Here is a 288358-nt window from a genome sequence, read left to right on the forward strand (position 1 = left end):
CAGCCAGTGGCAGGACCAGAGGATGTAATCTCAAACTGTGCCAGGCACAGGTTGGGCTCGATGATCTCAGAGATCTTTTCTAACCTAACTGATTCTGTGATTCCACTGCTGCTGTCAGTGCCCTGTTGGGCTCTTCCCCTGAGAATAAAAAGTTTTTGAAGCCTATCTTGATGGCCCTGCCTCGTGTGGTTCCTTTCTTGCTTGGGGCAGAGCCCTTGGTCCCCAGGGCTGGTGTGGCTCGAAGCTGGGCAGTTCAGCTGCCAGTTTTACAGCTGAACTTGTAGTTAGGATTTCACATCGCCTTGTTTGGTGCCGGAGCGCTCAGCCAAACCTGGTGTTCAGCCAGGACAGCCAGAGATGGGTAACTATAAAGCTGCAGGAATTAAAGAAAACCAAAGAAAGACCTTAGGCCTAACCAGCAGTTAGCATTAGAGAAGACTAAAATTTTAACTGGAGAACAAGGGAATTAGCTTAAAGACCAAGTGTTCCTGGTGTGCATGTTTTTGAATTTTTATGTGAGGTGGGTGTTGTTGGAGGGGATGGGAAGCTGTGTGTTCTTTTAAAGTTTACCTAAGATATGTAGCTTATTTTTGTAATACTGTAGCAAGGATCTTCAAGTGATTAGATTTAGCCTGCTTAATAGAATATTTTACTTCTTACATTTACGTTTGACTATAAAGTTTTGGATAGCATAATAAGCAGTCTTAATAGCACCTAATTATTGGACTATAAATGATAAAAAGAAGTATTTCTTCTATTTTCACCGTAAAACAAAAATTAATTGTGTGAGCTTGCTGTGTCTTACTTGGATAGGGAGTTCAGAACTTCCTACAAAACTTTAATGTTTTTTCCTAACCTGTGACTTAGTTTCAGTTATACCTCCCTACTTACACTGAATTTAATCAGGGTGGTACACATTTGGTGTACCCAGTAGTTTTGTTCTGGAAGCTGAATAAATTAGCTTGGTAAAGCTGTAGAGAATTTAACAAATCACTACAAATCTCAGCAAACTTCATGCTGGTGAAGAGGAAAAGAAGCCTAGAAGTGTGTGTTTGTACTGCAGCTCCTAAGATGCTGCAGTTAACATTGGGCTGGTGAACAGCAATCCCCCTTTAAGGGAATGGGTGTCAAAACATAGGAAAAGTAGTAAAATCCAACAGTTTCAAGGGACAACCACTTGAGATGGGTTTTATAACCACAATTATGACAGTACAAGGAGATGATTTGATTTGCTAACTCTCAAGGGCAAGGAATTTAGTTTGACACACAGTTTGAGTGTCTGTTTATTTAAGGAATAAACGCCTTAATTTTATCATGCAATTAAGAAATTATTTTATCATTTATAGGACAATACAACTGCAACATATAGCATTAGAAAGATAAATCCTGCTGTTTAATTAACTATACATCATAAAGCCAGTGCACCTTCATTTTGTGTTATGAAATATTTTCAAGTGAGCATATTATCATGATTTCCAGTGTGTGGCACTAATACTCAAGGCATAGTTCTTTGAGGAGGAGGAATTAATTGCAGATGGGAAAAGCAGTTCAGAAAATTTGGAATTACGATGCCAGAGGTTCTTCGTTTAGCTCTTTCTTGTACTTCATTTTGCAGTGATGATTCCTTGTATTCATGTGATAAGTGACACTTTAAGCCAGACCCTGCTCTCTGCACAACAGCTGCTTGTGACTGAGCTGCAAGACAGAAACCAACACAGCATTCTGCTGCTTTAGTTTTCTTCAGTATTTCTTCAACACAAGAAATACCCTGGAAATCATGTTGGTATCTAGAAGCCTCAGGATTTGAAAGCCATAAGGAACGAAGCCAAATCCATGCAATTCAGAAGAAGTCTGGAGTATAAGGGGAAGGAAATATAGACTGACAACTCTCTAGGTCCTACTTTTGTCTTCCTTGTACTGTTGCAGGCATTTCCAGCAGTGGAAAGTGTGCAGAGCATCATCACTGTGGTTTGACAAGGTTCTGCAGTGACTTTGCTTTGCAGCAGGTGGATAACCCTACACTTTTCCATGCACAAGAGAAATTGACTTGAGACATCTATTTTCAGCAGAGTCTAACCTGACTTACAGACATGCAAATTTCAGATTATTTCTGTGAACTCCTGCACATCATCCTACATTTGCATAAGAGCAGGTGAAATCTGTAATTTTGCCACCACTTTCCATAATGAACCCAAATATTTGGGGGCCTTTTAACAATTTTTCCTTAGTTTAATCAGAAGCAAGGATTATAAAATCAAGGTAGATAGGAACAATAACTGTATTTTATCTAGGTTCCCATATTGGTGCAAATAGTCATAATATCTTGGCAGGAGTTGTGGACACATGTGTAACACAAACCATGTGCTATTCATGAGAATATCACATACTGATTTATTGTATCTGATATTATATAGTAATCCTAGAGGCAGACACTGGCATAAATTGTCCATGGGAATAAAGAGGAGAATCATTTAAAAGTGAGGCATTAACCAAGGCATCAAATTATGATGCTAACTCATAGGCAAAAATTAATTCCATCAGTGATAAGCTGGAGAAACAGAAGTTTCCTAATTATTGCTTTGAGATTTTTAAGGCTTCATTGTTTCAAGCAAGTTCATTCACCTTTTTGGTGACATAAAGCAATGTAGAAAGTAATGTACATGTCAAGCCAAAACTGAACAGAATGATTTTTTGTTTCTCAACAAGCAGCACTTCCCCATGGGGTGTCTGATGGCCTGTTGCTTTTGAGCTGTGCCATACGACTGCCAGCCAGTCTCCCAGGCTGCAGTGCTAGCAGACTGGCTGGGACAATGGCTTATTCATCATGTCTGGGTTCCTCCTTGTTTCTTGATTGCAAAATGCATGTTAAAGGTTTTATTTTTCCTATTTTCAGATGAGGTCTTAAATGTTTATGTGAACTAGGAAAACATCTGTAGATGAAAAAGCAAAATAATCATTAAAACTTATTCATTCAATCACTTTGTATGACCTCTCAGCTTTCCACTTTCTTTGCTAAAGTACTTGGGTGCTTTGTCAATTTAAATGCTCCCCTTCTTCACAGGGATGCTGAGTATCATTCCCTTCTGCAGAAAATGAGCAAGAACAGAAATTCAATGCTGAACCTCACTCAGGAGCCTCAACACTGGCACAATGACTTTTAGGTCCTTATCTCAAACTGAAGTCCAAGCACTGAATTCTGTTTCATAAAAAATGGATAAAGACAGACACACCTTAAACCTTGATAACCACTGTAGAGGCTGTTTGGTTCTTAGCAATTGAAAATTCTCAGGAAACAAAATGTGTCTGAAATCTCTCCGTGACTCCAGCAAGGCAGTCATGAGGCTCTATGTTCCAGAATCTTCTTCTGGTGTGTTTAACTAGTTCTGCAAAAGACCCATGACTCACTCTTGTTGTAGAACGTGACTGAAGGAAGATGTGATGGTGCTTGCCATTAATCCACAGTCAACTTTCCCTCACCAATGGATGGCCTGACTCAATTTCAGAGGGCATGCTGAGCTTCCATCTGACTGCCTGGAGTGATAGTGACTAGGATATGCTGGAGAATAGGGGGAAAAACCATGTAATAACAGAACTACTTTACAGTGCTGTACTGTAAGTGTTCCTGGGAAACCACATTAGAGGCCTCCAGACCCTTTCATTGTTTAGATCAGGCAGAGTAAGGAATCACAGAGCCAGATTTGATCAGCAGTGTACAGGAATACTTGCCTGGAACTGGTTCTGAGGTAATTGCTCTTCTGGGCTGAGCTGGCCCTGGCCAGAACTGAAGTGTGCCTGTGCTGCCCTTCTCAAATGAGTCTCTTGTGCACATACGTCTCACTTGGCTCAGCCCTGTCAGAACTCACTGTTTCAGTCTTAGTGCTTGGTCTGCAGTCGCTTTGGATTCTTGCAGGGCTTATTTTCTTGGCAGCTGGGCCAACCCTGACCTGGCTCAGTACCTCTCATCTGCAGAAACAAAGCTCCTTACAGCTGGGAGCCAGCTTAGCCTGACAAACAGAAGATCTTTGTGTCACCTGAGCCCTGCCATTAATGAGGGCATTGATCCCCTGCACTTCCCACTGTGGCAGTGGCAATGTTGTTGTGAGAGCCAAGCAGGTAGCATGGGGTACTGATCTGCTCTCTGGCCAGATGCAGCATGGCTCCTGGCTTTCCAGGAGGTGCTGGCCTGCCTCAGTAGCATTTTCAAGCTGTGGTGCTGTCTGGAGACTCTGTAGGTGAAATGAGGCAGTGTGGGAAGCAGAGCTGTAGGGGTGTGCTCACCACTGACCCAACAGACCTGGTGACACGTTTTGTGTTACCATTCAGTCTGGAATCTTGGTTTACTTTAGCAAGCTGTTTGCACTTGGCATCAGGAAATGTTTGTTGTGCAGGAGAGGTGTTGGTGTAACCACATTTTTCCTGCGTGCTCTGCCACCAGGAGAGGGCACAGGCAAAGCAGGGGCAGAGACACTGGCAATCCACAAAGTGCTGCAGGGCTTGGAATACAAGTGAGAGCAGCATTATTTCTGTTGGGCTTCAAAAACCAAATTGGCTTGGGGGTTTAGATTTATGTTTTACTGTATCACCAAATATATATATAAATTGTTGTAAACTAAATTATTAAACAGTAGTGAGGAAAAACAACAGTGTATTTGCTGGATGGCATGTTTCTAAAGTGATTGTCCCTTCTTTCTTGAATTCATTCATGTCATTACTGTGACAAGTAGGTACTCTGTCATCCAAAATGAGCATGTAGAGTAATGCAGTTGCATTGCAGCAAGAAGTCTGATGAGAAAAGGGTTTGTTTCTATTAAGAATACCAGTTTATAGAGGGAAGCTTTAGACTGCAGTGCTTTTTCTGAATATTTATTCACAAAAGATCTATCGTAGGGCAGTCATGCTACAGCTGTTCAAAAGTGTCAGCTGCTGAATTACAGCATAAACACACATCTGCATTATTATGCTCCATTTTAAAAAGTATTGGGATGGTATATATAAGATCTTTGCATTTGTTGATGTTTATTGTTTGATGATTTGAAATTGCTTTAGCAGATATGTTCATGGCATATTTTATGACTAATGTAAGAATTCTGACTTTTATATCACATGCACATTTGTAATCCCTTTGTCTTCTGCTTATGTGGTTATCTTGGAGACTGATTCTTCTCTCTCACCATACTGACACAGTGTTTTTTATTTCAGTACAGCAAAACTGTGTGCATCAGGCTAAAGACATCTTCTTTGCAAGTGAAATGGAGAGGAATGAGTGCTTCCAAGTGTTATAAGAAAAAGATGTACAGTGGAGAACCTGATCAGATCTGCTGATGATGGATTTTCCTTGAGTCCTGATATGTCAGCTTACATGGGTGGGTAGTCTTCATTATTTACTCCTATATATGAGAATTAGGTGTGGCATAGAGAATCCTGGCTGGGAGGGTGGTCAGGGACGTTCTTTCTCACAGGACATAAACAGCATATAAAAGCACCACTCCATGAAAATCTTGGTATTTTCTATTTATTAATTGCTTGATTTCTTTGACCAATCAAGAAAAATAGGGATGGAAAACAGTCTAGCACTGTGGGATGCTTACAGTAGGGAGAACTGATGTAAGCAAGTCTCAGGTATTTTTAAACCAGTGTTTTAGGAAACTGGGCTCATGCTACCTTTTTGATTGCTTCCAAAAGTGATAAGGTTGCAGCGTAAGCTGCATTATATTAGCTGGCAACAGATCATCCATGTAGAACACAGATTGCATGAGTATCTTTATCCTAGTAAAAGCTTTGATCAGAAAGTTTTGCTTTTTTGAGACACAAAAGACTCTAAACATGAAACAAAACTGGAGGAAGCCAGGCCTTTTAAGCTGTATTTCCCAGAAGCTGCTTATTTTCAATGGCTTGTTTAGATCTGCTTTAATCAAAGCTGCAGACGTGGTTTCTCTACACGTGTACAAGTGCTCTTAGGCTCATCAGTGCCAGCACAGGGAGAGCCAGTGCTGGGCACCTCAGATCTGCTGCTTACTGTGAGTTGCAGTCCAAGGTATGAGGATCCTGAGGCTGCAGCACCTCTCAGGACTGTGCTTTGGTTGGCTGGGTTGGCCAATGTGAACCAGCAGCACTGAGAGTGAGACAGCAAAAGACTCTGCAGGTGTCACCTGCACAGGTGACCTTGCCCCATGTGGTGTGTTGGGATGATGGGACTTGCTGTTGTCCCCTCTGGTCAGAACTGCTCCAGTGTTCCTGCCCCAGCATTCCCCATTACAGTGATTGTCACCCACAGGAGTATTTTAGCACAGGGTTTATAGGTCAGCAGAGGTGGGTCTGGGTCACTAGGGTGCTGGATGACAAATGCAGGAACTGGGAAAAATACAGAGTCATCCTGTGTTTGGATGGATCTGTGTTAAAATGCAGACTGTGTCTATGGATTTGATTAAAATGGGGTAGTGAAGGATACTGCTTTACACCAGTGTGTTCCTGTTCAGATGTTTGCATTTTCTGAAAGTTAGTACTTGCTATTCCTTCGTTTATCTCACTGAATTTCACTGTAATAATGTTCCCAGATAAAGCTAAATTGTGGGAAAGCCAGAGAATGCTAAAAGGCTGTAATTTCTCCTCTTAAGGAATGTTGTTATCTTTCAGCATGAACACCCTTGACATCAGCTGGTCTTGCTGCAATATTGCTAATGGAGAAGTGCAAGGACACTAATAATGGGTTTGGCATCATCTGGCAAGGCACATGTCTGTCCTTCTTCTAGAAGGACAGAGAAGGAAAAAGAATATATTGTCCTTACTCAACAGGGTATTGTTCAGAATCATATCTATAGCCTGGGAAACAAAAATTATCATTCTCCCCTTTGATGTTTACATGACATGACAGTGTAAGGGCTTTTGGAGAGATAATATGTGCTGATAGGTTTGGGATTTTTTCTGTAACTCTGTGGCATAAAAGACATTTGGCTGCTAAAACCTGACCTTATTTTTTTTCCAGCTAAAAACCAGACTGGAGTAGACACACATAAGAGAAAAGACAGAATTTGGAAAGTGTGGAGAAGGGGTGATTGTCCTTTACACCAGGTCACTACAGGCATAGTTAAGTGAATGGATTCTGCAAAAGGATGCATTTCACAAGCATTTAAACAGTTGAGCCAGAAAAATGCTGAAAACTTTTAATTCCCACTCACTTGAGTGAGGTGATCCTTTTCTGTGATGAATCACTTAAAATCAGTAATAATTTACTTACTGAGTGATTCCTGTCTCCAGTATTTTTTAACATACTGATGAATTTTTAATTTAATTTGCTAATGTGTTGGCAAATTATACCAGTGTATAGAAAGGGTCCTTTAAGGACTGGCAACCCTGTTTTCATTTGTGCCTCTTCCTAAGACTCCATTAAAAACTCTTTTTTCCTGGTGCAGCTTTGCACCAGTGTCTTCCCCATCTCCCCACTCCTTGGCTGGATTTGTCCCTGTTGTGCTGCCCAGAACATTCACATGAGTCCATCTTACATGCTCAGACACAGGCAAGTTGACAGGCCTGGATATGATCTGAAAATATGAAGGTTTTGTTAAGACCACAAAACACAGAAATCTCTGTGCAATCTGTGTTGCAAAAACAAGCAAAGTTTTTGTATATTTCAATACTTTTGGTCTCACATCTGCTAACATTTCATGCTAGATATTTCCATGGCAGACCACATTTGTTCTTACAAAAGCAACTTTGGGAAGACCAATGGTAGGAGTTTTGTTTAGTTTTGGTAATGAGTGGAAGGTTGATGGAAAGTTTGTAGTTGGATCTCAATTTCTGCAAAGAGTAATTGTAAAAAAATGAGAAGCTTAGATTTGGACCATCAGGGTGAAGATTTATGGGAACATAGAGCTTTCATTGGCCCTGCACAAATGGCTAAACTTTGCTTTCTGTGGTTTCTAAACACAAAGTAATCCTTGTCCTCCTGTCAGGAAAAAGATGTAATATGAGAGGTAATGTTACACTGAGATTTCGCTTTGCTCAGACCAAGATATTTGTCAATTACAACCCAGCAGAACATTTGCTAGTATGATGTTGCCAGAGTTTAAATAATTAAAAATGGGTTGTCTTCAGCAAATAAATAAAGTACACCTAATGGAGCATTATGGAATATCCTTTCTGTTCATTACTTCTTTGCTCATAAAACTCAGTCACTTCCAATGGCTCATTCAGGCTTTTTGGAAAATTGTCATGATACAAGTGTAACACCTTCCTCCTGATTGCAATGGAGTAGTAGATTTGGGAAATAATAACAATCTGAATTGCAGTGAGTGCTAACTTTTACTCCATAGAACTGTAACTAATTGAATTTATGCAGCCAGGGACAGAAATATCCTCGTGGAAGCTGCTGGTTACTTCCATTTCAGTTCAGGTTTGGAGTGGGGCAGAGTTCAAATACATCTAACATGTTTTCATCAGTTCAACAGGAAACTCAGTTGTCACAGTAGAGCCATTTCCATCCAACTTTTACATAATAGCTAAGTGGTTAGAGAGGCCACCTCACCTCACTTACTTCTTCAGTTCTTATTTCAGAGAGCTGCGCCCTTTCCTTTAGGCTATGAAATTATCTGAGTGCTAATGCTCTCTAGTATGCTCTTGGAAAGTTGTTTTTTGCACATTTAGGGATGCAGAAATCTGAGGTCTAAAGAAGAGCAAGGGGAAGGATGCCTGATCCTAGATTGTAATTGGTAACGCATGCAAGCAGGGGTGGAAGATGCTTTTCTTGGGTTTTGTACCCAGAATTCCTTCAGTTTTACTGAATAGTATAGTGGTGCAGATGCTAAACAATCTCAAAGCAGATTTCTTTTTTATCTTACTTGTGCTTTTTAAAATCTAATTGTGGAAGAAGTAACCACACCCAAATTCATCTTGCTGTGTGACAGACAGCTCATCGTATGATCAAATTCACTGTAACCATTCTGTGCAAAAATAGCAAAATGCTTTTTATTTTGTCCCCTGGTGTTTGGCTGGAGCTACATCTTCTTTAGGCATAATTATCAGTAACACTGAATAAAATGGCTAATGTTTTAATGACATAAACATGGGAACTCTTGTACAATTGGTACAAATGAATTGTTAGGGAAAAATGAGGGTATGAGACATAAAGGGAATAAATATAATAATAGGTAACTTTATGTAGCAGCAAATAAGGTGAAAAGGAATAATGAAAAATACATCCACCCTTGTCTGAATATGACTGTGAGCTATTTTAATGGGAAATTTAAACAGAATTAAAAAAAAAAGAGAGAATAAACCCAGTGTCTGAATTATTAAAATAATCAACCCCCAATTTGCTTCAATTAAATACTTAGAGATGCTCCCAATGTTTTGATTAAGAAAAAAATTGGAAAGTTTCTTATTCACCTCAGCAGGCAGCTCTGCAAAATGGAAGGTCCCTGTGCTCCTCTGAAGCCATTTAATGCATATGTGAGCGTGGATTCCCAGAACTATCTATAATGCATATAGTGCTTTCTTCTCTCAGTGGCTTTTTTTCCCACTCTCTTTACGTCATTTGCCATTTGTGAGGGTTGCCAGGGTAATGACCAATCATCCCTGGAGAGATGCCTGCTAGTAAGGACAACATAGGCTTTCTCCTTTTTGGTATTCTGCAGTATGTATTTGAGAGCTATTCTAGCATCGAGATTGCAGAACTTTTGTTTAGTTAGCAGGGAGGGAAAGTTTACAGAGTATGAAATAACAGCTTACAACTATTGAGGTAAGTGAGGAATTTTCTATTTTATTAACTGTCCTGTCTGGATTTATTCAAAGCATTGAGCATCATTACTTTATTTTGTTGTTGTTGTTGTAGTTGTTGCTGTTATACATGTAGCTGACCTTGAAATTACAGAGGTTTTGCCTAATGTGAACAATGAAATCTTAGTATTGCTGCATATACAGGAGGGCAGGATTTCATTCTCTTTGTAATTATGAACCCCACAGCCTCTCTTAGCCCTGCAATCACCATACACATCCACTCATCCCCAAAATATTTTTGGAAGAATTAATTAAAAATAAGAAACCCACAGAGTGTTGTAATGCAGATTTCAGAGCATGAAGTGTGGTTGCCTCTCAGGCAAATGGGAAGTACTGGATACTCTTCATTGTGCTGTATGTGTATATTAGCCCACATCAGCTGGGAACTGAAAATCCAGAAAGGAGTTCTGTCCCACAGGGTGCTGAAGATGTTGAACTCCTGTTTGTTTTAAATGTTGTCTGTTCAATAGCCACTTGCAGGTTCACAGGTGACTCTTTGCTCAGCTGTGGACCATGAGAAAATAGAGCCTTCAGGGTGAAAACCTTTTTTCTGGCACTGGGTTCAGTAGTGTAAGCTGGTGGTAGTCATTGCCTCACAGAATGGGCCCAGATTTTGTTCTTTTACATGAGAGGGCACCTAAACAATACATGAGAAAGGAGGCAAAAAAAATCTATTCAGATGTTCCCAATGACCTCAGAAGTTTCTGTGAAGTGTTTACGTGTGATCTGGGTTGTGAGGGATGTGACTGAAGTCATTGCTTTGAGATGGTTTCATTTGGTTTTTGTTGTCGCTCTTTTAAATGACCCCTCCTTAGAATCCTCTGGCACAGTTCCTTGTTTGTGTGATGGCTTCCTGGGAGAGAAGGACAATTGATGAGGTGGTTGTATTGTTTTTCTGTAGAATTACCAATATATAAGTGCACCTACACATGTGCTTCACATCCTGGCAATCTCACCCATCCTGATGGGCATGGTATATATAAACCAGAATAAAGCATGTATTTCTTTTACTCAATTTTCTGCTTACTGCAAATATATAAAGAGTGTAATTTTGGCTCACACTTTTCCCCAGTAGAAAAATATATTGGGGCACTTAATCTAGCATGGTAAATTCCAGTTGCTAAATCTTAGGTGTTGCTATGTGTTCAGATGTGCTTATGATAGCTTTGCATTATCAAAACAACTGGAGCGCAGCAGTGAGTCTGGATGTGTATATGTGAGAGACAGAAGAGAATTCAGAGTGACAATTTTAAAAGATGAGATGAAAATGATCTATTCATCAGGCTGTTGAGAAAATATGTTTGTTCAGAAAGTTTTCCCTTTCTAAAAATTGTTGCTGTTTTTTGACATCTGTGTGCTGGGTATCACTTTTAAGCAGTTTAGGATATGAATAATATTAAATGCTTGCACTGCAGAGGAAAAAATCAATAATTTCAAAGAAAAATTATTGTTATCTAATGTTTATCAGCATTCCATATGATTCCACTATTTATAGTAATCTGGGAAGCAGAACCTCAAAATGATAGTTTTGTGTTATTCTAGGTGGTGTTTTTGACAGAGAAATAACATTATGACATTAAGATAAGGCAGGTAATTAGGAAAGTAGGTTTTCAAATGAGAGATTCAGAGGTAAACCTTCCTGGAGAAGATGGTGGGTGACAAGCCTCAGTCTTTATCTTCCTGTCCACCTTTATCCTGTCTATCTGCTTCACCATATCTCTGTCCAACTTGAAAATGCTCCATTGCTGTATTGTGCCGAGAATTACTGCCAGTAATTCGGGCAGCGTATCTGTGGCCTTGAGGAGAGGAATCATAACAGCACAAAGTGACCCACTGACAAAAAGTCAGGCTTCAGGGCAGGATGGGAAAGTATGGCACAGGCTGAAAACCAAGGAGATGCTCATGAAAGGAGGGACATGTCAGGATGGCAAAAGAGAAGCCAAAAGCAGAAGTCTCTCCAGGAGAGACTGAGACAGGCTGAATAAGTTCAAGAATGTCTAAAAACATTCAGTAGCCCAATCTCCTTATCCCTTGAGAAACACAAGGCAAAAAATAAATGAAGGTTAATAGTCATTGAGGGAATGATAGTTCCTAAACACCGTGTATGACACAGCAAATCACTGTTGATAACAGGATTGGTGCTATCTCTGCTCTGGACAGCTCAGCCTGAGCTGTGGCCTTTGCTGTTGGAGGTCATTTCTTCTGACCTGATGGATTATTTTATCTGGTAGACATCATATATCCATGATCTGGAATAGATTACATTTTTGGTTGGTTGGTCAGTTTGTAGGTTTTTTTAATGAGCAGAATCTCTCTGGATCTGTATCTCACAGGAATACTGTGAGTTTTAATTTGTGACTGTAGTTGTTAATGAGAACATCAAATGAAAAATTTACTAATTCATTTTTATCAAACCACAGCCTTATGGTTTTGTATTTTGTTATCACTGTTTGGAATCCAGGTTCTTATTTCATTACCTGGGCCTGACTGTCCACTGCTGTGAGTAAGCATAGCTCTGTTGCTTCTGGGATCTGGTGATGTAACTCCAAAACTCTGGTGTGAAATCATGGCATGTGTGTTTTCAGAGCATTAGAGAATAATTTAATTGCATGAACTTAGTTAAAGTGGCCCCAGAAGGCACAGAATAGTTGCAATGTAAATGTCTCGTTTTAAACTGTCAGTTACTGGCATTTTGGAAAAAAGAGTGGTGAAAATGTGCTTCATCATCCAAAACCGCAATTCAGGAACACAACAAAGGCATGCAGAAAGAAAGTTACTGCTGCTTGCCCAGCAATAAGCATAGTTAGGAAAGGCTGAAATTTGGAAAGTGTTACAGCATTTCCAATGTGTCTTTTAAAGTGTGTGGTAAGGTTCACTTTGAGCAAGTACTGCGAGAGAAAATGTGTTGTGGTTTAAAACAGAAGTGGTTGATAGAAGATGGGCATTTTAGAGCACTTTAGTCAAAGCTTCCAATTTATAATTTTAGTCCTATTTTCAAAATATTTAACTTGAGTTTCATTGCACATCCATAGGCTCTAAGTTTCAAAGAGAGATGCTTTTGAACATCACATCACTTATTGCTGAATTGTTATGTAGCTGCTGTGTGATGCCAGACAAGTCCATTAAACACTTCAGGGCTTGTTTCCTCCCCTATGTGAACTGGGGATTAGCAGCATTTACCTTAAAAGACTATGGGTGTTCCACTTATTCTTTGTGTAGTGTTTTGAGTAGCCACGTTGTTCAAGGCCTAGTTACTTAGATATGCAAAGCACTGCATCACACATCCCTCTGAGATCCCCCCCAGTTCATCCTGTTTTTCTGTTGTAGTTACAAGGTCAAGTTGAAATAATCCCCATGATTATAAGAGCTTGTATGAAAAAAAGTTTCCTGGAGAGCATCATCTGTTATCTGGTGGTAATAGTGATTCAAAGGAGCTCTTTGGGAAGAGAATTCAGTCTGTCTCACATGAAGAGGATGACTCAGTAATTCACATTGGGAAAGATAAACATTCTGCAGGCCTCACAAATGTGATTCTGGAGACTCATTACATGCATTATTGTGTGCTTTTGTGAAGCTCCTGACACAGAGCAATGCGAACGGCTTCTGGCAGCCACAGCCCTGTCTCCAGCAGCAGGAGAGATCCTAAGCTATCCTCAGTGCCAGGGCTGCACACAAACTCTCCTTCCCCTGCCACTCCTCAAAGCAGCTCGTGTGGCTCTCATTTCTCACAGCTGGGATAAAGCAGAGTTGGGGTGTGACAGCAAAGAACAGTATGAACTGTTCTGACCATGGCAGGACTCACCACACAGCTACCCCTTTACTGGTAAGTAATTAACAGCTCTGAATACAGCTTGGGCTCACTTGGTCAGAGAAAATGCATTCCTCCGATGGGCTCTGGGCACACACATCAAATTCCATGAGGATTTCATTTTATTTTCCATTTCACTTAAAATTTGAGCCAAATTCAGCCCCCATCCATACAACTGCCCTTGCTGCTTGACGCCTTCCGGTGAAAGCAGCCTCATATTCTCACCTGGATAAGTGAACTGGCACCCTGCCAGAAGGTGGTGGGACACACCTGGCCTTGTGTGCCTGCCCCAGCCCTGGCTGCTCCACAGAGGCTTCTGAGCATCTCTGCCCTGCACAGATGGAAGTACTCAGAGATGCCATGAAGTAACATTATGTAAAAAGCTCAGGACCTGAAATATTTACAGCTTAATTGACTACAATTCCTATTGACTTCCATGGGTGTTTTATTCAATTAGGGGCTGCAGAATTTACATCACTGCCTCTGGCTTACATCATTGCAAATATTATTGATGCTTATAAAGCTTTTGGGGATCTTTCAGGCTTTTAGTCCACAAAGTGACTAATGTGAAAGTCTTGCTCCGGGGTTAGAGGAGTATTTATAGCCATCTCATCTTTCATTTACTTATTCCTGAGTCTCTCTGTGCTATTCCTTTGGGAATGCTCATATAAAATCTGCAATTTAATAAAGAGGGGGAAAGCAGAATTGTCTCAATACAGCAGGATTCAAGTTTCACTTTGAAGATTAGAAGTGCACCTTTCTTATTTTCTTGCCTAAAAGGTAAAAGTGAATCTGATTGATTTTAATCTCATAAAATGATGGAATTAAGGCACAGTAAATTTAGAATGAATATTGAGGAAAATTAACAGTTTCCCAGGGGTGAGCATGAATACAGGGACTAGAATTTAAAACTATGCAGATTGGAGCACCAGAAATTCTGACAAAAAGAACTGACTCGAACTGGTGAGAAGGGTCAGGGTGGCTTGCAAGAATTTCTACCTTTCCAATCTTCATGTGCTATAAACCAATGTTGGACTTACTATGTGAGTAGCACTGGCAGGCCCTGTGTAGCTTAACATTTCATACTTCGTTTTTTCCAGAAACAGCAATGAAACATCTAGAAATATGTATGGTTTATATATTTTTATACTTTTATATATGTGTGTGTGTGTATGTGTATGTAAGTAAATGAAAACAAAAGATGGCACAAGCAATTTTAGGATGTGTGGTAGAAATCTGATTGCATTTCAAACAATATTCTTACTACAGACCTTCCCAGAAAATTCTGCAGAAAAAGCTAGGAAAGGTCATGCATATATAGCATGCATTGTTTTAGGTCTGTTTTAGCAAAATTGGAGAAATGCATCTGTAGCAAAATGGATAGAATTCCCAGGTAGAACACTGACTTTCTTTAATTCTGTCGTGGTAGGTGAAGTGAAATTGGACATAAAAATAAAGGTAGCCTCCTTATAGAAGGCTTTGTTGGGTTTTTTTGGTTTTTTTTCTCAGCAGAGAACACAATAAATGTTATCTGTCAGGGAAAGAAGCAGGCTATTTAAATTCAGGCAGCACAGCATCTTCAGTTGGAAGGGCTATTTTTAACTTCAGATGTAGCTTAATTTAGAAACTGAGCCGTCCAAGTCCCTTTTTTTTCCCCCACTTCTCCGACTGGAGATTTTTTATAACTATTGTAGATACCCTTGTGTGATGATGCTGAAGAGAATGAGAAATACATTATCCTGAGCTTCAAGGTCATGAAAATGCACATCTAAACAAAGCAGCTTTGTGGAAATATTGGCATACACGTGTAGACACAGAGACCAGATGAAATCAATGCCCTGTTTTCTAAGCACAAGGGCCACTTTGGCAATTTGCCAGGAGGTTGCATAGAATTTTTATATCCATTTATGCAAGATCTTACCCAGATCTGTATTATTTTGTGTAGGAAGTGCTGTAATTGCATATAGTCCTATACAATGTGTGATAAAGAGAGTGTAAATTCCAGTGGTTTCTAAGGCAGAAATATTTATGAGAAATCTGGCAGTGATTTCCTGCATTGATTTTTCTGAGCCAGCTTCTTGTATTTGGCTTTGTTTGCAAGTTAATCACAAGAATTGAGGAGCTCATTTCGTTATAGAAGATATTCAGAATTAAGAATTGCAGATTTGACTCTATTAAGTGATTACAGGCTTTTTAATGTATTCAGATTCAGAATATGAAAAAATCCTCTCACAAATGGAAGTACTTCCAAGATGGCTTGTTGCAAACACTCTTCTTGCATAATTGCATACTCTATGTCACTCAGCATTCATCGGGTGAATTGCAGTAGCATTTCAGCATGAAGCTCAATTCAAGCTGGATTTTACAATTTACCTGTTCAAGCTCAGCCAGGAGAGATTCTGAAAGCTCTTCCAGTTGCATAACAATAACAGGGAGTGGAGAGACATGTGCCATTGCGACAGAAATGATGGGTTATTAATAATCTGAATGTGACATGGGAAAGTTGGCTCTATTTCTGAGCACAGTGACACCTTCACCATTAACTCCTGAGCACACACAACTTTGTACTGAAATTTTGCTTGAAGGGTTGAGCATTTGTGCATGTACAGAAGAGAGAAATTTTTCTGTAGTCACCTAAAATCCTGCAATTATATGTGAAAGCTTCTGCTGCCATTTATTCTTTAACTTATGACAGCTAAAATTAGAGGCTTTCATTCCATTGTTTTTATACACCGGGTAGTGTGATGTAATGTAGAAAGAACATCATAAAACAAGTTAGAAATGTAGAGTTGTAATCATTAATGTTCAATGGAGGCTAAAAGGAAATGCCATTTAGAGGCTGGACTACTTCTGAATTGCCTACTTTGGATAGGGATTCTTTCATCTTCCTCTGAAACATTTGTTTTTGAGGAATGCTCCTTTCCCTGGCTGTGTTCTATGTGGAGGGAACCTGGGAGTTAGCACAGAAGCTGTTAGAGCCATTAGACCCTGCTGTGGGGTTTCCTCAATTCTCTGCTGGCCACACAAACCTGAATCAAGGCTGAATTTAGTCCCTGGGAGGCATTTTAATGCTGCTATCAGACCAGGAAATTCAGAGTGTGACGCACAGTTTGGATTGGGAATGTGAATTCACAGCCCTTTCTTAAAGAGGCTTTTCTTTATAGTACAGCAGATATATTGCAGCAGCATTTACTGACGTGTTTCAGCTTTCAAAAAAGAATGTGTTTTTCTCGTCAGAGACTTGATCTGAGGCTTGTAGCAAAAGAAGCATTCAGCACATACACTTTCTTGTTTTAGGTATGTTGGTATGCTGTCAAGAGACAGGATTCAGTTTGCCTGTTAAAGAAGTTTAAAAAAAAACCATCCAAAAGGAGCAGGGGGTAGGGGGGTTGTCAAGAAAAAGCTGAAATCTTACAGAATTGAGGGCAATATTTTTGGTCTTACAGAAGTACAGAGTATACTCAAAATAAATTTCTGAATGGCTTTATAAAATCCAATCAGCTTGGCAATAAAACTATCCATTTGTATCTGCTTTGTTTTCATTCAGTTTGTAGCACAGAGGAAAATTGGTGTGAGAGCAAATAGTAATTCTATTTTCAGGCGTTCAGACTCTTAAATAGCGAATTTCTTTGAAGAAATATGGTAACATACAGATGATGAGGTAGGTTTCAATAAAGCTTGGATTTGTGACAGAGCAGCACTAAAGTACTCAGTGACATAAAGGAGGTTGTAGCGAGGTGGGTGTTGGTCTCTTCTCCCAAATAATAAGTGATAATAAAAGAGGAAATGGCCTCAAGGTGCACCAGGGGAGGTTTAAACTAGAAATTTGGAAGGGTTTCTTCGTGGAAAAGATTGTCACGTCCTGGCACAGGTGCCCAGGGCAGTGGATGAGTCACTAGCCCCAGATGTATTTAAAGGATGTGGAGATGTGGCACCTGGGGACATGGGTTAGTGGTGGACTTGGCAGTGAGAAGTCAAAGGTGGGACTCAATGATCTGAGAGGTCTTTTCCAACCTAAAAGATAATTAGTTTTTATTTAGTAGTTTTCATCCACAGATCTCAATGTGTTTTATGATGAAGGTCAATCACATGCATAATGTACTTACTCTTTCATAAGAATTTTGTTATACTTTTTCTGTTCAAAAGGTTTAAGCCACTCTTCTGTGTCACTTGTTACAGGAAAATGGATCAATGTGTTCTATGCCCACAAATCACAGTAGGAAGGACGAGCAGTGGACTGGAGTTTTTATTAATCAGTGTGCTGTCTTCTCAGAAATGGGAAATGATTTTATCAAAGTGTTACAAATTACAAGTAAATAAATTGATATTCAGCTGAAGTCCAGGAGACTAACAGTCACTGTGTGTCTATAAAAATGCAGTGTGCCATTCCTGTAAAAGGATTTCCACGAATCAGGATGAAAGCAGTTCACAAACCTACGTAGGCATTGTCATCCCATGCTCTTTCATCTTGGAGGAGATGGTCACAGACACAGAACTAAAAATAGTCCCATTTGAGAGCGCATGCTCTCGAGAGGGGATCAAAGACTGAGGTGCTGTTTAGGCATGCAAACAACCAGAAGTGTCAGAGCAGGAAGAGTGTGGTTGAACCAGTTACTGCTCTGATAAAATCTGCTACTTCAGCTTCAGCCAAATTGGTGATAGTAACAGAGATGGGGTGCAGAGGCTCGGGGACAGAGATGTGTAAGGCAATTCCTATTGCCAGACCTTGCATGCCTTACACAGGTGCCTAAATGAGGAAGGCAATTTTTCCTGGACTATTGAAAGATTAAAAACAGAGAATGTTATTTCAGCAATTCAGAGTCCACAACTATGGCTTCTGCTCCGATGCACCTCTGGAGGAGCTGGACACCCCTCAGTGATTTTGTGGGAATCCTGGGGGAAGTGCCTGCCCTGAGCCCCTGGGCTGGTGTTAAACACAGCCCAAGCAGGGCCACTGCAAAGACAACTTTGTACCCAAACTGACAATGTTCTTTCCTTGGGACACTTCCTTTTTTCCCCTCAGGCTTCTCTTTCTGCTCTTTATATGACACACAGACCTCATGTGGGGAGGCTGAATCATTTGTCTGAAGGACAGAGCTGATCTTAGGTCTGTGCATTGCACTTTGAACCAAGTCAGGGACTCTCCTCTATGTTCCTACCTAGACAGGGAGGTTATTTCTCTAATCAAGGTTAACTTTCATGAAAGCCCCTGGCAAAATCATAACTTTTGTTGTTTAGTTCAATTACATCTCTGAAAAACAGAGCAAGGTTCATAGCCAAACCAAGAGCAACAGTTTTTGTGCCATATCTAATTTAATAAGAAAGCAGTATTTTTATTTGGAAAGGAAGATATGTAGAATTTAGCTTTTCACTAAAACAGATAGCTTTTTTTAACTCAAAAAAGAATTTTTTAAAATTTATTGTTAAAAATACAGTTTTCAATTTAATTGCTGAAAATTTTGCATCCAGGGCCTTTGGAAGTTCTTTGCAGCTGACTTCCAGCACTATTAACACTTCTCATGTTTCTCTGTTGCACTTGTCTTGTTTAATACCAGACAAGGAGCCGTGTGGGTGACAGCTCTATACCAACAAATCCTAACAGACAGATGCTATGATTTGATCCTGATATTCACTGTATGTTTTACTTAGTGTTGCAACCAGGAATTAAAAATATGAGCACATGCTTTTTTCCTGTGTATTTGTCCATAAAAAAGCCTGACCTGGTGTAACATACTAGTAATAGGAAGCTATTTTTAGACCAAATGAAGCAGGGAAGCAATGACAATAATATGGTTCATGGTACAAGAAAGCTGACATTGGCTGACATTCATCACCAGATCTTGCATCAGCATCCACCATCCCTAAATAAAGCAGTAAGAAGAAACTTCCTCCTCAAATTGTGACCCTTTATAGAGAGGAGATCCAGTTCAGCTGATAATGTCACCAGGAAGTGTGTGCAGTGTTTACAATCTGGGTTCAGTGTAGATACTTACTCCTAGAGGCAGCTGGGGCAGGGGCACCTCCTGTGCCTGAGCCCTGGGTGAGGTGTCAGGGGGAATCACAGAGCCAGGAAATCCAAGGAAGAGGAGAGAGCTCTCGTGAGCAACCTTGGGAGCTCACAGCTGTGCTGGGAGCACGAGTGACCAGGAATGCTGGGGACAGGGACCAAGGGGCACTCTGCAGAGTGGGGCACTGCTCACAGGGCCCCAGCCCGGGGGCTGCTCTGGCTCTCACACAGTGCTGGACACTGCCCCACAGCTGAAACCACTTTTCCTTCCTTATGAAGTTCAACAAGGACAAATTTGTGCTCTTCCACCTGGAAAACATAATGCAGGGTGAGCTTCCTCTGCTTACCCAGCAACTGATGCCCCATAGGGAAGTGGAGGTGGTGAACACAAGAACTGTGTTCTATAAAAGTTCTATTCCAAAGAAAGTGGCAAGGCTGGAGAAATGTTGCTAGTGGTGTTTCTCTGGGTCTATTTAATATATTTACCAGTGTGAGGTGAAATTCCTGGGTTAGATGCATTGGGAGGCATTGCCAATGTTGAGGAAGACTGGGTTGATGTTCAGAAAGGATTAGGCTAACTTTTTTTACCAGCTTGCTGGTGATGTCACATAAATAAGTCTCATACTGTACAAACCAGATACTCTGGGTTCAGTAAGAGCCTCACTTGTAATCTGGGGCTTTGTGAACTGAAAGTAGCAGAGGTGGGAACAAACCTGAGTGCACTTATCAGTAGAAGGATGAATGTGATAAATATTTTAATATAATTGGGGTAGAAAACATAATGCAGTCCTGGAAGGTGAGAGTTTTTTACCAATCTGAAGGAAACATTGGTACCATCTTACAAAGAGTGTTAACTTCTTTAGGGTATTTCTACAGTTGGGTGTAGCTATTTTCAGAAAAATTAACTTAAATGTGAGACGTGTAAAGTAGAGGTCTATGATAAGCAAGGGAATGGAGCTTCATCTTTTGAAGGGGAATTGGAAATGCCCCAGCCAACCAAATGGAGGTTTCTAGGGTGATGAATCATTAAATACACTGGAAGCAAATACTGGTGAGTGGAAAGGTTCAGTGTCCATGATCACTGTAGCCTCTCTGCTGAGATCACTGACAAAGCTGGGCTGCCATTCATTGCCCCTTCAGTAGCTTTCTTTGTGATGTGTATAGCGGACTGGTGTTAATTCCAAGAGTGCACAAAACTTTTGCATGTGACCCTGACAGGAGGGTGGGCAGCAAGGCTGTGCTTTTATTAGTACTGCACAAAGTACTCAGCAGCCTCAAAAAAAAAAAAAGCCATTTTCAAATCTTGCCTGCAGATTACTTAAGAGAGAAAGAGATTTCTTTAACTGAGATGAGCTTCCTCCTGTTTGGGGAGTCTGAGCTGGGCTGTGGTGGTGTCAGTCCCTTGCCCTGCCTGAGGAGCCAGCTCAGCCCAGTGCTGAGCTCTGGGTTTGGCTGGGAGAGCTCCGTGGGTGCGGAGCGTGCTGACATCACAGCCCCGAGGGTGTCAGCTATTAGCTGCTATGAATAGTTACAGGCAAACACTGAATAGAAAAATCAAATGTCTGCTTAAACCACCAGTGGATGGGGATGCAAAGAGCTTGAGCTCAGCTGAGAGGCTTTCTGTTCAAATGCAAGGGCAGCAACGTGTGGCATCACCCCGGTGCAGGTGATGCTTTAGGATTTGTGAGCTGGGAGAGCCCACAGAGACAAGTTCATCCCTGGTGTAATTCCAGAACTGTCATGGTAAGTGAGCTTTTTATGTTTATTTCCCACTGTTTAGGTTATCTGCTCTGAGTGATCTGTGTTTTGCAGTCCTTACTGTAACTGTGGGATTCACAAGAACCATGTCAGTGTTACTGCCGGTATAATCACAGCTCTTTTAAAAGATAAAATACAATAAATCAATACTAATTTTGCAAAATGAAGTGTTCAGTGAAAACTACATGTGGACGTAGATGGTGCCTCCAGTTTCCAAGTTCAGGAAAGTATCCTGCTCATCCTGTGCTTTGGGGCTATTTGGCATAAATGTTACAACCTTTAGGCCTTGATCACAGAATTATGAGCTAAGGCAGGCTTGAAGACAGAGGTCATTTTGTCAGGTGTTAACTTCCAGTTTTGTAAGGCAAACTTCTGTTTAATGTTTCTGTGGTATTAATAAGGCGTTTCAGATATTAAACTGTTCCAAATTAAGGTTGATCTAAATTAAAGAAACCACATATAAATACAGAAGCAATATAAGATGAAAGTTAAGATTAACACAGGACTGGGTGTCTCACTGCCTTTGAAAATCTCATCTTGGTTTATTTATACTAATTAGGTCATGCACAGAAATGTTCAACTAGGTCTACCAATGCTCTTAGGAGATCTTCTAACCTGAGCTACTCATAACAATATTTCTTACACTTCTTAACTTACTATATAAAGGCAGGCAGGGGTAGAAATATAAAACTGTGACTCTCCCAGACAAACACCAGAGATTCTCATTACAAGTTACAAACTGGCCTGAAGCTCCCTCAGCCCAAATATAATTTTTGTGTCACTCCTTTGTACTCACCCACACCGGCAACACGGTGATTCAAAGCCATCAGAAATCCCTTGTAACTATCACTGCTCCCCTTAGCAGGGAGGACAACCTGTTCTCCCCCCAAATTTGGCACCCTGGCCCCAACCTCCCTGGTTTGCAGCCAGGGCACAGCAAAACCCCCAGGTCTGCTGATCCTGCAGAGCCTGACTCCCATCTGCGGCAGCCCCTGAGCCTTCCCAGAGGGAATGAGGGGCCTGATGGATGTGCTGCTGCAGGAGGTCAGAATGTGCTAATGAAGCAACAGATCCCTTACAGCATTTAGCCATTTTGCAAGATCCAATTACAGGAACTTTGTGAAGTATAAAATAGTTTGATTTTAACCTGTGCTTGGCCTGTAAAAGACAATGTCTCTAGAAGATACTGCCATCCTGTCGTAATTTCCGTGTGCTGATTCATCTGTGTTCAAATTTGTTTTGAACTAGGATTTGATTCTGCCCTATTGCTTATCAGTTTTTTGTAAATCTGTTTGATAATTATTATGGGTAAAGATAAAGAATGCCTGGGTATTCTGCTTGCAGGGTGTGACATGTAAAGTAGAAGTTTTCCTTGCAGATCAGAAGGCAGGACTGACGTAGGAATTGTCTTAAATTACCTTGTCTCTGTTATGTAGGAATTCAGACAGTGATTGTGATAGTCCCTTTTGTCCTATAAAAATGAGAATTTATGACTCAAAAGGTGCTATGCTGTCAGTCAGAAAATTTTTCCATTATACTGAATCTTATTTTTAATGGTGTAATATCCTGTTCTTTTAGGTGCAAGTGTGGTGTTTTGAATGCAAACTGATTTACTGTCATTTTCTTCAGCCTGCAAAACAGGCACCAAACAAAAGAAAAATAAGATGTATGAAATTCTATATACAGTGTTAGTATCCAGAGGGGTAAAATATAATATAATAATAATAAAAATGGAGGAATATTTCCTCATTCCAAGGGTTTGTGGCTTTTATTTATTTTTAGGAAGAGGACCGTGTTTAGGTGACTCTTACTTGAGGGAGCAGCACCTTTAAAGGGAATGATAATAAGGAATGGAAATACAGGGAAGCTTTAATGAAATAAAGTGCATATGGCTTTTAGCATGTGGCCAACTTCTTGTTTAGAAAGATTTCCTGCTGCATTCATTTTTCCTCGCTGTTTCCCCCGAGGGGTGAACGTCGCTGTCTCCTGCAGACAATGCAGCAACGCCCTGGTTTTGTACTGGTGAATGATTTTTACATTCACAAGCTGTTTCAGTGTTCCAGAGCATTGCATTGTTCTAGCATGGATTTATCTGAACTTTCTCATGAAAGGATGATTCTCTCTGCTCTGGGGGATGCCATCAGGGATAAAGGCTCATGCAGTAGCACAAACAGCTGAGATCTTGTGGCAGACTTCGTGTCTGCTTGATGCTTTCCCTGATGGCCTTGACACTGGTTTTAATGTCAGTAGAGGGAAATAGCCTTTGCAAAATGTGATTTTCTGTTGGAATGCTGGCAAAGGGGTGCTGCTGTGGCATAAACTTCTTCTGTAGGTGGTGGCACTATCCCCTATGTTCTGTTTTCAAGGTTGAATACAGAGGTGTACAAAACACTCCCAGCAAGAAGTAGAGGTGCCTGAGCCTTGTGGCCTCTGACTTCAGCTGAGCAGTCAGACCCCTGTCCTTTGCTTTTTTTGTGTGCAAATGGACCTGCCAAGTTTGGAAATGATCTCAGCTGAAATTGAAGCAGTGTAGAAAACAAAACTGGGTACGTGTCTGTGAATGGATCTACTTGATTTTTGTAGAAAATATAAGAATGGTGGATCTAAATAATCAACAGACTTAGGGTAAAAGTCTTTGTAAAACACCTGTGGAAGTACATATTAATCAGCATGACATGTCCCAAACTCTATCCCATTGAAATGGTGAGCAATTCAACAAAATATAGTTCTGGAATGTACTTAGATGCAATAGCAGGAAGCTGAGTCCAGATAGAGTCAGACTGGAAATGAGGCATGTGTCCATTAGTGTGGCTCACTGGGAGATCTGCAGAAGAAACGTGATGTTTCACATGCACAGCAAGCTGAGGGCTTGTCCACATAAGACTACACACATGTAATCCAAATTAATATCTGAAAATTAAGGGATCTGATGTACAAACTTCTCAGGGAATACATTTGGCTGTTGCTGTAAAATGCCAGACTGAGAGATCAGAATAATTTTTCTGGCTGGAAAATCCACTGAACCATAGCAATACCTCTGTTCTGTATGTGCACAGCAGGCAGAGAGCAAAAAAAGGTTTTCATTCTACTGCAGAATAAAATATTAATGGTCCTGTCTCACCACAAAATTTCACAAAATTATATAGTTAGACCGTGTCAAACCTTGGCTCATCACCAACACTACTTGCCATAAAATTTCTGACATCAGAAGAGGGACACCTGTATTAAAGTGAAATTTGAAGATTCTGTAATATCCAAGTTTGTGAGATAGAGTCCTTATCCACAGCAATCATGTTGTCAGCAGTGCTGTTTGTTGGAATTAAGGCTGCAGATTGGATCTGGTTGTTGATGCTGATCTCAACTCATATGTAGGGCATAAACTGAATCCATTACATTTCCTAACGTGCCCGGCCAGGATCCTCTGACGCAAACACCAAAGCTGAGGTAAATGGGAGCAGGCAGTTCTCAGCCTGAGGTGCCAGGCCATTAGAAATTCCAGGTTCCTAAATGTAAATGTAGTGCAGATATCCAAGCTGAAAGGTGTCTCAAAAATACAGTCAAAGATTTATATTATTCTGACAGCACACTGGAATCAGCTATTACTGCTGACACTGAGCCAAGCCCAGCAAAGGAGTCTTTTGATGTATTTCAAGAAACAAGTTTAGTGTCCTGTAACTGCATCTGTCACCACCATCCTCTCAGAAAAAACCCCCTGAGAAGGCTGTTTTTGTTTTTTAATCGTTAACTCCGCAATGCTGTGTCTTCCTTCCTCTCTAAGCTTCCCTTTTGTGCAGATGAAACCTGGTGATGCAGTGTTTGCCTATAGGCGTCCTTTTTCCTGCAAACACAGAAAACCCTGAAGAACAAATAAACTGTTTAAGTTGCTGATCCTGCATGTTTGTAAATTCATTGGGAGATTTGGCTCACATGTAAGGACACAAGGATCCGGCTCCTAGGGAATAAACGTCAAAGAACATGCAAAGAAAAGCCTTGGTAGGCACTGGGACTGTAAGAACAAAGAGTGCTTCCAAACTGCAGTAGTAAAAACCACTGGGAAATGTGGGATAGTCTGACAGAAGTGGTAAGAATGATGGTTCTGAGTCAGGCACTGAATCAAGGAAAAAAAAAACCTAAGAAAAGAAAAAAGAAAAAGAAAGAGGCTTGATCTAAGTGAATTAAAGCCACTTATATTCCTGGAAATGAATTATTTCCTCTTTATCAGAAAAAGGAAAAAAGACAAAGAGGTTAAGAATGTAATTATACATAGCAGAAAGAATTATATGGCAATTTCTGTCTCCCAGGCTTACGTTCAGGGTACAGACCAAAACTCTGATACAGTGCCTGACTTCTGCAGTGTCTCAGCAGTGTTGCCTGTGCTGCCTATTTACTTTTCAGCACTTCCTCTCAGAGGCTTTCTTTTAGCTCACGTCCTCCACAGGCTCTCAGAGGAAGCTCTGGGTATTATTCTGTGTCCAGAATAAACAGAAAGCACAGCACTGTCTTCTGTGCATAATCCCTCTGCTTCCCCTGTGAATTTACAAATGCAGCATGATCACAGAAATAGCTGTGCTAGGAGGTCCCTCAGCACTGGGGACTTGGTTCCCTGCTCTGTCAGGGACTTCAGGTGTATCGCTGACATCATTTACTGCTCTCCTTGCCAGGGCTCCAAGGAAATGCCAAAGCCCATGAACCATCTCCCCTCTCTCCCATCCCAGAATATTTTCATTCCATCCGTCTCTGCCTGGACACAGAGCGCCTGAACGCTGTGGCAGGGGGTGTTCTCAAGGCACACTGATGCTTTGCCCAGTCATATGTCAGGAGGGAGCCTCCTCCCACTGGTGTGAACAGCATGACCACGAAGGGAGATGAGCAGTGACTGCATGATGTCCTTCAGAAGATGGATGGGAGTGAGAGGGAATATGGTTTTGTGAGCTGTGCTTCAGGGCCTTGCTCATCAGTTGCATGACATTGCTGCATTTGTTCCCCAGTGTTTACAAACAGAATTAAATCAAGGTTGTAAACCAGAAAACCGTATTCATGTGCTTTCTATATGACAGAGAGCATAAAATGTTAAAAAAGAGATCAGCTGAAATTAAAGAACCTAATCACCAATGTGAAATTGACAATCAAGATTTCAAATAGTTAACCTCTTTCTGTCCTATATGCTCACTGTCTTTTTGTGTTGTGTGGTTTGGTTTTTTGTTTGCAGTTTTGGAGGGTTTTTTGTGGATGGAAGCTGGAGCTCAGTCATTCTTAATTGGCTGAAGGGTAGAAAAGGAGTGGGGCAACTTCCTACAGACTTGCTTCTGGCTCTCCTGGTATAATGCCTTGAAGTAGATGATGCTGATATTTCACCAGGTTAAATTAAGATAACAAAAACAATCCCAAAAGTTTTATGGAGTTGCAAACATCATTCTCTTATTATCCCAAAGAAAGTTTGTTTCTCTCCAGTTCCCTTGAGAGAAGAGTTTAAAATTGCCCTTTTATGGGAAGACAACTGCCCAAAAAATCCCCTGAAAAAGCAATCTGAGCATGGGCAGGGCTGGCTGCAGCCCAGGCAGTAGGACTGGGACTGGTGAGCCCTGAAACAAAACTGTGCAGCAGAAGCTGCTGCAGAGCTGCCCTGGCAGGTGGTGCTTGGAGAAGCCTGAGACAGCCTGGCCTGTGGGACTCTAAGATGAAGCAAAGTGAACAGGAATGAAAGAAAAAAAAAGGCAGGGAAACAGTGGGAAAGGAAATATTCTTTACTTTGAATGCTGGAAAGATCAAACCCCATTGCACTGGAGCAGGGTTTTGAAGGATATTTTGCCTTGGGCCCTGACTCTCCAGCCAGTTTCAGTCACCAGTTTGATACACAGCGATGCCAATAACACCAACCCCCTGCTTCCCTCCTCACACTTTTCTGTTTCTCTGTTTTTCACCAAACTTTTTTCACACATTTCTGCAGAGTTCTTGCTCTTTAGCACGAGGTGAACCAACACTGCTAAAACACCATCTGTTTCTGTGCCAAGGGACCAGCTACCACTGCAGCCACCTCACTAAATCACATTACAGCCCTCAGTCTAATGACATTTGTATAGATCTCCAGCTCTCTACTATTTGCCACTAATCAGGGTGGTCTGAAGATAATAATGCAGGGACATTACCCCATTTCTGCCTCTGCTACTCATTTCTGCAGTGCACACACAAGCCAGCATGGCCTGACTTCTCCAATTCCTCTAGCTGTATTTATTTGTCCTTCTTTTAGCAGAAATAATTGAGGGATCAATGAGGTTACTGTGCCAGGTCTATTGCTCTACTCTCCACTTCCCTATTGCAGTGGGATCTTGCAGGAAACTTGAAGATATCCAAAGAGCAGCCAAACCTCTTCTCATACTTGCTCTGAGAAGCCTACCCTGCCTGTGTAATAGGCACTGTTGGACATGATTGACCCTTAAAAGATTAAATATCTTTTTGTTACATCCCAATGGAGACAATGTTAGGATCCATATTAGCATTATTGAATGCTCATTTGTTCTTTCTGTTTTAGCATTGCAAAAAAAAAAAAAATTAGGTAAAGTTTCTTCCCTGTTACAGGTGCTTGAAACTGCAACGAATTTCATTAAATGAATAGAATTATTTAGGATTCTAATCAATGGAGCTGCAGAATTTAACCAGCCATCCTAAACCCATTGTATTTATTTCTAAGATTCAAAATGTTTTATTAATAATTTAGACAATTGTAAGGAATTGTTAAATTGACCTTGAAAATGCTGTTAAACATAGTAAATACAAAACATTTGCTTCCTAAAATGGAACGATAAAATGCTCAGTCACTTAGAGCTTCACATGGAAATCATCAGGAAAACAGCTCCCGTTCTAAATGGAGCTGTCAAAGTGACAGGTTGCAAAAGAAACCTATTCCCAGCTATTCAGTAGTAACAAAAGATCAAGATGATCCAGTTTCATCAGACCATCAAAGAGGGAGACTTGAATTTGTTGAATTCAAATCAGTTTTCTCTGTTTGCTCACTTAGGCTGGTCCTAACTGCAGGATTTAAGAAATTAGTAATAAACTGAGCTGTTACTCATTCCAAGAACATCAAATAGCTGTCAATTATAAGGTGGCAGAGACTTGAATAAAAATGCAATTGCCTTTTTTGAGAAATACTTTGGGTTGATCACAGCCACTTTGACGTAAGATTCTCTGCATGTGCAATTAGCAACTCATTCTGGCAGTTTCCTTATGGGAATTTTTCCAGGGATATTTGATGCAAATGTCTCTGAGAATCAGCTGTGGATGCACTATGAGCATAGTTTAGAAATCTTTTCTGGAAAAGACACCTCTGTATCTGCTACAGCTTCAACAAGAATGGAGAGCTTTATCAATTCCTACCCCTTTGTCCCTGTCCAGCTTTCAGCTCCACCACTCTACTCCAGCCTTTTCTTCTTTGGGCCAGTGGAAAGCTTGGGTTTTTTCCACTTGCTTGGTAATGTATTTGCCAAGATACTTGGGGCTTCTTTGCAAAGGTGCTACTGCTCTGCTGATTGACATTCAGCATGGGCAGGCAGAGCAGGCCAAGGAAAGAAGCACCAAGCCAGGAAGGAACAAAAACCTTTCAATCTTGAGTTCTTATTCCAAGTGTCTTTGAATCAGCAGCTCTGGGCCCATCCCAGCTCCTGAAGGAATGCCAGTTCAGAGCCGTGAGTGAATCAGGTGTGTGCGGGGGCGACTGCTTCCCTGTCATCTGTCAGAAGCCTCATTTTAAAAAGTGCCTCTTCTTTTGCTGAGTTACAGGGCCTTGAATGGCTCAGAGGAGCTGGGAATGGCTCACACAGGATTTTTGTCCGTGGCCTGCTGCCCAGCACAACCCAGCCTAGGCCACGAGTGACCAGGAGCTGTTGCCGTGTCAGCACAGCCTGATGGATGATGTGAGCTGTGCCTCGGCCCCGCTCCAGCAGGAGCAGCACAAAAGCCAGCATTGCCCTTGTCCCCAAGTGACTCTCTCGCAGGCCAGGAGGAAAGCCGAGGCTCTGGGGGAGCAGCTGCCTCCTGCCTCTCCTCCTTCCCCACTCACAGGGGGAACTCCAGCCTGTGGAGCTGTCAGGCTGATGCCTTCCCCAGCGCTGGGATGACACACAGTGAAAACAGGCTGGCAACAGAACAGAAATCAGGAGCATCTTTGGTTAGAAGCATGGATAACTTCTGGTAAAAAAATACACACAAGAGAATGAATGGTTTCATTCAGAGTTTTGGACCAAAGCCCTCTGTGTATGAGGAAAATCATTAGCACATCATTAGCTCTCATGCGTTAAAATGGAAATTATTTCTTTATTGTAATCTCTGATTTTATTTTATGATGTTTTTACTATTTCTTTTTTGCAGTTTGCTTGTTTAGTTTCTCATACTGGTCATTTTCACTCTGCTTATATTTAATTTCACTCCTTTGTTTGCTCATTTGTTCTTCCATCTGAAAAGCTCACGTGTGGGTAACTTGCTCAGCAGCAAGGATAGAAGGAAACAGGTGGGCAAGCAATCTGAATTCTGATCTTGGCTCTGCCACTGGTTGCTTGGCAAGCTGTTTACACCATACCATGCTTTACTTTCCCAGAGAAAGAGATTCATAGTTGAAGAACAGTTGACAAAAAAGAACTGTGCAACTACTTATGCTACTTACTGAAGGAAAACAATAAAATCAGGTATTTTATTCCATGCATTCCTTAAATGTCTATCAGTTAAACCCAGTAAGCCTCTGTTCTTCATTTTCCTTTCTGAATTTGTTCTAAATATTGAATCACCATCATTGATGCACACATCCAAACCACCACAGACAGCTTAGCCTTCAACCTTCAACAAGCAAAAAATCCCAAATATTCTGGATACTTCAGCCCATTTAACAGGTGTGATATGCAAGTAGCAAATCCTAGTAACTACAGAGACACAGCTACAGCACAGATCTGCACTGGCTCTGCAGAGGCTATGAACTGCTCTCTCCTTAAACTTTCATGTTCTCTCTATTCCCTCCCTCCCCAGTTTAATTTGGATGAAGTGTTCACCAGCAGGGCACAGTGGTTTGTTAAGGGCACAGTTGTTACATAACTTTATATTACTTACAGCTCTATAAAAGTGTTGCAGATAACACCACAGACAGTGTCATTGCTCTGCCTTGTTCCTCCACAGTGCCATTTCCAGCATCATAAATTCACAAATGAATCCCTTTTCCCTCAGGAATGCCTGGAGTCAGAGCAGCACTGTAGATGCTGATGGAAGTAAAGAGCCAGCAGCAGCATTATGCTGAAAAGCTTCCTAAAAATTGTCTCTGTTCCCTGCTGACCTGGAATCCCAGCTTCTCCTATCAGATTTCCTGATTCATGAACATAAAACTCTTTGGATACCAAAAGTTTTGTAAGTTAAATGACAAAACTTCAAAACTACAATCTTGAGTACCACTGCTGACAGCTTGGAGTAAGCTCAGTCTCAAAGTCCAGGGGAAGAGGAAATCCGTAATCTGTAATCTGTAATAATTCTGAATGCAACCCTTGACTGCATTTAGTATTTCTTGCTGCACTGCACCCGAGGGTTACCTTTGATTCCAAAAGTGAATTTGTGAACTTTACTGTAATGCAACTGCAACTCACCCAGTTAAATTCTTGGTTCATTTTACTGATCTTCACCGAAGCATTTGCCAGTGTGGCCCCTGGGAGCTTGGTGTTCTGCAGCCTGCAGGAAGCTGCCATGAACTGTGCTCAAGGGGACAGTGTTGAGGTTGTGTGCTGCAGGGCTTCGGATGTGAATGTGCTTGTGGGTGGCACTCTGTGGATACACATACTGAAAAATATTACACCTGTGATTTCCTAAGATTGGGTAGCAGTGGAATGCAAGAATCTTTCATTAAAAATGTGAAAAGCAGTTTGGCTTTGTTGTGATTAGAAAGTGGCTCATATTTGTAAGAATTTCTAAAGGTAATGAATATTCCTGATCATGCTTATTCATTTGGCTTCCTGGCTTGTTCCATGAAAAGGCCAAACAATTTCTGAACAGACTGAACAAAATAATACTTCTTTCATACTCCTTTCTTCCTAATGCCACACTTTTACTACCCATGTCAGTTACTGAATGCTTTGTTAAGCTCCTTTCATGACTATTCATTTTCTCTTTTGTCTGCACTCATTACACTTTATACCTGGCACACAACTTTAATGTACATTATACTCTTTGTTTGTTGAGGAAGTAACTGAAAACTCACAAAAAGTGATCACTAATGTGCTATTCTCTGGGCAGCACATTAGTCCTTGTTTGCTCCCTACTGCACACCCTATAAAATTCTGGGGGTTGAGGATTAGGATTGGTATATGGTAAAGTAAGTGTAGTTTCCAAAGCAGGATGTGGAAAATGCCATGCTCAGAATAGGTGGGAGAAGACCTACTTGGCTGAAAAGGACTGGGAGATTTTTCAAACTGAGAGTTAAAAAGGGATCTTCGTTGTTTCTGCCCCTCCCATCTGCTGTTCTCTGCAGCTGAAAATGGGGCAGAAAGCCAACATCGTGACATTTGAGCAGACAGCACTTTATGGAAGTGTCTATTTCCATTCCCCACCCATGGTAGAAAGGAGCTTTCTCCCTGGCCAGGGCAAGCAAAGGTGCTGCAGAGTTAGAGCTGATGCGAGGCTTCTTTCCCTGAGGCTGGCATTTGTAGGCAGACTCTTACATTTTTCTGTGTAGGTTTTAAATAAGATTCCCCTTCCTCTGCTTGCTTACTCCTCTCCCCCTCCAGAAAGAATCAGAGGATTTCTAAAACACACTGTGGAGTTTTGTCAGCCCTCACGTGCCATCCTTGCCAGTGGGCTGGGCTGCAGCAGCAGAGAACTGCAGAAGCAATGTGATTGAGAAGAGCTCTGTCTTTGCCTCACCCAGTCATCTCAGACAGCAGTGAAATACCCTCTGAATTACAGCAGTGAGATATCCTGTGAATTATATCAGTGAAATACCCTGCAAATTCCAGCAGTAAATACCCTGCAAATTATATCAGTGAAATACCCTGCAAATTCCAGCAAGCATGTGAAACCCACACTGATCCCAGTGTCAAACTGATCTTAGATAGGAGCACTACAGATCAAATGGGTTTTTCAGCCCCTTTGATTTTCTTTTACAATGAGCACTTTCAGTGGTTCCATGAGTATCCTTTATCATTTTATCTGAAATAAATACTAGTATATTCAGAGATACATGCATATATATAGGCTGCACATAAAGCATCTATCCATATATCCCCACTTCCCTTTCTTCTATTAAATAGTGTTCAGTGATTGTTCAGTTCTCCTAAAAGGATGAGTCACCTGCAGCTGCACAATGATCCAGCTGTGTAGCTTGATAAATTATTTTACTGGACCTCAAAAAGTAAATGCACTGACATTCACTGTCATTATTTTGGTTTGTGCTTACATTATTTTTCCTTAATTTTTAATTTGAATTAAATATTAGAAAAGTAGCATGAGGCTATAAAAGGAACTGCTGGATTGGCAGCCCTAGAAATTGAGGTTCCCTGTTTCTTGGTAGCACAGGGACACTCATAAAACACAGGAAGGACGTTCCCCTCCGCCTGCCCCATTAATCAGTGATCCATGGGGCAGAGCTGGTGGCGAGCAGCCAGTGCAGGTACCTCACACATTCCTTCCTGGAATTCTAGAGACATGGAAACAACATGAACTGAGCTTCCACCTCAGATGCTTTTCATGTGGAACATCACCTGGTGTGCAGGGATCACCACTCCCTGGTGCTGTGAAAGGCCACTGCATCAGCTGTGGGGTGACAGAAGAGCGGTGGGAGAGAAGAGGATCTGTCCCACACCAGCTGTGCCCTGAGAAAGCAGAGGGGTCTGCAAGGAAGGATTGAACGCTAGACTCCAGTGAGAGTAAAACCAGGAGATTGAAGAAAAAGCAGGAAAACCTTTGCTGTCATATTTGGGAACGAACTGAGGAAGGGATGTCTGAAGGAGGATATGTTTTCCATCATGTATATAGAATGTAAGGATAATATGTATGATCCTGCTTAACAGAGTAATTAAATCAGTAGATTAAGTGAATTTTTAAGTCTCGTGCTCTCCATAAGGTTTGAATAAAATGAAGTGAGATTGCTCACTCATTAATAAGAGGTTAAGTGCCATTTTAGTTCCTAGATCTGGAAAGAGAGATGCAAAGTGAGGGAGAAGAGATGTAGATTAGCACACCTCCCCTGAAGAGCTGCAGACTGCAGTGGCAGAAGAGCTGTCAGACATTAACAAAGAAAGAGGATAAAGCAAAGGCACTGGTACAACTGTGGGGAGAACAGGGACACAAACAACCCGAAAGGAAACCAGTTTTGCCACTGTAGAGGAAGTGGACTGCCCCTTCGATTAATTTAATCTGAAGTCTGAATGAGCAATTTTCTTTTTGTTTTTCTGAAGTCGGTCAAAGGGATTGTGTGATTCAGTCATACCAGGGCAGGGGATTCCCTCTGGATCTGTGTCTCTTAGCTATGGGTTAGTTTTTTTTCCCTTTAACTTGTCTGCTGAGCAAACATGACACCTTCATGTGTATCCTGAAGTGTTTTGGGAAGCAATTAGATAATGGGCTAATGAAATGTGGGGGCTTTCTGGTACAAGCAAAGTAGCAGGCTGACCGTGAACCCTACATTTCTCTGGAACCAAGAAAAGACATGCAGAGATTCTGGTGGCACTTTTAGTCATTTAGATTGTATGTGTCCCTGTCCATCTTTGTGCCTTTCAGCCTCAGCCCTGCTGAGACTGGGAAGTTTTTTAGAAAACATCTCATTGCTTCCTCATCCCCCCTCACTGATCTAACACATTGTTCCACAAATTTCCATCCAAAGGGTGTTTAGGGCACTGCTGGAGCTGTCCTGGCTGAGGTTTTCAGTTACAGCTGAATCAGCACAATCTCCAAACAGGTTCCCTTCCTCTGCCTTCCTTTTGGAGGTGTTTCAGACTCACTGGGCAGGAATCCAAGCACCACAGGCCTCCAGTAGCATTTAATCTATCAGAAACCAAAGTTGCTGCGTTGGCTGTAGTAGCTCATAATTCAGAGGGAACATGTTAGAGAAACTGATCTGGATATTGATTTTAAAAACTAATCTGGCACGGTGTCCCAAGATTTCTCTTCCACTGCAGAACAAATTGATGCCTTATATAAATTCTAAAATAATACAAAGCATATTGCAGAACTGGCATAAGAGTGGCTCCATTAGGGGTAACTCTGATTTTGCAGAGTGGGGCTTGGCATGTGAAACCAGTGATCAGAAGCTGAACTGGATAAAAGCTGGTGGTAAAACACTGCCAGCAGAAGAACTGGGGATTTCTATCTCATTAGGAATTTGTAACTTCATCTAATAAATGACTGAACTGACTACCCAGCGGGTGAGGTGAGTTTTATAAGGGGCACTTGCTGTTATTTGTGCTGGTTGGTCCAAGACAGGATGTTGCTGTTTGCCTTGGACCACCACAGCCACATCAATGCCACCCCTGCAGGATGAGTTCCCCTATGGAGAACCCTGTCCTGTGTGCTTCATTTTCACTGCCTGCAACTAAAGAATCTTCCCTGTCTCCCAAATGAGTCATAAGGATAAATTATGTAATTTTAAATGTTCAGTTAGCACTGGAAGGACAAAACCTGATAATTGAATAATATGTAACTACCCAAATACCATCTGAACTTTTCTAGGGCTTTCCTTGCTGTTATTTTCCAGAGTTGTTTGAAAACAGGAGACGAGAAATTATGTGCTCATTCTGGGATGGTGTCTTGTGAGTAACCACTCCTCAGGGTTCTGAAGATTGTATTGGGAAGAATGTAAGGGAACAAGCATATTTTAAGGGAGAACTAGCCCTGCACCAGTTTCTCCCCTTTATAAAAATTTAAGTTACTTATATCACTATATACAGTGACTCTGAGACAAGTGTATTTCCCTCAAGTGTGGTCCAACAAAATCAAACCCGTTCCTTGTTGATTTTTGCTGTGTGATCACTCATTAAATGCAAAGTAAACACATTGCTGAACGGCATCTGTCCTTTGGATAAATGGAAGACAGATGTATTGCAGCACAGGGAAGCACAACACAGACTTTGCAACCAGGACAGAGCTATTAAAATCATAGGCTTGAGTCAGTTAGGGAATGTGCATGTTTTTTAAGGCTGATTTAGGGTAAGCAATGAGCTGTTTCATTACAGTATGTACTGTATGTTCCAGCACGTGCTGTCATTAATACTGAGCCATGTATCAGTAACACACTAATAGCTCAAAGACTGCTTTACTCACAGAGGTTTTGGTACTCAAGGAAAATATTTTGCAAAAATCTGACAGTTTGTGTTGCTGAGGGTGTGGCAGACCTGTGCTGAGGAGATGGATGGTGCAAGTGTGCCATGGCTGGTGCTGCAGGGCTGAGCAGGGCTGCCTTGGGGCTGTGCTGAGGCTCTGCTTCTGCACAGGTGTCCCTGTGGCATCAGGGTCAGGGGAGCAGGAGAGACCCAGAGGTGTGGCCAGAGCACCCCACAGAGCAGCTGTCCCACAGAGCAGCCATCCCACAGAGCAGCCATCCCACAGAGCAGCTATCCCACAGAGCAGCCATCCCACAGAGCAGCCATCCCACAGAGCAGCCATCCCACAGAGCAGCTAGCCCACATCCCTCCAGGTCTCTGGCTGGCTGAGGTTGGAGTTTGGCAATTTGATGCAGTGGGAGCACCAGCCGTGGAATGGTCAGACAGATCCAACATGACTGACAGACCCCTGGCAGTCAGCCCCTGATGGTCTGTCTGTCTGTCTGCCTGTCTTACACATGCTGGTGTGAGGAGGGCTGCCCCGTTATGGGATGTGGGATTGCAGCTTTGTGAGGGGATCTGAGTACCCATTCTACGCTTCACTTTTTTTTTCCCCCACATTATTGATCTGCCAAGTTCAGTGGAGTCAGTCCTTGCTGCTAACCAAAGACAAACACCACACCTTGCTGCGTGCTCAGGGGAAGATAGGACTTTAATTGATCACAGAATCAGTTATATTGGAAAAGACCTCTGAGATCATCAAGTTCAGCCTGTGACTGAACACCACCATGTCAACCAGACCAGGCATCAAATGCCATGACCAGTCTTTCCTTCAACACCTCCAGGGACGGTGACCCCACCACCACCTTCAATCCCTTATTTTGAAGAAATTCCTTATAATGGAAGGAATGTCCAAGCTAAACATCCCATGGCTTGAGGCTGTGGCTGGTTCCCTGGGAGCAGAGCCTGACCCCACCCTCCTGTCAGGGACTTGTGGAGAGCAGTAAGGTTCCCCCTGAGCCTCCTTTTCTCCAGTGAGCCCCCAGGTCCCTGCCCGGCCACTCCAGTGGAGCATCAGCCATGGAATGCTGGAGGTGGCAGGGGCTGCCTGCCCCGCGGGGCTCAGCAAGCTGGAGGCTCCATGGAAGGCAGCGCTCCCCTTGGCCCCAGGGCATCCCCACATCCCATGTCCCCACTGCCACCCTCGCTCTCCACAGCTTCCCACCACCCATGTCTTGCTCCCAGGAGCCCCATCTCCATGTCACTGATGTCCCCGAGTGTCCCCACCCCAAAGTCCCCATTCCCAAGGGTCCTACCCTCAGGTGAAATCTCTGGCTCCCCACATCAGCTCTCCATTCCCTAGTGACCCCATGCCCTGGGGTCCCACCTCCACTCAGATGGGACTCAACTCAGGGTTGTCACCCACAGTGTCCCCATTCCCCGGTGTCCATATTCCCCAAGTCCTGGTGTCCTCAAGCCCCGTCCCTCACAGTTGTTACCGACAGTGTCCCCACGCCCCGTGTCCCCATGCCCCGGGTCACCCACGGTTGTCACCCTCAGTGTCCCCACGCCCGGGGTCCCGGGTCCCTCACGGTTGTCACACGCGGGGTGACAGAAGCTCCGCCCGTAGGGGGCGTGGCGCTGTGCGCGCTCTGACGTCACGCAGCGCTGCCATGGCAACGGCCCGTCACGTTGTCCGGTCCATGCGGGCGGGGCGGAGCCGCTCCCGCCCCAGCAGCGCCATGGCGGCAGCTCGGTGACACCGCGCTCCGCGGCCGCCCGGACACCGCAGGTACCTCCGCCCGGGGAAGTCCCCGCGGCCGGGCTCTGCCGCCGGGCGGCTCCGCCCGTCCCCCGCGGCTCCGCGCGGCCGCCCCAGGGCGGTGCCCGGTGCCCCTCGGCTCCGCTCGCAGCGCCGGGGCCGGGGAGCCTCGGCCGGGCGGGGCCGCGTGCGGCCGCGGGCCGCGCTTCCCGGCGCGGCGGCAGCGCCGGCCGCTCCCACGGGCTGCGGGCGGGCGGGAGGCTCCAGTGCGCTTCCCGCCTGGACCGCGGAGCCCGGGGACGGGCTCGGCCCCAGCGGGGCGGGCTTGGGCTCGCCGGTCCCGGGGAGGGTCCCGGGGAGGTCCCGGTGCCGCGTCCGGCGCTGCCCCCGCGGGGCCGCCCGGCAGCGCCGCGCCCGCCCCGCCCCTTGGGCGGCCCCATCCGTGGCGCCGGGGGGGCATGGGCGGCACCACCGCAGCGCCGGGGGGGGCGGCAGGGAGGCAGGCAGGGCTCGGGCGGCGCCACCGGCTGCGGCCCCAGCGCCGTGAGACCCCGGCAGGTGAAGCCCCCGGCAGGAAAAGCCCCGCGGGAGAGGGGCCGGGGCGGGCGCGGGGCGAGGGCGCGGTTCCGGAGTCTGCCGAGAGCTGCGGGACGGGCGGTGGCATCACCCGGTGCCGTCCCGCCCGCCCCGGAGCGCGGGCGCAGCGCCCGGGCTCCGCGGGGAAGGGAGGGGCCGGGGCAGGGCCGCGGAGCGTCCCCCGAGGTGGTGCCGGGGACGGGGCGTGCGGAGGAAGGGGAGGCTCGGTACCCCGGGCTAGGAGGTGAGGAGCGGGCGGAGCGGGGGCAGCGACCCCCGGTGCCGCCGGGTCCGGCTCGGTGACACGCCGGGGGTCGGGGACAGCCCGGGTGGGCCGGGCACGGGCCGTGCACAGCGCTCCGGCCAGCCCGGCAGCACCGGCCCTGGGTCCCGAGTGTGCTGCGGGCAGCGGCCGGCGGCTCCCGGGCTGGGGACGCTCCGCTCTCCGGTCTGTGCCTGACTAGAGCAGCCCAGCGCGCGTTCGGGGCTCAGCGTTCCGTACATCGGCTCTGTGGCGGGGTCTGTGACTTGCGTGCCTTGCGTGACTGTTGTGGCAAAGGTGAGTCGGAAGGTGCTCCTCGTCTTTAGGAAAAGTGCAAAGTCATTAGGTGCTTTTCGTGTCATACTTCGTAGGTATTGCTCGTTTCCCCGTCTGGATTTGTTTTGGATCTGCTTTTTTAACTTTGCTCTTGTTGCTGAGACTACCATCTTCATTAATTTTTAGTTTGATTTCTGTTGGAAATTGTGAAAAGGATCCAAATTGCTACCAGCTATAGATGTGGTAGACTAGTTTATGCTGCAATATTATCTGAACTAATGCAAAATAAGCCTCTGCTCCGTTCCCTTCTGTTACTTATACAGTTGAGAATGTTGTCTTTTATTAGGCTGGTTATTGTAGCTTGGAAACTACATGATTTTCCAGGATGGTTTTCAGTTCTGAAATAGAAGCAGGGTAAGTCTCAGAGCTAAGTATGAGCTGAGGAAAAAAGTGCTTAATTTAATTAGGTATAATCAGTTTCTGAAGCAGCAGAGGAGTGGATGCTCCTCTGCTGGGTGGAGAGTACTGGGGAAGGAGGGGGAAAGAATGGCAAAATGGTGCAGGGAGAGGAGACAGGTACCAGCCTGTAAAACCTGCTGTGACAGCACGGAGAGAGATGACAACTGTTCTGTAGGAATAGCAGGGACATGAGTCTGCAAAGTCATGGGAGCGTTCGGAGGAAAACCTGAAGCTGCTTCCTGACTTCTGTTAGAAATATGGGAAGTGATGTCAAAGATGGTCACTAACCTGGCAGTGAAGTGTCAGCTGCAGGAGATGCAGTTGCTGGTTAGAGCTGGGGGAAGTCTGGAGCTGTGCTAACAGGAATAATAACTATATCAACAAATTAAGATGAAACAAACCACATGACAAGCGCACACAGTCCTGAAAGTCTCTTAATGGGATGGGAATCTTCAGTGGGTTTTTTGCAGTGTTTGTTTGTGATTTCTAAGCATGATAGCTGTGGTGAAGTTAATTTGTGCTTCCAAAGAACAGACTGATGTTATCTTGGAAGAAGGGGGCTAGGGAAATGAGGGAGATTGTAAGTGTATGGATCTGTCTCGCTGTGTGTCTGCTCTTGCAAACTATATTTTGAATTGTTATTTCTCTAAAATGAGCAGTTTTCACAGTGGATAATGTGGATGGGTTATACAGATTTAAATAGGCTGGGAACTAAGGCTGCTATAATAGCATCTAGTATATACCTTTCAACTGTTAATCATGAAAAAATTGAGTTTCAGGTTACAGATGTCTTTTTCTCTCTTCTATATTGTTAAAGTGCTACAGCAAATAGCTGCTGCTCTATCTGCTTCAGTCCTTTCCCGAGTGCTTGTGAAGTTGGTCTTGATTAACTGCTCAGGTGATTTAAATCTTAAATAAAAAATTGTTGGCTCTAGATGTCATGTTTGGTAATGAAAGTTTCAACTGTATTTTCATGTTGCTTAGTTGAGGACTGATGCATCTCGTGTTTAATTTGTCCAAGTATTTTAATTTTCAGGTTTCTAAAGGAAAATGTAGTACTCAAAAAAATCTCACTAGAAAACCTTGCAAAAATATTTTTGAATACAGAACAGTGTCGTTCTCTCCTGGACAATTATGAAAAATGGCAATTATTACAATGGCAATTGTGAAAAATTACAATTATGAATAATTCAAAATTTATGAATATAAGATTTTGAAGGTGAATAAGAAATACAAATAAAAAAATCCGCACAGTATCTAGAGAAGTGATCTTCTTCAGTTACTCTCTCTTCTGCCAGAGTCTCTAATTTATGACTATTGTGTTACTGAAGATAGTAATTTATATTTTTTTATATCTCAGAAATGACTTTGAAATGTCTTATCAAACTAGTAAGAAATTCAGAATCTCTCAGTTTGACGTGCAGTGCATGCTCCTGGAAGGTAAATACTTTGGGACAGTGATAATGCAGTGATTGTGTTTTGTACTTAGCACTGTCTGGAAATATCAATGCTCAGATTAATGCAGCTCCCCAGTGCCTGGAACTGACTGTTTAGAAAGTATGCAGAGTACTGCTAATCAAGAAAACATTTTCTAAGTTCCACCAAATTTTTTCTCTATTCTGATTGGATGCAAACCTGTCGCTTACTTCATCTTCGGAAGTGTGTAATTAAATTTAGTTGTTATTGTTTTGTTCTTGTATGCAACTTCTGTGTTTTGCAACCCAGAGTTTTGTAATAGAATTTACATGAAAGATCTGAAACAGAACTACAGCAAATGGTCCTGAAAAACACAGAATGTGTGCTGTTCTCTTGAGGCTGTGCTTTGGTACCTGATGCTGGTGCAGAGGAATCCATGGAGCTTTCTGGATAACAGGAGCAGGGCTGCCCTGAGCTGCAGATTTAATTAAAGGATGGCACTGCTCAGGGATGGGGTCGTGTCTTCAGCAGTGTTTGAACAACAGAGCTGGCTTTGCAGGGAGCCTGAACCAGAAGAGCAAGAGGGGAGCTGGGGATGCTTTGAGTGAATGTCAGCTTGGATGCCACCAGTGACACTGGGTGTGCAGCTAGATCACTGTGAGTCACTGGAGTTACTGTGGGGCAGTGCCAGAGAGCTGGGCTGAGGCTTTATGAAAGCCAGAATTAACACAACTGCAGATGGACATTGGCCGGCAAATACTTAGGCAGTTCATTGAAGATGGTTTAATGTCCTTTAAGATGTCTGGGCTTCCAGAAGTTTGTGAAATGCTGACACACACTAAGCCAGATTTTGATTCAATTACTGTAACTCTTGCAATCTCTTCCCTTCCAGAAGGGCTTAAATTGGAAAGAATAGGAAAGATGGAAGTGTCTGATTGTATTGTAGAGCAAAAGGCACTCTCAAGTGCCACCTATTACATAAAACTAGTTCTTTGGGGCAAAACAGGTTTGACAATTTGCTGGAGCTATTTTCCCCCTCCTTATGTTAGATCTCAGACAAATATTAATCATATGGATTTTCAGTGTAAGCCAAATGTTTGAGTCATTGTGAATCCCAGTGTTTTGAAACATTAAAAGAGCTGAGTAATGTTAGCATTGAAATTATTTTATAAGGTTTTAATTTTCAAATGGGGTGGGGAGGAGAACAAAATGAAATCATAAAATCAATCCCAGGATTGAATGTACTTCTTAAATGAGATTGGTTTTGGAGCTGCTTTCAGTGACTGTCTTGGCAGCTTTACAAGAACAAATCACCTCACTGCAATCAGCAGTGGGAACTCTTGGACCTGCCTGGTTTGTTTTCATCATGCAGGCATTAATTCAGGTAGTCAGCATCTAGTCTAGTACAGAACATCCAAGCAGTTTCAGGATTACCTGATGATTTAATTCTTGTTGGATTATTTTATGTATATGGTTTTCCTGATTTTATTTATATATATATATATATATATATATACACACACATGTATATATATATGTATATGTATGTATGTAGTAAGTAGTTCTAACATAAATTGCACTTGTATAATTTTATGTTTATATATTGAAATCCAATTTGTGTGGTATTTGTGTGCATTTGAAGTCTTGCATTAAAATTAAAGATGCTCTTTTATGATCTGTTGTTGGAACGTGATATTTAAAATTGGTCTGTTTAAAAGAAATATTTGATCTGAGTATTTTTCTGGTGACCCTTTGTGTCATAATTGGTTGCTTTAGGTGATTGTTCATACAAAACAGTTTTATTCCTAGCTTGGAAAAGAAAGACATTTTTCTTCTTTCAGTTCTTGATTTAAGTTGAGCTTAGTTGTTACTGAGCTGAAAAAAGTATTCAGCTTGTATGTATAGATGTTATGCTTGTCAAAATCCGATTTCACACACTAAATTTAGTGTGTACCTAGTGATTTTGATCAGTGTTGATGATTTGACTTAAAGATTTTGACAGTGCAATGTAATGTCATGGCACTAAAAATTAGTAAATTGGAGTACACAAAGTTTTAGATAGTTAAATTCTAGAAGAGCTTTCTCTCCCCCCAAAAGGTCTGAATTAGGTTTAGGACCTTGTGTTTATCCTGTGTTGATGTTGAGGAGGCAAACTGGAGCCCTTCCCTTTGCTTGTGCACGGTGCTGATGGGAAGATCAAGTTTTGTTGTAATCTCAACATTAGGCATGATAAAGCAGAGTGAAAAAACCAGTACAGCAAAGTTTCCATGACAGCATGAAGTCCAGATGCCCTAGAATTTCAAGAAATTAATCATGACGTTAGTTCCATTTTCCTTCCATTGAATGGTAGGAAGGACACAGCAGGGGGGTTGGGTGCTCCTGACAATCTCAGGGAGAAGAGCAGTGGTCCACAGGGAAGTGTTACAGCTTTTTATAGGACACTGAGTGCCTATTTTCAGTCTCAATGGATGACACTTGTTGGACAAGAAACTTCTTCATTGCTTTTTCAAGTAGTTTTAATACAAAGTGCCTAAATGCAAAATTAATTGAAAGTATGGAGAATGAGATGGCCCAGAAATAAAACTGTGGCTTTGGTGTTACAAACACAACCTTAATTTCTAAGACGGGCACCAGAAAAGGGGAAACTCCTCTTTTGTCTTGGAAAGAGGGAGCTGGATTATTTATTTATTTTTATACAGCAAAATAAAAATAAAATTCCGGTCCAGAGTAAATGTCCTGAAATGAGTATTTGATGATGTGAGCGCTTCAGTGCAGTTGCCCACACTTTAGGAAAAAGCAGCTAATTTGGAAGGTCAAGTAGCCAGAGATGGGAAATGATTAATGCTTTTTTTTTTTCCTGTTCATCTGTTACACGTTTTTACAAATGCAGATAGATGGGCATCAAAAGCCAAACATGGACTTTGAGAAGGGATGGAGTAAAGAAAGTTGACTTTTCCTGGTGGTGCTGCTTCAGAAGCTCAAGGAATTCTCTGTTCTCAGTCTCTACAGAAACCTCATGGCCCTGAATCGTAGAGCTCTGATAACTGTGACAGGATGAGCTGAAAGGCCAACAGCCCTAGCAAACAGTTGAACTGCTGCTGAGTTTCAGAGCTGTGCTTGTGTTTGCCTTTTCAATGAGTCAGACATCTCTGTGCTCGGCATGGAGCTCCTGAGCAGGAGCTCAAAAATCTTCAGCCACTTTTACCAATCCGTCAGTCACCATTGCCGAGAAAAACTCGAGTGGTGGAATGCATATCTGAAACATTAAACCCAAAAGGCTTCCAGGAGCAGTGTCTGCTCTGTGGTGAGGGCTAGAACACATGGATTTAGCTGAGCTGCTGACCTGGCTAACCCTGACTGAGACATGGAGGGAGCATTTACAGCAACAGAAGTTCCAGTGGATTGGAAAGACCCTTGAGCAGAGCAGGTTGTGGAGCCATGGGCTCTCTCCTGGCCATGGTGCCTGACTGATTATTCCTGTCTATAACCTTAGGCTTTGTCTCCAGAGGGGAATTCTGCTGTTTGTAACCTAGTGAGCATCATGTGTTCATAAAAAAGTTTTCATATAAAAAATAAAAAAGTTACACTTTGTGTAAGACTGCTACAGGTGGGAATCAATACTGTACTTCTTTGAAGCAGCAGTTTGTTTCTCTTTTATCCTTTTCCATTGGAAACTTAATCTGGGGCCATTTCTTTCCAGACAGATAGGTAATTTCTGAGTTTGGACCAGTTAAAAATTACTTCTACAAAGACATCCTTTGTTTTGAGAGACCTGCAAGTGTGTAGATAATTAGGAACACAGTGCTACTGATTTCCTTAACATAACTTCTTTCTTCAGTATTGGATGTTGTATCTTCTTTATAAGTGACTGTTGGAAAACAGACATTACTGCTTGAGAAACATCAAAAGCAATTCCAAGGAGTGTAGATTAGATATATCAGTCTCATCACAAGTGGTACCAGAAGTGGTTACACAGCCCATGTGCTCTTAATCCTGTATTTGCAGTAATAGGGGTGACAAAACAGTACATAGTGTTTTTACTTCCTAGCATTGGATTTCTGATCATTCTGTAGTGTGAGGTTTTTGGTAGATTTTTTTGAAGTATATGCATGTCATATAAATGTGAATCTTAAAATTTATTTTTTTTTTAGAAAAGCCTGCTAAGATAGCCTGAACTCTAATCTGGAAGAGAACTTAATTTTCATGGCTTCAAATCACAAGTAATTGACCAGAAATGTATTGTGAACCAAAAGCAAAATTAAAATGAGACCTGAGGGCAGTAGTTTTATCTGCCCTTTGGATAAGTGGTATTAAAAAAAGCTGGGATGTTTCTGTTGCCTTGTTGTGCAGTGAAAGGGTGCAGCTGTAAGCTGTGTTCAGCTGGTGGGGATGAGCAGCACATAATGCCTCGCTGTGACTGCGGTACCAAGGGACTGCTGGATGGGGAGGAGGGAAGGGGCTGGGGAGCATGGATCCATCAAATGCATGGCTTCTCCTGATGGTGCATCTGAAAGGATATAGTGTATGTGTGTGTAACTGGTACTGCTGGGCTTCCTGCTCCTCAGGAGAGTGAGAATGCTCCACTTGCAAAAACTGTCAGCCAGAAATTACTGCAGGCAAGTGAACAGTCATCTGAGATGAATGGAGGCACTTTTCCTGTAGACACTATAGTTTCTCTTAATGTGTATCTTCTCCATTGACTTTAAACCTCAAATTTTCTGTGCACTTGGTGCTTTTTATGCATGCTGTGCAGTCTGCTCCCTCTCAGATAACAGGAGGCTGCTTCAGTAATCTTTTGTGCCTGTAGGTGCCAGACCAGATTTTATATGCATAGCACTGCATGGCCCTACATGATGCCACTTCAGTAAATACCAGTGCATTAGCCCCTTCAAAAAAATCCAAAGTCAAACTTGCTTAGAGATGGATTTAAATGTAAATGAGGGTCTTTCAGAATGACTTTGAATTGTTTCTGCAGTACACTTTTCCTGCTAAAATGTTAAAATGGCTCCTGGGTACGGCTGGGTATTTGAAGAGACAAAAGTCCTCAGCTCACTCCGTATGTGTATCCACCTGTCTGTCCCCAAGGAAGAAATTGGACTGGAACCATCTCTGTCTTCTCACTTAGGGTTATATCTTTCTGCTTCATTGAGATCTTTCTTGCCATTTCTTACATGTTTTGAATTGCAAAACCAATAATAATTTGTTTAGTGATGGAGTGTCCTGAGGTCAGTGAACCGAGTTTTTACTGTGGAATCATTATTATAGTCACTAAAGACAAGATCATTTGAATTTCACATGTAGTTCTGTTTGCAGGGAGTGTGATAAAAATAAATCTGTGCTTATGTACCAAAACATTTTGACCTGGAAACGAACATAATGAATATAAGATGCAAGAATGTTAATTTTGGAAAAATCACTGTTGGACTGTGAAATATTCATGACTAAAAAATTCCTTCCTTCCTGTGCTTTTCTCAGCCTTATGCTTAGCGCTGAATTTCTTGAGGTTTTTTTCTAGCATCTAAGATGTGTGGGTTAAGGCCTTTTGTGTGTTTTTTATTAATGTACTTGGCTTAGACTTCAGCTGGGTCTTAGAAATATACTCATATCTCTGAGCTTAAGAAACCAGTCTCATGAGCTGTCAGCCAAATCAAGGGTAGCAGTCTCATGTCCGTGGGTTTTTTTTTACTAGTAAACTTAAGAATCACTTCAATTTCTAAATTGATTTCCTTTGTCAGTTTTGCGACTGCTGTCAACAAGGTCAGTGTTTGTTGGTCTGTTTGTCCTCCATGGAAACCGTCATCAAACCAGTCACCAAAACCAACATGGGCCGTGCCCTGGTGTGCTGGGGCTGGTCCCGTGGAAGGAACCACAGAGTGGTTTGGGTTGGAAGGGGACCTTGAAGATGCCCCAGTTCCTCCTGGCCTGTGTGGGTTCACTCTGAGCCAAGCGATGGCTTTGAGATGCAGCAGCACCACGGGACGTGCTGGAGCTGCTGCCGCCTCTGCTCCCCTCTGGCGGAAAAACACTCCAGGGTGATGTTCACAGTGCTCCAGTCTGGAGGCAAATGCAAAGGTGTAAATTCTCTTCATAACTCCCAGGTAGTTCTTGTGGTGCATAGAAGTGTTGTGATGTGGCAGGCTTTATTTCAAAGTCCTGTTAAAATCCCTGGCGGAGTGTGTACGTGTGTATGAAATGGCACATATTTCTGCTCTTTATGATGAGGGGGTCTGAGGTGTTTTGGAGAAGGGAGGAAGGAGCAATATTTGTTACCTTGAAACTGCTGCTGCCGCCCGGTTGGTGGGGTGGGGTTGTGTTCCTGATGTGACTGCTCAGGGCAATGTGAGCGCACCAAGAGGTGAGACTTGAGTCCCGCTCATCTCAGTTTGTTGGAGTCTCTCTTGTGACCTCCCATTCCAGCTGTCCATGCAGCTTTAGAGCACACACATCCATTGGTCCCTTAGAACTGGGGATGGTATCTCTTAGAGGAATGGGTGTTTAAGAAAGTTCTGCTCATACCCTTCCTCTCGAGAGGCGTTGGTTGATTATTTCCTGTTTTTGTACCAAAGCTATAATGGAGACATATCACTTTAAAACACTTCCAAAATGTGCAGAAGTGCAACAATAGCACTGACCTCAGCGAGCGAGGTCACACCCAGGCTGCTTCCTGTTTTCTTCTTGGGGAGACCGGAGGCCCCGAGCACGGGAGAGCTCTCCTTTGCATCTGCCTGGGGATCGGAAATCAGAGCAGCAATTCATTCCTCATGACAAAATGAACACAGAAAAATCTTAAGGAAAAGATTCAGTTAGGAGTTCCAGGCTTATTTTCTCAATTGTAACCATTTCTTTTGAGGGAATAACCATTATTTTCTTACTTAACTGGTTTGTGTAAGTTTTTCTGCAGTTAGTGCACTTCTCAAAACATACATTAAAGATAAAGAAAGGAGGGAGATACACTGAAGAGGTTTGAGAGGGGAGATAAAGACCAGGGTACACAATGGGGCAATTATAGCCCTTACATACTGTTATTTCAACTTACCCCAGCATTATTCTCCTGGGATTCAAGTATTAGTTGACCAATATAAAAGCTCTTTGCTTTGTTGTCTTTGTTTATTGATGCAGTACTGCTACAAGTCAGAACAAAGAAGGCTTGGGAGAATGGATAGCTGGAAAGGTCTTTGAGAAACGAAGGAGAGGCAGCATAGGCCCAAGGTATAGTAAAAAAAGCCATTAAATGTTTTATTTTCCTCAGTGCAGAGCTGAGTGTATATATTGTTCTCAAACAGCTCTACCACAGAAAATACATTATGCAAAATTCCACCTGAAATAGTTGCTATATATGAAGGTATGTAACTGCAGCACAGCATTAATGCATTTACTGTTGTGCAGGCAGAGATTTCACTTGATGTAAGGCTTTGTCCACTGTGTCCAAGTTTGTAGATTTTGAATATGTCAAATCCATTCTCTTCAGGCTGTAAGAGATAGAACCTCTTTTTGTTCTTCTCTATTCATGGCTTTGTAGAGGCATAAATGACTGGGCAAAGCTGCCAAAGTCTTGTTTAGTGTCAGTAAATGAAGCAATGTTTAATCAAAATTTTCTCTGGCTCATCCTGAATATGTAAAATGTTGGTCTGTGTGTGCTGGCAGGGCTCAGCTCCAGAGCCAGAACCCCATGTCCACAGCCTGAGTGTCTGAGCTAGCAGTGTATCTCCCTCGAGAGAGCTGGAGTGTTCCTTGGTGTCTTTCCCCTATATTTAGTAAAGTGCTGTAGTTAGCATTCCTTATGTGTAGCCACCTGTGTGATCTCTAGTAGGGATGATCACATGAAAGCCATGTGGAACCTCCTTTCTCCTCCTGTTTGTTGATCACTTTGAGATCTTGCTGCATAGTTCAAAACCTGAGGTTGGTACATGTAGGTAAGCACTTATTTCAGTTCTAAAAGACTGATTTTTTGATACAAAATTAAATTCTTACCTAAATAACTATCTGATAGCTCTTAGGAATCCAGTCAAGCAGACTGTTCCTTCTGCAGTCCCTTTAATCTCTATATATTTGGCACGGAAATAGCAAACCTTTGTTGTGGGGAGGGGCATGTTTACACTTCTCTAGTAACTCTTGCAGAGAAAATGGTGTTTTTCCAGCCACAAGGTTTTGAGTCCACAGGTTGTAGAGAGAGTACTTTGGAGACAAGACCCTGGGGTAGTTTGTCACTGCCTGCCTGTATAATGAAGAATTAAACTCTAAGCAAATGATGCTACAACTGAATCAGGAATAGTGTAAGGAGTAATTTATCTGTGGAGAGCTCAAGCCTGGCAGTGGCTTTCTTGGCAGTAGATATGCTGTGGAATCTGACTTACTTAATACGTTGCCTTGGGAGTCACTTTATTTTGCTATCAGTAAATTCACTTGTCCAAGTGTGCTGAGGAGAGATTGCACTGAGTGCAGTTCAGCCTACAAATGACAAACCCTGAGGGCAGGGCTGTGCCTCCTGGACACCAGGTCACTGCTCACAGTCAGCTCCCTGTGCTGCTGCTCCTGATGGAGGCACCTCGTGTCCTTGGCTCCATTTCCTGCTGCTTTGGGTGTCCTGCAGTGGCACACCCTTGGCTACCAAAGGTGCTAAAAGGTTCTTTCCCTCCTGTTGTTCTTCCCCTCAAGGCCTCAGCAGGTGGAACTGTTCATAGTTCATTGTGCACATGTATTTGAAGAGAAGCATCTGACCTCTTTCATGAGAGGTGCTACCTCTGAGTGCTGAAAAGCAGATACCGTGAGTATTCTGCATCTGGGCAAACTCAGGATATTTTTTCTTTGATTCAACATTTATTAAAACTGTGAGTAAGTCAGGGAAGTAGACGTCATGTTACCCCCAGTCTCCTGAGATGGCAGGAGGAATCTTCACTCACTCTTTCTGCCAATACAAGAGCTGATGGCTTTGCTGTGTGTGTATATGACCAGGCATGGTACAGTTGGGCTCCTGGGGAAATTTGTATTTGGAATAAAGATTTTTCCAGGCTGTGAAGCTGCGCTCCTCCAGGCTGTGGTATTTTGATCTTGGAGGGGAGAGTGAAGAGGCACTGTGTCCTTTGTAACCCAGTATGGCTTGGTGAGGAATCCTCTGAGGTTTTCAGTAATTTGTATGAGGAAGAATCTAGAGCACAGCGATCACCTCTGTTCTTGGCAATCCTTGTAAGCCCTGCCAAAGCAGTCCCAGCATTTAATCTGATAAAACCCAAGTTGTTTACCTGATGTCTGGTAGCACACTTCAAGGTTGTGGTGTTGTCTTGCTTCTCTGGAGTGAAGACAGGTTTGTAGGATGCAGCCTCTGCTTTGCCAGTGCTGCCAAGCATCTCAGTTCTGTGTTCCTATATGCTTCGCTGCTCACCTCACTGGTGGGCTTAGAAACAATATTACAGCAAGTAAATCCAGTCTGGGTAATGGTCTTTGCACATAACTCTCTTTAACCATACTGCTGGAGCATCAGAAGTATTGAAACAGACACAGATGCATCCACGAGTTCCAAGCTTCCAAGCATGTGCTTATCTTCCTGTGTTGGAGTTGTGAGTCTGGTGACATCAGTAAGAAGTTCCCACAGGAGTTTGACAGGAGTTCAGAGATGCTGCTTGCAGAGTTAGTGTGAATCTGGAAATGCATCCGTGAGAGCTTCCTCCCTACCCACTCAATTTCTGTAGCTTCCTGTGGGCACATGAAAATAGTGCTTGAAAAAAAAGTAAAAATCCCAAGTGGAAGTATCTTTCTCCCAGTTCTGCTAAATAATTAATGGTGGGGGATGATCTGAACACACAGGCCTTTGCATTGGGAGCTGCTGCCAGGCAGTGCAGCACTGTTGGATGCACTTCAACTTAATAGTTGAACTGCACTTAGTTTGTTTACTGTAGTATCTTGGTGTTTATACATAGCTTAATATCTCAGAGTTAGTTGTTCAAATGCTGTCCTGGAAAGGAACTTTAATGCTTAAAGCTAGAGTGAACCAGTTCTAAAGTGAGCCTGGATTTTGTGGAAGTGTGTGCTGGTTTGAAGGCAGCTCTCTGCTCACTGAGGTATAGCTTGACCTTGAACCAGTGACACATTTCCACTGAGCAGTAATGCTTAAGGCTTTGCAGCTTTAGAGCATGCTGGTGCTGCTAGGGCTCTTCCACTGCTAAAAGTTTCTTTCAAAAATATGAAGGATCATTATCCTTTTATTAGCTTTAGAATTATTTTTAAACTAAAGACATGGGGGTGAGTGAGAAGGCTTCTGGAGTTTGTCCATGTAGGAACTTGGAGCAGTGTAGCACAATTTAAAGTTGTGAAGCTTAAGAGCTGTACAGCTGCTGGTGCAGCTTGGTGCAGAAATGGCATTAGTGGTGAGCAGTGCTGATAGGAGTGACATTAATTAACATTAATTTTATGTGCAGAATTGTCTTAGAATGCCAGGGCAGTGCTATAGCCCATTCTCAGATCTGCTCACAGCTTTACCTGTGAATAGAAAAATACCCTAACTTTGTGTGCTTGTGACTGGCCATGCATGCTTCCAGTTGTGAATAATTTCACTTTCTTTATGATCTGTAATTCTTGTGAGAATTTGAAGTGACTGTCTACAAAGCACTGAAGTGTGTGGCACAGCACAGGGCAGAAGCTGACTTCCCTTCTCAGAAAATTGGAGATACATCAACTTCCCTGCTAGGAATCTTCATCTCCTGTTAAAAATAGCACACAAGACTACTAAGCATTGGCAGGCAGCATGGCTGGCTGGCTTTAGACCTTTGAGACCATTGTTTTGTCTGTGTTACCTTTGAGTAGGTTGTGGAATAAAAAGGGAAAATCATCCTGAAAAGGTTAATTTGGCACTGTCAGAACTGAAAGTGGAACTATGTTTCATAGGGTTATCCCCATTAAAGGCATTAAGGTTGTAATTAAACTTGATAGCCTATAAAGGTATGTGATTAATGCATGTGCTAAAGTCATGTTTTTAATGCTTAATCTTTAAAATTGGACACGAGTGTTGATGGCTTGTATGTTATGGCTGCTGTGCATTCAGCAGTGTTACATACTCTGGGCTGCTGAAAAAGGAGTGCACTAGGAAGTGGAGAAGTCTCCTGGAGAATTCCCATATGAATTACAACATCTTTGTAGTTGAACAGAGCACAGGTTTAAGGAAGGGAAATGTGTGAACCTCACAGTTTGCTTACATGTAGCCGGAACATACTAGTTAGAGTATTTCACCATCCCTCTCACTGATGAAGATGTATTTTGATTTGGAGGTGATCCAACATAATGTGTGTTTGTGAGTTGGTTCTGAAATGGACTTGAAGTAATACCTGTGGGAAGCACAGAGATTGAAAGGAAGTAGATGGATAATTAGTGAAGATACTTTTCTTCTTGAGAGGCAATAAACTGTTAGTCCAAGGATGATTTTTTTTTGTTACAAATTGCTTTGAACCAAAACTTCTCACTCTTTTAAATCTGTGAGTGTGGTGTTTTATAGATGGAAAACACCTTGCCAGAGTCAGTCTTTTAGAGCACATCACTACTGAACTGCAGAAAACCAATAGCCAGACCAAATAAAGGATTTCCCCAGAGGTCTGCAACTTAGCAGACACACTGTGATCTTTTTTTCTCTGGGTTTTTGTCCATTTTTCAGTGGACTAAATAGGAAACATAGACTAACATTTTGAATGGGTTCTTCTTCCTGCTTCTTTTCCTTCCTTCCTCAATTTTCATTTTGTGAGCAGTAGTCTGACTTGTCTGTCTTCTCCTACAAGCTAGAAGTGTTTTGGCTTTTTATATAATGTCATGGGACCACTATTATCACCTTTCTGGTGTGCATTTTCTGTCATGAAAAAATTACAAATAAGTGCTGGCTTGTCTGTGAGCAATTTACTTGCTGATGTTGCTTTCACTGTGAGGATTTTGAAGTCTCCATGTGTGTGAATAGACTTAAGAGGTCTCTAGTGGTGTTTGACTGCACTGCTGTGCTAGGGATAAAAAACCTGAAAATTGATCTGAGGAAACTTTGTTCAACACGCTGAAAAAAATCAAATGCAAAAATCTGATTTGAAAAACAAGTTACTAACCTGAAAGTGTGCCTGCATGGGCTCTTACATTTAATTGATATTTTTATTAAGTTGGCTTGGAGTCCTCATTCAGATGACAACTGCTTTAGGGAGCAGAGGGCTGTATCAGCACAAGGATGCTTTTAGGGAAGGTTTGGTTTTTGTTATCCCTTCTCACTCTGTGGGTGCTTTTGAAATTAAAAGATCATTGTGTTTTGCCTGAAAACATACGAGAAAAAAGTGGAGAGAATCTGTTATTTCTGCTGTAGTCTAGGATTCAAAAATTTCATCTTTAATGAAAACCAAGCCTGCCCTGGATGTCCTGTGCAAGGTGCCAGTATCACAGCCCTGCTGAGCCCATGGTAAATACTGGGGGCACCTGCAGCCTCTGCTCTGTGTTGCCATCCTGGGGCACAGACCGGCAGAGATTTCTGGGTGGGGGAGCAGGGAGCTGCTACAAAACAGGTTTATAAAGTACAGTGGGTGGTTCTGTTGACAGTTGCTTTTGTATTTAAAATAGACTTCACTTAATTCTGCTTCTTGTGGTAATTCAGGAATTGAAATCACTTAGGTCTTGCCAAATTCATTAACACGGTGCACTAAAGGGAATGTCTATTTGGAAGCTTTTCTAAAAGTAGGATAAAAATAAATATATACACAGATTCTTAGGTTTTTTTATTATGTTTTTTAAAGAGGAGAAAAATAACTTTCAGTATCTCTTTCTTCCCTCTTCTTGGCAGGTTTTCTTCACCAGTGGAGTGTGAGAAATAGAGGCTGAAGAAGATGAGTGAGCTGGAGCAGTTACGGCAGGAGGCAGAGCAGCTGCGAAACCAAATCAGAGTAAGAATTGTGAATTGCTTATTTGCCATGCTAAAGCTCCTCCTTTATGGGAACAAACTGTAAAGATCCATCAGTTGTTCCTCTTTAACTCGTGCAGAGCTTAAAATATTTTCAGAATATTTGAGTAAAAACCAGAAAAGCCATTGGTAAAATGAAGTAAATTTGTAATATTTCTTGAACAAAATGTTTTATTTCCTGTTGAAGTTTGCTGAGTTTTGGTGCTGGGGTGTATGTGTTTCTGCAAGTTTTATGTTCTGGGTTTTTAGAAGCAGAAGGGAGCAGCAAACTCGTAGAACCTAAGCATGACAAGTTTGCCTTAAGGGTCTTGGAAGAGCTTGGTCCTGGGCTAAAAGTGAAGCCTGAGGTTAAAGCAGGAGTGGGGGAGAGCGTTCCAGAGTGGATGTCATTTCTACAAGCACTGTTTCTTGGCTTCCTGTTGAGTTTATTTTTATTAAATGCTGATGCCCCCATACAGGCTATTTTTTTGTTGCATTTACTCAGTGAAGATAAACCAAGTATGAGCTGTCATGCCCAAAGTTAGTTTTCCAGGAATCTTCTGCAACATGCATTTATATGTCAGTGAGGCAGTTTTCAGTAAAGTATAATAAGGATCTTCAAAGTCTGTTTATTTTTCATCAAAATTTTCCAAGCATGAAGCATTCATAAATCTGATTTATATGGGAATGGCTTATTTGCAAACATTCCTATCAGTGAAGAGTACAGGTTTCTTGGAATCTGTTGCATGCACAGAGGCTTTTTTTAGCATGGCATGTGCTGGCAGCAGTTGCTGTGTGGTGTCCCTGAGAGGTGTGAGGCTGCTGGGTGCTGTCAGCCACGTGCTGAACACCCTTGGTGTGTCAGGGCTGTGCTGGGGGCAGATGCTGCTGGTTTAGAGCATCCAGGGATGGCTCTGTGTCCTGTTCTCACCTCACACACAAGGTGGAGATCAGACAGTGCTGTGCCACTGTGCCCCTTCCACCAGCTCTGTGGAGGATATAAGTAAATTTTTAGCTTAAAATACTATTTTTTTTTTTGTTCCAGTTGAAGCTTTATCACAGAATTATACTGCTAAAAGGGGTATATAATATTTCAGTTCTTCCTCTGCATGCTGTGTAAAGACTTTATCATGATGCCATGTTGAGGGGAGCCAGTTGTGTCTTGGTAATCAGGGAGCCTGGTTTTCTGCAAAGCTGTGAGAAGAAAGAGGTACCAGGCAAGTTAGAGGGCTTAGAGTGTGCTGCAGGAATGTTTGCTTACTTTTTAAATTTTGGAGCACAGAAATCTGATGGACTCTTGGGTAATGGCTCTATTTTGTGGCTTTAGGTCAATTTAACATTTCCTTTGTAACTCTACCACCCAAATTGTAACTGGATCTATCAGCTATAGCTCAGTAACCATGGTTGTCTTGCCTTTGGAGTCCCTCTTGGCATCTGAGTGCAGGCTTGGATACCCTGGGCTTCAATCTAACTTCAGATTCATAGGCAATTAAAAATGCTTCTGATGACTTAATGTCCATGAAACTTTCTGACCAAATAATTAAATTTAATTTTTGAAGAGATGGCTACTTATCTTGCTTATTAAATCATTGCACAGTTTTTGTTTGGGATGGGTAAGAGGATAGATACAGGATCTGAAAAATGAGGGGTTTTAAGCATCAGGCATATCTACTGGGCTGGTTATTTTCAGGAATTATTTTTTATGCACTCCATAAAAGAGATGAGGTCACTATCTGCATTTAATATTTTATGTGTAGCTGGCATTTTTCTGTCTTAGTTGTTGACAACTCTTGGGTTTTGTCTGGTATTTCCTCAAACAATATAATTACAGAACATCAGCTTTGTGCCTATAAGTAAGGTCCAGATAAGATTGTACCTAGCAGCAGCCTAAGGTGTAGAAACTTCAGTGCAGAGCTGTTGATTCCCCAATGGACTTCAGTCTGCAATATTTTAGAAGTGTTTCATGACTATTAATTTTATTTTTGCAGTATCTAGGTGATGCGGGCATCTGTGTTTCCCCATGCAGCTGGAGCTCTGGTCTGTGCACAGACAATGCACGAGCTGGGGCTGCAGGAATCAATGAATTGTCAGAGAGCTGTCAGATGGCTTGATGGTTAAAATTAATTCCTAGTTCTGTCTGTAATGAAATTCCCATGTCACACGTGTGTCCTCACTGTGAGAACTGAAATTGAGGATAAGGATTTTTAGAAGTGTTGCTTACTTGGCACAGTGTCATTCAAACCAGAAATTTTGGACAAATAACACTATATTTTAAAAAGTACAGGTAGTTGGGGGAAAAAACTGCAACCTGAAGTGTGTGCTAGGAAAGTCTGGGGGCTGCACACTGATCAGGCAGTTAGATTTTTCTCACAAATTTTGCATTGTCTTGCTGCATGAACTGAGAAAAATCTGCAATTACATAAAGGAGCTTTTTTATGTTTTGACACTAATGATTATGTTATGGTTGATGCATATGTAGAAATACAGTTTCAAGGTAAGAATTAAAATAGCCTGTTGAAACTCTCCTTTTCCTGCAGTTTTGCCAATTGTATGGGAAGTATTACCCTCAAATATAGGACTTGCTAATAGCTCGCTCTTAAAGAGCAAAAAAGCTTTGTGTCATTCAGACTGCATTCAGAATTCATTCTGTGTTGGACATTTTCAACTATTTCAGAACAATCAAACAAGTAGTCATTTAAAATCCAGCGTGTTTCTTCCTGTGGATGAAATAAGTCCTGAGTGCTAAGGGATTTGCTGCTCTGGTATTTTAAACCCCTCCTGATTCCAGACGTCAACATTTTATAAATATTTCTACAGTTCAGACATTATAAAAATAAGTTGAGATGACTTAATCCACTCTCAGGCTTGCTTTTTGGGAGGAGAGCTATAAAGGGTGGTCAAAATAAACATGCACTTAAGAAATGTTAAAGTTGCAATGTCAAGTAACTCTCAAGCAAGAGCTTGAAAAAACTTGAAGATCCCAGCCTGATCATGTTGAGGCAGATCCAAAATGTGCAAGCAAATGTTTCTGTTCCTGCTCTCAAAGGGACAGACTGAACAATCTGCACAGACTGAACTTTGGAGGGACACACTAAGTGCTGGTGAAGAGGCACCATCGCTTTTGGGTGGCTGCTTTGCTGGTTGCACAAGGTGGAGAAATTTCCAGGAGCTGAGAGGGTTCTGTGGCTGCTCCTGGTGATGGTTTTAACTTTTTTGTGCTGCACAGCTCCTGCCTACCTTCAAGCCCCTTTAAGCCATTTTGTCAAAAGCAGGAGCTGGCCATGCCTGTTTGTGTGTGCTGGGAAGGGGCCCTGGGCTGCAGGAGGGCAGTGCAGTCACAGCTGTGACTGAAACCAGGTCTTGCACAATCCGTGTTGCAGGGGAGGCTCGGTGGAGCTCACCTGTGCCAGGGGTTCAGTCTGGGACTGAATTACACAATGAAAGTCAAGTCTGTTTTCTAGGTCAGGTTGAATCATATGCAGGAAACAAGTCCTGTGTCCATAGAGTCTGAGATAAGGAAAAGCCATGGAGTGTCTGTGTAGAGATCTGGGCACCACCCATTCCATGAAATGGGTGAGGGTGTCACTGGGCCATTTTTCCCCTTCAGTTTGTGTCAAGTACATCATCACTAAGCTTTGGTGATCCTGCCTGCTGATTTTCACCCTGCCTCTCCCAGCCAGCAGGAGGGTTAATTTGGGCAAGAGCCTCGTGTGGCACAGAGCTTGCTAATCCTGTGTAATATGTGGTTGCTTTTCCAGGTGGATCAGTTCTTCCCTTGTGCTCAGCACACCCTGAGCAAGCACATCCACCCCAGGGAAGGAGTACAGGGAAAAGGGTAGGCACTGGGACTTCAGGATGGCTCCAAATGCCTTTGAATCCCATCCATAGTCTGTAGAAAGGGAGATTCAAAGGCTGCTGGGGCACGGCCTTTCTTAAGTCCCTCCTCCTCCACTACCCCTCGTTGTGTGCCATTGCTTTTTAGATTCCTTGCACAATAAAACAGATCAGGGTGACAGAAGGAATATTGGCATGTCAGTTGGTGGTGGTGTGTGGCTTTGAGTGTGTTGAAATGTAGTTCAGAAGTTACTTTTCCTTTAGACCCTCTCAGCTGATGTTCCGTGTTGCCTTTCCAATTCAGTTTGTTCCATTTTTTGTTTCAGGATGCCAGGAAAGCCTGTAGTGACACAACTCTTGCTCAGGTACGTTCCTGTTCTTTGTGTAGGCTGTTGACTGAGAGATGAAAAAATAAAAATATCGGTTTGTGACTCTAGCATGTTCCTGTTCAGTAACTGAAAGAATAAAGTGAAAGAAGCCTTTGGAAATGTACAGTGTGTTTGTTTAGTTTTAAATAACTGTATAAAGCCCCACCAAAAAACCCAAATAAACAAAACAGCAAAAAACCCCAACCAGTCAACCCCCCCCCACTGTCTTAATGGATCCTGCTTCCAGTTTACCTTTCAAGTAGAGTATGTTTATTGTGTTAATTATGTTTAGAAAGACTTAACTAAATATCTTTTTGGAGTTTTTTGGAAATAGAATTATTTTGCATCTAAAGTTCTGCCATGCTTTTAAAAAGTAACAGTGCAGTAAATACTGAAGCATTTTCTTTCATTGGCTTAAAATGAAAACTTTGAGATTTAATAATCTGAAATAGTCTTAGTATAACATAGAAGTATTTTAAAAGAGCTTCCTGAAGTTTCATTGTAGCCACTGTGAAGTGTGTTATGTCTCTGTAAAATCTGTTTGTGTCGGTGTTGCTGGGTGTACACCAGTATCCTATTTTCTAATGGTTTTTGTTGTGTGCCAAGATAGATAATATTCTATCAAAGTTCAGATGTATTTTTGTTATCTTGTGCATTAAAAATAGTTCCCAGTATCTCAGGGGTTTGTTTGGTTTATTTTTAGATCACAACAAGTCTGGACTCCGTGGGTCGGATCCAGATGCGAACCCGGCGCACGCTCAGGGGTCACTTAGCCAAAATCTACGCCATGCACTGGGGATCCGACTCCAGGTGGGTACAGGGAGGGGCTGCAGGTCCCACTGGCACCTTCAGGTTCCTGGCAGGCCCTGGGAGCCTCATGCAGTGGAGCTGGTGGCCCTGCAGGGGATCTCAGACCAGCACTGCTGGGGGTTCAGAGAAGAGATTCTTTACCTGTTCTTGCCATAGGCATTTTGCTTTCTCCTTTCAATTTTAACTTTTTGAGACTGTTTAAGCAAGAGAGAGTATGTGATGAGGCATATTTTTTTTGAATGTTGGAAATTATGCATTCCAAAATGTGGGGTAATTATGTAACTTCTGTGGTAGGGATTTAAAAACTTTACTGACAAATTTTTATTTCATTGATAAAAGATCCTTTTGTACATAGTGGGAAAAGTAACTTGGAGTTTTGTTTTGCCGCCTTTAGAGCAGCTGATGGTGAGGTGTAAACGCTGCCTTGTGGTCTGCTCTGTATTGTGTCCTCCAGGGAGGAATTAATGTAGAATCTATTCTCAAGATTTATTTTTGCCTAAATTCCTTATTGCTTTTGTGTAACTGTGTTGTTATATGAATAATGAAAGCAGTTGTGGAGAGAATTCATAAAATGTTTTTAGTGAGTTGTGCACTTGTGTTCATTTTCAATCATGAGTCCCCATGGGACTCCCCAGTCAGGTGATATGAAGATGTAGATCTTTGCAGACTTTTTCCAACAAATTCACCCCATCAATAAAAAGGAAAAAGCAGAGTGTAATAAAGAAATTATGAAACTTCTGAATCACTTAATAATCATGCACAATGTATGTCTATTTTGAGATTTTTTTGTTTGTTTGTTTTATAGTAACATTTTATTTTGTGTTCATATTTAGGCTACTAGTCAGTGCTTCTCAAGATGGAAAATTAATTATTTGGGATAGTTATACAACAAATAAGGTAGATATTTATAATCCTTCTCAATAATTCATGTGTAAGTTGTGTGTTTGAATGGGCTTGTGTCTGTCTTTTACCATGGTTGCAAATCAAAAATCAAAAGTAGTCTTTCTCATTCAGACAATCTTTTTGTTCCTTTCATGGCTGGGTGAGCACTAGTGATGTGTTGTAAGTTGTGTCTCTGAAGCAATAGTTAATTCCATAATAACATGTAACATTTTCACTCTTACTTGCCTAGTGCAGTAGCTGTAGCTCTCTGCCTGTGTGGTGTTGCTTCTAAAACTAACTTGGTTTTGAATGATAGAAATACACAACCACAGAATTTATAAGAGTACTTTGGGTATGAGGGCAGAGGAAGGAGAAGGAAGAAAAACAGCTGTTAGGGAAAAGCTTAGGTAGTGTGGAGTGGAGCTGTGCTTCTGTAAACCATGCAGTCTCCATGGGGACAGCCATCCTGTCCAACACCCTATAGTTTAAAGATGTAAAAAAGTTGGACAGAGAAATCTGAACTAGAATAAACGAAGGTTGTAAATGTTTAAGTTTATGATAGCTTTGCTATGAAATAACATACTGAAGATGTATAAATCTGCCCTGCAGATACTGCTGGTATCTGTCACCCCAGAGGTGTGGGTGTGTAAAACGCAGTGGGTTGGAGGTGCTGGGCTGTAAACCCAGATGCTGGTGCTGGGTGTGCCCTGTGGCCCTGGTGTGTGTGTGCTCTGAGCCAGCAGTGTGTCCCTGCAGATGCACGCCATCCCCCTGCGGTCCTCCTGGGTGATGACCTGTGCCTACGCTCCCTCGGGCAACTACGTGGCCTGCGGGGGCCTGGACAACATCTGCTCCATCTACAACCTGAAAACCAGGGAGGGCAACGTGCGCGTGAGCCGCGAGCTGCCGGGGCACACAGGTCAGTGCTCCTGCCTCCCCTGCCGGGCTGGGCACTGCTTGTGCTCTGCTGCTGTGGGAGAGCTTGGCTGCTCTTCTTGCATTTTCACCTTCAGTCGTTATTCCTGGGTCAAACCCTTACACACCTGTTTTGTTTTTAGGATACTTGTCCTGTTGTCGCTTCCTAGATGACAACCAAATTGTCACTAGCTCAGGAGACACCACTTGGTGAGTTTGAGCTCTGTTGGCCTTCCCCCACCCCCTCTTTCTTCCTTTTTTTTTGTTTTTCTCTCCAGTGCCTTATTTTGTATTTAAAATTTCAACTCTGAAATAATGAGAGACGTTGTGTTAACTTCATCTGCAGTGCTTTGTGGGATATTGAAACTGGCCAGCAGACCACCACGTTCACTGGGCACACTGGAGATGTGATGAGCCTCTCTCTGAGCCCAGACATGAGGACTTTTGTCTCGGGCGCCTGCGATGCCTCCTCGAAGCTTTGGGATATCCGCGATGGGATGTGCAGGCAGTCGTTCACAGGGCACGTGTCAGACATTAATGCAGTTTGTGTAAGTGATCCTCCCTGGTTCCACGTGGGAAGGAAGGGGGAGGATAAAGGCTACATTTGCATGAATTCAGCTTAGAGTCTACTGAGCTGCCTTGATTCAAAATCAATTAGTGAGGGTAGAGAATGTTAAATTGTATGTAATGGAGAAGGTTGTGTAATAACTTACAATCTGCTGTAACTGAATTATTGTTGCCATTTTCTGTGATGCACTGCGCTGTTCCTGGAATAGTTTCACCTGTGTTTTTATTCAGCAACTGAGACACCACTTTTTTTAAGAAGTGAAGAGTGGACTAGGGAAACTTTTTGAAGCATGGCAATGTGTTAAAAACTGAAAATTGTAGATAAATGCTGTATACTGACGGGGTGCAACATAGCCAAGCATCCTCATCTTCAAGTTTTTTTGTTGAACAAAAAAGAGCTTTCAGTGAAATATTCTGGAAGGCAATTAAAATTAGTATTGATATAGAATATTCCCTGGAATAATATGGTAATATTTAGAAACTGGATTATATTTCCCCTCTGTCATAGTAACACTATGTTCTGATCTGCAAGATCCAGGCTCTGGTAAATAGAGAAAGAAATCTAAGTCGAAGCTGCATCTGTTTTTGATAAACATGAAAAATTGTTAAGGCTGAGAAAATACCAAACACATGACCAGTACAGAAATGCAGTTCCTATACTTAGACCTGGACCCTGAGATGTGCTGGGCTCTCTCCATTCCCATTTCAATCAATATTGCTGAAGAGATTTTTTTTAGGAAATTGAATTGCTTGTTTGCAGTCTTCTGTCTTGGCTGAGCCAACCTGGCTGACTAGCTCAGGATGGAACACTGTGTTCCACTTCAGCCAGGATGTGCAGAGCTGGCGTTTGCTTCATTTTATAGGAGTCAGTGGCATCCCCTGTGACTGCTCTTAGAGCACACACAGGAGCTGCCTGGCTGTAATTCCAGTCGCTCAGGTGTCCCCAGTGCTGTTCCAGAGGTGTTCCCTTCCATAGCTGCGTACATGCGTTTTCCAACATGCAGACACCTCTTTAAAAGGAACCGTTCTGCCTTTGCCTAGTAAGACAGTCCTGTGCAGCTGTTCAGCTGGGCATGACCAGTGTATATTTTCGGGCTGAACTCCTGTGTCTCGCTCCCACGTTTTCGGCAGTTCTTCCCGAACGGCCACGCGTTCGCCACGGGCTCTGACGACGCCACGTGCCGGCTGTTCGACCTGCGCGCGGACCAGGAGCTGATGATGTACTCCCACGACAACATCATCTGCGGCATCACCTCCGTCGCCTTCTCCAAGAGCGGCCGCCTCCTGCTCGCGGGCTACGACGACTTCAACTGCAACGTGTGGGACACCCTCAAAGGGGAGAGGGCAGGTGAGGACACGGCTGCTGGCAGCCCTGCACGGCCGCAGTCCGTGCAGAACGCGGAGCCAGGGCGCTGCCGGTGCTGGTGCTGGTGGTGTGGATCTGCTGGATTCCTTTTAGTGCTGTTTTCTCCTTTTAGTGCATGGGGTTGTGTCTTCCAGAAGTCACACTGCATTTCAGTTCCATCTCCGTGGTGTGAGCAGTAAATGAGTCAGGGGAACAGGCCTGTTCTTGGGCTTTACACATCTGTGTGCTGGGAGATCCCAGCTCTTGAGGCTGAGGAATGCTCTCCAAAATTGCATCTACAGAAAATGTATTTCACTGAAGTATGGATGTATGGGATTAAGTAGTGCAAAATTATATGTTTGCATTGTATTTTGCACCCAGGAGTGGCAGTAATTCAGATGTAGCTACAGGAGTCTTTTGGCCTTGCATTCCCTGCTGTTGGAAGACAGGGAAAGTGGAAACTTCTGGTCCTTGAATCAGTCACTTTTGTCAGGACACAGCATGTTTTATAGCACAGCAATTTCTTTCTCACATCTTACAGTAACTTAAATGCTTGGGCCTGGTTCAGTTCTGAACATCAGTTCTGCTGTCCAGATGGAAAATAAATCCTTTTCCTTAGTTCTACTACACCTGGATGGTGAATCTTGGGAGAGCAGACAAGGGCAAGAAGACTTAGAGAGAAAACAGAAGCAAAGCAGGAAAGAGGCAGGCTAGTGCTGCTCTTCTGTTTACCACAATATATGGAGGATTTGTAATCCCTAGGGTTTGCAGAACTTGGGAATCTCAAGGTAGTTGACTGCGTCCATGACTTTGTCAAGAGACATCACACTGGATTTTGGGAGTGCTTGAAATTGTGGACAGCACTGTAGAAAACAAGGAAAAACCAGTAGAGAGCCAGATTAGGGAAGACATCTATGGGACAGAAAGGGGAAGTCATAAGGGCAGAGAGAAAAATGGAGCCAATATTTTGTGTAGATATTTTTACATACCTTATTGTTGGGTTTTTTGATAAGGCTGTTATGGTCTGTGTGGTTCCTCAGAGTAAAGACAAAAAGGAGAGTTAAGATATTGCATTATATCTTTTTTAGTACACTTAAGACTTACTTGGGAGAACAGAATAACAACTCAAGTCCTTGACATCTTGCAGACACTAAACTTCCATTGCTTCTTCTTTTCCAGGTGTCCTGGCTGGCCATGACAACCGTGTCAGCTGTTTAGGTGTTACTGATGACGGCATGGCTGTAGCTACAGGGTCTTGGGACAGTTTTCTCAGAATCTGGAATTAACTGGGAGCCAAACATGTACATTCTCCATTTGAGATCTGGAGAGATCAATGCTGCAGCCTATAGCTGTGAAATAACATTTCTACCTTGTATTTGCAGGTGAAGTTTTTCTATTCACTGATTATTACACAAAAAGGCTTTCTGTAAACTAGAAAAAAAATCAAGTGAAGAAATAGGGGAGGGGGGAAGAAATCACTGACTTTTTAAAAGGGGCCAGCACACATAATCATGGTGACCGACAAACTAAGAGCCAGTCTTTTTGTTTTTGGTGGTTTGGTTAGATTGTCCTTGAAGGGTTTTTGCTTGTGCTCAGTCTGCTAATCTTGTACTTTTTTTTGTACATAACAGAATATACACATTATAGCGGCCAATCATGTAACATTTGTCTGTATGTAAAGAAATATGTTTGCATTTTTTATGGAACTACATTTATAGCTTTGCTTTTAACCTGAGATGTCACTTCTGAGTTTTGTAGTGGGTGAACTAGATTGCTGTTTTAAATGTTTTTGTGAATTTACTGTAGATAAAGTGAAGCCAATGGTATGTATGTGTTTTTTATAATGGAAGGCATTTGAATTTTTTTTAAAGGCCCTGGAGACTCCCAGTTAATACCTACCGCCTTATTCACTCACTTCTTGACCTGCTTGCCTGTTTTTGATCAGGGGGGTTCTTCCTTCAAGCCAGTGGTTCCTGGTTCATCCATTGGCAGTCATGACCTCCAAACACCAAGGAGTTAACGCCAGGTAGACTTGCACCAACAGCAGAAATAATTGGAAAATAAAGTAAATCCAGATGTTTTAGCTTCCTCCCTGCAGGTTTTTGCATCAGTTATTCCATGCAGTCTGTGGGTACAGAAGCCAAGTGGCTGAATGCTGTGGCCAGCTCAGCTCTGGCCAAACGTGTGGGTTTGGCTCCTCACAAGCTCCAGCTGATCTGCACTCACAGTGACTTGGCTGCTGCTCAGAGCCCAGAGCAGTGTGTGCAGAGATTGCTCGTTCCACACCAACTGAGAAATTCAGGAGGACTTTGCTTAAATTCCTAAAGAGGATTTAACTGTGCAGTTAATTGCTTGTAATTCCCCTCCAAATTCAGGGGTTGCCAAAGCACACCGCAGCCAAAAGTGCTTGTTGTTAGTTCTGTGCAGTGTGAATTACCAAAGGAATTGTGTAACTTATGCACCTGTGTGACCCCTGAAAACTCCCAGCATAACCCTGAGGATATGTGCTTGTTCTGTGTGCTCACTGAGGGCTGTGCCATGGGGGTTTCGTGATGCCACATATTCTGCAGCTCCAACACCATAATTGGCCATTTCTGCTCCTTTCCTGATTCGATTCTGATTTTGCTGTCAGTTGCTTAAAAATCTCACCAAGTACAGTTCCATGCAGAGACAGGAAAATCATGTGACTGATGCCCATTAGAAACTGCCCAGGGAGGATGCTTAACTTTTTGGTGCCTGGCAGCATGTCTGTACTCCCAGTGGATGTTCCCTTGGGAATCTGAACATCTGTGGCTATTTTGGAATGGGGGATTAAGTCTATTGGCTTCTCTTAAGTGACTTATTTTAAAGATAACGTGAATTTTAAATCACCAGGTTGGAAGATGATGTTAGTTGTCATTCATTGGAACTGATGGGGAGTCTGGCTGTCTCTGGGTCAGGTAGGAAAGAGAAAGACCCAGAAACCTGTAGTATATCCAAATGGATTTCTGGCTGAGATGACTTTTGTCAAATTTCTGACATTTTTTAATCCTAAATTTCAGTACTTCCAGACTGTGCCTGTAAACTCGCCATGTCTATAATGGTGAAGGTGCCAATAAATGTACCAGTCAATCACGGTAAATTCACTTTTAAAATAAGAAAAAGGCGCTTCTTATACTGGAGAAGGAACATTTCCTAACAGCAGCCTGTGGTGTAGGACCAAAATCCCACTGTATTGTGTCTCACAGGAATTCCTCAGTGTTTTGCTTTGTGATCTGTCTGCATTTATAGAACTATTATGGAATTCCTGTAACTCTCTTAAGTGAGCAGCTCTTTGGGATCTTTCAGACTCAGTTTATTTTTTAGTGGTGCACTTGATTATTTTTTTTAACTCACAGCTGCCTTGAGTGAATCATTCTGGAAATTTGTTACTAAGGAATTTTAAGAAAATATTCTTTTTCTAAAAAAATTCTTTTCCATAGAAGTGTGTTTTGAACCAATTTCCTAGTCAACACCTTTGCCGAGACAGGTGCCATTTTTACATTCTGGTATTAAAGCTGGTTTCTACTTGTGAAACTCCAAAACCAATTTTACAGCTGTATATAACTTTTCTTACCAGTTCAGGTAGCCTGTAACAGTGGTAATGGCTCTTGTACAGGTATTACTGCAAGTAACTTCACTGTCATTGTTGGATGGCTGTTGCCTCTTGGATTCAGCTGCTTTTAAAATAAATCCTAAGGAATAACAACTACTTGCTGAGGTGTCCAACGGCATCACAGAGCTCTGCCTGCCTCTGCTCCTTGCTCAGCCCAGGTCTGAGGGGCTCTGCTGTCAGCACAGAGACCTGAGAGAAGCCTGAGCACAGCGGGGGAATCGGCGTCTGGTGCAGCTTTGGAGCCTGAAGGAAGCCGGTGATAGATCCTGCCCAGGTGATGTTTGCTGTTCATTACTGCCCGGGCTGTGGGCTGTTTTTCAAGCCTGCAGATTCCACTACCACAGGTACTGTGTGATGCCACAGAACCACTCAGGCTGTGGCATTCCCTTCTTTAAACGGCTGGCAAGGACCTCTGGAGGTCGACGCCCCAGCTCAAGTGGAGGTGGCTTTTACAGTAAAAGCTCAAACTCCTCCTGAAAGAAGGAAGGTAATAAAATGACCCTTGATAAGTTTTACCCCAGCTTTGAATTTCAAAGACACTGGTGTGTGCCTGCAGTTGACGTGGGCCCAGGTGTGCAGCCTGTGTGACTCTGCACCATGACAGCAAACTTGCTCGCAGCAGGCCTTGCAGCACGAGTGGGCACATCTTCACTGGCTTTAAAAGTTTGTAGCCAGACTACATCCTTAGCTGAATTTCAAAGAAGTTGTGTCATTACAGAACTGGAGTAACCAAGAGCATTGTGCCAAACAGTGGCAGAGTAACTCTTGCCCAGCCTCTCTTCTAAAGGCAATCTGTTAAGGCTTGGGAAGCAGAACCATGTGCTTGATGTAACAAGGTTTATTTTATTCTGGTAGAGTTTGTCAGCATTTTCTAGTGTGGTCTAACTTTCCAATAGAGAGTTCTCCCTTCAGGCAAGTGCCCAGCCTGGGCTTGTTCCCATGTAGCCTTGGATGGCTGTTTATTGGTGGAGAAAGCAGTTTGAGATTCTGGAAACCACAGAAAGTTGCTGTGGCTTCATGCTGATGTTTGCTCATGCTCTTCAGTATTGTGGCCTGGTTCCATCTGTCTGCAGCCCTTTTCCTTCCTCACACTGCTGTCCTCTGCTGTGCTGAACTGCAGATCCATGGCAGTGCTGGCAGAGCCAACAGCTCCGTGGATTGGCAGAATTTGTGCCACTCCAGAGGGAACATGCATTAAAGAAGCTTTTCCTGCCCCAGGACAGGGCCTGACCTTGCCTTGGCAAGGCTGAGCTGGAGCAGCATCAGGTCTCAGTGTGTCCTTACTGTAATGCATGGGGTGGAAGTAGTAGGACTCCTTCCTTCAGTTGTGTAACCGCTCATCCCTTGATGAAGTTCACATTAATTACTTTAAGATGGAATGAAAACATTGTGAAAACATTCCCAGAGTTGTAGTCTGTCCTCTCTGGGGACACTGTCACCTCCACTAGGTTTAGTGCTGTGCTTTAAGATGTTGGTGAGAGTTTTGGCTAATCGGACTAGTTGGTATCAATGGTTGTGTAGCAGAATGGCTGGTTTTGAGATAGCATTTCCTGTCCAAGTACTTAGCATGGGTTGATGGTGCACTGTGTATCCAGTACTCTGGCATGCATGCTGGTCACACTCCTCCTACACTTCAGAGGCACCAGAGCCTTTTATCCAGTTGCTGGTTATGTAAAATACATGCAGAATGTTAATGCAGTGTTGTTATGGTAAATGTGTGAACAGTGTTACTAATTGATATAACTGATAACAGATTACATGTGCCTGACATTCTTATACCACACAGTATGTTTAGGTTTTAACTAATATGGACTTCGGTGGAATAGTCTTAGGTATTTCAAGCCTTTGTTTTACTTACAGAATGGTGCTCTCTTTGTGTTTTTCTTTTTTTTTTTTTTTAAATAAAAGCATCTGAACACTTGTAGTACATATTACATCCAAAGGAGTCTAAAGCAAAGTACTTCTAAACATGCTTGATTTTACTTTGCCTTTAGTTCCCAGCATCTATCATCAGCTTTTTTTTTGTTTTGTTTTTACTTGTTGCTGACTACTTTGGAAAACTTTGGTAATGTTACCAATTATGAAGTGATTCTGCACTGCCTTTGGATTATGTATGTATTCAGAAACAGTCTTAAAGCTTTTATTTAAGCTATTAAAAAACCAGGGACTTGTGCCATTTGTTCTTTAACAGTGCTGTTGTAAAAAGACTTCCCTGTGACAAAAAAATCACTTGCTATGAACTTTGTTTATAGCTTTTTTTTCCACGATGGATCTTTTTCTTTGTATTTGTACAGTGGCTCAGTGAAAGATGTTGCCATGAGTTGATATTGTAACCAATAAACAAGTGCTTTTAACCAGCCTGGCTCAGCTGTCAGTGTTGTATTAGAGCAGCCCCTGGCCTGAAAGCGTCCCTGAGATGGGGATGGAGCAGCCACACAGCAGCTGGGACCTGTCCTGGATCTGCATTATTACCTGTGGGAGTGATGTGCAGGCCTGCACCTGGGACAGAGCTCCCAAAGAACTTACTAGAGCACAGGGGTAGGACTTTTTTTAATAAATAACTGTAGAACACATGCATTGAAAGTTTTATCTTGATACAATGTCAATACAAATGCTCCACAAACAGAGCACTGATACACAGCTCTGCCCTCACCACACCAAGGTTGGGCTGTTTCTCAGGGGTGGACTTGACACTTGCCCTCCAACCCCCAGGACTCCCCATGCACAGTCAGAACAAACACCTGAACACACTGGCAGAGCTGCTGTCTTCCCTTAATGCCTCTAGCATTACATCTTACATCTATTTCCTGATGAGACAGCCCTTAGTTACTTGAAAATAGCAAACTCCTATACCTTAGAGCTCAATCTTTAACTTAGTCAATATTAATACTGGCATAAAAATATATAAATACTCTGAAAAGGCCTTTCTTTTAAAATAATTTTAAAAAGTCTAGTTAGAAAAAAGTAGATGTTGAATGACTGCAGACAGCAACAGCAGAAGGCTTTAGAGAGGCTTTGCTGGAGGTGAGCAAAGGTCAAGGACTCCATCACAGCTGCCTGTAGTCTGACCTAGAGGAGACCTGTTCTACAGCAGGGGACTGGGAAGGCAGAGATGGGGTTTCACCATGTCCTGCTCCCTGAATGCAGCAACAGGAGCTCCAGGTCCCTCCTGGCACCCGAGGCCCTTCTCAAGCTGCACCAACCATGCCCAGACCATCTCAGCACACCCTGCTGTGCCTGGTTGTGACACACCTGAGCTCAGCACCTGACCATGGTTCTTAGCCACATGCTCACAGGCAAAGGACCACATCACTGCTCTAGCAACTGCAAGAAACAGGTTCACTTTTATGTGATCAGTGCCCTCTTGGCTCAAGGATGTAGCCAGAGCAGCCCTGAGCCCACTGCATTTCCTTATTGCAGTTCACACTCTGCTGCCCTTTCAAGAGGAACTGCTGCCCAACACACTGGCACCTGCTTTCCAAACATCTCGGGAGTCCTTTCCCATGCCAAAATTTGTACTTCCTTTAACAAAATCAAACCCACATGGAAAACCAGCACCCTCCATTCCCTGGACAATTCCTAAGGAGCTGAAAGCAGGAGCTAAGGTCTTTCCCTGTCTGAGGTCCTGGATGCCAGGAAGTGAGACTTGCCACTGCTACATACTCATGAAAACCAGTGAGGACTTGGGGTTTTATTGTCAAGTGCCCAAAAAATTTAGTGTTTAAAGGTAATTTTTAACCCAAAATCTGCAAAATGAACATAACACTCAAGAGTACCACAGCTCTACCGTCGGGTTCACCATCAGAGTCCAAGTTTTACAACTGTCACCAGAGTAACATTAAAAATATAAATCATTTTCATAGAATAGAAGTGTCACCTGTAAAATTTCTACTTTTCCCTACAAAGGAGCACCGGAGGGTTCACAATGATGTTTTATTTACGCTTTTGAAGAAAATGTTTTGTGAAGCGATCTAGTTCATTCTCGAGGTGAATGGCTTTATTTCTGTAAAACAAACAAAAGCAAGGGATTTACTTCAATGCCTGAACATCCCAAAGGCAGGATCAGTATCAGTGTTTCATTTCTATTCATCTACTCACACCACCAGCACTAAGGAAATGTAAATGCAGGTTTTCAGAAGGGGTGTGTGGGGGCAGATGTTCACCATCAGTGGTGGTGGATGCCCGAGGCCAGGAGGCAGCAGCCCAGAGCCAGGGCAGCCTTTCAGCAGGTGGAAAGAACAGGAAACTACAGCTGAGGCTGCTTCCAAGTCCTGAACCACCAACTGCTGAAAGTTCCTCCTCTGCAAACACCTACCACTGGTACCACCAGTACTGCACTGGATGACTCAAAAGAGCACAGCCGCTCTCCTGCGCTGCTCTGGGGAGGGGGCTTTGGGAAGGTGCCACCCTCAAATTACCAACAGGAGACTAAAATTCTGGTGAAACACTGTCTCCCCCACTAAAAAGAGACAAGGGTAAAAATGATCTAAGAAATAATATTTTTGGAGGTTAGCTGATTCACTGAGGCAGCGGCACACATTTATTTAACTTACCCTGAACAGCTCTGGGTATCTTTGCACCTGAACTAACCTAGTTCAACTCCAGACTAACAGCTAGCACTGATCACTCTGAAGTCAGCAGGGCTAAGAGATGCTTGTGGCCAGTCATACCAAGACTTACCTCAGCTGCTTGGAGGTGCTTTGTATGCTCTCCAGCTGATCTATTTCTTTGGAAAGCCTAGCTATTTCTTTTTCCAGGTTTTTCTCAGTAATATCCACCTGCTGACAGAGCCGAGCAAAAGTAGTGGCCATTTCCCTAAGGCGAGAACAAGTTTATAATCATGATTTAGAAGTTTATGCTAAAAAAAAAAAGTAAGAAATAAAAACTCATGGCATTGCAGCATGCAGAACACAGCAATCAAAGCCTTCTGTATGGAATACAGAATAGCAGAAAGCAGAACCAGGTACTTTTTAAATTAGAAAAAGAAACCCTCAACACACCAAATGCACCTCAGTCTATGTCTACATCATGCCTGGCCATTTCTGCAGAACATTAACAGGGGCAGGTCTGAGGTGGGGCTCTGGTGTGGCAGGAGGTGCCAGAGCAGCCCCACAGTGCCAAGCTCAGTGCCCTGTGCCACACTCAGTGCCCTGCTCACTGTGAGTCCTGTGCAGGGTGAGGAGTGCTCCAGACCTGCCCACCCCAACCTGCTCCAAGACTCCTCCTCACACAAATGGAAAACAAACCCAGTTAGCAGCCTCAGCCCAGCACCCAAGCTCTCACGCAGGAGATGAAGCACCCTCTCCTCTCTACTGGAGCACTGGTTTGAGGGCAGCTCTTCCATGTCCTCACAGAGCTGCTGGACACAGGGATGGATCTATTTCCTCTACTGAAGCGAAACTTTTTACTATTCCATTTTTTGTTTTCTCTTTCCAAAACACTTTCCCACCTGTCTTTGCCAAGTAATGACTGGCTGATAGTCTTCCTTAGCTTCTTCTTGAAACTGTGTGTTTTGACTAAATTATTATTTCAGAAAATCAGGGCTGCTAATGCGCCCTCTAGCCCCCAGGCTGCAGAACACCTCTCCTGCGTAGCTCAGGGAATAGCTCAGAAAGGCGAGTGAAGTTCATCTCCTGCAGTGCAGAAGAGCCAGGATTGGCTGCTCAGAACTTGTTCATAGCAGCCCCTGGGGCAGAAGCTCTGCTCATCCTTCCAGGGACTCCAAGGGCAGAGCAACTCAGCCTCCACCAGAATGATCTCTCATGTCTCTACTGTAAGATGCTGGACAAAGAGTCACCATCTTCAGAGCACCACATACAGACACACACAGATGCAGGTATTGACTTTTTCAGGTGGGCATTTTAAACTCCCTTCAAACGCCCTCCCACTAAGTGCCAAGGGACACTAGAGGTGCCATCACGCAGGGCCAGTGCCAATGGCCTGTGCCAGTGAGGGGCCAGTCTGTGTGACACTTACTGCTGCACCTGGTGGCTGCAGTTGGCGCTGGTGAGGCTGACGATCATCTGCAGCTTCTCGGTGGCGTAGTTCACAAACTGCTGCTTGAAGGCTCTCTCCTTGGCCCGCGTGGTCCAGGTCAGCCTCTCATACAGGTACAGCAGCCCGTACATGCTCAGGGACAATGAGATCAGTTTCCAGCCTACGGTTTTCCAAATCTGAAAAACAAAATCTTCATTAGCTTAAATAAGGTGCTCTGTGAAATAAAAGCTAACTTCACCCATTTTTTAAAAATCATCTCCACAGCCCTTTCACTGGACTTAAACAAATCTTAAGAACTTAAGAAAGTAAGTGTTTTCCATATTATTACTGCAGAGCAATACAGCTACATTAACATGAGCTGGTCCCCAACGGCACACAGAATGTGCGGGTTACAGAAGCTTGCTGCTCTTTCATGAAGGAAGAAGGAAAGCTCCAACTAAATTCAAAGTCAGATCAGATCACCATTGAACACAGACTTCTGGCACAGAGAATATGCCCAGCTATCCTCAGAGTGATTAGCCTGGTTTCTCACTGTGAACTGACTGTGGGTATCCAGGGCACTGCATGTGCTCATGTGGCCCAGTGTCAGGTCCATGGCACACTCTGTGTTACACCCCAGGCAGGACAGAGCAGCTCAGCCTCTGCCACCCCTTCCAGCAGGAAATGTGCTACTTGCCACTCCACCAACAATGATGATGCTCATGGAGGTCCGGGATGTCAGCGAGGCTAAACTCAACACCAAAGGAACCATGAACTCATCCTGGGGCATGTTCTCAGGAGTTATGGCGGGAAGGCTGGCGGCAGACGGGGTGCTGGCTAAAGGACGAGGGATCTAGAAGATGGGAACATGGCAACTTGAGTCAAAAGCATCAGGGAACTACACAGATAGGTTTTATTTTCATATATTCAGGTTTTGATTTACTTGAAGGAAACCCTTCAACAGAGAAATCTGCACAAAACTCCTGAGGAGCTGTGGAGACTTTGACAGTTCCTCCAACAGAGAAAAAGGGTCTGTGTGGGGCTGGGTCTGACCTAAGGATCCAAATATTACAAATGGAATAGGCTACTCAAAGGGTTCAAGCCAAAGGAAAACCAACTTGTGTAACAGCTGCAGAAAGTTTAAAAGAGGTTTTCAGTTCCATTCTAACCCTGAATATAATCCAATAAAAACAACCCACACCAAAAATATTTCACACAATGGATCTAGGGAAAGGTAGCAGGAAGCGTGTAAATAGCACTGGTAGAGAGGAAAAATCAATATATTCTCATCAAGGTAAAACAAAGCAGCCCAAGCTCTGAAGGACTCACATGTAGGTTTGGATCTGCTAATCCCAGGAGTACTTTCTGAGCTTGTTTAGGACCCAAGAAACGGTTTACAAGAGCAGTCCATCCCAAAGAAAAGTGGAACATGATATCCTCTTGAAAATCTGCACACAGGCTATGACAGTTTAGATCATAGCTAAGATCAAACTTCCTGCATGGAATTAGCAAGTGGATCTGATCCTGAACACTAGAAGGCAACAGTGGTTTCAGATTTTCTAGAAATAAGAACAAATAGTAAAGATGAGTCAACATTAGAAGAAGAGCATATTCACAAGCAGTATCTCTGCACTGCTGACCAGCTTTGTCAATTCAGAGAATCTAAATTGACCAGTTCACTATTTATTTATTTATTTGTAAAATCAGTTGCATTTCAGCAGGATTGAGCAGGGAATTTATTGCTGCAATACAAGAAAACGGTCATGAAAATCAACTCACCAAGGAAGCACTGCTGGAAAAAAAGGCTCAAATAAACTGAAAGACCTCTACCAGTGGTCAAAAAATAGGGATGGAGTAAGGAAAAAAAAAATTGATTTATCCATCAGTTCCATGGTGCCACACAGAAAAGGCAACATTATTACATAAGAGGACAGAAAGGTTAATGTAATTTCATGATCTTGCTCTGAATCTTTTATTACCAGGAACAGACCAATAGAGATGGACATGCAATAAAGTTACTATTTACAAAGAAAAAAAAAAGGGGGAGTGTACAAATCCTTTGCTAAATAAACTGTTTTGCTTTCTGGGTCTGGAGGAACCTAGGGAGAGCGTTATACTGCAGGAACATTTTCTAATAATTAGTGTATTTGGTGTGTCTCTCGTTGAAGCCAAATTTTAAATGGGTTTATAAAAGGATTAGATGAGTTTCCAAAGGACAGGTCCATTACTACTTGCTTAAGCCATTAATCCAGATGCAGTGTACCAGCTCAGAAGTCCACAAAATGGAGAGGGATTGCTATATTTACCCTGGTTCAATTATTCTCCTCCCCCAGCATCTGTTACTGGTGAGTATCAGAAACAGGGGACTGAGCTAAACACTCAGTCCTGGTCTATCATGGCTTTTCTTTTATCCTTTATAGCATCAATGTTAAGCATGATCAGAAGGAAAATTGTTTTAAAACTGAATTTTCTTAGCTTGTCTTCCTTTAAATGTGAAGTGTTACCATTCCTCCTCCCTCCTCCTACCAATCATCTCCTGCTGGGACTGGTGCATTGACTGGTTGACTTCACTGGAGCAGCGCTCAGCCAGGTTCTTTCCCAAACCGTCTTCTATATGTTTGTTCAGTTCCTGAAGTGTCACAAAGAACACAAGCTCATCAGTTTGTGTTTAGCCAATCACTTACATTATATGGAGCAGGAATATGTTAAACACTAAGCACTTTTATTTACAGTGGGAAGAAAAACATTTCCATGGAAATACCATGCTTTCCAACTGCACACTGGGACTGAAAACCTAACTAAAGTGACACAGGAAAGTCTGTACTTTTCCCTGTGACAGTGAAAAGCAAACCACTACCTACTGCCCTGCAAAGCCCTTACTGTTTCATTTGATGGGAGCCAATTCCACCGCTCTGCACAGGGACAAACCCTTCCCACCAACTCCCACGGGGGCCTGCTCAGGATGCTCCGCTGAGGTGAGCCAGCACAGATTGTCCTGAAAATGCAGCACTCCCAGGTGATCAGCCAGGCTGGAACAGCCTGAGATTGATCAGCCAGGCTGGAACAGCCTGAGATGAGCTCAGCTGGTTGGAGCATGGTGCTGTTAACACCAAAGTTGTGGGTTTGATCCCCATATGAGCCATTTGTCTAAGAGCTGGACTCAGTGATCCTTGTGAGTCCCTTCCACCTCAGAATAGTCTGTGACTTCAGGGGGGAGCTATGGCAGTCAGCATCATCAGCAAAGTCTGGGCAAAAGAGGCAAAAATAGATATATGTGCTTTAACTTAAAGCACTAGGCTTGAGAAGGAATTTATAAAATTAAAAAACCCCAAACAAGTTTTTATTAGAAGGGTCGAGTATTTGCAAGCTTATTTTATTTTTGGATCTATCTGATTTTAGGAGTAGAGAAAATTATTTATGCAAAATCTTATTTACTGGATGCAAAGACTTGAAATTACAAACCACTCCACTACTACAAAGATGTTGAAAAAATCCTGCAATGCTGAAGGTCACATAAAATCTAAGCAATTTATGAAAATACAGAAGTAGAAATTAAAAGGGAAAGACAAAGATGGCTTCAAACTATTCAAAAAAACTTACTGTCTTATAGACCTTCAACACTTGAGGAGAAGGGTGAAAATCAGAATAAAATTCATCAACTAAAACTGAAAGCCGGCAAATCTCATCAGTCATGGCAGAGGAGACCTGGAAGAACACAGGAAATAAATAAAATGTTTCTGCTTCCTTTTCCAGACAGAGAGAGAACAGACAAATGATGAACTGTCCCAAGAAATCACTCAATCATCTGACAGTCAGGAAAGATTGCCATTTTAAGCTTTTGTTTTTTCTTTTCTTTTTAATTGAAAAAGGAATGTTCTGACATTTCAAACATATTTCCTGAAATGGGTGGACTGCAAAAGGAGCTGAATGAGAGAGGAGGCACACCTGGATCTGAGAAGTTGCTCCCACTGCCTTTACTTACTTTGTTTTCGACTTCCTCGGTAACGCGTTTGATTTTTTCCTTGGTGTCTTCTGTCAAAATGTTCAGCTGATTTCTAACAAAGTCCAGCCTGTCCTTCTGATCTTCTCGCTCTTCCATGGAATGGACTCTAACCCAGCAGAAAGGAAACCATCACCACCATGTATTCCCCCAGGAAAGAAACAAGCCCTTAACCAGGCCTGGATCAGCCAGCTGAAGGTTTCTGAGCAGCCAGGGGGAATCCCAAGTGACACTGGCTGCCCAGAGCAGAGACACGATTCCAAGAAGGGCAGGACACGGCAGTTCCATGTGTACGAGCATTCAAAGGCTGTGCTCAGCAAACACAACTCAAAAACAGCATTTCCAGTCAGAATTGTTATCACTGTATTGTCACATAATTACAACTAAAAAAGGTGTGGGAAATCAGAGACATTTAATAACTCATCTACCCTGATTTTAAAAAAGGGTAAATGTGATCAAACTACTGCTCACAAACAGCATTCAACCACTCCTTAACAGTGATGTGGGCCTGATGACCCTGCGAAGCAAAGGGGACGCAGCAGAAACCAACCTTGTCACAAACAAGTCTCTTTAGAATTCCCTGACCTATCATTTAAGCAAAAATTCCTGAAAACCTGGAGCAATTTCCTTTTGAAGGGCTAGCAGAAACAACAAATAGCAATTCAAACTAAGAGGCATCACCACAGATATTTTGGTTAAGTCAATTGACAGAAAGAAGCCGAATATCAGAATATTTTCAAACATTTCACAGCATATTTTCATGGGATCTGACAAAGTGAGACAAGTCAGTATGTAAACAGGCAGTAAAAACTGACATACTCAGAGGGATGAGCGTGTTTGACAGCACAGTGAAGTCTGTTGAAACACAAAGACACATTATTGACAGGCAGGAAGGAGATGGATGGGAAGGATTAATCGTGACAGCAAGTTCACTGTGTACAAGAGACACAAGGTGGCAACGAAAGTGAGGAAAAACTGTACACATATGCAAACCTCAAAGGATACATGAAGCTACCAGACAGAACAGATGAGCTGCTATCATTAGCACTAAAGGATTACATGAGTGAAGAGAGAATAAGGATATTTAAGGATGCAATCTGGAAAGGGCCAGAGGACAAGCCTCTGTTAGTATGGGATCATCTCATTCCTTACAGTATTCTAATCACTTGCAAATTAAAGCATCTACATCCTTCCATTTTTCTTCTTCACTGTAACTGTTAATGAAAGTAGAGCAGGCCCAAACATCATCTCTGAAATGCTGGATAACTTAACATTTTAAATATCTCTGAAAAAAAGGTTTGAAAACACACAGATTGCAAATCAGTAACAAATAACATCAAAGTAAACCAAGATCCCTGTACAGAAATCACAGACCAAGAACAGAATTGAGTGGGCAAGTGAACAGTGGTAAGACTGACATATTGACATACCAGGGAAATTGTCTGTTTTTTACCAAGAAGAAAAGTGGATTTTAAAGTCCATAATGGCCCAAGAAAATCACCAGCCCAGAAATGGCTCCTCAGATGATCTGGACAAACCAAATCCAACCAGCCCTCCACCCCACCTACCTTTTCTCTGCTGCTGCAACGTTTATGGTGTCCATAATGTTTTTCACAGTATCTATTATCTGTTTAGCTCTGATAGTGTGCTGTTCAAACTTGGTTTTCACGGCTGACTGCGAGATACACTCCTGCGAGGGGCCCAAGCCACAACACATTACTGCAATTCCATGCCAACACCACCAGGAATTTCACTGTCAGAAAGCACATGCTGCCAATTTTACCATGAACTTAAACCAGTGGGAAATAAAAAGGGAGAAAGTATAAAGAAATTAAAAGACAACAGAAGCTGAGATCTCAAATGAATCTATAGCAGCAAATCTGCTTTCATGTCCATTCACAGTAATGTGCATAGGTTTTCATTCTTTTAAAATAAATTAATAATGAAAAAAAAAAAGAAAACTCAGATGAATAGATAAGATAAATCTATCTCTTCAGGAAATTTTCAAAACCATCTATTTGGAATTACAAATGTCAAATATGAATGCTAGCAACATGGCCTGGCTTGAGTTTTATTTGTTGCACTACGCAATCTAACTTTCAAGAGGCAATTCTGTCAATAGAATTTGACATTTCACGTCAATACTGACCATCCAGGAACAAAATATACAATCAGGAGTAAGAAACAAGGGTTTTCTCATGGGATAAATAAAAGTTAAACAGTCCTTAAAATATCAGTTTGTTTGCATATTATTGAAGTGTTAAATGAGTAAGCAGAAAATGCTCTAACAATACAATTTCTAATTAATCTTCAACATTGAACAGCAATTCAGAAATACAGGACAGTGACTGAAGAACTCTTGTGTTTGAGGGGAAGAAAGCAAGCAGCTGACTTCCTTAAACCAGATCAGATTTTTAAATTGTTCTCCATCTGTGGGCTCACCTTTCATGGCACAGGTTTGGATTGCTTTTAGAAGACTTGCCTATGACCTTAGCATATGTTGCAATTACAAATCTCAGCTATCTAAAAACAATAGATGAAAACAAAATAAACAAAATGGGTAAAACAGTCCCTGTTCCTCGACGAAGCAGATCTAGAAATCAGCAATGAAAGGCCAGAGTTTTTTAAATATCAGCACATTGTAAGAGCTAGACTAGGCACAGAGCAGAGTCTTCCCAACATTAGTATGTGGTAGATAAAAGGATGACAATCACTCACAACACAATCAGAAAATCCAAGTTAGAGCACTAGGAAAAACACAAAGGTTAGTTAAACAATGGGGAAAGATAAGAGGGGGACAGCAGCAGTTTTGCTGTTAGTCTGTACGTAAGTATTTACTGAAACCAAGATGAACTGTTTCAACAGTCTAACCAAAACCAGTTACCTTCCATCCCAGTGCCAGAATCCCAGGACAGTTGTTAGTGCCCAGTGTTCCATATTCCATCCCTGGGCAGAGCTGGGGAAGGGCTCTGTAGCAGCTGCCTCATCCCAGCTCTGCCAGCCAGGAGTACTCTTGCACCCTGCCTCGCTTCTCCACTGCTTCCCAAACCAATTCTGCTGCCAGCACTTCTGAGAAACTTGAGAAGCACCCCAGCCTAAGGCATGGTGGGGTTGGTTTTGTGTAGGATATCCTCTAGGCACTACTGCACACAGTACAGGGTCCAGACATTTCTCTGCTGTTTTAATAAGACATTCTGTGTTCCTCAGTGTAAAATTTCAGGAAATACACTGAGCACTTTCTATTATTCCCTAATATAAAAATACAGCACTGATCCGAGAATTCAATGCTTTAAGACTGCCTCTCCCCTTTCCTTTGTTGCAGTACAGCTGACATAGTAGCATCACATTTTAAAGCTACTACATAAATCTCTAAAATCTTAATTTTCCCACTGCTTACAAGTGTTTCTAGTAATGCCTGCATCAGTTTGTTTTTTAGCAACTTCAACCATCCTGTGCTTTGCAGACAAACATGTTTCATCTAGTTTCAGAATGATTTTTGCCCTCACACTAAAGTCTACACAAACCTCACAAGTCTTCCAAAATTAGTCCAAGCTTTTCTCATATCACAACTAATTAGCACCAGTGGGTTGTTTCTAGATTTATTTTTTTAAAGATTCTATCTGTACTGAGCACATATCAGTCCTGGAATGAACAGGCTTTCCCATCAGGGAACTGATACTAAAATCAGGAATGTGGAAGTACTGGAGAAGTAACAGTTCCTCTTCTCAGCCCATATGGAGAAGAGGGAAAAGCTGTCCCATTTTAGTGATGACAAAAGCAGGGAGAGAGAATCCAGGAGGAGCAAACCCAGCAGATATAGCCAGGGGGAACAAGGCACATGTGGACAGGTCTGTGAGGTGACAGAAAAGTGAGAGATGTCTGGGAAGTCTGAGGACGGCACCTGCACAGGACAAGGAGCTAAAGGCAAGACAGACTGAAGGAGAAGAGGAGTCAGTGTTTGGTGAGGACAGACAGAAGCATCTGTGCTCTCATCCCTTCCTTTTCACACACTGGAATGTAACCCCAGTGCTGGGACTTGTGGCTCCTCTGTCAGGAAACAGAGTAAATGCAAAGTGCTTTAGGTTAAATGGGTTTGTTGTAATGCAAGAACAGAGACTTTTCAGAGGCAGTTTGATTCACTTTTTTAAATACTCATATACAAAACCATTGAGGGATACACAAGAGGCTTCCTTAAGATATCCAAGAATGGCTTTAGTTAATTAAAGTTATCAAATTTAGCAAGTAAAATGGATCCCATCACAAAGAAGCCACTCAACTCTCTTGCCAGTCCTACTTCCGAAGAAACTGTGAACTCCAGCTATGAATATGGCTAAACTGAGGTGGAAGGGTGGATTCTGTACAGCACAAAGGATGCAAGGAGAGTGTTAATGATCAGAACAACAGAGCTAAGAGGTACATAATGGTGATAAATTCAAAACTCTGGCTTTAGAAATGAAAGTAAATTTTTAGATTTACATTGATGAAACTGAATTTCTTACTGCAAACATTCACCAGCACGTGGCTGTAAGTGATACACACGTTTCAAGACCATAATTTCTTCTTACATTGACTATATTGGTCTTGAGATCTCAGAACATGAGCTAAGAGTTTTGGTCCCTTCCCTCACTGATATAATTCTCCTTTCCAACAACTACCTGCTACTCAAGGTGAGAAGGTATGAAGAGAGCCCACAGAAAAGGCAAAGCTGCAGATGGTTTAAATACCTTACACTCCTCCGCTTGCTAATATGGGTAATACTCAGTATAATTAAGGTAAGCATAAGTAAAAGCTACCTTTACAACAACAAACAGGCAGTTTAAAAAGCCCATCATAAATACCTCAAATATCTGCTCAAAATGCTGAAATTCTTGGAATCTTGTTTGAAATCCTTCAGCAAGTGCTCCACCTGTGAAACAACACACTATAAGGGAGACAGCAGTACCTTACAGCAGGGACTGCATCTTAAATATATTTATCAGGTTTTATAGTGTTTTTCTGTATTTAAGGAAAAGCAGGAATTGCTACACACCACTCTCTGGCATTCCTTGGGCCTTTTGTGTCCTGGCATTCAGAACTTCTTTTGCTGAAACAAAGAAGATGCGATTCCTTGCTTCCACAGGATCAATAACTTTGAGCTCATCGACCAGGAACGTCAGACAGCGCTCCATGTGCTGCCTACGCACCTAAGGAAAGGTAAAAAGCTCATAAAAAAAGGCAAAACCTGAGCTGTCAGCACATCACAACATCAGAGTCAGAAACAGCTGCTGAACCACCCTTTGAGAGCAGATGCCTGCCAAACCTACAGAAGCAGCAGCTGCTTTTACTCCTTTAAACAGACCTGGACACAGCAATACTTCCTTCTACAACTCTATTTACGTAAGTCAGAGATCTCAGCCAGTTACTGGGGTAAACCCTTCATTCCCCATACATGGAGAAATAATTCTCACTGCAAGCTGGCTGCTGCTGGCAAGATCTGAAGATCCAAACTGTTCCCATCTAACACTGCATTTTCCCAGCTACTCTATACAGGTATAAATATATAAACTGTGCCCTCAGGCTGCACTATCACTGCAGAAACAAAAGGTAATACAAATAAGATTAAAAAACAAGCTTAACTGTAGAGGAAAAAGGTTCCAAAGAAGTCTCCCATTTTATTTATTGCCTGCATATATTGCCATTTGAATTGCAAATTACTTATTGGTTTGAATGCGGAATAGGTTATTTTCATTTTCTGACCACGTAACTTAGCCTTTTATTAATAAGACAGAGCTGGTGCTTCCATATTAATACCCATTAATTAACTGTGAACCCAGGTAAGAGCCATCAATTCACTCACATCTTCCATGTATTCTGGTTCTGATGCAGAAGCATCCCATCTGTTATTGAGGATGAAGATGTTTGGCTTGGAAAGTCGTTCGTTCACTTTATGGAAAAAATGTTTCTCCTAAGAATTAAAGCACAAACAGAAAATGTCCCAGACATCCAAACCAGAGTCATGCATTCTTCTGTAACAGACTCTGAAGTTTATCCAGCTTATTAGAAGTTTATTATAAAGAATTCATCAGTATAAAAGCCCACAGATATTCAGCACATAACAGACTTAGGGTAGTTCAAAAGTCATCAAATGTCTTAAAACTGATGCCAGTGCTAGCCAAAGACACTGCAACTTTCTCTAAAAACTGGTAAAAAGACAAACTAAGAAAATTTCCAAAAAATAGTCCAAAAACTACTGATGCCTGACTAAAACAATGAAGTCTCCCTTATCTGAACTACCAAGATGCTCCTGCTAACCCTGTTATATCTGGTTCTCTATCCAGATAATACATCATCTAACTATTCCTCAGCTAGGCAACATCAGCCTGAGCTACACAAAAATAACATTTCCTGCATGAGGACATATGGTTGAAACACATTAAAAAAAAAGTCATTGATGAATGTCTTAATTTAACAAAATTAAGTGCATTTACGTCTCTTGGCTGCATCTACCACCCATTATTGCTGTTAACAGAGTCATAATGGGTAAGTCGTGATGGAGTGAGTCCCCACTCATCAAAGCTGAAACAGAAGAGCTCTCTGTGCTGCCGTAAACTTTTCCAGACTGCAGCAGGACACCACAACATATCCTGGACATAGCACTGGAGACCCATTATCCTCCATCAGCTGGGAATAAGCACGTGCAATCCAGATCACTGCTGCAGAAATGAAAACTTTGTCTGAGGAGAATTTATGAGGAAACAGTAGAAGAATCACGTTTTCACCAAAAAAAATCCCTGGTAGTGTGGCAGAATAATGCCACGTATTCTCAAACCTGTTACGGTTAGAGGCAAAAACAATGCTTAAGGAGGATGAAAACTTTTCATCTGCAGGATAACTTATGTTATCTATACAGCAGTGAGATGTTCACTGAAATAATTTTTCTTTTTCCTTTGAAGACCCCAGCAACTGTGTTATACACAGCAGGTAAGCAACTTACAGGTTTTGTCCGTCCTAAAAGCCTAAAAGTGTCACTGATGCACAACAGAGAAGACATGGCCACAATGGTGCCAAATCCTCTATGTCTGGAACGTTTCAAGAATTTTCTTTTTCTTCTAAATGACATCTCTTGTATTTGACTCTTTGTGGACTCAGCTTCTCAGACTTCTACTAAACTATTCTAATTTGCTAGAATGAAAAGAAATACTGTCTTTGCACACTCAGTTCTTTACTGTATTAAAAATTGTCTCTACAGTTAGAAAGTTCAGGCCTTTCAGGTCAGAACCATGCTCAGAACAACCAGAGCATATTATTTGTCGGCAGTAGACTTAATAAAAATCATCATGAATTTTCTCAGTAGTATTACTCTGCATTCCGGCAGCCACACTTGCAATAACTTAGAAACCTTTCATTGTCAGCATCCACAATACCTAGTTTAGGCAAAACTGGAGATCACGACAAAATTACACCAAATTTCTGGTCTTGTATTTTGATTATTGCAACAGTTGCTCTGGCCACCTTAAATGTTCCCCTGCTCTTACAAGTCCTACAGTATTTAGGCTGCAAGGTTCAGAAAACTCTTCTCTCTCCTGAAACAAGGCTTTACAGAACAAAGACATCAAAATATCTTCAGCTCTCCACATTGCACAGAACCCTTGTTGCTAACAACTTCTTCAGAAGAAACACAGCCCACTAGAGGAACCTGCAGCACTCATCCTCAACACAAGGTGTGTCAAAGGAATTCACCCTCTCCTGAGAGAGGAACAAGACAGAAACTCAACTCCTTTCACCCACTTCGTGTATTTTACTGAATTTCTGGAGCGTTTTTGGATATGAAACACTCCTTAATTTCTTTGATAATACAAGTGTCTTCAGGCCACAATGTCTTCTTTTGTTGGTAACAAATACCAACAAACTGCAAGGCAAGGCAAGTACTCCATCATCCATTTATCAAAAACACAACTGAACTGGAAAGGATGACAATCATGATGCCCAAGGCAGAGAAAGCCAAGCCAGTAAGAAATTTAAATTTTGTTCTGCATTTCCTAGTAAGGGATATATATTACTTCTTGCCTCCCACCCCAAGTCCGATTCACAAGACTAAAGTGCAGTGATTCACCTTCTGTAAAGGTCTCAGCTATTCTGGTAATGGAACTGCTGAATACTTAAATGAAGAAGAAACATAAAATCACTGCACATCATACCGTGTTCATAAGAGTTGATTCAGAATTGGCAACCAAGACAAACACATCAGCATCTAAGCAGAACTTGTCAATCCAGCTGTCCAGTTCTGTAGTGACATCTGTGCCAGGACTGTTGAGAACAAAAAACACAAACTCTTATTTACACAGCAAAGAAGTAGATTATTTTTATAAACTGATAAAAATAGAGTGGAAATGTCTAAGGGCCTTCCAAGAAATTATAGAGGTTTGTATCTTGACACTGATGCCTACCTCAAACTTAAGATAAACATTGCACAAGCCAATTACCATCTAGAATTTATCAGTCACTTGATCATTAGACTACCTATTCATTCCAAAATGCAATTTCTGATTAGTAAGTATGCACATATAATTAACTGCCAAGTGAAGTGACAGGCAGTCCACCAGAAACCCAGACAGCCTCACACAATGGTTCCCCTCGTCAGATCCTAATTTTAATCAGAAGAGACTGTAGTTCATAAAATATTTTTTCATTAATAAAGTACAAGTTTAAAGCATACATAGCATAGTATATATGTAAGCTGTGCATAGCTTTAAGAAGAAACCAAAATTAAGTTAAAACTATAGTGCTATCCATTTAAAAAACTTTAAGTGCAATAAGAGCATTAAGTCATGTTTGCAACACCCAATTATTGCTGGTTCAAATGTTCTCAATTTACCAGTGAAAGGATGATTTGCTCTTTTCAGGTACCTGCTCTCAGAATATATGCTCTTTTCTTTTCCCTTTAGCAGAAAAGGCTGTACAGATCCAAGATCATGCACCCAAGGAAATAATAACAAACTCCAAGTGATTTCAAAGGACAAGACAGAGATGGAACAAAAACCACTGCAATTTATTAGAATACACTCTGATTGATGTTTTCTTGAAGAAATCATAATTAAAAATTCACTGACACCTGTGTGAATTATTCACAAATTCAGTATTTATTGATTTACACGACAGGTACAGATGACTTGAAGGTTTGAAAAGCTACTGTAGGTGATAATGCAGTGGCCAGAAATAAGGGCATTTAGCATGGACAAAACAACCACTTCCAGAATCCTTTAAACACATCAACACATAGGAAATGCCAGCCTAACACAGGGCACACACAGCTGACATAGCCACAACTACATTTTGAGGTCACCCATTACTTTGGTATGTAGGCACTGCAACTCATATCAGAAGCTTTTCTAAATGAAACCCACATTGTTTATACTTCACATGATCAGTCTGAAGCATTTCAAGAAAGGAAATGGGCAAAAGGTTGTTGCTGCAACAACCCTATTCACACTTCCATACTGCTTGTTTTAGAGGTAGAGTATCCTCAGCCAAAAGCTATTCCCTTTTTCAGCTCAGTCACAAGACACTCGTCTGTTCCAACTGCTACAAGGGCAGAATCAGGAGGGTGATGACAAGCAGTACATCCAAAAGAACAAACTCTGTCCATTCGAACAAAAAATTCTTTCAAGAATTTTGAATCTAAACCAATCTCTTTTCTAAACACTGTAATGGCTAATATCCTTAAGAAAATATTTACTAAAACAGAAGAGATACCTGTCTACTATAACCAAATCATCTCTCAGCAGGGCACACTTTGACTTGGGCCAAAAGACATGGACGAGACAGCCAGCCTTCAAATCTTTATCCATGTGAAGTGCATGAGCCAGCTGATTGACTGTCTAGAGAGAGCATTAAAGAGAAGACCAAGATGAATATGCAACTCAAACAAGTCTGCAAACCAGATTAATTCAGTTCTCAAGCAAACTTGGACAGGATCTATCTTGAAGAGGGTAACAGAGTTCACACTTTGTTCTGGTGAATAGCTGTGATTTTTTTTCTTTAAGCTCTTCCACTCACCAGCATCTAAAGAACAAGTTGTGCCTTCAAACTTTTGAGCCACAAATGTTCCCTACAGGGCTGGACTGTGTGCTACTGAGCATCATCATGAATTTGCCTCAGAGGTTTAACAAATCAGCGTACGCAGTTCACTAAGACGAGCACCATCAGTCCAAATGAAGGGCACATTCCAAATCCTCAATCAGGAGCAGGACTTACCAAGTCCTATAAAATAAGTCACTCAACACACGCTATGCTACAGTGAGACACACGTTAGGTGTTTCTCTAGAACAGCCCCAAGAAAGTGTGCAGCAGAGCACTTTCATAAGTTTGCTCTTCCCTCCTAAATAAGAACTTAAAAATGCAGAATGAGTGAGCCTTATACTTTTGTTGGACTTTAAACTGTTGTTTAAAAAAAGACATTTAGAGAGTCAGTTCCTGTGAAAATTGGCATGAAATCATCCAAGAAATGTACCTTGACACTCTTCTTTTCATCTGATCCTTCTGTCATAAGATAAGCCTTATCTCCATCAGTCCCTGCCACACTGAGGAAGCAGTTTGTTGTATGGCCAATCCCACTGGGAAGTACCTTGTCCCACAGCATTGCATTAATGACTGAACTTTTCCCACTGCTTGTTCTAGAGGGATAGAAAACAAAAGTACTTTGAGCAGAGCACAGCAGCATTAAACCCACCTTTGTGCTGAACTGAATGCACCAGCCCCACAGAGCACAAGCTGGTTTGGGTACAGAGCTCCAGCCAGGAGAGAGGGGTGTGCTCATTCAGAGGAACTGGTCACCAAGTCCAACTTCTGCAACAACTTGGAAGTCCTCAGCAGTGTCCTACTTGGCACTAACCCTCCACCCCTCACCCATAAATATCTAAGGTTTAACTATTACACAACAGCATGAAGTTACGCTGACTATAAGTCATTTTTGAGCTACTCCCAGAAAAAGTTCAGTGCTCCCTGTACAACAGTTCACAAATTTATTCAAAATGCCAGAGGGAGAGCTCTCTTTGTCCTGCTCAGAACTTTTTCCCTTTGCAAAAGGGAAAATTTTATCACACATCACAGCTTGTACTCAACTTTTAACTTTTTGAAATATCAAGGCTGAGATATAACTAATTACTGTATTTCAGAACATTTCATAGCTTTTCTTTAAATAACTACACGACTTTTAGCAAAATGAAGGCAAGACCACCATTGTACATGTTTTTTCCAGTACTATAGCAGAACTTTTAGAACCATGAAGATTCACACTCCAAAAATATGCAACCACATGTTTAAAAGTAAGGACAGAAAAATCAATCTCCCTGAAGCAAAGTGGACTAGCAGACCACATTGTCACTGCTGTCCTTAAAATCATCACACAGATCTATCAGATTGATGTTACAACAAATCAGGCAACTACCTCTGTTTCTCTTCAGCTGCTTATAGATACAAGCATGAACAGCTCAAAGTTTAGTTTTTCAGCACTTCTGATCAAATACAAAAAAAAAAAATCTTAAGCAGGAACAGTCCAGAGCAACAACAAAAAAATTAGAACAAACAAAACCACCACCTTAAAAAAACCCAAGAGCCATTCTGGAGAACAGGACAACCTCTGACCTCCCTAAGTAAAAAAAAAAAAAAAAAAAAGAAATTAAGTAATGGCAATTTCGTTCATTACCTGCCAAAAAATGCCACTTTCATGTGTCTCCGTGAGAGCACCTCTCCAATGATTGCCAGCTTGCTTTTATATGCTTGTATTTTTGCTAGTTCATCTTCTGTTGCTATATGATCAAGTTCTGGGTTCTTGTATGTGGCTGCACACAGAAAGGAAAAACATAAAAGCAATCACATACAGAGAATGTGTTCTGTGATACAAGGTGTAAGTAATCAATACTTAACATGCCAACTGCAAATTTTAATTACAGTGACAAAACAAGAAAAACCTCCCTATAGACACTGATACCAGCCCTTATCTTTTGATAGCTCTGCCACAAGTACTGGTGAAATCATCACATAAATCACTTCAGATCAGTCACCCATCCAACCACTGATGCACTAACCCTGTGAACACAGCCTGATGGGCTCACATGCCCAGGTTCTTGGGACATCTGCTTCCTTCAGAAAGGAAAGCCAGGACCTGCCATGGAGGCACCAGCTAAGCTGGGCTGTCTTGCCCCCACAGAGCTCACTGGGATGATGAGCAACCAGCTCTGTGTGGCCTCACACATTCCACGCTGCTAAACCCTCTGAGGGTGTGACCAGTGGTGCCCTGCATTGCATCACTGATGCACCTTTCTGCTGAAGAATGGGAGAACCTGTTTGTCCCTCCTTCTGTGCAAAAGAAACCACCACAGAACTACAAGGCCAGAGTGGTTAAGCTTTCACCCTCATGGAAAAGAGACCAGGCTGCCAATCCAAGTGAGTTAATCAGCTTTTCAGGTATGTAGCAATGCCAGGCATTCCTTCTAGCACAAGATGAAAAAAAAACCCCAGTGTCAAATGAAAAATGTGACTATTCCTGAAGGTGCACGTTTATACAAAGAGCACAGTAACAGACAACATAAGGTACATTATGTTGCAGTAAAACATATCAGAGCAAAGGACAAGGCCCTAAGGGGAAAGCTCACCTTCCACAAATGCTGCTCCCTCAGTGACATACTCCAGCAGCTGGTCGAAGATGGCAGTGATGGTCTTTTTGGCCAGCACAAAGTGCTTCAGTGGAGAGACAGAGGCTTCTGCCATGCTGCAGCTGCAAGGAAAGGTGCATCAAGTGACCAAACAGCTCATTAAAACTCATACACTTTTCATACAGCCATTAAGAAACAAAACAAAACAAAAACGCCTGAAGCTCCAAATCAAAGCTCTAAACTCCAAAGGGCAGTAAGCTCAGTTTGAGCTGTTTACTCTGCTCTCCTCTCCTCACCACAAGCTCCAAGAGCAGCTCGCGAAACTCGGGGACAGGTTCGAACTGATCCGGTGCTATCTGTCCCGGAAACACGAGGCTTTCCCCTCGTCAAGCACGGCTCCCGCCTCCTCACCGCCCTCGGCTCAGCGCTGTCCCGCCGGGCAGCGAGGACGGGCCCCGCTCCCTCCCGGAGCCCCGGCTCGGTGGGGTCAGGCCGAGGGGCAGCGGCGGCCCCAGTCCCTCATGGTGCCTCACTCAGCCGTGCTCCCTCTCGGAGCCTCGGCTCAGCCCCGGTCCCGCACAGAGCTCTGGCTCGGCCCCGATCCTGCATGGACACCCGGCTCAGCCCTGCTCCCTCACGGAGCTCTCGCTCGGCCTCGGTCATGCATGGAGCCCCGGCTCAGCCCCGGCCCCTGACGAAACCCCCGCTCGCTCCGGTCTCTCACGGAGCCCTGGCACAGCCCCAGTCACTCACTGAGCTCCCGGTCCCGGCCCCTGTCCCTTACGGAGCCCCGCTGGCCCCGGCCGTGCCCGTCACCGCCGCCGCCGGGACGGGGGGGGCGTCACTTCCCTTTCCTCCTCCTATGACCCCGCTCCGCGCCCGCGCCGGCACCGCCATGTTCAGTGCGGGCTGAGGGCGGCCGCCGCCATCTTGAGCGCGGGCAGTTCGCGAAATGGAGCCGGGCAGGGGCCGGGGGCAGAGCCCGGGCGGCGGAGCCGGGATCATCCCCAGGGCTCAGCCACGGCTCCGCGGCTTGGGCACAGGGACACAGCCCGCACGGCGACAGCAACGCGGGCTTTCGGGAGTTAGAGAGCACCGCTACCTCAGGCATTTGGTATGGGAGCATTAGGAAACGAGAACCAAAATGAAAATCGGCGACAACAGCATTCTAGAGGACACGTTATTTGAGGATTACTAATCCACTGTATTTTAAGATCTTGCAATAATATGTGGGATGCAAACTTTGTTTTGAAGTCAACAGTCTTTCACATAAAAAAGGTCTTTTGCTCAATAAGAAATATGGTCCAGGAATCTGACACACAGAAATTTGTTAAGGCTGGAAAATACCGCTCAAAACGAAGGGTTCATACATCAAAACTAAGGGTTCAAAAGTCTGAAAAGCAAAGAATCAAATACAGGTCTCTCACAAATATAAAACACTACCAAAACCAATTTCATGATTTTGCATAGCTTCTGCTTGGAATGCTGTTCCTGAAACAGCTGAACCTCACAGGTACCAGCGAACAACCAGAATTTGACACTTACTGCCTTGGAGAAAAAGAATAAATATTGGCACAGTCCTGGTCCCTCGAGTGTATTTCCGCCCCTCCGGACCGAGCTGAGCTGCTCGGCTCCAGGGTGACAGATCGGTGGCGGTACCCGCGCAGCTGCGCTCAGGTCAGAGCACTCACCTCCCTTCACCCAAATCACCCCACTGCCCTCCCTGTCCTTGGCATGCTCAGCCATGCCTTTCAGCCTTCCACATTCCACGCAGACTCATTACCTATTTTTTTCACTACCTATTTTTTTATTCATCACCTATTTTTCCTACTACTTAGTAACTTTTTTGCTTTAACATGCAGATCATGTGGAAGCCAGCAGTGTACTTGTGTTCCCTTTTAAAATGAGACATGCTACTCCTTTACAAATCCATTTACTACCTGATAGTAAAAAGAAAATACTAACGTTAGTCCCCCATTTATAAAATCCAACCTAAAATGACCTTGGATACATTTCCTGTTTAGACTGCATTTTAGTTTGGAATGATCTGGCTTCACAGCATTCCTGTGGGGGATTGTTTTGATTCCCATTTTAGAGATCAGAAATAACCCAACTCAAAGACAGCCATGAAGTTATTCATGTCAACAAGCAAGTTTGCTGTGTCACAGGGCTCTGTGCTGGCACAGGACACTGCCTTTCCTGCTGGGGACACAATGCTGGTCTACGCAAACATACACACTTCTTAAGCCCCCTTATTTATTTTTGGGGATTTTAAAACACCTTTTTTCCACTTCTTGTCTCTGTCTCCCAGAGCAGCTTTCTCTCCAGAACTCAGCTGTGCCATTCCACCTCTGTGCTATCAGCAGAAGTAGAGTTTTCAGAGAACTAGCATTCCCCCTTTCAGATATATAAGCAAAATTAACTTTCCATATAGAAAATAATTCATCTTAGTGTTCTGTTAACTATATTATTGCTATGATTTTAAGCCAGCCAGGGAAGAATGTGTTCAAAATAGGAAATCAACAATTCTACCACAGATGCTGTCATTCTCTATACAAGGGAGTAATAAAATACAGCAAGACACCCTCAGGTTGCCCTTTCAATGACAAAACACAAGATCTAGCAGTATATCAGCATTTCAAAGTGACAGAAATGGTCTTTCCTCTCACAACAAAATCAACACTAAGTGGTTCATAGACTTTCCAGAAATACTTCTCTGGAAATCAGAACTTCAATTAATCGACAACATTCAGCCAAGTTTTATCCTTAGCTTTAAAAATCAAATCTGAAGACCCTTGCATGCCTTGAAGCTGATAACACCAAACCTCACTGATCAAGAAATGTTTCATACATTAATTATCTCTATACAAAGCTTGCATTAGACAATCTTACATTACAAATTTACAATCAATGAAGAAAGAAATGTGAACTCCACCAGTAATTATTATAAGTATTTTCACTGTGGTATCTAGCATGATCTAAGTGACCCCAGTCTTTTTTTTTTTTTATCTGTACACATATCCACTCAGATAGAGAGCTACAGAATGAACTGTAAAAACTCATTTCCAATGATTACAATGGCAGGATAGTGCTTTGTATAATATAAACAGATGTGTGAAATAATTTGAGTGATTAGTAAAAGTTTTGTAACTTACCGGTCTTTTAAGCCCATATATAAAAGTTTAAAATTTACAGAGTTAAAATAACATTCCTCAAGTTACTAGGGGTGGAAAGATAATTATGAATATACAGAATTACTACAATAATATAGACTACTAGAAGTTTTCTCTAGTCAGAGGTTGGTGCCATCCATAATTTCAGTGATAGCTATATTGGGATTTTATGTAAGAAATTAATTTTGTACATTCTCAGCAGGATCATTGCAAATTCCTTTTCCAATTACTCTTTAGAACATGATCCAATCCAAACCCAAGCAACGTGTGTCTCCTCAGTGCATTAAAAGACAGGAACTGAAGGTAAATAAAGGGAATATCATGTTGGAGTCATGCAGTACATATGTGGAAGAATGTGTTGTGCATGTGTTTGACAGTCCCACAGATGGGACTTAAACACAGTGAACAGTGAGGTCAGAACATGTCCCAGGAGAAAAACAGGACAATTGAAAAAGCTTATCAGGAGCATGAGGTGGGAAATGAAGGCTGGTATGTGAATGTGGAGATGTCCATGCCTGGGAACTTTTGGAGCACCCTTATCTTTGGCAGGCCAGTGCTTCTGCTAAACACCAGTGCAGTGACCTGCTGCCACCCAGGGTAACATGAGCTGGATGTGGAACTGAGACCAGTACTGGGTTATTTAAGCATAGAATTAGATATTTGCTTTGGTTTTGTGCCTTTTTAAACTCAAGAGAGCTGGTCTTGTACACTAGACATGAAAGAGCAGGATGACCACCAGAACTGGTATCACAACATGCAATTACTCCCCCTGTCCCTCCCCCCAAAATCTGATACATCACAGCGTAAATGTGATTATTTCTACTGAAACCCCTAGACAAAGAAATTCACAACACCAAGTGCTATACATGCTTTGCTGATATAAAGATGAAAACATTAGAAATGTACAGCTGCTGTTTAAAATTGTATTTAATATCACATTCCAGTGACTGAAAGTTAAATCAAATTCTAACAAATTGATTACAGGGAAAGAAAGCAATCACACCGTCTCATGTATCTGAAGATGACTTAAAAGATCTTTTTCATTCCCAAACCTCATTAAACAATCAGTACATTTATGAGGCAAATCTGCTGAATGCCTAAAATCCAAATGAGTTTTAAGGTCTTCAATTTGTCCTGTTGAATATTCACAGTATTGACACAAATAAATCCCTTCAGATAAATGAGAGCTTAGGTGCTTGCAATATTCCAACATACCTGAAAATCCCTTCCCACAGTCATCACAAACATGGGGGAATATTTTGGTGTGCTCAATAGCTACGTGCCTGTTGACATTGGTATGCAGCCTGCTCCTAAAGCCGCACACCTGACACACAAAGAAGTTTTTGCATTTGTCAAAACTGATTTTGTTGATGAGGCTGTACTGGCCACGCTCCTTGTTGTTGTAGCTGTCGCTCAGCTCGATGAGCCGGCACGCGTGCTCGTTCACCACGTGGCTGTGCAGATCCTCGGGGTCGTTGGTCTCATGCTCACAGAACTGACACAGGTACTGCTCGTCACAGCTGTGCTCCTGGAAGTGCAGGTACAGCTCGCTGCTGGAGGAGAACTGCACATCACACTGCTCACACCAGTAAAGGTGGTCATTGAAGTGAGTGTCTGCTATGTGCTGACTCAGATTCTCAAAAATCACCGTTTTGTAATCGCAGTATTTACAGATGTATGGATCCTCCTCGTGTAGTTTTACGTGCTCAATGAGCTGCACTTTGCTGGAGAAACTTTCTTTACAAACCTTACAGACATGAGTGTCTGCACATGTCTTATGCTTCAGGATCATGTGCTGTTTCAGATCAGAGAAGTACTTGCTGTTGAACTCACAGAGCTCACACTTGTACAAGCCGCTGCTGTTGGCTCTCAGCAAGGGCCATTTCTGTTGAGCTGTGATATTCAAAGCCTGGTTCTTCTCAAAGATTTTACAGGTCTCCAGAGGGACTTCCTCAAGGTCCTCAGCTTCCAGCTTCTCAGGTGACACAGTCTGTGTTTCTATATCGTGAACTTCTACAGCATTCACTTCTGTTGTAGAAATTTCTACAGTTTGGATATCTAGAGGTTTCTCTTCTTCTGTGGGGCTGTCACTGAATATAGGTGAATCACATAAGTCTCTGCACATTCCATTGTTAGTACCTTTATCTGCAGGAGGAAATACATAATAGAAGGTTGAAAAAAAACCACTACAAAACACCTGCGCCCATTTTTAACTTTTCAGCTGCAACAGCTTTCAAATGCAAAGACCAGTTATTTTACCCCTGCCAGACTATGATTATCAGCTAAGAAAGCAATACCAGAAACTATAAATCCCTCACAATTTCTGTCAAAGCAAGGAAGTTTTATGAAAAGCCAGCAGCAGCTGGGTTCTCCAACCCCCCAGCACCTCATCTGCAAACACTGACCTTTACCTTTATCCTTCTTTCTAGGGTCTGTGCAGTGCATCCCAGCATTTGAGTGTGCCCCACTCCAGTGAGAGCTCCCAGCATGCACGGGGCTCCCATCATCATCCGTGTCCAGGCTCTGCACAGGACTGTGGAACCTACCTGCAAAGGCAAGGGAAGCATTTCCTTGTCATCATTTCTCCACACTAGCATCATCCTGAATCCTGAATTTAGTCACAGATCTTACTTACTATTTATTTATTCTACTTGCATAAATTTACCTTTATATACTAAGCACATCATAACCTACATTTTTAAAAGTAACAACAAATACCTTGAAAATTATTTCCCTACATGCAGAGAAAAACAAAAGAATTCAAAAAGTAACAAATCTGTCTAGAAGATTTCAGCAGAAAATACTGAATTTACTATCAACAAAAAAAAAATTAAAATCCTTAAATGAAACATTACATTTAAAAGACTCAACTTAAAAAATATTCTTCTATATTTCTGGACATTGTATTTAAAAATATGATATTTTCTAAATCTTCTGCAGACTTTATGGTTAAATAATAAAGTGAAAAGAAAAATAAATAGACTAAAAATCCACCATCATATTTACTCTGCTAACCTTCCATCCTCTATTGGGTGTTTTATAAAAACGCATTTTGTTTTGCCAGGTACAAGTACAATTCAATGCAACTGTTGGTAAATTCCATCTAAACTCATCAACTTTATTACCTGGGTAGTGAGTATTGGAAGCAGTTTAATCACCATTAAAAATGTAAAATTGAAGGGTCTTTTTGTTGTCATTGTTTCTACTTCGAAAACTGTATTTCAGCTGTATCAGCTGAACAACCTCCCAGCAGTCTAAGGCCCATCAGATCACAAGGACACAGAAATAACCTGCTATATACTGTGTATTCTTTTTGCTTCTATTAATAGGAACATGATACATAAAAGAACTGCAGAACAGGACCCCAAAACATAGTCTTACCTCTGTTTATATCTGGTTGTCTCATGGAACAGACACTATAGCAGTGGTCAGAAAAAATCCCACTGTTGTCTATGTATCTGCTTGCACCAGAAGAATCTAAACCAAAACATCAACAAAAAAAGCTTAAGTACTCATGTCTTGTTGTAGTTACAGATGTATTTAATGTTCATCAAAATTCTTTTCACATTTTGACTAGTTGTTTTGGAAGAATTCCTACTGTGATTTATACCTTCCAGCTGCTGCCCTGATGTTTGGAGTATCAGGTCTCTGCTCCCACTGAGGACATTGACAAGTATGTGGTCTGCTCAGTGCTGACCATTCCTCTCTACCCACCCCACCTCCCCTCTGTGGAAGCAGAATCACCTTGATTTGCAGCTAAAGCCAGTTTCCCCATGTGCAGGAGTACAGAACAAAGGTGCATTGGCTCAAGGTGACCCAACAAAGGAGCCTGCAGAGTGGGTGCTGCCCATTCAAGCCAAGATTTCTTATCCCACCCTTTGTGTCACTGCTTTTCCACATGTTGGCACAAGTGGTCGCTTCTTGTAAAGTTATTATTCTGAGAAAAAAGATTAACTTACTAAAGTGTACATAACTCAAGCTCCAGACTGACCTGAGTAACGAGAAGGATGCAGAGTCTTTCTTTTCCTCTTTTTAGGATGTTCATTCATTTTGAACAGTCTACATGAACTGTAAAGTAAAAACATTAAAGAATCAGACTTGTCTGTATCTTGTTTATCTTTCAGAACCTTATGGAACAATACAAGCATTTTGAAAACCTGCATATTAAATACAAAAGTTTTTTCCTATTCCCCCTTCTTGCGCCCCAGCCCATTTTGATACTGTTAAGAACCCACTAAATGCACACAGCTGCTGAAGTCCAGTTTCACATTCCTGCCCTGAAGCAAAAGGTTCACCTAAAAGACAGACCAGTCAGAACTCCAGGTACTCCAGCACTCAGGGTCATCTACAAGCCTTCTCTCCAGCACCCATTTTGTCAGAGAGAGGACAGTGAGGCAGAGCCCTTCAGAAACAAGTTTTAGTGTTTAAAATACTAACACAGTCATGCTCTCTTACCAAAAATCCTAGACTCTTCAGTATCTGGAAGAAGAGCAGCTAAGAAGCTGATGACTGTACAGCTTCCAAATGTAGTGAATACATCAGCTCAAGAAGACTTTCACCTACAGAGTGACAGCATTTTAAACCACTTAAAACTTTAGCACAAAACAGAAAAAAACCACAGAATGAGATACACGTGATACAAATGCTACAAAGAATAAATCTATGGAACTTGAAGATAGACAGCAACATAAGAAGTTGATATTAATTTCGGTTTAGAGCATCAAAATTAGTAAGGTGGATGCACTGGTGTATTTCTTTTTCTTGTGTCTCAGGCTAGTTGGCTTTTGCTGCACTTGGCAGCTCCTGAGAGCAGAAAAATATTTGGAAACGAAACACAAATACTTGACCTATATACGGGACAAACAGTCTTGAAGAAGAAAAGGCTGCAAGCAAGGAATGTGATGCGGGTTGCCATTACTGAAGAGCACTTGGGGGCCCACGATGTTCTGTAGTCAGTGCCATGCACCGGAGGTGAAAGGAGGGAAAAAAGGGCCCTGATCAACTCAACGATGTTCTCCTAAGATAATATATTTTCTGAACTGAAATTTTATTTCAAGGGATGGAAAAATAATTGATTTTAACGTTATATCATGATCTAGAAGTATCAGTACCTTCACCGTTTTCTGTGATTGCAAGGGAAGAACCGACAGCGCAGACAACGCGAGTCTCACCCCAGGTAACGCGCGTGAAAAGCTCAGCCTTTTCTGCACGGATCGCACCGCGGGACAGCAAGGCGGGCTGTTCTATTCCAGCGGCTTTCCTGGCCCTGGAAAGCGGGATCCAGGCCCCGAGCACCGGGATCCCGATCGGCCCCGGGGCGGCGCGGCCTGCGCGGAGGCCGCGCGGGGAGCGCCTGGCGGGAGCGCGGCAAAGGCACCGCTCCGCCCCGGCGGCAGCCGCGGGCACGGGCGAGGCCAAGACCCCGCAGGGGCGGCGGGAGAGGGCCGGGCCCGGGACCCGGGAGAGCCGCGGGCCAGGCCGTGAATCACAGCTCACCTCCCCGATGGGGCCGGGGCACGGGCGGCTCCCGCCCCGCGGCTCCCCGGGCGCTGCCGGCGGGACTCACCTGCCGGCCGCCAGAGCCGCTCCGCTCCTCCCGGGCCCGGCGTTGCCGCTCCGCCAGCGGGGCTCCGCTCCGCGCGGACCCGGCCCGGCCCGGCCCGGCCGCTCCGCGGGCAAGGGGCGGGAAAGGGGCGAGCGGCCGCCGCCCGCAGCGCCCCCTGCCGGCCACGGCCGCCCCCGCATCCGCCCGTCGCCATAGCGACGGCGAGGGCCTAAATAAACCTTTAGCTGGTATTCGTGCCCGTATGGCGACGGCGAGGGGCCTAAATAAACCTTTAGCTGGTATTCGTGTCCGTATGGCGACGGCGAGGGGCCTAAATAAACCTTTAGCTGGTATTCGTGCCCGTATGGCGACGGCGAGGGGCCTAAATAAACCTTTAGCTGGTATTCGTGCCCGTATGGCGACGGCGAGGGGCCTAAATAAACCTTTAGCTGGTGTTTGTACCCGACACCGTCTGCACCACCGCCTTTCCAGCCATAGGCCTCGGCCTGCTTCAGAACTGTGTCTGCACGCCTGATTGTACACAACTGAGAGGGTGATGTCAAAGCCGGAACCTCGTAAAGCTCAACTTTACTTTTTGTGTCAATGTAGAAGCTGTCCCTTCGAGCTACGGTATAGGAGAATTAAAATAGAGTGTATCGTAAATATATACAGTACAAGAAATATTTACATGCAGAAAGACAAGGAGTTATTGGAGAGGGTCCAGCAGAGGCACAAAGTGAGGAGGGGTCTGGAGCATCTCTTGTGAGGACAGGCGGCAGGACTGGGGCTGGTTAGTCTGGAGGAGAGAGCTCTGACGGGATCTCATCAATGCACAGAAATATTTCAAAGGCAGGGGCCAGAAGATGGTGCCAGACTCTTTCTGGTGGCTCCAAGCAACAGGATGAGGAGCAATGGCCATAAACTAAAACACAAGGAGTTTCATCTCAACACGAGGAAAAGCTTCTTCACACTGAGGATGGCAGAGCATGGAACAGCTGCCCAGGGAGGTGGTGGATTCTTCCTCTCTGGAGACATTCCAAACCCACCTGGATGTGTTCCTGTGTTACCTGCTCCAGGTGACCATGCTTTGGACTGGATGAGCTCCAGAGGTCCCTTCAAAAACTAACAATTCCATGATTCTGTGAAATACGTATAAATAAGGGCTTGAAAATTAAAATAATCAACTCTCCCTTTTCCAAATTTATAATCACATCCCTTTTTGCTGATTTCTTCTTCATGCCACAGGAAAAAGCACCAAATTGTATTGGTTCACAAAGCAGAACACTTCAAACAGCATCTTACTATTTAAAAAAATACCTCATTAACTTTGAAGACATGAGGGAGGCCACTACAGTCCCTTATTTCCATGACTTAAAATAACTTACGGAATTTTGCTAAGTGTTTCATTCATTGAATTGTTTTGCTCTGGCTTAGCCTGAATTTACCTAGCTCTACAAAAAAGTTTTGAATTAGCAGAGAATCCACAATAACCCTAATTATGTTGCTCCACTGACTGGCAAAAAAAGAAACTATGCCCTGTTTCTGGCCTTAGTTTTATTCATTATTTGGTAGATGAAACTGGACTTTGTTTATAAAATCCTTTAGCCTTTGTCCTGAGAGTGGAAACATCCCTTTAGAGTAACATGACTTGCTTAGAGCCAGATGGAAAGAGCTTCATGCTATGATCACACAGGAGTTTTGGTGGTGAGCAGCAAAACAGAGCTAAAGGTGTTCTTCTGCTGGCACACTGCTGAGCCCTCAGACACCAAATAAATGTTGTATGCCTACAATCTCCTGCACTGAGTTTCCAATCCAACAAGATCCCGGTCTCCCAGTTCAGTTCGTTCTCTGCTTTTTATTCCAGCCGTGGTTGCTGAGGTGTCCCCAGGACAGCTTGTGTTAAAGGTCTCACTAATCGGCTCCCAAATGCTCACATACCTCTCCCTCTACTCACCAAAATGTTTTCCATGCAAGCGTTCCAGGAAAGCACTTTCCCCAGTTCCCAGCGGAGGGCAGTGATGAGAACCTAAAAATCCACACATGGCAAAGGGAGAGGAAAAAAAGCCAAACCTAAACCCAAGCCTTTGCTTTGAATTCGGTCCTGCTTGTGAGGCAAACGCAGGCGGACCAAAGCATCTTCTGTACCTTTTGACTGATTTATTCTCCACCCAAAGCGGCACAGCCCAACACCACTTATGTCAGATAAAAAGACAAGGCTTTAAGTGAAAGAAGAACATCTGAGGAGGATCCCCTTTGAAGCTGCAGATCCAGTTCAAAGTCATATGCATCAAACAGAGCTATCAATGCTTTAGACAGAGAGGCCTAAATGAGTCTTGTTTTTTAAACCACCACGTGCTTGGGATGTTGAGAGACCTCTGGGTGAGGTTTTAATCAGTCAGAACTGAAAATACAGAAGAGCCTATGTGATATTCACATTCTTGTTTAAATGGACAACACAGAAGATGCTCATTTCAATTAGTGGGGATATATCCTGACCAAAACAAGCGTGGGGTAAACCCTTTCTTCAATAAAAGCAGTTAGCATAGCTCATGGGGATAACCTTCACTGCAGGTAGGTTTGTTAGTGTTTAAAAGGACATCTAGGAGGTTACTTGAGGTATCTTGTCTAGCATCAGGTTCTTTGCTCTTTTGTTACGTGAGTTGAGACTTTAGATTGAGCCTTTCCAAGGCAGGTTGGCAAAGACTGATTTCTGAGCATAAAATCAGGAGGGCTTACTGAGATTCCCATGCTAAAGCAAACTGCTCCCATTGCAAACCTTTCTTGTTTCACCAGCATTATTTTGAAATTTTTTTGTGATTTTTTCATATTTAGACTTAGAACTACCACAAAAATCACACCCTGGTACTAAATGGCAGTAAAGTCTAAAATTTGTATTTGAACAAGAGCTGATGATCCTCTTATCCTGAAGTATCCTGTGCAACTAACACACAGTTGTAGCCACTCACAACCATTTCATAGTTATTAGGCAAAGGTAAAACTCACCTTATGTATAATAAACACAAGTTTAACCTGTTAGTTCAGGTTATTGAAGTAGCTAGTTCCAAAGCCCCAGCCATACTTTTCAAACCAGAGCTCTGCTGAAGCTTCAGACAGAATAAATGTAAGGATGATGATGTCCATCTTTTATGATGGGTTGGTGCAGCACAGACTGAGCACCTGCTGGAACACAGCCCTTCTCAAAGCTGGGCAGTGTGATCTGAAACAGAACTGACCAGTGCACAAAGTTTAGACCTGACTGGGGACAAAAATGTTTTGAAGGGGCCTGATTAAAAACCCTGATACTTGCATCATCCCTCCAAAAAAAGGTGAAATTCTCACAAGAGAGCTCAAATCCTCCCCAGATTGTTAGGAACTGGAGTCCAAAGTAGGCCAACATGGCCACAGAAGGAGTTCCTTAGCAGCCTCATGCTATTATACTGCCAGTGAGTAATTTCCCCAAATATGTTTGTCACTCTTTCAAAATTAGTATTGGATACAAAAATATAACCTTGTTTGTTTGTTTAAATTATAATTTTGGTAATGAAAGCATGAAGCATACTTTTCCAAACCAGATTGATTTAGCAGGGACTGTAAACCATCAAGCTGAAACACTTCAATAACATCATCTTTCTTGTCACAGCTTTTTACAGCCCACGTCTAAAACTAAAATAAAATTCCTTATTTTGAGGATCAGCATTTACAAGAACAAATGCCACACTCATATTGGACTTTTCACCCCTAAATAATGCAAATTCTATTTCTGTTCCCCACAGATTAACTGAGGTATGCAATTTCCATTTCCTTTCTTCCAGCCTTTTTCAAAGGCAGAGCTGCAACACCAAATCACACACCAAGACTGAATATTCCTTAAATTCTCACTTCAGAATTCACAGGTGTACCAACCATATCATTTTAATTTACTTGTTAGTATATACATTAACACTCAAAAGTGTGATAAAAACCAAACAAAAGTAGTTTTTTTTAATAAACAGCATGATACAGACTGTGAAGATAAATAAAAAGCAGACTTTTTACAGTTTCCCATGAACATGAACTACAATAAGTATCATAGGCCAAACTTTTGTTACTTGAGTAGCAGAGCAGAAGGGTCAAAAAAGGGGTTGTTTTTTTTTTTATTTAAAGTACTGCAAGACTATTCTCAGTATGACAACACATGCATCTTGCTGCATCTTAAATACTTTTTGGCCCATTATTACTAAAAATGTCTTGCTTTCTACCTACTTTACCACAGACCTTTATCACAGAATGACACACACATGGCAACATCCCCCCCTGCCCCAGTAGTGGTTATTTCAAAGGTAATTGTCTCATTTTTAAAAGGTTATTGAAGCACTGGTGGGGATTTTTACTTTCCCTTTGATGCAGATAGGTAACTACTCCCAGCTTCAATGAAGTTACACAGAAGCATGGAGAGCTGACACCCTCCTGGGCTCTGTTTTTACCCAAAATGCCAACAGGATGCTGGGCTGGCTCAGGAGGAGCAGGTCAAGGGAGGTGAGCCTTCCCCCTGCCCCTCTGCTCAGCACTGGAGCACTGGGGCTCCCAGTACAAACCTGCCTGGATGTGCTGGAATGGGGCCATGGAGGGGATGGACAGGAGAGGAGGCTGACAGGGCTGGCACTGTGTCCTGGTCAAAGAGAAAGCCCAGGGGGCATCTGGCCAATGTGCATAAAGACCTGACAGGGAGGAAGAAAGGCAGGCAAGGCTTTTCTCCGTGCCCACTGAAAGGACAACAGGCAATGAAATAGAAGATATTTCATATAAACATTATGAAAAAAAAATTGACTGTGAGTTCCTCTTTCTCAGACAGACTAAACCCAGCTAGGCCATGTCCTGGGCATCCTGTTCTACTGATGACCCTGCTTTGAACAGGGTATCTGGGCTAAATGCACTCCAAAGGTCTTTGCCAACCTCAATGGTTCTGTGAAAACTCTGCAGTTGTGTTGCCATTGACAATGAGAACAATACTTACAACATTTCAAACCTAAGAATCCAGGACTTCAGACTGCAGCCATATATATATTTAAAGCCCTTTTCTCCACCAGGGAAGTAGATTTTCATAGTGTAGTGGATATTCACAGTTAAAACTCTATGAGGTGCAAAGAGAAAGGATGATGCTCCCAGATAATGAATTACACATTTATCTTCACATGAGAAATGAAGAATTTGGACCACAGCTGCTATAGGACAAGAAGATTAATCTATTCCTTTTCATTCCCCAGCCCCAAGTGAAAGAGTAAGACAATTTTGGACAGCCTGGGGCAGTTGATAATTCAGGATATAGAACATTATTAATAACGCCTGAAAATAGATTAAAAATAGTTAAAGAAACAAGGCAGAATGAGATTGCAACTACAAATATCCATATTTTGGCTCACAACAATTACCTAAACTACAACAGACAAAGATTCTTGAAAAAAAAAGCTTCTGCCTGAATTAGGCTTTCAGTAACTTCAGCAATACAATTAAGTCAGGTTTAGTTGTGATTAATTTTATGACTGGAACAGGAGCCTAACAAAATGAATGCAGTTACACCAAACTGAATGGCCCCTGAAGCAGTGTAATAACTACTGAGAATCAGGCACCAGAATTCAAAAAGGTCAAAAGAGAATAGTGTATTTTTTGCCTTCCTTCTGCTGCAGGAATATTGCATCACATACAGGAGTGACAGTAAGGACACTTAAAACACATGTACACAAACCAGTGGGGACACTAACTTCAAAGGACAGGCAGAACATTGCTTCAATTGATCTTCTCTTACAAATATTTTATGATGTCCTTATGCTCTGGGCATGTCCCAGAGGGGTGTTGGAGAGAGAAGAGAAGGGACAGAGGGATTCACCTGTGGCTTTGAGTCAGCAGTACTAACACAGCAAGACCTCAGACTTTGCAGAGTCTGTCCCATAAAGCTCAGATGTCCAGAACACTGTATGGCAAATGAAGAACAGTGATTTTTCCTGAGTGTGGGTTCAACAAGTCTGTATGCTACAAAAGAGTAGGAAGAGGAAACATTTAAACTAGCAAGGAACAAAAATATTGAAGTGTCAAGAATGAAACAAATTGTAGACAAGGTCACTGTACTTTTGGAGAGTTGAAAAGGCTATTTTGTTAATAAAGACTATTTCAAAGTAAAATTATTGAGTGTTTAACTGGGCTGCTACTAAACATTCCTCTCCTTATGAGAACCTTTCATAGTGAATCATAGGAATAAATAATCTGCAACTCTGATACACATACAGCCTAATTCTGATTTCATATGCTGTTGTGAATCCAGAGCAATTCTGATGAAGTGAATGTTTTATCAGCATAAAGTGAAATCAGAATTCCTCAAAGAGAAGAGCACCTATGGGTTTGGTTAGTGTATGCAAATAGAGAACTTCTATAGCCAGTTTCCAGTTGGCTTCCCTTCATTAACACAGATGTAAAAAAAAGTAAAACTAAACAAAGAACCCCGAACCACACCAGCTGCAGGGGTGGTGAGCTACACATCATTTTGGACAGACAGAGCCTTACCTAAACTGAGACAACTTCCAGCACAAAATAAAAAGATGCAAATTCATTACTTGTATGAAACATGTATTGCAAAATTAAATTGGGATTCAACAATCTGCAACAACATCCACAGCTATATAGTGTTTTTAAAAAAACAAGTGTGGTTCTTCCATTCAAGTAAAACTAGAACAAGTGAAAGAAGTTAAAAAAAATCCTAGAAGCAGCAAGTTACAATTCTTTCTGTAATACCACACCATTTTCATTAACTTGAATTATTTTCAAGATGTCAAAGACATCAACAAAAATAGTAATTTCAAGTGGCTTTTCTGATATTTCCTTTTTGAATGGGTCCAGCCCAGGTCTGCAACCTGTACAGACATGCAAAACAGGAGGAATTCATAATTACTATTAAGAACAGACATTTGAACATGCCAGTTATATAATGACAAAGCAAAGACAATACCTTCAAACTGTCAACAAACATGGGCTACTGACCACTAAAGGGCATTTAATACTTTACAGAAAAAGGAAAGTTGGCATAAAATCCCACAAACAACTCGCCAAACCACCAACAGCAGGGTCATCACATACAAAGTTCTTATAAACCTGGTAATTTCTATATTGTCCTCAATATGCAGGCTCATATCTTTTCCACAAGATGCCAAATCACCTACCATTTTGGTTCTATTTAAAAGCCTTTAAAAAAATTCAAATTATACTGGAAGTCTGTTTCAACTATGAAAAAACTACTAATGCACCCTTTCAGACAAAGGAGTATGCATATATAAAATCAGTACAGGTACTTCTGCTACATTTAGGAAAGCAATGAATGTAGTGCTAAGTAAAACTAATATGCAGCAGCTGTTCTGTCATATTAAACACAGTTTCACAGCTGAAAAAGTGACTGTTTTCAAATTTTATTTCACTAAACACTATTTCCTAATGCTTTGTGAGAAAACACATGGCCCTGTCTTGGGCTCCTTGCTCTGGCAGTCTTACAAGGAAGTTCTGCAGAAGCAAGGTGCCCAGATTCACTTCAAGGCCAAAATAAACTACTTTAGTGTTTTGTGCATCTGATTCCCAAAACAAAGGGAGCATTTTCAAATCTCCATGAAGTGGGAATAATTAAAAATAAGGTGAATTCCAAGCTATTTCTGTAAAAATCTAGGACTCAGTTACAAGTGCTTTCATGGTGTGTAAGCAGGTCTTCTTTCTGATACTGGGAGCAGATGACATCCTCTCATTTCCACCAGGGTAAGCAAACAGAGCCTCCTCTATCCTCAGTAAAGTTACATCAGCACAGAACTGCTGTGGCAGGATACAGTAATTAGGGTTCAACACTTTGAAGTTGAGAAAAGGATTGTTGCTTTCTGTGAAACACTGGCAGAATGTTTTTCAAATGCCCATCCTGGTTATGCAAAGAACTGGGTAAAGCCCAGGACCTTCTACTTTTTAAAAAAAAAATTGTTGAAAGGCCAAAATTACCCCCAACTATATTATGTCTGTACCACTCTGAGGTTTCCTTTTTTTTAAGTGTTTGATTCTCATAATAACTTAACAGCCTATGCACAATATTTAATTGCAGTAACTTCTGGAAACAGAGCCTGACTCCTCATACCTCTGTCTGGGCAAAAGGGGTGCAGAATACTGTGCTTGAACTGAAAGACATTTATACTCATATTTACAGAAGGGCTAGGAAGGGGCAAAGTACAAACAAATTTGGCCTCATACCATCCAAAAAATTTGAGTTGATCTTTTCACCCAGGCTGGAAAAGGCTGACCATTTCTTGCACAAATGAGGTAAAGCATTGTTTCAACACCAGATAAATATGGATAATATAGCACCTAATGTGATGTCTGTGCAACAGTTTTACTCAGTTAAATTAAGAATTATAGCCAACAGGGTTTCAGATTTTGTGAACTAAACTTAAACTGAAACTAACCCATTTTAAGAGCTAAACCATTATTGTGTGTGGACTGCAAAGTAATAGATACAAGAGTAACTTTGCTCTAGAAACTACAAACAAGCTTAGCAGGAGTTAAAATATTCATATGAACAAAAAGGAATATGTAACAGTCAATAAAGAGAGCAATGGGAAGTCTATTGGACTACTCCAAAATATTTAGTGGAACTAAGGAAATAAAACTTCACATTTCCCATACTGTTCTCAGAGCTTCTGTAGTTTTCACAAAACCAGGTTTCCCCCCCAACATCAAGTATCCATGCATGCAGTAATCAGCTGCAGGATGCTGACTTTGAAGGTGTCTTGAAACACCAAAGCCTTGGCTTTACAATCCCCAAAGTCTTTCATAACGTAATTGATTGCACATTTTTAATATATTACAATTTGCTAAATGAAGCTAACCACTCATTACCTCATCAGTACAGCCTGCACGAAGTACAGTTTATTTATATGCTTATATTCTAGTCTAACACCAACTGTCAGCATATTTTATATTACACGTGGTATTGCACTTTCTGAGTGGCACCTCGGTGCGTGTTTGCAGTGAACAAGCTGAACCCCCAAAAGCCCCAAACCTTTGGAATTCAAGTGCTGCCAATCTAGCAAGTTTAAAATGTTAGGGTGAACATCACCCGCAGAACTATTATGGGCTTTGCTAACTTTAAAAAAACCTGTTTAGCAATTAGAAAAACAGTCCTACCTGAAGTTGTGCATAAGGGCAATCTGAAATCCTTGATACTCTGAACAGTTTCAAAACATGGTGCCAATTTCACTGATTGCACACATTGTAATTGTGTTAAAGGACAACAACTAGATTTACAAATATATATTACACACACGCACAAAACAGACAAAGCTATAAAATGTTTGGTAACTCCACATGCTTTGAGCTAGCCAACATATCTGTCTGCTGAACTGCTAATTATTGATCATATTGAAAATCTAAATTGCTATTTCTGATGTATCTTACTGGAGTCAACAACCACTTCCAAAGGAGGAAGAAAGAGGAGAAATGGTAGACCCAAATTTTGAGGGTTTAAATGAGCGTTCTTGAAATAGCCAGCATATCATTTCAGTAATGTGAAGAGTGATTCCCAAAATTCTTTTAGAGACTTAGGCCAAGTTTCCCTTTGGCTTCAGTGGGTATATTCCCACTACTTCACTGGTACTTGTGTCCTCTTTCACTAGGGCTGAATTTGGTCCTAGGAGTATGTCTGGTCACCTTCAGTGACGTTAATGAAAACGGGAGTCTTGGACAGATAGAACTGGGTTGCAAAATTAAGAGAGTTAATATTGGACAAATCATGTAAATAAAGAATATATATTAATAATAGTTCCTATTATATAAATAGCCTTTATAAAAAAATAATCTTTCAATAATTTTAATAACTCACCTTTCTTTAGGTTCTGGAAAACATGTATGAAAAAAATCTATTCAGTTCAAGTTAGATTAAAGCAAACCTAAGATGAACACTACAGCTCTCTGTTGCACTAAACCCAATTCTGACCATTCAATTTCCAGGTTAGTCAGTTTTTGGGGATGATAGGGAGTTTCTTTGTGAAAGTATGAATTGCACCCCTAGAAATTCATAGCAGAAGAAACACCATACTGAGTGGGCCTATTTCCTACTGCCTTCAGAAACTGTGCAGATGACGGACCCAGAAATCAAAGGGCCACCCAAACCCCACAAATGTTAATGCCTCTGAGCACATTTAAAAGGCACTGTCCTCTCACTAATGTTTTTAGATCTTTGAGCTTCAAACTCCTTCCCTTTAAACTATGCTGCATTTAAGTATTTGCTATCACTTGAATTCTCTTTCCACTCTCCACAATCCAGCATAGTCTCCACCTGCTGTACCAGATCTAAGATAAGATGTGATGGACTCTTACGTTCACACTAGCACTATTTCTTTTTCCTTCTAATTTATCCTATCAAATGAGAAAAGGAAACATTCTTCCAAGTTTACCTTTTTGAGCTTAAGGCATAACATGAATCATTGAATCATAGAATACACCGAGTTAGAAGGGACCCACAAGGATCAGAGCCAACTCGTGGTCCTGCACAGACACCCTTGCCTGAGAGCCTTGTCCAAACACTCCTTGAACTCTGTCAGGCTTGGGGCTGTGACCACTTCCCGGGGAGCCTGTTCAATGCTCAGCCACCCTCTGGGTGAAAAACCTTTTTGTAATATCCAACCTAAACCTCCCCTGACTCAACTCCATGCCATTTCCTTAAGTCCTGTCACTGGTCACCAGAGAGAAGAGATTGGTGCCCCTCCACTTCCCCTCGCGAGGAAGGTGCAGACCTTGATGAAGTCTGAGCTCAGTCTCCTCTTCCCCAGGCTGAACAGACCAAGTGACCTCAGCTGCTCCCCATAAAGCCCATTTCCCTCCAGACCCCTCATCATCCTTGGGGCCCTCCTTTGGACACTCTCTAATATCTTAATTTTGTTTAGACTGTGGCACCCAAAACTGCCCACAATATTCAAGGCCAGGCCGCCCCAGTGCAAAGCAGAGTGGGCCAATGCCCTCCCTTGCCCAGGTGGCCATGCTGTGCCTGATGCCCCCAGGACACAGGTGGCCCTCCTGGCTGCAGGGCACTGCTGGCTCATGTTCAAGTTGCCATCGACCAGGACCCCCAGGTCCCTCTCAGCAGCTGCTGTCCAGCCTCTCACTCCCCAGTCCATACACACAACCAGGATTGCCCCACTGCAGGTGCAGAATCTGGCACTTGCCCTTGTTAAACTTCATACACTTGGTGATTGCCCATCTCTCTAATTTGTCAAGGTCCCTGCACACATCGTACTAAAGCTTAATTTTTGAAGTTTATAATTTTAGTGCTATCTGAAACCCTGTTTTACATTATTTTCCAACAGTTGTCTGAACAATTCATCTCTTTTCTTGCCATAAATTCTAATGTTGTTCATGGTTTGTGCAATTCCTATGCAACCAGTCTTTGCTGCTAACGGGTATTAACAGTGCAGTACCCACAAAGCTGGGTATCAGTTCTTGTTTTCTTTGCTGTCAGTTCAGTTCAAAGCGTGTTGCTTTATTGTGTGGAAGATCCAGTCCATTTTTGTTGTCCAGCCACCATGGTGAGCATCATTCATTTGCTTCATGAAGTACTCAAGAGCCTCCTGCTCAGTTTTGTCCAATGCAAGGGTCTTTCGAATGTATGCAATATCATCAAAGGACTGCAGTTCTGGCATTCCTGAGCCAAGCATCATGGAGAAAAGATTGATGAAGAGATTGGCATGCTGTCGAATTGCCAGGTATGCCTTATAGCACATCTCCTGAAACCTGGAAGAGACCAGGGGAAAAAAAGCTCAGTGCGTTTCTCTACTGGATGTGCATCACTGCTTCAGCTCCAAAATAGTTTTACAGGTAAGCAGACACTAAAAAAGCAGTCTTAGTCTAGTAAGAACATCATAATGTAGCTGAGAAGATGCACTCATTCTCCTACTTAGTTTATTTGTGTAAGAATTAATAGTGGTCAGACTAACACAACATCCAAAGACAGGCTTTCTAGTCTTAAACCCCATCTGCAATTCACACAACTGTTCAACACAAATTTATGTGAGCTCACAGGGTCTTTTTTGTCACTGCTACTGACATTTCAGATTTCAAAAGGCATTTCCTGACACACTGCTAAAATCAGTGCTTTCCTGGCTATCTTCAGAGTTGCATTTCTTCTGCAATTTTATGAGGGCAGCAGCTGTTGCTCCTTAGGTACTCTGAAGAATGCACTGAAAACAGGGACATTTGCTATATCAGACTGGATAAGAAATACCCAGGTTAAGGGAAAAAATGCAAAACAGCTTCACTGCAGTGTTCAGACAGGCACTACAATTCAAAATCTGTCTTCTGTTGCCATCAACATAATAAAATTAAGATTAAAATTGAAACCTCTTAAAGAGTGAAAGAGATATTAAGAATGACAACAGCAATAGATTTATTTACTGTTATTAAAGTTCTTGCTCAGCAGGTTTTGGCCACTGTCACAAACGACACAGGCCAGCTGAAGAGCTGATATCAGAGCAGTTACAGGAGAGAGAAGTATGGCTGGATGACCAGCAAGGCTCTGATGCACACAACATCCAACATTTAAGAATTCTCAGTAGCTGCAGTTCTGCCATCTCAAGCGGATTTTAAGTGTAAAGTCAAAGAAATATCAGATGTTTGAAAAATTACCGTTTTTATTCACATGTATGCTGACCCTGCGAATCTCAAGTGAGATTTCATGGACCAAAGGTCATGTAAGTGCTAAGATTACCCACTGACTTACAAGTGGATGGTTGATCTTCAACTGAAGAACTAGAACATTCCCACTGCAAGCCAATTAAAATACTAGTGCTCAGTTAAAAGGTCTAATTATTAAAGGTCACCAGTACTAAAGCGCATTTTAGGTACAAAACACTGGAGGTTAAGTGCATAAAAGAAAGCTCACCTTTCAAACTCCCTCGTTTTGGTACATTCTTGGGCTCCTTTACTAATCACTATTAAGAAGTCTTGTGTTAAGACAAATGGCACACGCTCTCTTTTGTAACCAAATTTTTTCTTCTTGTGATCGAGGAAGTGCCCAAAGTCAATATGAAACAGCTTAGAGAGAGACAGAAAGGTATTTTAAGATTAATAATTCCTTGTTTAAGTGAAGTAACTGTAAAATTGATAACTTACTTATAGTTCCAATAGATTTTTTTTTTCCAAAACAAACTCATATCCAAGTGGTTGACCTTAGGGTATGATTTTAGAAAACATCTCTTACCTGTCCATCATCTTTGACCATGATGTTACTGTTGTGGCGATCACCAATGCCCAGGATAAAGGTGGCAACACAGTAGCCAGCACAAGAACGTGTAAACAGGTCAATAGCTGCATCATACCTATTCCAACAAAAAAGGAGACACTTTCCTCAGATAGTCCAATAACACAGAAGTGCATTTTTCTTTTGCAAAACAGCAAACAGGAACAGGTAAAAAAGAAAACAACACTAGATGGACATAATTATGGACATAATCTCCAACTCGATGAACTTTTGTTATCTTGAAGTTTCCATCAAAAAGAAGCATATGGCCAAGAAAAACAGGTGACAGGGAATCTCACATGTCTCCTTTGTTCTTGTCCTTGAGCCACTGGTGCAATGTATGGCTGTTGAACTGCAGTGCTCCTTTTAAGCCTCCTTTGCACTGGATCTGCATGATGGTGTGAGAGCTCCTGACCACCTCGATGAGTCCCACACAGTCACCGATCGACAAACAACCATAGGGCAACATCCTGGAAGACAAAAGTTCATTGTTTTGTTGGGGTTTTTTTCCTTCCTTTATAGAGAATGGTGGCAAGAGGTGGGAGAGGATGTATTTCTGCAGATTCCTCTATCTGACTACCCTTTAAGACATGGGGAACTGTAACCATTCTGCAAACCATTCTTGGACAAAGGCTTAATTCTGCCACTGGAGACAAAACTGTGACCCATGAGAGATAACATAAACCAACAGGTCCTTCTGTCTAAGATAAGAAAATGAAAACTGGGGGTTTCTAGACAGTGCACAGGTGGCTCCTTTGTGTACCACACAGCAAACACAAATTTGAAGGTGTAAGCTGTCTAGGAACAGTTTTCCAGAAGCAGAACAGTTTATCCTGATTGCCCTGGAGAAGCTGCTGCACCACAGTCTGGAGGTGGAGAAGCTCACGCAGACTGGGCAATATCTACCGTGTGGACTGAAGAGAAGATACCAACTACAAAGAGCCATTGCTCAGCAGGGCTGAGGGTTTGGCACCTTGTTCAAAGCCAAACCTACAGACAAAATCACTTGGCCACAGTGTGGCTACTGTGCCTTGGCTCTTGTATCCATTCCTTGTACGTAGCTCACGCAGACCCACTTGAATGAAAATGAATTATTTTCCAAATATGATCTTCTGTTTATAAAATCCAGTAGTTTAGTTAAACAAAAAAAATTAAATGTTGCTCTAACGTGCACAAAAATGTCTATTTTTAGCATTACATTTAATACCCTTGGGAAAACAGAAGCAATCTCTGGGAACAAACCAATGCCAAAACCATTAAGATCAGCATTACTTGGGAATGACCTCTAATGCTTACCGAAGATCAAGACCCTGATTTTGCCAGATGTTTTCCATAATTCGAATTATCTGAAGTGTCAGCATGTCCTGACGCAAGTCTGAAATAGTCAAATACATTAAATTTGCAAATTTTGTAACACCAGAATCTTTGGTTACATCTTACTTTCCTTTTCCCCCCAAAACTATGTCTAAATACATCTAAAGGTAATAAGGTTTGCATAGTTTTGTGCAGATTTTGTTCCCTCAGTAGAGAAAAGTAAGTTTTAAATAGTAAAAAATTAATATAAACTTGTGGTGGTGATTTAAAAAATATAAACTAAATCCAAGACAATGGAATCAGAGTTTACACATCTGTAATATCTTGAAGAAATTTACAATTAAAAAGAACAAATATTAAATAGTATTGTGTTCCACCTTGACTGACTGAGCATCTTAGAACATATAAAAGTTGTACCAACTCTTGGTATCTCTTGGTATTAAGAGATAAATACTCATCTGTCTATGCTTAATTTTTCTGGAAAAAAATTAAGCTGATTTTTTTTTAAAAAATATATGTACTTTATAAACTTATGAAAAACACTAAGTAAAATGTTAGGAAAATAAACAGGTATGTAACTTTTGAATTACACTTATCTTTCCTTACCATCTCCATTTTTAAATATTATCTCATTGTTCTGAAATAACAATTCAGACATAATATCTGGGTTTTCCCAGTTCAACCACAGCGGCCTTTTTGCAGATGACATTATCCTGCACTCCTCAAGCCTAAAAGAGATAAGATTTCTATGAAATAGGCATAATTTGATTCTTATACCATATTTCTCTAATACTGCTAAGGTCTCCCAGTTTTGGTCAAACTCTGAACAAGCACCAAATTAAAGATGCAAAGATAACTGACAATTCACCATTTTCACTTTCAGACTCAAACTTAAATTAGTGCTACATTAACCATTTGTTAAGACCAACAGAAGAGTTGTGTTGTAAGGGAATATTGTAAGGGAATATTGTAAATATTCCTTTGGCAGTATGAGCTCCTGACAACTGAAAAAAGGACAGAAGTTCCTGGCACCTTAAAGGAACCACTGAAGGTCATGTTGCTCCCTGGTTTGTTAAACCATTAGATTGAAATGACTCTACTCTTTATGGATTACTCTGCTACAAATTCTATTCAGTGCACTTTGAAAATACTGACATTTACTAAATTAACAGTCAACCTCAACACTGTTATTGTTACCATTACTAAACATTTACTGAATCATCTAGACAAACTTCAAAACTGGATACAATACCGAAGGTTTCCCAGTTGATGGGCAGGATTAAGAGGAGAGATAAAACCTTGCAAGGCATCCATGAAATCTGGCCGTCTCATTTGTTCAACAAGAAACTTCATCTGTACCTGATCAATAAGCACATTCAGGTCTTGAGAACACTATTTACATGTAAATGAAGGTATCAGATTTTAGCTTTGGTTTTCAAGCATGGTTTTGCACAGTTCTAATGTAAGTACAGCTCAGCTACATATTATACAAATTGAAACCTTTAACTTTAGTTCTATTGCCTTGAGAGCTAGACAATGGCATTGCACAGAAAATACTGCAGCTCCCCAGGAGACACAGCACCCACTGAAATTAGCATTAACACTTTCCTCACTGATCAAATAGAACAGTTCTAAGTAATTCCTGTGACTCAACAGCAGCAGTTTGGAGAGAAGGACAGCTTTTGATACCTTCTGGGTCTCATCCTTTTTTTCCTGCTTGAGAATATCTGTGAGGTTAATCAACTTCTCCATGGCCTCCACCTGCCTGCTCAGGTGCTTCAGGTACATTCCACATGCTCGACAGTAGGACTCCAGAAGTAAACCAAACCTCTGGCTGACAGTTTTGTTGTGCATTTCAGACCTACACAGGGAGGAAGAACAGTTACAGCTTAGAGACAAGACCACTTAGAGGTGCCAAAAATGAAGCTGTACTTGTGACATCTTCATAGAGTCCTAAAATACATCCCCTCAAACAATCCCCTCCCTTGATGACACCGAGGCAAGTAGAAAACTAAGAGTACAGCAAAGATGCCTTGCTTCTATTTCTGGTCTGATTACACCAGCTTAGAACACAACTTTTAGGTGACCTCTAGCTACAACACAATATGTTGCAGATTGAGCTATCATGCTCTATAAGAAACCTTTAATAAGGAAGTAAAAATAAAGTTTTTACTTGTCTTTTTCAAAGCGCTACCTTGTTGAATTGGGTGGCTTTCTTTAGGTCTCATATATTTGTAAAAATTTCTGGAAAAATTCATGGGGCATCAGGCAGATAACAATATGGGAAGCTTTCAGCAGTCTCAGACTACTTTGTTTTCAGAATAAACATCTTAGATAAAAAAGAAGTACAAATCCAAGTACTATTAAATAGCTTTGGAAACTGCAAGGCATGATTTCTGTCACCGAGCTATGTATTCAAACTCTTAACCAATATACCCCAATGTTTATTTAAAGTGGTAATATTTTTCTAAGAAAGGACATTTAGTATGTCAAACTTTTAGAAAAACTAATTGTTTAAGCTAATAGGAAGCCCACCACCCCTTAACACGACAATAAGCTTACTTTAAATGCCAAAAGAAGAAGTGTCCTATCCTTTGATTGGTCAGTGCCTTCTTGAGCAAAAATCTCACAAGCTGATTATCTAAATATTGCTCATATTTCAGAACCTAGTTAAGGATAAAGAGAAACTTTTTTAAAATCAGATGCAGTTATTATTTCTATAAGCAATATACAGATTAAAGGCAGTTAAATAAAAAGCCATCTATGTTGTACATTTTTTTCTGGAATGACTGATCTTGGTATTAATATTTGCATGTGTTAGGCTTTGAACAATATATGCCAACTGTTCACTGGCTGCCTCTATTTCAGGAACTTACCATCTGATGCTTGCTTTACTGTTACCAAATATTTTAGCCTCAACTTGCTCAAAATTTTGAGAAGATGCTTCTGCTCATCCTTTCCCATATGTCAGGACAGCTGAAATAGCTGCCTGTTCCAGTTGGTGGAACAGTTTTGCATCTCTGCAGAATGCTGGCATTTAGTACCAACAAGCAAAACCACAGCACGACAGAAAAAATAACCTTTCATCTCCTCCTAAATAATCTGCAAAGCAAACATGATGACCTCTTTTTCACAACAACTTAACTTTTGCTGTGTTTCAAGCCTCTGTGATCATTGGACATACACAAGACAACAAACATGCCAAAATGTGCTCAGTACCTGTACCAGCTGGATTAAGTACTGAGACAGTTTGTCATCTGTCAGGGACTTCTCCAGACAGCGAACTGCAAAAGCTCGCACCATGGGGTCTGGGTAGTTGCAGTCCAGCAGCTCCATGGCCTGCTCTGGCTTGATTGAGGGCCAATCCTTCACCAAGCAGTACATCTGTGGGCAAGAACAAGCACGTTACACCTTTGCCCTGGCCAGGAAGAAGCTTTAACATGCAGCCATTAGAAGGCATTGTCAGACACCAACTACATCTGAGCAGAAGCTGTTTAATTGCTGGTCCTCTCAATCAACAGTCTGGTATTAGTTGCCAGTTGACTTTGTTGTTTTATCCACTCTAAAAAGAATGAAAACAAAACCTCACATTTAACTGTAACTGACAAGTTGGCAACATCAGAGGGATTTGAGTAATGCCAGCAAGAGGAAATCTTAAGACCAGACTTAAAGAGCTAAAGAACAAGAACTATGGACCAGAGACACCTGTCAATCACAGTGGCAACTCCAACTATTCATTCAGTGTATCGTGCACACATAATATGCTTTTAACTTCCAGGAGTTTTCTTTAAAATAGCATTTTAATGCTTCTTCAAAATCTAACACTTCTGCAGTGCTTCGGCTTACCTGGGCCACTTCATCTCTAGAATTCCACTTGACAGACAAAAGTAATTTGGGTAGAATTTCTGGAGTATTCACACAATAGTGTCTGCAAAAAAGGAAAAAGAAAAGTTGCATGTACTAAACAACACTTTTGCTTTCCATCAACTATGTCCCCAGATCCTTGCACCTTTTTCTTCCTTTGTCAGCAAGGTGCTCTCAGGATCCATCCATGCAGGTAAAACTGCAGTAATAAGGAAAATGGGAGCTCATTCAACAACTTCTTTTCTCCACAGGATTATAACCAAACCACACAATGCAGAATGCATTACAAGCCTCGTCTAAAACACCAACTCCTCAGCACAGAAGGGAGCAAAACCCATGACAAATTTGGAATGAATGAGGTGAAGTTTGATTATGCCAAGAAGGTTTTTTCTTTTGTTTGGTTTTTGATTTGCAATACCTGTGTCTCCAGAGGAAGTCCTTCTCTTGCTCAGTGATTTCAGACAAGGGGTCTCGGGTACAAATGGCTCGCAGTTGCTCCTTGTCACTCTCTGTTAATTCACTATCCCGAGCTATTCTGTTACTCTGCAGAGACAGTGGCACTTTAGCCCTCCACACAACTCCTTCTATTGCCAAACCACACACATGAAATACAGTATTTGAACACACAGCAACCACTACAGCCTGTGTCATGCAATACTATCTTGCTGAATCCACTTCTTATAACTGAGAGCTTAAAATTTAGAAAGGAGATGAAAGACTAGGCCTTTGATCTCTACAACTGCTTTTAGTCACTGCTGGCACAAGGAGAGGCACACTTCAACTAAATCAGCTGTATGGAGAAATAGCAGCAGTTGACATCTGATGAATGACACAATGCAGCACAAAGTGAGACTGGTCATTTCTGACCCCAGCCTGAGATTGCTGAGGGTTGTTGAAAGGATTGAAAAGGATTTGGAACTGAAAAAGCAGAACATGGGGGATGAAAACAGGTAAATCAGGGGCAGAATGCTGTAGGAATGCCTGAGTAACAGGAAGATGGAAAATATTAAATCACAATTAGTGTAAGACATTCCCAAAGAGCGCAGAAAACAGAACTGCTACAAACAAAAATTAGCTATGTTGTCATTGAAGTGAATTTCTCCTCCTCACCATTTTTTCTTTGTGCCACATGGAACAAAACAATGAGCTGGAGTACAGAAGCCCTGGTAAGAGGCTGGGCAATGTTATTTACCAAGACAACTGTCCTTAAGCATTTATTTAGACCCTGCTCAGTCACAGCATAAACAGCAGAGATGCTGCTCTATGATGGACACCCTGCTGAGTATCAAGAGAAATCCAATGCCCACGGCCTTGTTCAGGACACCCTGGGACAGGACTGCTGCGAACACCCCAGAATTCCCACTCTGGAAGCTCCTGCCCCCTCCGTGCTCTCCTGCACTGCCAAACTCCCACCACAGAGCTCTTCACACAGAGCACGGAGCTCCCTGGGCAAACCCAGGGCTTTGAACCAGCCTCCAGAAGAAAATGTAGAACACACCAACCAATTTCACAGCCTTGGCTTTAAATAAAGAGCATTTTTAGCTTTACTGCTTTTCTGTTTTCACTTCTTTTCATCATCCAAAGAAGTGCTTTGAAGAAACCTCCAAACCTCACCAAAAAGCCAATTGTGATGCACAAGTTCTGTTTGTGGAAAAAGTGAGATAAAGGACTACACCCATGTGTATGTCCATCAATTCCCTTAAAATTCCCTTTGCTTGTGGTCATAACTACCCCATAAAACAGACAGGAAAGAGTTCTAAGCACCTTTGGGTTACACAGGAAAGCCTAAGTATAAAGATGAAACTGCAACACAGAAAAACAGTATCAATGAAGGAGAATTGCAACTTTTGAAAAGTTAAACTAAGTAGTTCTACACCCAAATTAGTGATGCAAAAATGTCAAAAACACAGTAAACCAGTCTCTCTTTGCAGTGTTTGGTTGGCCAGTGAAGCATTAGGTCACTTCATTGGCAATATAAAGAAAGGAGATTATATTGCCCATTTTACCAAACACGCAACAAAAATTTGATTTTTTTGATTTTACAATAAATAAGGATGTAAAAAAAGAAGTTTTGTCACTTATACACTGAGTAAAATAAAGTAGTAAATAAACATTTCATATTTGAATAGTTAATGCTGGAGGGGGAGTTTGCCTTACCTGCCCTGCATAGCTGTAGTTGAATCCCAGTTCCCGTGAAATTGTCCAATTTGCATGTTCTTCAATCACTGTCATATCTGGAAACTTTACAGGGTTGCTAAACCAATCAAATTCCAGCTCTAAGCATGGAGTTTCCTAGGTCAAGGGAATTCAAATTACTTTTTCTGCTGAATGATGGCAACCAGAATAAAGCATATTTTGAAAATGCACTCTTAAGGGGGAAGCTGGCATGCAAATACCTTATTTGGATTTGATCCAGTAACACCAATAGGATTCAACAAATCCTCCAGCCCATGAGGTACTGCCCAAAGATTCAAAGCCATTTTCCCAGATACCAGAGTGTCTGTGTAATCGAACATGTTTATATTTCCCCAAGCCAATGGACAGTGCTCCTTAAAGAGATTAAAATATGATTTTTTTTCAGTGTCATCTATGGATTACTGCAGAGCGAGTCAGGAGAAATAACATTTTCACCCCAGATCAAGTCGTTACATTCCCAGATTAGCAGAAAGCAAGTTGTGGAGGAATGGCTGTCATAGCAGTCCTTTAACAAAATGATACTAAAAGAATTGTAAACACATGCTCATCTCTTCCTCACACCAGACTAAGCCAGGATGATGAAAAAAGTTATTCTGACAAAGAGATTTTTTTACCAAGTCCTGTAGTGACAGAACAAGGGGCAGCAGTTTTAAATGTGAGGCCGATATTTTTAGATTGGACAAAAGAAATATGGTTTTCTACGATAAGGGTAGCCAGACACTGGCACAGGTTGCCCAGAGAAGCTCTGGCTGCCCCATTCCTGGCAGTGTTGAAGGCCAGGTTGGATGGGGCTTAGAGCAACCTGGGCTAGTGGAAGGGGGGTGGAACTGGATGATCTTTAAGGATCCCTTCTAACCCAAATCATTCTGTAAGGTTTACAGACCTGCTTGTAGATAAACACCCTCAAACCCAAAAAGTAATGATGCTGCTGGCTAAAAATTAAATGTTGCATGTAGATTATTAGAAATCACTATTTGAGATCCAGCATTAAATGCTAAAGGAGTAAAAAATTTCTTTACTTGAAAATTCAACCCTAAAGGTACAAATATTGTCCTTTAAAAATAAATAGGTTAGTAACATGGGTTTTGAAAATTAATTTTAAAAGCACATCCACTTCAAAACACTAACACTGGTCTTCGTGTCTGGCAATGCAGTATAGGGATGATTTACAGTGCTGAACTGAAAAGCTTTTTTCTGTGTTGTTTAATTTCCATACACAAAAAAAAAAAAAAAAAAAAAAGAGAAAATAGAAAGGAACATCCCTATTTAATCATATTCAAATCAAACATTGCACTCATTGCCAGGCCAGCATTTACCAGCTATCTTCCCAGCCCTGACAGAAGCAGCTGTGGCTCATTAGTGCAATAAAGCCACGAGGTGTTTTACCTCCTTGGCACCCTTGCGGCCTTTGACAGAGCAGATGGACAGGCAGAGCCGAGCGGCACGGGGCAGATCGGGAATGTACATGTCATACAGCAGCCACTCATTCCACCTGCAGGTCCGAAAGGCAGAATTAAACCAGGCTAAAGAGACATCATCACTCCTCCAAAAGGCATTTGTTATATTCCTAAACTGGGTATTTGCATATAGAGCACACTTTCTTACTGCAAAGGAGTCCCCACATATGCATTTGACCACATTCACTGCTTTTGGGAATGGAAGCCTCCCCAACAGCCTTCTAGCCCCAACACTGTTTAAAAAGCCATGTTAAGTTCAATTCCTGCAACCTAAAGATAGTGGATTTGCATATGCTACACTGATGTAAGGTTTAGCTTTTAAAACAGTTTTCCCTTCAGGAGAAAAAGTCAGCAGGGAAAAAGAGCTTTCAAAACCAAACTAAACTTCAACTGTTGGAACATAAAAAGATATCTGCAAGATGGGGATAAAACATGGAAATCCAAAGCAATATTCCCAAGTCAAATATTTTTCTATTTACTATAGTAATAATAGCACAGATTGGTTCTACAGGAATAGCTTGATTTTGTTTTCATGAACTTCTCTAAGCAGAATTTATCTCTCAGTTGGTAGAACTGTGCTTTTGAAGAGGAACTTCTGATCCAGTTTCTTCCCCTAAGCAGACTGTCATACAGAATTTTCTCAGTTGAAAGAGAAAACAGCTTCCAAGGACAGCATTAATTTTTCAGTGTATCTGTAGCTACTGAAAGCAATTTTACAAAGAAATAACTGTGAAAGCCCTTCTCTAAGAATAAAGAAATTGGCAGATAAACTTTAATTCACTTTTCTTATGTGTTCATTTCATATAATACTGATCTATGTGACCATATCCATGATTTTAAGGCATAACCTTCATCACCTTTCCAAGATTTTATCTCTAAAATAGTTGAAATTATCAGCTCAAGTAGAGCAGTATTCGGGGCAACTCAGGAGGAGAGCCTATTTTTCACCAATGATGTATATTATTAGTCCTTTAATTATAAAACCTAATCATATCATAGAAAATGTACAGGTAAAAATAAGAGTTTCAAAAATTATTATTAAAGACACGAAGTCACAAAAAGCAAGAAAAGAATTACTTCTGCACATATACTTTGCATCTAATCTTAGGAGATGCTGAAATTTCACACCTCTTCATTAGTTACAGTTATGAGAACAGGTGGCTAAAAGATGACCCAAATGTTTATATATGCTCATATAAAACTTCTTTTTGCACTTTTAAATACAGGTGATTCATTTTTTCCAGGTAATATTGATGGTTTGTCAAACATCCTGAAAATATATTCTATACTATACTATTATGTGCAAGACAAAATGCTTGTGTTTGAATTAAATTAATGCTATTTATATATATATAGGGTTATGTAATCTATTTTTACAAAACTTAAGGTAAAAGATTCCCAGCAAGGAGCTCTACCTGAGTAATGGTTAAGTGGAGCCTTTACTCCTTCAGTGCTATCATTTATGATGCCCTGAAAGTCAGGTTGTCTACAGTCACTCAGGTATTCATCTTACCTGGGATTAGAACAAGGTACCCTCTGAGTATTCACATTGTCACACAAAGGCTCCCCTCCATGGTAGATACCTGTCCTAACATAGATCTGAAAACAACATCCATATTAGTCTTTGAAATGTTACTGTAAACAAATGTTTTCACTGCAGTCAACACATACCATGATTACAACACATTATCCTTTTGTTTTCAGTAACAAAACAAAACACCAAAATTGAAAACCAAACTGCTCCACCACTCCCCAAATTAATTCATGCTCTGTTGGGCACACAGCACAGTTTATAAGGATATCCTTCTAGAAAAAGTGTTTTGGTCTTTCTCCTCATTAATTGCAAAATTAGTTCTTAAAAAACACAGTAACAAACTTGAAATGAACACTAAAAAGAACACTCCTGGAATTTAATCTCCATTCTTCCTGTGCCAAGGTATTGTGAAAGGAATTCCAAGGAAAGAGAGCCCAGGTTGTAGATGTCTTCAATGGCATTGAACACTATGCCTGCTTTTTGCCCCCTATTACCCCACACCTTTATTTCCATAAACAAAGACAGATTTCTTTTCCTATCCATTACAATCTCTGCTGAAGCACTACGCAAACTGACTCCTGCTCCTACCAGGTAGAATATTTAGCTAATTACCACAACTCACATTTTTTTTTAAAGCCGTATAGAAAAGTTTCCAGATGCTAAAACATGGGTGTGTTGTTTAGAATGAAATATTTCAATTTAAGTAAAAAAGTGGTATAATTTTCTAACATGTTACATAACAATTCTTCTCCAATGTCAAAACAGAACACTCAGGAGGGAGACCACGAGCTGCTGCAAAGCCACAAGTGATGCCATACCTTGTCTATGTCTCTGATGTTCACATTTACATAGGTAGCACAGAGGATCCTTATTCTGAGAGCACTGTTGATAGTCCAGAGGGATTTGGTGGTGGCCTCCCCGTTCATGTAGGGCGTGGCGGTGGAGATGCGCCGGGAGTAGGAGGGCATGGTGAAGGTGTCCAGGGGCAGCTGCGTGTACAGGCTCTCCTTGGCCATCAGCATCAGGTTGGGCATGCGGCCAAGCATGATGCAGCTCCTTATGTACTGCAAGGAAACAACCAAAGTGTGTCACCACATTTTCTGAAAAATCCTCTTTGCCCAGGATTTTCTCCTGGGAAGCTGAGAAGCCTCAGAGAGGAATGAAAACGATAATGATCTGATTGCTGCTCCTGTGTTTGCTGCTTTGGAATGTGGCTTGGACATTGTTTACCAACAGGTACATGTGTGATTGGTTCCATGTGAATTGTTTTAACTTAATACCCAATCACAGCCAGCTGTGTCACGCTCTCTGAGTCAGTAAGTAAAGAGTGGTATAATTTTTTATTATTATCATTCTTTCTAAGCCTTCTGATGTATCTTTTCTCTTTCTTTAATATAGCTCTACTATAGCATTCTTTAATATAATATAATATAATATCATAAAATAATAACTCAGCCTTCTGATAACATGGAGTCAAATTCTCATCTCTCACTTCATCCTGGGGACCCTCACCAACACCACAAAAGTGCTGTCTTTTCAAAGCCTACACTCTTGGTAATGGAAACCTACAAAGATACTTGGGGAGACAGCAAAGTGAAAGAGCTTATCATGTCCTGCCTGCACACCCTGCACATGACAGCAGGTACAGCATCCAGCAGTTTGGACACGTTGTTGGGTAGGGTCACACAGCCACACCTCATGGCTCTGAGATGTGAACATCTACAACAATGGAAGGCTGGACTGGGAGAGAGAGATGGGAGCTGAAAAAACCACCAGCCAGGTTCCTTGTGGAGCTCCTCAGCCCCAGCACAGTGCAGCACAGAGCAGATGGATTTGAGCTGCTCCTGGAAGCAATGGAGCTGCTCTGGAACAGCAGGGGCTGTACCAGCCAGCAGTGCAGCACAGGTGCCTGACAGCGCCAGTCCCAGGCAGGGAGCACAAGGTAAGCAGCACACACGCTCATTTTTGGCTCAGGTGTGCTCATTACCTTACGCTCAGCACTGATCCTGACACACTTCAGCTGTCCATTCAGGTCTGAGTGCTGAGAGCATTTAGTCTGGCAACACTACCACAAAACACAGTGTGTTAGGACAGGTCCAGCCTGGAGTTAATGAGCAGGCTCTGTTGGGGCACAGCAAAGGCAGACCAGATGCTTCTGAAGAAACCACGCTAGATCAAATAGGTCTGGTGTTTGATCTTCAGATGACTCTGCAAAATTATTCATGTATGCCTGCACTTGTTCCCCAGCTCCCAGAGTACAGAGATGCTTTTCCCATTATTCAGGATACCCCACCCCTCCTCTCCTCCACTGCTCTGAAGATCAGATTGTCAACCATTTTAGCAGAAGGAATGGGAGCAGTTTATTACAATACAAGAGGAAGCAGCAGCAGTCTGTCAGTAAATCTACAGGGTAACGTGTGCTTCAGAGAGAGCTGCTCAGATGCTCCTCTGCCCCATGCTCTCTCACACTCCCTGTACTAACAAACCCAGTGAAGGACAGACAGACACAAGGAAGACTCAGCAATGATTTCCGTAGTGCTGGACATCTACATTTTTTATCTTATAAAGTAACGATAAAGCTGTAACAGGAAAACAGTTTGCTCATTTACCACCCCTTTAGGACAGGATTTAAAGTAGTAATGGTTGTTCCATAATTCACAAAGTGATCAAATTTCCTGTTTTATTACATCAGCACCATTCAAATATAGCTCATCTCTTGCCATTAAAAATCTAGGATATTTCTGAAAGTACCTACCTTTGATTTAGCACTAACATTAGAGGAAAACATTCAAAGAAGAAAAATTACATGAGTAATACAAATTCTAATTAAAACTACCTTTTCTCCCCCTTCTCCCTTCTGAAGCACATGGATTAGCCAATTTGTGAACACACTGTCACTTCCTATGTTTTGGATTAATATAATGAAAAAGCCAGACCTAATACTGATCATTTTTCTCCCCACAAATTTGGATTATTTTGGTGTAGTTCAAAAGAAAACCTTTATGTTACTCACCTTATACTGGCTCAGCGGACATTTTTCTAGCAAGTATTCATCACAGCCACAGACTTTTAAAATATATTTGCCCTGGTACTCCAAGACACAAAGTTTCAGTTGTTCAGATGACAGCAACATACTTCGAGTTTTCTTCCTAATTGCTTCAGCAATAACTTGCTCAGGCACACAGTCATGATTGATTTTTAAGGTGTATTTCTGCTTATCATTGTTTGGTGAGACTATTACCCAAATCACCACTATAATTTGCCCTGGAATAAATATAAAATAATGTCAGGCCTATACTTTTCAATGCAGTTTCCAAAGAAAAAGCACAAACCCAAAATAACCCCCAAACCAAATAACTCTCATGTCTCTCCAACACAAAGATTTGCTTTTAGTATTAAAAGAAGATGTAAACAAGATTCACTGCCCAAACTTAGAGAGGGTTTATAATTTCTGCAAGGAACTAGATGCATTAAGTTTATTTTTGACTCTAGTGGAAATTCAAACTTTAGGCAGCCCTGAGGTTAAGAACATTTTTATTAATTACTGACTATTTGGCCTTCAAGAAAACAGCAGTAACTCTTTCATATTTGAGGACTGCAAAATAACCCAGCGATTCAGCATCATTTAATACCAGATATCTGAATGCCATAGAAAACTGCAAAGCAAACAAGCTGTTCCCACCCACTAAAAAAAGGACACCTCTATTTACTGAGTTATATTTCAAGATTCAGTTAGAATAACATAATTTTAAATATCCTTTTGAAGGTAGTTCAGAGTTTAAGAAGATTATTCTGAACAACTTAAGGTGTAAGATACTGCTGGAGTGTACTAAATACAGCACATAAAACAGTGATCTGCCTAAGTCAACAGCTGTACTCTGATTTCAAACACAGAAAATACATGATGTTTCTGCTGTAAATATTGCCCTTACCTTTGTCTAGTTTGTTGTATATGTGTTTGGGGAGTTCAGCTGAGGACTCCACATTTGGAGGATAGACATAGAGTGCTCTGCTGTGTGGGGCGTTGGCATCTCGCAGATCCACGGCTTCTTTACACACGTTCAGAATGTTTCTCCTGAAGTCTTGTACTTCTGGATCCTTGACCATGTCAAACTCACAGACAGGCATGCCAATAGCAAAACCTACAGCATTGGAGCAGCATGAGGATGTCATTGTAACTGACAAGTAGAGCTAAAAATTTCTTCAATCAGTCACAAAAAAAGCCAACATAAAGCAAAACACAGCCTAAAATATGTGCCAGCTTCTGCATGCATTCGTAATTGTTTTATATCATTCAAGAACTACACAGTTCTAAAGTTAAGGGCACTCAGCAGACACAGAAAAGGTTAGAAAATAGGTGTACATTCCCTGAAGATCCTAGAAGCCTTAAATCACTGCTCTCATAGCCAACATTCCTCCTGGAGGAAAAGGACTCAACTTCCTTTGAAGTCAGCACAGAGCTTCCTAAGGGGACCAGAGGAGCTGCGAAATTTGATTTTTTTCTCAAACCCTGGCAGGATTATTGGTAGCTATTAGGACCATAATCAACTTTGCTTACACTGGAATGACAGCTATTAATTTCTTTTCTAATGACCTACATTATTCAAGAACTGGAATGAGCCCTCCAAGAGACACTGAACTTAAGCTCTTTGACACAGATCCATATAATAACAGTGCATTTCTTTCAGGTCCTTCAGATGTAATTCCATTTACTTTAATGGGATTACCTGGATAAATAATCTTTTATGCATGAGTGTCCAAATGGAAACTTTCAATTGTTGTGTTGCATAGTTACCTAACTACTGCTCTCCCCAAGTCCTGAACACATTTGAGCTTTACAAAACAGAAGCAATTTACTTATTATGCATTCATCACAATTAAGTCATTTAACAATTAGCAGTACCTCGGAACAAGTATTTCCAGTTGACAAGTCTCTGCCACTGCAGTACACATTTGTTAGCAATGAAACAGGAGTGGGTATGTTTGTACTGCCTCAATTTAATTCTTAACCAAGATGTTGGAACAAGTGCCAGATTCCCTGTGCTTCCATAATGGACCATGGAAAATCCTAAGCTACTCCAGAGATGATTCAAAACATCAATTTGTCTTGCCTTTGCATCTCCAACCTCAGGTGTTTTTTTCCCTTCTCTCCCTATGGCCTTTTGTCAGAAGGGGGAAGAAGAAAGGTGAAAAAACCTAATTTCTGAAATTTGACTTTCTAAGCAAGCTAGAGCAATATTAAAATCTGTGTCCACAAATTTGGTTTAAGATTTGTGATTAAATGTAGAATTTACAATTCTGTAAACTCCAAACTAAATTATAACTGACTTCCCAAAAAACAGGACAGGTGTTGCTCTGTAATAATATGAAATCCTGCTAAAAAATTATGAGCAAAAAGATACCCTCTAACCCACAGACAACTACAAATATGCTTTACAAACCCAAGGTAAACGAAACAGATCAGAAAACAGGAGTTTAACTCACTGATTATAAATATTGGCTTTACTAAGATCAGCATCTTTGGACATTTGATGCAACAAATGGCAGGTATGAAACATGACAGATACAAACACGATGCATTTCGGTTTTTATGTTTTGAAGAGGATGATCAGTTAAACAATGTTTTTTAAAAAAGATAATCTCACCTATTTCTCTATTAAGAATCTTTTCTTCTCTGTTACCTACTGGCTCAATCACCTTTAGGAAGGGCTGAAACAGTCGCAGGTCACAAAGTCTCCGTGTTTCATCGAAAAACTCTTCTCTCTCTGCTTCCTGTGTAACACTTACAAAAATGTAAGAAGATTCATCTTGAAGGAGCTGATAGAGAGGGTACTTCCTTGCTTCTTTAAAGAGTTCATGTTTAATAGTCAGTAAGGTGGCCTCACGGAGGCATTCTAGAGTCACTATCATTCCATTTGGGAGGAGACACTCCACCAGGATCCTGGGGGGCATCAAGTGGATGCCCCATAGTTCACCAGATGATGGCCGTGGAGGCATTTTTAAGTCTTGGGGTAACTCTGTACTTCAAGCACTTAGTGATTCGTATGTGTAAACCTGAGTGAAAATCAGAAATTCAAATGTCAACATTTAAAATACAAACATCACCGAGAATTTCAGATAAAATGGTTCAAATGGCACTTACAGCTGCAGATGAATATTCAGAGCTGTTTTTTACATTCATAAAAAAGATTTGATAAAAATAAGACTAAGAACTTGCATTTGAATCTAAATATCTACTCAAACAAAACAGTTAATAGAATCAAGCTAGTTTGGAAAAATGCCAATATACGTATAGTCTTAAGAATAGAGGATTTTTTAAAATCTGAACTTTTAATTCATTAATAGAACATTTCAATAGCAGAGGGATGAAAATATCCAATGCTCAAATTATTGTAGAAATTTTTAACCAAATCTCAAGCCAAGCTCTCCACAGTTTTAATTTGGAAAGTGAAGCATTTGGATTATCATTATAATCATGTATCATCATTATAATTTGGATGATACAAACCATCAGCTCTTTTTAAGTTTAGCTAAACCAAGGCTCCCACATTTAAAAATGGTTTTTTCTCATCTCAAACCTCTAAATATTCAAAGAACACTTACATTATAGTTATAAATATTTACTAAAAGCTCTAAACTTGATTTTAAGAATCCATGTACACACAAGACTTGGCCATAGCTGTTTCAGATCAGTATAAGCTTCTTACACCAACAGCAAACCCTTTTTTCCATTAATGAGACACAAGAATTGAGCCCCACTAACACTTTGTAGTTGGGCTTGTTTTATTTAGTGCCAATGCCCCGTTCCAGTTCCCTCTGGCAGCTGCAGGAATGTCCCTGCCAAGACAAGGGAAAGGAGGGGAACACCTGTGACCCTCTATCTGTGCTGCTCAGGCCATCTTAGAGCAGAGGAAATGAGTATGAGAAAGAGAGAAAATGAGAATGGGGCACAGTATGAGAAAACTAGAGTCTGAACAGAGCAGAGATGTTTTATAGCCCAGTGGGTGAGGGGAGACACCAAAAAGAGAGCAGAACAGCCCAGCAGGCACACAGTGATAATTCACCAAAAAACACTCCTAATCCCTACCTATTTTTAATTTCCTTAACCAGAAGGAATATTTGTGTGTTTGCAAAAGAAATCCAGCTTGTTCAGAATGTTTTCACTGTTGGCATCCTGTGACAAGACTTGTTGTTTGTAACTCATTATTACAAAATATTTGGTCTTCTTTATTGGAATTCTGATACTTTCACACAGCATCCTAGATTTTTCTGTAATGAAACAGAGTTGCTTATCTGTGTATTCATTGCTCTTAATTTTGGAGAAATCCATCACACAGTCATAGAATGTTAAAGGTTAGAAGGGACCCCAAAGAGCATCTCTTTCCAACTCCTCTGCCATGGGCAGGGACACTTTCCACTATCCCACATTGCTTCAAGCCCTGTCCAACCTAGCCTTGGACACTTCAGGGATGGGGCAGCCACAGCTTCTCTGGGCACCCTGTGCCAGGGCCTCACCTTCCTCACAGTCAAGACTAACATTTACCTAGCCTAAATTTGCCCTCATTCAGTTTGTACCCTTTACTCCTTGTCTTATCACTACAGTTACAAACCCTTCTAGGACTGACTGCCCCTGTATCTCAGTTTTCTTAACAACAGAAAGGAAGGGAAACCCACAAGCCAACAGCTTCACATGTCTTCTGTTGGACCAACTTCCTCAAAACTCTCACTGTGGAAAAGCAATGGCTACAACGCTTGCCCTTTGCTCAGCAAATTTTAAAAATATGTATTTATATAAAAATAAATTTCTACATATATTAACTAAATTATGCACATATAAAATTCACCTGTAACATTTTATATATAAGTAAAGAAAAAGTGATCTTCCCTGCTTCATTAGGATTTCTTTTCTAAAAGGTTTTCTTCCAAGTACATCCAGTACCTGCTCTTCCCACACTTCAGTTCTTACAAAGAAACATCAGAATGAAAATAATGTTTTCCCAAATCCACTGCTTCCTAAGCAACTTCGAGTAGCAATAGGGTTGTCTTTTTTAATCCCTCCTTTGTAGTTGCAGTTTGGGCTTTTAAAAATATCCACTAAAGTATTGAAGCCCCACTGCAGATTTAGAAAAATGCTTTTCCACTACCACCTCATGCATATTTAGAAATGCTTTGCAACTGACTTCTTTTTAAGAAAGAGCTTAAAGAAGCTGTTTTATTTCCCCCGTTATTGTGACAGCCTCAGCGAGCGGATGCTGAAATGGAAAGCTCCCAGCACACACAGTGTATTTACAGAGACAGAATTGGGAAGCTTACCAATTACAAAACATTACCAGTGAACCCAAATAACACCATTCAGAGTAACTCAGAGGGTTCCAAACCACTGATAACTATCCCCAGCCCACAGATAAAATTAAATACACAAGTTAAATGGCATCTTTTTGATCAGGCAAAGCATGAACAAGGTTCCCTCCCCATATCACTGAATCACATGCCCATTTACATTTCTTAACTGTAAACACAGGCAGAAGCACATCACTGTTATGGTACAAACCAGCACAAAGCCCCCAAACAAACAAGAATATGCAGTCATATGAGCTTTCCTATCCACACACACACAATGATAGTACAGATGGACGCAACCAAATTAAATATTCACAACACAGACTCAGCTTGTACCAGCAGCCTTTTAATTTCAGTTCCACCATCCTGCTGAGACTCTTCTGAACCATGAGAGCCCATTTTCACCCAGCCCAAGGCGTGTGTTCTCACCCCTCACCCTGCTGGCACTGGGGCTCCCTGAGGCAACGGGTTACAGGTCAGATGGATGGCAGAGGCAGAGAACAACTCACTTTCCCTTTCTTGTGCTGCCTTCTGTTGCTTTAGCTCCTTCCTGAGATCCCCATGGAGTCAGCCTAATGCAGGTCTGCACTGGGGGGCTGCCTGACTGCAGCAGGGCTGGGCAAGAGCAGCTGCAAGGATGGTGCCTCATGCAAGTTTTCCTCCCTCACTCCCTACCAGCAACAAAGAAACAGAGGCAGGAGTGTGGGACACACATACAACAAAAATGTAAATCCTTTTAGCCAAGCATCTCTTCAAAATAAACATCAGCCTTGGCTTCATTAAAGAATTCAAACCTTAAATGACAAGTCAGTACCTCTTCTTTAAAAACTTGTCAATGGTCCAAATGTGACATCCCAAAGTCTACAATTTTTAGAGCAACTGCACCAAGACAGCAGCTATTGTTTCAAGCTGGGATACAGACATGTGCTGGAATGGTGCATGCAGTCACTGTGTGCACATTCATTCCACTTGCACATGTAAGCACGCCTCCAGGGTTTGCATTTGGAAAGCAAGAATGTAAACAGAAACAGTTTTCAAGTATAGCTGGCAGCTTGTGTTTCTGTGTACACTTTAAAATCTGGAAGACTGCCTGGAATAAATAGAATCAATTATGTTCTTCGACAGTAAAAGGACTGTAATTTTAAGGGAATTCTAGAGAGATGTTATTTAAATCAAACTTCAAGTGAACACTTCATCACACCTGCAATCCCTGACCTTCCTAAAGCACCTTAAACATTTTTCTCCTGCCAAAAGCTTTGGGACATCTGGACTAGCACAAAATCATCTCTAGTTCTGAGATTCCATTCAAAAAGAATAAACATACATGAAGGAAGACAGCAGGAAGATAAACATGCCTTCCATAACACTTGCTTCCAGATACACTTAGCATATGAATGCTAATTTATATAGCCTATTTTCTTGTAGGTTATATAAATAATATAATCTGATATAGATGGTATAGTTCCTTATTAAGAATATGATATTCCAAGTTTAGAAAATTTGGTTTCAGTAAGCTATGACAGTTTTATCGCCTCACAGACACGGTCTCCATATCAGGGGGACAATCTAGGGGACAAATATTGTTGTTCACTTTAACAGACATAGCCTGTCATCAGCACAAGTACCTACAGTTACTTTTGAGGCTCTGCAAGAAGTTCTTCCCTCTCTAAAGTACCAACTAGCAAGAAATGTAACATGCAAGCATACAAGGGAGCAAGAAGTACACTGTGCAGTAATATTGTATTGAAGTATAAAGCATGGGATGCTCATGCAGAGGTACACACATCCCAGTGACTGAGCACTGAACAATCTGCACTGCTGTACACATCAGGCAGTGTTTCAAAACCCATTCAAGAGAACAGACTGAACACTCGATACAATTTTATCAGCCCAGGGTTGAAATTGAATGAGTCATTCAGCAAACTGTTACACTTTAATTGAAGTCCATTAGTTTCTCCAGTCACAAGACAAATCCCATTACACTGTTTGTACAGATAGGATGTAGCAATGTTTTATAATATTTTGTGGCATCTTTGGTATCAGAGAGCTGCTCATTAGGATCTGTGTCTGGATTTGATTTCCTTTCCAGGCAGAAGTTTCCTTTAGACTCCTAGCATTGCCTTCTATTCATTTAACAGTCCAACAATTTATGATCCTGATTTACTGTGCCCTCATCTGTAGGTTAAATGATTTTCCTGATTTTCTCTCACAGTGACAGAAGTATCAATTACAGGTATGACCCCAAATAAGCTTTTATAATATACTGTGGAATCCCCAAAACAGAAGTTGTGAGTTTGTGCAAATAAAAGAGTACCTGGAACAAGAACAACACTTTTCAGAATGCAAGGGACATTTCAACCTTTCTAAATGCCAAAATGTTTTATTCTCACCGTCAGACAGATCAGGCACTCTAAAACATGAAGAGAACTGGACAGAGTTGTCTAATTTTGCTGCTGTCCAAACCTGCTGTGTGGTGACCATAAGACTGCCCCAGACTAGGTATTTTCAGTGCTGTCCTTTTGTTCTTGCTGTTTGCCAAGCTGGCATTCTTCCAGAACCCAGGAAGACGAGTACAAAGATGTCTGGAACTGTCCTCCATGAAAACATTATTATACACAGATTTAACTGGTAAAAATCCTGCTTTGTTCAGAACAGACACCAGCAGGCTGTGGCACTGCAGGCGTGTCTGATTCATACGTATTGCTGTCGTCTCTGTTTCCCAGAAAACGTGCAGATACCCGGAACTCCTTATCTGATCACAAACAGCAGCCCAGGGGAAACAAACAGGACAATTTAACACTGTCAAAAACATCTTAGCATTTAGTTTCCTTCTGAAACAGAGAAGTATTTCCAAACACTACCAATTTTATTTGTAGTTACCCATTTCTTCCACCCTTCAAAACCAGTGCTGAGTACATTTGCGTTATTCTAGATTGAGCTAAAGACCCCTAAAATTATTGGCAACATCTTTAGAATAATAGTACTGCTGAAATATTGGATCTTTTTTTCCTGTGAATGCAAAAGCTCACTAGAAATTAGTGAAAAGCAATTTCAGTTTAGTTAGATATGAGAATATGGGGTAGCTACATTTCAGAGCTGTTCTCTTTGAAGTTATCTTACATCAAGATTTTTTTTCAAAATATAATATTCTCCTAGTGACTCTCGGATACTATGAATAAAATTAATGGTGAGGTCATCCTGAAAAAAGAAGAACTTGCTACCAAGTATTTCCCAAGAGGAACTATGTGTGCTATGTTGCTGCAGGATCAAACAGCTGAAACAAATCCAAGACGATCAGTTTAAAAAGATTTACTATTGCTGGATTATTTTTTTTCTCTCCAAGTGAACCAAAAGACCTTTGTAAATTCTTATTCCGAAATCCCCTTGCTTGCCCTCCCCCATCCATGCAGGCACAGTGTTTATAGCTTCCCTCACTGTCTGGGAGCCATGAAAACAGGATCACGAGAAAGAAGCATTTTCAAGTTGCTGGTGACCTCCAGAACTCCCACTAGGACTGTGCCTTCTCCCTAGGGATCCCATGACATACCAAAGGCAGAATATCTGTCCTAGAACATTTTCTTCCAGCTAAAGGCAGAACTTTTTCTCTTTGTTAAACAAAGAAAAGCCTGGAATTAAATTTTCCTTTTTAGTCCAAAATCATTCAGAAATTCCATCCCTAGCTCCACCTCAAAAGACAGGATTTTGTTATTTATAGAGGACTAGTAACCATAAAGCACAACAAAGAAAAGCAACATATCATCTATTTACACTTCACACATCTGCTTACTCATTATTTCAGCAATGAGCTTGGCTTGCTGTGTAGCAGGATGAGAATTACCTTTCCACCTGGCTCTGTGCTGCTCCTCCACATCAGGCTGTGAGCTCTGAAGGTCAGTGAGCAGCACCCAAATTCTTTCAAGCTGTTTAAATCAAAAGCTTTAAAGTTTGCCAACAAAATCAGAGCAACATGCCATTTTGTACCCATAGAAATAAGATTTTCCTTTGACTACATATTTTTGTTTAATACTTCATATGGCTGAAAAACATTGTTTTATGTGAACATCAGGAAGAACACAAAGTCAAAGCACACCACAAAAGCTTACTCTGCTCCTTGTTGCTAATATTAATTGTTTCAATGTCAGCTTTCATGTGCAGTTCTGCTTTTGGAATTTAGTGCCAGATGATGTAAACAAAAGCTTAATGAAACCAGGTTTGAAAAGTAACAAATGCTGGTTATACAACTAAAAAAAAATTCCACCTTAAATAATGCTGTTTACTTTTCTTTCCATGTTTCTTCCCATCCTCCCACCTTCCTGGGATATTTGGAATGCAGACAGTAAACAGGATCTTTAAAAACAGGAAGTGCTGGCACACAGACAAGGAACCAGAGCAGAGTTAATCCAGGTGTTCTGCGCTCCAGTCTAGTCTGAACCCCCACCCAACATGAGCAGCTGTGTAGCAGACCTGTAACTCAGACCCAGGGCCTTTCCAGTGTTGTTCTCCCCAGATTTGTCACTTTGGCTTTTAGAAGTAACTGCTGCAGCACGATGAACCTCCAGCTGCACTGAGGAAGAGGAAAGATTTCCTCTCTCAACTACCCAGAAAGACAGGGAAAGAACTGCAATAAAAGCCCGGAGGTACTGCAGACCTCACACAGTTACACTTACCTCTCTAACACAAACAACGGTGTCAGGAGTGTTCAATTATTAATACACATTCATCTTTACACAGAATAGTCACCCTGTGAGCCCTTTCTTTACTAAGAAGCAGCTGAAAAAGACATCAGACTCAGACTGACTTACAGTATCTTGTTTACTTCCCATGTAACATTTCTTAGGATGCAGTCTGGCAGCAACTTTAAATTGAGATTTCTGTTGTGTTTCTGCTGTACTAAGTTACTCCAGACCCTGAATGTGTAAAACCAGAAAGGCTTTTGCAGTGGCAGTGGATAGCACCATTCTTGCATCTTCACAGATTTTTACGGTAAGCCTAGAACACCAAACTGGAAACAGAAGTTTCAGTTCTGTAATCCAAATATAAATTAGCTTTCCATTTATGCTGTCTTTACAGACTTCTGCAGCCAAATAGTACTTAACAGGAGCATGGGTTTAGTCTGCATGGACTTACTGAATTCAGTTAGCAGAAATCATTATCTTTTATTTACTGGCAAACAGAGGATAGCACGCAACTTCATTTTTGTTAGAGGATTTGTAAGGAACCACATGCCTAAGCAAAAGCCATGGAAGTAGGTTGTTTTATTTTTCTCTTTGTTTAAACTTGACTGAAAAACTAAAACAATGCTTTCTCCACCGAGCTACTCCTTAGCTCCCTTTTCAAAACCATTTGTTGAGTGAAGGAAGTTTGTAGCAGAGTTAACACAAAGGCACAGCCACTGTAATGAAAAACTCAATTCTGCAGCTAAATACACTTGTCCTATAAACAGCTGAAACTCACACAGTTCTTAGCAGGTTATCCTATAAAAGACACATGGAATAAGACAGCAGCAAACAAATCCAGTTATGTGCAAACCCTGCCCTGTGGAAGCTGTTGTCTATTTCCACACGAGCTACAATCACAACAGGAAAATACCACAGCTTTTCAAGGGTCAGTGACAAATGAAGTCCTACTCCCTATCACTTGTTTGTGATACGGTCAATGGTGATTAACTAAATATTTATTTGGCAGTAGATGATAACCCTGCTGTGAGGTAAACAGCAACAGTTTTCCATAAAATATTTTCAATGGACCAAGATTGTCCTGCCTACCCCCCACACCAAGTGGGTATAATATTCATCAGCAAAGAATCTGGCAACACTAATTGCTCCCATCAGGCTTCATCTCCCTAAAGGTCACAGATCACATCGGTGTATTGCACCTAAGCATATAGGAAAACTGGGCCTTCTATGTGAAACAGAGACTAAATTCCTGATTTTGTAAACTTACCTGACTACTTCATGTAAGTTACAAAGAAAACAAAGTTTTTCTGAAACCTCAAAGAGTGCTTATTCTCATTGTAGCTGTTGACTCTGGTTGAACAGCACTTTTCTCTACATTTACAGGCTGGATACCACAAGACATCAATACATTTGCATTTGTGTTCAACAAGTGCAAACAAACGTGATCCACTGTGACTGTGTGCCAGTAGTCTCTGCATGCTCCAGCCTGAAGCACAAAACCAGCTCTGGTAAACTGGGACATGGCTCTTCAGCATCCTTAACCAAATTGCTATCGCTCTTGTACATGACTGTTAAAAGCATCTGTTATGATTTGATGTTAAAGTTCCCTGCTCAAGTTAGGCTGCAAATGAGATCAAATGCTTGTTCAACAATATCAACATTATTCTGCCACACAAAGTGTATAAGGGAAAGAGGAATGAGAGAGAGAGAGAGTGCAAGCAGGAGAGAGAGAGTCACCACCATGGATCCTGTGGTGTCCCCTTGGTCCTCCAGTGCCCTGGGCTTCTTCACAGTGGTGGCAGAATCCCATGTGGTTCACTCCCAGTCAGTTTTAAACCATCCCTCTCTAGCATGAGAAGCTTGTGTGGTTTTTGCTCCTCATTAGCATGAGAGGTGAGAGTAGGTGTGGTTTTACAGATGCTCATTAGCATGAGGCAGAGTGGGAGTGGTTTTTGGTTCCTCATTAGCATGAGAGGTGAGAGTGGGTGTAGTCTCACCATTGCACATGGTCAGGTCTTATTTTGGTGTCATTTAGGGTCTGCTCTGCAGGTCATACAAGGCATACATCCCTCAAAATGAAGCATCCTCTTTGAGACCCCACTCCTTGGCTTGTGCAGATACCCATTTGTTCTATAACACACCCCAACAAAGCATTGCCCTTGGTCAGAAGTGAAACTCTTCATTTTTGTGGCCCATGCAGAGGCAGCTCTGGTGTTTCTGCAACAAGTTTCACCACTGAGCAAGTGTTTAAGGCAGATGCTGGAAATGTTATTACCCCTTCCTTACAGCATCTGCTTTGCAAACCATGTTGTGCAACACAAGCATAGTAAGCATGAGGCTACTGAGACATGACGCTGTGTGCTGTGCATCCCTTTTTCCTCTACTTCAAAACCCAAACTGTTTCTCTAACAAGGTCAGCATACCAGCAATTTGTGGTTGATGCATCAGAAAGAAATGGCTAGTGTTTGTCTAAACAGATAATGTTTGTAGTGAACATGAACTTCCAAAGAAGTGACATAAGCTCATAGATATTTAAGCAGTGACTATCAGCCACTCTCTGCAGAAGTTTAAGGATTTCCCAGCTTCCCAGTTTAGAACGTCACTTTCATATCCAGATTAAATGGTTTGAGACTAAGGCACATGAAGCCTACTACTACAATCAGAACTCTGTAAAAAGGATATATTAAATTGAAAGGCCTTCATTTTAAAAAAGCCAAAAAGATATGTTAGTGATCAGTCACCGCTGTTGAGAGAGTTTTACACTTTACACACAAATGGACGGTTCTTTGGAAACATTTCATTAGTGTTTTCATAGGTGTGTATATTAAAGAAGACTGAAATCAGTTTTCAGCCTGTTGAAGTTTAACCATGCAATAGCACAGAAGACCACAAAGCTCAAGTGTTTTGGATTTCATTTCCACCCATTAAAAAAACAGCAATTAGGGAAGCGTATCTATCTTGCAAAGCATCTTTTTTGTTGTTTAAATAAATGCCTGCTCACATACCTGGACAACAAGAGACTGGCATCTATAATCATGGTTACACTTCTCATATCACCCTGAAGCTGTTTGTGATACTGCACTATCTGCTGAGGTACAATGAAAAGCCTGGAAAAGAGGTGATGAAAGAAGACCTGAAGAGCTGGATTACAAAGCACTTTGACAACATATTTAAGAAGAGTTTCCATAGTCAGGAATAGGTTTTGCTATCCTTTTCTTCATGTATAAACTCTGCCATTTTATTGCCTGTTGGCTTCTGTTTTCATCTTTATCTCTTGGTGGCAGTTTTTGCCATCGCTCCCAAACTGTCAAAACATTCCAAGCTGGAGCTATCTGAGATCAAGGCAGTGCTGCTGAACAGTGATAACAGCATCAGTGCTTTATCCTCCATTTCAGAGCAAGCTGAAGAGGAAGGCAAGTTATTAGAATTTTAGATGTTCAACCTTGGTTGAACACAATCAAAAGAGTTAATCTCTACCTTCTCAAATAAAATGTTAAAATCAATTTCAACCCTTTCTTTTAACTAGCAATCTCTTATCCAAAACTTCATGTAACTGTATAAGTTTATCCTCTCCAATTACAGCATTACAATTTCATTTATTACCATCTTACATTAAAATACAAATGCAATTTATCACAAATCAATCTTTGTAAATAACTTGTTAGACAGGCAGTGGAACTCACAGGCACATCCCCAAGTATACAGCACAATCAAGACTATTCCAGGTGTCTGGCTGTTGCTTAAAAATAGCTCTTAAACACCAGAGGCTTTCTTGGGACAAGTGCTTAGCACCTTAAAATTGAAGATTTCAGAGGTGACAGCATGAAACTGCATGAAGATAAAACACAATATATTTATCACTTCCCTCCCACCAGTGGAGACTGCCTTGATAAACTGGTAAGTAGAACTGGTTGTTCAACATCCACAAAGGCAGAAGAGCAATTTTCAGTGTTATTAGTATCACTTCCACTTTTACTACTAGTCACAGCATTTCCTGATTGTTCGGTAAAGAGCTGGGAATATAAATAAAAGAATGTAGACTAAGTGTTATGTTTCAGAGTCTAAGCAGTTTAGTGACGCCACAGGCATATTTTGGAGTATTTGGAATGCTAGTTTTGACTTCCCTTTTCCCAGGGGAAGTTAGTTCTATCTAGAAACTTCTTATGTTTGCACTATTGACTTCCATCTTTCAAACCGTGCCTGTAGTCAAGAGCCAAGTTAAGTGTTTTCCAGATTTAATGAAAAGTATTTTAATGGCACAAGCACTGAAGCTGGATCATAACATTCCTCATCACAGAAAGCATATTTATTGAGTTTTGTCAGAACTGAAATGGAATAGTTTGAGAAAGAAACAATTCCTCTCCACTCTGCCTGCCTGGTAAATAAGCCTTTACCCCTCTGCTCATTCTCCCTCATCTGCACTTGCATTTCAAGCATTCCATATTTAGTTTGCCAATTTCTTTGCAGAGATCAATCTCCTCACTTTTCCAGCAAGTCAGATGTCAAAGTCCCAAGGTACTGGAAATTTTGCTCTATTAGTTTCAGATCACAGAAGAGGCATGTACTTCTACTTATGGCTGATTAGTCTCAGATGAAATGCTGAATATTGAATATTTCCCTTTCAGTAATGTTCAAAGTTTCTTGCATTTTGAGGAATTTTTTCTTTGTTGATTGGTGATAGCTAAGAATAAGGTTGTAACAAGGAGTAATTTCTTGATTCAACAATTTAGTGTCGTCTACAAGGATCCACAGCTAACGAGCTGACAGATAAGGACATTTTTCCAAAACAACAATTGTAATTTCACCGGAAAAGTCATGTTTTTGAAAGGAGTGGGACCTAATTTAACAGCAAGAGTTAAAAATCAGGAACAGTCTCGGAACATATTGGGCAAGAGTCATTCATCACCATTAACTGCTAGATTAAGTATTGGCAAAAGACTGACTAACGAGTATGAAAAAAAAGAAAAGCAGAGAAGTCTTAATGACAGATAAGTTTTTTGACATGTTGTACAATCTAGGAGGCAACCATCCAGCTTTCTCTTTTCTGCTGGAGAGAAAATAACCCAAGGGATGTTTCTCTATATTTCTTTCTCTTAGAAAAGGGTCAGAATATACAGATTTACCAGAATAAATGTGAGTCAGCTGACTCAAAATTTCAGGGAACTTACAGTCAGCCTTAGTCAATTCAGTAAGTCTCCTGTGTTCAAGAAATATGCTTTGTGGTTCACAACCCTCTAAAGCAACATTTGCAAATGTTTCGTTAATCAGAAGGTGTAGGCAAAACTGCCAAGGTCTTTCTGCATAAAGATCCACAAAGGAAAGTTAATTAAAGCAAATGTGTTAATGAGTAGACAAAAACCCCAAACAACAAACCTCAGTCTCTTTGGGTTTTATCCAACCCTCCACTGAAAAGCAACAGGACATGAAACCAGAGATCACTGAACCTAAAGCTGTATGTTTGACACAACTGTTTGTTCTTAAACTCGACTGAAGCAGCCACTTCTATTGCTGCAAGTCAAGCGAAAGCTTCAGCAGAACTCCATCATTTTTCCCATTCAACTTGACAGAGGTAAGCTGCCCTCTTAAGAGCTTCATTTATACATTTCTGGAGCTCAGGTATGTGAGCACAGTTTTCCAAAGACAGACTACAACCATTCCCAGGGAGTTTCCTTAGCAGACACAATTGACCAGGTGCTTTTATCCCCTGCTTTGCTGGCTTTAAGAACACTGGGAATAGAGAACAGGTGATGATGTCTACTGTCCCTCACATTTCTTCTTTGGAATATGCAGGCCTCTTAGACTGCCTTGCACAAAATCGGTGCCCAGAATTAACTGGAAAAATAATTTTCTAGAATTCAAGAGTAAATACATCCCATATCAAACAACATATGTGCTAAGTATTGCTTAGATTGAGAAATCAGATGCAGAATTACATAAACTCAGTCTGCTGCATTTCTATATGACTACAAGTTAACACACAGGATTTATAAAAATGCCTCTTTTCCTTTTTGAAACCAATTTAATTCCCCCTACCCCCTAGCTGGGCTTGGTTTTGTGCTGGATTTTTTGTTTGTTTGATTGATTGATTGTGTGTGTTTGTTTGTTTGGATTTTGTTGAAGTTAATACTATACCAGTGCTGCAAGAGCAAAAAAACAACCCAGCAGTTAATACTCAGAGCATTATTTCTGGTTCATTTAGCACTTCATTAACCATTCAAAAATAGATCTGTAGAACAAATTCAGCTGGGAGGAACCTCTGGAGGTTATCTTGACCAACTCCATAATCAAAACAAATCCCATACATTTGTTGTCCAATTAAATATAGAGAGAAACAAATCCATTCTCTCCACTGCTCCCATTTGGATTAGGATACTACAAAGAGACAATTGTAACAGAATTCTTTGCCATGACACATTCAACTTCAAGAGCAAAAGAAAATTCCCATCCAGTTTTAGAATAAATATTTTTGTGGCCTCTTCTAGTCATAGCTACAGACAGGCATCATCCCCTTGGAGCAGCTGGATGTCTGGCTTTTTAAAAGGATGAGACAAAACTCCCAAAAGCATGGAATGCAATGCATAAAAAGCTGCAAAACCCCCAAACCTCTGCTCACACTAGAAGCCACATCTGTTGTCCAGTTAGCTAAAGTGCAAATTCTTATTCTTTCCCTCCAAGTGCTCCCCCTCCAAACCCATCACACACACAAAAAATGCAGTTATGGCCCACTTTTTCTCAGTGGGGAGGATTTACTAGATCTCACATATTTTTCAGTAATTACAAACCAGTAAGCAGCAAGACAAAACTTAGTTTTATAATATTATTTGAAGACTAAACTAAAAAGACAAGTTTTGCAGGATTAGTTTTGTCCAGTTGTAAATAACAAAATCAGTTTGTGCATCAGTATTGAATTTAAAGTATCTTAGCTTCCTCTCACCCAAACACAACACTCCTCAAATGTCCCTATTAACTACAATCTTTGTTAACCTTCATGAATGCACTCAATTAGGCAAAGCAAAGCTACATGATACCAGTCTAGAGCTGCTATTATTTCTTGTTTGGAACTAATGCATCATCATCCCAATTTCCTCTCTCCCCTAACAGGCAAACAAAACCAATAGCAACAATCTTCCATTTGGAAACGGGTGATATTTGCAAGGTGTTCAAGGTATTCCTGACACCCAAAGAATCTGCACCAGAAATCTCAAAGACTGCAAAATGAGCTGATGTTTTAAGTACAAAACATAAGAAAACTGTTTGCAGACTGCATGTCAGCCTTAAGCTTGCTGTCTAGTCATTTATAGAGAGTTTTAACTCAGAAAGAAATTAAAGTTATGATGATCATCAAGGTTGTTCCAAGTTGTATCACACATGAGCAAGCCACACAAAAATTGAGGATCTGTGGATCAGGAAGTCCATTCCTTATGCCACAACACCTTTTAAAGGCTTGCTTTGCTTCCTACAACTGGAAACCTCTTGTGAGGGTACTCAGTTTGTTTTGTGAGATAGCATGAGGGTAAAGCACAAATTTCTTGCTGGTTGGAGAAATTAATATTCTAAAGCTTTGAAGAGCATTTAAAATAAAAAGTTATCCAGGAAAAAGTATCCCCCATTTGCTCAGAGAAAGCAGGAATAGCCTGATTATCAGAGAAACAGTTAACTAAGTATTGAACCACTTTATGACTTCCAATAAAGCACAATTGCTTTGTAAACAAATCAGCTACACCCCCTTTCCCAAAGAATACTCCAGAAAAAAAAAAAAAAAAAAAAAGAAACAAACCCCCCAAAAAAACCCTCTCAGAGCCATCATTCATGCAGTAAATGCAACAACAAACAGAATAAACTTGTCATTGATATACAATGACAAACTGGAGCAGCCAATTAAAACACTTTGGCATGGACTTGTAGGCTGGGATTCTCCTATTCTGAAAAAACACTAAGCACTGTCTCCAGGTTGCTAAGAATGGCACCAAGTTAACACCTAGGAAATGCAGGGCATCTCACCAGTCAAATTCCAACTGCAGCCCTGGACCCACTGCATTTACTGTCCTGATGAAAAAGTGGAATATTCCACAGATCCCATAGGAATTGCATGGTTTCATAAATTCCTCTGTGAACATTGTGAGCTTGGTTGATGTGTGCTTTTATTGGACAAAATACGCTTCTAAATAAGTAACAACTCTGAAAGCTTTCCAATGCTATTCTTTGAGAATAAAGTTATTTGTTGTGAAGCTTTAAGTTCACATGGGGCTTCATTTTAGAACAGCTTATCCAGTCAGTTCCTCATAGCAGACACATTATTAAAACCCATCACCTTGCATACTGGAATATTCCCAGGAACTAACAAAGTTTACTCACAAGATGTGGACTTTGATTATTACATTGTATTATAGACTTGCAGCATGGAAGCAACAAGTAGGAGTACACCTCTATAACTCACTGTGAGATGGAAGAAACTAAAGAATGAGTCAGATCATGATGGGAAAGTTTCTAACTTTATCCTAGCTGATAAATTGGAACACCTGGTATAGCTCAAAGCAGGGATGTGAAGGTACAAATAACTAACAAAACAAAAGAGATTTTTTTCTATTAAGTTCTACAAAATCTAGACTCAGGACCCAATTTACCATTCCTTTATAATTAAATCAAGAAAAGCATCATACTCTCTACTGTCTACTCTTAAAGTATATATACTTGCCTCCTGTTTGTTCTAAATAGGTACTGCTTATAAAGTAACCTTAGTTCAATCTGGTCATTAGTCAAAAAGGAAAAAAAATAGACACAAAAATTATAAAAATTAGAGACATATCCATAACAGCTACAGAAGTAATTGGCCTTATATCTTAATCACTTAAGGAATACTGAAAACAGCCACAAAACCCCCAAAGAAAAACAAACGAGCAGTTTGCGTTAGTTTGGCCAAAGTTTTGCTAATATAGAGCACACCAGAAAGCACACAAATACTGTCAAGAAACAGCAGCTTCATATTTAACATCACTACAAACCGATCTCTGGGCAGCACAAGATACGAAAGAAGGTTTTACAGGTAGCAGGGACGAGACACTGCTACTGTCAGCCGAGTGCATCTGGAAGCAGGAGCTCGTGTGCCAGGATCCCCACACACACACACCCCCACACCCCCATCGGGAGAGGCTCTGCTCCCAGCGGCATCACCCAGCCCCATCCCCGGCACTGCCGGAGCGCACTCACAGCACTCAGCTCACTCCAGGGGTGGAGACACCCACACTGGAAAACAACAAGCCGCTATTCTTCCTCTCCCGGGTCGCGTCCCTGCGAGCACCCCGAGCGCGGGATGCGGCGGGGGAGCTCTGCCGGCCGAGCGCGGCCCCAGGGCCCCTCAGCCCCGCGCTGCCGCCCGAGCCCCCTCAGCGAGCGGCGCTCCGGGAGCGGCCCCTCACGACCCCCGCCGCGCCCGCCTCACTCACCCGCCCGCCGCGGCCTCCCCGGGCCGGCCGCGCCCGCCGCGCCCCGGGCCGCGCACGCCGCCTCCCGCCGCTGCGGCCGCCCCGCTCGCCTCGGCCGGTGCCTGTGCCCCGGGCGCGGGCGGCAGCGGCGCCGGCAGCCGCTCCCCGACAGCCGCCGCCTCCCGCACGGGAATAACAGGAAGGGAGCGGGGCTGACCCCGGATGGGGAAGGCACCGCCCGCCGGAACGGGAACCGCGGCGGGGGGAGGCGGGCGCGGGGCCGGCGGTGGCGGGGAGCGGGCCGGGGGAACGGGGTGTGCTGGCAAACACCGGCTCGTCCTGCCCGGTTGTTGGCCTGATGTCGCTGACACCCCCGTGCCCTGCACATCGCAGCGCGTCTGGCCCAGTCTTGACCCTTTTCCCACTTGGACCACCAGGTTTCTTTACAATCAGCTGCCACTGGCATCGAGTCGCTGTACGTGAGTCCGGTGTTTTGTTCAAAGAGTCACCCGCCAAGCGAATGCCCGTACAAATTAGAAGTCGAAGAGAAATAACATTGTAAATACGCACTCCCAAGTGGGTGTGGGTTTTCAGGGCGTGAAATGAGATCGCTAGGCTGGGGTACCTCGGTGAGAGCCAACAAGATGCAACAAGTGAGGGTGGCACTGAGGTGATGATAGGGAGGAGGGACACGGTTAACCTGCTTTATTAATTGTTAAGGCGTTTTGGCAAATCACTCTATTGTGAAGGGGGTATTTATCCTTTCAACAACGGAGATGGCATAAGCAAGTTTTGGAGCCAGGTGTGAACATGGTGAGGGCGTTGGTGAATTCTCTTACTTGGAACAGTTCTCCAAGCCCCAACTAGCATGGGACCATATTCATAGCCGTGGCCAGGCTGAGATGCTGCAGGCAGCACTGCAGTCGGTGGGAGCACCAGCCGAGCAGGGTATGGCAGAGCACACGCTGCAAACCCAGGGCACAGCAGGCTCCAGAGCATTCCTGCTGGCAAAGTGCCCCTTTGCTGCTTCGGATGTACATCACCATGGCTCCTGGCTGCGACCTGCAGCATCCTTACCAAAGGGAGCCTGCAAGACTGCCAGAGAGGGAATTTCGACAAGGGCATGGAGTGATAGGACAAGGGGGAATGGCTTTAAACTGACAGAGGGCAGATTTAGATCAGATGTTAGGAAGAAATTCTTGACTACGAGGGTGGTCAGGCCCTGGCACAGGCTGCCCAGAGAGGCTGTGGCTGCCCCATGCCTGGAATTGTTCAAGGCCAGGTTGGAGAGGGCTTGGAGCAACCTTGGCTAGTGGAAGGTGTCTCTGCCCATGGCAGGAGGGTTGCAACGAGATGGCCTTCCAAGCCAAACTGTTCTATGATTCTATGAATCTGACAAATGGATTTTTTTAAAAAGATCTAACAAAAATTAGTAACAATCAGTGTGTCTAACCATTGGATTGCCAAGTGGGTTGGCTGATGGCTACTGTAGAATTTGGGTGATGGTTTCATCCTGTAGTGACTTCTCAGCACTTTCCTATTCCAACAAAGGGAGAGAAAAATCAACAGAAACTCCATATGCTTTGAAACAGGGTGGCCCAACCACACGGGTGAGGCCTTGGTGGCTCGAGGGGAAATCATTACTCATTTTGGCTAGGAGCAGCATGAATAAGATGTTTATATATGCAAATCAGGTTGATTGTAACGTCCGCTGCTGAAAAAAAAAATATATTGAAAAAAATTTTAAAAAATACTAAATGCCCTTGTGCAGAAGCATGGGTCAGGACTGAGGACCATCTGAAGCAGCTCCTGGAGGGTGTTTTGCTCGCGATGCCCAGGAGCGTCGGCGCGGGGCGGTTCGCCGCGGCGGCGCCCCGCCCCAGCCCGGCCCGGCGGCGCAGCCCCGGCCCGCCCCGCCGCCGTCACTTCCCGCAGCTGAGAGCGAGCCCGAGCCCGGGCCCGGCCCTGCGAGCCCCGGGGCCGCGGTAGGTGCGGGGTGTGCGCGGGGGGCTGGCGGGGCTGGGGTCGGGGCGGTGCCGGGGATCCCGCCCCGGTGCCGCCGCGTTCCGAGCCACTCAGGGCATGCGGATGGCTGTCGGTGCCTCGGCTGTGCGCTCTGCCTTCCCGGAATGGTGCGGCGGTGCCGTGAGCTTGCGTGCTTCCCAGGCAGTAAGGTAGCAGGGCTCGTATTTTTTAATTGCTCTCCAGTCCCCAGAATGCGAGGCAAGCAGCTTTGCAGGAATGCCTGCGAGGAGTCGGGATTTACACCCTGGTTTCTGATACCCCCGTTGACGTAAGGGATGGTTCTGAGCTGCTGAATGTGTATCCCCATCAGCGGAGGGTCAGTGCACCTTAAGGTAGAGCTGTGCATGCTGTGTGTTTGTTTGGTGCTGCCTTCAATCCCTGCAGCGTTATAAAACAAGCTGCCTTTCAGGGGGAAGGATGTAGGCCCAGTCCGTGGCCAAAGGAAACTTTCTGGCACAATTACATTAAGAGATGTCCATGTATTGCTAGACAAGTGAACTTGAGAAGAAATGCTTCCTGGTCTTGAAGGCAGAGCAGTGAAACTCACAGCTTGTTCACCATTTCTACATCTTTCATCTCTGTTATTAGTTGCTGCAGCTGCATTTTAGAAACAATTCTGGTGGGAACCCATAGATTTCTCACTGTGGTTTATTATTTTCTCCAAGCAAAGTCACGCTGTGCCTTCCCCATCCTTAGACGTGAGGCCAGAGCAGCTCCTTTCCCAGCCCTGTGCTGTTGTCAGCCGGGGAGTTGCTCCCCTTTAGGAGGGCATCACCAGGCTGTGGCACTCATGGAGGCTGGGTCTCCTCCTTCAGCGCTGCCCTTGGGATGCTCCAGTGAAAGAGGGAGAAGGGCTCTGCACCTGTGCCCCTCTCATCCTCTCAAGGACAAGTGGCATGGGGTGGAAGTGTATCCTGGCATGGCTGAGCTCTGAGAGGTGCTGTCCTCAGGCAGAATGGCTCCTCAGCTCACCCTGGAGAGCTGCAGGTCCTTACCCTGCCTTGGCTGTGCTGGTTGGGGTCCCTGGTGATGGAGGTGCCTTCTTCCTTTGCTGTGTCCTAAGGTAAAGATCTCATGTGAAGGGAAAGGAGGAGTTAAAAATATTCTTTTTCCTTCTCCTGGGCAGGGTAGCTGTAACAACCAGCAGTGGAAGATTAAAGGGCCCTGTAAATACACCAATTTTTTTTTCTTATAAATAATACCAGTAAGAGAGAAATGAACATAACTTGAGCAATTTCAGTGGTTAAAGATCACTGTCAGAGGAAAACCAGAATTACATACATTGCATAAGCCAAATCAAGAAGTCTTACTATGGAAATTGCTCACGCAGCCTTAATTTTATCTTCAGATGACTGCTTACTTTGAGAAACAGTAAATGACCTTACAGTTAAAGATTTTCTAAGAATATTACATTATACCTTTTCCCCTGTAGATATAGATCCTGTAAGCACTGTTTCCTCTTGTATATGACAAATCGCATTTGTGACAGTTGCAAGAAAATGCAATGCAACAAATGCTCATGCAAAATTAAGCAGATGAATCTCAATTGCCATTTACTGTACCTCTCTTTATGTTGCTCTATGAAGTATTTGGCTATAATTTACTCTCATTTTAAGGTAAGAGGCCCATTATACTCATGTAATAAAACTCTGAAATTAGCTGGCATGCTTACCTGCTTACATAGTTGATTTAAACTGCCTTGATAGGCCTGTGTTATGGTGTATTTAACCAACATGAATATGAACTTGTTCCATCTGTAGTCCCACAGAAATTAATTAGACTGTCTACAGAGTACTAGTTGAGGAAAATAAAGATAAAAAAGTTGTCTTCTGTTCTGTTTAACCAGGGTCATGTGTGCTGAAAATAGGAAAGGTGTTAGGTAACACTACAGAATTTACACTGCTGATGGATGATTTGCAGCACCATTCCTGTCCATGTCCTCTTCCTTCCTTGTGTTGGATTCCAGCTCTGAAATTTTGCAGAGCCTTGGTGGTAGAGGAATAATATAAACATGAAAACTCATGGTGGCTCTGTTACTGCCTTAAAACGTTGTCCCCAAGCCAGTGCATACTGCCTTTTTTAAAAAAATATTTTTGATTTTTTTCCTTACCGTTAATATTAGTAATAAGTGAACTGCCTCCAGTCTTGTATTGGAGTAAGTTTGGGTTTGAGACAAACATTTTAGAAATGATTTTGTCACTTAAAGGCTTTAGTCCCATTCATTTATTTAAATTATGTTTTATTTTTCCTAACAGAACATAGATCTCTCTGGGAAGAGAGATCCAAAGATAACACAGTACCTAAAATTGCAGGCTTCAACTGGGATTTTCCATAGCTTGAGTGTGGAAGGTATTTATCTTCAGCTAATTTTAGCAGATTGAAAATCCCGGAAGTTACCCCAGATAAATGCTCTCTGCTTCTGCAGGTTCCTAAATGCCTTTGAAGTCCCTGTTTTCTAAAGCGACTCAGGAACAAAATTCCTTGGTAGCATTTCATTTACTTTTCCCTAATTTTCCCCAAGTGTTGCTTTAAAATGCAGATGTGTCTCTTTATTTGCTTAAACAAATGAACAAAGCCCAGAGCATAAACATGGTTGGTGCCAATGCAGCCCTAGCTGGGAATGATCTGCAAAGGCCAAGATAATGCTTCTCTTGATCCCAGTGTGGCACTGAACAGGATTTGTTATGATAAGAAGCTAATAAGACATGAACAAAAGTAGCTATGCCTTAATTCATAATGTCACTACTCTGTATTATTCTAGGGATGTTCGTCTAGGCTGTAGATGTGATTTATAAACTTTAATTAAATAAATCTCTCAGAACCTCTTGTTGGAAATGTGAAGCTAGTTCTAATAACTTGAATTAACTGAGAAATAATTTAATAAAGGTTGATATGAGATAAGTTCTCCATTTTGCAGAAGAAAATGTAACTTTAAATGTTGCATTGCTTGTAGTTAGTAATGGAAATGTGAAAAATAGCTCAAGGTCGTTCAAGAAGACCATGGGAGAGAGCCCTTGGGAGCTGAATGTACAACAGGGAGTGTGCCTGCTCCTTCCCACCCTTTCTCTTTTGTTGTCTTACTGGAGAAAAGATTTTCTTCAGTAAAGTCTTTGTGAGTATTTGAGGGATAGCTGTGTTTGTGTATTTTGCATCTACCTATATACAGTAAATCTGCTTTGAAGTACTTGGATTCTTTGTAAATGTCCATTGCAGTAGGCTGCTGTAATATTTGTTTAGGTCTTGGGGAGTGAGCTTGTCCTTGGGCTTCCAAAGGAGGATGTGGGTAGTGCTTGTATCCCCCCAGTGACACAGCTCTGTGTGCTGTGCGTGGTGTATGTCCCCATTTCTCATGGGCATGGAGCAGTGGGGAGAGTTTGCTGTTGTCATGTGCCGTGGGTGTCAGGAATCTTCACCTGCCAGGAGGGTGCCAGGGGACCCACTTCTTATATAAGTACCTTGTAATCTGGCCCTGGTTGTCTGGGATGCTGCTGTTCCCGTGGGCGGTAAAATGTTGCAAACTGACTTTATCCTGCTTGGCATTTTGAAAAGGCATGAAGTAGAGGCAGTGGAGTTGGAGGCATTGCCCCTGGATCCTTGATGTCCCTGTTCTTGATGCTTATTTCAGCATTTGTGTCTTTCTGGTCTAGATCTGAAGAAGATTCCTCCTCCTTCAGCCGTAGCATGCCCATAGTCTTCCTGGCCAATGATTCTTCTACAGCAAGCAGGACTTCTTCCTCATCCTGAGAAGCCTTCATCCCTTCCTATGTCAGTGGCTACAAGGCCAAGAGCCAGCTCACCACTGTCCCCACCAAAGTCTCTCGGACTGGGGCCTTCCTTTCATCACACACAAGACGAGGAACTTGCCAAGGTGGTGGAGCAGGACCCTATGCTGGAGGAACTATGTAAGCCCCTGTGCTGTAAGCTTTGCAATGTCACTCTGAATTCGGCCCAGCAAGCCCAGGCTCATTACCAGGTAAGGAGAGCAGCAGGAGGCTCAGCTTTTGGGGCTGCTGCATCTGCAGCTTGTGGAGACATTCTCATGCCAGCACGAGCACTGCCAGCAGCGTTGCTGTGGTAGCACAGAGGGAAGTGTGGGCTAATGCAGGAGGACTAACTCAGCTTCTTGAGGGGGTTTTGAGTGCTGCACACGAACAGCAGCATTCAAGTTGCTCATCTGGAGCTTCCTCTGCACCACCTTATGGACTGAAACTGCTCTGTAGACATATCTTCACCCTGCTTGGATTTGCTGGTTGTCCAGAAATGCTGCAGTGCTTTCTTTTAAGGTGTTGTTACTGGAGCTTTTTGCAGAAACACTGTCCAGGGGGACAGAGAAGTGGTGCCAAGATGGCATGGGTGAAAAAGCAGACACTTGTGATTTTAACTTTGTTTTATGCAACCTGTATTTGACATCTACACTAGTTTAGTAAAATTGACCTTCTGATTCTAGACGTGATTTTGTGAGGCCTGGACAGGTGTTTTCTGCTGGATCCAGCTGTGCCATTAGGAAAGGACTGCTGCCATGTGTTTATCAGAGTCTCCTTTCTGAGGCTATGCACAGCAATAATCTGGTGGGGCGTTTTATGCAAACACTCTCATCAGGTGGGTTGGCTCAGGTCAAATTTATTTTGTTTGAGCTGATCTGGTTGACTTGTCTGAAATAGGGTAAGGACTCTTTGCATATGCTTCTTGCTGAAAGATAGTACATGTCAGCCTTGCATTACCCCATTTTCCTACAACCTGTCTGCCTAGTTCTTTGTTTGTGTGAGTATTGGAGGTAGTGACTTTCTCCACCGGTGAATGCAAAACCTCAGGACACCAGACCCAGATATCAGATTTGCTGATGGCCCTGAAATAGTGGTGTTCCTGCTAGTGAAGGGGTAGGTTGGATTGGTGTTACACTTCTAAAATCTTATTTCTGCAGAATTTCTGCCATGAGGGGACAGAAGTGAATTTTTACCTAACTTGTATTTGCCTTACTGTGCATATAGTAAGGCAAAATGCATATACATAGTCTTGTGTTATTCTATCAGGTTTTCAGAACACCAAAAACACCTATGGTATGTGTTTTTCAAGAGAAAATAAAATGTGAAGTGGGTTTTAAGTTCAATCTCGTGCTTTAAGTCAAGCTTGCAGTCTCATGAAATCTGTGTTGTGTGTTCGGGCTTATTAAAAAACTGCGCAAAGCAGTTGATAGTCTTAAAACACAAAATACTGGTTTTAAGTGAAATGGAATTAGAAACTAATTGTAAACTTCTTGAGAAAATCAGTTGAAGATGAGGCCCAGTCATTCTAGGTGTTGAGCATTTTGGAGAAAGGGAGGAATGCCTGCATCTCTCAAATCCAGAGCTGGGTGACAGCTCCTTTACCTGAGCTGCCACCTTCATGGGCACTTTCTCATTTCAGTCCCTGGATGCTTTGTCTTTCAGAGTAAGACACTATTATTAGGACAGTGATTAATCTGGGTTATCTTTGCAGGGTAAAAACCACAGTAAGAAACTCCGGAATTACTATGCTGCCAACAGCTGTCCGGCACCTGCCAGGATGAGTAATTCTGTTGAGCCTGCCCCACCTCAGGTTGTCTCCCTTCCAACTCAGGTAAGGCATGGCAAGGGGACTGAGATCATGCTTGTTTGTCACCTAACCCCAGTAAGGATAACCAGATCTCAGGCTTTGAGGATTACTGCAGGAGTTGGGAAAGAGTTTTCCTTGTGATGGCACAGGATGGTGGAAATGGCCCGTTGTGAGCTGTTTGCTTTCCTTTGAAGATGCAGATATTGATCTGCCCTTGCAGCACAATGTTGGACTTCAAATGTTCTATTTCTGCTTGGCAAATACTTTGATTGCTAGGTAAGTCTGATGTGCTGCTGATTATAGCTGTGTAAGGGCAGGTATAGAAGAGAATTGCTGGAATTGGATTTGGATGTGAGGGTGTGGCATTCACTCTGCACAATCATCCCTCTGTTGCGTGGGGGAAGCCTACATGGAAAAAGTGCTTTGGTGCTCCTACACCCATTGCCCAGGGCTGTTAGCTAATTCCTCTTTTGTTGCTCCTTTTGAAGTGCTCATTCCTGTGTGCAGAGTGAATGGATTGTTCCCTCGGTGATCCAGATTAATTCTGTTTTGGGCACATTAGAGGAAAAAAGAGATGTTTTTTGCCATCTCCTTCTAGAATTCATCCCTTGGGTTTGTCATGAGATGTGACAGCTAACCTGGCTTTTGCCTGTTACTGTGCAGGGAAGCACAGCTGGGCCACGGGGATTGAAGCTGTGCCTGTCAGTCCCCACAGCATAAGCCTGTGCTGCCTGTAGGGAAGCAGAGAGCATTTGCAGAGTGGCAGACTGTTCCTGGCCAGAGGGAGATTTGGCCCCGTGTAAATTGGCATTGCAGCTCATGGATGTGATCTGGGGTGGGGTCCTGCCCAGGGCATGGGGGTGTGGCTGCTGTACCTGCCAGGGTATCTGGTGGTGTGGTTTTTAATGGAGGAAATGGCCCATGGCAATAAAAATACCTCTAGGGCCATGTGAGGGTTCGCATTGTAAGCTAGAAATCAGAATTGTGTGTCTCTAAGTTTGAGCAGTATCAAAAGAGATGTGAAAGAAGGTTGGCTTGTCAAGTGCTGCAGTGACATGGCTGCATGAATCACCACTGCTGCACTGTTTACAAAACACTTTTCCCTGGATGTTACGTGCTGATGAGGCATGGTTCCTGCCTGGACCACTGTATGTGGTCTGACTGCACAGACACATGAAGGTGTCCTTCACATAACAGGAGCTACTCATGTGAGACTGGGTCCTTCCTTTGAAGTCTGGGTCCAGGTGTCCTCCCACCTGAAGGTTAAGGATCAGAGGTTTGGCAGCTTTGCTACTGTTTTTTTTTTCCTCTTGCTGTGGTCAGGGAGCTGTGTAAAGACAGGGTGCTGTGGAGAGATTAGGTGGACTGTAAATAGGAGGGAGAAGCACCTCTGCCTTTCAGTGTGTGTTCCTCAGAGTGAAAGTCACTGCTCATCAGCTCCCAGCAGTTAGGTGTTAAATCATTGCTGTGATGTAAACAAACCTCTGTGGCTGTTGCAGACCTATTTGTTCAGATTGCTTTTCTCTTCACCTCAGGCCAGGAATTTGCAGGCTCTCTTGGAGTAGAGGCAGGAAGAATGCATTTCTTGTAAGAACACTTTGGGGACAACTTGAGAGTGTCCTAATCCGTGGGCTTTAATTCCAGCTCTCCTGCTGTCTGATGAGGACAGAGTGGTCTCAGTCCCTGTGATTGAAATATTTCAGCGATTTAACCTTCTTGTGTTTCACATGCTGTCTCTCCCTTTGCTGCTAGATGGGATCCAGTAAACCAGGTGGCCGAGTGATCTTGGCTACAGAGAATGATTACTGCAAGCTTTGTGATGCCTCATTTAGCTCTCCGGCTGTGGCACAGGCTCACTACCAAGGGAAAAATCACGCCAAGCGGCTGCGTCTTGCAGAGGCACAGAATAACTCATTCTCGTAGGTATTGTTCAACCTCATGCTCAGACTGAAAGCGTGTGGCAGTGTCTCTGGCAGTCCTTTTGTCAGAAAACTCTGAATTGCAGCTGTTCATACTTGTTTAATCTGCAGGGATGCCTCTGAACTAGGCAAACGAAGGGCAAGGAAAGAAGGGAATGAATATAAGATGATGCAGAACAGAAGAAACACGTATGCGGTTCAGAACAACACAGGTAACTTGGAGCTTGCATCTGCTCTGTAGTTGGAATAGTAATTAATAATAAATAGACTTGGTTTTCTTCTGTTTCTGAGGTCTGTTTTAGCAGAGTCAGGAGCTGGTCCAAGCTCTGCTGATCCTTCATATCTGCATGGTTTTTTTTCCCAGCTGCTAAAGTTGCTTTGTTTTGTCAGCCTGCTTGTTAGTTCTTTTTCTCAGTTTGTAACTTAATTTACCATCTGCCTGTCTCTAAGGCTGCTCTAAGTGGTGACAGTTTTCCTACTTTATTTTCTTGGCAGGTGGCCAGGTGCTTTGACTCCTACTGTGGCACATCAACCTGTACTTGCACTCCCATGACCAGAATGAGAGAGCATGTTAGCCTCCCTCTAAGACCATCTGTTCCTAGCATAGAGTCCTTCCTCAGGTGTTAGATACTAACTTTGCCTCTTTACTATGATTTAAAGAGTGTATTACAGCCTCCAGCCGGGCATCTATTTCTCTTTTTCATTTTAAGTTGTTTTACAAGCACACATTAGCTGAAACTCTGATTCCTGGTGAAGCTTGGTTTAATCATGTCATTCTAATTGCTGTCATGTGGAAAAGATAAATCTTTTCAAGTTCTATTAAATATAATTTTGTGAGCTTTTAACAGAGGCAGCTTATTCTAATCAAAAGACTGTTCTAGTTGTGAAATTAGATGGCTAAGGAAAAAAAGTATCGATTAATTATTACATTATTAAATTATATTATTAAAAATTATTAAAAATTAAATTATTGGATTAATGATTTTCAATAAGACTGGGGCATTAAGCCCACTCTGCTACTTTATAAAATTCCATGTGCTGCACCTCCATAAATCTGGAAACCGGCAGTGCAGCTGTGATGAAAATAGGGCTTGACTCTAATCAGCTAAAGAATCAAATCTTTGCTTTTCAGTAATTCATTGGACTTAAGCATCATCACTGAGCTGCCTCAAGCTTTGATTCCTTACAGGTAAACCAGGCTTTTCTGTTGGCTCCCCAGGTCCCTACTTCAACCCGCGCTCGCGGCAGAGGATCCCCCGTGACCTGGCCATGTGCGTGACGCCCAGCGGGCAGTTCTACTGCTCCATGTGCAACGCGGGCGCCAGCGAGGAGCTGGAGTTCAGGCAGCACCTGGAGAGCAAGCAGCACAAGAGCAAAGTGTCCGAGCAGCGCTACAGGAACGAGATGGAGAACCTGGGCTACGTCCAGTGACGCGCCGCCCTCGGTAGTAGTTTGCAACTAGAGCAGCTTGTCTCTCGCCTGCTGTTTGCCACGTGCCCTGCTTTGTGCTCCATTGGGTAGGAGTATGCTCTCGAGCTGTACATGTAACACCTGCAAACTTACTGGTATGGTTAGGTTTTTTTTCTATCATAGTCGGCAGGATGACGCTGTGCAGGACATGAAGTGTTTTTGGTGTTTGTTTGCTAATTATCTAAGGCTCTTCATTGTGTTGAGTGGCGGGGAGGAACTGTGTCTTCTCCCTGGCCTTCTGCATGAATATGCAAAGCCCAAGAAGTGCTGGAAACTTCTGTGGTCCTACCACATGGGTGGACCGTGTGCAAAGCCCACTCCCCTCTTGGCACACCGCAGAGCAGTGCTCCAGAATGCTTCCCTACGGCAGACTGAATCTCTGAGCAGCTTGTAAAAGAGGGGAAGGAGTAGGGCCTGTGAATGTGTGAATTAGGTGGTGTATTTGTCCACACTTTGCTGCTTCTGGCCCCCATTACAGTCCAGAGTAGGTTCTTTCCACATCCTTGTAGAAAGGCTGTGCGTACCTCTTCTCCTTGGAGGATCTTGCCTCTTACTGCTTCCTCTGCAATGCAGATTCCATTCTGAACATCTGACTTGGATTTCAGCTGATTAGCCCCATTCAGAAATACTCTTCTACTCTTGATATTGTTGCCTGGACACCTTAATATACTGTGGGTGTAGCTCATCTCCCTGAAGAGAATCTCTGGGGATCTCAGTGGCTTAATGAAGTGAACTGGAAAGCAAACCTGCTCAGGTGAGATGTGCTGTGCTCTGATTCTGCCTTAGACTGAGTCAGGTTGAGAATAGATGGAAGGAGCTGTCAGCTGTGATTTCTTTGCATGTTGATGTAGAAGGGAGCAAGAGTTGGTCTCTGGCCTGCAGTCCTTGCTCTGGAAGAGCAGGGCTGCCTGGACTCTGGGCAGCAGGTATTGGTGTCCCACTTCCATGCCATTCCCTGGGAAAGCCTAATGGGTGTTTATAGAGCAAAGATGAAATTTCTAGCTTTGAACTAGAGCTACCAATGTTGGTTGACTTTCCCCCCCTCTTTCTTTTTCCATCTCAGGATGGGTTTTAATTCCATTCCTTGATGTATACTTGACTGTTCTAGGGACCATCAAAAATCCAAAGTTATGTAGGATTTAAATGCCAGGGTGATGATTGTTTGAGTAACAGCTTTTTGGCCTCATGGAAGTATTCAAGAAACTTGCTAAGCAACTTTTGTATTGTAGACAAACTCAAAAGGTGTGTGTCTTTGTTTTGATATTCCTTAGCAAAAGTAGGAAGGGGAAAAAGAGCAGAAGTAGGGCTGTCAATTATTCTTCTGCTTGTTTGGGTAGATGTGAGGAGCTGTGATTGGAGTCCAGTTCACAGTGTCATTAAAACATGGTCTCCAGTGGCAAGTGCAGCACGTAGGTGGCTTTTGTTGGACCTGATCCCCCACTGTGCTGCTGGAACTGTGCACTGGTGTAGCTTCACTGACTTCAGTGGCAGGTGCAGAGAGAGGGTCCAGGAAGCACCATGGCTCGTCTCTCACCCCTCTTCAGGCAGCTGGAATTAGATGCAGCTCCATTAGTTTCAGTAGGATTTTAACAGGGATGAATTGTACCTAGTGCATAGTGTTGAAGGTAGCTCCCCCCCTCCTTTTATTGCCATTCTGATCCTGCCTCTTGCATTCCAGAAGGACTTTCTGCTTGCCTTAAAAAATGAAGAATGAGTAACAAAAAAAATCCAGATAGTCTTTATTCATCTTCCTAGTCCACCTTCAAAAGGTCTGTTGCACTTGGCTGCTCCTCAGAAATTGACTATTGTTTTCTTCAGTTCCCTGAGTGAGCATCAGGGAGCCTGAATGCAGGCTTCCTAAATCCAGGCAAGGTGAGTGCTTGCAAAGTAGTTGAAAACAACCCCCCAGATCATTCTATGCTAGATCCTTGCCCTGCAGATAGAGGCAGAGGAATGGATATCCTTGTGAATGGGATTCCTTCCCCTCCTTTGTGCAAAACTCAGTTAAATGGGGTTTGTGCCCTGGAGCAGATGAGAAGGTAGAACAGGTGCCCGGGTTGTAGAGCACTCCCTGAACAGTTCTGACAGCTTTGAAAGTCTGTTTCTTCTGTGCTTTCCTGCCCCTGCCTCACCCTCTGGATAGCCTTGAAGAACATTTGCCTTTCCAGAATCTGTCATCAGCCTTTCCCCCTCATCATATGTATTGACAGAAGGGCTCTGGTTTTCTCTTTGTGTCCTGTCCTTAGGTTTGCCAGTCTGACACCACTGTCCAGAGGGACAGAGGGAGTTAGATGAGCCTTACTACAACGTGCTTCAGCACAGTGATCCCTGCATTATGGTTAAACATCCCTCTGGCTGTAAATTAAAGCATGGCATTTCCTACAGGCTGCAATTAGTAGCAGAAAAACAACCCTTTGTGAAATATGAGCTGGAGGAGCTGTAGGTACTGCTGCTGTCTTATTGCTAGGGATGAGGAGGCATTTTTGCTTGCTTTCATGTGTCCCAAAAATCAGCTGTTCACCACTTAGCTTTGGTTACTGCTCCTACTTCCAGCCCAGCCATCTGCTCCTCATTTGGCATTTCCAGTGATTGCTCGAGGTGTCAAAACCTGGTTTGCTCCAGCTGTGCAGATGTGCCATAGCCCAGCCAAGTGCTGGTGCTTTGGGAGGGTCTGTGAGGGATGTGCAGGGGATGTTCTTGCAGGCTCCTCTCTGCTTGGGGCTGAGTCTGGTTTGGAGTGGTGGTTTCAGTCTTCCCTGAGCAGAGAAACCTGAATCTGCTTCGTTCTGTTCAAGGGAGTGCAAGTGAATGTGATCATCCTGGTGATTTTGGAGTGGTGGCTTGTAGAGCAGGTGTACAGCAGGCAGTGGGACTCAAGTGACAAGGTAGGACAGATCTCCTCCATGGAAGGAAAGATGTCTTGCTGGGAAAAGCAGCTGAGACTCTGCCCCAGTGGTCTGTGGTGGCCCTTCCTGCAAGCTACCAAAGCTTTCCTCTCCCTCTTCAGCATTGCTTAATGGCTTGTGATTTTCCCACTCCCCTTTCAGCATGGGAAGTTGCTGACTGCAAAGAGAAAACGCCCAACCTCCCCATTATCCTTAGGGTTCAGGACAGTCCAAACTCATACTTGTCAACATTAGATACTGAGTAGATCCCGATTTTATTTCATTTTGTGAAAGGTGTTCTCCAAACCACTATTCAGAAAATACTGAAAACACATTCTGGGCAAACCCTTTTGACATAGATGGGCTGGGGAGAACACTGTACAGCTGAAGTGCCATTTTCCAGACCCAGTTAATCTTTTTCTCATGTTAAACCAAGTACCAAACCCAAGAAACAGGACTTCTGTGAAGCTGTCACATTGGCCAGTAGGTTAATGACCTTTGCTGCTAGAAACAAAATGTAAATCAATATGTTCATATTTATTTTACTCTGCTGACCACTAATTGATTTGTTAATATTTAAGGCATTATGCTGTAGGTTGTTTTTAAATGGAGAAATTCTACATCGCACTTTGCTTTTGGACCAGAACAATTATTTATTGTATTTGTGAAAATGTTTTTCCTCCCACATAGCTATTGTTTTCTTTCCCTTGATGCAAAAAACCCAACCAAACCCAAACAGCAAAACCTACCCCAAATCCCCCCCAACCAAATCTGACCCCTGGATCTTTGTTTCTTTTCATGATAAACAAAATGGGGATTTCCTTGCAACTTGTTATTAAATGTCAATTTCCAAATCCTTTTTCCTCAAATAATTCTTTTGCTAACTTGGGATGTTATTTTTAGAGACGCAAAGTTCATGCTTCATTTAAAAATTCATTTCTTTAAAGGCAAGGAAGTAAACCATGTGGAATCCATGAATTTGAGGAGTATGAAAGTGATACTATTTTCTTTGTATTAGGCATTAGCTTTTGTTTTGCATTCTGCACTAATAAGTAAATCTGTTATCGTCTTGCCTAACATTGATCTATTTTTGACTTTTTGCTTTCTTCATCCACATTGAAAGGAGCCCTGAAAACTTCTGTGGAGTTGCTTAGGATGGTCATCAGTGTAACAAAAGGCAGATTTTTTTCTGTAAAGCTGCTTATTTCCTTTCCTAGATGCCCATTGTAGGGCATTAGAAGGGAAAGCTATTGCCATAAGCATGGATTCATGTTTTAGCTTACTAATGCTTGATGTCCCTTTGCTACATTACTTAAGTGATGCTCTCACTGTAACCAATGGGAATTTTGCCTGGGTCAAGAGTAAATGAAATACCCAAGGCAAAGATATTATGTTGGCTGGGGCCAGGCAAGGTACATTGCTAAGTTTGTCTTTTACTCCTCCATTTTTACTCCTCCAAAACACTCTTATGGTTTTGCTTTTTGAGGACCATTGATCTGGTTCTGTAAGGATTTGGTCTTGCTCCAGCTAAAGTAGTTTGAAGTACCTTGACTTTAGTTGAGTTAGGAGCAAGGCTTGAAAACCTTCAGGAATTTCTCACTGCTGATGTGTTTTATGTGTGTTTTTTGTTTTGTGATTTTTTTTTTTTTTAATTTTACAACCACATATACAAGGATGCTCTGGATGAGATGGAGATCTGTTGCTGGTCATGGAAAAACAAATGCCATGGTTGCCAAAGGATAGCAGAAAATGGAGAAATTTGGGCCTGGTTTCTTTGAAGCTAGTGGCTAAGCTTCTTTTATTTTGAGCTGGGCTTACCACCTGCATAAAGTTGGAAGGGAAAATAAAATCTACTTTGAAATAAATGTGGTCAAACAGTAGTTCTGGGAATCTCTCCTTTAAAAAAATGTATCACAGCTAAAATTGCAGTGGCTTACCTGAAATATCTGCAAGTAAAGACAGAATTGAATTTTTCAAGATAAAATCAGTTTTTCAGTTTGTATTTTGCAGGGGAAAAATTACTTGATTTAATTTCCTTCTGCATCTGTCCAGCAACACCATTTGCAATTGCTTTGAACATGTTTCATCTAGAGCCTTCTTGTCAGGTTGTTTTGTACATTTTTCCTTATTTCCTTTATATTGTACTGACCCCCGTGAGGGAATACTTGATGAAAATGAATTTTTTTTTTTTTCTTCTTCATTATATAATAAACCATATTGCTCTTACCATTGCACAGCCCTGATGTTTGGTATTGCTACTGCTCATGGCTGGGCTGGGAATGACTGAGTTAGCCCAGCACTGAGTGCAACTACATGAACATGTTTTCACACACTGATAAAGGAGTATAATTCAAGGTAGGATTTGTTACTCTGGAGGACAGTCAGGGTACTTCCAGCTCTTACTGAAAGCCAGCTCAGAGCTGTCTTGGCTTTGGGAGTGCTCAGCATCTGGCAGGATGGGAGCCAGGAGGGACACAAAAGGCTCTGTTGTCTGTCTGTGTTTTCCCCTTGAGTGGACAGCACAAGCTCTGCAACAGCCCCAGGCTGAACCACGGACTGACTTTCAACTCTGACTGTGAAAAGGTGGGGACAAGCTGAGCCTGATACTTATATTTGCACATTTTTTTTTACCAGAGTCTGTTTCCCCCTTTCATTACTTGAGGGCTCCAGAAGAGCATATGCTTGTGCAGCATAAATGACTTTCCACACTGAAAGGACATTCTGAGTGGAGGCTTGGAAGCAGAGAAAATCTGGGTTTTTTGAGTTGAGCTCAGGTAAGAGCAAAGCACAGCCCTTGTTTGGTGCTGCAGCTGTGCTGTTGGCCTAAAGGGCAGTGCCCTGGGGGCACACCAGAGGCATCTGGGGTGTGACTGCTGTGTAAAAGCAGCTGTGAACAGGGATGTGTCCCTGCACTCCCCTGTCCTCTCTTATTCCAGGCACTGGGCCCTTACAGAGAACACTGGCACTGGTGGAATTATCCTGATTTACCTTTTGGGAGAAGAGCTGCCTCCGTGCTTAGGTGACTTCTGTGCTAACAGGGAAATGCTGGAGGTTTTATGTGTTCTCTTTTACAGTAAATAGAGTCATAAAAACTTGTAAGTGCAGTTTAATGTTAAATCTCACCCCAGCCCTTTACTGTTTATGTTTATCCAGGCTGTGTTTGGTCATCCTGGAAACCAAACCTCTACAAAGCAGCACATCCCCATGATCAGGTTTCTCTGGTAAAGCACTGCCTTTTTAATACTTACATGTGGTAATTGTATTTTATACCAATTCTATAGCAATTTGTACAGCCAAAAACCATAGTGATACCTGGGCAACCTATCTGAGAGTCACAGGCATTTGCTGAATTACTCAGCTTATAAAGTACTATGAAAAAAATATGAAAATCATAGACTAACTGTGAAAGCATAAATAGCCCTCCTTCTGCTTCTACAATTACCCTGGTGTCTAAGGGATTTCACATAGTTGTCCTGTAACATTTTACAATTGAGGAAGTAAAATCTGGGGGAAAAAATTATTTGTCCAGAAAGTCTGTGACTAAAAAGGAAAGTTGAACTCAATGCTTTTGAATACCAAGCTGCTTTACCTGCCTCCTCTCCATCCAGCCTCCCTGCTCCCAGGATGATGAAAATGACTGGATTTTAAAACCAATTTGATTAATAATGGTTGGATTTTCATTGTTCATGTAGTGGCTTTATAAAGCATTAGGACTTTAGCATGTGGTTTAAAAATAATGAATCCTGACAGAGAGATCTTCAAATATTGCTTCTGCCATTAAACCTTAGTGGAGATGTGGAAAAACAACAGCTTTTAGGAGGACTGTAAAGGATGCAGGTTTGCAAAGTGCAGGTTTGGAGGCTCTTCTGTATCCATTTATGTCCCCTTCACATAAATTCCCTTTATTCCTACTTCTAGTTCTCCTGAAGCATTTGGAGTGAAGGATGCTTGTCTCTATTTGAATAGTAAAAAGCAGATTTCTGCAGCCACCTTGTTCACATAGATCAGCATTGATACTCACACAGCTCCTCACAGCTGCTGAGAAGTGCAAAGGTGGGGCAGAGCACAGCTATAGGTACAGACATACTGGGGATATATTAGGGCATAATAAGCTTTCAAGGGAGTTCTTAATTTGGGTACAGACTGTATATGCTAATTATATGGCAGCAGTCTTGGCAATTAGCATACATGCTTTCAACTTGAATTTCTGATTGCTGTAACAAAGCCAGTGCTGCCTTCTCCACTCACTGACTTCAAAGGCTTTGTCTTGATTTAAGAAATGCTGTCTAAAGCTGTTAGGAGAAAATGAAGCTGTGGTACTGCCACTGTCAGGCTGCCCACTTAACAAACTGCATGGTAAATGGATGAGCAGCCAAGCTCCCTGCAATGGTTCATGAGAGCTTTGAGGCTGGAAAATGCCAGCCAGCATTTACTGTCATTGGCACACAACATAATATTCCCACAGTGAGTACTGCACAGGTCTTCCAAATCAGAGCATGCACCCCTAAAATATGAGCACCCAAAGATACACCTTGGGTCCAGATCACAGGCTGTCATACTTTAAAGAGAATATTATGTACACATCCCAGAAGAGAAAGTAATAATCAGTGGAAGAAATAAGAATAGAAACAAAGAAAAAATGTGAAGTTCTCTTGGATGATCCTGCCAACCCTGGGATCCAAGACCAGCACAGGTCATGAGTAACATTTAAGAACGTTTGACACCTTAATCTGCTTGGGCATTTTCATCAACCCCAGCAGACATTTTAAATTGCTGTAGCATTTCTGGAAATCTGGTTGCAAGTTACCTTTGAAAACAAGGTTTAAACCCCCAAGTGAGTTAGTCTTTTACAGAGTTTAACCCTAGAAGGAAAGTCATCAGCATGTGGTTGTGCAAATGTGGTGGGTGAAGCCTTTGAGCCTGGCTAGAGCTCTTCAGGGCAATTCCCTGCAGAGAGCAGGAGCTGTCTGAACTGCCCACACCAAAATTAAGGATGGCTTTCCCCTCTTGCTGCCAGGGTATATTTTTGGTTCAATCTCAAGCTACATGTTCTGTGTCGAAGCTCATGTCAATGCTGCAGTGCCACAGTCAAACTGCAAATATTTGAGTGTCTTTCTGGAGACTGGTTGAGGTCACCCTGTGCTCAGCAGGTGCCACTGAAGTTGATCTAGATTTCCTCCAGAAGGAAATGAAGCTGTGTCACATCACGCAGGAGCACTGCCTAATGTTTGGCATTTGGAATAAAACTCAATATTACACAATTATAGCATTGAATGCCTGGTGGCAATTTTGCCAGACAAATATCACATGTCTTTCCCAGAAGGATTCAATCTTTAATATTGTTTCGGTGCTGGAAGCTTTTCCAATTTCTGTTTATTAGAAATGACTTATCTGTGTTGGAAGTGCTCCTTGAACCCAATGCAGCTGGTTCCACCTACAGCACTGTGAAAAAATCCTGTCTGCAGCATTTTGCTTCCACAGACTTGCTGTATGACCAAAGCAAATTGTCACCTTGCAGAAATTAGGCCTTTGAAGGGCTAAAAGAGTGTTAGCTCTTCATCTGCTTTGTGTGCTTTGAGGCTCTTTCCAAAGAGTTTAGCTTTTACACCCTCAAAGCATGGAAATGTATTGCTGAGAGGGAAATGTGGAAAGTTAAGTGGTGGGGATGGAGAGCCCAGGGAAGGAAGTACAAAACAGGGGCTCTGGGGTGCCCCAGGGCTGTGCCAGTCCAGAGCCAGGATGAGGAGGAGTGCAGCCACCTGGCTTCTCTCCCCTTCTTTCTATCTCTCTGTTATTACCTTTCTAAACCCTAATCACCAGCTGCAATGGAGGTTCCTGCTATGTAGCTGAACTGGTGCTGAAATGCAGCATTTTGGGGAGTACTCTTCTTCATTTGGAGCACAAGTACACATACCCAAAGTCCAGGCAGGCTCTAGTACTTGGAAGATTTCCACTTGCACAAGAAGAGGCCAGTTTTAATCAGCATCCTCATGCCCAGGTTTCCTATAGAGCACAGAACAGGGAACAGCTGTTTGCTCCACCTTCACCTACTTGAGCCACTGCTTTGTTTTTGTTTTGTTTTTTTTTTAATGGAACCTTAGTGAAGTCATGATGTTTTTCTGTCTCAGTGGAATCTTTCCTGTCTCTCTGGGGAAAGAACAGGTGTTGGATGACTGGATTCATTCCCATTTCAAGGAAAAAAATAGAATTCAAGGTGTAATACGTAAGTGGCAAATCTGACTGTCCTGAACATTATACACTTGAACCTTCTTTACTAGGCAGTAAAGAAGACATTTTTATGATGCATTTTATGGGGCTGAGGAGATGAGTGAACAATGGTCTTGTGAGGGAACGAGTCACCCTCCTGAAATTCTCTAACAAGCATTTAATCTTTATTCCCTGGAGGGATGCCTTCGGTAACTGGGAAAGTGAGAACAATAGAGAACTGAGGTCAGGTTTGGTGGAAATGGGTCACAGTAATTCCTAACAAAAAAAACCCCTCATATTAGCTGTTTTCCACCTTCTCAGGGCCCAATTTTGCCACCTCCCTGCAGCTCCAGCAGCTTTGCTGTGGGCTGTGGTGCCCTGCTTGGGCAGCACTTACAAGTCTCTCACTCAGATTCAGGCTTTGCTTTTCTAATTGGCTTCTAGAAATTAAGAGAAAAAAATTACCAAAGTCTTGTAGCCCCTAGAAGACTGCACATTTCCATGTGTTTGAGCCTCCTGGATGCAGAATTCCCATCAGTCCTCAGCAGGGTCTGAAGTGCTGGCTGCAGCCAGAGAGGTGCAGCACCTTGTGGGGAGCCTTACAGGTGCCTGGAGCTCTCAGGATGCTGTTATCCCTGGAAAGGGGCACGTGGGATGCCTCTCCCCACATCCATGCTCCGGTGTCCGTCTGTCCTGGTGGCTGTAGTGCCTCACCCGGCTCGGCCTCAGCTCAGCCCAGCCCTCCTATGCTGTGATCACACCTCCTGATGGCACTGCAGACATACTTTTAGAAATGCCGAGCAACTCCCTCCTTAGACCCATATTTCAGGCTCTTGTTTAATGTTGCCCCCTTTTCAGAGGTTTTAAGAAAGGTGGCAGTGCTTTATTGAGATTGGGTTGTTGTTTTAAGGCAGGCAGAGGGATGGCATTTTATTTTGATTTCAGCAGCACAACCATTAGGATTTTGAAAGGTAGTAATATTCCCTGGAAACAGAAGAGGGCAGCTGTTTTTTGGGGAATGAAGAGTGCATTGACTATTTTTGAGAATGAAATAGCAGTCACTCAGATCTAGATGAGAGAGCTTTTTTTTTTTTTCATGAATGAATAAAAATAGCACAGTATTTCAGGACTCGTGCTGGTGTAATTAGTGTGTGAAATAGCTGGACCCCCATCACCTTCCACTGAGTCCCTGGGTTTTGTCTGGCAAAATTAGATTCCTTGCAATTTTATTGCAATGTAATTAAAAAGTAACCAGGGGAATACAGAACTCGGTCTTCAGAGATGTTCAGCTTCAGACAGAGTAAAAAGCATCTGCAGCTCACTGGATTGAGTCAGTTTCTTTATTTACTGCCCATGGAAAAAAAAATGCTGTCAACTGTCTGTATGCATGGAAAATCAGGTTTAGTAAATGTTTTTCATCCCCCCCAAATGCATGGGGATTTTTTAATTGAAAGAGTTTGTATTAAACAACAAATGCATAAATCCAAACCAAAACATCCTCCTGGAGTGAAATCTTCATTTGTAATTTCTCAAATAAGGCATCTTGATTTTTCAAACTTCCATTTCCAATGTTAACAACTACACATGTTTGACAGGAGATTGCAATGAGCTTGACTTCATCCAAATCTTTATTTCCTGGCAAATATTCAGCTGAAGACCATGTAGCTGCTCCAGTGTGCAGCCCTGAGCCCTGATTTCAGGCCCAGAGCAGCCCTGCTCGGGCACCAGCCCCAGCCTGCCTTGCCTTCAGCCTGCACACCTATTTTTCAGTGTGTGCAAACAGCACATAGGCATTGCAGCCTTGTAGCACAGGGTGGCCAGGTTTTCCATAAGAAATTCCCCATACCTGATTTTCCACATGATGCCTGTTCCCCATCCAAAACCCACAAGCCCCTCACCCAGGTTGGGGCATGGCTGGATCCAGAGTCAGGAAGCTGGGTCTGTTTTTAAAGCCAAAATAATTGTACTGAATCCCATGGAAACACATGTCCTGGATGTGTTTGCCCCCAGGCTGTTGTGTGTTTCCTGGATGCCACATCCTGGATGTGGCTCTTAATGAGAGGGGCAGTAAATCCCCATTCCAGTGGGAATTGTACTTCCCAGTGCCTTCCTTGGTCCAAGTAGGTAATTTGGAAAACTCAAGAGTGACTTCTCCCAGCACCTTCCCATTGCCACTGTGCCTTCCAGCTTTGAAAACAAATGGGAATTTTTGTATTTGGCTGCACCAAGAAGCATGTGAAAAACAAATTGTCTTTTTTTTTTTTTAATAGCTCCGAGGCAGAAATAATTAGAGACCTTCCATAACAAAACAGGACTGACTGAAAGGGTAGCCCAAAACTGCTCTTCTGATGCAGGAAATAATGAGGGCTGCCCTAAACTTTTAATCAGAGGCTCACATTTTATTTGCAACTCCTGACAAGGATAGCATCCCTTAATAATGCTCCTGACAGTTCCAAACTCCTGAAATTAATATGAGAGCGACGAGGATTTAATGGAAGCGCTAATTACAGATGCTGGAATTATTCTGCCGCAATTCAGAACCTCTGATGTGGAGAAACTCTTCTCATGGTTGGGCTGTCATCTAATTTCTATGAAGTTTTGCTGTGAAAGGTGACCCTGGCTTTACACACCTTCCTTCTGTGAGATGTGGGCATCCTTCCCTCACACTGACTTCCACAGCTTGCAAAGAACTGGGATGCAAGCAATTAATTCCTCCTGCTCTGAAGATGCTACAACTCATAGCCCCTTTCAGTGCTCTTCCCTCTACTTCCCCTCTCATGATTAGTCATAATGTCCTCGTGGACTCACATCCAGGCTTTTTCCAAAAAAGCTGACTGGTTATGCAGGTGGATAAAGCACAGGTGGCTGTGGCAGTTTGGACCTGGAGTGCCCCCTCTGCAGCAGGAGCAGCTGAACCTCGTGTGGAGCAGCTCCTGCCTCTCTGTGCTCCATGGGCTCGTTTGTTGGACCAAAAAATTGGTGCCACTTCATGTGGTTTTTCAGGGATTGTGGGGCATGGATGGAAGTGGAGGCCAGGCAGCCTCTAGATGAGAGAGAACCATCCATGCACTCAGTCTCTAACCCTGAGTGCACCTCCCAAAAAGCACAGATCTTTGCAAACGATCTGACATTATCAGTAGATCAATTTATGCCTTGCTCCAAAGCCACTTTTTACCCCAGACTTCCTTGAGGAGACCCTGCCAGGTCCCTGGGGCTGGTGGGCTGTGGGAGGTGGTCCCTGGCTGGTGAGTCCTTGGCAGGCTGAGTGGGTGGGCTCCACCCTTAGCAACCACCTGGCTCTTTGGATCCTTCATGGTGATGCCAGGAGATTGCTGCTGGCCTGAAAAGCTGTTCTGAACGCCCTGAAGGATCCTGTCATCATCCTCCTGAAGGGTTTGTGGGGTTTTGGAGACTGGCTGTATGGCAGCAAGCCCAAACTGCCCTCCTTGCATGTCCTGAAAATGCTCTCTCTGGATGTTTAGCATCCCGAAGAACAAGAATTAAATTGGAAGGCTTTAAAGTGAGAGCTTCAATTTCCAAGATCAGAGGAAGTCACACACTGAGGGACTGGAGAGGGACCTTCCCCAAAACATGAACATCTTTTGATCTGTGCAACTTTTTCTAGTCTCACTTACAGCCAGCTGTGAAACCTGAATCTTGATATTAGTTCCAACTGTTGAATGGCATTAGATGATTCATCTCTGCTATTAACACAAAAAAGTAATACCATTTTCTGCTTTGCACATAATGCCTTTTGAGAAATAGATGAAGACATAAGGGACACCGAAGAAATATTTAATCTAAGCTTTTTTCCTTCAGCCCTGTATTTTGTCACTCTATTGAAGGATTACACTCCAGTTCCTGCCCTTCCCCAGTTACTCTGGAGACAGTGACAAAGGCAGGAGCCATCTCATCCTGCTTCAGCGCCCCTCTCCTAAGGGAGGGGTGTGCATCTTTTATCAAAAAGTAATAAATGTTCTTTGGTATAACAGAGTGAAAAGAAGGAGGGGAAAATCACCAAGCTGGTTTCAATATGCTCAGTTAATAAGCCAGAGCCGCTGACATAAAAATGCCAGCACCAGCATCAAAAATCGAAATATAATCTCAACAATTCAGCTGTGAAATCTAATTTGGCCGAAGAGGGGGCTTGGAGATTTTTCCACCCTCTCTGGTCAACATGGAGTCATGTGCATAAATACAAATATTCCTGGGATGCTTTGCAATGAATCATATGCTCTGTGGCAATAAAGATGGAGAAGTTTTTATTGTTGTGGTAATTCTTGGCATGGGACGTGGACTTTGTAGCTGAAAGACAATGGCCAATTTTATGGATTTTTGAGCTCTTATTTATTTGTGAGGACCTTGATGGAGTGGAATTTGAACATCCCATTCCTCTCCCCCACTGCTATTAAAAGAGGGAGCAATAAATCAAAGATGAATTGGTAGAAGTAAAAATGACAGGAAAAATCTTATGGTGTTGATTTTTGGGGAAGGACATTTGTAAACCAAATACTTAATTCCAAATGTCACTGCAAAATAATGTTCTCTCTAAATTTCCCTGAAATCATGGACCGTCTGTTGGCCTCAGCTCACTCTAAATCTACTAAAAGTAAAGAATTTTGAAATCGAAATTTTGTACTAAAAATTGAGAATTTTGAATGTTCTGAGTGGGGACAGTGACATTTTACATAAGCATCTTAAAAGCTCCAGTTGTCCATATAACTTAGTAGTGGGTGGCCTCATAACATCCATATTTGTGTTTATTGGGATTTGTTAGTGTTGTTATTACTATGGTAAAATATACAGAAATAAATGACTTAACTTCCCAGGGCTGGGAACAGAAAATCCTTTCTTCTTTAGTGCCACTCTTGCAGCTGTTAAAGGTTTATCAAGAGGAAGCTGCATTTTTCTCAGCACATTATTATTGTGCTTGTTTCCCCAGCACTGACAGCAACCCCAGTACTTTCTCATTATGCAGTAGATGGGCAAAATCCTGCTCTGCCTCCCATTAAAATCAATAACCATCTTCCTTAATTAGCATTCAAATGACAATCAGTCTTTTAACATTACTATCAATTAGGCCCAGCACAGCCATGCCCTGCTGTTTATCTGAATTCTTCCAAGTGAGCCAGGTTCACAGGGGCTGGGCGGGATGGTGGGCAGGAGCCAGAGCCCAGGGATTTGGGATGCAGCACTGATGGGCACAGGCTCTCTGAAATATTGCTGGAGGAGGCTCCCCTGAAACAACAGACACAGCACAGCTGGGTTGATTGCCCTGTTCCAATGAAAGCAATAACTTGGATGTGTCAGAAATGTGGTTAAACCCACAGAAAAGTGAGCCTTCCCTCCTTTTTTCCTGGATGCTGAGGGCTGGAGCGACCTTGGCACGCAGTGAACTTTCCCCAGGAGCTGGGCTGGGGCCCAGAAATTAACACAAGGCAAATTACAGCACATGGGAGCAAAGGATAACTGGCTGTGAAGCTGCAGGTTGGAAAGCCAGGGCAGAATAATGCTGGGCTTATTCTTCTCCAAGGAACATGTCAAGGAACTGATGTAGATGTTGAGGAGGCACCACGGGAGCTGGAATGGCTGATGTGTCATCGTGACTCCTGCAAAGCACCTGCCAAGGGGGACCTGGGACAGGGCAAGGCAGCTTCCAGGGACCAGAGCTTGTGTTTGCTGGGCAAGATTGTTTCTTCAGATTGGGATCAGAGTCTTTGCAGTGCTTCGGTCAAAAAAATAAAAAAAAAAAAAGAATGAAAGTGTTTTGATGAAGTTAAAGCAAAGAACAAACCTGGTTCCCTGATGGCTCTACCAAGGTTTGCTGAAAATTAGCTGCTCAGCACATGGTGATATTTGCTAGCAAAACAGACTAAATGATCTGAACCAAAGCACATGGGGCTGATATAAACCTCCTATGCCTTAGATCAGAAAATTGCTTAACACTGGCAATTCACTCTAACATCTCTCATCAATCTAATAGAGATTTATCCTCTGGAAAGGTCTGTTTTCTACTCTGAAAACTCAGACTGCTACATATTTTTCTCTGTCCCCAAAGCTTATATTACATTTGCACTATTTAAACTGCTGACTGTTTTTTCTACTATTGTGTTTTACAGCCACGTGGTGTGTATGAATTAATTCTGCACGTGGGAAAGAGAGGCAGACAGAAACCTGCTCTTTGGAAGTGAGGGGTATTTCCCCTCCATACTTCACCTCCTCTCTCCATTTTCCTCATCTGAGTTGACAGAAGACCCTTTTGGGTCTTCCTTTGGCAAGGATAGCACTTGTCCATGTGGGAAAGTGACCTTTTAATTTATATTTTTTGCTATCTTGTATCCAGTAACCTATGAGCATTAATTAAAAGGGAAGTATCTAAGTGTGATGGAGCTTGTGCTGCTCCTGGAGAGGAATCCCAATCTTATTTATGAACCTCTTTGCTGCACATTGAAGGACATGCTTTGGGCATTCCAGCATGGTCTGCTGTGACCACATCAGTAAACATGGACAGAAAAAGGGCTTTTCCTGCAGGATAGGGGCTGAGAGCTGCCACAAAGCACAAGCATGGCACCCCAGGGCCTTGAGGAGCCTGATTTAGTGGGTGCCATGGTTGAGGGAGTGTAACTAAATGATCTTTAAGGCCCCTTCTAACCCACACCACTCTGTGATTCGTGTGGCCATTATGCCTGACTGCCTGTCGAAGCAGGAGATGGGGATTCAGGGGCAGGAAGGAGAGAAAAAACTTCCCCCCCTGCATCTCTGCTGTCCTCTTTATTCATTTACATCTCACAACCAGATTTAATTTATCTAGATGTGCCAGCTCAATGAAACTTCTGTTTCTTCTCTTAACTGCTGTGACAATCTCACCTCTGCTGCCTTCTGAAAATAGAAAAAGCCATGCAGATAAAATGGCCCATTTTGATGAGTATCCTCGAGATTTTTTAGCTTGCTTTTCTTCACATCACAGAAAACTTCAAATTTCACCTCAGCACCTGAGGCTCTGATTTCAATTTACATTAATTTCAGACAGCACAAAGTGATTCCCTAATAGCTGAGAGAATTGTTAATACCTCTCTTTTTTGAGGTAAAGAAAGAAGAAAATTATCTAAAAGAAATTCATATATTGTTCATAATAACAATTTGCAATAAAGCAAAACCCTTAATGTCTCTATGAAAGTCCTTGCAATAAAATACATGCAGTTCCCTGTTTGGCTCTTAATTCTTATTTCACACTTTTTATTTGCTGGGCTTTTTGATTTTCTGAGCAAGATGGGAAAAATGAACTCTTGGTGCTCAGTTCACAGGAGCCCTCTCATCAAAGAGAAATGAATTTCCTCCCTAAGCCTGAGTAACTCACCTTGCTAAAGGTGAGGTGTGGGATGAGGGGAAATCCACCCTCTGTGTAGGGTTTTTCCAGTTACATCACAAGGTCTGATGGGGAGTCTCCAGAGGAGAACTTCAAAGGCTGGTCACTTAAAAACCCCAAATCGTGATATGTATTCTGACAGAAAGGTCGTGGCTCTTGCTTTAGCTTGGGGAAGTGAAAAATGGCTTTATTTAACAGCAGAGCACTTCTACCCCTTGAAATGCGAATGAAGATTAATCCTTGGTCACACTGGGAGAGACTTTGCTTTGAAATGGCTGTTATAGTGATTTTAAATTAACATACACAGCACACACAGTGAATTCTTTTCCTCTGAGTGTGTCCACTCTGGGCACTTTTTACCACAATTTAATTGACTGCCAATTAATGTAAAGTAGTCAGACATTTTTAAGGCCAGGGTAGACATTTTCCCACATTAATCTGCAAGCTGGTTGATAATTAATCTGAGACATCTATCCTCCCCAACCCCAGAGATAGGTAAAACTATCATATAGCAGACACTTGTTACTAAAACCCACAATTATATCTTCATTTATAACAGCTGAGGAACAATGTTTAATTAGTTACATGATATTATTTGTGGACAACTGACTTCCATATAGACAATGTCTAGAGTGCCTCAAGTCATATATTTGGGTTTGAAAATTATCTCAGGAAATCATTTGCTCCTTTGTGCTTCTCCTATTTAACACCAGCAAAAGAGAATGAAGAAGTGTTTTATCAAAGGTAAGATGTATTCTTTTCAATAGCGAGTTTGTGGATTTTTTTCTTGTCAAGGAAGTCTCAAGGAATTAAGCAAAATATTTATTTCCAAGTATTTATTCAGCTTGAAGTTATTTGTGACTTTCTTTGGGGAAAAAAAGGAAGCATTTCTGGAAGAGACAGTGTAGAAACAAAGCAGATGTAGACACCTGCTTCATGTGCCACCCCTGGAATTTGGATGGAGTGAAGGTGCAGGTGCCTTTGCACTTGCCTGGCACTTTCCATTCCCTCTGCACACAGACACAGGATAACCTCAGGCTCACTGCAAGCACAGGACCTGTTTGGTACTCTCACTCTTGCAGAGATGCCCCAGCACCCCCAGACAGAGCATGGCCTCTCTGTACAGGCTCCTGCCCTGGTGAGGGGCTGTGCTGTGCCTGGTGGAGGGCACAGGGGACGAGCAGCTCACAGAAACACAAACCCACTCATCCCACGGCTGATTCATTTCCCAGTGAGCACAGCAACCTCCTTACAGCTGCCAGGTGGAAACCCTCCACTCTGCTAGCTAATGATGGTGTTTGAGCCAAGCTAGTCCTTGGGAGAGAGAAAAAGGAGCTGGCAGAGCCTCCTGCTTTCTGCTGGTAGCCACCCTGCTCCGGAGTGCCCGTGGCTCGTGCTCAGATCTCCAGCATCAACGTGCCCAGGGCTTCAGATCCTGCCAAAACCTCTGGGGCCTCTTTCCTTTGCCAAATCAAGGCAAAATATTTGAGTAAGTGGGACCAAGTGGTCTGTTCTTGTTGAAGCCATTGCCTCAGGACTTGCACCAGCGCTTCAAGGATGAGCTCTGCTGGGCTCTCAAAGCCCCCAGGCCTCAGACAATGTCTCAAATGTGACTCATTGCAGGCAAGCTCAGGGCGATCTGGTGACCACAGGCTGGGCTGGGCTGGTCCACCTGCCTCAGTGTGCCATCCCAAAGGTGTTCTGGTCATACTGGGGGCAGAGCAGCCTCTGGAGCTGATGCTGCAATGCAGGCAGCACTCATGGACACCCCCAGCCCCAGGGAGGAACAATAAAACAACTTTCACCTTCACTTGCAGAGATGGGTTTCAGCTTTGTGATTTCTCCCCACGCCCCATCAAAGCCTCTCCAATTCTGTAGACAGCCCTGTGGCTTAGGGGCTTGAAACTTCTTCCAGGGAGGTTGGAGGAAAGCCCCTGCACAAACATTGGAGGGTTCTTAATCAAAGTCAGTAAGTGCCAGAGCAAAATGAATTGAACTTTGGTGTGAAAAATGGCTTTTCTTTTTAAGAAAGGTGGATACTTTCTATTGATTTTTTTTCTTTACTTAGGATTTTGCAGCAAATCCATAAAGAAACTTTCACTGCAATGTTCTTGGAAATAAATGGTCCACATATTATACACATTCATTTACACCCAGCAGATCTATCTAAAAAGAATAGGAACTGATTGAGTTAGCTTTCTGTAAATGAAAAGGGGCTTGGCTGTACCAGTCTTTTTGCAAAGTAATTTATCTGCTTGAAAGTTGGATCATCAGCTCTAGTTAAACCTCATTTTGCTTTCAAGATGCTTGCTTTGTGCTTCCAGTCTAGGCTTTTTCTAAACCATCACGAGCTCAGTTTTTAGCTTAAGTTTGCACAAACTTCAGTGAATTAGGTCATGACTAGGGATGAGCCTTGCTGCCAGCTCAGTCTAACCCCTAGGTGACCTGTGGCAGCAGATGGTGGGACAACCAAGGCAGGTCCTGGGAAACAGCCCATAGTAACACCAACATGGCTGATAACCTGTGGGGAATGCTGTTTTTTTAGTGGGGATGCTTATTAGATATTCAATTATGCTTCTTGAACCAATAACCTGCACATCCTGTTGCCCTCTCTGTTTCCTGTCTGGACAGCTGCACAAACTCTGCAAAGAGGCAGAGTGGCTTTTGGGCCTTGAGAACTCTCTCCTTTCCCACTGCATCCTTTCTAGAGGAGCGCACTCCCAAATCTTTCACTGCCAGTAGTCATCTGCGTCTCCTTGCTGAGTTCATTCCCCCACCACCACCACAGCTCTTGGATATTAGCTACCCTGCTGCCCACTGGCTTCACTTTGATATCAGCCTGCTCAGACAGAGGTTAATCCTGAGGAAAACCCTCCCACAGGATCCTCTTTCCTTCCCTCCTACTCACATGAATCAGTGAGTGGGGTGGGCAGGGAGCAGGGCAGTGCTCAGGGCACATCCCCAGCCCCTGCCTGGGGGAGCTGAGAGCTCAGAATTCCAGAGAGGCTTTGATGTCCAGAGAGCAGCAGCAGCTCCTTGGTTTCTCTGCCCTTAGCTCAGGCTGGCCCCCAGGGATGTTCATCTCTGCCTTTGGGCAGATCTGCCCCTGCTCCCAGGGATGTCCATCTCTGGATTTGGGCAGATCTGCCCCTGCTCCCAGGGATGTCCATCTCTGGATTTGGGCAGATCTGCCCCTGCTCCCAGGGATGTCCATCTCTGGATTTGGGCAGATCTGCCCCTGCTCCCAGGGATGTCCATCTCTGGATTTGGGCAGATCTGCCTCTGCTCCCAGGGATGTCCATCTCTGGATTTGGGCAGATCTGCCCCTGCTCCCAGGGATGTCCATCTCTGCCTTTGGTCTGCAAGAGATGCTGAGCACAGGCAGGGGTGTGCTGCCAGGCCCTGACAGTGTTTTACCTGATTTGCAGCCCTGGGGGAAGAAAAGCCTTCAGAAATCAATATTAGTGGATTTTAAATAAAGTGCTAAATTATCTCCCCTTCAGCCACAGTGGATTTACTCCAGAATGGTTCCTACAAAAAATTACTTTTTTTCCTTGCAAAAAAATGTGTCAAGTACAGCACACCATGTATTCCCTCTGCCTCTCCCCAAAAGGAAACAGTAAAAATTCCTTCTTCCTCCCTAAATCTATGTAGAGACATCCAGATTTACCTCACAGCAAGTCACTGGTGAAAATATCACGATGTAACATTATTTGGGGAATAAACCCCTCTTTCTGTTTGCATGAGGCATAGATACAACAATGATATCATACATAACTCTGGTGAGCTTATAAAAATATAGATAGAAAATGACCTGCAAGTTGTTTTTCCCCTTGGCTGTGAGATCAGGTGCCAGTAGCTCTGATCAGCGTACACTTACACATTACTGCAGTGCAAGGGAATCTTTTCTATGCCAGGAAACACCTGTGATGGAAAAACAGCAATATAAATACTTCATCATTTCAGCCACAGCTGCTCTGTGGCTCTTGTGCTGAATTCTAAGAGATAGCAAACCCCATAATCATTTCCCTCTTCTGCAGTTTGTAGCCAAAACATCATTACAGTAAAACACCAAGCTTTGCAAAATGCAAGAGGTGAAATCATGACCCCCCCATTTAGATTTTTGCAGCCATGTGTGCCTTGTTTCCTGCTCCCAGGGGGCTCCTCAGGTACCCACCACGTGTCTGGCAGGGGGAAGTGAGTCTGGAGCTCTCAGTGAGCTTCACCTGGTGCTCTTTGTGGGGCTCTGCTGTGGCTGCTGGAGGAAAAAGTCTTCTGACAACACATCAGATGAATTTCTTAATAAATTTTTGTAGCTCCAGGGTCTTGGTTTCAGTCCATCAGCACTGCTGGAGGCTCTGGATAAGGATGTCCCAGCCAGCCTGGAGGTGCTCAGGCACTCCAGAGGTTCTTGTGATGCCAAATCTGCCCGTTAATGGGTGGGTCACAACCTGTCTGTCAGTGCCCTTTTGTTTGGTGCTTTGGGCTGTATCCAGCTGCTCTGGGGAGCTTGTGGTCCTGGGGGAGCCCTGTGGCAGCTCTGGGAATAGGGAGGAGCTCTGTCCCTGGGTGACTCCAAAGGTTTTTGTGAAGGATGGGGGCTGCAGGTGCATGGAAAGGCTGATGGATTGTCCTGGAGACAGTGTCTGTGATGCTGGGGGTGGTGCCCCAGGGCTGGCCTCATCCACTCCATCTGCACCTGGGTTGGGATGGTGTGAGCAGACTCACATTTGCAAATGCAGGAGAATGAGAAACTCCTCCTGGATTCTGTCTGTGAACTGGGCTCTCTGGTCAGTGCTGAGAGGCTCTGGCAGCAGCAAGGATGCTGTGATGGATACTGAACTTTTTGTGGGAACTCACTGGCCCATCCCAGCTCAGGCTGGGCCAGATGCTCATCCTTTACACTTTCTTGTTTGCACTCTCTTTGCCTTTCAGGTGGCAAATAGCTCCCACCAGTGAATGTCAGGATTCTTTGCTCATAAGCAGCTACAGACATTCTTTCTTAAAGAGACTTAAAAAGAGTCAAACTCCATACCCTGGTGCACACATTGTATGTAGTAATTAAAAGCTCTTATCACACCAAGTTTTGGTTTAAATATAGTCCATAATTCCCTCTGGACTACAGAAGGAAAAAGTGATTCCAAAGCAATGTATGATAGTGCAGCCTGTGAAATTCATATCCCTTCTGAAAGCTGGGTGGGGAGGAGAGTTGGAGGGGGGAAACTGGGGAGACAAAGAGAGAAAGAGAACAAGACTCAGAGCAACCAAATATTCCCCCCTTTCTAAATAAATACTCAACATCCCAGCTGGATGGATGTGGAAAGATATCCAGAGGGAGGGGAAGTGTTGAAGGGCAAAAGGAACAAAGAAGTCCCACTCTGACTCGAACCAGCCCACTGTGAAGGGGGCAGAAGGGCTGGCAGTGCCACCAGGGTCTGACCCTCTGGGCTTTGTGCTGTATAGGGACCACTAACATCTCTGGCTGTTATCTTCAGCTCAAAAATAGAAAATTTGGTGTGTAGAAACCTGTCTCCACAGCCCATGGCATCCTCTGAGGATTCTCTGAGTGCTCTCTTGCCCAATGACTGAAAAATATCAACATGTTTTTGGGGTGTCCATAATGCTCTGTGGAGAAGCCCAATGCAGGAAGATAATCCAAGAATGGAAATGGGTGGTTTTTTCTTCACTTTTCTGTTCATTCAGCTTGACAATGCCCTCAGGGGAAGGTCAGAGCCTGTGCTGGTGGTGCCAGGGTGGCATGGCTGGGGTGCAGCACGTGAGGAAGGAGCACAGCTCCGTGGAGCCCCCTCCTCCTGCTGCAGCATCCCCAAATTACACACACATCTGTTCCGGCACCAATTAGGCATGTGATGTTTGAAACATCAAATATTCTTTCCCTGCTTATCAACACTGCAATTATGGCCTGTCAGGGTTTTGTGCTCTACTCCAAATAAACACCCAAATGTTCACGTTAACCCTTCAGCTCTTGGGGCTGTGGGGTTGTGCTGTAACCCACAGCAGTCTGGGGGTGAGCAGGGACCACAGGGCTCCTGCTGTGGGGTGAAATGGGGGAGAAGGGCACTGACTTGCACAGGGTGTGTGGTGCCAGGGCCAGGCTTTGAATTTAAGCTCTAGACTATTTGCTCAAAGGCTTTTATAATATTTCACCTTTATTGCCATGTGATGTATGAATACTGTGCAGTTACCTTGGCTGTGGCAAAATCTTGAAGCATCCTTGGAAGAACTGATGATAATTTTTTTAGATCCCCTTTTCCTCCTGAATCACAGGGTTATTTTTCAGTGTAACTGAAATTTTACAGGAAAGAAACGTATTTTAAGGGAGTTTCCAATTTCTTTAATAAAGGGTGGTTTACTTTTGATCTGCCAACCCTGGCTCTGCTCTTCCCTTCTCCATGACCTTCCCCTCTCCACTTTTCGCACCTCCCTTGGCTTTGCTGTGCAGCATTTTGTTTGGAAACTTGGAACTGCACAGCAGACAGCAGTTAATAATAATGATGTGCAAGCTTTTTTTTTTAATTTTATTTTACTCTCTATTGCTGCTTAATGACCTAAACACCTTGAATGCTTTTGATAAGTTGACTGAGGTGTATATACTAAATTCCTGGTGTTTCTGCTGTGAAGGGCTCCTAGCAATGAGCAATGTCAGAGCTAATCTGCAGCTCTCAGGGCCTGGGACACGCTGCAGCAATGTCAGGAACCAGCTCATGTAGAATTTCTGCTTCATGGATGCTGCTCCAACACCTCCCCTGCAGAAAATGTCAATGTCAAACAGAGAAGAAAAGCAATGGGATTGACTTGGACTAAGAGAAGCTCAGCTGTGTCCCAGCCTGCTCTTTATCAGTGTCACATGGGACATTCATTATCCACTTTTATCTCTGCCCTGGGATTACTTATTTCTTTAAGGGAGAGCTTGCTGCTGATTTTCATCTTGAATGGCAGTCCTGATTCAGTGCAACATTCCAGCTGTTTTGGTAAAGTTACCCAACTTCTACTTTTTCTCCATCTTCCGAACAACAACAACAACAAAAAAGCTATGGTAAAATAAATGTTATTTATAAGAATACATTAAGAATTGATATTTCCAAACAGCCCTTTTCCTACTCTTCATTATTTTACCTTTGGAAGGTAATGTTTGGAAATTTTTCTTTTCCTCCAGGAGCTGTGTTGGATGCTGCCTTGTGCTGGCTGTTGATGAGATGTGGAAGACAAGCTCTTGCACAGGTCTCTGTGCTGTGCTAGACAGGTGAGCAGGGTGGAAACCTCTCTCAGAGGTCCCTCCCAGCCTGCCTGCTTGGCTCAGGGGCTCTGTGGCAGAGTGTGGCAGCTGGAAGCACAGCTGGGATGCAGAGGTTGAGGGGGATGCTGCTGATGGAGTCAGCCCAACCAGCCTGGCTGCTCACAAAGGGTCTGAGCTCTGGAAGGGCTTTCAGGCCTGACTGAAGAATGGCTTTAGTGCAGCCTCTAAAAATGCTGCTGTGACACAGCCCTGCTCTTCTGGGCCCTTCAAAGGTCTGAGTTTTGTGTGCATCTGCTGTTTCTAAGGCGATTCAGTGAGTCAGAGCAGACCACATTGCCTAAGTGCTCGCTGCAGCAGGAGCTGGGCAGGGCAGCCCACGATTTGAAATACTCCCAGAAGGTTCATCTCCAGACAGACACGGGCAAATTGTCACTCCAAGGGTACAAGCTGACACCTGGGTTTGATCCTGTGCCATTTCCCATGCCTGAGGACAGCCAGGCTCAGTTTCCCCTCTCCCTCAGGCCAGCTCAGCTCCCTGGGATGTGCTGCTCTGCCCATCACACCCTGGCAGCACCCAGCTCATCCTCAAGCCCTGGCTGGCTCAAGGGACAATGAGGAAGCCAAAATAACCCAGGTCAGCTGCCAAGCCCGAGCCATTACCCAGAATCTGAGTGCTTTCCCTGCTGAGCTGTCGCTGCTGCAGGATCTGCCCCACACCCAAACCCCCTGCCCTTGGCACAGCCAAGTCCTTCAGGTCTCCAGGGCTCCCAGGCCATTTCCCAGCAGTCATTTCCCTGCTCTTTCCCTCTCTCTCCACTGTGCTTTTGCCCTGTAATTCCCACATTCCCAGAGGCTGCGACTTTCCAGATTTTTCCCTTGTGCCCAACAGCAGATTTGAGTCCTCTGGGGTGTTCAGAGCATGAAATACCTGCTCTGGGTGCTGTAGCTGGAGCCTGGGATGTGTTTCTCTGCACCACAGTCTGGTTTTTGGTTTCTCTCCATGTGATGACTCAGTTTAGTGCAAATGCCACAGTTGGGTGATATCTGATTTCGATACCGAAATGACATTTGATTTGTTTACAATAGAAAGTGAATGGAAGTAAGAAATATGTTACTTTGAATTTCAAAGAGAAAATCCTCATCTGAAGAGATCAAATGCCTTCTTTGTGCCTTTTAAGATAAAATGCTTTCGATACTATCAGAATCCACCTTTGCAAATATTGGGGTAAGAAACATTATTATCCGATGGAAAAATGCTTTGCTGGAAAATCAGTTGCTCTGCTCCTGAGAGAAATATCTGACACCTGTGGAAAGATGTGTCACTGGAGAAGACTTTCAGGGGTTGTACACGAAGCCACAGCAGCTTCTGGCTTGCCTGAGTGAAATTCCAGTCCAGGCTGGCAGAGCTGGAGCCTGCAGCTGCTGGTGTGTGCTGGGGCACCCAAGGACAGCAAGGATGCTGCTCTCAGCTCCTGGCCCTTGCAGCCCACGCTGGCTGCTGCTGGCAGGTACACAATTAACCTTGCTAATCAGCAGCTCTCTGAGGAAGGAAGTGCACTGCTCCTGCAGGGAATTCATTTTTTTGCATCAGGTTGATTGATATTCATGTACTTCGATATTTCAGCATTGCTCTGCTAAGAGTGCCAGGTCTGGCTGGAGCAGGAGGGATTTTTTTCTCTGCTGGAGCAAGGCAGAATTGTTCTGCAGGAGCTGGTGCTTCCCTGCAAAGCTGATCTGGGCTGGAATGCTTAATAACACTTGAGGAAATACAGGGGAAGGAAGACAAGGGATCAAAATCTGCAGGGGAAAACACCAAGTGAACTGAAGTACCAGAGGGAAAATAAGGATTTGAGGTGGGATTTGGTGGATCCCAGGAGGCTGGCTGCCTTGTGCCTGTGAGCCTGGGTCTAATGTGGGTCTTGCACTCGGGGTTATTTAAAACTCAGACTGAGCTGGAGAGTGTTGGTGTCTGTCCCAAGGGAACACAGCAGGTCTGGCTGCCAGAACAGGCTGGAAAAGCTGGATCTCAGCTGTTGGCTGCCAAAGACAGTGTCTGAAGGAGTGGATAGTGCCTGTGAACCCCTTAGCAGGACCTGGCCCTGGGGTACACTCCCTGGTAGCAGGCAGATGCTGTAGTAGGTTGTAAAGCAAAATTTGTTCCCAACCATGATGTTCTAAGCTTGGATTTGCTCATTACTAATATTTCCAGGTAACACCCTGTGGAATGAACACTTATTAGCTGTAAACCCCTTCTGCAAGGCAGACCAGCATTTTTCTACTTGAGTCATCCTCCAGCAATGAAAGTGAGTCCCCAAATTTGGGGAGAGATATCCCATCCCCTAGCACAATCACACATATTTACAGGCTGTATTTATGCATGAATGTAATGTGATTTTTAAAGGCTGTTCTTTTGGCAGGTCATCTTACAAAAGACCATCTGAACATGCAGATGTGGTGCTCCATCTCTCTAGGGTGCTGATTCAAGGCATTGCTGATGGCCCCATTACCTTTCCTCACCATCCTGAGCCATGCAGAAATGCAGTTGGAGAGGAGAGTGGTTCAGTGTCCCAGCATTTGCTCCTCTGGATTGGCTGTGGCCTGAGAGATGCTCGTGCTCTCTCTTTATTTAATAAAATCATCACTCCTTCTCAGATAGTTTTCCCCAGCTGAATTTATCAGTTTAAGCAACTCAAAAGGCCAGAAAAAAGTCCTTAAGGGGCACTGCCTTTCATCACTGGTGAGAAGATGAATGCTGTACAAAGAGATTGCAGAGATGTGACAAACAGCATTGCAAGTAAAACCCTGAAAATAAAAAGAAAAGGAAAAAAAAATCCCCAAGCAAATATCTACATCTTCTCTAAGTGTTACCTCAACCATGCCTGGCTGGACCACACAGCCCCTTGTGGTTTTACCTCTGCAGTTCCCATCCTGCAGGGGTTCAGTGCAGGGGAATATTGTTCAGACACCCCACCAGTCTCATGCTTCAGGCTGCAGAGAGGCTTAAAAAAAAATAAAAATACATTGTCTTTATGGAAAATCAGCCATGAAGATGCCACGGAGGCTGGTGCTCCCTTTGGTGACCAAGGCAGTTTCAGCGTGTGTGTCCAGGCTCAGCTGTGCTCAGCTCTGTAAAACCAGAGCAGCAGGAGGTGTCTCTGTGTCCAAAGAGCTCGTGGTCTGTGATGGCACATCCAGGTGGGCACCACTGGGCATGGGGAGCAAGCAGCTGGTGCAGCCTGATGGGGGAGACAAAAATGTTGCTGTGGGACAGTTTTCTGTGTCAGTGTTCTATGAAAGCAGGGTCCTGGAATCCACAAAATTTTGCTGGATTTATTCTTTCTGGGCTTCTGCCTCCTTTTTTTTACAGCAATGGCACAAGGCCAGCAATATGGCTTGTGTTTCTGGGACACCCCAAGGCCAATGGAGTCAGGAATTTCAGGCCCAGATTGAATCTCACAGTCAGGAAGAGATGTAGGAAAGACTTGAGCTGCTACATAGCCCACATCTAGACTGTCTCATCCTCCACAGAACTGTGAATTGTTAAGAAGGTTGATGTAATTAATTTTCTTTTTTTCAGTTCAAATAGCTCAAGTATTTACAATTTGCGTGCACTTGTTTCCCAAGAAACTGGAGATGCTACACAGTGCAAATGTTTTATGCATTGAGTTTGCATTAATTCTTTATATTTCCTGTGCTGGAGATATTCTGGAATCACTGAGCAGGAACATTGCCAGATTCAAAACAAATGTTGAAAAAACCCAAACATGAAGTCACAGAGAGCAAAAGCCATTGAGAAAGTTCTCTTCCACAGTGATGCTGTAGTCACCATGGGAAAAAAAATTTGAAACAACCCAGGGCAGACAATTAGTTTTGCTTCATTTCTTCCTGATTGTTGCTTTGCCTTACTGTGCTTCTCCACATTTGCACAGAACATGGTGATGTTCACCAGGGCTGCTGCTGGCTGGAAACTGATGGTAAATCCAGGTGGACCCTCATGGCTTATTGTGGGCATTGTCTGGGAAGAATCCATTGTGAGAGGAGCAGGATTTGGTCTGTCTGTGGGACTGATGGCTGGCTTTGTCCAGTTTCAACTTCATTAAGTGCACAGACACTCTGACATTTGGCTGGAGCATGAACTGGAGGAACATGGGTTTTGGTGGTTACAGAGTCTCTGTGTCAATAGATTTTCTGGAGTTCAATAGTAAACTTGCCTTGCTTCCCATGGGTCAAAAATGTCTGAAGATGATCAGTTTGGAGCTGTCAAAATGTTTCCTTCAAGTTTTCAGCAGGAAGATGATCTGCTTGAGCTGAGCCCCGCTCAGGGCAGAGCCCAGTGTTGGCTCCTGGAGGAGCAGAGTTGAGCAGGAAAGGGATGCACAGTATTTTGGGAAAAGAAGGCTCTCCATCAGCCTCCCTTAACCTAATCCCCTCCACCCTCACAGACATCTCAGCAGTGTTTTCCTCTGAAGGACATCAGGCATATCTCCCTGTTCCACTCTGGCTCTGCCCATATGGTGCCACTGCTGTCACCCTGCCTGTGCTGTGACCCCAGCAGGGCAGGGTCAGGGTCCTGTGGAAAATACAGGGTACACCCCTGAGGAGTTAGAGCCTGTGTCATCATGCATATGCACAAGTGGTGCAGCATGGAAGCTGTTCAGGCAGCTCTATTTCTGGCACTTTGTAACTTTGGAGTGCCTGCTTTTGCAACCTGAATAATGTTCTTTTAAGTATAGAGTTTGGGAGGTTTTTTTTTTTTAGGATGTAATTATAATCTTGTTCTACATAATTTAACAGCATCAGGGCAGGAGATTTTTATCCAAGGCTGGAAGTAATTGTCAGGCTGGTATTGAGCAGCCAAGCAGCTCGAGGGAAGGACAAAGCTGCTCATTTCCCAGTCACAGAGTGGAGAAGAGGACAAGCCCACCCCTGGGTCTGCACACAGAGCCTTCTGAGCCTTGGAGGTGCACATTGAAGGGCAAAGATCATCACCAAAATATCTGCACCACAGATGTAGAAGAAATGAGTGACATTTGGGACTCTGCTCCATGGGCATGGTGGCACTCCCAGAGGTGACTGCCACCCCCTGTCCTGCTCTTGGTGTGAGGTGTGGAAGGTCTGGGGGTTATCTCAGGCTTGGGGCAGCAGGGTTTGGGAGCTGGGGGTGTGGGTCAGCTCAGCAGAAGTGCAACTGCATGAGAGGGCCCTGGATGCTCCTTCCTCACTGTCCCCTTTGGGACCTTGAGTCATTTTGGTGATGGCTCCATGAAAAGCTGCTGGTGTGGTGGCCAGCACCAAACTCAAAGGGCTGCTGCCACCAAAGTCTCCTTGCCCAAGCAGCTGAACGTGGGTTAGTGCAGTTTACACGGCTCTGATAATGGGAAGTAGATGGAATTCCATCTTTGCTTCTGCTTCCCTGCATGTGTTGATCTGCATGGCCAAGAATCTCACCTGGAGAGAGGCCAGGAGGGGTGGGAGAGGACTCTGAAAGGCTACGAGGGAACAGCCGATTTCCTGGATCATTAATTTGCTATTTGCAGCCAGAGTGTTCCTGGCTCAGGATGAAGGACTGCCAGGGACAGCAGTGGAAATCTGGGACTGCAGATGATTCCTCTTCTTAAGGTCACTGCTGGGTGGCACAGCCCTGGAGAAACAGGAGCAGAGATTGCTCCCAAATTCCCCTGCACAGACATGTCCTCAGAGCCCTGGGTGCTCCGGACAAGGCTTGATGTGCTGCTGGGACACTTGAAGCTGCCTGCTCTCCCCTGTGCCCTTCTCTGATTTGGGTTGCAGTCCCTCTCTCCTGGCTGCTGTCTCAGGATTAACTTTCTGGTGGAAGTGATCAGGTAAAGCCTCCTGGTTCTGGCAGCAGAGGGTCTGGATTCCCTCCAATGCCAGTTCTAATTCTGGTGCTCTTTAACAGGGGAAAGCCTCCTGGGTAGCTCTGCCAGCTCTGCTCCTATGTGTCTCACTGCATGCTTCGAGTTAAAAGAGTGAAAAATGGAGTGTGATGGAGTATTAGCAGAAAATCAGGTTTTTAAACAAGGTTAACCAATCTCTCCACTCACAGCCAAGTCCATCACAGCTTCTGACCCGACCCCTGCTCCTGTGACAAGACCTGTGCTCAGGGCACTTTCCTACCAGGGCTGGGATGTGCAAGCCTGTGCTGCAGCAGGCTCCCATACAGCACATCCCTCAGGATTGTGCCCAGATGGTGTTGGAATAATTCTTTTTTTGATAATGAATACTCAAAACTTTCAGCATCTGGTTCAGTGTGCCTAGTAAGCTGCTACTCCTTGGGAAGCAGGGATTTGTGAAGGGCCATGTGTTGTGCCCATGAAATGAAAACCTGGTTGTTATATCCAAACAGGATTTTTCTGCCAACAGAGAATGAGGCCCCTGAACATCCCCTGCCCTGGGAAACCCCTGTGTGTGAGCAGATAATCCTCATTTCTCCTGAATACACAGCAGCACCTGCAGATGTGCAGAAGGATTGCCAAGGTGGAGACTTTAGGAGAGCAGATGAAACCTCCCACCTTCCTCATCCTCATTTTCACATGGGGAATCATAGAATAGCTTTGCTTGAAGGGACCTTACAGATCATCTAATGCCACCCCCTGTCACAGGAAGGGCACCTTCCATATGATGTATTAGAATACCTATCCTAGGAGGGGTAGAGGTTTTACCTCGAGCTGAGTGGGAAGCACCTCTTAATTCCACAGTATTTTTTTGAGCTGTGAATGGGAAGAAAAAAATCTTCAAAATATTCTGCAGACTGAAAAACATGAAAAAAAAGGTCAAGTTGGGTCAACACAAAGAGTTAGGTGAGATCACTCCAGGTTCAGATTTTGCTTTTGCATTTTTTCTTCTTTATAAAGGAAGCTAGTTTTTGTGTGCAATGAATATCACAGTGTTTTCGCAGTTTTCTAACATTTTTTTCCCTGAAACATATGGAAAATTGAGCACACTCCTGGACAAACAAAAAAGCTGTGGGTTTTTTTGTTTTTTTTTGTTTTGTTTTGTTTTTTGCAACCTATAACAGTGTCTGATCCTTCTGTGCTGTACTGAAGGGTATGAACACAAATCTGACCTGCCTGACTGCCTCTGGAGATGCTCCTAACTCTCACCTGCTTTTCTTGAACTTCCAAACAAAACCAACCTTTTCTATGTGTTCAGTGAGCTGGTCCTCCATCTCTGTTCATCTTTTATGAGTCATTTGCTGAGCTTCTGCCTGGAAAAAGCCATTTTTCAATAGAGCTTGAAAAGCATTTTGGAATGAGCATCTCTATTACAATAAAATCACTAAGAAATGAACTACATTAAATTGTTACCTAAATAAATGTATTTCTGTTAAAAATAAATACTCCCCTACCAGCTCCTTCTACAAAAATGGAGAACTAGAAAAAGTAGACAGGCTGTATGGAGGGCTCTGCTAAAATTAACACATTTTTTTCAGTGCTTGGAGAAATTTGATTTATTTTAAAAATCTTGGTGTGAATTCACCAGGCAATATTCCTGATTTTTTTTTTTTCCTTCTTAGATGATATCTGAAGGATGAAGAAGCCCTTTGTGTCAGATGAAGTTTGTTTTACATTTAGCAGCTGCAGGTCAGGGACAAAAGTGGCTTGTTGGGGGAGCAGCAGATGGCCACAGGCAGCATCAACCCCTCCTGGTTCACTGGGATTTAACTTTAAACACAGATTATGTCCACACAAACATCTCCATTCAGGAGCTGTTACACTCTTTGAGGTGCTGTGCTTTGCTTTACCATCCTGGTGATCCCTGAGATGAGCATCACCCACACCAGCCTGGCTGGGGCTGCTGGTTAATCCTTGGGATGGATCCTGCACTTCACTGGTGGGAGATAAAAATGAAAGAACCTTGCTGGTCAACCTCACAAAAAAACCCCCAAAAAACCCATCCACCTCAAAATATTCAGTGAACTGATAAATTGCTGATTTTTTTTTTCTTTTTTTCTTTCACATCAGAGGAGCTTTAATGTTTCTAACAATGATTTTTCAAGATTTCCTATATAAAAATTTTCCTTCATCCCTAGATTTTAAAATCTTCAGTTCAAACTGAAAAATGGAAACATTTTGTTTTCAAAACACTGAAGCAAAATAATTGAAGTTTACTCCTGCTTTTCACTCTCTCCTGCACAAAAAAACCAATTTGGCAAAGTTTGTATTGAATTGTGAGATGGTTGGGAACTCCAAAGACTGTGTGTGGTTTTCCTGTGAGTGCTGGGAAGTGCTGAGTGCTCAGTGAGCAGAAAAGTGAGGGGTTTTCCCAAATCTTTGATGGATGATGAGCAGTACAGTGGCTAATGGGGAGAAGATGCTCAGAGCCTAAGGAAAAATCGTGATGCTGCAGAGATATTGGATAACACCCCTGAATGCCTGGAGCTAATTTAATACCAGCATGACTGCATGACAAGGGAAATGAGCTGAAAAATGATAAAGGTGGTATTAAATGGACAAGACCACTGATGACAGAGTTTGTACTGCTGTAAGGTCAAAGGTCTGACAGTCAAATGAGAGCAGGAATCCTCATGGAGCAGAATTACACCAGCCAGTTCTTTCTCAGCAGCTTCTTCCATTGAACTGACATTAACCCTCACCCAAACCCTCACCCAAACCCTCACCCTTACCCCAGCTCTATTATTCAAACAGAATTAAAAAATTAATTACCCAAGTTCACTCCTATCCTCTGTAGAAAATTGAAAAAAAAAGAAAGTCACAAGGTGGGACTTTATTTCTTCATTGTCCTTCAGGTGGGAAATCACTGCCTTTGTGTCTCCTCTTCTTGTGTTTCCTGAGCCCTCTCTCCTTGCTGCACTCACCCAAGCTCACCCTGGAGACAGGTGTTCTCCCACTGGGTACATTCTGTGAGATAAATTGACATCTCCTCAATGAAGAAAACTAAATCAAAATAAACTCTCTGTTGTCCTAGCTGCTGACATTTATAAATCTGCTGCAAGGTGCCAAATTTCAAAGTATTGCAGCAAGGATGTTCACACTTCAGCTTCAGATTTAGATCTTCCAGAATAGGAATAAGGCTTGACATATACAATCTAATTAAGAAAATGACAACTAGTAAAAGGCCATGGGAATTTGGTATCTGAAATACTTATGAATGCTTTAAATCATTTTAAATCACTCAGGGGTGCTTGTCATAGGCTTCTGATGCCTGCAAATGCTGCACAACCTTTTTCATATCACACCTCTCCCTTCCAGGTTTTGCAGGACAGGTTTGTCCCTGCTGTCCCTAATGCCCAGCAGGGACATCAAGAGTGGAAATGTTTGTGCTGGGAAGAGTCAGAAGCAGTGTTAGAAGCAAGGGTTGATTTACCAGGCTGCTGAATTACATGACATGTTTTTCTCATGCGTTTGAGCTGCCTGTAGGAACATCAATGCCTTTTGCAGGGGAAAACATGATATCAAAATAGAGTAGAGAAAGAAATAGGACAGACTAAGATCCCTGCTGAAACACCACCTCCCTTTGGGGCAGCAGGAGTTGTCAAAAAATCCCATTTTCAGTACTACCACTTCAGTAGGGGGTTAACAGTGCCAGGGATCAGATGGATAATTCCCTTCAAAATTATTGTTTTACCTCACTCCATCCAATTACTCAAGTTGTTTTGCTATCCCACAGATCTCTCCCTTAATGTCAACAAAATGATTATAGCCCACAACAGCAGCAAGATGTTTCACCCACAGGAGCTCTGGTGAAACGTTTTACGGGGCACGATGAGCTGAGAGCAGCGTTTGATGTGTAAATGTCAGGAACAATCAGCTTGCCTGCCACCCGGGGAAAACACACAAACACAGGCACCCAGAGTGGCACAGGGCACCTAAATCATTGTGCAAGTGGCCAGCACAGGAGCTGCTGCTGGTGGTGGTGTGGAAAAGCTGGGCAGCGTTCCTGCTCTGGGAGTTGGGGTTGGCAGCGCGGTCCAGCCCCGCTGGTGTGGAGGTTCCCAGATCCTCCAGTTCCTGCGATCCAACATATTGATCAAAACAGGGTTTTTGCAAATGGACATTTGTGAACTCCCTGGTGCACCAGAACTCCTTTTTCCTTGGTAATGGAAGCTACAGAAAGCAGTTTGATGAAACAAGCCGGATCTGAAGGCAGCAGATACTGAAATCTGGAAGATTTAATTGAATATTTTTATTACATATTTTTGGAACCTTCATTATACCCCCACCCTCCAGGAATTTAATTACCTAAGGAAAATTATACTACTGATTACAAGATTGCAGGTTTATTTTCATTGCTGAGAACTTTTTTTTTTTTTACAGCTCACATTACACTTGCATGACTTGTTTTGTAACATCTTGAAATTTTTAATGCTATGATGAGGAAAGGTACTTTTATATATATATATATAGATGAACTAGGCAGAATACTTGATTTGCAGTCTTTTTGAAGGGAAAAAATGTCACTTTCTTGGTTTGAGCAGGCCTGTATATGGTTTCTTTGAGCTATTGGATAATGAGTTCACAGGATTGCTCCCAGGATGTGCCTTGTGTTTGTCCTTCAGGCTGAGTACAACATGAGGAACTGAGAGAGGTGTCTTTAAAACATAGGAAGGAATGTTTTCTATAGGGGAATAAAAATAAATTACGCAGAAATTGTGACTACAGTGTGTATGAAATTAAACTGGCAAGTATACTGTGGTAAATATTTGACAGATGATAGGACAACAATTTAGCCAGATTCTCAGTTTTTCTAATAAATCATTGCACCTGGGTCTTGTAAATCATAATTCATGTCAGCCAGCGCTGCATGGTGAGTTAAGGTCAGGAGAGATTTCCAAATGTGTTATGATGATTATCTAACAATTCAGTTAATAGAGCCATAGAATTGGATGAGATTTTTGTCATTTCCCATGTCACAGCAACAGAGACCTTTGACTGAAACAACATCATGAATATTGGATAAGATCCTGCAGTGCTGCTTCACTGTGTTATGATATTATCCAAGGATGAAGGTTACAAATACATGAATTGTACTGTTCATTTTCCAGCGGGTAAAAACAAAGGAAAAAACCCCCCTAAACAAGTTTCAATACACAACTAGATATAATATAGCTTTTTCTTTTTGTATATATATATATATCTGTATATATATCAAGTAAAAAAATCTAAAATAGTTGGAAGTAAAAAATGAAAAAATAGCAGATAGTGTTATTTTTTTCTTTACAGTGATATGGTAGCAAATACAAGACAAATGAATAATAAACCTTTACATAAGGAGTTCTGGTCCCACCTCCATCAATAGGGCTCAGACTAGAATACAAAATGGAACAAGGTGTTTTTTGCTTTTTGGCTACAGCTTCTGCAAGTGACAAAACTTATGTTGATAAGACAGAAGAAAATTATAGCACTACACAAAATAAAACTCCAAAGTGTTTTCCAAAAGACCTTACAAACACCATAGGGTACAATTGACTTCTGAACTGAGGCAGCAAACACAAAGCATCACCAAGTCCTACTGAGGCTGAAAATACTGTACGCTTATCCCGACCCGACCTCAAAATACATCCTTTTTGTGCCATCTTACCATTAAAAAAAACCTCATCAATGCTTTTTGTTAGTGAAAGTACTCTGCAGCCAGTATTAAAAAAGCCAAAGCCACAAATCCATCCAGTGGGCCGAGCCAGGTGTGAGACCTCAATGATGCACGAGCGGTCGGCTGCCCTCTGTCCAGCAGCGAATCTCCCCAGAATCTTTTACACCAAAAACATCAAAAGCTTGGCCAATGGTCACACTGAGCCCTACCTTGGCTGTAGAAAAGAAAGTACTAATCCCAGCATAAAACAAGATCATAGAGACGGTCAACACAAAACAGGAACTTTTTCAGTCGTCTGCATAATAATAACATCATGTTTGCATATAGAACAGCTTTTGCATTATTGCTCTACTCAGAAGAATATAGTAAGGAACTTATACCAGACTTGCACATTACAAACTTAAGGTTCTTTGGTGAAGAATGAGAAAAAACAGTATTTTCGCTGCAATTAGATTTGGGAGGGGTCTCCTTTCCTATCTGCTGATCCTCTGGATCCTCTCGCAGAGCAGGGACAGGTACTGAGTCAGCTTCACCATGGCCACGATGGCCACCCCCCCGACCATCATGCAGGTGGGCCACACCAGGGAGTGGAACAGCACGCTGGAGCTGTACAGTTTGGTGAGGATCACGTTCTTCTGCACGCCCTCGGGGTCGTAGAAGCAGGAGAAGCGTTGGTACTTCCTGAAGTTCTCCATCACCACGTTCACCAGGGACATGGATTCCTCGTAGTTCTTCCCGCACTTGGGGATGTAGGAGCACTAGGGAGGAAGCAGAGGGAGAAAAAATATTTCCAAACCTGTTGCAGTGTCTGTTTGCAGGTGGCAAGTGGGGAAATCTCCAGATGATTATGCTTTTCACAACAAGAGTGGAATACTATTATGCTAATAATGAATTTATCACAGCAAAACTCAATATTTTCCACATCTACAGAATTTCCCATTGGAGAACCTCCAAGTGCTGTTCAAACATTAATGCTTTAATCTGCACGGTGCCTTGTGAGATAGGTGAATATATTATTATTGCTAATTTACACATGCAAAAATAGAGCTGATGAAGTACCTCTTCATCTTAAGTGGCACACATATGCTCACAGTTAGATGGGTAATTGACTTTCTGTAAATACAAATCTGGTAGTTTAGCTCTCACTTGGCTTGGATCAAAGTGATCACAGTGGGCACAGGAGTTCAGAGGGGGGAGGGAGGAGGAGAGACCTTTACACAAATATTCTCGTGGGGGTAATGCCTCAGCTAGAGACAAATAAGTGATCTAGGTTTTCCTACTGACGGCCCAGAGACTTTCATTCAGCCTCTAGTTGAAGATCAACCTGATTGCCAGGGTGGCTCTTAGTGATTTTTTTGCTTTTGACCCCAGCAAAAATCCAACAGTTCCTTCTTTCTGAAGGTTATCAGTTTTAGTCCCAAAGGAAATAGGATTTGGGGGTGTCTCTATCTAGCACAGTTGCAACCTAGATAACACTAAAGGCAAGTTATTTTAAAAACAGCTTTATGGAGTCCATGCACTGCAGATATTCCATGGGAAAGGTGGGACAGTGGCCCTGGGCTCTGCTGACCACTCCCTGCCAAGAGCTGATGTGGGCTGGTGAGGTGGCAGGCAGGCACAAGGACTGAGGCCACATCTGGGCAATCTAGAGCAGAAACCCCTCAACTTGCTGTTGCTCCTGCAGGTCTGGAAGATATTGATGGGAGCATCCCAGGGCCTCTCACTTCCTTCTCTCCTCTATGCACTTACACCCCACCAAATCTGAAAGTTTTCTACACCTGCACAGGATTTTGATTAACTGCTTCAGGAGGGGTGGAAATCTGCTGCTTGACTTCTCATTTGACATTCACAGGGGGAACCAGCAGGCTGCTTGTCCTGGTGAGAACCTAAAGCAGCCCCAGGTAATTTAATGAGAAAGTGAGTTTTGCAAAGTGAGTATTGCAAGGGTTTGGATTATTACTGTTTTAGTGTACATCCTTTATAAACCTCCCTCCGTTCTTTTTCGTGACGTGCTGTGAATTCTTTTTTTTAACACGCTGCAACAAATCTCTAGTCCTAATTATGATCAAAGGATTAACCTCACAATAGGATTTGATTGATTCATTGGCAAGTTATTAACACAGAATATGATTTGAAGCATGGCAGAGAGATTGTCTGGCGTTAGCAGACTGGAGCATTAATGGTGGAGCGTGGCCACACTGCCATTATGAATATTTCATAGAGCTCTAGAAATTAGAGATGAAAAATATCAGAGCATTAATATCTCATCCATCTTGCTGCTGGTGCGTGTCTGCTCCCTATAGGAAAGTCTCTTTGTACTCTGACCAAATTTGTCTTAAATGTCCAAAGTCACGAGCCCTCTTCCAGTGCCCACGAGTCTTTAATAGATCATAATCTACTGAGTAGGGGAAATTTCTCAGTGAAGCATTCCTCATTTTCCCTTAGTAAATTATCTGTTATCACTGTCATAACAGCAGTATTTCCAGTTCAAATGGTTTTGTGTTGTGGTTTTTTGGGGGAATATGTTTTTTTTCCTTGTCATTTTTTAAATATTAATTTCTGTTTCTGGAATTCCCATGAAGCATCCTGACTGAGGTGATTCAATGAGTACTTGGCCACTTTTGCAAAATCCCATTGACAGAGAACAGAAGATATGTAGAAGCCAAAAGGAGGAAATGATTCCTGGGCTCTAAGTTTGCAGAAATATCCCAAGAGTGCAGTTAGTCCAAGTACTTCCAAGGGTTCTCAGAGGGGACCTGAAGCAGAGCTTGAGCTGCTCCCTCCCCACCAGCCGTGTTGGGCTGCCCGTGATGGGAGCATGAAGCTGTGGAGTGCAGCTGTGCAAGGGAAGTTGGTTTATTGTGCCTCCCAATCCAGACTCCCTGTGCTGAAGCCGTGTCTCTCTCCAGGCTGTGGTCTCCCAGGTGCCCTCCAAGATGTGTGTGCCCTTTGTGTGCTCTCTGCCTCACTCTTGTTTTCCTGAGACCCTGGAAACAGCTTGATCTTATCTTTGATCCTCAGCACAAGGCCATTAAATTGTGGTTTTGGGGTGCTCCTGGCCTCCTTCAACATCTCAGCTTTCCCAGTGAGACCCCAGGGCTGTGTTTCATGGGTGTTTGGCAAACAAGAAGATTCAATAACAGGATGTATTGATATTTTCTTTGTTTTCCAGAGTTTAAATTCTCAGTAGTTTTGTCCATTGCCTGGTAAGGAATTTTATATCCACGACTGTTATGCTATACCTGTGAATGTAGACAATTAAATCTATGCTGGTTTTTGGCACTTATGTGTTGTCGAACATTGCAAATCTGCAAGTTAGCAATGTCTGGTGATGATTCTGTGAGAAAGGGGGTTCTTGTGTTCCTTGCAATCTGAGCACAAGAAGGATCTATCAGACAGTTACAAATAGAAGTTGTGACTAATGTTTTCATCTCTACTTTCCTAATATAAAGCACTGGGTAGGTATCCTGTCTGAACCACCTCTGGACACATCCAGCCCAGTGCCCTGCTCAGTGCAGAGCTGCTCAGGGGCTTCTCCAGTCAGGTTATTAATATCTCCAGGGATGGAGATCACACAACTTCTCCAGGCGAGCTGGAGGCAGTTTCCCTTAAATCAGTGAAGATCTACTAGAAAGGCTATTGCCAGAAAACCCCCCAGTTCAGGGGGGCAGTGAAATACACAACTCTCATCATATGACTGGGGCTGGGATTGGTGTCCAAGATGAGCCTGGAAACTTAGCATGTGCTGTGGCAATCTTTGTGAGAAAGTGGTCAGGATGCCACTTTACACCTCTTTTGGAAAGTGCAACAAGTTTGGAGAAGGATGAAGGAGGAGTTCTGTATCTGAGTTGGCCTGAATTGAGTCCTCCAGATGGAATTTTCCAGATCCCTACGGGAATCCACAGCTGAACACCTCTGCTTCCCCTCTCTGCACCTGGCAAACTCCCTCCTGGCTTACAAACACCTGAATCTTCAGTGAGAAACCCTGAGAATCCACATCATTTCTGAGTCCCAGGCAGTTACAGCTGATTTTGGTGATTAAATCCTTCTTGTTATCTCACTAACGGAGAACCGATATAAATCAGCAGCAGCTCCAATGACATGAAAAGAGTCAAAATTACATAATCTGAGATCAAAATGGGGCCTCTCTGATTGCTTTAACCACCACAGCCCTTCCTCATGGTGACAGCCTGGCTCTGTGGCTGATTTAGCTCTGGCAGAGGCTGTTAGAGCCTTGGCAGCTGAGGAAGGAAAGCGTGGCCATAGAAGCATTTAAACTGTTTTGCCTGTAGTATTGACAAGGGGCTGGGCTCGTCCTAAAGGCTAGAAATAAAGTAGGCACAGCAAGAGCAATGAAAAGCCAGAAAAAAAATCTTATGTGCTTTTCTTGGAAAGACTCGAGCAGCTTGACAGATATCCACTGACTTCCCACTGATTCCCACCAGAGACTGGCAGCAGCATGCTGTAGATCTCAGTATAAATTGTACCTACTCCTTCCTCCTCCTCCTGAGCTGACAGCCAGGTTAGACAGCAATTCTCCTGGATAAAGCATTATTTAAACTCAAAGGGGGTTTGCTCTGTCCGTGCTGGCTGGTGGGGAGAAGAGAGAGGCAGGCTCCAGATGCTGCTCTGTCCCTGTGTGTGGGTGCTCAGCAAGGCAGAGAGGCTGGTGAAGGGGTGTCACCTTTTGAAAGTCACTGGTGTTGGTCCTGGAGTGTCAGGACTGTGCTCTGCGTTGTCCCCAGGAATGTCAGAGCTCAGCGAGCCAGGCACGGGGTTATTTTTTATTTGGCAAAGGTAAAGACAGGGAACACAAACGTGAGTAAATGGATGGAGAGAGACAGGTTAACACCCAGCACTGCTCAGGACTGCATTCCTGCTCCATGGGGATGGTCTCTGGCCAGGGAAGAGGGAAAGCACAGCTGGAATGCTGAGGCTGGTTGTGCTGATTTGAGCTTGGAAGCTCTGCTGATCTGAGCCATGAGCAAGAAGACAAGTATTTTACAGACATTGCAAAGTTCCACTCAAAACTGCTTTTGTATTCAGGTCACATAGCCAGCAGCATGTCAGGAAAACCTAGGAATCCTCCTGAGAGCAGAGCTTAACCTGTAAAACAACCTTGGGCTGGAGAAGTATTAACTGTGCCTACACTAAATTAAGAGGAGGTGGCATCTGGGAGAATTTCAAAGTCCATTTCAGCAAGCAAAAATGATCAATAAAAGAATGTGGAGATTTATGCTGAATCTCTCATTTTTTTTGAATCAGTGGAGCACGGAGATTTATCTGATCTCTATTAATCAAATTGAGGCATGAACATCACAGTTTTGCTTTTGCCCCTGCAGGAAGTGAGGTCTGTCCTGCCTCAGGCTTCACAGACAGTGAGTGCCTCTTCCTGCCCTGATGCCAGAGTGGAGGGGAAAAAGGGGGAACTCTTCTCCATTTCACACTTCAGAGCCAGAGGACTCCATCTCCCAGCCATGAGAGTTAATTATCCAGCAGAATAAGCAGCCTAGTGCAACCATGCCATACTTTGACTAATTTTAATATCACTTCATCTTAATATGCAGGATTAATTTGTTCTACTGAACAGCTGCCATAAATAGAAACGCAATAGGTTACTTTGTCAGCAGCCTGATCTGGGGCTCTGCTGTTCTGGGGTCTGCTTTGCCAAGTTTGGGGTTCAGTGACCTTGGATAACCAAGCAGTTAAAGAAAATCTGGCACCTGTAAGTCTGATGGTTCCACTGCATCCCAGCTCCCTCCAGTTTGTACTCTCAGGGAAACAGGAGTTGTCAGTATGAAGAAAGGAAGGTGGGGAGAGGGACATTTCCCAGTTCCCATCTCTCCTTTCCCTGTGGAAGGTGGGGAGTGATGGCACTCAGCTGTGCTGCTGCTGCCTCCCTTCAGGAGCTGCAGACAGAGCTCCCTCCATCCCACCTGCACGGGGTCCTGCTGGAGTTTGTACTTGCAGAAGCAGAGACAGCAATTCTTCAGACAGCAATTGTTCAGACCTTGAACAATTCCCTTAGTTCAAGGTCTGGAATCAGAGCAGCTGTGCTGTAAAGGTGGGGTGACTCCTGGTTTCATTCCCACCCCAAAGCCAGGCCTTTTCTGTTTGTGCTGCTGCTTTTACCCTGGCACTCCCCACTCAGCAAACTCTCAGGGTCTTTGCAGGGTGAGTGCAGACTGGAGCCCAGCACACAGCTGAGCTCAGGGGAGCTGCTCAGGCTCACAGTTCACCCCAGAGATGGAGATGGGCTCTCCTCTCTCCCCACCACCCTGCCTGCCCTGCACAAATGGTGCCATTTCCATTCTCACTGCCACATGGATGCTCCCTGCACATTTCCAGGGGTGTTCACTGCCATGGGAGCCACTCCTGGGAGGGAAGGGACTTGTCCACAGCTCTATGAGAATATCAAGGTGACACGTGCTCAGTGACCCCCTGATGCTGGAAAGGATGAGGAGGCTCCAGCCCTTGGGGCACAGCACCCCTGGAATGGGTGGAGGCAGAAAGTTGCCCCTCTCCAGACATGATTTCTGCTTTCTCTGCTCTTTGAAACAGGAGCTGGGAGCCCAATATTGCTTTAAAATGAGGAATGGATGTAATGAGATGAGAAGCCCTCCAGAAACCCATTTAGGAACAAATTTTATTCTGTGCTCCTACCTCAGAATTAATTTTCATTGTTTCCTCGGTGTGGTAGAGTAGAAGCTTCTGTCCAGAAGAGGTGAGATTAACATACACCTGCAGGCAGGGGTACTGAGAGATTTTCCAGCACTCTGGGCCGCAGTTAAATGAGCAGTTAAAGGTTTCTGTGATGGATGCATTGAGAAGAGAGCACTGAGTCTCTTCTGTCCAGACACTAAGCAGGAAAAAAAGAAACATTAGAGCGTGGCAAGAATAGGCAAATAAGCACTGAAGCCATCTCAGGATTCCCATCAGAGAGATACTGGGGGGGCATCTTGCAGGAGAGGCTGCAGCAAAGCCTGGGCTCATGTCACACATCACAGACAGTTTAGCCTTTGGGCACAAAATTACCCAAAATCAATGACAAAGTTTCCCTATCCACTTATGCCTGTGTGTAAATGGAAAGTGAACTGGAACTTTGATGATGGAGAAGGTGTGTTTGAAAGGGAGAGAGAGAGGAAAACTGAGCTGTGCTGGGGAGGGCACAGCACACAGGGTGCTGCATGACCAGACACCCTGAGCTAGGGCTTGAGGGTTCACTCAAAGTCCAGGTCAATTTAAAGTGAGGGTTGAGAGGAGATTTTGAATTAGCAGGGTATGGAATCTCACATACATGAAGATACAGGAGCTCTTGAGTGGTGCCTCCTGCAGCTCTACCTATGGGAAAGCTGTTCCCACTGGCAGCTTGCTGGGTTTTCTCTGAGTCAAGTCAGTGGCTGTAACTTTTCTGGAGGATTTAATCTCATCTCCAATTCACCAGAGGCTAAAACTGGAACGATGGAGCCCGGCTGTGCGCTAGCAATGTTCACTGGCATGTATTTAAAAATCTGCAGCTGTGTTTTCCTTGGGGAAAGGGCACACTGAGGGCTCTGCAGAAAGCTCTTTGTGGGCTGGGGGAAGGTTTCACCCAGGGCTCCCTTTAGTGGTGCTCAGCCCCTCAGCTCACCCCCAAGGTGCCTGTCTGGCCCTGCCATGAAGGGATGAAGGTCTGCTTGCCCCTCAAAAAACCCTGTGAGGGGCTTCTCATAGTAAATGATATCAAAGATTTCTGACTAATTCTGTTGCTGTTTTACTTCAGCAGTAATTCACATGTATATTGAGTTTTACATTTATATTAAATTATGCTATATTTTCTGGGGGGAAATTGAATGAAAGGATTTTTTTCACCCTCACAGGCAGTATTTGTTGGAGGGGTATTGCTGTAAAGGAGAATAACCCCCGAGGAAATCTGTCTGTGTGGAAAAAAGCGACAGCAAAGGCTCCTGGGCTGTCTTCTCCTCACTTTCACCTTTCTGGCTGCTGTTTTATTCATGCAGGGGGGTAATAAAGTCACACCTACCTACCACAGACTTGGGAAGATGGAATAGTTGATACTTTGGAGGTGTTTTGATATCATCTGGCAATTTGTTTTCACATATCATAAAATATAAATCAACTTTTTCCACGTGAGCAGTTTTGACCTCAGCAGCCTCTGCAATTGACCCTGAAATTGCTGAAAGATCTGAGAGAGCAATTTGGAATAGCAAATGCTCTCAGATACTTAAGAGGTCTTGATCTCTGTTTTCAAAATCGAAATTTTGCCTTGATTTAAAAAGGGACAAATAACTTTATCATATGAATAAGGTGCTTGCACATCAGTACAGCTCATCCTCATCTGTATTCCTTAGCACTGCAGGGTCAGGAGGGAGCATTCTCCTGCAGGTGCACCAGTATAGCTGAGGATGCTCACACCAGTTAGCTGTAGGCACTTCTTGCATATGCCTAAAGAAGAAGTCTGTGGTGTTTAACCCAAGATATTCCAGGTATTTGTCCCTGCCTTAGTGTGGTTTGGGGCATGGCAGACTAATATTTTGATCCCCAGTTACACATTTTTCATTCTCTTAACTCCACCAATCAGGGCAGGAAAAAAACCATCACTGACAGTCCTACTGCAGTCAGTGCTGGATTTTAAATAGGGCTGATGCTTGAAAACTGATTACAAATGTTGTTAATGAATCACAGGCCAAACTCTCTGCTCGGTGGCAGAGGAGGAAGGCAGAGACAGCCTCAGAAAAATTAAGTGCAGTGCAGGAGTGATGGAAGATGGTCTTTTGCTTTCAGCAAATTACTATCTTTCATGAGGATTCCACTCCTTAAAATGAAAGTAATAACTGACATGGAAAGCCACGTGCTACAAAGAGCTCGATTCCTTTCCCAAATTAATCCTCCATCTTTCATTTGGAAGTATACTGTTTCTCAAGGCAGCAAAATATTTTTTGCTCTTTTGTCCTGAGTCTGGGCTTTGCAGCAGCAGCCCCTGAGAAGCTGACATGGTTCAGCAGACTGCAGGCCAGCTGATATGGATGTTGCACTGCTGTTAGACTGTGCCAAGCCTAAAGCCTGTGGATGGACATTTTGTCAAGCAGGGACCTAATTCTTCCCTCACTTTACACCAGCATCACTCAAATTGCTTTCACTGTGGCTGTGCCTAATTTATACTGGGGCAAAGAAGTGCAGAGCTAGACCTGTGTTGATCAAAGGAACAATTATAAACCTTTAATAAAAAGAGCCAGAAGAGTGAGCCCCATGCAGCCAGCTGGAGCAGGGGTGTGAGGGCAGGGAGAGGCAGAGTTACCTTTGCATGTAGGAGCGCAGCAGGGTGATTCCCAGCAGGAAGTACATCATGATAGAGCACACCATCATGGCCAGCCCCAGCAGGATGGCACGGTCCTCTCCAGCCTTCAGGGCTGTCACTGTTTTCCTTTTGTCCAGCAGGTCGTGATCCCTGATTTTTTGGTAAATATTTCTGAGGTTGAAAATAATACATTTTTATGTGAAGTTCATGTTTAATCGTCAATGCAGCCTCTAAAGGGTGGGCAGTTCCACCTCCATGCCCATCTCAGTGCAGAGAAAGGCTTAAAGGTCCTCTGGTGTCCTTTTCCAACAGGTTTCACTCTGACCTGGTGCGAACTAATTCATCTCCAAAATAAATTATAGCCATTTCTGAAAAGGTGAAAACCCCTTTACAAAATACAAATATTAGACACTTGTGCCAGCTCAGTAAATGCTTCTTTGGTACAGCCTCTTTGGCTCAGTAGAATTATCCCAGAGGTGCATTTGACCTGCCAGTGCCATCTCAGGCCACCAGAAGATATCCAGGTGTGTGAGGTGTCTTTTCTCCAGCTGAATAACAAGTCTTATGCTACCACATGTAGGAAATAGCCTGAAGAAAGTCATCGTTAATATTATCTGAAAGGACCATGCTCTCTTTTGATTCCTACAGGCTATTGGTTTGGGCAATTTTCCATCCTGAGTGTGACTCAAAGCTCATGAAACACTATGGGGATTTTGCAATTGATTTCTGTGGGTTTTTTTTTGATTGGGAGCTTATTTACTTTATTCGTAAAACGGCTTTTTGGAAGCCCAGTTACTCATTACAGTGAAAGCCCTCACAGAGAATTATCCACAAGAGCTATTTGTTGTGGGATTTAAAAAAAAAAAGCAAAAAAAAAAGAAAAAGAAGATACAACAAACCATTCCCCATTCAGCAGAGAGTCCTTTGCATTTTCTAACCATAAGTCCTTCTTTCATCTCCGAGCCTTTGATGATTCAATGGGTCATGAGGACACAATGGTGGAGAAGGAAATACTTGAGTACATTTCAAACACACTCAAACTTTGTGGGTTTAAAATGTACTTACAGACCTGAGGCTGGTCAAAATCTCCTGTGCTTTCTGCTATGGTTCTTTTGAATCATCCAGGCAGCACCCGAAGGATGTGAACCGCACACCTCTGAGCCCTGGCACCACCATAACATGGACACAGTAGTGGGACACAGGTGGGAGAAGTTCCTCTTCCACTGTCTGCAAAATGGCAGGTGAGCAACATCAACGTCACTTTGGCCTCTAGCAAACCCACCACTCCTTTCAGCTGAAGCCACCAAGTTTCACTCACCCGTGGGGAAAAACAAAACAAAACAAAAAAATCACTGAGTCAGGTCAAGCAGAGAACTTTTGTTGGCTATTAAGGATAAAGAGAGATAAGACAGATGTGAAATCATACATAAACACAGTGGATGCAACAGCAAAAAATATGTTTAATCATAGAGTCCCTGAGACTGGAATTGAATTTCTATTTAGATGGTGAGTCATAGCCAGGAAAAGCACATATGGTGTGGGGTTTTATAGCAAAGATGTTGCTTAGACAGTACTGCAGTCAATAGCCTCCTTTTCCTAAGAACCCTTGAGGATTCTTTATCCAACTGCAGTTTACATCTTTAGGTGTCCATGGTTTCTCTTCAAAACCATCCTTTAGAGCTTGTCAGTGTTTTCCTATTTGGAAATGAAATGGTAATTCTGCCTGTCAAGGTTTCCCCTGCTGTTCAGGAAAAAAAAATATATTGTAAACTGGCAGATGCAATTGCCTTCAAAGAAGTAATGTAGAGTTATAATCTAATGCTACTTTTCTATTATTATTTATCAAACTGTATTTAACTGCTGCCATTAGGATTTGCATTGCTCCCAAATGGAAGCAGGCAGGAAGGCAGAGATTGTCATGCAGTTCCAGCACATTAAACCATCACAGAGCATAACTTGTGTCAACATGTAGGCATGAAACAGGCCCAGTGCAATCACTCACTAATGCCATTGGACATAAAAGGGATACAAATGGACAATTTGAAAACAAATAACTAATTGAGATTGGCTACAAGTGCTTCCCATGTGGCCTTTAGCCAAGGAACACACCATCAGAGGTAAAAAAAGGAGGGACTGAAGGGTGTGCAGTGAAAATGAGCTACCTGGCAAAGGTGACTGGTGACCACCTGCCAGGTGCATCCTCCAAGCTCACCTACCATAGGAAATAACGCTAAAGAAAGCTCTGCCTCAGAGGTCAGGCTTGGAGCACAGCTTCCATTGCTCTTTTGTAAATATTTGTTATTCAAACCCCAAAGAACAGCGAAGTGACAGCCTGGTGCCCCTCACTGAGGGCTTTTCCCCCTGAATCCCTGCCAGGAGTCAGCCTGGTGACCCTGCTGGGGTGGGTGGTGGTGTGGCAATGCCAGCCCCTGGCAGCAGCCCTGCCACAGCCCAGGTGACAGCTCTGAGCACCCTCCCTCCTCCTCCTCCTCCTCGCGCCTGTGCCTGCACTGGGGAGGTGCCAATTCTCTTTGTGTGACACTGGGAATGTCTGCTGTTACAAAACTTCACATTTTTGCCCCTGAGGGCCCTGGTTTGGGGCACACAATGTGTTTTGCCCGGTATTTGTGCAGAAACAGAGCAGCCTCAGCACCCCCTCACTGGGCAGCAGCAGCAGCAGCAGTGAGTGCCCTGCAGATGAGTGTGCAGCTGTGGCAGGAGGGTGGGCTCATCCCCTGTGAACTTCTGGCACAGCTCAGGGGCCTCCTTCTGCTCGGTCAGCTGCAATCATGCCCTGCTTGGCTGGCTGATTTGGGATCCCAGCTGCCTGCTGGGCTGGGTTTCAGTACAGCTCGCTGCATCCCAGGCACTGCTCACCAAGTGACTCCGTCTAATCCCGGTGATTCCCTGGGATAACTCCCCCTGTGCCATCCAGGGGGGCTGTTGGTTTTTAAAGAGCTGTCAGAACAGGGATCTCCCTGACCTCTGCAAAGGCATTGAATAGGAAGCAAGCCCCCAAAGACAAAAGGTCTTTGTGCCCTTGATTATTTCCAAACCAAAGTTCTCCCCTGTTAAATTTCCCTGTCCTCTCTGCCAAGTTGCTCTGAGGATAAGACTGCCTGCTCTTCCCAGGCTCAGATGGCAGAGGGGAGATCTCAGCCATGACTGTGCCTGCTGGGGACAGGCAGAGATTTCCCTCTCCATGTCCCTGCACAGCAGCAGGGCAGGGATCCCTCTCAATGTGGTCAGCAGATCCTTCTGTACCTCCTGCTCCAGAATGAGCACTACTAAGAGCTCTGTAAATGAGTGCCAAGCATCCTCATGGGAATGCTAGAATAACCAGGCACCTGCAATTGCTTTATTTATTTCAAATAAACACAGATTACCTACCTTCAAAGCCCTCCCCTTGCAGAGGGACCATGGTGTGACACTGAGGGAGACATTGCCTCCTCTGGCACCACGCAGTCATGGGGCTTGTCAGACAGGGATGCCTGCCTGAATAATTCAGGATGACTTTGAATTCACATTCCCTTCTCTGATATCACTGTTGTTATGCAGATGTCATTCAAATTACCTCATGGTGAGGTGTTTACTGATATCAGAAATCCTTGAATGCAATGGTCAGAAACTGCTCCTGGGTCTTACCTGCAGAATTCCCTGTGTTCAGGGAACTTTCTGCTCAGAAATCACCTTCTTTACATTTTTATTTACAGGTATGTTTGGCTGCACCAATTTTTGCTAGTAGACCTCTGGCAGCAGTAGGAGCCCTCAGAACAGACTGAGTGATGGTTGTAGGTGGATCCCTATAGATATTAACAGATTTGTTCACTCAGTCCCTTCCCTCTTCCTCACCAGGCTGGACAAAACTGAACCAAAAAATTCCAAACCAAACCAAACCCAACCAGTGCTTCGTTTTTCCAGTGGCTGCAATGATGTAGAGAACCTCTTAGTTGAGAAAGAATGAGGGCTCTACATAAAATGTGGCAGCTGGGAAATTGTTGATGGCTAAAACAGCAATGAAATACAGATATTCTGGTGCTGATCCTGCAAAAAGAGATGTCCCAGAGATACCTTCCACCCAGGAGGAGGTGATGCCTTTAGAGCAAGTGGCTCATTGCAGCACAGTTAATATTATGGTGCCACCCCTCAAAATTCTGTGGCTGTAGCACATGTTGGGTGACAAGTCTGCTGATCCATATGACAATCTTCCTGTCTGAAGTTTAAAGAACAAAATTCTTGGGAAAGGGTCATTTCAGGTGGAAAGGGTCATTTCAGGTGAGCCATTTCTCTGAATGGCACCACCTGTTTGGTAAAATGATGGCACTGCTGACCTTACATGTGTTAAAATCTCTGCCAGACACTGGAGGATGAGTTTCTGCCACTAACAGCACTTGCTCTGTATTCACACCTCTCCTCTGCACTCCTCAGGCTGCCATCAGCACTCTCTTATTTCCATCTTCTTTTCCTCCCTTACCCTCCTGCATTTTATTAATTATTACTCACAAGGTGCTGAGAAATCCTTCTGTAGAGCTCTAGAGAGCCTCTGGGGAAACAAACCCCCCCAAAGGCTTGAGAAGATATCTGAATTTCCCATGGCTGGTGTGCAGGCACAGAGATACAGCTCCCTATTCCCTGTTTCTGCAGGCAGGCAGGGACCAGCTCTGCCTGGCCAGACTCTGGTGAGCCCTCAGCCCAAGTTAACAAGCCTAGCTTCAAGGCATGGTGAGAGTCAAAGGCTGTGCTAACCAGGAGCTTCCAGCCAGCCCAAAGTGTGGGCAGACATCTCCTCCAAGTGTCCACCCCTGGACCATGACAGTGTTCTAATGCAGAAGGACATTAGCCTGGGGAAAATTCAATTAAAGAAGAGACTGGCAGAAGTACAGGAGGCATTGAGACAACCAGCTCCAATGAAAGTTCATGCTGCAAGGCTGGCCTTTTTGTCTTCAAAATATCTGTTTGGGATCAGATAACCCAAAGTGCTGAGCACCTATGCAACCTTTGCAGAAACCTTCAGAAAATGGGCCAATTCTCCAAAGAACCTCAGGGTCCTGAGGGCAGCCCTGCTGCCTGGAGTCAGGAGTGCAGGTTCCCAAGCAGATGCCAACAGTAAAGTCTCATTAGAATTACTGAAGAGTGTGTTTTGCTAATTGGTGCTGTAGATACATCGATATCTGGTTTTGTTCCACTGGAGTGTGATTTTTTGTGATTATATTTAATAGTGACTGCAAGAGGAACTGAAGGAGAGGTGGAAAGAAGCAAAGGAAAGAAAAGAAAGGCAAATTTGTCCTTGTTGTGACAAGACAAGCTGTCCAGCAAATCTTACTACAAAGGAGTGGGATTTTGGAAGGATGAGTCCAAGCATTACTGGCAATTGTTATTTCATCATTGATATTTAAAACATTTTTATTCCCAACTGAGCACTGCCTTTGTCTGTGGACTTCAAACCTCTCCTTCCCTTTCCTTCTCTTTGGCACATTTCCCTGCTCCCCTGGGAGACCCAGTAACTCATTTATTCCTGTCTCCTTCAGCCTGTTCCCTCCAGCATCACCACTCAAGTGGGCTGGTGAGCCACCAGCTCTCTTTCAAGCAGCTAAACAACCCCCAGCTACTGTGCAATGTACAGCACACAGGCTCATCCTCACACTTGTACAACCAGAAATCATCTCTGGCAGCTGGATGCATCATTCAGGGGTGCAACAGGGGGTGCCTGGGGGACAGTGTGGCTGCTGGCTGCAGGCAGGACACCTGCAAAAGGCATGAAGGCTTCACAGGGCTTGGGGCTGCACAGCTGTGGCTGGGCTTAGTGTGCTTTTAAACCTGACTCAGAGATGGCCACGGTGTGCTGCTGGTGCCTGGGAACCAGGCAGGCTTTGGCCAAGGCTCTGGCATCGCCCCTGGGCTCTGCTTTGGCTTGGCACAGCAACCCTGGCAGTTCTGGGCTGCTGCTGTGCCTGGGGGAGCAGAGCTGGGGCTGTGGGGCACGGGGAGGGCACCCCCTGCATCCCTCCTGCTCCCCAGTGCCACCACGGGGGACAAGCCACGGGCCACGCTCACAGATCTGCAAACCCAGAGGAGATGATCAGCACAGGCGCCTTTACCTTTTCTCATCGTGTCTGTAAGATGTAGATCCCCGGCCACTGGTCCAAATAAACATTTTAGAGGGCTGCCCAGTGCTGGCTCTGCTCGCTGCAGTGGGACGATGGAAGGACCTGGGGGAAGAGGGATAATGTTTGTCACTGCCCATCCACCATGGCAGAGCACACCCTGTGCCCTGAGGATGGATATTTGTTAACTTGAGGTGAGGTGTAAAATAATGGGGGTGAGAGCCCAGTGTGCTGGAATGGAGAATAAACCCCATTAGCCCTGCTGGGAAAGGTGAGGTTGGCTGATCAGGCTTAGCTCTGCTCCAGGACTCACACCATGGGCAAGAAATCATCAGTAGTTCAAGAAAAGGTAATAGCTGTGTCTGGTGTTCTTATGGCAGTATTTTTCAGGGACAAAATGGCTATTGTTTAAGCACATCCACACTCATTACAGGTTTTTGGTCGTTCTGCAGCTCTCTGCGAGGTGAGGCTCTCAGGGAAGGTCTCTGATAGGGCAGAAATATCAGATGCAAATGCAGCATTTTGTGGAAATGTAACTGATACGACAAAGACATCTTTTCCCATGGAGAAATTACTATCCCAAGGCCAGTTAGATCCCTGCCCAAGGACTTCCTTGCTTCACTTCAGGGTATGAGATCTGTTGCCTTCTCTCAGGGTCTCAGGCCACACTGGACCTGCTAGTGGGGCCATGGCTCCCCTTGTAGCCCCATTTAATTTCTTCTGGTTATTGTGAGGCTCAGTTAAAAATCTTGGTCTCTGAGAATTGGGCCATTCCTATGAAGGCTGCATTTTGAATTCTTTCACAGCACAACATTTTGTGTTTTTAATGCATTCAGATACAAGGGAAAAAAATTCCAGATACCAAAGGGTTCATTGTGAAGTTTTCATACACTGGGGGCCATTCTTCAGCTCACTGAAAAATAAACCTGATGGCTGATGCTGTCAGCAGAGAAGGCACATCATCTGAGAAAGTCTCTAATGCCACTGTCTCCATAATAATGCAAAGGGCTAATTTCAATATTTGCATAGTGGTGAACCAGGAGAATACTTAAATTCTGTAGAGGTGGCTGCAGGGGAAGACTGACATGGCCAGGAGCCAAAATCCATCTGTGTGCAGACAGGCTGATGGGTGCTGAGGGATGGGGCATTCCAGCTGGAGTCAGCCCAGAGCCCCCACCACAGGGGCCAAATTCACACCATGGCTGGGCAGCTGGCTGAGCAAACTGGCCAAACTGGTGTTCCTGGCTGGGCAAACTGGCCAAACTGGTGTTCCTGTCCCCCCCTCCCTGCTGGGACCCTGCTGCCCTGCTCAGATGCTGGCTCAGGACTGGGACTTGCAGACAAGGACCTTGCTTAAAATCAGAGGTGGCAATGTTTGATGGAGCTTCTGGCTGCATTGGTGAGCAGCAAATTGGACAAGAAGATGGTCCAGAGGAAGGGAGGAGGAAGGAGGGGAATCTCCCCCAGCCCTTTCCCTGGTTCTGTGGTGATCAGTGCAGTCTGAATGCCAAGAACAATTCTGTTCTTTCCATACAACCCCTGTAGTTAAATATTGGGGAATGAATAACAGGACGAGGCACTACCTCCCTGAAATAACAACAGTTTAGAAGGTGAGGTAGCATCTGTTGGGATCTAATTAATTTAGCCAACAACTAAGTGTTTTGATAGTGATACTGGTCAGAAATTTCACTCATAAAACCCTGAGCCAAATCCTCACACTGCTGGACGATTTTTCACCCACACTACATCAGGGAGCACCACAGTGACCCCCAAGCTGGCACTTCTGCTCCAGGCCATGCAGGAGGGGTCAGACCAACTCCCCAAGGGCCAGCCTGCCTGCTGGACTGAGCCTGTCCCAGGCTGAGCCCCTTAATGATGCAAAACAAAATCATGTTTTATTAAAATTATTCCATTGCTCTCTTTAGGATGTCACGCACTACAGGAAAGCCTGGTTGTGCTGCCATGGCCTGAGAGGTCCCAGAGCCATCAGGAGATGGTGGTGATTGCTATTAGAGAGCCTTTTCTTAATTAAGCAAAACTTGGGCACACATTAGAGGTCATCAGCAGCTTCTGCCGCCTGTCTGAGCTGACAGGGACACCTGGGCAGGACTCCCTGGGCAGGGAACCAGATTTATGAGCTCCAGAGCGAATTTCTGGGCTTGGAGCTCGGTGAGGGGGTCTGTCCCACTGAGGGGGTGCCAGAGAAGGAAGAGGGATGCTTCTCTTCCCAGTGAAGTGGGAGTGATTTCAGACTCCCTTGCAGTGCCAGTGCCCTGGAGCAGTCCATATGTGACAGCTTTAATGCTGCCTGCTTCGTTAGTTGAGCAATCCGAGCTAACTTCCACTATTTAACACACAATTGCACACCTAATTTTGTGTAAAATTGTAACACTGATGACATCATAGCACTACTCCAGAGGTCGAACAAGTGACCCAAGCCCATGGTTCCCTTAGGCAGGGGTTAGACATTAGGTAAAAACCTTCTGTGAACCAGCAACCATGCAAACTCCCCAGGACCCTTCTTCGAGCACCTTTGGAGGATTCACAGCCTCCAAAGTTGCAGCCTCCATGAGCATGCTCTGCCCCACCAGGCCAGGTAAACTTCCATGCCTTTCTCCCCTGCTGGGTAAGTCTCTGTGCTCCATGTTTCTTCACTGCCCCCTCTCCCTTTTCTGGGAAAAAAAATAACACTACTTTTCCTTGGTTTTTATCCCCCATGCTTCTCAGAGTCAGCTGCTGGCAACTCATTTTTATCATGCAACAAGTAATCAGCCTGGGCAACTCATTACTGCAGGATGCCAGCCTTGCATTCAGAGTGGATTGTGTTGTTGCTTGAGCAGACAGAGCACCTAAAATCACCAAAGTACCTTAAAAACAGTGGAGAAGAGATGCTTCAAGCTGCTTTTTAGACTGCCAGGACTCTGTGGGGGATACTCCTATAGGGCAGGCTATCCAAAAATTGCAGTGGCTGAGGTGACTTTGCTAGTCAGGGGGCAGGGTGGGACTCTGGCCTTCCTGCCTGACCTTGCCTCTCCTTCACTATTTACACAATGGGGCATCAATGCAGTTGTCTCTTGACAGGCAAGGAGGCCAAGCTTTGCTTTTCACCAAACACAGCTCATTCTTCATATCTGGGTCTGTTCTGAGTGAATGCTCCAGGCTAAGGGCAGAAATGCAGAGTAAAGTGTGCACAGTCTGGTGCAAACACGTGAGGCTGTGATGCTGTCCCACTCCTCCCCTCTTCCCTTCTTCTCATCCTCCTCTTGAGCATTACCTGCTGGTGGGTTTCATGGAACTCACCAGAAAACCTGACAAGATGCCCACTTTTTCAGCCATTGCAAGGTGAAGACTTGAGGTAGCTCTTAGAAAATTAGAACTATTCTGCCCTGTCCTGAGGACTACCAACATGTCTACATGCAACCACCTGACTGAGGATTGCAGTGTGAAGAAAACACAGCAGGGTAGCATTTACTTCAAGTTTCTCCAAGCAAGAGTGCAGTTCTGAGGGTAAATCACAAAATCCCTTAGCTGGTACCTTGGGCACTATATTACATACCCTATATTACTCTGTTGTCCTCACCCTCACCCTAGGTTGGCTGCTCTCCTTCTTCTCTCTACAGCTTGTGTCATGATTGGGATGAAAAGCCCCTTACCTCGAGGTCACCACAGCTGTGAACAGCCAAAGAGAGATGTTGCAGACCATGTTTTTAGATGGAAAGCTGGGTTTTCTATGTGTGTTTGCTTGTAATTGCCTCTGCCTATGTTTATGTTAATCACAGGGTTTCGGAGACCTTGGAGAGCCATTTACAGCACCAAACTAATGAGTTTTTTCCCCTTATGACATTTCATTTCCTGGGCAGTGTGGCCACTGTAAAAAGCGAGGCACTTGCATTAATTTTGCCTCATAAAAGACACCCTGATTCATCAGAAGGTGACCAAAGCTAAACATTCCCCTAAAGATTCAGTCACTGACCACCCCAGCTCTGTGAACACACCCACATCCCCCACTGCCCATGCTGACAGCTGCTGGATGCTTTATCCCAGTATTTCCCAGCCAGAAGACTCATTCAAACCCCAAGGGAATTCTCTGGAAGCCCCAAAGTTTTCCTGCCAGCCCACTCCCCTTGCACCCACAGCAGCCAGTGCCAGTTCTTGGGCAGATGGGCCAGTGGCTGGTGAGTGATGGGAAATATTTGGTTTCTCTCATGCCTGGACCTTTTTTTTGGGTGATCCCACCCACCATCACCCATGAGAAAAGGAAGAGACTAAAGCCAGGCATCAAAGGCAACCTGCAGGAAGACAGTTCACTTTGAGGTGAATTTACTGAATATCAACAATTAGGCTTTGTGTCCAACAGGTCTTACCCATGCCTCTGTCTGGTGCTGGAATGTTCCCTTATGGATTTGATGAGCCAGAAAACAGGGAAAGTGGTGTGTGATGAAGGATAGGAGAATAAATAAAGCAGCCTGTTGAATTTTTAATGTAAAGTGTAGCCTGACTGGAGAGTAGTCTGGCTTTCAGGTGCCTTAGAGCATGGAAGAGTCTCCCAGGCAGAGTGGTGGAAGTAACCACTGCATTAAGATGCTCCTGTCTGATTCAGGAGATGATCCAGGGCAGGTTTCCAGTCCTGGTCTTAAAAGAATAAAAGAACTGGACCAAGGACCCTTGTTTGCATCCAAAACACGACAGAAAACACACACCAAGACCACAATTAAGCTAACTCACAAAAGAAATGCATCTGCATTAGCAGAAGACAGCCACCACTTAGGGAACAATTAATGCTCTGGCAGCAGCAGCTCTGAATGGAGGAGCAGCAAAAGCAACACCAAAGGGTGAATTTGTGCCTCTGTGAGGGAACTTTGCTGCTCCACAGCTGGTGGGCAGGGCAGGGCAGAGGGACACAAGGTGCTGCTCTTGCTGCAGCCTCTCAGGAGCCCCAGCAGGTGACCTTCAGTCTGGGCAGGGGGAATGGACACTGGGCAGCTGGTGCTAATGTACTGACAAGAGTATGGGAAGGCTGATGGCTAATGATGCTTCATTAATGATTCACCTCTATTTCTGACCCTGCTCCAAAACCTCCCCAGAGCTCAGAGCTAAGCTCTCCATCCAGATTCTGAATTGAGTGAGGGAGGCATCCTGGACACAGAGTGGTCTTGCTGGATTCCCATGTCACAGCATGTCTGGGACATTCCATGTCCAAAGGAGGAGAGTGGGGCTGCCAGGGAGAGCTGAAACCATCACACAGAGGTGCAGGTGAGCTGTGTGTGGAACACAGTGACATTTGGGTATGTTGCAATATTTCTTTTTACTTAAAATCATCCTTGGCAATTGTTAATTCCCTCTTTCCAGTATATACAGGAGGAAAAGAAGTATTCAGAGAGGCTGAGGTATCTGTATCTCCCTGCTACACAACAATATGTCTACACTCCGAAATTAAATATCCCAATGTAACCTCTGAATCTTCCAGGTTTCCATCTCGTGATGTTTTTCTCTCCAGTGCTGACTATCTTTGTTTTGAAAAAGCTTTTAAGCCTTGCCATTTGATCATGCCCCTCATCCCTAGTCTTCCATTTCCCAACAGCTACCTTCTTAGTCTGCACCCAGCATGTCTGCAGACTTTATTCTTCATGACCCTTTTACCTTTAACTTCCTTCTCCAATTTTCTTTCCTTGTTTGTTTTCCAAGTTCCTCTTTCTGTACATTACTATCCCAGTGACAATTTGTTTCACTGACCTTGGCCACACTCTGTTAGTCTCAATTATCCTGATTTAGCTGATTGAAGCAGCAAATTGGAAGAAATTCCTGCGTCCCAGGTCAGAACAAAGGAGGGGCCTACAGCAAGCAAGAGACTCACAACTTCTCCTCTCTGGTGACCTTTTGGTTTCCTTGGAGCAGTTTCCTCATCTGCACAAGAGAGGTGCTGGTGCCCCCACTGTGCCTGGCACTTGGAGGCCATCCCAGGTGGCAGAGCAGGTGGTGAAGGGCCAGCCCCTGTTCCCATCCTCACCTTTTGGTGCTGGTGGGTTTGCAATCCGAGCACGAGGCAGTGCCTCTCTTGGCACGTTGCAGTCATGAGGATCAACGCTTGTGAGGAACAGCTGAACATAATTGTCCACTTTGCCTGTCAGGATTCTGCAAACATTTTTAGCTTTCCGTGCTGAATTTGGATTTACGCAGCCAGTGACACATTGGACAAGCACTGCATTCATCATCTCAGCTGCTCCCTGGCTTCAGAGAAGGGCACAATCTGCCTGTCAGATGGGGCTGGCTCTGGGAGGGGGGGCAGCAGTGGCAAGTGCAGGGTCACCTCCCTGCAATTTGCTTCTATCCAGCTGAGCCAAGAGAGTTTTATAGTGAGATCTGCTCTGCCAAAGACCAGGCAGTATTACAGTGATGGAGAAGGATCCTGGGGGAAGGAGGAAGGCAGTGAAAGTGCTGCACTGCCTCTACTGCCTCACTCGGTGCTCTCCTTTAATCTTAGCACAGCCCTCTGCAATTGCAGAGGGATAGATCACCTTGGGTGCTGCACTGCACCACAAGAGCTGGGCCAGGCTGCTGGATAAGAGATGGGGGTGGCAGTGAAGAGGCTCTGTGGCTCATGGCTGTGCCCTGATAAGCCCAGTGGGAAATGGAGATGGAGTGGAAGCACACTGCTCCATGCCATGGTCAGTCTCTGATGGTCATCAGAAGGGAATGACCTTCTCCACAGCTGAGTTTTTGTGGGTACCTACTTCACCAGATCTTAAAGGATGCTGTTTTGGATACTAATAAATGTATTTTTAAGAGTATTTTGTTGCACAGTGGGAGCTGAATGCCTCTGACTATGCTGAAGTGCCCTGGCTTCAGACTGACTCCTGTGTCCTTTCACTGCTGCCATTTGAGGCACCTGGGATTTACACCCCAAGGTGTGAAACAGCACACTTGGCAGTGGTGTTTCAGAGGTGATGAACAGAGGCACAGAGGCTGATGAGACCTGGCCAAAGGCTCCCAGGAACACTCTGGTGGTTGTAGTTGAAAAAACAGCCTAAAAAATGGTGGACAACCACCTTCCACCCAGCGAGGAGGGAGGAGAGCCAAGGCACGCACAGATGCCTGTGCCAGAGAGCAAAGGCAGAGCCTTGCTTTGGGGTAGTGCCAAGTCCCATCCATGGAGACACCCCTTCCAGCTTTGTGCAACTGTGCCTCAGCTTTACAGCCCTCCAGAGAAGCTGATCTGAGAAGGACATGGCTTTTAAATGTCCCTGGAGAGAGTTTCACTTCAGCACTAAAATACTGACGGTGTGTTTGAGGGTAGGAGCACAGGGGAGGAAGGGTGATGGGCTGCTGGGGACAAGGAGGACACCAGCAGCTTTTAGGGAAACCACAGAGGAGAAGCATATTGCATGAGTGGTGTGGCTGGGGAGGGAGGTGAGGGCAGAGGAAGATAAACAGATGCAAAGCAGCACCCAGAGGAAGAGCACGAACAGGCAGGGCAGATAGGGCAGGAGTGGCTTTTCTGTCACCTAATTCCTTGAGCAGGTCCATCATCCTTTATCTCCTTTGAGTCAGTCCCTGTGCCATGGAGAGCAGCAGCCAGAACAAAGCAAAGGCAGAGGAGAGCTCAAACCACTGCCCAGCGGGAAGTGAATACCCTGGCACTATTTATTTTTGAGTCTGCATTTGGATTAGCTGTAAAGAGCTCTGTGGATAAGCAAGCAGGCAATTACAGCTGGGACGTGCTGCTCATGAATGGAAACAGCTCCAATCTGCTCAGGACATATTGAAATTCTAATTCAGTTAGATTCCTTTAGTTACAGCGCTCATCACAGACACTAAAAGAGATGGGATTAGAAAATAAATACAACTGTTCTGCTGCCTTTGGTCTGTCTTCTGTGCTCCCCTTTCCCTCCTCCCCTCCCCACTTTTAGCTGTTGTTTGACTTTATTTTCTGTGGTAAAATACAGCAGTCTGCTCTTAGTCTTGTTAATTTTTATGAGCATCTAGCGGAGCAGAGCTGGCCAGACCCGTGTGCTGCTGAGGGATGGGCAGGGAGCCCCAGCACAAAGCCACTGCTGCAGCTCCTCCTGTCACATCTTACCAAAGACCCCTGCCCAGAGACCCCTGCAAAGGTACAGGGTGACACAGAGACTCAGAGCAGAGCAAGGACATCATTTGCAAAAGCTCTTCCCTGGTGTCACCCCTGGTGCAGGCAAGAGCTGCAGCCTGCCCTGCTCACCCAGCAAGCACGTGGGCTCTCTGCTTTGGGCACTGCTGTGAAGCTCCTGCACCATTGCAGAAAACCAATTTTGTTCATGCAGGCAAGTTCTCAGAAGATCTGATTCAAAAAAGTGACCAGGGAAGAGGTCACTTATTTGGGAGTGCTGGATCAGCCCTGCCAGTGTGACCTGGAAATTCAAGGAAGTTACTTAGCTCTGTGCTGCTGGTTTAATTTCTCTGTCTGTCAGTGAAAAAAATGTTGTATTAAATCTGCTGACATATGCAAGGCACAGATAATTGAGCTCTAAATGTCAGAGACTGCTGGGTTGGAGGAACAGGAGGAGCTGGAGTGTGTCTCTCCATCTGACTGGCAGTGGTGTTCCATCACATGTGGTCTCTTGGACCTGCTGGGGGACCTCTGAAGGCAGGGGAATGTCTAAAGGAAGGTTGTGAATAGTCCTGGCACATCAGCTTAGAAACCTGGTTGTGGCAGACCCTGGGTAGAAAGTTCCCCTGAAGCTGAGGAAAGGGCTTGATGCAGAAAGGCAGTTGGAATATCCGACATGACTGATACTGAGTCATGGAGCTGTGAAATAAGCAACTCTCTGGTAAAAACAAACACCCAGCTTGGCTCTCATGAGCATCTTTCCTCTTTGTCTTATTACAAAAGGGTAAAATTGACATCATAAGCACTCTGCAGTGGCTTGTCATCCTTTCAGAACACAAACTTCACCATCTGTAGCCCTCTTAGTTGAATATGATAAATTGCTCAGATTCACAAAATAAAATTTTGTGCCCAAGTGCTGTAGAAAAGCTCCAGACAAATTTTTTTTTCCTGCCCACATTTCACGTAGTTTTCACATAATTTAAAATTTTTATGCCCTTATTTTTCAAAATGTGATTCTGTAGGTGCAGCTGCCTGTTGACTCTAAGTCCTGTGCAACATGACTACAACTCTGTGGACCTTTGAACTCACAGCCATGTCCTCTGGAGACCCCTGTTTGCTTTGCCTGATTGCTTTTTGCTGATTAGTGGTGAGGAGCTGTTGTTTTAACAATGAGCTCAATATTAAGATAATAGTTCAATGGAAGGGAGTTCTCTCCATTGAGTAGTTCTACTATTCACAGCAAAATAGAGCAGCTCTTGGGGATAATGTGGAAATCATATTTCTAATGATCTCTAAACATACTAATGCTGTCCCAGTTGGGGACCTCTGCTCGTATATGACCAGATATCTCCTGTGATGGTCTGAGGGGTGATGGTAAGGATGTCCAAGCCACATGTTACAGACAGAAGCCAACTGGCTGATTGGAGGAACAGTGCAAAACCCCAATTCCTCCCGGGCAGCTCCATGCCCCAGAGAACCATTTCCAGTGCAGGAAGAAGGAAAACTTTCTAGTGGAGACATTTGTGGTTAGGACACAATCCACTCCAGCCTGATGAGCAAGGCAAGGGAGAAAGTTAGAAACTGAGTGGGTCACATGAAGGCAGAGTGTTAGAGGCAAGGATCACAACCTAAGAGAGCTCAGGGATGCACAGAGAGAGCAGGAGCAGCAGCACACTGCAGCAAGGCAGTAGTGAAATGCACAGGGCAGGTGGTAGGAGGTGGATGGGAAATCTGGTGAGGTGAGGAATTGACTGACTGCTGAGATGAGGCTGATGACTGGGCTCAGCCCAGTGCTGCCCCAGCCACGAGGTCAAAAATCAGAGTGAGCTCTAAAGCCCCTGCTCTGCAGAGGAGTTCAGTGCCTGCTAGGCTGGGTGATAGAGATGCAGATTCAGCCTCTTTGGTAAACAATAGCTCAGGAGTTATGAATCTCTACAGATGTGTCCTTGTAGTATAATTTTTAGCATAAAACAAATTTTTCTTTAGAGTCAGGAAAAAAGATGGGGAGAAAGAACAAAAGCAAAGCCTCTCTAAGACAGAAGAACGTGCCTACACCTTCAATGCAGTTTTGAACCAAAAATGAGAACAAAATCTCTGCTGCTCTCTGAGGGCAGTGGAGCATGCTAAACAGTGACAGGGCCACGTCCATGAAACCAAAACCCCGTGTATTTTTGGTCTTATAACTGGTCTGGAAATGAAAGCAATGGTATGAGCAGTCACAGATGCTTCCATTCCTCAAATGACAATAATCTATATTAATTACTGCAAGCATCCAGCTTCAAACAGTGTCACTGCAGTGCTATTACTGTTTAAAAGTATTGAGTTTCCAAGAAGCTGAATGTCTTTTTCTCTCCCTAATCATGATTACTTGGCTTAGTACTTGGGCCAAGTTTCTATTTAACCAAGATAAATGGATATTTCCAAAACAAGCAAGTTAACACTATGCATCACATTATTACTCTCCTCACAGATTTCTTGCCTCTTGTGCTATTTTACTCAGCTGCTAAACACAAATAACAATAAGAACAGGGAGGAGGAACTATGCAGGATCCTATATGTCTTAAAGGTAAAATAATAAATAAATCTGGTTTTGACCATTACTTTGTCCTATTCTGTGACAGCTTATTCCCTTGATCAGTGTAATATAGCAACATTATTTTGTCCTATAATTTCTCTTCTGTGAAACATGGGCATCCACACCACATTTTTGCAGATACCACTGGACTATCTGACTAATATTTTGTCGCTTCCTGCTTGGAATCCTTATTTATCATTTAAGTTGATGTGCCAGCACTGTAGGTTAGCATTCAGAAGAGCAGATGGGGAATTAGAGACAAAACTTCTGTCAGTGATAACGGGACTTCCATGCTTCATTTCCCCCAGGGCACAGTGAGTGTTTTCCTTTTCAACAGTGCTGGGCAAAACTGCCTTAAGGAATTGGTGGCAGCAAAGCTGAGAGCTGGCAACACACTGAAATTGTCAGAAGGCAGGGATAGATTTTGGGTTGCTGGGCCATTTGTGGGAAGTTATTTTGTAATGGCTCCTGGGAAGATATCCATCTCAGTACTGGAGTTCCAGTGCAAGATACCCAGAGAGAATTGACTTTCAGGGAGAGTTAGGGGGAGGTCTGGCACTGAACAACTTCTTCTCCACAAGTGGGTTCACCTGACGGCATTTCTGGCTGTGCTGACCAGGGCAGGCTGCAGATCCATGAAAGGTCCTCATTGAGGTCTCCAAACTCTCCAAATCCCACTATTTCAGCACCATCCTGGTGCCCACTGCTGCTGGGGAGCACCTCAAGGGCAGCTCAGAGAGGGGAGGGTTTCTTCCTCCCCACCTCCTAGGGCTTTACTCAGGGACAGTGTCCAGCACAAGCCACAATCCCTGTGTGTGGATGTGTGAGGTCCACACATGTATCTTCCTTTAGGGAAAAGCTCCCCTGTTTCTCCAGCAGCTCTGTGCACCAGCCCCTTTCCCAGGCTCAGGGGAGTTTGTCTGTCTGTTGGTGCAAAGGACCTCCCAAAATGGGACGTGGTTCTTGTGCTGCAGCCCCAACATTCCTCACCACCAAGGGGTCCCAGCCAGAGGAACATCCCACCTCTGTCCTGGGGACACTCCCAAGCTGGAGAGCCCTGTGTCACCCCTGGGTTAGTGACCCCACACACTGCTGGCTTTGCCATGGGCTGTGCTGCTGATGCTGGCCACTGGCCACCCAGCAGTCCCTATGGCAGGAACCATCAGGATCAAGGCAGAAATCACTGTCCTAACAGAGCAAATGGCACAGGGGAGATTAAAACCAGATTCTGTCCGCTAAAATGTGCACTGAAGACACACAGGAGACCTGCCCAGAGAGCAGCAGCTTGCCCCTGTCCTCCAGTGCCACACAGATGGGAGTTGTTCAAACAATTGCCACAGGTACAGCCTGCACCATCTCACCTTCCCTGGGTTCAGTCTCTAAGGTGTCCATCACCTGGCCAGCCTCCACCCACCTTCTCCCAAACAGCAAAAGGCTTTTACCAATCATTTGATACTGCCATTAATGAAACAAAGAAATAGATGCTGAAAGTCAGAACATGTGTGCCATATCTATGCTCTGCTCTTTAGGACAGTTTAACAATTACATGTTAATTATCACCCAGATTGATGTTTCTATGGATGCTCTTCCTGCCTCCATCTCTTCTAAGAATCTCTGAGCCCCAGTAATCATGTGGATTACACTTGAATCAAAATGCAGAAAAGCTGTGTGGTCACATTGACCTTGAAATCCTGAAGACCATTTCCATTATAAAGGTGCTTTACATCAGAGCTTGTGACTACTGCTAAGGGAAGTATAACCAAAAATGTTTTTCACATGGGGATATTCTCAGGATACTACCTGCTCCTAAAAGCTGGAAATTGAATTCTTCAAATTGTTTGAATAATTTAAGCAGACATACCTGTAGGGTAACTTGTGAAGGTGTCAGCTAATGCCCTGCTCATGCCTTGAGCTGTTCCTGCTGTAAAGTGTGTGCCTTTCTCTCTAATGCAGTGTAGTAAGTAAATAAAAGCTGGTAGCCTTCCTCCAAATGTGTTCAGAGGGCTTTTATCCCTTATTGATTTCATAGTGGTAATTCAACAAGAGTAAATATTATCAGCAACTGCATTTTTATTGTATTTTAACTTTCACCCGTGCTTGCTTCTCTTCCTTACACTAGAGCTGCTTTTAAAAAACTCTTCTTTTTAAGCTTCTGTACAAGTTTAATGAAGTCCATCATTTCAGTGCTCTTTGATATGTACTCAGAAGAGACTGGCTACTTGATTTTCTTCTTATTTACACCTGTGAGGTCAGCAGCTGAATGCAGAAGCAAGCAAAGGTCCAGAGCAATGCCACAGAGCCTGTCAGCACCACAACAAAGGCTTTTCTTCAGTTTGCAGTGGTCCTTTGGGAAATCCTAACAGCTACACTAATGTTGGATGTAATTGAAAAAATACACTCCTTAAACAGGCAGGCAGGTCAGTATTTAAACATAATGCCTGTTGAAGGAATGTTTGAAAGCTGATTTTTGACCTTCATGTGAGGCAAAAAAGAGATTTTTTTTTTTTTTTAGTATCTGAACAGATTTAAAAAAAAAGATGCGGAACATTTAGTCCAATAGTAGCTTTTTAAATTTCTTCATAGTGTTTGTATTTATTTTTACATTTTGCCACAATGGAAATTCAATCAAAGTCAAGGATTTTATCACCTTTCCACTTGACTGCCTGAGTCAGATGCTTAAAATGTAACACCAGCAGCCCTGTGAGTAGTCGATTAAAAAATATCAACCTTTTGCACTATAGCTCAGAGAGGTGCCTTTTTGTTGGTTTGTTTTCTTTTTCTGCAGCGTGGTGGAGTCATTTGCTATCAAAACACGTTTTCCACCCAAACTGGTCTGCTATTGGCACATTAAAAGGGCTGGGAAATGTTGCTGCTGGGGTGTTTCGGTTGCCAGAGTGCTCCCCAGTCAGACCAGTTTGCTGGCGCAAAGTTCTGGGCTTGCAGCGGGAGTTCTGCTGTCAAACACATTTGCTGACTGGGAAGCAGCAATTTGCTTCCTCTCGCTCAGTGCAGAGGAAAGCAAAGTACAAAGTACTTCTGGAAAGTAGAAAGCAGCAGTGGGACTAAAATGGCTATTGCTCTGCACCTTTCCAGCCTTCCTTTATGCCCCCTGGAACTTTGCTTTTTTTTTGTCCATCACCATTTCCAAAGCTCTCACTGGCTTCTCCACAGCTGGAGCAGCAGTGGTTTCAGCAGCCAGGGTGTCCTGAGGCTCTGTTGTCCCAGGTTTGATGGGACAGAGGATGCTCATCCAGCCCAGAGTGGCAGTTTGGAGGAAGGGCTGACTGGGAGACAGCACATCCCGTTCTGTTCTGCAGATTTAGATGCACAGAATAAATTCCTGTGGGGTGTGGGTCACTGAGCAAAGATATCCATGTGTGGGTTCCTATTCCATGTACCCTGCTGTTAACACAAAGCAGTTGGCTGAGCTGGAAGGTCAGGCTGGCTCCAGCAGTGCCCTGACCCCCCTTTCTGCTCATCCCCCAAGTGTTACCTTGGCAGTACCTGGAAGAGGATCAGCAGCTGCAATAAGTAACTGATACTATTCCCTAAGTGTCTGTATTGTCACTTCTGGGGAAAACATTAAGCTGAGCTAGGAGCACTTAATTTGGGAGATGCAGCTCAATCCCAGCAAAAAGCAGCACTTGGAAGACCACCCGTGGATCTCAGCAGATCAGATTCCCTGCAGTTAAACTAAATGTCACCACACTGTACACAGCTGCTGGCTCCAGGTTTGCCAATTTGTAAAACAACGTGAAGAAGATGCTGCACTTGTGAGCAGGGCAGCTGAGTTATAGGTATTTAAGCAGCGCTGTAGGGATATGAATTCTGTTTATTGCACAAACCTGCCTCTATAATTAATAGAAATTATACCATTCCCTTGCTCTGTTTTCATTAATTCAGACTGATAGCTTCAGAAGACCAGAACAGATTAGGAAACACATTTTGGAAGAACAGGAGAGAGCTAGAGGACTTTCTCAGCTTTTCAGCATCACTCCAGATCTCCTTCAATGTGTAAGGAGCAAAATTACTAGCAATGCTTTGGGTGTGACAAACCATCTAATGCCATAATTGTAGCCTTGTTTTATTTTTCCCTGCTCCTGGGACAAAAGATCCAAACTTCCCTGGCTACCTGTCTCAATTGAACGTTATGAAATGTACTTTAAACCCTCAAGAAACAGCCACACTCAGTGCAAAACCTTCTTAAACCCCAACAGCTCTCCAAGACCAGCGCCAGCCCGTCCCAATAAAAACAGGCTGCAGGGTTTACCTGTCAAGCTGCAAATGAACTGAACAGCTCTGGCTCCTTCAGTGGGAGTTTTATAGACCTCTCTCCCCTCTCTTAGGAGGTGTAAACATATCAAGGTTTAACATTATGCTGTATTTATCTCAGTGGTGTGGTGTGTTATTGTTCCCACAGAAGCACTGGTGATTCTTCATCGCAGTAGAGAGGAGGGCACTGCATGAACCAGAGCTGCTGCAGGAGCTGGCTTAGCCATGGCCAGTGACATCTGAAACAGAGCTGAGTTTGGGTGCTGCTCCCTTATTTTGGACGCTCTGGGGACTGGAAACAAAGTGTGTCCAGAAATGAGCATAAAAATCAGACAGCTGCACAAGGGGCAGTGACTTCCCCTCTCGCTTTGCCCCCAAAGCAAAGACACACAGGGAAAGGTACGTCCAAGAGGACTTGTTTTCCTCATGATTCATTGAAAATAGAATTAATCCTAATAGCTTTAACATAAAGGATGTAGTGACCACTGAACTGCTCCAAGGAGGGCCCTTTATTGATGTGACTCCGTGGCCAAATGTAATACAATTAAATGATTGGATTTGGTTACGTATATTGACATGGTGTCAGTGACAATTTCCATTCTCTCTGTTATTTCTATAAATAAAGTCATCTGCCATAATTAGAAAATATGAATGTGCTAAGACCTCCATTAATTCTTCTCCATATTAATCTAAGATCTGGGCAGATGTTTATTAATACCTTGTTTCGCTGCGTTCATCAGCTGTTACCAAGAATAGAAAGATTGAGCCCTGATCTCATGATGAAGGTTAAACAAGAGCAGATCTTGCCAGATCTTGGCTTCTGATTGATATTATGACAATGCCTTGGTTTTTTTTAATCAAAATGTTTTTTGAATGTTGACCCTCTCTCTGTCTTTCTTTCCCTAAGTGTCCTTTGGACCACGCATCAAACTCACTGGTGTTTCCCATGCTCCAGGACTGTCTGGTGTCATTTCAGTGGGGCTGAATTACATCAGCCTGTGGCCTGCCCTCTGCTCCTTCCACCTGGAGCTGGGTGAAAGCCCAGCTCCAGCACATTCAGTGCTGAGCACCTGCTGATGGGTGCTTGGGGATGGGTGTGAGGAGCAGCAGGGATGGATGGACCCACACTGAGCTGTGAGGAGGGCTGTGAGCAGCCTGTGGGACCTCTCAGACCCTCCTGGAGTCTGTGCTCGGCAGGTTTCAGAGCTGGTCTTTGTCCCAAAGATCGCTCCTTGCTTACACTGGGTCTTTTGCCAAGAAGCTCCACAATTTAATTATGTTCTCTGTCAAAGAGAGTGTAATTTTCCCTGCTTCTTTTACATATTGTGCATGCTAACTTGAGGTCACTCCTGATCTTCCTTTTCTTTCCCATTTGCCCAGTGTTTGCTGCCTCTCCCTGCTCTGTTTTGTCTCACATGTTCTGCTGCATTGGGAGAGCAATGGAGCTTGTTTCTTGATTGAAGGAATAGTTTAACTCTCTCTGTAAAAACCTGATGAACTTCTCCTGAAGAACTCAGCTTTCCCAGCCTAAACTAATTTTTTTTGTTAGCTGGTAATTATTGTTGATTTTGCAAACTCTTAACACTAAAGTGGATGAGATGAAAAGATGGGTCTTGTGATCTATCTGACACTGTTACCATTCCTCATTCAAAAGCAAGCAAAGCAGGGCTGTTCACAGCTGGGATTTACTGTGTAGGGTGAGATGTAATGCACTGAACTGGGTGAGGCAACACTTGGTCTGAACCTGCCTGGATATTTCTGTCTGGGCCACACCTGATGTGAAGCTAGAGCATGTTGTGAATTATTTAGGGCTGAGAATGGCCTTTCTTTACTGCTGTACCCAGCACAGTCTAGTTGGAGCTCCCAGAATTCATAAGATCTTGAAGAATTTAAATAATTTCAAGATTTCAGGATAAGCATGACCCAAACCCTACCATACAGTTGTCAGCAGGAATACTGAACTGATGAACTGGCTGATAGGTACTTCAAAGATTGATGTCCCATCCCATCCCATTCCATCCCATTCCCTGGCAGATTCAGAGACAACCAAAGCAGATGAAAATAGCTCAGCAAAACAGAAACAAGTTTCATGTCATAACTTCTCTTGAACTCAAAAAAGAATATGGGTACAAAATTAGACCTTGTTTTGTACAAAGTCATTTTAAGTTCATATATATTAAAAATCATTGAAAAATAATCCAGTGATGCTTTCACCACTTCCTAGCCCTTGTCCATCTCCCTTGCTCTGGCTGCTGCTTATCTCTTCTCTTGGCTACCACCTTGAAATTACCACTTTTTGCATTCTTTTTCCCTTTCTTGGAATAACATTTGAAGAAATACACATAAGGAGATATTCTTTGGGTCAGCATTTCAATTAGTTTTAAGTCTTACATTTCTATTTCCTAAGTCTGTACCTTATTTATTATTTGCATTGAATCTTTGCCTGAGTGTTTGCATTGATTCTGATAACTCTGTGGGGTGCTTATCTCTCCAAATAGATCAGAAGCTTTTGGGCTGAAGCAATAAACCAAGAGACTTGCTTTGAACTTAAAGGCTTCTGTACTGCATTTACTAATGCAGCAAGCTATTACAGATGTATGATCCACAAATTTACTTCAATCCCATGCTAAAGGAAGTAGATTTTCTACCTGTTCTTCCTGGTCATTTTTATTTAAACAATTGCCAGTTTTACACCCCCTTTTTTCATTACAGTCACCCTGAGTTCATCAGGGGAAAGAGCATCACTGATGTCATGGTGACATTCTTTCCAGAGTTGACAGGTTTGGGTTAATTGCTGGTCCCAGCAGGCCCAGGTGTGTGGGTCACCCAAGGGACTAATCTATAGAGAGGACCCAACAGGAATCAATCTCCTACCTCAAAAAAAAAAACCCAAAACCAACTCCCTTTTCTTAAAAAGCAGTAAAACAAACCCCCCTCAAATCTGATCTGAATTAACATCAGGAACAAACTGAGACTTTAATTTATATTTCTAGTTTGTTCAAGTAAGTCTTTGCACAAGTAAGTCTCCCTCCAAGCCAATTTTGGTCTAAGTTGAAAAACACAGCTCCCCAAAGCCTCTGTGGGAAGGCACCAGGAATGCAGCAAGATAATAGTGCAGCAAGATAAGGGGGATTAAGATTACTTCTGGTCTTTTTTAAGACATAAGAGGTGAAAAAGTTAATGGAACACTCAACCAAGAGACATTGCTGGGACCTGCAAAAAGTGATAAACCAAGATAGCTGAGTGAAATATTGGTGAGCGGCCAGAGTTTTCCATGGACGTTGCAGCCTGCTGGATTCCACATGGATTATGGCATGGAAAGATGCCTGGCAGAAAAGGTCAACAGCTGGCCAAACAGGAGTCAGAGGTGGCCAGGAAAGCCAATGGCACCTCACTTGGTGGACAGTGTGGGCAGCAGGAGCAGGGCAGAGATTGTCCCCCCGTACTCAGCCCTGCTGAGGCCACACACCCAGGGCTGTGTCCAGTTTGGGGTCCTTCACGACAAGGAACACATGGAGGGGGTAGAGCATGGCCAGAGAAGGGAAAGGGAGCTTGGCAAGGACCTGGAGCATGAGCCCTGTGAGGAGCAGCTGAGGGAGCTGGGGGTGTTTAACCTGAAGAAAAGGAGGCTGTGGGATGTGTGTAGGGGGGGCATTTATTGCTTTCTATGATCTGCTTAAAGGAGGCTTCAGCAAGGTAAGGGTTGGTCTCTTCTCCCAAGTAACAAGTGAGAAGACAAGATGAAATGGCCCCAATTGTGCCAGGGGAGGTTTAGAATGGCTGTTATTAAAAGTTCCTTCACCAAAAGGATGGTCAAGCCCTGGAACAAGCTGCCCATGGAAGCGGTGAATAATCACCCTTGGAAGGGTTTCAAAGAGATGTAGAGGAGTCATGTAGGGACATGGTTTAGTGGTTGACTCAGCAGTGCTGGGTTAGTGGCTGGACTTGATGATTCCAAAGGTCTTTTCCAATCTAAAGGATGTTATTATTCCACACTGAGAATTTGCTCGCATTTTTGTGGAAATGAGGTGTTCCTTTAATCACCGTGGCGGGTTTGAGTGGATTACTCTGTGGGGACAATATCAGCCCCTGACAATCCAAATCCAGTGGACACCTGATCCAGCTGGTGTTGAAGCTGATGAAGTATTTCTATTGTACTTTATGGGCATTGGCCTCAGCCTCAGAAGAGTGCACTTCAGATTGAACTTCTCTGCCTTTGCAGCAATATTATTAAATTTACAGAGTTGGTATTAGATTTGCTCAGTGGTATGAGAACATTACTATTCTGTTAAATTACTTTTTCAGTTAATAATATATTCTGTTCTACAAAGATTTTACTTTCTTAAGTCCTTTTCCCTCTCTTTGCCTTCATCTGGTTACAGAATTCATTCTCCCTTTCTGCCTTGAGCTACTACATGCTGTTATCTGGCAGGGTTAAACAGCTCTTGCCCACTTCTCAAAGGAGTGCTAAACTGTATTTTTGTTCCTTGGGCAGGCTGTCCCTTTCTAACTGGTGGAACCAAAGCAAAAGGAGTCCCATGAACTATGAGGGAACCTAAATCAAAGCAGGCTCTTGACCCCAGGTTCTTCCAGGTCAAGGCTCAGTACTAACTTCTGGGAAAATCCTCCTCATTCCTGAGCCTTTTCTGTCCAACAAAGAGATACACTTTGTGAGCCCATTCCCAATGATGCCTGGGATCCAAACTGTATTATATTATTTGTAGTATTTACACCTGTAATACCAGCAGCATGCAAAGGGCTTTGAAGAGATCTCGGAAGACAAAGTCCCTGCCTAAAGAGCTTAATATTCATATTTTATTCACAATATAAAAATATAGATACTCTGAGTCTGTAAGATACCGGATTAAAAAGGCTTTTCTCCTTAAATTAGCTCACAGAAATCTAACCCCCTGAAGAGAGAGAATGAGGCAGCTGTGGAGGGAAGGGAGCCAGCACCACCGAGTACAAAGTGTCTCTCAGCTGCCTCATCTGGAGATGCACTTTCAGCCGCAGCTTGGGGTCCTCACAGACACTTTTGATCCCTGTGAGCCCAGCTGGGATCAGAGGGTCAGGTTCACCACGCTCCCCTGCATGGTGTTCTCTGCCAGAAGTGAGTTCCAGCCCAGCTCCACCTGGAGTGGTGAGCTGGGCTTGTATGATGGGATCAGAGCCTGTTCAAACTCAGCCCTCCTGTGACACAAAACTCATCCTTTTACTTGGGATTCAAGGGTGTACAACACACAGCTTCTCAGTTCTGACTGCTGTGCACAAATCCCACTGTTCCCAGTATTTTGACACAATACAGTTATTTGCTATTTCTATGCACGACACACCACACTGTCAACACTGAAACGTATTAAATTATTTAAGACCACAGGAAACCCGAATAACAGCATGTGAAGAAATCTTTTGGAAAAGGTTGTGTTCCTGCATTAGGTGTCCTTGAAGTTTGGTGGGACTTTTGCCATAACGGACAAGAGTGCCAGTGAAATGGAGCAGAGTGCTCAGGAAGGGATTGGTGACTAAATGCTTGTGAGGACAGGGAGTCAGACCCACCATTACAGGTTGACAGTCGAGTAGCAAAGTGACAAGGGTTCAGAGACTGTAAGTTCCAGTCTGTTGCAGAATTTTAATGTGTTTCCACATGAATGATATTCAGATAGGTATTGTAAGCACAGTGCTGGAAAATTAGGATTAGCAAATGACTAAATTAAACTGAAAATTGGGTAAAGAGATTTGGAAGTAAATGTAAATGCTTCAGTCGTAATGGACTTTGCCCTCTAAGGAATATTTTTTTAAATAGCCTGTTAATTCTTATTGGATTTAAATTTTTGCCCATTACAGGCACTACAGATTTTGCACAGAAATCTGAGGGGGTTATAGCAGATCAGTAAAAGAACAACAGAAGAGATGTGGGTTGAAAGTGATGCAATGACCTGTCTTTTGTGAAATGCTCATCACAGATTCCTGAGAAAATTTCTGGGATTCATTCCTGGCCACAACACAATGACAAAAATACTCAACACAAACCTCACCAACTCACTCCTGCTCCTCAAGAAAATATCTGTTACAAGGCCAAAATCCACATCAGTCTTTGGAGGACTAACTATTTCTGAAACCCAGGAGAGACACAAAGGAAACTGCACACAGACGCAGGATGTAAATAAATCTGGGCATTATCTGCAAATGGGGGAAATCACTCAGAGATGGCAGGCAAAGGAGATGGTCCATGCTGGACCCCAGGGTGCACCAATACACCTGACCACCCCAAAACTGCATCCACATCTGATTAATGGCACTTTGAGCAATGCAGGAGTTGGGATGCTCCACAAACCAGCCTTGTGCTGACACCAAAACAAACCAGACAACTCGAATACCCAAAATGAGAAATGCAAATAGTGTCAGTGAGAGAAAAGAGTGGGTGGTGCATAGTCCCAGTGACTGTCTCAGTATATTGTTTTTCCCACAAGGATCTGGAAGATCTGACACTTCTCGTACCAATTCCCAAGGAATATTGCAAGAGAATTAGAGATAGGGGGAGAGTGATGCAGAGCAGTCTGATAACTTACCATGATAATAGCTACCGAGTCAAAATTACATCCAAGGCTTCCCTCTTCAATCTGTGAGGTTTGATGATGCTGATTTTATCAGCAAGGTCATTTTAGCACCCAAGCTTAATCCAGAATCTATTCTGATATTTGTTTAGGAGATTTGAGTAATCTCTTTAGGAGTATTAACAAGTGCTGGAGTCCTAAAGAGCAATCTTCTCTCAGCCCTTACTGGAACAGAAGGATTTGAGGTCAAAGCTAGGTGAAGGTTTTTTTAAGGCAATCTGAAGCAAATGGAATTATCTTTAGAGCAAGTCATATCTTGGAGAATAGAGGCATGAAGTTTGCAAAGGGTTTAGGCTGGTTTTGGGTTCAATTTTCTGGCTGTCCTGGATGCAACCCATGACCTCCTGCCTGATTCAGGCACTGATAGGAGGGCAGAGGATCTTGCTCTGAGATTTCCTCTCTGAGCCATGTACAACTGCAGTCAGTGGACAAACAACATGTGAAAATTTATTGCCTTTTTCCAATGTCACCATATGCTGCCTGTTGGCTCTTCACGACACAGGGCTGGCCCTGGAGCTCTGTGTTGGGAGGTGACAACTAGTTGAGGGAGTGAATGGGAAAATTCAGTGAAACAAAGTCACTGATGCTCAAATGCCAAGCTGTTAAATCTTCAGAAAGTCTTGGTTCAGAAATCAGTCATTGTAAATAATTAGAAATATAATCAGTGGATAGGAAGCTGAATGTTCACATGAAGAGCCTTTGGAAGAGCCTTTGAGGAATTGTCATTGAATCTTCACACCCAAAGTGTCCTGGTGGTTGCATGGGTATAGCACAAACCATTTCCACATGGTCTCATTTGAGACTGTGTGGCTGATATCACAAAAGATTAGACCTTTTCTTGCAGATAGGCTGAAGAAAATAACAAAAATATCAAAATAACAAAAACAGAAGCAGTGCTCCCACAAGAGTCCCATCACGGCAGGCAGAACAGCTTGTGCCGCTGTTGAGCTATTAACCCTCGTACCCTCTCCTTCCCCAAAGGCTGATGGATCTTTGTCCAGCTCCAGAAACAAAGAACAATGCCCTGGCCTGTGGGGCTGAATGCTGTGGGTACTCATCTCCAGCTCCCTGCTGTTTCACAGGTGGCAGCAACAGATAAATTTATCATTTGTCCGATCCAAGACGGAATCGGGTCTCACGTGGAGGTGCTGCCTCGAGAGTCGAGGTAGGTTTGGGTATTAACTCATCTTGCCTTCCAAGCTTTGGAATGTCTGAAAATTTGGAACATAGTTTGGAATCCTAAGGCCGAACACCCCAAGCTTAAGAGGGGGTACTACAGCTCACCCAGGAAAGGTTTACAGTGAGCTTTGCTATCCAAGTCATGACAATGTTATGTTCGTGAGGCTGATAAATTGCCAAGCAATTATTTTGCTGTAAAACCAAACAAGCCTCCCATTAGGGCCTCACATGCAAAAATCCATTACTGGTAGTTTCAGAAAGCAGTGTTGTTCAAAGTGTTGTGACATCCAGACATTTTTGGCATGATGTCCTCTAACGCTGACAGGACCCGTGAAAGTGTGTGGAAAAAATACTTTTATTTTTCCTGTGTGTTTGAAGGGTTAGATACAATTGGTAATGTAGAGCATGGGACTACTAGTGGATGTATTAACATAGATTTGCTAGAGCTTTTTATTATGAACCACTGCTAATAATCTTTATTTTCCACTTGTGAGTGGAAGCACACGATAAAGGCATCCCTCAGGAAGTTTGTGCATTTACTCTCCAGCCATGACTCACCCCTTACTCAGAGAAGCAAAGCCCAAGTGACCCACCTGGGGTGAGCACAGAGCCACCACAGAGGAAGTTTCCTTAGCAACAGGAAAACATCCAAAACCCCTTCCACCTCCTGCTTGCTGTTCCTTGAAGTTGTTCTAAGTAAATGGATGCTCAACCTCACAGCTGAATTTCTGAGGTAGAATCGATGTGTCACAAAGCAAATCCTTCTGCTTGCAAGCGAGCTAACTGTAGCTACCATCCTCCCAAATTCAGGCTTAATAAGAAAAATAACATTTTATTTTATCTACTCTCCCCAAACACTGTCTGGGCTCATAAACAAATAGCAGAAACAGCTCCTGCATCCTCAGCTGACACTGATTATCATCAGGGATCTGTTGAAGTTAATGAAACCATGGCAATTCAGAGCAATCAGCCCAGAATGAACTGGCTGCTTGGGGGTTCCAGGTGCCCCATGATCAAAGCTGATGAAGAGCAGAGGGATAGCTCACCCAGGATAGAGGGAGTCTTGGGGGTTTGTTATGTGATGTCTCTTTGTGAGATGTTTTGAAGAAATTTTGAGTTTTTTGGGGTTTTTTTAAAGAGGTGTTGGACCAAAGAATGGGGAGCTGCAAGCAAGTGGAAAATTGTTCTTTGTGTTCCAAGGTACTGTGTACAGTAGTCTGGTGTATTTCCTATTTATATGTGCATTAAAATATCTTTACTCCCTGTATTGTACCCCTCTGGGGTGAGATGTGTATTTTATATTGCAACAAGATGCCACTTTTTGTGTTCACTGTAATCTATGTTAAAGTTCAATAAAGCTCAATGTGTGTGCTTCCCTCCCTGTTGTAGGCATGCAGTCATGGAAAAAGAGTGCAGAAATGAGAGTATTGATCTGTGCCTATCACTGTCTGACAGGAGCAGATGGGGGTCTGGGAGTTTCAGTTTAGCTGATGGGCTTTACTAAACCTGACCTGGTTCTGGTGCTGTTACATGTGAGATACCTTTGATGCAGCTCAGTCACTTTTGAAGTATTGTAGAAGGTGAAGCAGAGCCAGCTTTGTAGGCAATAACAACAGAATGAGATTATTTAGGCTAAAATGAGTCAATATTTGGAAAATTCCACTGTTAATAATCAGACCTTGCCTGAGGGAAGCCGATTGATGCTGCCTGTACCAGATGGTTTGCAGCATGAGACCGAGCCTGAGCGCTCCTGTGGACACCCCTGATGGGGAAGCAGCTTGGGGGGAAACAGGAGGAGACACGTGGGCACCAAGTCACCTCCCTGGGAACAGCACAGTCAGGCCCTTCAGGTAAAGGTGGAGGAACAAAAAGCCCTTTTGGGAAAGATATAGAATAACGCAGATTTGAGCTCTGGCAGGGCATTTGAGCTCCTGTCTGTGGTCACCCTCGATGGTGGCCTTGTCTTCAGCTGGTGCCAAGCATGGGGGGTGCCTGACCTGCTTTTCCAGGGCTGTGAGCTCCTGCTGGCATCAGAAACATGAAGCCTTGGCTGTGCTATGCTGACATCTGTCCTATAAAATTGGCAGCAATAATGAATGATAGCCCATATTTCTGCAATATCTTCTTCCTCAGGACACCTAACAACATGCCATTGATAATGCTCTTTAAGGGCTGGATTTTGGCCAGGTCCTTGAAGAAGCAATAGCTTGGCTGTGGTCCCGCAGAAGGGAGCTCCACAAAAGGGATGCTTCTGAGCAGAGACAAGGGACCTGCTTTCCCTTCCTCCCCTGCACAAACAACCTTTCCTCACAGCTTAGGCATGCCTGACTAGAGGGTATTTAATGGCTCTAACTGCCTGACCTGAGTACCTGGTTGTTCTTGGCCTGGTGCTCAAATTCTCAACAAGTGCTGCCCTAATGGGCGATTTCGGGTGGGAGCAGCTGTCTGTGGAGTCAGGCTGCACATCCAACAACGACATGCCACTGAGCTGTGCTGCGTGAGGCTGCAGCAATAACTCATTAAATGTAATTCTGAGGAGCCAATTTTGGGAGTGTTGGAGTGATCACAAACAACTGAGGCATAAAAGAGTCTTCTTCCCATCCTTGGTCCGTAGCACAGCCCAGGAGTTCTCTGGTCATTTGTGGACAGAATATATTGATGATTTTTGTATTCCTTGGCATGAGCTGAAATTTCAGCCTCATGGCCATTAACCATGGTGAGGACAAGTGAACCATTTTTCTCACATCATGGGTTTGCCTGTGGAAGCTGCAGATGCTTTGACTGACTTACGAGTGTGGCTGGGTGTCAGGTGCAAACAAAAAAACCCAAAAATGGGTCAGGAATGGGTGTTTGTGTGTGTGACACGATGGTCCCTCCTGCAGATACTGGGCTGGCAGCAGAGCTGTGGCTTCCTGGTGCCCTGATGAAATGTGCTGTTTCTGCATTGTAAAGATAAAGAGGAGATGGATTAAACTCATCTGATGCTTTACAGCAAATCCTGGTGGAGCCTTTCCGCTCCAACTTTGTTCTTGCTTTCCCTGACCACTCTGACACCAGCAATTTGCTGGTCTTTTTGAGTCACCAGCATGAAAGGAAATGCTGTGATTTGTACCCCAGGAGCAAGGATGGGAGCCTTCATGTGCATGCAAAGGAGACTGCTGCATCCGGTGCTGTGACTGCTCTGAAGCCCTCTTCAGATCCTGGAGTGTCAGCCTGAGTGGAGTTTGAACAAGCTGTGTGCTTCTGCAATTAAAACCAAGCTGTGCTGCTCCTTGAGCACTTACAGCACTCCATAGGGGCACAGAGAGCTCAGGCACTGCTGTGTGGGCATCTCTTTCATCCCCAAATGGAGGGAAATTGGCCCCTGTGCTGCAGGAAGGAAGGAGGCTGTGGGTTTCTGTCTCTGTAACCGCAGGCTCAGACTCTGAGCAGTGATTGCACTTTTCAGCAGCACCTGCGCTCTTGTTTTGCTCGTGGTGCTGCTGTTTTTTATGGATTGGGAGTCTGCAATCAATTTCAAAAATACCAGCAGTACAGTTTAAGCCCATGAGAGCAGGAGTGGATGTGCACTTTCAAGAAGGCACTGAAGAAAGAACCACTTTAAAAGCAGTATTAATTCTATAATTGCTGTAGAGGATAGACACAGCAAGGCACTGGTTTTTTTCACTGAGTGAGACAGATAATGAGGAATCAAAACTTCTATATCCTGTTCCATATTTTTCATTAACTTCTGTCTGGAGGCAAACCAGTGCCTTCCTTCCCTTCTTCTGCCTCCTGTAGGAAAGGCAGAGCTGCAACTGGGAACAGAGCTGACTTGTGGCTTTAAGAGTTTGTGAGAATGGAAAGTCTTGATGGATGCTCCTATGGAGATATAAAGTGATTAATCTACAGGCATCTGAGAACACTTATGATTTAGGTTTTGGTCTTGTATCTGTTATTTCACTTATGGGGCTGTTAATAATCTCATAATGTACATCAGGATGTATCTTAATGATTAAAAAATGATTTAAAAGGGTCTGTTTTATCTGTAACTGGTGAGAAATGCAATTATTTTAAGTAGTTCAATGCCTGTACCAGTCAGATGCAGTATTAAATGGCTTCAATAATTTGACTGGAGGGATTTTTTGAGGAAGCACCCCATCAGAAGCATAGGTAAGAATGTGCCTATGCAGGACAATGCAGGAGGGCAGGAGGCCATGGGATGGAGAGCAGAGGGATGGGAGGAGAGGGAGAATAAGGCAATTTGTAGTGCCAGCTGTAGTGCCTTAGCTTGAGGACAGCTGGGGAGGTAGAATAAGGGCTGGGTGGGAAATCTAAGAAGGATGGCAGAGCTGGGGGACACAGAAGGATGGACATGTGCTGAGAGGGAAGTGAGAGGGCTGGAGATGGGGTGAGGGGGGAAAGCTCTTTTCCTTCCTCACTAAGACCTTGTTCTGACAGGAAATCCCAGGATTGACCTTTGCCTCCTAAAGCTGACCTGCTGGTCCCTGGAGGGGAGGGAGCCTGCAGGGCTGAGAGCCATCAGGTGATCTGGGAGTGCTTCCTCTGGCTCCCCTGCCCCTGAAAGGTCCAGGGCTCCTCAAAACCTCACAGCTCCTTCACTCAGAGATAATGAACTGTGTTGTTAGCAGGGATCAGACTTCAGTTTTAAGCAGCATAAACACAACTGTAAGCATGTGGGTGGGACATGGATGGGCTTAAAACATTTCTGAGGTTTTTCCCTCATATGGGGTGCATTTCATCTCCCCAGCAACCTTTACACATCAACAACTGAGGTAAGAATTAAAGCAGAATAAAAAATAGGCAGTTTTTCCAGTTTGTTGTATTTCTAGTGTGGAAGGCTACCCTTCAGCTCAAACCCAGTACAGAAGCTAACTGCTGAGAAACAGGAGGATCTTTGAAAGCTCCAATTAAAGGCAATTTAAAATCTCCATTGATATTGGGAAGAAAATAACTGCTGCTGGACACAGACCAGCTTACCAACTGAGGGGTACAACTGACCTGTTGTAGAGATGGGTAAGGCTGTGCTGAACAAGTTGTAATTAAACTGACAGGTATTCTATAGAAATTTGGCCTCTTATCCCTCCTGCACACCCAAACAGCACAGCTGGGAGATGATGGTTGGGCAGTAAGGGGCAGGTATGTGCCTGTGCTGGGCTAAGTGAAGTCCACTTGATCAGGATGCAGCCCAGCAAGGAACATCAATGTGCCTGGAGCACAAGGGTGGCCAGCATCTGTGGGGCTGCCTCAGCAGGGCACTTCTTCAGTTCTGCACTGGGCAAGTTTTACATAAATGACATTTCAGTAATTTTCTGCCTAATTTCTGGTGGAACACTTAATGAAGCTGTACTGCCTCAAACTTTTTGTTAATGAAATATTCCACCAGGCAGTGTTTGCCTGGACACACAGAATTGTCTCCCTGGACACACAGAATTGTGTCCCTGGTCACACAGGAACCAGTGGCAGCTTTGCCACCGAGTTCAACCGGCACTAAAGCTGTTCCTGTAAAAGTGCATTTCTACAGCTGCACTGCAATACCTCTGCTCTAAACCTCTAGTTAAATGCATGTTAAAGTCTAGGATCAATCTGCCAGGCAGTAAGTTAATGGTCCATGGTGTAGCAACTGCTGTGATGCCTCTTTTCCATTAAGAGAGAGGCAGTGTGGCTCTGAGTGGCTCGTGTGTCTGGAATAATGGTGCTTGTGGCTCACACCTGCGTGGGGAGGATGCTTGTTGCATTCAAACTAGATTAGATGAGCAAAAGGATTGTTCACCCAGCAGGCACTGCAGAGCTGCAGGGCTCCAAAGGGACACTCTTGTGGCAGTGGGAACTCCTGGCATGTCCCCCCAAGCATTATTTCAGGAAGCTCATGCAGATCCCTTCACTGACTCAGTTTTGCTGCCCTTGACCTGCAGGGCATCAGTGCTTCTGTGTTTGCAGCCTCTGAACAGGCCTGCAGAAAACCAGGAGACTTCTTTGCTATCCCTGCCCTCTGTTGGCACAGCATCCTGCATCTGGCTCAGGGCACACTGCCCTACCAAATGATGCTGAAGCGTAAGGTGTTGGTCCATTCTGGATGCCAGCAATGCTCCAGTCTGCTGGGCTGCCTCTGGCATTTTGGATAGCAGCCTGAAAGGCATGGGACCTGGAAGCTTCAGTGCTTGCTGTTGGGATCTCCCAGCAGTCTGCACCTGGACACAAAGCAGCACAGAGAAGTGACTTCTCCAGCTCCTTTAAAAGCAAAAGTAGAAAGAGAAATAAGGAGCAATTACCAGCTTTGAAGGTGGGAAGGGTGCTGAGCCCTTTGCTTTCCTTTGCCATGGCTGTGCTCCTCGCCTCTCTTGGGCCCCATGCTGTAAATCCCATGTTCCCATCTGAGGAGCACTGGCTGCAGGCTCCCTCCAGAGCCCATTGATGCAGTCTGGGTCATTCAGAGAAGGTCATCAGGAATGATCCTGCACCTCTCTGCTGTGCCAGGACACAGCTTTGCCTTCTGGGCATGGGAGGTGCTGGGCTGGTCCTGAGTCCTGCTCCTAAACCTGGCTGACTCAGCCCACTGCAGCCTTGGGGCTCCTGGGGGGATGCCTGAGGCTGGGCAATGCTGGGACACCATGCTGGGGACACAGGGAGAATTCCTTGTGGCATCTGTCTGCCCACTTTTTTGGGTGGTGAGGACCCAGTGACTGAGGATGGTGCAGGGCATCCCTGTGAGGCAAAAACCCCTGCCCTGCCAAGGGGCTGCTGGAGAATAAGAAGATTTCTGGTGGGGCAATGAAGGCCTCCTAGGGAAAGACAGGATTTCCTCCAGTGGGACTGAGTCGATTATGAGAGAGAGCTAATCTGTATGGCTGTTTCATAAGTTTCCCCAGTGCCTGGACTCTGTGCTCAGCAACAGACACTCTGTGTGCTGAGAATACCTGATTGCCCAGAAACACCATGTAAGAATGTGTGGAGGGCTGGAGCAAGCTCTGCTTCTCAGTCTCTTTGTATTTTAGTGTTATCTAACCAAATCTCTCCTCCTTCCCACCCCAGGTTAGTAGGAGGGACCAAATGTGCTGCCAAGCCCCACTGCTTGGTGGAAATCACCCTTCACTTGGCAGTTTACATTCCTCATGAATCTCCACCTCTTTCCTTGACCTTATTCACCACCAACAGGAAAATGTTTGTGGTGACAAACCTAACTCCAAAGCCACTGTTCAGACCACTGTCCATCTCCTACTCATTTACTGCAGTCAGAATTCACAAGCAAAGGCAGAATGCAGGTACTGCTCCAGCCCAGGGATCACACCACAAGGGGCTTTGGTACTGCTGGTCCCTGTGCTCAGACCAACTGCACTGTGCAGCAAAAATCACAAGCAAGCAACATCCAAGGCTTTCCAGATTATGTTATTAAGAAGTGCAAGTGAAGATTTAAGTTCCCATCTGGACACTTGCTCTATCCAGCTTCAAGCTTTTGTCCACATTATTTAAATGCTCACTGCCTTAGTTTTTCTTTTTATAAATCCCTAACTTGCCTGCTTGCTATTCTTGGATTAAAATCACTGTGTATAGTACAGTTCCTGTTCCAGCAACTCCTGCTGCTTGCACACATTTGGACAAAAGAACTCTGAATGCATTCTGAGGAAAATGGATATTCCCAATCAGCCCAGGGCTGGAGTACTGGCACTGCTGGGGTGTAGCAGGATGCTTGGAAGCCGGGCAGAGTGTGGAAGTTTGTGCCCTGTCAGTGGGAAGTTCGTGTGCAGTTACAGCTTCCTCAGTATTTTTCTGTTTCAAATGCAAGCATGTACAAGACTTCAAGTCCATCCTAAAAAAAAAGGAAGATCTTAACCCCCAATAAGTGTGTTGAAGCCAGCAGCCTGTTTTAATTTGTTACTTCTGCACCTTTAGCTTGCCTGACACAGCTGGGGAGCGCTGCCAGTGAATGCTGTATGAACTCCTGTGTGTGAAGTTGGAGGGGAATGGACAGTGAGTTCCCTGCTGGCTGTGAGCCACAGCCTGGAATTTCCTGACAGTTTTTCTTTGTGGTTCTGAGAGCAGCTCGCTGTCAGGGAGTGTTTTTGTGTCCCTTCCCTACCCCATATGCTGCTTTCAGCCTCTATTGCAGCATTCTGGAGTATTTTGCTTTCCAAATGAGGTCCACAGGGTACACTAATAAGTTGAAACATCACAATATGCATCAGTTAGACATTACTGTAAGCCTCTAGCACCAGCCCACAAATGCTACCAACAGCGAATTCATTCCTCAGATGAGCAAGTGTAATTTATAACTCAGAGCAGCACTTGAAATTGTTTGACTAATAAAATGCCCTTCACTCGACTCCTGGGCTAAAGCCTGGCTGGTGCCAGCCCCTTGTCAGATGCAATCACTCTAGGAAATCCTTTTCCAGTGTGCACCTAGCAGTCAAACCTGAATGTGCTCCGATACATGCTTTACTCTCCACTCCCCAGCACTGCCCTGAGTTCTTCCACCGACCCCATCCCAAATGCCTTGGCCCATCCAGCAGCTTCCCCCCACAAGGATCAGGTTTACCTGAGCAGCAGTGGAGCAGCAGTGCCTAAAATGGAGATTTCAATGGGATGCGACAGGGAGATTTTCCCTCTCATCTATGAACTTCTGTAGCTGCCACCTTTGGGAAAACAGCCTAGCTACCAGCAGAAGGCTTCCAAATATCTCGTCTCTCAATGTGTCCAAGTATTTCTTGCTGCTTTCACAGTTCCCAGGAAGTTTTGATTACTTTTGGTTTTTAAATAGAGGAAAGCACCAGAATTCAGCAACTACACAGAAACAAGCTGTCAGAAGGAAGTGGGTGTGAAGACCCTCTGAATAAAGTCAACCCAAAAAAAGCTGAGCTTTTTCTCTCCAAACTTTATTTCACGAAGCTCCTTGTTCTCCCCACATTTATAGAAACTCCTCTTGAAATCCACTCTGCCTGCACATCCTGGGCTGCTGTGACTCCACTGGGGCACGATGGCCATTTCCACCAGGGCAGGACGCTCCGTGTGGAGTGGGCGCCTTCTCTCTCATTTGGCAAAGCTCATCCCTCTCACCTGCTCCCTGGAAGAAAGCTGCAGGAGTCAGGCAGAAAAAGGAGATCAGGGCTGGGGCAGTCCCAGGGTTGTGCTGAGCCCGTGGCCAGCAGCCCTGGCTGGCCGTGTCCCCTCTGCCTCCCGAGGCGTCAGGGCTGCGCAGGAGCGGGCGTGCGGCTCCTTCTCCAGCGCTCGCTCATCCCCGCCTGCCCCTGCCCGTGCTGGTGTGGAATCAGGGGCTGCCCAGCCTTTCCCTCAGTCACCTCCATCGGACCACTTTGTCCTTGGGTGGTGTTTGCTTTGCTGAGTCCAGACTCCGCTCCCGCTCGTCCCCGGCTGCTCACTGATTTCCCATGCTGCGCTCTTGCTGTTTGCTTCTGTGGCAAAAGGAAAAGCAGCTCTTGCTGGTGAGGTCCACAGTTAGTTGTGAGGGGATCTTTTTTCCCCCTGTTTAAAATGTGAGGTCTCGCAAATTAAGAAGCTCCAGCCCGTCTAGGTCTTATACCAGTCAGTCTCTGATTCATCAGAGAATCTCCTTGGTAACTAGCAGTTCCTCTCTGATGATTTGCTACTAAAAAGCTCTCCCAATTTAAAGATAAAACACAGTGAAAGCAGAAAGAGGAGCTACACTATATAGATACCTTATACAGAAACATGTGCCTTGTGTGCACGCAGCTATACTGGATATTTTCTGATGTGTGTGGGAAGCAGCCTCTCTGTGAGACAGCATGGCATTACCCTACGGATGGCAAATGTGCCCCAATTGCCTCATCTCTGCTAGAAATCCTTTTTGCTGCTCCAGGGTCAGTAACCCCATCTGCAGGGTAAATAATCCCCCAGGAGAAGATGAGGCTGGCATTTAACGAGGGGCTCAGCAGTTCATGCTTTAATAAGCCACATTTCTGCCTTGTGTGGGACTGATTGCCAAGCACAAGGATTTTCAGATGGGGTGACTTTCTGCAGGAGGTGTGCCTGGTGTGTTTGATGCTGCCTGCTTGCCCTCTGGCTCTGGTAACGAGCCCCTGCTGCCTGACCCCCTCCTCACACATAGCAAAGCACTGCCTGTGCTCTGGGGTTTGCTTAAGCTGCAGGGAAGGTGCTCACTGAAGATTTTTTTTTCCTAGGAATCAGTATTGCTGGAAAAGTTGGTCCAAGGTGAGGCTGAGAACACTCTGTGTTTGAAATAGTGAGTATCTGTGCTCAGAAAGCCAGGGTAAGTGAAGGATGCTGGAGGCCAATGAAGCTCTGTGGTGAGATCTGCCTGGGTTCCTCAGGGATGAGGGAATGGTTTTGGGCTGGAGGGGACTGCTCATGTTGTGCATGTCTGGTGCACCTGCAGGCAGAAAGCTCCAGCTCCCTGTGAACGCTGAGTCCGTGCCAGCAGGACTGTCCTGCTCTGGGTGGGGCTCTCTGTGGCACTGAGCCCACCAGCCTAGTGAGGGGGACATCAAATTCTAATTGAGTGGAACCAAGCTGCTTCCAGTTCTTTTTCCCAGATAAATCAGGAATTCATATCTCTCCTAGACTTCTCTTGCAACGCCCTCCCAGCACCCCTTGGCAGAGGTGAGCAGAGGATGAAGAGCCAGGCAGGCTCACACTGGCAGCCCACACCCCTCTCTGTATTTCCTCACTTGCCTTATGTTCCATGGCACTAATTCCTCTGAATCATCACAACAAACAGCAACAAAGCACCCAAACCCGGGAGATGCTTTTCCATTCCTGCAGGAGGGTTTTGAGCCCACTGTGAAAGCTTGCCCAGCCCTGGGAAGCACCAGCAGCTGGAGTGGGGCTCTTCCAGGCAGCTCTGGCAGGAAGGAGACCATACTCCATGGATGTCACCAGTCTGGGACCAAATCTGTGCTCCCATTAGGTGGTGTGGCGCCTCTTATATCTGAGCAGGAGAGTTCAAGCATCTGGAGTGCTCTGCCTGGGGAGGTCTGATCCAGCCCTGCTTAGATTCAGGACTGTGATTTCAGGGTCCTTGATTTTAGCAGGAAAAAGCTTGAGTGTAAATGTGCTGCTCATAGCAGCAAAGCCAAAAGTGCTCAGACCTACATTTATCAAGGAATATGAGTGACAATGAACTGGTTCTGATAAATGAAGGCTGATATATTCAAGCTGATTTTTGATGCAATTGAACATGTCAGGAACACGACCTCGTTCTGGTTAAGGGATGAGTTTTTGGATAATCAAAGTTCTGATAAGCAAGGCCTGACTTCCACCTCAGTCAGGAAGAAAAAGGGAGATTGATGCTCATCCTTCCCCTTCCCGCTCTCCTGCTGCCACTGTGGGTGCTGAGCCTTGGCATGGGCAGGTGAGACCTTGCTGTGTGGGGCCAGGTGCTGCTGTTTCAGGCTTGAAGGGAAATTACAAGGGGAATCCTCTCCTCCACCTCTCTCCTGCCTTTAAATTTCCTTCCTGAAGCTTGGAAGCCTTTGCTGCTACCAGATCTGTGAGCCTGTGCCTCTCGGAGGGAGGGAAGCAGGCAGAGCCCCTGATGGGAAGGATGTCTGCAGGCAGGTCCTGGCTGGCTTCATCTCCAGGATCCCTCATGGAGAGAAGGATGGAGAGAGGTCAGGTCCAGCAGCTCTGCCACTCAGTGCCATTCTGTCACCAGAAGCCACCAGACTGGGAAAAGCAAGACCACTTTTGTTTTACCCAGGGGTAGCAGGAGCTCTTCTCCCCTGGGGGAGCCTCAGAGCAGAGCCTGGGTGCCATGCCCACCCCCCCAACCCTTCCTGAGCAGGAGATGCTCCCTCAAAGCCTGTCCTGACCTGTGGAGACAGGGAGCAGACCTGAAGATGGACTGTTTGCCTTTGCTGAACCTCTGGAGCTGCCACACCTCGACTTTTCTGTGATACATGTTAATGGCAGTGTTGTGACCTGGACCATGCCATGGGGAGAAGAGGAAAAGCATCAAAACCTGCTGGTTCCTCACCTGGTGCCTGCATCCCTCCCCTGGCTTCTCTCAGACAGTGCCTCCTCAGCTGGGCTATTGCCCACCCTGCCTGCCTTTGGTTACAAACTGATATTTATGGATATAAAACCAGAGCTCATGCACAGTGTTGTGCTCTTCCTATCTCCCTTCAATGTGTCTCTGTTTTGGGAAGTGGAACAAAGGTGTCTGCAGCTGTTTATAGCAGGGAAGGTGCACAATGCCTCCAGCCTGGGTGGGCACTGACCCTGGCTGAGGGTGATGTGGGTTCCTGCCATCAGAGATCATGGTGGTTTTTTCTGCTTTTCAGTATCTCCTCTTTTAATTCAGTTGTTGGCCTAATGCTGAATAAGATATGAACTTAAAGGGCTGTTAATGGCAGTTTGAAAAAAAAAAGAAAACGTGCAAAGCCTTGGCAAGTATTTTTTATGAATTGAATCTCTTGAGATGAAAGCTTCATTACTGTGAAACAATGAACCTGCTACACTTTTAGTAGTACAAATGGGTTTCATTTGTGTTAGGAAGATACAAGCTTATTATTTTTAGTTTGTTCCTGTAGTACCAGGAATGTTTAATGTGATAATCAATGTAATTGAGGAACTGAAAGTACAGAAAATTGCAGCACCCTCAGAAGTGGTAACAACTGCAACAGGGCCAAAAGGTCTGGGACATGGGTACAGGAGTGCTTAAAACAGACTGCTGTCCCAGGTGAGGATGATCCCTGGTCCCTGGTTGGGCTGGGATCTGTGGGAGGACAGTGCAGCCCTTTTAACCTCCCCAGTTCTGCTGGGATGTTCCCAGTGGTGAGCACCCAGCAGGAAGCTCAGAGCTGTGGGGTGCCCTTGGGATGGCTCTTCTGGAAGGACAAAGGGAAAAGGAGTTTTTGCTTTTGGTCCCCAAATCCGAGGACTTGGGAGAGGAAGTTTCCCCTGTTGGGATCTGGTGGGTAAGGATATTTGTGAGCAAGACTGACTGCAGAATTTGGCACCTATGTTTGAGCAGGTCTCTACTGAGGATTTGCAAAGCTGGATAGCTCACAGTTTGGCCAGTTTGGCTTGTTTTTCTTTCCTTTTTTTTTTTTCTCCCCAGAAATAGCAAAAGGCACACATTTGACACCAAAATCTACTGTCAAATTCCCAGCTCCTCTTCCTAAGTACAAGGTTGCTAAAGATTTTCAATTAAATGCTTCAGAGCCCTCAACACAGAGAAAACACAGCATTTCCTCTCCAGGCCATTGCTCACAAACTGTGATGCTGTTTTGTGAAACTTTCACTCCAGAAACCCAGCAGAGGCACCCACCACACAACTTCAGCCTGCAATCTTTGAAAATCTTAAGCAGAAAACTCAAGGGTTGGTCACCTATAGCCCAGCACCATGGAGATCCCACTCCAGCTTTGGGGAGCTGCTCGTTCCATGTACCAAATCCAGCCTTTCCTGCACCTTCAGGCAATTTCCCTCCTCGTTGCATTCCCTCCCTGCTGCAGCTGGGTTTTTGTGATTTACTGTGTATGTGAGTCCATGGAAGAGTGGAGGGGAGGAAGGCAGATCCTTGTGTCTGCCCTGGCAGCTGCCCCTGGGGCAGGGAGGCTGTGTGGGGCAACTGGGCTCCATTGAGGGCTGCTGGGCATCAGCCTGGGGTGATGGGTGAGGAGAAATGCACAGAGCCCAGGGCAGAACAAATATATTTTACATGCAGCCTGTGAGGCTGCTAAATTCAGAGCAAGCCTGAAAGAAACAGCAGCTTGCAGAGGTGCAGCCAGGTTTGTTTTCAGCCTTCTCCATTTTAATTTGTTTCACTCAGAGGAGGGAAATTTTCTATGTTGGAAAAGTTGCCTTGTTCTGGTGGTCTCTAATAAATCACGGCTATGATTCATTAGAGACCACCTAAAAACCTAAAAGTGTTTGGTGCCCTCTGGAAATGCTGCTGGAGCTCTTTTGCCATGCCAGGGCAGGCTCCCAGCTGGCAGCATTGGAGCTGGTGCCCAGCCTTGCCCCACAGTGCAGGGGTTTTCCTCCCTCTGCCAGTCTGGAGCAGACAGCCACAGAGAAACCAGGTCTGTCCACTGGACGGACTCACCTTAGTGCTGGCCAGGAGGTAGAGTCAAGCCTGCTGCAACCAGAGTGTGTTTTGGGGAAATGACTGAAGGCAGAGCTGACAGTGGTGATGCATGGGCTGTGGTGTTCATGCTCGTAGTGCAATTGCTTACATTACAAAGCAATTATCGGGGTTTTAAATTCCAATAGCATTTAGAAAGGCATATATGCTCGGGGGTTTTCCATTTGATGTTTCTTTTATTGTACCTGCTTGCCTAGTAACTTCACTGTTTTAAACACATCAAAGTGCTTTAGAAATCTATTTGTGATCTTTGTTGAAAAACAAAAGCAATCCTGCCGGGTCCACACAGAGCACTTGCTCTGTCACAAGCGGCTCCTAAAGCCCAGTTTAGGTTTTGTGAGGTTTAATGAGGTAAAACCCCCTGTACAGTGTTTCCTGCTCCCTTTGGTAAATTTTGGCAGCACATCCTTCAGCTGGGGCAGCATGCTTCAGTGCTCCCTCTATCACTGCAGTGCCATCAGCTTTTCCCTATCTGTCCAACTCCTCCAGGAGCAGCAGTCACTCTTGCAGTAAATTTTCACCTGGAATAGCACATTATTCTTGTGGCCTGCTCATGGTGCTCTGCAGACAGGCTGAGGGGGTGGGAAGGGCAAACCTTCCCCAGCAGCTGCTGAAGATGAAGTTTCATGCTGATAATTTGAGGTGGTGCCATTTTGGCTGACAGGGCTCTGGACAGCCACAGTCCAGCCCAGGAGGGCCAGAACTGAACTGGGACCCACTGGACTCAAACAGCATCAACAGATTAATTGTTTATGGCCATTTATCAGGTGCAAAATGCATGTGAAATTGTGATTTCCTCAGTGACCACAATCATCACCTTCCCATGCAGACATTGGAATGTCAGGATGCTTGGGAGTGCCCCTGTACCTGTGTCCTTGTGTGAAGCACATCCTCCTCTGGCAGCCAGCCTTTTGTTCCTGGGCTTCCACTGCTTGGCACATAAGCATTTGTGAGGCCTTGATTGCTCATCAATACCCCTGCACTAAACACATGCTTCTGGAATGTCTTTAAGGTTATGTGGAATTCTATTTGCAATCCCTTTCATAAAAAAAATATTACACAAACCACTTGCTGCTAAATCTGGCTGTCAGCAAGCAAATGCCAGAAACCAAAATGACTATTATTATTACTGCTATTTGCACCATTCCAAAACCCATTAATTTGCTTGTTGCAGCGTTAGGTAATGAACACTTCTGCAGCAAGGTCACACCTCCATTTTACATCAAATAACTATCTTTACTCATGTTTGATATATGAAGCCTATTTCTTGCTTAGGGCATAATGTTTTATTAACATTATTTTCCTTTGTTCCTTCTTACAGATTGTCTATTATGACTCTAAAGATTGCCTGCATGACATCTCTTTTTAAATTCAATGCATAATTACATAAAACAAAAATTCATTTGATGCTACATTAATAAATCTCTCATAATTTTCTTTGAACAGGGAGACACACTGCTATTATTTACCAGAAAACATGGATTTAGTTAAGCTTCATGGAATTTTGCTGTCACTGACACACATATTGGATATGGGCACAGCAATGGAGGAAATCATGTGAAAGCAAACTGTTCAGTTCAAGCCAAAGAGACTGATGGAAATAGCAGAAATAGTAGAGGTATGAAAGCAAGAAGTACTGAAATAAGTGTGTGACATGGGAACTTGCAGGGAGGGTTCACTGCAGCTGCAGCTGTGCCTGGCTGAAAGTCAGCCTGGGTTAATGTGCAAGGTGACAGATGTCTTGGGAACAGGCAAATGCTGAGGAGCAGAGCTGGTGTCCCTGGGCCAGGGCTGCTGGTGGAGCTGAGCTGCTCTCAGGTGTCCTTGGAGCATCAGTGACTTTCTGCAGTGTGGCTTTGGTGCTCCTCTCTAAGGGTGGTGGTGCAATCCTACACCTTCACAGGAACACTGCCCCCTCTCCTCCTGGCAGCACAGTTTTGATCCACTGACCCTATCCTGCTCCATCTGCTTCACCCACTTCAGCTGGTCTTGGCTCACCTCTGGCTCTCTGAGCCCAATTTTCCCCTGCCTGGCTGTAACCCCCCTTTGCTGGGCTCCTCAGCGCTGTCAGCCACCGTGTCCAGGTGTTTCTGGGCACCCCAGCTCCTCCTCCAGCAGGGCTGCTCCTAAACAGCACACAGGTGACCTTGAGTTGGAATTTCACTGTCCCCTTGCTGTGGCTGAAGGAGTCTTAAGGGTCTTCACAACCATTATAGAATCCACTGTGCAAGGACAGAGAAGAAAAGAGGATCTCACACCCTAAACTTTGAATTTGCAGGAGGTAAGGACTGCTGTTACTGTTTTGGGGATAGAAAAGGATAGAAAGCCTGCTGGTTGGCAGATATTAAGTGTTTGGCTCAAGGTCACAGTGGGTATCTTTGAAGTCACTTGATAAACACTTTGTTCTCAGCAAAGGATGTGCCTTGGGCTGTGATCTTATCCTGTAACAAAAGCTGAGATACGTTCCTCCTCACTTATTCTAGTCTGGTGGTATAAGTTGCTCACAGTTAATAATAAGGGGAAGGCCATTAATTGTGCCTTCTGATATATGTTTTTAATTTCTTTATTCATAATGAGCTCATTGCTGCAGCAGCAGGAGTGAAATATGTGATACTACTGGAATTTCTTTGCAATTCAGCATTAATTAATGTCCACTTCTCACACAACATTAATAATAACGTGCCTCATGTTTCAGAGGCTGCTGTGGAAAATTCTTCTCTAGCTGGCAAGAGCTGAGATTTGCATTTTAGCCTTTTGTTTAAAAATGCCTCTGAAGGACTTTGAAGTATTAGAGTGAAGTTGGATGTAGCACCCCTGTCCAACCCAGCACAATGTAATCAGAATTCTGGTCTCTCTGCTCCCCTTGTCTTTTCACATTTACCACTTGGTGCAGGGAAGGACACCTCATTTCCACAGAGGCCATGATGAACTTTTTGTCAGGAGAGCTTGTCTGTCAGCCCTTATTCCTGCTGCTCCAGCAGAGTTTTGGTTAAGTGCACTGTGGCACTCTGACATCATTTGTGCCCCCTTGTGTGGGATGGGCTCTTGGGTCTGTGTGGTGATTTTCCTCACCTGTCTGTTGCAATAACAGCATCCTGCAGGTTTTGCAGGTCTTTGTCCCTCTGCAGGATTGGACATGTCACTTAACAAGACTGGCCATCCAGGGATAAAAATTTATCACTAAAATTAAGTTGCTGTTTGCCTATACTGTGAGATTTGTGTTAATGCCATCCCAAGGTTAAACCCATTTCTTCACAGGTTAAAGGGGATGGATTTACTGGCCTGAAATGTTGATTTTTCAGCATACCTTGCTGTTGTTTCATGCATATTCATCTCCTCAGCCCTGTCCAGGAAAAAGGAGGGGCTGGGTGTTGACCTCTGGCTTTTGGTAGAGACTAGGGAACAGTCAGACTGATGGTTCATGGCTTACAATTACAGTGTATCCCTCTACATTTAATGATATTCCTAGTTTAGCAGCAGGACTGGACAGATTTTAGGCCCTCAGCACCACAGTGAATGTCTCTGCTGTGAGGATGAAAAGAAGCCAAAGGCTGTTGCATTTCCTATTCCTGACCCTTTAAAGTATGATGTGACCTTTAGCATATACAGAGAGCTGAGAAATTCATAAACACACAGACATTTAAACAAGAGATGCTGCTTCCTTTCCTGAGAGCCCTGTCAGGCTGCTGTGGGAGTGGGATGATGTTGCCTGGCAAACTTGGGAGTTTCTGTGTGACCTTGCTGCTAAAAGCTTCCTCTTGTGGCACCAGGGGATAACACCGAAATCGTGCATGGTCTCTAAACTTTTGCTGGTTTTAGGCTGCTGAATGAGCAGAGGATGAAACTGCTGCTTCACTCTGCATGCTTGGAGTGGCATTCCCAAAAGCTCCTGCCATGGCCCAGGTTGGAAACACCCTTGTCCAAGGGCAGCCTGGGGATGGAGCAGCCTGTGGCGTGGAGGGGTGCCTGAGAGATGTGTCACCTTGTCCCCACGATCACCTCTGACACCTCGCTGTGTGCACCCTGTGTGTCTTGGCAGGGACATGGCACTCGTTTTCACAGCCAAGCCTGCCATCTCCTGACCCCACAGCTCTGGTGGGAAAGCTCAGAGGAAGGGATGTTGGATCCTGCTCCATCCTGCTTCACTGAGCTGCCATTAGGAAAGTTCCTTGGTTTTGGTTTTGTGTCCAGTTTGGAATATGTGCAGATCTCGGTCAAGAAAAGTGAAGAGCACTAATTACTGCACCCTGAGGTAATGGCCTCAGTGTCCCCGTGTTGCATCTGACTTTAGCATTAAGTGGGAGGCTAAATACAAATTCAGGTGGTAGCACAGGCTCTTCAGTGATTTACCATTTCACTCACAAATGTGCTTTGCAGAAAAATAACTACTTTAAACCTTTCTCTTTGCTACACCCACTGACAAATATAGCTCTGAATCAGTATAATGCTGTCTTTCCAAAGCTCCCATTCACATCTGTCTGTGCTGAATTCATAGGCAGAAGTTTTCACAAAGGGATGAATTGCTAAAATTCCTAATGAATGTGGTTATCAGAGAGGCTGTTCTAATAAAAATAATATACATCAGCAGAGCTGGCAGGTTTTTACTGGGGCAGTTCTTGATGTAGTCTAGAGTAGATGCTGTGTGATGAATCTTGGTCCTAATGGTGTGAACAGCTCACAAACCAGCAAAGCCATTCAGTGGCTGGTGTTTTGGGCATCATGCTCACATGTTCTCCAGCCTTTCTGGTCTTTTCCAGTCCCTGACTAATTCACCAACTCTTTTATAATGCATGTGTTCCTCCTGCAATGTATATCTTTTAATCTCTGGTGTTCAGTCTTTTATGATGTGTGCTGCCTGCTCTGGGTGCAGGGAGTGAACCCCACTGCAGACACCTGGCTCCATCTCCAGAGATCCAGGTAACACTTGGTTCTTAGAACACCTGTGTGGTTTGTTTTATAGCTTCCCTTTCAAAACTTTTTGAGCTGGGTTCCTCTCTGGCTTTCACAGACAGTTATAGCTCTAGGCTGAACTGGAGACCAAGAGACAAACCAAATTCTGTGGGGCTTTTGTGCAGAGTACAACTGGTTCATTCATTATAGAGGATGCTGCTGCTTGTTGAGCCACCCCCAACCAGTTGCTTTCTTGAGCATCACAGTTTGTCCCATGGAGACACCCAGCCTGAGGCTGTGAGTGCACAGCTTCAATGTTTGCTTGCTGTCAGGATGACAATGACCTTGTTTCCCTGGCTGTGTCATGCAGGGATAAGCAGGAATTTGGGAACAGCCTGTACCTGGGACTGGTGTTGTGCTCCTTCCTCACCACATGCTATGCAGGACCACTGGATCTTAGTCCCACTGTGCCCACTTCACTCTGGAAGTGGTGGAAGGGTTTTTTATATTTCTTTTTCTAAAGTATCTATTGCTGATCTTATGTGTCAACAAACTCGAGTGTTTGCAGCAGAGACAATATCTTACTGAGCTGTTTTGCATCAGTGGAGATCTCAGCAAAACCCAAATTAAAAAAAGAATAAATGCTAGAGAGTTTAGTGAGACCTGCACCAGCTTTGCCTAGTGCTAACCTTGCAAGAAGTCCTTGGATGATGTGAGCTGGCTGTTACTGCTGGCAGAGAAAATAAAGTTGCAGCAGTTGATACCAGCAGAGTTCCTGGTCATTATATCTCATGTTGTGGAAGCACAGGTTAAAATGGTTATTCATCTTTGATCCCTCAGCAATGTGAGTCTGTAGTAATCTCTAAGATTAGAGTAATAGCTCAAATTTTATATATAGCTGCTAAACAGACTACAAAATGCTTCATTTCAAAGAGGGAAGTGCTGCATGTGCAGTGTGGAGTGGATCTCCCTCCCTCCCTGCCTCTGCTGGCTTTTGAAGGTGTGTGGGGTGCCCTGGCAGTCTGACTTGGCAGTGAGCTGGAGGCTGGCTCTGCTGGCCCCAGCACCTGATGTTTCCAGATGAAAAGTGCAGCTGAGGAGAGGGTACCACATATTTATGGAATTACCCATTCTTTGGGAGCAGACACGGAGCCAGGCTGCATTTGAGAGACAGTGCAAAGCCAAGTCAGAGGAATGTGCTTTCATGCAGGACTGCAGCCAGTGGCTTTGCTGTTGCTTGTGTTTCCAGGTGAGTTTAATTACACTCCCATGCTGGGGAGGGTGTAAAACATGATGGCACAAACAAACAAAACCATCCAGCTCACAGGAGGCATGGCTGCAGGTTCTGAGTTTCTAAGCCAACATGCTCCAGCCCATGTTTCTAGGTTCCCTGTGTATTAATACAAGTCTTAAAAAAACCAATTAGTGAGAAAGTTTTCAAATGCCAGAGCAGGAAGATATTGAGACCAGGAACCAGTTAAGTCTTGGGCCAAGCCTGGGATTGCTCACCAGGCTTCAGGGGAGTGATAGTGGGTTTGCCCTGGGAGAAAAACAGTTTGTCTGACCAGCAAGGGAAAACATAACTCAGACTGCAAAGCAGAACAGAATGAATTTTTGTAGCTTGCTTGCTGAAATCTTTTTCTTTGAAAGTCTGCTCTGGCGTTGTGAAGGAGATAGCAAAAGAATGGATTTGGTAAAGGTTGGGGTGCCTGGGTGATGAATGGAAAATTTTCTTCCCTCTCAGCTTGCAGTTGTAATTCTATGTATCTGTTCATAGGTTTCTCAGAAAACTCTTTTCATTCTTCCAGCAATATTTGATGCCCTGTGTATCCTGCAGAGTGCAGAAAATGTTTACTCTGTATTGTTTGCCCTTCTCCCAACAATGCACACACACAAAGGACAGTTTTGAAGAGTTTGTGCCTTTTGATTGACAATAAAAATCTTTTGCTATGAATTCTGGCAAAAAGTTCATGGTCCTCAGAATGCTTTACAGTTAATTCTTGTTTCATTTCCATGACTAAACAGTGGTTCTGCATCACTTCATTACAAAAAATTTGCAGAGCTTCTTTGTTGGAGAAAAACCCAGCAGTAAATCCTGCTCCCATGTATGGCTAAATTGCTTTAAGCTAAAAACTGAGGCTGCATTTGGAGGGAAAAAAAAAGCATCTGCAGCCTCAGGTAAGAGGAGACAGTGAGGCTTCAAGGCCCAGAAGAATCTGGGTGTGGCTGGTGGGAACAATGAAAGATGTCTTTGTGTGAGGAGCAGTCCAAGCTTCTCTCAGCACAGTGATGTGAAACGCTGGTGATTCACTGCCGGAGCTTCCTGCCACATCAAAAGCATTGCCATGAATTATTTAGCGAGCCTAATTGAATGTAATTTTGCTGTTGGAGATAAGTAGCCGCTAAGCTTAAAAATCAATTTGCCTGTGTCACAGAACTGGTATCCCTCAGAACTGGCTTGGTGCCTTCTTCATGCTGCAGTTTGGTGCCCTTCTTTTGGTGCTAGTTTGGCCTGGGATGTCCATGCAGCAGGATGTAAATCTCCCTGAATTTTCAGTGACACACATCTCAGACATTTCCTCATTCTTTCTGGAGGATTTATGATTTCTTGGGGCAGTGTGGCACACCCACCCAGCTCACTGAGGGGTGCACCAGGGCTGGGGTGTGCCCAGAGCAGCTGGCAGGACTCACAGTGGATGTGCCATGGAACCTGTGAGTGAAACCAAGCCAGGAGGTCACACAGCTGAAAGCATCTCTGCAGTGGGAGCTAGGAAGCTCTGTAAAGGGGTTGTGTAGGCCAAGAAACCTAGATTTGGTCTATTGAGGTCAACATCATCTACTGGGGATTAGGTAGGATCAAGTAATTAATGAAAAGGATAATTCATACCAGTTTTCTAATCCCTGCAGATAGTGCAGATGACACACTTCTGCTTCTGACCCTTCTAGATATGTTTTCATTGTAAAGACGTGCAGAGAGGGAAAGAACGGGCAACAGGCTGCAGGAGCTGTCACTAACTCTCTCCAAGTGGAATTTTTTCAGTGGAATTTTTTGCTTCAGGGCTGCTCAGACTTTTCACAACAATGTCCTAAGTCAGAGTGATTTTTTTGGTTGCAGAGTTTCAATTAAACTCTTGGACTCTGATTTGAAACAGTTTTCTAGTTTTAAAATGCCCCTTAGTTAAAAGAAACCCTGTATTTTAAAATATTTAAAGCAGACTTGAAATGAAATGTGAATTTTATTAATTACATGGCAAACATCCTTTTTGGATCAACTGCAACTAAATTTTTCCTCTCTGACCTATGTTGTTCATCAGACTGGAAACTCCATTATCTGTCCATCTCTACAAGGGATGCTCAGCAAATGGAAATGCTGATCTCCAGAAATGGGTGCTGCTTCTGCCAATGCCCCCCCTGGACCCAGAGCTGGGAGGGGGCACAGCTGGGCTGCCCACAGGAGGGGCTGGCTCTGGGGAATCCCTGCTGGGAGCTGCAGCAGAGGTGGGATGTTCCAGGGCACAGCTGCATTGCCTTCCTGCCAAAGCAGCTCCGCTGCCAAGGGAGCAGAGCCCGCAGTCTCAGCGGGGCTGCCCAAGGTTGTTTCCCACCTTGTTCTCACTTTTCCTGCTGAAACAGGATCCTGCAAATGACTCCCCTGAAGGGTCTGGAGCCGTTCAGAGAGAGATTTCTGGGTGCACATCGCAGGGCTCCTCCCTGCCGCTGTCCTGGTGTCCTCCAGTGGAGGACAGGATGGAGGGGGAGCATGGGATGCTGTGCTGGGCTTTTCTAGAGCAGGTGCCCAAGCAGCCAGAGTCTGGCTGGAAGTAAAAAGAAGAATTGGAGAGGGTGGGAGAGGCAACTGTAATGGCCCCAGTCCTGTATTCATAGATCAGTGGCTGATTAGGATTGTCCTGAAGAGCTAATGTGGGGTTGAAGCTCCAGGAAATCAATCCGCAGGCATTTGTGCATTGATCTGTTTGGAAGCATTAACCTGAGGAATTTCTCCATCTACACTTGTTTTTGTCTGGGTGCACGTTCACGGGGATTGATTTTCCTAAGATCTGAGCACTGAATCAGATGTTTTTCTGGATGCACTGCTTCAACCTCTGCTTTTGTAAGGAGGCAACAACTGGGATTTCACTTAATTTGGCTTTGTTTTTGAGATTCACCAGCAGCCAGCAGTAGGTTGGTGACTGCATTTTCCTCAGCAGCCCTGAAAAGGGCAGTGGCTGTTTCATCTTAAGGCTGAACTGTGTTTTTACTCATTTGCTGTGGGAAGTGGGGACCAAACCCAGCTGGGGGACAGGGCCATGTGGCATGACACAAGAGTGGGCTCCTAGCCCAACAAAACACAGTGACCCCTTGACAGAGACACTAAAGTGTCATCTTTTCTTAGGAAAACTACTGTGTCTAGGTACATAGGTTGTGCATGTAAAGGCATTTGTGTGTTCATGTATTTTCTTATCAAACTGCTTTGTTGTCCTCTGGCCATAGAGAGATGAGAGTGAAGCCTTAGGAAAGGTGAAATACAGGTGCCCCAGTGCTCTGCAATTCTGGGGAAAACATTTTTGGGGAGAGAAGGAGGTCCCAGACTGCACCAGAGGGCTCCAGCAGAGGCTCTCTATGACATCTGCAGGGTGGTGGTGCTGCCTGTCTTCCAGCTCATCTCACATGGGTGCAAGCACACCTGCCCTTCGCTGTGACTGCCAGTGCCAAGCCCCTTCAGTGAAAGCAGTGGATATCTGCGCCCAAACTGCTAAAACAGGCAATGCTGTGGGTTTGTTTCCTCTGGCTTCACCCTCCCCATGGGATCTGGGCACTCTTTGCCACTTAGCCCAGCATGGACTGCCCTGAGTCACAGGGAGACTGCTCCAGAGCCAGCTGTAAGTGGAGCCACTGCAAAGTCACAGAAATAAAAGTGGCTTTGTCCCCTGCAGGCTTGGAACCTCTTTACCCTGAACCTGTGCAGAACTTGACTTGCAGGGGTCAAGTCAGAACGAGATAAAGCACAATTCATTACAGTGTTATTTTGTATGCAGGGACTGGGCTCACATGCTCTGTGTTACCAAAAGCTGATAACAAATAGATATGAAACACCTTTGAAATGTTAACTTATCCTAAAAAGCCTATTTCTTCAACATTTCTAAGAAGCATAAAGCTTCATCCTAGACAATCTGCTCCCTTCTCTCTATTTTAATAAGCAAGAAGCATAGCATCTGTCTGGAAAGAATGCAACAAATACTTTTACATTCACACAGCTCAGGGAAGAAGAGACGTGGCAAAACTTGAAGAAATCGCAGTTTCAAAGTACAGAGATGAACAGACAGAAGAAAAAGCTGGGAACAGAGAGGTTCAGGCAGGATTGTGCTTCCTCCCAGCTCTCCTGTCCCATCTTGTCTCTGTGGGCTGGAAGGGGCTGCTTAGGCTGTGTCCTTCCAGGGGATGTTTTACTTTTGACCTGCATGCAGAAGCAGCCAGAAGCTCAGGTTTTTGCCATAGCAGGCTCTGTTTAGCACAATATGCACTTTCTCTCCCCAGCTGCATTTTCCCTGGGCTCCCTCTGAAGTCAGGTTTGCTGCTGAACTCCTTGTGTGGGTACACTGTGACCCATTTCAGTTCAAATGAACTAGGTTAGCTAAAGCAGTGGAAAATGTAGGTTTTTGCTATTTTGCCTGGCTTTGAGTGAGATCCATTGGCTGTGGCAGAGCAGTCCCTTGGCTGATGTAAGTCAGTGCACCTCCTTTGACTTTGATGGAGCCTCATCTCTTTGTTCCAGCTGCTGATCTCCCCTGGCATCTGGTACAATCTATCCTGTGGGGTGTTTGTTTTAATAGCCTGATAAAACTCTTATTCTCAAGGGGAGCTAGAGGCTGCTGGCTGTGTGTTTAGACAAATCTGCACCCATACAGATTCCATAAGTGTTTGCTTCAAAGATGTAAACACCACGTTACCCAATTAAAGGAGTGTCCTTAATAATTTATCAGGCAATTAAAACGTTCATTGCCCTTTATCCCAGAGTGTTCCACCAGTGATATATAATCTGAACCTAAGTTAAAATGCCATAATAAATGAACAGTGATGCAATGTATCAAACATAATGGGAACATTAAGGCAATGGAGGGTGGTTTGTCAAGAGTGCAAGGTATAATGCAGTTAGTGGAGCTAACTTAATTTCTGGAAATGCCATTGCTCCTGAGGAGTGGGGCATGGCAGGGGGATGTCTGGCAAAAAAAATTTCAGTAATATGTTCCAGGGAGAACTTACCCGTTACAAAGTTAGAGACAGAAAAGATCTCTGTCCCCAGTTATCATTAATATTCCTCTTGAGGATGCCATGAGGAAAGGAAATGAGCAACTAAAAGAGAGGGATTATGGCAGGAGAGGTGTTTCAGCTTAGCTCTGGCTCCTTGTTATAGTACAGTATTGCTTCCTAGTTGTGTAATGGAAAATGCAGAAATAAAGGGGGGATAAAAAAGGTAAATGCTTTTGTTGCTAACTCTGATCTGGATGTTTTAAAAAAAATTGACCCCAGAGGTTGGAAGTTTAATTCACTCTGAGCTAGAATCAGATTTGGACAGTTAGTTTCCCCTTGGAAAATCTCAGTCATTATTGCAAAAATGCCAGAGCCTTGGTGGTGCCCAATCCCCTGCCTGTGCTGCTCCCTCTGCTCCTGGGGGTATTTTGTGGTGTACCCAAAGACCTGTGGGTCATGCAAACCCACAGCTGGTGCATGTTGCCCTGGGGATGAAGGAAGGATGACAGTTTCATCTTTCCTGTTTTTAATAGTATCTTTAGGTGGGAGGATGATTAAGGGCCACTATTACTGTTTTTGAAGAACTCCTCTTGAGCCCTTGAATTGTGGATGTGAAAAAGGATGAGATGGAAGTGAATGGCAACATAAGAATTATGGTCCTGCAGTTCCCCTTTCCATGCTCTGAGGCTCAAACACGTCAAGTGATTTTCTCCAATGGGGAAAATCCAGATGTGACTTATTCTGTGGGCAGAGTTTTGAGGCTCCACAAATACCCAGAGCTGCTTTGAGTGTGGCTGTGCAAGTGGCACCCTTTGAAAACTGGCCCCCATAACAGGGCTGCCTCTCTGATCTCTCCTTGGGCACACACATCCCCTGCCATCTCAGGGAAGGAATGTCCTGCTCAAGACTCTGTTCCACGCTTGCTGGTTTATTTCCCAGCCTGTCCAGACCTGCCTGCTGCCTGTGGGAGCTGTGGTTGTTATACTGGAGTCCCAGCACAGCATCTTGCACCAAGTGGAGCTGTGCACCCAAAGGGCAGGTGTGGAGCCCACTGCACACACAGGGCAGGAAGGACCTGGCATGGGCTTTGTTCCTGCCTCAGTTACTGACTTGCTGCCTAATCCTGAGTTATTTCCCTGTGCCTGTCTGGTCCCTTGTGGATGCTTTGGAGAGGGAGCAGCTGCTTGCTGCAGGACTGAAGGTGCTTAGTGCTGTCACTCTACAGCAACTCCTAACAATAGCAGGGGGGGCTGTTGGATACTGAGCTTTCTATTGAGCCATTTTGAGTGGATTATATGGACCAGAACAGTGTAATGGAATGCAGGGCTCATCCTTTCCCCATCACTTGCAGTATGCATTGAATCCATTTATTTATACTGCTGCTCTTTCTCCTTCCTGTGAGGCAGAGGAGAGTTAGCTCTCTGCTTCAAACTCCCCAAAGATTTCTGGGGCTAGGATCTGCTCTTTACTATGCCTAGGAAACTTTTACAGAGTTTCTGCTTGCAGCAGCACATGTAGCTCTGCCATCCAGCCTGCACAGCAGCATCTGTGCTGGTGCACTGCATTACCTGCCTCCCTGGAGTAACAGCCTGGGGAGCTGGACACTTCTTAGCAATCCCCTCTCCTAGTTTAAAGAACAACCACATCTGTCAGGATGAAATATTTTGCTTTGTCGCATCTCCTCAGACTAATTTTTTGCTGAATAAAATTTAAGGACAAAAGAATACAATTAAACAGAAGCACAAGCCACAAAAAAAAGCACCAAAAAAACAAAAAACAAACCAGCAAAATGAGCTTTTATAGTGATACTTTACTCAAATAGCTTTTTATTAGTTTAACTCTGCCAGCTTTTAGTTCTTTGTGGTAAGTTAAAGCAGGCATCTCCCTCTCTTAGCCCCAGAAAGGCACACAGAAAAATTGATATCCCCATTCCTGTCATTGGGTGTCTGCATGTCCTTGTGTTTTCAGTCTTCCTTTTGTGCTTGGTTCCCATCTTTTTGCAAAGGAGCATTTGGATGCTGTTCAGCCCAATGGGGGACTACAGCTGTTCTTTCTCTCCTCCTCATTCTGGTCACTTGGCTGACACTTCCAGCACCTGAACTTTCCCATTCCTGGGCTCATTGTGCTTCTCCTTGCACACTTCTGAAGGCAGAACAGCAAGACCTTCATGTTGGTATGAGATTTTAAAAAACCAACCCAGTCTTTTTAGGACACTCATAACTATTCTCTCTTGACTTTAAATACTTAAAAGTGGCTTGAATGCTTTACTGATGCTCCACCTCACTGTAGAGTTATAGGGACTGCTGAAAGTCCCTCTGCAGTCAGATGCTGCCAATACTTCCTTTGTACAAGTGCTAGTCCTTGGCATAAAACTTAGAACACCTGAAACAAAGCCAGAGATCTAATATCCCATCCTCAGAAAATCAGGAAAATGTCAGCTCTAAATTTGCTGTGAAAACATTTGATTTGTGACGAATTTCTAGAGGAAAATAAAAATAAAAACTGCTGCCTTGCAGAAACCACAAGAATTTCAGTAGCTTACAAGAGAACTGTTCTTTTTGATGACTGCCTGAATCCTCATAATGTCATATAATTTATGTTAATTAAATGCTGATGGAATCTGAATAAGCATATTGATGGAAGATGTATTTGAGATACTGTTATTAATTCATCATTCAGTAGCTAGTGTGTGAAATAATGCATTCCTAGCCTCTGATTTAGGACATCAGTATTACCAAGATGTCTGTTTCCAACAGAAATAACCCTTTAATCTACTGAAAAAACCCAACCAAAGCACAGCACAACAACAATTAAACAACAACAAAAACTCACCAAAAACCTTATTGGAGGCAGCTGGATTAAACAACTCTGAAGCAGTAATTATTTATGCCTTTCAGAGCTATAGCATGTACTGACCCCAGTTATTTAAAACAGTTATTTAAACATAGTTATAGCATTTAAGTATGAACAAGGAGCACCTCTACACCCCGCAGCATGTGCTTTATTGCACCCCAAGCTTATGTTCTGGCAAGAGTAAGGACATGGCAGCCTTTCTGGAGCTGTGCTTGGCACCTAAACCCTCACCTTGGTGGTAGTGAGATGTGGCCAGGACTCAGCATCCTCCATCCAGGTGGGTGAGCTGAGGCTGGCTGGAAACTCCACCTGATGGCAAAGTGTCCCCCCCTGTGCCATGACCTTCCTGGGGCTGGAGGTTTTTTCATAGGTCATCTCCAAATGTTCAGTAAGTTCTCTTATAAATTAATTTTGGGAGTTAGCAGTGCCTGGGGACATCACTGCTCCCATTACTCTGAGTTTTACTGGAGGAAGGGAGGCAGTGTCACCTCCAGCAGTTCCTTTCCTTTGCTGAAGGGTGGGTCTGTCACCTGTGCCACCAGCTGAGCCTGGTGACCCCGGGAGGGAGCAGTGACCCCTGCACACTGAGGGTCTTCAGCTCAGGGACAGGGGAGCTCTGACCCCAAATCCAGGCACAGACTGGGACATAATTCCCACCAACCCCATGTCTCTGAATAAACTTGGCTGGTTTTGTGGGTTCAGGTGCAATCTGGGCCCTGATTTTTCTGCAGTGGTTTTCAGGTGTTCACCCAAGGCTTTCAGCTCTGTCCCCTGTATAAAAGAGTGATTGTCTCGGGGGCTGGGGGAGCACTGATGTTGGCAAGAGCTCTGTTAATTCCTGAGGCTGTTCACACTCACACCCTGCATTGAGCCCTGGGGAGGAGTTCAGGAACAATGGAGAAACGTAATGAGGAGCTTCACTGAGAGAATCACAAATGTAATAGGGAATGGAACGAGGTAAACAATGAAAACCAAGGTGAAATTTCCCGACTAACTGAAGCTGAACTAACTGTGGGCACTGCTGAAGGAAGCTGTCCCATCTGCTGGCTCTGCAGGCTTCGCCACTTTCTTCACCCAACACCATCACCCGGGGCAGGCTGAGCTCTCTTTAGACCTGTGGGGTTGTTTTTCAGGTGCATCACTGAGTGTGAGCAGGCTGAGCTCTCTTTATACCTGTGGGGCTGTTTTTCAGGTGCATCACTGAGTGTGAGCCGTGGGGGATTTCTGCTCACACCTAAGATGAAGTGCAGTGGCAGCCTTGCCCAGCTGCTGTACAGCTGGGAGTGTGATGTGGAAAGGGGTCATGCTGCAGGTTGGATATATGGGCACACATGACAAATGTGCTTTTTCTGTGCACTGGGGAAATGCTGGTTTCACAGTGCTCACAAATAACTGAAAGCATTTCATATCAGGTTTTAAATTCCAGTGACCTTTCTACTGCGCCATCAAGAGAGAAATAAAAATCTGGGAAGAGATTTCTTTGAGCATCTGTACAGGCAGGACAGAGGTGCTCCAGATTGCAAACAGCCACTTTCCCCTTCTGCTCCCCAAGACTTAGCCATGCCAGACTCATTCCACGTTTCCTCATAACCATTCAGATCAGTGAATTATTTTAATATTATGCTTGTGGCTTCTCAAATGGTAGCTGGAAACCTTTCTTTGGGTAATTTTGAAAAAGGTGCTTTTAGAACTGCTGTGTTTTGCTAAGGAGATCCTGCCATTCAGTGGGTGTGAAAGGGGTTTGAGAACAGTCTGTGTGTCTGTGTACAGCAGGGAGCAGTGGCTGCTCACTTGAATTCCCAATTCAGACTGTGCTTGGGGTGACTCTAACTACCCCAGAGGTCAGAGGTACCTGTGTACATAACCTGCTGCTGGGCTGCTTTCTGCTGATGGTGTGTCTGGCCCAGCAGTTACAATTCCTGCACTGGTCTGTGTAGGAGGCACCAAGCTGGAAATTCTCAGAACTGCTCTTTGCCCCCACCAAACCATTTGAATTTCCTGACTGAGAGAGGCCCTCACAGGAGACGTGGCCAGGAACTGCCTGCATCTCACACTGGTTGCACTCCTGGATTCAGGCACCTCTGAAACCTGGAAGCCTGTGCTTTCCTTCCTGGCTATCATTCTGTAATTTTTAGACGGGTTTGACTGTAAGGCTTGTGAATATTTCTTGCTAGGGCTGGTATTTGCCTGTGGATTTGGTTTCTCCTGCTGCCAGGGCAGGGCACAGTGCACCATCAGGAGCTGTGAGCTCTGCAGAGCAAAGCACAGGAACCTGCAAGCTCCTGCTTCACGTCCTCTCTGTTGTTACATTGCTGTGGGTTTATGTACCTCCACTTGCCTGGGGACTTGTCATCTTATTTGTAATCTATTGTTTTAATTATTTTCTGTGAAGGTGCCCAAAGACCTTGGGGTATTGAGGCACAAATACATTATTTATTCATTAATTATTCATTACTGCTAACTGCTCCCTACAATGTCTGCAGTAACGAGCCTGGGTGAACCCTCTCCCCTGGATAAGAGGGTTTATAGCTGCTTTATTTGCCAGGATTGTTCCTTGGTCAGGAGTAACATTTTTTTTAAATTTAGAGGGAGAAATATTTACACTTTGCCAATAAACCATCTCCTTATGTCAATCTCTTAGAGTGGACCTGAAAATCATCAGATGGAATGTAAGCTTCCTGATGCACTTCTGGGGTTTTTAACCTTTGCTAATTTGTCCCACAACTGCTTGTAGGGGGATTTACCAGGTGGTTAAAAGTGATTTAATTTCCATGGTTATCCCTGGTTTTTCCCACTTAAGAAATGTCTCCTTCTGCAGCTTCACCTGCCTCTGAAACCACCCCAGTTACCTCTGCAATTCAGTGCACAGGTAGTTGTCTGCAGTGCATTTTGTTTGGAAGGCAGAAATAAGCACAGAAATGTTAAAAATAGAAATAACCCTGAGCTGAAATGATTTCCCCTTCCTGGCTGGCTGCCTCTCACGCCAGCCTTCAGTCATAGATCATCTGAGCTGGCTGAGGCTGGAGCTGCCCAGTGCTGATCTCTGCATTGCTTCCCTCAGAGAGATCCCTGGTCCCACTTTTCCATGGGCTCCACTCACTCCTTGTCCCCCAGGGATCTGTTTTCCATGGTTTCCCTGAGCTGATTGCAGACAGAGGGGATGCAGCAAACCCCTGGCACTCGGGGCAGCTGTGGGGTTTGAGCTCAATCTGGCGTGAGATCCTCTCCCAGCCCAAGCACTGCACACCTGGCTGTGGCTCAGCTGGGCTGGCACCTGCTCAGCTGCTGCTGGAGACACCCAAATGTGACTCTGGTGAGTGACAGCTTTAAAGAAGGTCCTGTGAAACCCCAGGGAAACTTTAACAGGATTTTGGTGTTTTGTTTAAAACCACTGATAGTTGATCAACTTTTGATTTTTAGCTTGAGGGGAAGCCAGTCATCTAAGAGCTGGGTGATCCCTGGGGGTCCCTTCCAACTCTGTGATTTTGGGAATTACAAACCTCTTGAGTGAATTGACTGGCATCAGGTCAGAGAAGTTGAAATACCTCAGATGGATTGACAAGACCAGACTTTCTGGGGATGGGAAGGCAGCCTGGAGAGGTCTGAGTGAGGAGAGCTGTGTGCAGGGTGCAGTGACAGTGTTCTGCCCTCCTGCAAGACCATCTCCTCAGGGACTATTGCAGCAGTCTGACTTTGTGTGAGCACTTCTGGAAATAAAGTTCATCCACTCAGGAAAATCAATGCAGGCTGCCAGGCACTGCTGTGACTAGCAGGTCTGCAGATTTTTTTAAAATGTCTTAAGATCATTTCTGGGACCTCAAGAACTGTGTAAGAAACCTGTTTGGCTTCATGGTCATATCAGAAATCCCCCTGGGACACTGGTCACTGTGCTCAAGAACTTTCTGCATCTGCTTGATGATTGTGTTCCTATACACTAATGTTGTTGTGGATTTCTACAGTAATCAAGGGAAGAAAGTGGAATGGAAAGATATTCTAACAGTCCTGGGGAGGACAGAGAGGAGGTTTGGGTATAAAATCCTGAAGGGTAAATCAAACACCCAGCATTGCTGTCAGCCTTTTAATGGAAAGCAGCTCAATCACTGGCAGGATCAATCCCTATAGACTGTGCCCATGGCTATTATCAACTTTTCCCATGTCCTTGCTGCCTGTAAATTTAACTCCACTTCTCAAAAATTTTAAATGACAGGCACAGCAGCACTGCAGAGAAAGGAAACAAAATGCTTCCCTAACACATTGCTCTTTGAATACACCTCTTCTCTGTATGAAACTTAGTTTTTGCCTGCTGCCTACACTTGAATTTGTGCCCCTCTTAGCTCTCTGCTGTGGTCGAGAGCAGTCCCAGTGTGATACACTGGGAGTACCTGCCTGCCCTCCCACAGTCACAAAATCCATTTTAAAGTGTTTTTGGGAGAGCAAAGCCCCTTGCACACAGTCCTGAGTGTCTCTAGCAGAACAGCATCTATTGAATGGTGATTATCTCAGATGTGTTGCAGGGTAATTCTCCCTCTGCTGCTCTCCCCAGTGCTCCTACCCTCTTGGAGTTGTGTGGAAGAGGAGCTTGAGTGCTCCCAGTCTGCTGCTGCTCTGCCTGGGGAGATCTGGAAAGCCAGGTGGGAAAGTGCCTGTCAGCCCTCTTGCTGGCACTTCCCGAGAGCTTTGGAGCTGTGCTGCTCCTCTGCTCCCTCTGAGAGAACCACAAACAGGAGGGTCAGTGACCATTGCCAGGCTGTCAGGGCAGGGGCTGGCTCAGGTGCTGGGAGGAGACAGCCTGGAGCTGGGGTAAGAAATGACACAAAAACTGCCTAATGCAGGCTCCAAATTTGGCAGTGAGTATTTTTAGCTCTCACACACTCCTCACCACTCAGGTGTTAATTTTACAGCCCTGCAGTGCTTGCCTACAGCTGCCTGCCTCGCACAGCCCCGTGCCTGCTCTGAGCACAGAGCCACTGGACATGGCAGCAGCAGGAGCATCCCCTGCCAAAGCCACCCCCTAGGCCTGGCTTAATGGAGCACTGATCAAATGCTTGCTCAGTTTAACAGAAAAAAACCCAGAAATGTCAACATGTGCTGGCAGCTGAGAGCCTGCCTGTGTGCCTGTGTAGTGACCACAGTTGTGCAGAAAGTGACAAACTCTGAGGGTATCTCAGCATTTATGGGAACAAATGTACACACATTACATCTAGACATTATCCTATAAATTATCACCTTCTCTATACTCCCCAGCTGTGCCTTAATCTTCCATAGTGCTGCTCCTTACTGTGCAAGGAGCAACAAGGGAGCTGGTGCCTCACACTGCTGCTGACAGGATAAAAGTGCAGCATTGTTGTGACAGCATTTGCTGAGTCCCCCTGTGCCTGGAGCACATCCAGAGCCGTCTCATCACACCTGGGAGATGGGCAGAGCTCATCTGACTCTGCACCTGCCTCCTCTGCCCAGTGCTCCTCATGAACACAGGAACAGCTCACACCAACATCTGGGGGAGCTGGGTCTGACAAACCTTGCTGCCACATATATTTCAGTCTTTGCTTAAAGGAGAGAGAAGCAGAAGTTTGGAGACTTCTCTCTCTAGAGACAGAGAAAAGATCCTACCTTTGACGCACGGTTGCCATAGTAAAACCAAACTTGTTTTGTGCAAAGGGTGTGAAAAAGGTAAAAGTTTGAACTCAGACCAAGTAGGTTCATTACAGGAAAGAAAATAATAGAGGTAAGAGCTGCAGGGAAGGGAAATAATCCTTCAGATAGTCTCACTTGATCTGTGATGAAGCAAGGAGCCATTGAAAAAGGTTTTAATGTGTTTCAATTATCTTTCAACAGAGCTTGCCAAAGTCTGAAACCACAAGGTTTTGGTGGGAATGTGATAATGATGGAGATGGGGCTCAAAAACATTAACAAGGGAAACTGAATCTGGTATGGGCAGTTTGCTTGAGGTTGTTTTTAAAAAGCAGAATTTCTCTCCAAATCCTGCCTGTCTTAGTCTGTCAAGAAGATATATCTGTGTGTACAGGATGTGCTCAACAGCAGCATGATACATCACTGATGAATAAAGGACTTTGTAGATGGATACCTGCAGATTTAACACATAAACAAACCCTCTTCCCATAGTTCCCCCGCTACCTGTTGCAACCTAATGAGCCAAAATATGTCAGGGAATGCCAACAGCTTTTTTTTTCCAGTGGGTTGCCTTCAAATGCATAATTGGTACCAAGTTTTGACACTACAGAAGCTTGCAAAAATTGTAACTGGTGATCAGAAAGCAGGGCTTGCCAAACAGAAAGAGATTTCTCCCTGGCTTTGTAGCCCCTGCTGATTTAGCTGACCAGGTAGGATGGGTGAGTGCTGCAGCACCCCAAGTGCCTACAGAAGCTCTCTGTGCTACTCTCTTGACCCTTTCTCATGGCTAGTTTGATCCCAGCAATATTTTGCAAGCCCTTGAGGAAGTTTACAAAGTGACATTGCCCCATCCCCAGGCAGGAGAGATGTTTGCCTCCCCACGTGCCATGGGAGCTCAGGGTGCAGGAATGGAGCTCTCAGGACACTCCATGGAGAGGTCTGGGGGGCTTCCCATTAGAAAAGTAAAACAGGCCCCATCCTCAGGTCCCTTTCCTGTTTGAAGGTAACTTTCAGCCAGTTTTTCTATCTCTCACAAATGAACCCATCCTCCCTTGGCACCCCCTGTGCCAACCAGTCTCTGAAGGTCCTGTGCCACTCACAGTGGTTACAAGGTCACTTCATCCAGCAAGGGGAAGATCCTGGGGCTTTTACTCAGATTTCTCTCTTATTTCATGGCAAATATCTCCCCTAGACAAGCCATCTGTAATTATAGCTGAGCTAGTGCTTGCACCATTCCCCCAGAAACTCCCATGTTTCCACAGCCCCTGGTTTTTCCTGGCAGAATGTGCCTGGCTCAAAACCTCACTTTGCCTCAGAGGAGCTCAGAGGAGGCCAAGGTGAGATGCTGTGATTTGACCTGGCTCCAGCTGAAGTCAATGCAACTTCTCTTCCTATCATCCCATTCATTTAACCTGCATCAGGGTAGGGTTTTCCATGTGGGGGTGATGTTTGCAGCAGGGCTGTGGTGTGGGGAATGAACCTAAGCCCACCATGACTATGGAAAATAAATTTATCACAGTGAACTCACTATGCAGGGCTGAGGAAGCTGTGTTGTAAAAAGGCACCAAATACAAGGACCTGGAGGTAAGAATAATAGCCAAGAAACTCTGCTCTGCTTGTATATTGGAGGTTTCTGATCAAAAGCAGCACATATTTTAGATTATGGAAATTATTTATGAACAGTATCTGGGGAATTCTAACTGGTACAAATGAAAGGAGCTTGTCCTTCCCTCCCCACAATTTGTCAGTCTCTAACTCCTCATCTCGTGGCTGCACAACTGAAAACTGGGCTTTTATCTGAGGAAATGAATTTAGTTAAAAAATATTTTTTAAGAAGTGATCTGATCCCCGAGACTGGAGAAAAAAACATTACAGCTGCAGTATTTAATATAATTTAAAAGCTGATTATTCTGCCTGTGGAATCAGTACTTTTTATAAGGCCTTCTACTACATCTGGTATGCACCCTAATTTGTATTAATGGCTCCTAAGGAGCCATCATAGTTTATCAAGAATGTAATATGCATTTTAAAAGCATTCAAATAAAGATTTACATGATAAACCTTAATAACTCTGGAATGCATTATTAGCTAACATATACTCACAGAAGCAGTCACTCACTTCAGGCAAATTAGATAATTCAAGAAGCCATGAAAACCTTCAGGTCAGAGCTAAGCTGTTCCTTGGTCACCCTCTAGGATTTATTCAATGCATTAAGGAGCACTTTCCATCTCAGCCTTTGTATGGTAAGTGGCTATTTTGTGCTTAGGAGAACTGCTATGATTTCTTCTGAAGAAAACAACCTGTTAAGCTTTAAAGCTCATTATTTATCACAAAATGGCCTTATATCTCTGGCAATATTTCCCTGCAATTGTCCTGTCAGCCAGATGCTAAGTAAGATATCAGTATGAACCACTTTCCCAATATCTGTGAAATATGGCTGGTAGATAACAATGTTACTGAGATGATGCTTTTAAATCATGAGAAAAGCCAAGCAGTGAATTGATGGCTTCCATAAAGCCAATGGAAAAATTAATGCTGTGGGGGAGAGGGGCTGAAAACTGCATTTACTCCAGCAAGATGAGAACAAAGCAGCAGTGCAAATGAAAATTCAATAACTTTTAATTGTGTTGAAGACTGGGACCCCTCTGATGCAAAAACTTGCATGGAACAAGAAAAAAATACATCCTAGGGAATGGCTATGTGCTCCAAATAAAAGGATTAACTGACCTTTCTCTGCTGTAGTCGAGATAATTCAACTTTAAATGCATTTCTTAGTGAGAGTAGTCACGTCCTTAAAAATGAACAATTTACACTTTTCCTTTTTTCCCCACTGAGTTCTGAACTGACATTTTCATGCCTCCAACTCCATTTTCTGCCTGTTCTGTATTTTCAATTATTCTTGTATGGACAGCCTCAGCACTAGGGACTCGTTTTGTGCTCCTTGCTGGTCAGCTTCACGGTGCTGGCTGGGCAGGAAAGGCTGCTGCCCAAAAAAGAGGAAACGTTTGACTGCACAGCCCCAGCTGTGTTCTGTGTATTGATGTGGCACTGCATAAAAGTGGGGTTTGGGATTTTTTGGTTCTCAGACTTTGCTCCATCCCAGCCAGAGTCAGAGCAGGGCTGGTGGCAAGGCAGAGCTCAGCCAGCCCTTGCTGGCAGCAGTTGTGCTGCTCACACGTCCAACAGTGAAGGAGAAGCTGGAAAAGTCTTTTCTGGGGATTTGCTTGGATGGTTTGTTGTTTTTAAAAAGCTGTAGAGGAGGGTCAAATTACTGCCTGTGAGGGAGGGAGTCGTGCCATCTTTGTTCTCTTGAACAAAAAAGCACAAATTTTGGGGAGTTCTGTGTATCTTGTAGGGCAGAGATAACTGAGCTGCTGCCTCTGGAGCCCCTCTGCCAAGGCTGCTCTCAGGCCAAGAGTGAGTTCACTGCAAGGAGAGTTCTGCTGAGGGAAGGAACTGCCCTAGCCTGACCTGGACTGGTTACCTGTTTACAGAGCAGCTAAATGTTCACGAGTGACACTGCAAATCTGAAAAACTGGGCTGCATCTGCCATTGGGGTAAAGGACACAGCTTTGTTTCAGGCTGGGGAGTGGAAGGGAAAGGTTTGGGAAGTGCTGCACTCTGAGATCTGTGGAGCACGGCTGGGAGCTGTCCCTGCCTCCCCTTGGGCAGTGTCCCTGAACCAACACAGTTCTGCCTCAACCCTTGCCTCATTTTTACTTTTATTTTATATCTGTGTGTCTTTAATGAGGCACCTAAGAGCAAGCATGCTCATGGTCTTGGTCATACCCTTCTTCTTCTTCTTATCCAGTGACTGCCCCTCCCAGCCCGGGCTTGGGGGGCAGGAATCCTCCTGGTGAGCCCATGGGGGTAAAGGATCACCTGGGCTGTTTGGAGGTAGCTGGAGGGGGAGTGGCAATGACAGGTGAGGGCAATAGGGTGGGTGACTCCCACCCTGAGGGGTTTTCCCTTAGCACAGGAAAGGGAAATGATGCTCCCAAGGATATTTCTGTCAAGTCACAGAGTCTGCACTCATGGTCCCTTTCCTTCCCCTTCCTGCCTCACTAATAGCAGCCTGGAATGGACTTCCAGCTGGGTTAATTACCTCTAATTGCCTGCAGCTTTCTGGCCAGCCTCACCTCTCCCCAGGAGGGGATGGCCCCAGTGGGAGCAGCTGTGGTGGGATGCCCAGGAGCTGCTCCTGCTGCCACCTGCACACCTCTTCACACTGAATTGCTTTGGGCATCCTTGTAAGTTCAGTTACTTGGGGGAAAACAAATGTTTTTGTTCCCACCAGTTTGATAAAATCTTTGGAAGCGTGCATATAAAAATAGTGGGTTTTCCACACGGGTTTGTTGTCACTGCATCAGCTGCCTGATGCAGTTCATCTCCACTGCAGCATTATGGAGTTTCTGGGAGCTGTAATGGGGAAAAACGAGCCTTGAAAAGAGAGTTGAAATATTCCTATAAGGACACAACAAAGTTTTCCTTTTCTTCCTACCCCAAAGCTAGGTTTTGTTTGGTGTGCTTGAAAAAGAAAAAAAAAAGGCAGCTGATTAAGAGGTTTAGGTGCACTTGGTATCTGTTTACGCAAAATCCAGGGATTAGTTGTGATGAGATAAAAGCAAATCTGGCTTTATTGTTGCTCTTCCACATTTAAGTGATCACAGAAAGAGCAGCCATAGCCCAACTGCTCAAACACACTGTTTTCACGTTTGCTTGTTGCTTGTATTAGTGTTAAGTCAGACTTTGAAAGGAATTTTCTGCAAATTTGTTTGTATGAATTTGGGCACAAAGCAATTCAAAGCTTGGCACAGAAACAGCAAAGGGGAAGCAATTCAGAAATCCAGGGGAACGAGGCTGGCAGCAATTCAGTGTTATTTACCTTCCTCCATAATCTCACTTGTGAATACTGGGACCAGTCAAAAATCTGTGTGCTCCTCTCCATTCTCCTCCTTCATTAACCTGTGGTACTAATTAACCAACAAACCTCAGGGTTTCACGTCATCCTCTAATGTCCATCAGAGGTAATTGTGCTAATTAAATAGGTGACAGAATGGTTCAGCATGGGAGTGCAATTCTGAGATGGAATGGACACGTCTGTGAGCTGAGAGAGAGCTCTGGCTAATAATGTTTAGCACTAACAAATTAAATTTTGGAACTCCATAAAAATTCATGCTTCAAGGCTTAAAGTTAATCTCTGTCGGGGTAAGACCACTGTTGGCATAGATTATCCTTTGTTTACAAATTAAGGAATTTCTTGTAGCTTCCTCAGAAGGCTGCTGCTGGCTGGCTCTGAAGGCAGGACTGCATCTAGCAGAGCATTTGTCTCACTTGGGTGGCAGCTCTTACACCAGCTGCACTGACCCAGGAGAAAAAAGCAAAAATGGGCACAACTCCATGAATACAGGAGACATCCACTGGGGTTTAGTCATTGTGTTGGGGTTTGGGAGACTGACTGCTAACTTTGTTTTAGGCTCCCTATGTGTTTTGGTACGATACAGGTAATTTTTCCATGTCTTTGTTAATCTGCTTTCAAATAAGAACATACAATCCCTCCTCTGACACCTTTTCAGTGAAACACACCCTTCACTGAGGAGGGGTCAGTTCTTCCTGTGGGCTGGTGCAGTCAGCACCTGGCATCGTGGAACATTGCATTTGAGGATTTTCAGTTTTAGCTGTGATGCTGCTGCCATTCTTGATGATAAGGATGACAGCTGTAGCTTTGCTTTTTCTGAAGTTTATTGGTTGCAGCATTTATTTTTATGTTTCATTTTCTTACAGTAAAAACTACTTTTCACATATAACAGCCTGTTAGTTTGATTTTTCAATTGTGAGGATAGATAGTAAAGACAACCAGGACTTAGCAGAAGGTGAAGTAATTTGACAATATCTCTAGAATCTGAATGAAGAAATGAGGGTTAATTTATGATAAAATACTTCTTTTACAGCACATATTCTGTCTTATTGACACAGATTTACTGAAAGAGATACCACAGCACCAGACACATCTGAAGTCTCAGGAGCTGGGGTGATGCTGTCATATAACTTGTAGCTGTTTTTTCATGTCTGGCTATAAAATAATTTGTAGATGAAAAGGATGAGTTAGAGAGGAAAAGGAACTCCATTTGGATAAGCAACCTGGTCATGTGCACATGAAAGTCAGAAACATAACATATGAAAAAACACAGAAATGGAGAAAAAGTGCTATCCTGGGAAATGAGAGCTTTAGAATCTGAAAGGCAGTCACTGCTTCAGAGAGGGAAGGTTTGTTTCTGCAGTTACTATGAAATCTCATGAATGAAAATGTCGTTCTGCTGTATTTGTGCTATTATACAGCGCAATTCACTGGCAGGTAACCAGCTCTTTGAAAGAAAAGCTGATGGTCCTGTTCCTGTGATGCTGTAAACACACAACCCAGAAAAAAATTGCCAGAGAGAAGGAGCTAGAAAATGGTGTGGTCTCTAATTAATTATCCCCCTGCTTTTCACTTTCCTGGCCCATCTTTGCTCTCCCTCTCTCCACCCCAGGGCATTACTTATCACCCATCCAGCCTGTGAGAGCTGCAAAATCATCCTTCAGTACCTGTGATAGGGCAATTCATTTGCACTGCTGCTGTCCCAATCTTTCATTCCTCTCTGCTGCTCACACCAAAGAGTTCAGAAATCAGCCTGCAGGAGCCAGAGGCAGGCAGAGAGGATGTGTGTGTGTGAAGTTGAGGTGCTGGGGTCTGTGCAGCCCCCCCTGTTCACACACCACGCTGCTCCTCCTTGGGCTGCATGTTGCACTCATGTGCAACCTCCTAAATGCATTTAATTGATCTTTATGGCTCCATGTTTGTCTTCCACCTGGCTCAACACGAGGCTTTAATTGGCCACCGTGTCACACACATTAATAATAAATATGGCAATTAGCTGAAATGGTTCTGGCTGTTTGGGTAACTCCTCTGTGCTCTGGATCATGCAGGAAGGCACACCAGGGCTGCTGCACAGCCTCACCAGCTGGGCACATTCAGGCTGGGGATGGACTCCTGTGCCTGCAGCAGTTCGTGGTGCCAGGGCTTCATCCCAAAAAACAGACTTTGGATATTAGGTGACACCGACACAACAGGTTTGTGTCACACCTTTTGCAACTGTGAAATCCCTGAACATAAAATCCCTTGGCCACATCTCAGCCTGCAGGGAAGGTGTGAAGGCTGTTAGTTTTGTAGGCTGGGAATGAAAGAGCAGTGCCCCGGCTCTCAGTCGTTTCCCAGGGAGGTCTGAAGGCACTCTTGATGATGAGCTGCTTTGAAAAATGTAGCCCTTAATTTTGGCAACCTTTTGAAGATAAAATGTTTTTATTGTTGGTGTTTCCAGCTTCCAAGAGATCCCAAATTTGTGATATTGTATTTCTGTCCCCACCAGTCAGAATAAGGCAGGGCCACAACCATCTTGTAATAAATAGAAGAAAGGCAAGTGGCTTTGTCAGGCCTCTGATGAAATGCTCGTGTTGGATTTTGTATCAACTTTGAGATGGGAATTGGGCTGGGTTTTGTTCATCTTTAGCTGACAAACAAGACTAAAATCCTATTTGTGCTCACTCTCTGGCTATTGTTGACACTGTCCTGTGTAATCCCTTCTGCTGGGTTATCAAACTCCATCACAAAAATAGTCAGGGTTTATTCCCCCATCGCTGAGAGGCGCTTTTTATATTCTAATCCTTTTAGGGTAAGGTGATTTGACACCTAATATTTCAAGACAGAATCTATCAGGAAAGCAAAATTAAGCAACAACATTTATTCTCTGATTCCCTTTATAAACTCCAACATATCTTGGCACACTTCTCTTTTGTATCTCTGACTTATGCATAAGAGATGAAAGTTATCGCTGTAAAAAATGTTAAAATCATTGAAGAGGCTGTCACAGGTGACTATGATATTTATTCATGCTCATCTGTGGGACTTCTAAGGCTGATGATGTGGTTCAATAGAAATTACAGAGTGGGAGTTTTTTTTAGCATTAACAGTTGTTAAGTGTGTCAAAGCTGGTGAAGTCAGAGGAGCTTTACAAAGACAAATGCACAAGAAGCCTGACAGCTGGTGAAATTCATTGATGAATCTGAGTAAGATTGATTTGAGAGAATCACCTCAACTTCTTATGTGTTGGCAGATTTTAAATTAATTATATTTTAACTGCTTTGGAAACAGACCTGAGAACAAATTTGTGGAGCCCAAAGTAAGTGGCGGTTCAATAAATGAAAGATGTATAGAAAAGTAATCATCATTTTAGCTGTGTACAGAATGAAAAAGAAATCAAACACTGAAAATATTATTACAGTGCCATTAACATAAATCAATTGCATGCTCTGTCCTCAGAATCTTTTTTCATCTCTGGTCATCCTATCTCATAAAGTCTTAAATGGTTATAAAAAGAGTGCAGAGATTGACAGTAAAAATGATTAGAGACGTGTAAAGATTTTTGTAAGAGGGGTGGCAGCAGCCTGGAACTGCTTAGACAAAAGCTTTAGCTGCAGCAGGAGTTTTGAGCAGCTCAGCAGGACCAAGGCAGGTCGTAGGTGCTGAACGTGGTCCCCCTGTCCCCTTGCTCACCTCCACCTGAACTCTCAGGGCCCCTGCACTCTATAAACCATGGGGGTGTGAATTCAGAGCCCCTGCACTCTATAAACCATGGGGGTTTCAATTCAGGGCCCCTGCACTCTATAAACCACGGGGGTTTCAATTCAGGGCCCCTGCACTCTATAAATCACGGGGGTTTCAATTCAGGGCCCCTGCACTCTATAAACCACGGGGGTGTCAATTCAGGGCCCCTGCACTCTATAAACCACGGGGGTGTCAATTCAGGGCCCCTGCACTCCATAAACCATGGGGGTGTCAATTCAGGGCCCCTGCACTCTATAAACCACGGGGGTGTCAATTCAGGGCCCCTGCACTCCATAAACCACGGGGGTGTCAATTCAGGGCCCCTGCACTCCATAAACCATGGGGGTGTCAATTCAGGGCCCCTGCACTCTATAAACCATGGGGGTTTCAATTCAGGGCCCCTGCACTCTATAAACCATGGGGGTGTCAATTCAGAGCTCCTGCACTCTATAAACCACGGGGGTTTCAATTCAGGGCCCCTGCACTCTATAAACCACGGGGGTGTCAATTCAGGGCCCCTGCACTCTATAAACCACGGGGGTGTCAATTCAGGGCCCCAGAGCTCAGGGTGGTGGAGCTGAGTGGCAGCTCCTGCTCCAGCTGGGGGTCACACTGGGGACAGGCCAAAAACTGCAGCCCAGCCTGGGCTCTTCCTGACACTGGGGGAATGGAAACAGCCCAAAGGGGCCCAAATGCTGTTTCAAAGGCACAGCTCTCTAAAACACAGGCTGAAGATCTCACCCTCAAAAGCTTGGTTCTATCCCACGTGCCTCTTGGTGGAAATGGGATTTTAAGCCTTTCCAGTCAGGGCCTCTCCCAGCTGCCTTGGTTTGGGAATGTCCAGCACAGTGTACCAGCTGGCTCTGGGGATTTTCACTCCCTGTCCCCTCCAGCACAAACTGCTAAAATGAACCTGCTGGAACTTCTCTATTATGCTAAAATATTTGCCACAGGATGCACACCAATTGCTCAACAGGATTTTAGACAGCCCCTAGAAATTTCTGCAGGTAAAGAGAGCATCTATCCATTCTATTGGGCAAGCTAAACATTTTCAAGAATGTGCTATCTCATGCTGTAAGGTGTAAGTCAGACATGGCAGCTACAGCAGGTGCAGGCAATGGTTCCCTTCTTGGAAGCTTGCTCTTCAGTCTTGTGGCATTCCTGGGAGGAATGTTGGGATTCCCAGAGATGAAACTGCCCTTCTTGGCAGCTTGCTCTGCAGTCCTGTGCCATTCCTGGGAGGAATGTTGGGATTCCCAGACATGAAACTGGGAGCTCCCCTGGGCACACTTCTCATGGCATTTCAGCACAGGGGAAGGAAACCTGTCTCCCCTGTCATTGCATTTGGGGTGGGCTCAGCCCCCCACTCCCACAGGTGCTTCTGGCACCTTTCTGCCTTTCTCCTGATGAAATGGAAGAGAGAACCAGTGTTTCTGAGGTGTAAATAATGTTTAACAAGTGGGCCTTGGAGTTGTAAAGGAACTCCTGCACTTATGCTATAATCATTTTGGTGGTTGATTTAGAGCCAAGTCCTGCTGGCCTGACTGAAGCAATTAGCCTGATTACTGCCAGAGGGATGCTCATGCAATTAAGGTGAGCAGTGTTTGCTCTTTATTCTGGAAAGCAGTTGTCTGTATAAAAGTAGTTGACACAGTGCAGCGGTGCTGAGGCAGGAGGGTGATGGGCTCCGAGACAAACCTTCCAGCCCTGACAGAACCTGGTGTCTCTCACAGAAGAAGGATGGACAGATGGACATTGTCTGACACTGCTCTGAGAGGAAAGCTGAAACCTGACAGTGAGAGACATGTCCTGGTGTGTTTGCTCTGTGGGACTGCGACTGTTGTTGCTTCCCCAGCTTCTCAAAAGGATGGAAGTGGCTAATTAGATCTACAATTGCCATTTATCAAATAGAGCACCTGAAGTCTTCAGTGATATTTCCCCCCCCCTCTCTCCCTGCTATTTCTAAGGCACCTATCAATGTGGTGCAGAAATACCATCTGGATACCTGGCTAGTGACCAGCAGGCTGTGGTATGTGAGGGTTTTAAATAGAGGCAAGAGAATGGAGGGTGGAAAGGGTAGACAAACAGCATGTTTTCATGGAGGCTGAAAAGGGTATCAATGAAGAGAAAAGCAAAGAAAGGCAGAAAATACATTTTCTTCAAATTTTCCCAATGAAAGAAGCAGGGTATGTTAAATCTTCTAGGAGCCTCCCTAGGAATATTTAAACTGCTTGGGAGGTGCTCCTGCAGATGAGCAGGGCTGCTGTGGATGAGCCCTCACTCACCAGAGAGCAGGAGCACCTCTGCAGAGGAAACTTCTTCCTGCCCTGCCAGGAGAACCTCTGCACCTGGCTCTGGCTGCCAGCCCTTCTCTGCACTCACAGCTCAGATGTTTTACCAAGGGCAGGCACAGCTTTGGGGTCAGGAGCTCTGGCTTATCCCTCCCCCTGAATTCAAGGAAATCTAGAGGTTTTATTTGATTCCACAGAAATCAAATACACTTTGCAACGTGGGAATTTGCCTTTTTTGATGGATCTGAAGGGTTTGTGAACAGCCTAGTTCAAGGTTTTAGTGTGAAGCCACTTGTGTCATCTCAGTGATGATGAATTCACTCATGCCAATGGAGTTTACTTTTTGTGTTAGCACTGTCCCCCAGGTGGGTGCCTGTGTGTGCACAAATAATGGCTTGGTCTGGCAGAACATCTTTGCTAAAAAAACATCACTTGTCAATTACTGGGGATTTTCCCTGAACTCTGATGGTTCTGGAGCAGAGTTTGGGCTTCTGGTGTTATGACAGAATTTTGCAGGTTCAGTGATGCCTTTTGACAGCTCAGGTCTCAGCAGGGAAAGACTCCTCACTTGAAATCAATCAACTTTATCACACAGGAAAATAGAAAATTAAAACCCACCTGAAACTCAAACCTGCTTCAACAGAGGCTCCTCTCTGCCTGAGCTGCTACTGCAGATATCTCTACACAAAAAGCACATTTATGTGGGGACATATCATAAGGTAGGTGCACCTAACAAAGACATCCTGATCCCACTTAATGCACCAGATAAATTGTTTAAAAATGCAGAGGGTTTTTTTGAGTTTTTAGTGAAAAAGCACATCCACACATGCATCTCTGAAGAGTTTCTTAATTAATTGCTTTCAGTCATTTCCTTTCATAAAATTAGAACAATGATGGAATAGACTGGCTGTGGAGTTTGGCCGAGGAAAGATTATACTAATCCACTTGAAATATGACTAAAACAGAAAGCAAGGAGAGATAAAAGCAATTTTTTTCCCCCAAGCTTGTTTACCTGTGACAAAATCCTTCCAAATCAGCTGCACAGAAAATACTGGATCATCTTAATTAAACTCGACCAAAAGAGATCTTGGTTTGGACTTCTTGGGATATTTCATATCCAGAGTTTGTCCTGTGATGCTTTTAGCAAGATGGGGGAATATGGGCTTCATGCAATTAATAATTAGGAGAGCAGCAAAGCTTTTAAAGAGCAGAGTGACACCCAGATCAACTTGCTCTATGGAAGCCAACAAAAAGGGGGAATTTATCTGAAATTTTTTATATACCCTGAGGCATCACTGAGAGTGGTTTTCAAGAGTCAGGGGACCTTTCATTTGCATATTCTCCAGTTAATAAAAGGCTATGGTTACAAATGAACTTCCTTTGTTCCCTCCATGGGTTATTGCTCCCTAGGCCTTGAACTATAAATTCTTTGTTGAAGGAATAAAAAGATGTCCTAGTTAATGTGCTGCTTTCCACTCAGACTTTCCCTCCCAAACTCTTATTTTCCAGAGCAGTAAACCTTGCCAGACCACAACAGCATCTCCACAAAGACTGGTTTTCACAGCTGGATCAATTCTTTCCCTATCACCACAACAGCAGCTCTGGAATTCCACATGCAGGCTTACAAATGGCTCATCAATAACCAGATGGGCCCTGAGGATCAAAGAGCAGTGAGTGCAGACACACTGCTGTCCTTCTTTGCCCTTCAGCCAGCCTGCCCTGGGCTCTGCAGCCCATTGCTGTGGTCAGCCTGAGCCTGTTTCTGCAGGTGATGGAGGCAGAGCAATCCAGGGGTGCTCAGGTGAGCCAGGACTGTGCCTGCACCTGGCTCTGCTCCTCTCCTGCTGCTCCTGCACCGCTCTGGAGTTTGCTGACTCCCTCATGAGTCAAGACCAAAGCACAATTTTCGGGAGGTTCCATGAGGTTGGAGGGGCAGGAGAGCCTGGAAGGTGCAGGAGTGGGTGGCTAGGTGGGAATGGGAAGGCAACAAGAGAACAGGGGGCAAAAAGCTGTCCCCAAAAAAGCCAACACACTCCTGCCTGAGGTCAGGGAGTCAGTGTATTTGGAAGCTGCACTGAGGAGCACCTGGACACGGGTCTCCAGGAGGATTTAATATTCCTTTATTCCCTCTGACTTTGATTTAACCATGGGCTGTGATGCTTTAAGTACCAGATATTAATTAGAAGTGGAAGTAGGTCCCAAAGGGACCGTACTCCAGATCTTCTCACCCTTCCTAGTTTGACTTATTTCAGGTTACTACTCTGAAACATTATTTATGCACCCAGGAGCCTGACATTTATAATGCCTAACTAAATTTGCAAATAACTAATGGCTGTCAGTGAGGAGTACCACTCTGCTGAGGTGGAAAATAGCTTGCCCACAAATAAAACCTAGCCAAGTATATGGAATGTTTTCTGCAGCCCTTCTTTAAGGCAGGCAATTATCTTGTCCCTCCTTTGGTTTCACACCTAAACAGGCACAAAGAGACAATGCTACATGGAGGGGTCCCACCAGGGTGGCAGCCTTGGAGAGATGAATCACTCTGGGCTGAGGCAGAAACTTCACTCTGAGCTCTGAGCCTCTGGAAGGGAAGAGGGGAAGTGGGACAAATGCTCTTTTGGCTCCTCTGGTCTCCAAAACCCTTCTGGCAGTGGGGGGAACACTGAATTCAGGCAGAATTGCTGGGTACCTGCGAGTGGCTGAACAATCCCATTTTGCAAAAGCAGAGATGAAAATTATTTATGGGTAGTAGGATAGCTTTCTATTAAGAAAGAAAAAGTATCTGAAGTCATAATAGAAGTTTTAACAGTATCTAGGGGGGATTTCAAGTTGGGATTTAATTCCAGACTACATTGAGTCAATTTTTTTTTTTGTCCTAGCAAAGATTCTCTGTATTTGTTCAGATTTTAGTTCCTCTAATTCTTCTCATTCTCTTGCTCTCCCCAGGCAGTATCAGTCTGGTGTGGTGTGTGCCCTGACAGAATATGAATACACATGTGTTGCCTGTAGTGACTCTACTGTGTGACTCACAGCACTTGCAATTTAGGCCCACTTCTATTTTTAGACTAAAAAAGGATATCTAGGATCATTGGACTTTAAAATCATTGAAAAGGTGAGAAGGGGACATCTGATGGGGGTGTAACTGCTGGTTGCCTCTATGAAGTCTTAGCAACCCTGTTGATTTAGCTCACACCAGACTTTCTATATAAAGTACATGGACAATGGAGCTCACTCAGTGGGAGACACGAGGTTTCCTCCTATATGACATAAGTACAGTGCAAAAATACCTCAAAAGGCAAATATATTCATGTTTTATAACCTTCTCCCCTTGATTTGTTTCTGAGTAAAAGAGCTTGGTGTTTTGACAGCTGAATTTTTTTTGTGTCTGTGAGGGAATATGTTTGACAGAAATTCTTCACCCAGCTGGTTTTGACTGTTTTTAAACCATGGATCAGGTGTTAGTTTTCCTCTCATCTGCCATTTCCACAACTCTTCCATATCTCCATGGCATGGTAACAGTCCCTTGCATGACAAAAAGTAAACTCTGTCCCCCCCTTTCTTGGTGGCAATTTTGGTGAGCACAAGGAAGGATTGGGAGCAATGAATCCAGGGTTTGCCATGGGCTGACTCTGGTAAGACCACAGACCTTGAGGTTAATGACCCAAATTCACTAGATTCACTGTTAAAAATTGTACTTGTATGTTAGGTGTTCCTGCTGTTCCCATTCTACCTCCTCTGTACCTGCTCCATGTGCCACTGGTCCCTCCTTCTGCCCTTATTTTTCCCCTCTTTCAGTGTTTCCTCCTGCTCTCACTGTGGGCTGTCTTCGTGTCACAGGATGTGCAAGACAGGCACAACAGGAGAGGTTATAATGTGGAAAATTGAGAAATTTCCATGATGGTGTTTTTTCCTTCCAAATTGGCTGCACAAACAGTTTCCACTGGCACTGTGGGCTTACTCTGGAGAGTTGGGGAGCCCATGGGGACATGGCAAGAGCTGTGAGAGAATGGCCCATGCAGTGCACGATGGATGATGCCCAATATTCATTTCAGCAAAGCTGCAGGAATCCAAACACTTTTCATGAATATTCATATGAAATTGAAAGCTGTTTAACCTGGCTCTCACATCTGTCTGGTGGGAGCACTTCAGTGCTTATGTGTTGCTGGTATGAATACTTGCAAGACATGAATTTTAAACCTGACTGAGTGTGATGGAAATCCAGTATGAAACAGAGCACTTGGTTGTGAAATTTGCAATTCGTTTTCTGCCAGTTAGCTGCACAAGTCAGCTAATCAAGGAACACCACAGGACTGAACCAAGCAACACAGTATGAATTTGCAAACATTTGCCATTCCCAAAAGATGTGTAAGCCAAGAAGTTGTTTGCTGAAGAAGGCCCTAAATAATATCAAATAAATAAATTAGAAAATTGCATGACCTCCACAGGCAATTCATAACAGAAAGGGCAAGTGAGATTCATGGCAAAAAGTACTCATGGAGCTTCTGAAGAAAGCAGGGAAATCCTTCCTCAGCACAGTGAATCAATCTGATGTAGTTTGCTTCACTGTCTGCTGTCCATCATTGATGGAATGATGGGAGGTTTGGGGTCGCTCCTGACAGGCTCTCAGGAGAAAGGGTACTGGGTCCTGGCAGAAGTTTTTCTAAGTGACCAATTGTTCTGGGATAGTTTTGAGAGCAGATTTAGTTTTGGATCATGGGATTTGCCTTGTGTCATATTTTACACTTGAAAATGCCTGAAACATTGACCTCCTTCTGCTACATGATTTGGCTTTGCATTTTGCCCTATCTGGAGCCCTGTGTTCAGCCTCATCCCCTGAGCACCACTGCCTGTATTTCCATTAGCCTTGTTGCACTGCCCATTTCCCAGAGATGCTGAGGGATTTGCCCAAGTCTCACAGAGAAGTCTGGGCACTCCCATGTCCTCGTGGTTTTACCCCTTTCAGACCCTTCTCTCAGAGAGGCACTGCAGTAAAAAAAAGGTAAAATTGTCTAACCTTCTGGACAAAAGTGAGATGGAGAAGAAAAACCATATACTTGATTTCCTCATGCATTGCTCATTTCTGGCACAGATTTCATATCTCTGTGTAATAACTCTTTGATCCATATTGCAAACTGCTACAACAATTTCTTTGTAAGAAAGTTTTCACTGTTATCTTTATGTACTCAGTAGAGTACATAATATGGGTTGAAATTATTTCCCCCCATATTTGCAATGCAAAGTAATGCAGTTAACTGAAAAGTTCTTGCTTGGATCAAATGGGGAATATTTATGTTTCTTAAAAGGAATTCTTACCAATTTCTGATCCAATATTGTTTCTTTTTGGCACAACCAGTATTCACTTAGACTGAAAGCACTTTTGTTGTTAAATTGTCATTGGTTTTTTGCTTTTAAATGAATTATATCACAACCTATTTACAATGTAATATAACACACTGAAGTTCTCTTTAAAGAGAACATTAGTTAGGATGAGTAAATTCAAATTAGTTGGTAAGTCCCTGTTATACAGGAATTCTTTTTCTGATGAAGATTTAATGAAAACAATCGGTCTAACAGAATTCTTGAAGCTGTGAGTTTTTGGCAACAGTATTGTAAAGTATTCTTAGTGACATCCACATTCAAGTAGATTTAAAATGGTATCTTAACCTTAATTTGAAAATATAGCACAGCAAGCGACTCCAAACCTCTTGCTGCAAGATATGACTCTGAGCTTCTTTACGTGCATTTTTAATGGGTCCTGTGAGAAGCACTTCCACGAGCAGAACATTTTATTGTTACTAAATACCACTCACTCTGAAGTCCCTCTGTTGTTTGGGAATGAAACTTTAATGAACAAGTAGAAACAATTCATCAGCCCAGGGAACATCACACTCAGATCAAACACACCGAATGATGAGGGCTCTGCATATGCACGGAAATATGATTTTCATTCATTATGTTCCTGCTGCTCATCCTGGGGAGGGTCACACACACAAAAACAGGAACACACCAGGAGCCTGCCCAGGACCCCGTGCAGACCCCACTGCCCTGTCTGGCCACGCAGACCTGACTCTGATTTTTGGACATTTTCTTGTCTAGTGATGCTAAACTGGCACATCATAAAAAAAGTGCAAGAGGCTTCTAACTTTGCCTATCACCTCTTGGACTTCTGGCTGGGAAGAAACAAGCTTTTTCCAAAGGAAGCCTTCCTGTTATCCCTGTGAGTGTTGATTCTCGCCCTCAGCCCTTGCCCACAGCCCTTCCAGCATCCAGCTAAACGCTGTGTACATCCTTCCCCACACTGCTTTCCCAGGGGGTGGAGGGTGTCGGGGGGCTGGCAGTGACACGGGAGGAAATCGTGCCTTTTTCTGCCTGAAACTACATTTCTCGTCCAGCAAAACAATGCCAACAGTGCAGAGAAAGCTTTGATTATGCAAAATGGATGGACACATCACGCCTTCTTTTGCAATAGGTTATAACCTAAGGAGTCCCTCACCCGGAAAATTCCTCCCACCACCTTCCCCCGCGAATGTTTTCCCCTTTTCAAATGACATCGGTGGCACTCCAGACACATTTTACACGCTAATAGCACGTCTCTCCCTCATCTTACAGGCTCCATAGCTTTCCTCTTCCCCTTTCATTTTAGGGCAGCTTCCCCCTCTCCCTTCTCCCATCTCAGAAACAGCCGGGCTGGCTGGCTAGAAAAGGAGTAAAGTGTTTTCTTGCATGACCTCTATGTATTTTACTCCGCGGGAAGAACAACGTGGAATGCACACTCAGCAGGCAGCGAGGCTTGAGCCGGTTTGTCCCGGGGGCGTTTCTGCCATAAACCACAGGGCTATCCACAGCATTTCCACCCCACGGCAGCGACCCCTCCCCAGCGCTGCCGCCGCACCTGGCCGCGCTCGGGCACCCCGCAGCAACAGCTCCCTTTGTTTCCCGTGCAAATCCTACCTCCGAGAGCGCTCACATCTTCCTCCGAGGCGAAGCCTAATTATTAGCAAGCAGAGATCCAGCGGAATCCTCCGAACTGCCACCGGTTGTGAAGCGCTGTCATCGCTCCCTCCCGGTGCTTAAACCTTTTTGGACCATTAATGTCACAACCCCTGCTAACTCATCGCTTAGCGCTCGCTGCTCAAAATGTCTGAAATAGTTTGGAGGGATAATAGGAATGACAGGCACACTAGACAGCCATGCTTGAAATTAGTTTTCTCCAGCTGACTTAAGGCTGTTCCGTAGTGCTTTTAGGCATGCACTCCGTAGGGTTTGTTAACCTAGGCTAGACATGCCGTTCCTGCTTTTGTTCAGGGCTGTAATAGGATGGCTGAGAGGATCGCAGCGATAGGTCTAACTCCATTCATCCCTCCGTAGTTCTTAAACCTCCCTGGCAGAGGGAACAGCTTCAGTCATCCTTGAACTTACTGAGGCTACTGTTTCTGCAGAGCAGGCTTTCACACATTGTTTTGAAACTAAAGCGAAAAACCCTCCCGGGAATGGAAGGTGCCGTGGCTCCGGCGGCTGATGCGAGCAGCGAGAGGAGCCGGCAGCATCCGCCCCCGCCGCAAGCTGAGGCTGGCGCAGGACTCGGTGGAAGTAGCGATTGGAGGCTGAAAGTTCCTAAAACTCTCTGAGGCAGCTGTGGCATAAAGAGAACGAGGGGGATGCAGGGGCCGTGCTGTGCTTTGTGTGCAGTCACAGATGTACGCTGCGCTTCTCAAAAGGCAAAATGCTGTTTGGAGATGGTGGGGACTCACAATCTAAACTTCTGAGTAAGCAGCACCTGGGATGATGGTGGGCAGGAGAAATGAGACCAAAGCACAGCGTTGGAAGAGAGGTGGTGAGAGATGTTACAGGACACTGCTGTTTTCAGTAAAGCTGTGCTAATCACCAAATCCCAGCTCAGAGATTATTTGTGTCCTGTGGAGATCTTGGAGCCACTTTCTTCCTGGTGGTCAGGTAATGACCAGCCCAGGTCAAGATGCAGAAAGGCTTGTTAACATCTGCTACCACTGGTGGGGCTGATCTCAGTAGGGTTCCTAGTGGACAAAAGTAGGAGCCACCAGCACAGAGTTGTGTCTGCCAGCAGCAAGGGCACACATGGGCAGAAGGACTGGAGAGGCACAGGCACCCTGGAGCCAAGGCAGGCTGGGACAGACCGAGGGAGGCATTAGTTCTTTCATTGCTTGTTCCACTCCTGCCTGTTTTTCTAATACCACCTGGTTCACAGCCCTTGGCTCTAAAGGAAAACTCCATTCAGGAGACACCTCAGAAATGAATGGTGTTGGGAGAGATTAGGGAGGAAAGCAGATCTCAGTGAAACCCCAGCTATGGCTGCCTCAGACCCTGGGAAAGCACTAGTGGCAGATTTGCTTTACCAAACAGCAAATCAGTGTTTGTGCACAGCATGGACCACTGGTCTCTCCTCCTTTGTTGGCCTTCACTGAAACTACAAGTGACAGCAAGCTTGTTGCTGGTGCAAGCCAGCCCTAGATGGGGACATCTGGAGGGACCACAAGCGTGATGTTTGCTTCTGAATCAATGCTGCTCCCAACAGAGCTGCCTTTGCTCTCTGTGCTTCCCCATGCCTGCACTTGCTGCTGCTCTTGGACATCCTCCCTCTCCCTCTTGACCCACTGCTCCTTACACAGGCAGTGGGTTGGAGGGGAGGGCTCAAGGCTCCAGGGTTTTTTCTCTGTTTACAGTGGGGTATTATTAGCACATCAAGCTTCTCCCAGACCTGGTGGCAGCAAAGGCAACTTTGAATTTTGTAGCCAGGAATCTCAAGGTGGGCAACTATATGCTGACTGATAGCAGGGCTGACTGAACAATAGCTGCTCTCTGAATAATTTAAAGAATTTTTTTTGTGTCACCTATCTTGCATCTTTCATGTGCCCTTCATTCACCTTCAGGCAGAAAAAGAAATGGGAAAAAAAGTTCTCATTGTCACAATTGTCACAAGAAATATATTTCTGTTTCAGTAAGGGTCTCACTGTGCCATTGGCACATTGTTGGATGACACAGCAGTTGAGGAGCCATAAGATTCTGGTTGGAGATACCCAGGTCTAGGAGTCCTGACTTTGCTGATGATCTTGTGAGAGAGTTCAGTGCTGAACTGGACTCAAGAATGTTCAGTGCCAGGTTAAAGCAGGTGGTGGTTGTCACCCATGTTCACAGTTTCCCAGCTGTGTATGCTGGATATGAGAAGGTTCATAAAAAGCTCCTTCAGCTCCCCCTCTTTCATGGACCTCTCTGCCAGGGAGATCCCACAGGCCTCAGTCCTTCCCAGTGGGTTAAAGGCACTCAGACCTGGGGGTCAGCAGGTGACACTGCCTGTGAGAGTTGTGTGACTGAGTGGAGAGGAAGGGTTCTTCCCTTGGGTGGTGTTTGAAGGGGGAATAAACAGTTCAAGGTGTGCAGTATGGGCAGGGAATGAGCAGAAACATCTTCTGGGGCTGCTCTGTTACCATGGTCAGCCTTAGGGAGAGATTCCATGATACTCCCCCTTTCCTCAGGCTTTTCCTAATCCCTGAGCAGCCACAGCAGCTGCCATCAGTGATGGGACTGCTGCACTCCCTGTCCTTACCATGGCTCTTCTGTTGTGTTTTTCTGGCACACCAGTCTGCTCCTTGCTGGAGAGAGGACACAGGGAGCAGTGGGGTGAGGATCTGATCAGGTATGCTAATTTTCTGTCTTCCTGCCCTGACTGAATGTTGTAAAGCAGGATTGTCCAGGAAAGCAGAGGGCTCGCATGTGCTTTCACTCTGCCTTCCATCAGGAAAATCTTGTTCTGTAGGAGACGAAATTGCTGCTCAGCTGTACAGTGGACTCCATTTGAGAAAACCCTTTGCAAGCAAAGGAGTGCAACAATTTACAATGCCTTTGTCAGTTTCTGACCAGTACTTAGGAAATGGCCGAGGAGGATGAAGGACAGGAGGAATTTAGGAGGTTTGCAGTTTGCGTGTTGAAGTATGCCAAACAATATAATGAACAGAGCAACTAACGCACAATTTCATTATGAGTCATCCTCATTACAACAGGAATTTTATAGATATGTGATTAGAAAGTGTAACTATCAGTTACAAATGCACACTGCTACTTGCAAAAGAAAGGGCATGATACAATTAAAGCTTCGGGTGGCACACACAACAATCTTTTCTCCTCCTGTGGTCACAAATTCTCTAGGAACAGTGTGAGTATATTTTGAAGTTGCAAACCTATCGGACAGCATTCCTTCTACCCACTTGCTGAGTCTTTTTGAAACAGCAGCAGGCAGTCTCACTAATCCATAGATTCTTGGTGTGAGCTGTGTATTAAAGGAATTGCAGGAATGATCTGCTGATGACTCTTCCACGCTGGGTGTCTCTGCAGAGTGTCAGTGTTCAGAGCAGCATTAGCCTGGCAGGGCTGCAGGTGTGGTGTGCACGACAGGTAACAGGCTGTGTTCAGGATGTATAACCACAGTGCCACTGAAATGAGTCTGGCAGGAAAAAGGATCCTCTGGAAACAGCCAAATTCTGTCATGCACATCGAGATACTCTTGGGTGTCGTGGAGCCTGAACTCAGACCTGAGTTTTGCAGAGGGCAGCTATTCCCTAAAAAGGATGAGTCTGGTGTGAGGGAAGATAAATTCCTAACAATTACCTTGGCACAATTATCTTGGCAACAAGCATTAATCTCACCTCTGTCATGTAAACCAAAAAATATCAAGGAACCTTGTTGATGTCAGTCCCCAGATTCACGGCTCTGCCTGGTTTCCTTTCCTTTCCTTTTCCCTTGGCAGCACCTGTGTGAATGCAGCCCCGTGTTTGACCAGAATGTTGCAGTGTGGTGCTGAGAACCAGAGGCCACCCCAGTGTTCATTTAACTGAGTTACCTCACAGTGACTGGCTAATCACTTCCACACGCTGCTTGATTGTCCCCCTTTACATCAGCTCTGCCTTGTTCTTGCACAGCTCTTTTTGAGCTGCTTGCCTAAGAGAAAATAACTACATCTGGAGTGTGGTTAAATGACCCAGAAGCTGCTGCTTTGCAGACTGACAGTGTTTGATGCAAATAGATGGCTTCTTGCTGTGAAAATCTCCTTGGCTGGCAATCCATCGGGTACTTTCAACGATAGTTGTCTGAATTAAAGCACAGGCTCCTCTTTGTGTATTCACACTATCATTCTTTCAGAACTGCTAGTATTAAATTCTTCCTGTGCAGTCTCAGTGCAGGCCTCTCTACTCCCCATTTGTGCACCAGCTGCTGGTGCACATCTCTCCCTCTCTTTGCCTTCAGCTTTTGCCATCTGCCACCATTAAGTTGCCCAGGTGTTGGAAATCTTCTTGCTCTTCTCTGGCAAACATTACTCTGCCTCCTTCTTCACTAATTCAGCCTTCATTTATATGGAGGCTGATAGATCAGGATCAAACATCTGCTGCATTTCATACTTCAGGGGGGCACAGGGGGAACAGAGCATGTGTAGTTGCAGGCAAGAATAAAGGCTGGTTAACCCTTCCTTCCCTAACTTTCCACTCCGTCTTTGAGATATTACAATTTTCCTGCTCTTCTAGATGTGCCAATAATTTAATACTTGCCAGTTGGGATGTTACCTAGAGCAAATATATCCTAAAGCAGAGCTAATTTTCAGAAACATCAAAGCTTTCACATGCTGCAACAGTGTCTAGTCCTGAGGTATTGAGGAGCAGCAGAGTTGGAACATATCTAAGACAGCTATCAGCAAAGACACCAGAATAAACCTTTTTTCCTCTTTAGGCTGCTTCTGCTGGTGCAAACAGGGGCCACACCACTGACTTTGTTGTGCTTTCCACAGAGATACAGGTCAGGCATCCTTTGTGATTGCCTGCAGGGGAAATCCAGGCTCACTGATCATCTTTCACAACAATGGGTGGTGTAAACGATTGAATTCTTTCGGTAGAGATGATGAAATTAAATGATTTCCAGTGTGCCCAATCCTCTTCAGGGAATCACTGAAGATTGAACAGCAACAAACCAGAATCCAACAGAACAGGCTGCTTACACAATGCTGCTTGCTGGGCCCAGGGAATGTTTCCTGCTTAAAGGCTGGTAAAATATGTATCTGAGGATGCACACCCAGCTGCTGGGGCCAGTCTCCAGTGTGATTGTCGAGTAATTCCAACAGGATTTCACACTTCAGCAGTTTTACTCTCCTCAGCCTGGTTCTCAGTAGCAGTGCTTTCTCAGCCTGATATTGTGTGAGAGTCTTGGGCAGAGATGGTTGCCTGCTCTGAGCAGTTCTGCTGAGCAGCAATTGCTTCCTGCTGCTTTCCCATTTGTTAAGCAATGGATTAGTGCTCAGACATTTGCAGGCCACCTTGGCCTAAGCCCTGAGTGCAATTCTGTGGATTTACTCCTCTCTGGAATGCCATGATCAGAGCTTGTTTCTCTCTTGTTCAATAATTTCCTGGAGCACTGCTCCAGTCAAAGCTGCTCTGATTTCCCTGCTTTGTGGCAGATAAAGCACTGTGCCATTCACCTTCCACAGAAACACCAAATTGGCCACTTAGATGCTCTCTGATTTTACACAGAGTGCCTGGCTGTTTCTCCAACTCTTGATTGCTTTTTCTGTCCACACTTTCCTATTCCTGTGTTGATATTACTTCTCCAGCAGTTTTAGCAATATATTGCTAGATAATTCCTTTGCCTTTTTTGCCACCCCCTGCAAATCATCTGCTATGCAGAACTCTCCTTTCTTCAGGACTCAAGCATCTCCTTTAATCTGCTCTCCCTTTTATTCTTCACTCAGCTGCCTTGCTTTGGTGGAATAGTCACTTGTCTGATGAAGCTCGTGCCTCTGTTCCTGTGCTCTCCCTTTTGAAAGGCCCTTTGCAGCAGTGAGAGGCCTCTTTGGGTCTCTTTGATGATTTGGGGCTGTGTACGGACCTCTGCACTCCAGGAGCGGAAGATCAAGCGGGAAAGATCCAGCTGTGGAGAGGATGTGCAAAGGGGGAGGGAAGGGGGTTTTGCCATGCCCCAGCGAGGGAGGTTTCAGTGGAGCAATGCCAGGAGCAGACAGGTAAAAGCCAGGCCAGGAGCAGGACTGTGGAGAGGCTGTTTTGTAGCACCGTGCCTCAGTTTCCCCACCTGTAAATAAGAATAATCCTCTGCCTTTATAAATCCCTTTGTGAGCTTTGCCTGTGAACTGAGACAGGATGGCTGAAATCCAGTGTTGCTAAGATTATATTGTTGCTCTCTTGCTGATGAACTTTAAATTCAGAAGAGCAAGGGTCTGACACTGCCTGAGGAGCCTCCCCACTGTACAGGGAGTTTGGTGCTGTGACCACACACAGCCACTCACGGAGGCACAGTGCCTGATGTCCTTGGGCTCTCCTGCCTGAGCACACCCCAGACTCTCATGGGAGATGCTGTGGGAGTGCAGGCTTGCTTGGAGGGAGAAGGAAGGGTTTGGTGGCAGCTTCCCAGCAGCCAGGGAGCAGGAGAGACGTTGTCTGGGCTGGATTCAAAGCCCAGCCTGTTTGGAGAAAATGCCTGCTGGTGGGAGCAGCAGAAACCTCACACAAGATGCCACTTTTTAATTTTCCTGATCTATATTCTGCAGCAGGTGCCTAGAGTGGCACATAAATCCACCAGCACGGGATTTATGGTTGTGAACACCAAATATTCACCAAAGCTCAAAATCTCTTCTCAGTTTTCCCACAGAGTGACCAGAGGGATCTGATTATTCTTACTGAAGCAGAGTTGTTTGGGATTTATACCACTGAGGACAACATTTGGTCCTAAACATACATCTCCACGTACATATAGGTTTTGTACAAAGTTATTTCTTCCCCAGAAAGAAAATCTTACAGTGCCTGTACAAACCTGCCACCCCTTCCCCATCACCACAGCAGCTGAGGACACAGGATGTGCTTATGAATACATTAGTTGGGGAAAAATGGCATTTGGAAACCAGGCAGAGGCTTTCCAACAGGAAACAGGCAAAATGATAAATCTTTGCTTTCAAGACAAGCTACAGGGATGCTCCTCTGGCATAAACACCCATTTTTTCATTGATAAAACTGATCTCTTTTTTCCACCCTCTCTGGTGAATTTTTCAGTTCGGCATATGCAAAAATATCAATGTATCATCAAAAGCTGAAGTGGACTCCAGAGGAATTTAGCCAGTCAGTTATGTCTGGTTTTAATTACCTAATGGTATTTGTTTACATCTGCTTGAAATGATTTTATACTCATTATGGATATTGAAGTAATGTTTCATTATTTCTCCACTTCCATGAGTTTTAAAAACAACAACAACAACAACAAAAAAGGAACAAGTTGTCCACAGATACACCTGTAATCTGACCTTTTCTCTGCTCTGAGAAGTTTTAAGAAGATTATTTAAGATTTGTGTCTGCACTTGCTCTATTTTCAGAGTCTTAGAAGTAACCTTGACTCGAAATGTGGCCTCTGAGAGAGGCACAGAAGATGCACTGCGAGCTGTGGAGTTCATCCCTACTGGGATGAGGGGCCATATCCTCACTGCAGGAGGATTTCTCCAACAATACCCAAACCCCCACTGCAGCAGCTCCCAGCTGGAGCCTCACACCCCAGAAATCAGAGATGTTTTAATGGTGGGAACAGAAGAGACCTGGAAAAGCAGTCCCAGGAAATCTGTACTTCTGATCAATGTCCCAGCTGCATTGTGGCCAGGATGCTGCAGATCAGGCTCTGGGATGCATTTCCCCCCTGTGTTTGAGGATAGAGGCACTCTGATGTGCCTCACAGGCACACACAGGCACACCCAGCATCTCCAACCCTTGGCTCACTCCTCTAATCCCCTCTCCTCCCACCCCCAGCCACTGCAGGAAGGATGCTTTTCTCCACTTGCTTTCCCTGCTCAGATTTCAAACGCCTCTTGGTGCAGTAAATGAGTAAAAAACCCCGGTGCCTGGAAGTGCAATACCCTTTGGGGCAGGCATGATGGATCAGGTGGAGCAGGAACAAACATCCCCAGGCTCTCCTTTATCTCACACACCATGTCTATTTACCTGGATTTTTTCCCCTCAGAGTCACTATTATTTTTGCACAGATGACTAAAACAGCTCCCCCCCTTCTTGCCTCCATGCTCACTCTCCTGGTAGTCCCAGCTGGATCTTTAACCCCTGCCAGGCTGGTGGGCTTGAGCAGAGCTCACCCCAGCAGCCAGCTCCAGTGTAATCCCTCAGGAAAGCAGAGGTGACTCCAGTCAGACTGTGCTATTTGCAGAGTGGAGCTGAATAACAGATCCTCAGATGCAGCCCCAAATCTAACTTGGGTGAGTCCACCAAGCCAGCCAAGAGCCTCTGTCCTTCCTGGTCTGATACAGAAGCTCTGTTCTGGTCAGGGTTAGTGGGATGGGAAAGGTCAGGAAGCCCATGAGGGCAGAGAGGTCTCTGGAGCTGTGGAGACTGTGGCAGGCACCTGGCAAGGGTGAAAGATGCTCCCTGGCATGGAAGCCTGGCTCCCTCTGTGCTTGCAGGGGTGTGTGGGGCAGCAAGGAGCACTGGCAGGATGCTGGGGATGGCAGGGAAGGCCCTGGGGTGTGAAGCTCCCTGTGATGGGGATTTTTTTTTCCCCAGGCTTCCCTCCTGAGCCTGGCACAGCCTTTCCCAGCAAAGGGAGCCCTGGAACTTCCCCAGACTGTGGGGTGTGAGGGGCTCAGTGCCCTACACCAGTGACAGGCTCCTGCCTTCACAGAGCCTGCAGGATTCTAAATTCCTCCTAACAGGAGCCACTGTTCTGTTCAGGAGGCAGAGCAGGACCCTGGTGGGTGTGGGTGTGTGGGCAACATCTGTGCCATCATCACTGCTGCCCTCTGGTCTCTGTTAGAAAACTCAGGGCAGAGCCAAAAGAGGGGCTGCATTCATGTTTGAGGTCAGAGACACTTCAGTGTTTGTCAAGATAGGATTTCAAGGCAGAAGGATTCCAAATCATGCCTATCAAAGGGCTAAAGAAATGGTGACATGATAAATCTCCCAGCTCCACGTGTGTAAGCACAGAGCAGCTCCTGGGCATGGATGCAGAGGCTCCACCTGTGCAGGTCAGGCAGAGTTTGGCATGGCTGAAGGCAGGGCAGCATGAAGGGGCACTGGTGTGGAGCCAAGCAGGAGCCCAGTGGTGCTGCACTGGCTGCAGGTGATGTCTGACCCACACACCACAGTGAGGAATGCAGGTCTGGGTGCAAAAGCAGATGTGCTTTTCCTGTCCTCTCTCTTGCACAGAAAACAACTGTGTGTGTTCATTACTTTGGCCAGCCCAGTCCTTTCAGGGTGCTTTTCCAGGGACTGCTCTATTGTGTC

The 288358-nt window shown here is 43.9% G+C and overlaps 6 protein-coding genes across 21 annotated transcripts in view; 2 read left to right on the forward strand and 4 right to left on the reverse strand.

The window, feature by feature from the left end:
• The first annotated feature begins 37336 nt into the window (after positions 1-37336).
• On the forward strand, positions 37337-69136 carry GNB4 (G protein subunit beta 4). 7 transcript variants are annotated; one of them, XM_084212591.1, is made up of 10 exons: positions 37337-37415; positions 53165-53264; positions 57421-57459; positions 58166-58272; positions 59106-59169; positions 59911-60073; positions 60213-60279; positions 60416-60617; positions 61768-61984; positions 63161-69136. In XM_084212591.1, exons 2-10 carry the CDS (start codon positions 53208-53210, stop codon positions 63265-63267), a joined length of 1023 nt encoding a protein of 340 aa, XP_084068717.1. In that variant the 5' UTR covers positions 37337-37415; positions 53165-53207; the 3' UTR covers positions 63268-69136. The 7 variants fall into 7 exon arrangements, with proteins under 7 accessions (XP_084068717.1, XP_084068711.1, XP_084068712.1 ...); XM_084212586.1 differs by lacking the exon at positions 63161-69136 and adding an exon at positions 47494-47583 and having other exon boundaries at positions 37396-37415; positions 61768-63154; XM_084212585.1 differs by lacking the exon at positions 63161-69136 and having other exon boundaries at positions 61768-63154.
• A 139-nt stretch (positions 69137-69275) lies between these two features.
• On the reverse strand, positions 69276-89113 carry MFN1 (mitofusin 1). 2 transcript variants are annotated; one of them, XM_084212574.1, is made up of 18 exons: positions 88977-89113; positions 88224-88345; positions 87275-87410; positions 86081-86243; positions 85324-85448; positions 83769-83877; positions 81428-81535; positions 80621-80774; positions 80430-80497; positions 77160-77281; positions 75574-75700; positions 75192-75296; positions 74118-74220; positions 72921-73150; positions 72289-72444; positions 71592-71788; positions 70296-70430; positions 69276-69618 (listed from the first exon to the last, which is right to left on the reverse strand). In XM_084212574.1, exons 2-18 carry the CDS (start codon positions 88336-88338, stop codon positions 69549-69551), a joined length of 2223 nt encoding a protein of 740 aa, XP_084068700.1. In that variant the 5' UTR covers positions 88339-88345; positions 88977-89113; the 3' UTR covers positions 69276-69548. The 2 variants fall into 2 exon arrangements, with proteins under 2 accessions (XP_084068700.1, XP_084068701.1); XM_084212575.1 differs by lacking the exon at positions 88977-89113 and adding an exon at positions 88520-88651.
• Positions 89114-89431: 318 nt separating this feature from the next.
• On the reverse strand, positions 89432-97201 carry ZNF639 (zinc finger protein 639; the record flags this gene model as incomplete). Of its 8 annotated transcripts, none has more annotated exons than XM_084212580.1 (6): positions 89432-93541; positions 93802-93942; positions 94778-94873; positions 95388-95464; positions 95852-95955; positions 96568-97201. In XM_084212580.1, 4 exons carry the CDS (start codon positions 95443-95445, stop codon positions 92394-92396), a joined length of 1443 nt encoding a protein of 480 aa, XP_084068706.1. In that variant the 3' UTR covers positions 89432-92393. The 8 variants fall into 8 exon arrangements, with proteins under 8 accessions (XP_084068706.1, XP_084068707.1, XP_084068704.1 ...); XM_084212581.1 differs by having other exon boundaries at positions 96508-97201; XM_084212578.1 differs by having other exon boundaries at positions 96244-97201.
• A 3710-nt stretch (positions 97202-100911) lies between these two features.
• PIK3CA (phosphatidylinositol-4,5-bisphosphate 3-kinase catalytic subunit alpha) lies at positions 100912-143133 on the reverse strand. Of its 2 annotated transcripts, none has more exons than XM_084212553.1 (21): positions 143048-143133; positions 126234-126642; positions 124521-124730; positions 123602-123852; positions 121407-121652; positions 120568-120653; positions 118984-119089; positions 117798-117950; positions 117559-117693; positions 115820-115944; positions 115384-115465; positions 114757-114921; positions 114100-114203; positions 113227-113398; positions 112790-112896; positions 112144-112265; positions 111520-111598; positions 110523-110693; positions 110185-110302; positions 109867-110018; positions 100912-108719 (listed from the first exon to the last, which is right to left on the reverse strand). In XM_084212553.1, the coding sequence occupies exons 2-21, from the start codon at positions 126583-126585 to the stop codon at positions 108449-108451; spliced, it is 3207 nt and encodes a 1068-aa protein (XP_084068679.1). In that variant the 5' UTR covers positions 126586-126642; positions 143048-143133; the 3' UTR covers positions 100912-108448. The 2 variants fall into 2 exon arrangements, with proteins under 2 accessions (XP_084068679.1, XP_084068680.1); XM_084212554.1 differs by lacking the exon at positions 143048-143133 and adding an exon at positions 127676-127800.
• Positions 143134-143379: 246 nt separating this feature from the next.
• ZMAT3 (zinc finger matrin-type 3) lies at positions 143380-159189 on the forward strand. The gene is made up of 6 exons (XM_084212230.1): positions 143380-143501; positions 148699-149024; positions 150527-150646; positions 152375-152541; positions 152653-152753; positions 153761-159189. The coding sequence occupies exons 2-6, from the start codon at positions 148755-148757 to the stop codon at positions 153970-153972; spliced, it is 870 nt and encodes a 289-aa protein (XP_084068356.1). The 5' UTR covers positions 143380-143501; positions 148699-148754; the 3' UTR covers positions 153973-159189.
• Positions 159190-187970: 28781 nt separating this feature from the next.
• The window catches only part of KCNMB2 (potassium calcium-activated channel subfamily M regulatory beta subunit 2), a 134348-nt gene continuing 33960 nt past the window's right edge, over positions 187971-288358 (reverse strand). Inside the window, exons 2-5 of the mRNA XM_084212093.1 lie at positions 204695-204805; positions 198597-198767; positions 195962-196157; positions 187971-190056 (exon numbers count right to left, since the gene is read on the reverse strand). Coding sequence (XP_084068219.1) covers positions 189772-190056; positions 195962-196157; positions 198597-198767; positions 204695-204805 — 763 coding nt within the window. The 3' untranslated portion in view covers positions 187971-189771. The remainder of the gene's footprint in view (positions 190057-195961; positions 196158-198596; positions 198768-204694; positions 204806-288358) is intronic.

The sequence above is a fragment of the Fringilla coelebs genome (assembly GCF_963513975.1).
Source record: "Fringilla coelebs genome assembly, chromosome: 10".
Taxonomy (NCBI): Eukaryota; Metazoa; Chordata; class Aves; order Passeriformes; family Fringillidae; genus Fringilla; species Fringilla coelebs.

Excerpts from the sequence above, each read along its gene's own strand:
- ZMAT3 (XM_084212230.1), top strand. The coding sequence starts at position 148,755 with ATGATTCTTCTACAGCAAGCAGGACTTCTTCCTCATCCTGAGAAGCCT. Across the intron at positions 150,647-152,374 it reads TTGTCTCCCTTCCAACTCAG|ATGGGATCCAGTAAACCAGG; the intron begins GTAAGGCATGGC and ends CTTTGCTGCTAG. Across the intron at positions 152,754-153,760 it reads TGCGGTTCAGAACAACACAG|GTCCCTACTTCAACCCGCGC; the intron begins GTAACTTGGAGC and ends TTGGCTCCCCAG.
- PIK3CA (XM_084212553.1), bottom strand. The coding sequence starts at position 126,585 with ATGCCTCCACGGCCATCATCTGGTGAACTATGGGGCATCCACTTGATG. Across the intron at positions 113,399-114,099 it reads TTCTTCTTTTGGCATTTAAA|GTCTGAAATGCACAACAAAA; the intron begins GTAAGCTTATTG and ends CTCCCTGTGTAG. Across the intron at positions 112,266-112,789 it reads CATCAACTGGGAAACCTTCG|GCTTGAGGAGTGCAGGATAA; the intron begins GTATTGTATCCA and ends TATCTCTTTTAG.
- MFN1 (XM_084212574.1), bottom strand. The coding sequence starts at position 88,338 with ATGGCAGAAGCCTCTGTCTCTCCACTGAAGCACTTTGTGCTGGCCAAA. Across the intron at positions 73,151-74,117 it reads GTCCCAGCAGGAGATGATTG|AAAATCTGAAACCACTGTTG; the intron begins GTAGGAGGAGGG and ends TCTTATTTCTAG. Across the intron at positions 71,789-72,288 it reads TCATCATTGTTGGTGGAGTG|ATTTGGAAAACCGTAGGCTG; the intron begins GCAAGTAGCACA and ends TTTGTTTTTCAG.
- GNB4 (XM_084212585.1), top strand. The coding sequence starts at position 53,208 with ATGAGTGAGCTGGAGCAGTTACGGCAGGAGGCAGAGCAGCTGCGAAAC. Across the intron at positions 53,265-57,420 it reads AGCTGCGAAACCAAATCAGA|GATGCCAGGAAAGCCTGTAG; the intron begins GTAAGAATTGTG and ends TTTTTGTTTCAG. Across the intron at positions 59,170-59,910 it reads ATAGTTATACAACAAATAAG|ATGCACGCCATCCCCCTGCG; the intron begins GTAGATATTTAT and ends GTGTCCCTGCAG.